This window comes from Diabrotica virgifera, chromosome 5 (assembly GCF_917563875.1).
Source record: "Diabrotica virgifera virgifera chromosome 5, PGI_DIABVI_V3a".
Taxonomy (NCBI): Eukaryota; Metazoa; Arthropoda; class Insecta; order Coleoptera; family Chrysomelidae; genus Diabrotica; species Diabrotica virgifera.
This window is the reverse complement of record NC_065447.1, coordinates 256,822,656-257,033,811: the sequence shown is the minus strand read 5'-3', so window position 1 is coordinate 257,033,811 and position 211,156 is coordinate 256,822,656. Positions and strand designations below refer to the sequence as shown.

Here is a 211,156-nt window from a genome sequence, read left to right as displayed (position 1 = left end):
AAACGTTAATGACAGTAACAAAACATTGATAGGTTTCTTTTACTTATGTCACCTTATGTTCTATTATATCCAGTGACAGTTTTCATTAAATTTATTTAAAGTTGTGTTTGAGAAACTAACTAAAATACTACACAACACTAGGTACACTCACAGAGGCTAGGCAATACTTTTCTCTTTAAATTTCCAACCGAAGTGATATGTACTAGTAATGCGCTAGGTGGCGATAACAGCGAATAGAACAATACAAGGCACAAAAAATCTTAGAGGCAGGTCACATGGAAGACGTCGCGCGTCGTCCTAATCTTGTAGTCTTTTAAGCCTAAAGTAAAAGCCACAGTTAAAATGCAGTGCAGGTTGCATAGGCGAGGGCATGATTTGGGCAGAGGCGCTATAGGAGAAATAGGGAGAGTGTATGAATACCAAAGATCTTAGAATAGAATAGAAATATGCTTTATTGTCATGAAAAATTGAACAATTTTATAGACAAAGCTTACAAGAATCATAAATAGGAACAATAACAAATACAATTTACTAAAATGATATAAATCGTCTACATAAATAAAAATAATGAAGATAAACAAAAAAAAACAGTAACAATCTATTGCAATATTTAAAAAAAAAATTTGCAAATTGCATAATCTACCTTAAGAAATTTAATAAGTTAAGTTAAGCTGCTGCATATGACACTCAAATATAGATTAAGATTATACTTATAAATAAGAATACTGTACTTTCTTAGTTATTGGTTAAGAAACTCTGCTGTTGAATAATATGGTCTTTCAGATAAATAGGCTTTAGTCATTTTACGGAACTTGGGGAAAGATGTTGCAGATTTAAGTTGTAGAAGGAGATGGTTGTAAAGTTTTTTTGCAGAATATAATATAGATTTCTTTACTAACTCACTGGACGGGATCGGTAAATAGATGTCAAAGGTAGAATTTCTGGTGGAATAGTCATGTCCAGGTCTTGCTGGAAAGACATGTAGATGTTTACGAATTAAGCAAACAGTTTCTAAAATATATAAAGAAGGTAGTGTTAGAACCCTGTGATCTTTGAAGTAGCTTCTGCAATGTGTTGTTCTTCTGAGGCCAAACAGATATCTTATTGCTCTTTTTTGTAATTTAAAAATAACATCAGATTGGGCAGCCGTACCAGAACCCCAAAAAGGGAGATCATATCGAAGATATGACTCGAACAAAGAAAAATATGTTATTTTGGAAGAGGCTAAATTCATTTCCTTTGAAACAGATCTTATTGCAAAGCAAGCTGAGGATAGTTTCTTGCTTAACACATCAATATGAAGGGACCATTTCAGATTGCTATCTAAAAAAATACCAAGAAACTTTACAGAATCAACGATACTGATCTGGCTGTTATGAAGAGGTAAGGGTTGAAGAGCTCCTTTATAGGACAATGCTACTGTTTTATCTACATTAAAAGAGAGTAAATTTGAATCGGACCAAGATTTTATTGTAAGTAGATCAGAAGTTATAGTAGCATGAAGAGTTGCGATATTTGACTTGCTCCAAGTGATACTGGTATCATCAGCAAAAAGAAAAACTTTTCCATCGATTTTTAAGCTAGTGATGTCATTAGTAAAGATAAGGAAAAGTAGAGGACCCAATACTGAACCTTGTGGTACCCCACATACAACATTTTTGAGACTAGAGTCTGTATCATTTGCTCTAACCAGTTGTTTCCTATTATCCAAGTAAGATTGAAACCAGTTCGAAGAAATACCTCGAATTCCGTAGAAATCTAGGTTTTTTATCAAAATGTCGTGATTCACACAATCAAAAGCTTTGGCATAATCACAAAAAACAGTGGCAGTGTGCAGATTATTGTTTAATGCTTGATAAACCTCATGTAGTAGAGAAAACATGGCATCTGTGGTACATTTATTATTTAAAAAGCCGAACTGATTTTGTGATAAAATATTGTTATCAACGAGAAAGGACATAAGTCGGGCTTTTATGAGTCTCTCAATAATTTTGGAGAGTACCGGTAGTAATGCAATAGGTCTATAATTGCAGGCATTTGATTTTTCACCGCCCTTATGAAGAGGAATAATGATGGCCTTCTTTAAGCACTCTGGAAATTTACCTTTCTCAAAAGAATCATTAATTAGAGAGATGAGGACTCCCAACACACTGTCTGGGAGATTTGAGAAAATTTTTATGGATAGTCCATCGGTACTACAGGAAGATTTGCTTTTGATATTATTGATTGTCTGAATCAGTTCAGATTTATCAACCGGTCTTATACATCTTATACACATAGATTTGGTTAACTCGGAAAAATAGCGTAACGCGGAGCAGTTCGGGTCGGTGGTCTATCTATCTCCTTCTACCGGCGCTTAGCTTTCTCTCTCTAGCATAATGATGGCTACCGCCTCTGTGTTTCTGTCGTTCGTTCTCCCACCTCTTGGTAGATACACTCACACTCGCACGACAGACAAAGATAGCTAGACCACCGTACTTAATATCGACGTTACACCCCAATGCATTGAGTAGCATATCCCTAGCCAGATCTATTCTTGACATATCTCTGATGAATACCCATATAGGTATGTTTATACATTAAAAAAAGCACCTTGTTGACACATTTTTTGACAACTCTGTATAATCTTCTCCTGGCTAGTTTAACCAAGGTATTAATTACAACATTTGAGCGGTGACCGAAATAATTGAAATTGAAAAAAAAATTGGAAATTTTATGAAATTTTTACTGTTTTTGATTAATTTTTTTTAACTGCACCTTTCTATTCGAATTGGGTTATATTTTGTAAATGTAATAATAATAAACAACAAACAACGACATAAAACAATAGACTACTAACTGGTCGATTAAAACTGACATACTTGCATATAATACAATAGAAAATAGCCGCAAAAATGCACGTATATCACGCAGATTACACTTTCTGCAAGAAGTACAAAAACCTCGCGAAGAATTACTTCATAATGCCATTCACCAAACACTAACTATATACATAGCCTGGTCAAATAAAATAAAATAAAAATGTAATTCCGTACAAGTTGGAAATAATTTTATATCAAAGTTTTGATTACAACAAAAGATATTTTCAAGAATGTTAATGATTTATATGATATGAGATCATTGTTTAAATAATTAAAAATGGGCCATTTTTTCATTTTTGTAAACAATTTACTTTTTTATCTGCTGCGGTAATTCATGTTTTTGTCTTTATTTCGTGACTTTTTTCTGCAAGGTTTAAGTGAAAACTCGCATTTAAGACATACTTAATTAAAAAAAAGAGGAATTGGTCGAAAGAAATATTCATGGCTCAGAAACCTTCGTCAATGGACTGGCTTATCAGCAGATCAATTGTTACATGCCGCACAAGATCGAGAACGATATCGGCAAATTGTTATGGAAGCTACCCACGCCTAAAAATTTGGGCACGGTACTTAAAGAAGAAGAATTAAAAAAAAAACAAAAAACGAATAAAATCCTTTATAAAAGGTATATATTTAAAATCCATAAAAAGGGCTACATCACAGAACTAGTTTTCGATTGGTTGACCAATCATCATCAGTGCTTACCTAAAATGAATATAACCTGATAAAATGATGCAAAGGTTTTAAAATTTTGACTACGGTTAAGAAAAGTTGTAGGTTATACTCACGTGATCTAACATGCTAACCACCAAAATATAATATTACAAAATATTTAACCTCATATTTTTGTACACACTTACAGACTAAAACGAAAAAATCCACTGGACCTTATTTATAAATAAGTTTTATAACTCACCGTAATTGTGTTTATATTTTAGATAGGGTAAGGAGAGGTATATTAGTGATAAAAATGAAAAATACTAGTAATATAGGAATTTGACAACTAAGCGAAAAATAAGTTTTGCTTTATTATTTTACTTAATATTTGAAATAAATGTTTAGAAGAGTTAATTTAATAAAAAATGAATAATAATGATAGTAAATGTCAAATTGACATACAAACTTATGTTAGGTAAGTTGGTGACACGGTAAGGTATATTGGTGATAGTGGTTAGAAAATTTGGTGAAACAACCGCAATTTAAGGAATTTAACTTACTTTGGCTAAATCACGAATTCAATGCAGCTTTTTTTATTGATAATTAGTTTACTGAATGATTTTATAAAGTTTTATAAAGAAAACAGCAAGTACTCGTATTCCAATAAATATGTAACTGTATCTCACAATCAATAAGAAATGGCTCCATTGTCGACTGTCGCACAACGCAACGGTCAAAACAGTCTGTTTACTAAAAGCGGGTGCGCGCATTGCGAAATCGTAATATATGTTTGTCCTGCTTACACTCGTAACAATTTACTAGCGCTGTGTCATGAATGTGCTTGCATAGGGAACTGTGTGGTAATCTGATTAAAAATTATCACCAAATTACTTATATCACCAATATACCTTTCCTTACCCTATATGTATTGTTTGTAAATCTAAAATGTATGTTTGTTTGTAGCATATTATCGGAATGCCATGTTTGTTCCATACTAGAGGTCCAGTCATTGGACTGACCTCTCTAACGTCAATGTTTTTTACTTCAAACCCCAAAGACGCTTATTGTTAGAATTTTTATAGCTAACAGATTGCTGAATAAACGTTTAAAAAAATATATAAATCGTATACTATCTTGAGAATATCTTTTTTCCAATCTGTGCAGAATTATATTTTGATTTTATTTTATTTGATCAGTCTAGAAATTTTATTCATTACACCAACTATGGGCTAATCTATGCTACGGGTGAACCACCCGTAGACATACCGTCCGGCGTTCACAAAACAGTTGTCAGTTGTTGTTTGCGGGCCAAAAACCCACGGTTGGTGGCGTATGTTCTGGAGTCTGTTGGAGCGTGTTTTTAGATAAGGTTATGTGCAGGTAATAACGCCAGCTTGGTAATATCGCCAACTAGTGATTTCTCAGAAAGTACGTTTGCCAAATAATAAATGGCAACATGGATATGTTCCTCATAGTATTATAAATCACGTGATCATGTTTGCGATGACCTTAGATTCGCCAGCGGTGTTTAGGAAAAATTGAGTATCAGTGTTCGGTGTAGAAGGAGTACCGTTTATAATTTTACATATTTTGTGTTTATTAGATTGGAGCGGCATTATTGATGAGTAGTATTATTTGATATCAGTGATTTGTACATTGTTTCCTAAGGAATAAAATGATGCATTCAGATTTTTAAGATAATTTTGCTTATCTTCGAAAACCAAATTACAAACAATTTATGTGCATGTCAGTAATATCGCCAAGTCCAATGGATGGTAATAAAGCCTTGGCGTTACCATCCCTACTTCAGAAAACCACGGTCAATCGTATAAACCAGTGATACTCAAACAGCGGCCCGCGGGCCGCATGCGGCCATCTAGCGTTTTTTATGTGGCCCGAAGGCTAACTAAAGGGCCCTGTGATCAAATTATTTGTAAAATTTCACGTGTTTTCTCTAATTATTTGATAGTGTGCCGATGTGTTTGAGGCGTGTTTGGGAGTGAGGCAGAAAATTTAATAACTTTAATTTTAAATTATATTGAAATTTTTTAAGAACTCTGATTAAAAAGCAAGGTATTATTAACTTTTAATAATAAATTATTAAAGTTAATGAACAAATACTCATTTTAAAAATATTCAATACTTATTTACTACATTGCAACGACCCATTTTAAAACAATAATCAGGCCCATAGTAAGTTATGGCTGCGAAACATGGGTGGTGACACAAAAATCTGCCAATGCATTAGATGTGTTTGAAAGAAAAGTATTACGTAGGATACTGGGCCCAATAAGTGAAAATAACAACTGGCGAATTAGGTATAATAGAGAAATATACGAGCAATATAGCGAACCAACTCTAGCACAACACACTAAACTGCAGAGATTACGGTGGGCAGGGCACGTGGTCCGCATGCATGAGAGTAGAATCCCCAGAAAATTGCTGAATGCAAGAATGCAGGGAAGAAGACCTGTTGGAAGGCCTAAAAAGAGATGGGAAGACGAAGTCGATGAGGATGCCAGGAACTTTCTGGGAACGCGTTCATGGAAAAGAACAGCGGTAAATCGAAATGATTGGAGAAGCTTATTGAAGGAGGCCAAGGCTCGATTTGGGCTGTAGTTCCATTGGATGGATGGATGGAACGACCCATTTAGTAATCACAAGAAAAATTCAAGTCCGGATTAACAAAAAAAATTTTAATAATTGTGACCTTGAAACAACACCCTGTATATTAAAATTTTCAAAATTCGTCTGCACATTTAAAAAGAGCATAAAAACTAAATTTAATTGCTCCCTTCAATTTTTTGCGCAGACAATTTAATGACATTATATTAATTTTGAAATAATTATATCGAAATTTTTGTTTTAAAAGTATGAGATCTTAAAAATTTCGACATAATTTCAAAATTAAAGTCATTCAATAGTGTGCGCAAAAAATGGAAGCTCCACTAAAGCTCTTTTCAAATGTGCAAATGGGTTTTGAAAATTTCAATATACAGGATGTTGTTTCAAGGTCACAATGGATTTATATTTTGTTTAATCCGGACCTGGATTTTTTTTGTGATTAGTAGTTAAGTGGTTTGGATTCTAAATGTGACATATGTGTATCAAATATCAAAAAAATATACAAGGTGGTTCTTAAGTTATGGGTCCAGAAAGAAATGAGCAAAATCGGTAAAACACCCTATAACTCGGTTATAAAATCGGTGGAGCAATAAATTTAGTATGTCTAATAGAACCGCCTCATTTACCTCTATTCACCATTCAAGTATTTCCGTTTACTAATGAAACACCCTGTATACTACTTCATCTTGATTGCGGCCCGCAAGTTGTGGCAATAGCTACTACGTGGCCCAGAAAAGAAAAAGGTTGAGTATCGCTGGTATAAACCATTTGAGATGTGGCTGCATAGAAGTGCCGAAGAAAGCAGACTTCGTGGATCAAGGACAATCGCGATTGGATAGAAGTAACCCTTGCGATTGGACAGGAGTGAACAACTCGTGTGGGGAGACATAATATGGCACCGAAAGAAGAAAGAATAAGTACAGTAAATGATCCTTATTCGCACTTTCTTCATAGGGCTTTTCATTCACAGTCATTTGTTTCGAGCTTCTGTCATGTGTCACATAATATTACTATATCTACGTCATACGTTATTGGTATATACCAATGATACAAACCAAAGACGTACGACGTAGATATATTAAAATTATGTGACATATGACAGAAGCTCGAAAAAAATGACAATCGATGAAAAGCCCTATTCACGTTCTCTGGTCGACGTATCTGGTTGACGGTTGCCAAGGCAACCTTCTCCAGATATGTCGAAGGTTGGAAAAATTAAAAAGGGCTCTGCCGTAGAGGCATCAACAAGCAACAGTGATTCTGATGATATCGAGTTAAGTGAGATGGAAACATCAGATGAAGAAAAACATGACACTTCATTTTCCTATGCTAACAACTCCAGATTATGGTACAAAAATCTTATTGTTCTTAAATACTTACTTATTGTTATTTTTCAGCAAATATATCATTTTGAAGTACAGTAGAGCGTCGATTATCCGAACTAATTGGGGGACATGGGTGTTCGGAAAACCGATTTGTTCGGATAATCGAACTATATTGATATAGTCAAACATATCTAACCACAAGTGAATGAAAGCCATACATATTTATATACCTACATATTTATTTATATCTTTAATGACAAATAGCAATTAAACAAAAAAGTGTAGGCTTTGCAACAACATATTTTTAGATACAATATTGAAGAAAATTGAAGATATTTTAAGCGTTAATTACTAACGCTTGCTCGGTACTCGAGTGCGGGGCGCGGGATTCGGGAGTTCGGATAACCGGTCGTTCGGTTGATCGACGTTCGGATAATCGACGCTCTACTGTATAATGTTCAATTGTTAGACCGTATTGCATTCGAAATAATAGGTTGGCGATATTGCCAACAATGGTTGGAAATATCGCCAAAGATGACTTTTTTTAAATTGTCCGGTAAATGTGTAAAAATACCCAACTTATTATTTTAGTGGATTCTACGTAATTTCAAGTAGTTCATTGAATAGCTCAAGTTGTGACATCTTTTTTATATAACCCACTATCCAACAAAAAAATTCTAAACCTTAGCTTGGCGATATTACCTTCAGATACCTTAGAATTATTTTCGAGCTAAAGGGGTAAATACCGTTAAAAAAATAATACATAATAAAGGGGTAACAATTACCAGACATAATTTTCACTTGGATTTCTTCTTTCATATTTGGTTTTCTAGTGAATATCGCTCCTAGATATTGAAATCTTTCTACTTCTGCGAAAGTATATATTTTTTTCTGTGCTTACTGTCCTTGTATGTATTCTCGTTCTATACATTCCATATATTTAGTCTTTACTTCATTTATGTATATCCTCTTCTTTCTCGCTATCGTCTCTATTCTTTTTAGTCTTTCTTTTAATTCTTGTTTACTTCTGGCTCTCAGTACTATGTTGTCAGCGAATGCCAAGCATTGGAATTTTCCTGTCCTGTTAATTTCGGCTTTTCTGATACCAATTTCAAGAAGAATACTGAACAATAATGATGACAGTGTTTCTCCTTGTCTCACCCCTTCACTGACCTTAAACTTACCTGTTTTCTTTCCATTTATTTTAACCATATTCCCTGTTTCTCTGAGTGTCACTTTTATCATTTTTTCACTAATTCCAATTTCACGTAGTGCCTTGTATACTTCTTGTCATTTTACTCGTAGCTTTCCGCTTGTATTGCACGCAGCAGGAAAATTTGATTCACTGTGCTGCGTCCTCTTTTGAATCCACATTGATATTCTCTTATATGTCATTTAGTGGAGTCACTGAAGGTGGATATGAGCTATTACCTACGATTTCGTTGAACCTCCATCGATTTGCATGAAAATTGGTGAGTGGTTAGAGGATATCTCAAGGAACAAAGATGATATGGTGCCAACTTGCGCTTTTACCCTGGGGTGGATGCGACCCCTTCTTGGGGGTGAACATTATTTTATTAAAAATAACCCCATAATTCGATAGAGGGACAAATTTCAAGCAAAATTTGTTATATAAAGTTATTAAAATAAATCAAAACTTTTTCATTTATTAAAGATCAAAGATTTTAATTTGTCTTGAGAAAAATGCATGTTTTTAACCAATTTTTCATCAATAACTCAAAAAGTGTAAGTTTTTACAAAAAAGTTTATAAAATTGAAGCTAATAAAAAGTGAAATAAACCTCTTACTAGAAAAACCTCTTAATGTTAACTACAAGTGAGTTATAGGTAATTAAATGTATATTTTTTTCGGCGAGTTAAAAACTCGTATTCAAGCTGAAATAACGGGACATTGATGCATTCTATAACATAAACTTGTTAAACATTTGTCAAAGTACTTAAAAATATCTATCAAATGAGCCCCCGAACATGTTGATAGCGCTAAAATTTATGCTCCAAAATTTTTTCAAAATTTATCTTTTAAAAATTTTTCCAAAAAATGTTATTGTTTTTTTTTAATAACTCCGTTCGTGTTTACGATATCAGGTTCATCTAAAAACTGTTTGAAAGCTAATTCCAATTTCTATTTAAGCACGTTGAACCTAATCTTTTAAACGCCTTACTTTTTTAAAAATTAAAGGTTAATTGGCCCCGGTTGCATGGTTCCCACAGCAAAATTTAAGATTTAAACGTTTCTATCTCGGTTATTTTTTACCATATAGAAATAGTAAAACAGGTAAAATATTTGGCACAGACAAACTAAAATTTGGTTATACATAATTTTTCACGTATATTGAGTATTTTTGGAGTATTATCAAAAGAATATAAGAATTACAATAATTTTGAAAATTATGATATTTTTAATTACATCTTTTTTTCAAAAATATGCATTCTAAACCGGTCAAAATTATCGAAAACATGACTTATGCTAATATAAAGAAGTTCTTCTAAGGATTACTATAAATTTTAATTTTTGTGGAAATGGCGTATGTTTTATTTTTCACTTTTTCCTAAAAAATTCGAAACGGTTCTTTTATTTTCATTATAACTTACTTAATTTTGACGCCATTACCTTGTTCTGAAGCTCCTTTGATAGGTATTCCGAAGTATTTTGACAATTATTTATTTATTTTCCCGTTATGTAAGCTTGAATACTTAGATTTGAGTACTCGTCGAAAAAAATACACATTCAATTGCCAATAACTCACTTTCAACTAACATTAGTTTAGTTCTTTATGTAAGGAATGTATTCAATTTTTTATTATATTCAATTTCAGCAATAACAACTTTTTTGTAAAAGCTTATAGTTTTTGATTTATACGTGAAAAACCGATTTAAAACATGCATTTTTTACGAAAAAATAAAATCTTTGGTCTTTAATAACTCAAAAAGTGTTGATTTATTTTAATAACTTTATATAACAAATTTTGCTTATAATTTGTCCCTCTATCGACTTATGGTATTATTTTTAATAAATAATTTTCACCCTCGAGAAGGGGTGGCATCCACATCCAGGGTAAAAGCGCAAGTTGGCATCATGTCACCTTTGTTCCTTGAGGTATCCTCTAATTACTCACCAATTTTCATGAACATCGATTGAAATTCAACGAAATCGGAGGTGAAAACCTTCAGTGATTGCACTAATTATGTCTTTCGTGTTATCTATGTGTTTTATACAGTGCGTCCATAAAGTAACGCATACATTCATTATTTCGTAAACCGGCGACTTTAAGGAAAAATTCCGAAACAGGTCGATTTTTATTTTTAAATTACAATTTTTTGGCTTATATAACATACTAGTGACGTCATCCATCTGGGCTTGATAACATAATCGATGAATTTTTTAAATGAGAATAGGGGTCATGTGATAGCTCATTTGCAAGGGTATGTATTTCTCTATTTACTGATACAAACAATAACATAATTATTTATACAGGGTGTCCAAAAAGAATTTTTTAATTAAATTAATTGAGACAAGAAGAACAATGTATGCAACTTATTTAATTCAAAATTCGTTTTACTTTTGTCAGAAAACAAGAATACATGTACATGTTTATTTGACAAATAATAAATATTGCTTTTCGCTTAAATTCAATTTTAGAGCTGCCATCCACCTATCTCTTGGAAGTTTAACATTACGCTTAAGCGAAAATCAATTTTTATTTTTTAAATAAAACATTTTTATTTTTTCTGGCACGAATAAAATATATTTAGAATTAAACAATTTACATACATTCATCTTTTTGTACCAATTAATTTAATTTAAAAAACATTTTTTGGACACCGTGTATAAATAATTATATTAATGTTTATATTATTGAATAGAGAATTACATACCCTTTCAAATGAGATATTACATGACCCCTATTCTTATTTTAAAAAGTCGTCGATTAAGTCATCACGCCCAGATGGATGACGACACTAGTATGATATGTATGCCAAAAAATCGTAATTTAAAAATAAAAATCGACCTGTTTCGGGATTTTTTTCTTAAAGTATCCAGTTTACGAAATAATGAATTTATGCGTTACTTTATGGACGCACTCTACATATATTATATACTGCAAGTGTTTTTGTAACGTTTAGTTGCGCCATTCCTCTGTAATTATGGCACAAACTTTTGTCGTCTATTTTGTGAATTGGGCACAGTGTGGCTTCAGTCGATTCTTTTGGTATGTGTTCTAGTTCCCTCCCATATTTCTTTTAGCAACTTTTCCAAATGCTTAATTCTGATCCTCCATATTTAAACGTTTCAGCTGTTACTTTATCCTTTTCTGGGCTCTTATTTTTCTTTCGTTTCTTTATTATTTCTTTTATTTCTTTTTCATTAAACGGTCTTTCCTCTATTTCTTCTTGATCAGTATTTTCCTTCTTGGTCTTCTTTTTTTTTCATATTCTGTTGTGGGTATTTTATTTAGAAGCGCTTCGAAGTATCTCCTCCTATCTTTCCATCTGCTCAGTATTTCCTCGTCGCTTACTAAATTATTCCTGAATTATTCCTTACATTTTTGCTTTTATAGTGTACAGGTTTTCTTTGGTAACACTTTTCTCATCATTTACTCCTTGATATAAGTTTGATAAGATGTAAATAAGATATCTTAATTAGTATAGTCAGAGCTCAAAATTATTCTTAATTTTTTTAATTACATATTAGAATTAAATACGTTACAAAATGACAGTAAATAAAGACTTAAAATTTTTTGAAATATTTGATCAGGCTATAATTCCATTCACTAAACAGCCAACTATGGGCTAATCATGGGTGAACCACCCGTAGCCTTACCGCCCGGTGTTCACGTTCACAAAACACTCAGTTGTCAGTTGTTGTTTGCGGGCCGAAGACCAACGGTTGGCGGCGTATGTTGTTCAATTTCAAATATCAGAGCCAGTGCGATTTGAGTCTCGAGCGCGTTCTTTAGATAGAATAATGTTCCGAGATAAAATAAAGGGATAAAAAGTTTTTAATCAGTTATTTGTGAGACTGTAATGGACTAATTAAAATATACATTTTTGCGTAAGTATTTTTAATTTTTTTAATTAGCATAATAACTTGAAAATATTCTTAGTTAATTTTTTCAAAGGAGTTTACTACAAAAACAACATACAAACAATAATAAAAATAATATATTACCACTTCGAGCCAAGTAGGCTCATGGATTGGTTTACAATCTTCCTCCATTCATGTGTGTTCTTCGCTTCTTCTTTTCAATTGCTTACATTGAGATATTAAGGTGGTCATTAACTTCATGACTCGCATCTGGTCCTGAGCCTTCCTTTTCTCGATTTACCACCTATTAGAGCTCTTAGCAAGATTTGTGGCATTCTAATTTCAATTTCTGCTCTTTTTCCGCCAATATCCTTTGAAGTATTTTTCTTCTCCATACTGCTAACATTGGTCATTCAATTTTTGTCATCCTCCAGATGTCCAGGTATATGTAACTATTGATCTTATTACAGTTTTATTATGTTCTTAATAATTTAACGGTTTTGTATATATTTTTGCTTCTGAGTATTCTATTGTGTGCGTACATGTAACGGTTTCCTGACATTAGTCTGTTGTTTATTTCCTACCAGATACTTGGTTTACTATATAGTCCACAAGTATTCAAATTCCCGTACCTATTCTTGTTCAGGTTTATACATTTCTTCTTCATCCGTTGCTATCGTTAAATATTGTCCCTTTGCAAATTCTTTGCCCGTCCATTTCATATAATTTTTGTTTCTTTACTTTGTACACTGTGCTTATTCTCTGGCTACTTTTTCTAGTTGTTCCACTACCTTCCTTAATAATTAAGGCTTAATTTAATTATTTCTTGCTTCTGGGCTTCTGGACAGTTACTGGATCATCCGCGAATGCTAAACATTGATGTTCTTTATGATTTTATGTGACCTGATCTCTTACTATTAGCCTCTTTTATTCTTCTTCTTCTTCTTCTTAGCCTTCTATCGTCCACGTTTGGACATATATACCCTCCCTGTGTCTGTATATCGTGATACCCTCCCAACTCCTTCCATCGGTCTCTATACTGAGCAACATTTCCCATTTGTTCCGGGTTACTCTTTTAATATCATCAACCCACCTCATCTGTGGTCTTCCTCTCGGTCGTTTACTTTGGTAAGGTCTCCAATGTTGCGTATTGTTGCATTCCAACGTTGGTCTTTTTGTCTAGCAGTGTGACCTGCGAAGCTCCATTTAAGTTTGGCAACTTTTGTTGCTATGTCCTCGACTTTTGTTTTTGATCTTACCCAGTCGTTCCTCTTTTATCTGACAGTCGTATACCTAACATTGCTCTTTCCATTGCTCTTTCTATTGTGGCTAGTTTATTCATATTTGCCTTGGTTAGGGCCCAGGTTTGACATCCATATGTCATGATAGGAAGGATACACTGGTTGAACACTTTGCTCCTCAAGTATTGGGGTATTTTGCGGTTCTTAAGTATCCAACTAAGTTTTCCAAATCCTGCCCATGCTAGTCTTGCTCTTCTAGTAATTTCCGCACTTTGGTTCTCTTTGTCAAGTTTCAGGATTTCGCCTAGGTAGATATATTCCTGGACTTTTTCTATCTCACTGCCATTTATAGTTATACGTCTGGGGTCATCTGTGTTTGTCATTATTTTTGTTTTTCTCATGTTCATTTTCAGGCCGACGTATTGGGAGCGGCCTGCGAGTTCCTCCATCGTAATTTGCCTCATTTATTACAATTCCCAATACTAGGTACGTTAGATAACAATGATGACAACGGATCTCCTTGTAATACTCCTTTCACCATTCGAATTATTTTTGGTAAAATGTCCTTATTATTCTATGGAAAGCTTGCTTAAAATTTACAAAGAGTGCCATTATTGGTTTATTATATTCATGCCTTTCAGCTTGTATTTGAGTCATGACTGTCAATATCAACTATTGTTATTACAGTTACTGTGACATACCTAAAACCTTTTTATGGTAAATCTTATCAAATGCCTTTTCAAAGTCTACAAAACCTAAGTACATAACCTGATTTATGTTCATGCATTTCTGGGCTATTACATTCGACCTAAACAAAGCATCTATTGTGCCTATACAATTTCTACAGCCAAATTCTGTATCACTAAATTTCATATTCAAGAGTTTTAATAATTCTGCTGTATATATTATTTTCAAAAATGTTTTAAGTGTGTGACCTATTAGCTATTGTTCTGTGATCTGAGCAGGTTGTTGCAACTAGACTTTTTGAGAATAGTTACAAAGGTCGATTGCAGCCACTGTCTGAGGATTATGACAGTCTGATAGATTAAAGAGTTCAAGCCTTACATAATATCTCCATCAATGAGTTTTATGTTTGGAATGAACGTACTTGCTCAAAGATGTCGAGATATATCTGTAGACATATACTGTTGTTTTATTGACTTCCAAAAGGCATTTGATCGTGTTAAGCACTCTATATTGATCGAAGCTCTAAAAGACATTGGCTTGGACGGCAGAGATGTTCGAATAATTGCAAATTTATATTGGAATAAAACAACATCAGTTTTAGTAGATGGTGTGGAATCACAGGCTCTTAATATTAAAAGAGGAGTACGGCAGGGATGCCTCTTGTCACTCCTGCTTTTCAACGTTTACTGCGAAATAATTTTCGGAAAAGCACTTTCTGAAAAACAAGAAGGAATACTTGTGAACGGTGAGGTCATCAATAATTTGCGATATGCGGACGATACAGTATTCCTAGCTTCTAGTCAAGAAGATCTGCAAACACTACTTGATAGTGTCGTTGGGAGTTGTAGGGAGCAGGTCTGGATCTGAACATACGGAAAACCAAAATAGGTACTCGAAATAAGTAAACAACAGCATATAAAACCGTCTATATATCGCACACCTAGTTCAATAGTGCCACAAGTGCAAAACACAATATTCTCGAGAAATGAGCAAAACGTTCTGTAGTAAATGCGTTTTGCCCTGTAAATAATTTATTTTGAGAATGACTGGCTTCAAAATTACAATTTAGGTAGCAAATTATACACTTATTGGCTGGATCTTATTACAATTTATTAAAAATCAAGCGTTATTATTATTTTTAATCTTTATCTTCTATTATCTTCTATTTTCTTGCGTCTGCCACCCCTTTTTGTCCCTCGATTTTTTTCTCTTTTCCTGAATTTATTTATATTTAGGTCTTTTGCTTTGTGTTTTCGTCATTCATCCATAATATCAAAAATTTTTACTGCGATCCAAAGTTAATTCTTAGTCCCCCTATTCCTTCCAAGATTCTTCTTCTCAGTTGTTTCACGTTATACGCTTCCATTTTATCGTAGGCTGTTCTGCATCTTATTTTAGTATAAGTGTCTCATCTGCGTCATAAAGAGTCGTGGAAGAAGACGCATTTTCTGATTAAACAATTCTAGAGCCTCGTTTAACTGCACTTTTCCTGATCTCTTTAGAACAGCAGTGTCGAAAGTGCGAATTTCTATGATGGTCGCCGACCTTCTTAGAGGAAATGACACATGAAGAAGAATAAATCTCATCTGCGTGTCGTGGGTTACCTACTAATTTTTCTGCTTCCTATAGTGGTTCCTCCACTTAAGATAATACGAGAAGTACTTTCTTATTGTGAAACAACTGCATTAAGAGACACCTCTCTTACGGGGTTTGCTCTCCAAAAGTCTTTCTCCTTGTAGCACGTGTTGATGCTGGCCTTGCAGCAGCTACGTCGTGGTATATCTGGCCTTATGAATATACCAAAGAAAATATTCAATTCAAGGTTGGTTTGGTACAAGAACTATAATAACTGTAAACGAGTGAAAGTGTTTATAGCCAGTTACAAATATGCAAAATTACATGTCTGATAAAATATACAATTATTATTATAACAAAATTGGATGTTATTTTAGTAATTGTATCAATAACATATTAAAAATGTCATTGATCTGAATAGCAGTACCTGTAATAGTTGTAAAATAAATGAGTTCATTGGTCTCAATAGTAGCTGCATTTTTTGAATATTGTGTTCTTAATATGCTAAAAATGTTGTTAATCTTAATAGCAGTCAGATCATTGTAAATTAAATGAGATCTTTGATCCCAATGAAGGTTGTTACCAATTTGGATTATTATGTAGGGCAGTATAACTGTTGCTTTGACATAAATCAATCTAATTCAAGAGATTATTAAATAAATATATAAATACTGAACAACTCAAAGTAAAAGATTTTCTTAAACAAAAACAACACAGATATTTACAGTTTTTTGATCCACTGACAGAAGAATCTGTCCGTATTCAGACGTTGGCCGCCATCATGTTTACAAGTTCCTGAAACCTTTCTCTATCAACTGCTGCACGAAATAATTATTTTATATACTGTGGAACCTCACCATTGTCTAATACTACGCAACCATGAAAATTTCTTTCGACCAATCCATCTTTCTGTGTACTTTCCTTGTATTATAAGTAGTGTTGCCCAAAATCGGTCTTGGTCTTGCAGTCTTGGTCTTGTTCTTGCGTTTTAGCAAGACCAAGACCAAGACCGAGGCCGCCTTATTTTAGCAAGACCAAGACCAAGACTGGCCGTGCAAGACTTGAGCAAGAACAAGACCAAGCCTGCGAGACTCTTGCGTCTTGCAGTTTGAGTGTCGTTTTATGGAATAATACAGGGTGTAACAAAAATACAGGTCATAAATTTAATCACATATTTTGGGACCAAAAATAGTTCGATTGAATCTAACTTACCTTAGTACAAATGTGCACATAAAAAAGTTACAGCCCTTTGAAGTTACAAAATGAAAATCGATTTTTTCCAATATATCGAAAATTATTGGAGATTTTTTATTGAAAATGAACATGTGGCATTCTTAAGGCAGTAGTATCTTAAGAAAAAATTATAGTGAAATTTAGACACCCCATTAAAATTTTATGGGGATTTGGTTCCTTTAAACCCCCCCAAACTTTTGTGTACGTTTCAATTTGATTATAATTGTAGTACCATTAGTTAAGCACAATGCTTTAAAACTTCTTTGCCTCTTGGTACTTTTTCGAAAAGTCAGTATTTGTCGAAATATTTTGCATATTATTTGTCAAATCCACCACATATTTGTATATGGCTACATATATGTACATATATGTTATGTTCATCTGTGATATGGCTAAGTACGATTATGGAGACTTGATAATAATAGGAAAATTTATTTATGATTTACATATTTAGGTATATTTTAAACTTAAACCATATTAAAAAAGAAGTCACATCTCGATAAAATGTGCCTTACCGAAAAAATACACAGAAGCAAAAAAGTTTTAAAAACACTGTGTTTAACTAATGGTATCGCAGTAATAGTTTTATTGGAACGTACACAACCATTTGGGAGGTTTAAAGGAACAAAACCCCCATAAAATCTCTACGTAAACATATTAGAAAAGAAGCCGCAACTCGATAAAAACTGCCTTGTCGAAAAAATACTAAGAACCAAAAAAGTTTTAAAAATATTGAATTTAACTAATAGTATCACAATAATAATTTAATTGGAACGTACACAAAAGTTTGGGTGGGTTTAAGGGAATAAAACCCCCATAACATTTTTATGGGGTGCACAAATTTCACTATAATTTTTCTTTAAGATATTCCTGCCATAAAAATGCCACATGTCCATTTTCAATAAAAAATCTCTAATAATTTTCGATATATTGGAAAAAAAGATTTTCATTTTGTAACTTCAAAGGGCTGCAACTTTTTTTATATGCATATTTGTACTAAGGTAAGTTAGGTTCATTTGGAACTATTTTTGGTCCTAGAATAGGTGATTTAATTTATGACCTGTATTTTTGTTACACCCTGTATATTAGTTCGGGTATATGCTTAGACTATGAGATACAAAAAAATATGTAACAAAAATTTGGAAAAATGGATTTATCCGCATTATGAACAATACGATGAACATACATACCGAATTAAAAATATGAACACTTATTTATTAGATATGTACTCAGAGGTCATAATAAATTATTATACAATGTAAAAATAAAATATTTCATTCTTTCCTAATATCAGACGACGCCTTCGCTCCGAAATTAATTACAATTAAGCAATTGTCTAGATTTTGAGAATAGCAACCTTTCATAAAATAATCTTCTTGTGTTGTGTGTATAACAATATCGCATTGAAACTTTTAAAGAAGTATGTCGCCTATAAGGTGATGAAAATATAATACGAATACCATATTCACTGTTACGGACAACCACTCAATTGTTTTTCCTTATCCATATCGTAAAGACTAAACGTCCTACTTATAAACTGTTTGCAGGGTGTGCAATTAGATATTAGATCAATCGGCCAAAAAAAATTTTTTGCTGAAAAAGCACTAGATAAGATAATGCCTGGCTACCATGTACAGTCCATTCGCGCACGGTAAAATGCAAAACCTTCAAATTTCAAAAAAAGAGATATTTATTATTATATAAAAAGAGATATTGGCCGATGTGTGATTTTGCCATTGTTTTTTTATTGTCAATGAAGAACTTATGAGAGGATCGATGATCGGGCTGCATTAAAAACTAAAAAACAATGTTTTTTAAAATGAAATAAACAAATTACTTATCGACTGATTAATAAAGTTTAAACTTCAGTTTAGGCACTTCGAGATTTCGAAAATAATATATTTTTCCACCTACCTCTACCGAAACTCTACTTTTCCGGACCTGATTGTAGGGAGCAAAGTTGTACTTTTCCTCCCAAGGGAGGAAAAGTAAAAGTAACGTCAGTGTATGTCATTCATGAAATATAACTTATTGACGCCCTGTATAATATCTATTTTCTATTACGTAAGTATCTATACATTTTAACATTTATTTATAAAACACTCTGTATTTTGCAGAATGGTAAAAAACAGTAAATTGTTATTTTGATTTAACAATGTTTACATTAATAATTTGACTTATACTTGACAGTTGACAGTTATATTGTACCTACTTGTTAGATTTAGTTCTAATAAATTTTGTTGGTTAGTTACATAAAATAAATTAAGTAAAAATGAAAAAATGACTTGTTATTTGAGGAAGGTGGAAAAACAATATGTATAACATGGGAGTAAAGTGCCTTTTTCTCCCTTGAATGATTACTGCTCTCCGCTACGCGTCGGGCAGTAAACTTCATTCTCGGGAGGAAAAGTAGCACTTTCCTCCCTTGTTATACAAATAGCTATTACTTGTATTTTTGAGCCTTGAACATCGTCATTTTTCGATTTTTTTCAGTTTTAAATTGTTTATAGCTCGGAAATGAATAACTTTAGACAAAAACTACAAAAGACCTTTTTTGTTCCATATGATTCAAAGAACCTAAAATAAGTCTGCCAGGGCTGAAACAATTGATTTTTATAATTTGTTTAATTTTTTTTTTTTTTAATAAATATAGAAATAACTCAGAAATTACGGCATTTCGGTATAGGAAATATTACATGAAAATTAATTAGTAGTTATTATGGTTCAAAATGCAAAAATATACAGGGTGTTCTATTCGAAATACTAAAGTTCATTATATTTTCAAAAAAACGCAAGATCTGGTAACAATCTCCAATTACCACTATAATATCGGCCGCATTAGAAGACCTTTACCCACCAAATTCTATAAAAATCGTTAAAGTCGTTTCCGAGATATTTGAGGCGTTCCATACATAAAACTCACTCTGTATAAATGTTATATAATTAAACTGCGTGTATTACTTTGTATTAATTCTTGTTAAAAAAAGTCAATCTTAAAATTTTCAACTAATAGCAAACAAACATTTTCAACTAATAATAGTGTCAAAGCTATTGCGTACTGTGCTGTAATTTAATTTGTATTTTTTTTTTATTTTTTATTTGAATAAATGGCAAATTGTAGAACTCTTTTATTCCATTTCATTTCATATGCCTAATGTGAGAGTCCATCAATCCCTTTCTAGACAGATAATGTTCTTTAAAATACAGTCAAGTTTATGTCAATTGTTTGTTTTTTTGTGTTTTCACCATGTTTTAGAACATGTCAGGTTATTAAATGCAAACGTTTATTAAGAGACATACTGACTCCCGTAGGACATGGTAGATAGCCCAGTTAGTTAGAGTATAGGCAGGGATAGTTTAGATCGTGGGTTCAAACCCACCTAATGTGAGTTGTTTATTAATAAATAGCAATATGCTAGTGGGTAACTGCGAGACTTGCGAGACTTGCAAGACTCTTGCTGCAAGACCAAGACCAAGACTGGGAGTGCAATACCAAGACCAAGACCAGGTGTACTGGTGCAAGACCAAGACCAAGGCTGTCCAAGTCTCGTCTTGGTCATGCATTTGGGCAACACTAATTATAAGACGAAGTAAATGGTATTTAGGTCCGCTAATTATATGGTTCTACATCCCCAGAAGTACAAATTAGGAGAGGAGTTAGACAAGAATATGTACTGTCGCCCCTGCTGTTTAATCTTTACTTCACTCAAAAGAATTTAGTTCGTAATATTGATTAACAGTGATTATTGAATTGTATTTCGTTGTAACAAACAATTTAATTTTTTGTTCAATGTATTTGGTTATTGCCAAAATGATTGAATAATAATAATTGTGAAAATAACTAGACTACATTAATCAATAACACTCAATTTATTCAGACAATAAGTTAGTTTCGTATATTTAATAAATAATGGTAATTCTGGCAGCAAACCACTTTCTTCATTTCGTAGATGATAAGTAATTACCTTGGTTTATCGTGACAACGTACAAATTTCATTAAAACAATGTATAAATGTTGTTAATATAGAGTAGTATTTGATTATTCCATAGATGTAAACTGATTATTGTGACAACGAATGCATTAATCAATCTACTACTGCGTTTAATAAAAACAATCAATGCGTTCATGGTAACAATAAACGAAGTTGTTGAAACAATAATGTTTTGCTTGACCATTTGAAATGTAACGGATTTTCCTTATCGTTCTTTGTTAAACAATGCTGTTACCTCTGTCGAAATGCCGAATAATTTCATTTCGTTTCCAAGTGTAGTCCGTACTAGAAGGAAGTTTTCGTGTGTCTATTATCGTATTAATTTTTTTCGAATCCTGAGAAAACTAGTTAGTATTTTTGAAAAGTTTAAACGCAAAATAAAATATTACAGTATTATCGAGGGTCTGAAGTTCCTGAGAACTTCTATAATTATTATTTTAAAAAGTCACAGGGGTGAAAAAAGAAAATTTAGTATGATTTTTAGTTTCAAATATACCATTCAAAATAAACTGTTTGTTTATGCTAAGGGACTTTTAGCCCTCGGTAATAATGTGGTCTATTATTCTGCGTTTAAATTTTTCAAAAATACTTATTAGTTTTCTCAGGATTCTAAAAAAAATTAATGCGTTTAAAAAGAATTCGATCGAAATTTTGCACCTGCACTCTCCAAAAGGATTAAAGTGTTATACATTTTTGGAATCACTATTTCAAACGCTTTTAAATGAGCTGTCACATGATGTACTTTCCCATTAAAAAAAAAAACAAAGTTGTGGCTGTCACCTGAAGAGGGATCGCGTAAAGTTCGAAACATTGATGTTATAATATACTGTGATTATTTTAAAAATCGACCTGTTTGAGCGTTTTGCTTATGTGCTAAAAATAAATAAGTTAATAAGGGGGCAACACTTTTTCCAGCGAACTGTATAAGTGAAATCCTATGAGAAATCACACAGTGTAAAGTTCATTAGGTTTAGGACAAAAAAGGGGATTTGAAAAATTATTATTAATCAATTAATATCACACATTGAGCTAATGCATTCAGTAATTATCAATATAAAATACGTTCATAGTAGGAATGAACGAAACTGATTGTAAGGATGAATAGAATTGCTTGTAAGAATAACCGTATTTATTGTGGGAATGAACGGAATTAATTGTAAGAATAAACGGAAATAATTGTAGAAATAAACGAAATACGTTAGGAGAAATAACACTGTTATTGACACAACGAATAGTTTTCGTCGGTCAATTAACGACGTTGTTGTTTCAATGAATAGTGTTCGTTGGCTCAGTGAACAGTGTTCGCAATATTAATAAATGGATGTTTATCCATTCAATAAATGTAATACATTGGATCAACTAACGAAAATAATGAATTGAAGAACATTGCTTTGTTGTTCCAATAAAACCAAGAATTGGACAAATTTTAAGTATTGCTTGTGTTGTCTGAATTAACATTTTTATTAATATTACTTACCTTTTTCGTTGAGTGTTAAAGTTTATATTTAAAGAGGCACTGAAAGATTCCAAGGATGGAGTCAAAGTGAATGGCGTAAATAGCAACATAATCAGATACGCCTATGATACGGTGTTGATTGCGGATTCCGACTTGGGTATGCAACGACTCATCGACCTGTGATCAACTCGACCTGTGAGCAATTTGGTGTGAAAATAAACATTAAAAAATCCAAAGTGATGTCAATCCGAAAAAACAAAAACGTACCTCAACCTTGCAAAATAAATGGACACATTTCAGAACAGGTCAATAGATTTAAGTACCTGGGATTTTGGATCGATTGCAGCCTAAATCCTGATTTACAAATATAGCGATACGCTTTTATTACTATTTTTGCTAATTTTAATTTTTAATAACTTTTTCAAAATGAAATAATACGTTCCATTTTTAATTTCACATGCGTAGAATGGCCTGTTAGTTTTAAGAAACGAAATATATCAGTTCTCAGCTTTAAAAAAACCAGATGTTATACGCCCTTGTATGGGAAATTACCTTATCAGACCCTAGGCCCATAAATTAGTTTAAAAACCACAAACTAATGTTTTTAGTTCAGCGGAGTCGTTTTCACCAGTCTCGGTCGATTTCGCATCCCGGCAAGTGGTCTGACACTCTTACGAGATCTATAAGCAAAACACCTTTTTTACCAATAAATAAGTATATTATTGACAGTTGTTTGCGTTTTAATTAATATTTATTTTATATCATTAATTCCGTCAACACACACCAAACGGAACATTATGCAAATAAGATCGAGAATAGAACAGGCCAGAAAATCTTTCGAAAAAATTAATCAAACATGTTTTGTGATTCTCAAATAAAACTCGAAATTCGACTATGTTTATCAAAATGCTACGTCTGGTCGACTGTTCTCTAAGCAGTTGAGAAATGGACCCTTAAGACATCAACCATAAATAAATTGGAGACCTTTGAAATGTTGATCTACCGGAGATTCCTCAAAATTTCATGGACATCTCATATCTGAAACGAAGAAGTGCAGCATAGAATAGGTAAGGAAAGAGAACTTTCCTTTCCTTTTGTGAAGGGAAAGATTGAGGGAAAGAAAAGACTAGGAAGGAAAAGACTATCGTGGCTCAGAAACATCCGGCAATGGACAGGTTTGCAATTGTAGTAGCCAAACTCCACTGACGAAAGAGCACTTTAAGTTATAAATAGGGCAAATGGTTCTAATTTGTTTAATATTGTGGTTTTTAACGTCCATGTCTCACAACCATACAATAAGATAGACCATACATATCATTTCAGGACTTTCTTGCGAATATTCATCGACAGCTTTCTGCTACATAAAACTGGTTTCCAGGTCATAAAAGCCTTACATGATATTTCGATCCTGGTTAATATTCTAGAAGAACCAGTACGATGTACCAGAAGAAACTGATACTCGAGTGCAGAGTTGCAGGAAAAAGACCTAGGGGAAGGTCTCCAAACCGCTGGTTGGGTCAAACGAAAATACTGTTTAAGGACAAAGAAGACTGAAAGGGAATTGTAAAAAAATTATAAATATTTGATAGTGTCACCACCTTGTTATAGCTACAGTTATGTTGACTATGCTTTGCGAGTTGTGGATTGTACTATATTTATTTTCCCAGTATTCAGTACTGATTTTTGGTAAGTTTGACTTGGATTTGACCACAGTACTTCCTTTAGAATAGCATTTATTGTATACCTATTACAGTTTTTTATTCATTATTGACTACTTTCTCTGCTATCTAATTGTTAAAGCCGCTTTGTGCCCTAAATCTTTTTCCAGGCCATTGTATATAAGCCATCCGTGATATTGCTGCATTGAAATATTGAGTACATTGTTTAAATTAGAAATATTTATTTAATTATGAATCCTGATTAAGACACTGATTAAAAAATAAGTACAAAATATTTAGTACGTTCTAGATTCACGTGGTCTAGAAAACATAAATTCGATTACAAAATCTATATCTTAATTGATGTAAGGTCAACCGTTATTCAAAACCATTTTATCAATTAGTTTAGTAGCAGGAAATAACTTAATTGATAAACTCTAAATCTTGGTACGGGTACCTGCGAAATTTCTAAGAAATTATAACTATTTGGATAATATCTACATGCGTAAATAAATTTCTTTGATTGACCTTTCACGTTTTTTGGAAATGTAGAATTAATTTGAAAAAACAAACAACGTGTAAGCCTAATTTTGCGAAATTCTTCATTGCATTTTTATGCAATAATTCGTGAAACCAAAGAAAAATAGTTTTTCAACGAATTCAGGAAAATAGAAGTCTATATTTCTGGTCGGTTCCCTCTGATTGAGGATCGTGATTTTCTCCAATACTTCTAACAAATTTTCTTCATTAGTCTCTATCTTCAGCTGCTCTAAATCTGTGCGTACCATGTAACCAAATAACTGTAGAATTCGCTGCATACATCTCAAATTTATCAATTTTTGGCGTTCTTGTGCACGAATAATCCAAGTTTGCCTCTGTCCAGTATAGAAATATTGAGAAGAAAAATGCATTCACCATTCTGATCTCGATTTTTTGAGATAAATATGTCTTTTCAAGCTTTAGTAAGACGCATTTTTTGCCATACCTATGCATCTCCGAACTTCTGCTTCACAGTTGCCATCGTTGACTATACTAAATTCGAGATAGTTGATGCTGTCTACTGTCTGCTATACCACATGTGGAGACTAGCTGAATGGTGTTAAATCAGCCTATCACCATTATTGTTGTCTTGTTTTCAACTCAACTCTTCGCAAGAGGTCCAGCATTTTTTGTGAATTTGCTGCTATAACTGAAGTGTCATCAGCAAGTCTTAAATTAAAGATTTTTCTGTCATCCGTCGTTACTCTATGGACCCATTTTCCAAAAGCATGAATATCTTCACCATCTTCACCATAAATATTGAGTATGTCAGGTGAAAAAAGCATCCTTGTGTTCATAGACTCTCTACTCTGAATTGGCTTGAGTATTTGATCTAGTCATACTGTTGCCATATTGGATCTGCTACAGATTCTAAAAAGTGTCACCAGGTGTATAGCTGTATACTTAAGATCCCGTGGATTAACCGGGTCACAAATGAGAAGGTTCTCAGAAAAATGAAGTAGAACACAGTGGTAGGTAGATAGATAGTTTTAAAGAGGTGGCCTTTTGGCCTATTCCACTGCGACTTTTTCAGATCTATTGCGGTCCTCTAGTCCTAGATAACATTCTCTAGCCTGACCCTTTTTAAAAGGTCTAATAGCTTCCAGACTGAACCTTCCATGTAGCTATTTGCCGGTGTATGTTCTTCTCCTAATGCAAAGAACTGCACGTTTACCAGACTGTCACACTGACATAGAATGTGATCTGCTGTTTCTTCTTCCAGGTGGCAGAATCTGCACAGGTCATCATCTGACAATCCCATCATATCAAGGTCTATTCAGCTTATAGTTCCCTGTTAGCAGACCTACTATGGTTTTGACTGTTTTCCTGTCTTTGCTTATTAGGTCTGCCGTAAATTTTGGCAAATCTTCTGTATAGTCTTTGTTCTGGTGAATTCCATAACCATTCCAAGGATTTGTGAGCCACCCAGTTTCTTGTAGCCGTTCTGGTTACTGCCTTTGCAACACTGAATCGAGAGTTACTGATCACCATCAATCAAATCTTGAAAGTGTGATGGTACACGACAACCCTCACGGAATTTTCCTAATTTATTTGTTATAAGAATAAGGTCAATATTATAGTTGCAATTTGTATAATTTATTACGATAGTAGCAAAGTTCAAAGTATTCAACTCATTCGCAAGACTGCAAACACAGCACACGTCATTATTGAAATACGTATAGCATAACCATATATGGTAATACATATGGGCATTGTTTTTAATATAATAAGATATAAGTGGGAAGGTCGAGTACCTGAGACATTCATTATTGTATCAGTGTGTTCGCTGAACTCTGCTGGCGCGTGGTCAGGGGATATAGTTACCGAGATATGGGTCACCTTGACCTATCCTAACTATAATGTCGGTCGACGTAGTTGTAACTGTACCTTTAACCTTGTAAGAATAAAGATATGTAGAAAGTTTAAGTTTGTTTGTTCGGGAGTGTCTTCGTCCAGCAACCCCCAACATCACATGGCGACCCGTGCCTTAAGTTAAAGAATGGAGTTTTCTGGTTCGCATATAGATTGAGGTATGCAGCTCTACACGTAAGATGGGAAACAACCAGAATAAAGAAAAAGAGGAACAGATCTTCATAAACCAAGCAGGCAACAGCGGAGGTGTGACAGCTGAAACCGGCGAAAACGAGAAGCTATCAATCCCGGGAGTTTTGGGAATTGTATCGTTCAGCCTGGCCATAATCATCGTCGGATGGCTACTGTATCGACGATGGAAGAAGCAGCTTCGACGCCACATCCGACAGGAAGTATCTAAATCAATGGAGATGCTGAGGTTAGACGCCCAGAATCCAGGACCAAATGCATAGACACATGAACCCATATTCGTGAGTAATTTTTCTTTTTAATACAATACAGTTTAACTGCTTATGAAGTAAGTTTGATGACTATTTTTTTTATTTTCATATTGAAATTTTGATTTTTTTTTATTATATAATTACTCACTTACTTATTTACTGACACTTTAAATATTGACGGTTATCCAATATTATTGATCCTTTTATTTTACTTACATTTATGTTTTATTATATTATTTTATATGTTACATTTTGTTATATTTGATAAACTTAACGGCAATGATAAGCTTTACGAAGTAATTGAGACTTCGAGACACTAGGCCATATACTATTGAGTAACGTAGTCAGGCCAAGCCGAATTTATGTTCGAGGAAAGATTTCAACGTATTCTGGAAAATATAACTATATTAAATAGGAATCTCACAAAAGACACTATAGAACGAAGGAAAAATAAGCTAATCACAGATAAATGGGTGGAAAAACTCAGGACTATCACGGAACAGTTTAGGACGGTGCATAAAATATACAAAGGTGACAGCTGTAAGGCAGCAGAAGACAAATTCATTGCAGATATTATTGCAAAAATTGGAGAAAAGATCGGAAAAGTCCAAACAGAACTACGGAAAAGACAAGTTGAACATAACAACGACAAGATGGGAGAGAAATTCGAACTGAAAACAGCAGGGAACCTGATCCCTCACATAGGAAACACCGAAGAATCAATTAGAGCATTCATAGACGCAATTGAACTGTACGATGAATTTTTAGATGATGAAGGAAAACCGCAACTAACAAAGTACCTGTTGAAGGTGAAACTAACGCAAGCAGCAAAATTACGACTGAAGACCACTTACAACTCAAACGCGGCACTAATAACCGATATTAAAGAAAAGTTTCTAGTAAAACAATCTATCCCTGTTCTGTCAGCGGAGATCAACTCAGCGAAACAAGAGAATAGGTCAATAGAAAAATTTGGAAGAAGTTTAGAGGAGCTCATGGCTAAATTAACAATAGCACAAGCAGAGGGAAACAGAGATGCAGAAGAAGTGCTGGCCAAAGTAAACGAAAAAATTGCAATAAGCGTGTTTACTAACGGTTTAAAAAATGACAAGATAAAGACAATTTTGAAAGCCAAGAACTTTAGCACTTTAGCGGAAGCGATAACAAGCGCAAAGAACGAAGAATCGCTAACTCGAACGGAAACTGCAGGAATGTACCACATGAATAAAACATATAGAGGCGGAAGAAGAAATACAACAAACGGATACAAAAATAGTTTTGACAGGAGAAAAGAAGGTAACAAGACATATAATAATAGAAATACAAATGGAAACGAAGTAAGACAATATCATAACAGAGGTAGGTCTCAAAGAAACAGAGGAGCAGGACATGGTCATCGAGGGAGAAATAATAATTGGTCGCAAGGTAGAAACCCCAGCAACAGAAATTCACCAGGAGCATATTTCGCAACAGAGGAGCAGCCCCGCCAAGAGCAACCACACACAAGCACAATACAAGAAGTAGATTTTTTTCGTGGCCCATCAAATGGAGGCAGATAATTCCACAGCAAGTGGATTAAATTATATTAATGTTTATTACAGAGGAAAACGCAAAAAACTATTAATTGACACTGGCGCAACAGTCAGCGTTTTATTTGAAGAATGTTTAGATAAAAACTACACCGACATAAACAAAACCCGACGTATTAGCTTGCGAGGTGTTACCGGAAAAACTATATATACAAGGGGAACCTTATTGTGTGACCTTGAAATATTAGATAACTCAGAGAAGATAACGTTGACACAGGAATTTGCAGTTATGAAGAGTTTCACAAATAAAGTCGATGGGGTTATTGGTAGCGATTTTTTATACCAATATTTTGCTACAATAGATTACGAATCCTTAAAATTATCGTTACATGTAGAAGGAATGAGAAGAGATTTTAAAATGCTATCTATGGGAGAAATTTATACGATAATAATACCTAGGAGATGTGAAAAATTATTTTTTTTCGAGATCGGGACACACTACGGAGATTTTGTAACTATACCACAGGAGATAGCGGAAGGAATTTTCTCGGCAGGAACAGTCTCAAAACCAGTCGACGGAAAAATACCAATAAGGATATTAAATATCAATGATAGAGAAATAATTGTTAAGAATTTTAGACCGAAGGTCGAAAGATTAGACAAGTTCGACGTTTTCCACATGGGAGAATCAAAACAATCGGTGAGTCGTGCCGAAAGACTTTTGAATATAATAAACACAAAAAATTTATCGCTAGAGGAAAAAAGAGCAATAGAAAAAATATGTGTAAAATATTCCGATGTGTTTTTCTTAGAAAACGATCCATGCACAACGACGGACGTATACAAAGCAAAAATAAAATTGCAAAAAGGAGTATCACCTGCTTATACAAAACCGTATAGATTACCACACGGACAAAAAACGGAAATAAATAGACAAGTAGACAAAATGTTAAAAGACGGGATTATTGAAAATGCAATATCAGAATTCTCATCTCCACTACTTATAGTGCCAAAGAAAAACGATGAAAATGGAAACAAGAAATGGAGAGTTGTGATAGATTACAGACAACTAAACAACAAAATTGAGAATGACAGATTTCCATTACCATGCATAGAAGAAATCCTAGACGCTTTATCAGGAGCAACATATTTTTCACATTTAGATTTATACTAAGGAAAGTAAATCTGAAATTAAATCCAATTAAATGCGAGTTTATGAAAAAAGAACTATTATATTTAGGACACAAGATTTCGAATAAAGGTGTAGCACCAGATCCGGAAAAGATCACCGCATTGGAACAATATCCAATACCACAAAATGCAAAAGAAGCAAAAAGATTCGTAGCCTTTGCAAATTATTACAGAAAACATATCAATCATTTTGCAGAAATAGCCGCACCTCTAAATAGACTATCAAGGAAAAATGTAAAATTTGAGTGGACAACAGAATGCCAAAAAGCTTTTGAAAGCCTCAAGACGTCATTATCAAACCCCCCCGTAATGGAATTCCCAGATTTATCGGAGGAGAACACGTTTATTCTACGGACAGATGCATCTGGCATCGCACTAGGAGCAACTTTGTCAAACGGGAATGACAAACCGGTAGCATATGCCAGTAGAACACTTAATAAAGCGGAAATGAATTATCCTACGATAGAAAAAGAATTACTGGCAATAGTATGGAGCATTGCTAAATGGAGACATTACCTTCTACAGAAAGAATTTATTATTTTGACAGACCACCGACCATTGGTGTACCTATTTGGTATGACAAACCCTTCCAGCAGATTAACCAAATTTAGATTGAAGTTAGAAGAATACGACTTTACAATTAAATACGTGAAAGGAGCTGAAAATGTAACAGCTGACGCCTTATCACGAATAGAAGTTACATCAGAAGAACTAAAGCAACTAAATAAGGACTCAGAGAAAAGTATATTAGTGATGACGAGAGCACAAACGAAAAAGCAGGAGGAAATCACCGATTCGAAGAACGAATGGACTGATCAACCAGACGTAGTCGAATTGTTGAAATTCCCGAAAAGTGCGGTAGAGGTAAAACTGATAGACAAGGACGATTGCAAAACAATGAAGCTAGATTCGGCTGAAGAAAATACAAATAGTAGTATATTGTACAATGAAGAAGACGATATTATTTATCTGATTCGAGATTTTCGATCAACGTCTGCACTACGAGCGTCGTTGAGAAACTCGACATATCAAGAACCTCGATCAACGTCTGCGCTACGAGCATCGTTGAGAGCCTTGATTCAAATGTGCGCACAAAAGAATATAAAGGAACTAGTACTAGTAAAGAATAATAAGAATCAGCCAATTATTGAAGAGATAAGAAAGGATCCTAAAATATTTAAAGAAAGAGATATCAAAATATGTATAGTACAAGACAAACAGAATATAGCAGATGAAAAATTAAGAAGAATTATAATTAATGATTTTCACATGTTACCAACAGGAGGGCATGCCGGAATAAATAGAATGTACAAAAATATAAGGAAATATTATTTTTGGAATAGTTTACGAAAAGATATCGAGGAATTTGTGAAGAGATGCGACGATTGTCAAAGACATAAGCATTCTATCATAACCAAACAACCTCTAACTATCACATCGACTGCCACCTGCGCATTCGACACAATATTTATAGATCTAGTAGGACCATTTGAGATGGATGACAGTGGGAATAGATATATATTGACACTGCAATGTGAGCTAAGTAAATACATAGAAGGATATGTAATAAAGAACAAAGAAGCCGAAACAGTAGCCAAGGCATTGGTAGAAAATTTTATTCTGAGGTATGGAGTACCCAGAAAAATAGTCACAGACCAAGGCTCAGAGTTTATGGCAAGAACATTTAAGGAAACATGCTCATTATTGCAAATAGAGAAACTAAACTCAACAGCATATCACCACGAAACAATAGGAGCTTTAGAAAATACTCACAAACATTTAAATGCGTACCTTAGGATACAACTATCAAAATTCCCTACAAATTGGAGTACATGGGTGCAATATTTCTGTTTTTCGTATAACATTTCAGTACACTCAGCAACGGGTTATACTCCGTTCGAATTAGTGTTCGGAAAAATATGTAGACTGCCGACAAATGTTCAAAACGAAATAGAACCCCTGTATAATTTTGACGACTATCCCATGGAACTGAAATACAGACTACAAGTAGCCGCAAAGGAGGCCAGAGAAACACTAACACATACAAAACACAGCAAAAAAAAAATATATGATGCCAAAACGAGTAAAATAACTTATAAACCAGGAGATAAGGTATTAATAAAAAAGGAGCCAAACACAAAACTTAACTGTTTGTTTTCGGGTCCATATACCGTAATTAAAGATGAAACGCCTAACGTAATTATTGAGAAAAAGGGTAAACAAGTAGTCATACATAAGAATAACGTTAAGCTGTATAATATATAAAAAGAATAAGTACTGAAAAGTGTTATAGTGTAAAAGTGTAATAATAGTCCACCATAAGACTTTTACTAGTACTTAAGGTTCAGTGTAAATATTTATATATCTCATTTTTTTTCTTTTCTCATTTTCTTTAATATGTTTGTTTAATTTTCTTATAAAGGAGAGACGTCAGTCAGCATAAATAATATAAAATAGAGATGAAAGGAAATTGTTACTGAAATTCCCTTTCATCTTTTCCCCGCCCAGAGAGATGTGATGGTACACGACAACCCTCACGGAATTTTCCTAATTTATTTGTTATAAGAATAAGGTCAATATTATAGTTGCAATTTGTATAATTTATTACGATAGTAGCAAAGTTCAAAGTATTCAACTCATTCGCAAGACTGCAAACACAGCACACGTCATTATTGAAATACGTATAGCATAACCATATATGGTAATACATATGGGCATTGTTTTTAATATAATAAGATATAAGTGGGAAGGTCGAGTACCTGAGACATTCATTATTGTATCAGTGTGTTCGCTGAACTCTGCTGGCGCGTGGTCAGGGGATATAGTTACCGAGATATGGGTCACCTTGACCTATCCTAACTATAATGTCGGTCGACGTAGTTGTAACTGTACCTTTAACCTTGTAAGAATAAAGATATGTAGAAAGTTTAAGTTTGTTTGTTCGGGAGTGTCTTCGTCCAGCAACCCCCAACATCACAAAAGTTACAATGCGAGAATGAGAAATTAATCCAGATATGCTCTCTATAAGCCATCCTGTAAGGACAATTATAGAGCGAGGTTCAGGAACAAGGAGAATATTCTCCTGGTTAAAGAACTTGAGGAACGGATTCAACACAACATCTCTGTAGTTTTTCCACGCTACTGCAGATAATATAAATATTGCCATGATGATCGCCCACATTCGTCACGGATAGGCACTTCAAGAGAAGTCACGCATGTTAAAATCAAGTCTAGCCGATGCTGCACAATTCTGATATAAACTATTCTCTGTTGTTATCTTCTTGAATATTAATTTCGTTAATTTAAAACTTTGATGATCTCTGACATAACAGTGTCTGCACCAATACCCTTCAAAATAGAAATAATTTATAAGTATCATTAAAAGTTAACATGCCTATGCGATTATCTACTATGTGAAATAAATTATAATAATTATAATTCAATGGGATTAAGATAACATTATATCTGCTGGCTGATTCCATAAAAAAAAGTAATTAACGAAAATATTTAGGCATTTACTAATACACTAAAATTATTTTAACCCAATGTACTGTATACTATAATGTAAACGTTGATTGATAAAACTATAAGGAAAATGACTGGCCTTTTGGCTTTGCCAGTGTCATTAACATAAAGTACGTAAGAAATGAAAAATTAGTGCAAATTCTAAAGATAAAAAGCATAGAAAAAAGGGACCTTTTGTTACTGGAAAACCTTTACTGGAATCAAAGAGCACAACTTGTAATAGATAACGAACCCACTCCAGAAATTGAAATCAGGAGAGGAGTTAGGCAGATATTACTCTTTAACGTATATCCACAAAGAAGAAAATGTCCTGTAGCTGGCTGTATACCATTAATTAGTTGGCTCTCACCTCTTTCATTGTAATGATCTAATTAATTACTACCTATCAACCCACGTACCACGTGTGGGAGTCCTAAGGCCATATCCATAGGCATTATATGCATCCTTTGGATTTTATTATGTATCCATTTATGTAAGACATTTAAGTATATTTTACCTTAGTATGTTAGCTTAGCATGTTCTTGTAACACTGATGATGCTCTTTTTACAGAGCGAAAACGTTTTGTTTTAATGTGTAGCCCTTTTATGGGCTTTTTAAACAAATATATATTTTACCAAGGAAAATTTTTCATTAAATTTACTTCTTTAATGTATATATTGAAGCCATTTTTAAAGAAGCATAAGCTACTATCTCAAAGTGAAGGAATAAATTAACGGAATCCGAGAAAAATGAGCAAACAGCAGACATAAGGACCACGATAGAAATGCGTTTGAAAAAATGAAAACAATTCTCTGCAACAAAGACTTGAAAGCTGGACATTGAAGCAAGAACATATTAAATAAGCTATACTATATGCTATAAGCTGATGCTTAGAATAGCATGGACATAGAAGAAAACGAACACGTATTTAAGTATTGCAAGAAATTGGCAAAGAAATATGCGAAATAATAAACACAATAAAAATAAAAAAAAGAATGTGTGTGTACTTTGTACGCACGTAAGAAGATATTCTTCTATTACATAATAGGTAATTTAAACGAAGTAAATATACTTAAAAGGTTCTTCTTCATCTTCAGGTGCCGTCCTCGTTCCGAAGTTTGGCTATCATCAAGGCTATTTTTGATACCGTAGATCTAAATAATTGGCAGCTGCTGCACTGGTACCAATCTCTTAAATTTTTCAACCATGAATGTTTTCTTCTGCCAATGGATCTTTTACCTATTATTTTTCCTTTATTATCTATTACTATCTATTATTTATTATATATTACCTATTATTTTTCTTAAAAGGTTATTTGTACTTATTTTATTTAAAAATCAAACTAACTTTCTTATCTACCACTTTCAAAAAAGAAGAATATCTTCAAAAATTATATAATAATATATTTACAATAATAAAATCTATAAAAAAAAATAAAAAAATAATAACTTGCTTGGGGCTCGAACCCACTTCACGTCTACCGCGCCGTACGAAAGCTGACGGCATTTCAAACTTAGTCCTGTCACCAGTAGGGGTACAACGGCCTCCTTAATTCAGATGGACTTACCCAAGTTTTCTTTATGTATTTTGACCCGTAGAACACGAATTTTTTGGGTAACAGTCGATCCGGATGTCGAAAAGATTGTTTTAAACAAAGAACTTGAGGAATCACATAACAGCGATTTTTCGCAAAACAAAACATGTTTTTGTATTCTTTGGGTCATTCTAAGCAAAAAATTATTTTACAAGTTTTTTCGTAGGATGCATAGTTTTCGACATAAACGCTGTTGAACTTTCAAAAAATCGAAAAATTGCAATTTTTGAACCCGAATAACTTTTGATTGAAAAATAAAATAGCAATTCTGCTTACCGCATTTGAAAGTTCAAGTAAAATTCTATCGGTTTTGATTATTTTAATTGCTAAAAATTAATTTTTTTATTGTTAAACAAAGCTGTAAACACATAGTGATTGAATGATGTTTTCAATGCATTTTTAATTTGAAATCGAACGAGTAGGCGCGCATACAGAATTTCTACGTATATTACGTCCATTAAAACGCATGCATTGGGCCCGAAAAACACTATGTGTTTATAGCTTTGTTTAACAAATAAAAACTTAATTTTTAGCAATGCAAATAATCAAAACCGATAGAATTTGACTTGAACTTTCAAATGCAGTAAGCAGAATTGCTATTTTATTTTTTAATCAAAAGTTATTCCGGTTCAAAAATTGCACTTTTTCGATTTTTTGAAAGTTTAACCGTGTTTATCTCGAAAACTATGCGTCCTGCGAAAAAACTTGTAAGACCATTTTTTGCTGAGAATTCCTCAAGTTCTTTGTTTATAACAATCTTATCGACATCCGGATCAACTGTTACCCAAAAAATTCGTGTTCTACGGGTCAAAATACATAAAAAAAGCTTGTGTAAGTCCATCTGAATTAAGGAGGCCGTTGTACCCCCCCTGGCGACAGGAGTAAACTAGACCACATTCGCGTGTACGTCATGTGGGAATATACACAAACTAAACGTTTACACCATAAATTTATATGAATTTAATAAAATTATTAGTTTGATTTTTGTCGAAATAAAATACAACAAAATATAGAGTAAGAAAACAATATATGAGATGAAGATTTGTAGAAATTTTGTTCGTAATCAGATTATGTAAATTAAAGCATTGCCTACTAATAGGTAACTACATTATTTTGTTTACATTTTTCAAATAGATAGGTATTGAAACTATTAGGTATTTCCAACTGAAACATTTAGAATTACGTACCTGCGGCTTTTCAAAACTATTTAAAAAGTCACTATAATTATAAATTTGATTTTATTTCTGTCCACACATCAATAAAAACTAATATTATACAATATTTTTGTTTACCGATAATCTCCATATTGAACAATAATTATTGACAGATCATTTCAAAATTTCAACACCCAATCAGAGCCCGTATAACCACTAATACCATACTGTCGGTGTGCGCATGCGCGGGGATAAATCAAATTTTACCCTCAATCGATTCGCCGCTAAAGAAGAATATCTTCAAAAAGTTACAATATCTGGGACACGTAATGAGGGGACAGCGATATGAAATGCTAAGACTGATAATAAAGGGAAAGATAAGAAGGAGTATTGGAAGAAGGAGAGTGTCATGGTTGAAGAATTTAAGGGACTATTTTAAATGCAGTTCTATAAAACTCTTCAGAGCAGCGGTAAATAGAGTAAAGATAGTGATGATGATATCCAACCTTCGATTTGGAGACGGCACTTAAAGAAGAAGAAGTGTCATTAACTTAGAAAAGAAATATACAGATTGTAGCACAATATCAACATAATTTTAAGAAAAAAATATGTTGATATCGAATTATATTCTTCTTCTTCTTCTTCTTCTTCTTCTTGTGGTAGCACTACAACTCGGAGTGGGTCTTGGTTGAGTGCACAACTCGCGTCTATCTCGAACGACCCGGTCGTCCATGATAGTTGGGTCAGTGGGTAGCCCCATTATTCTTAAATCTAATTATATTAAAAAACAAAGTCATTTGAAGGGATGTCCTTGACCTAAAGATTTTTAAATTCTTCGTTATTGACAATCAGACAATTTAAGTGTAGAAGGGAAATAAGTGACATTAAAGTCCCACTCATTTGTTTTGCCATAAAGATTAAAATAAATTACTAAATTACCTACTAAATAACCAGATTAAACGCTAATGTGCGAGACAGGCGAGCCAGAACAAAATCAGTGGGCATATAACCAGCACCATGATGAATAGAATCAAAACATATACATATATACAGTACATTTCCCGAATTTGCAACAACAATATTCCAAGAAATTAATGCACCACCTTAAAAATTGGTCATTTTTGATGTCTCGAATTTTTTAAACGGGTAGTCCGATTTAAGTTGTATTTTTAATATATTATAGCCTTATGCTTTAACAATATCTCTGTAATAAAATTGTTGCTAGACAGGTAAATTGTCACTTTATACCGGGTGTACCAATCAAACTGTGTTTTTTTTTCTCAAAGTTAACCACACCCTGTGGAATATTCTAGGATCTTTAAAACACTGAAATTAAAACCCAACTATAGCCTTAAGTTTTCTTACCATTCTGTTTTTTGATTCATTGGCTCATGTTGGATAATAAAGAAGTTGTGTACTTTAACAACTAGCCATGTGTTTCATCAATACAGGATGTGCAACAAACTTTAAAGGATAATTCTACATGAAAAAGAAATGACAGTTTGCTTTATAAACCTATGCCCGCAAATGCTTCGTTTCCGAGATGGGGGATGTTGAAATTTTTCTTACAAATTGACGATTTATTTCTTGCTCTAAAACCTGCTGAGATATGCAAATGTTTGCTGGGTTTTAAGAGGTAGTTGTTGCGTATTTTTTGACATTGACCATTGACCATTGGCGTGCATACGGGGTATATGACCGTTCACTACGCGTTTACACAGATTTAATTACAAGCGAAGCGCCTCTTCAATACAAGATTGCTCCTCCCCGGCATTTAAACTAGTAACGTCCCTAGTTTAATGAAAGGGTAACAAATTAATTGGAAGTTCTGTCCGACAAAATACATGGGACGTTTTCGTAGTCTGACGTTCCAAATTTTTAACCTGTTCCACAATTAAAACTTCCCCTGTTAAGTGTTCCCATACATCAAAGTTTGTCCGACTAGACACCCTTAAGCTATTAAAAAATTTTCAGCTTGCTATTAATCAACTTTTTTTTTCATACGTGGGATCCAGACCTATTGCTAGTCTTTCTTATTCCTGGAATTTGATATCATGAAATCTACAAAATCCATGTATTGTACGTATTCGATGATATTAAATCATGTGATTTCACTGGAACACGATTGCAACCTTCCATCGAGTCAAAACAGGAAACTTCCTCAACGGATATTGATAATATAACTGATTGCCGAAATACGCTAAAGCAGTAATCGAATATTATTTATTAAAAATAATTTGCCGTTACCCAGAACGCAACATACATCCGGTCTGGGTTGTCTTAGGTGATTAGGTAACAGTTCCTCTTCCTTTGGAGGTACAGCGTTGGCTCATAGTCTGCATGGTCATTTATAATTATAATAGCCATCTTCTGGTGATTAGCCGTGGAACCGTGACCCAAAAACGAGCAGGTCTAGATATGGAAGCGTTCAAAATATGTAAATATTGTTTTTATGTTTTTAACTTTAAGATGTTCATCGTATATTAATTTAAGTAGTTATATTTCTATCTAGTTAAATTTTGTAGAAATAATTAACCCAATTTTTATAGTGCTACTAGCTGACCCGGCAGACTTTGTACTGCCTCAATAGATAAAAACAAACTTTTGTATACAATAAACTTAAAATAAACAAAAGGAATTCGTAATTAATAAAGAAAAAATGCTCGATGTGAATGAGGTTTTATTATTATTTTTAATTAATTACACATGATGTTTGAAGTAATAAAGTTTAGTTAGAAGTAACAAAATAAAGTTTGTAGTGCAACAGTTACAATCTTAAATTTGTTTAACTTATAATGAATATAACAGCTTTATTTTATCTACATTCAAAACAACCCTGTATTTATAATTTGGTTCGGGGTTGTACAACTATATAGGTGTTGATTAATCAAAATAAAATTAAATTAAAATTAAATATATCATTCAATAAAATGAAATAAAATTAAATAACATTTCATAAAATTGAATAAAAGTAAATAAAAATAATAAATTAATTAAAAAAAATAAAAGTAAACAGAATCTAATAAAAATAAATAAAATTTAATAAAATGACATAAAATAAAAAACATAAATGGAATTAAGAAATGAAATAAAATAAAATAAACGAAAATAAATAAAATACTTAAATTAAATAAAATTAAATAATATTAAACAAAATTAATTCAAATTAAATAAAATTTTATAATTTGTTGCTTGTTCCTTTCGTGTGCTCAGAACTTTTCTCCTGCTTGCCGTTCGTCAGAAAAATTCGGTTTAGAGATATTTTTTGAAAATTTCGAAAAATTAATAAATTCATAATTTTGCCAATTTAAGTCCAAAAGTTAAACAGTTGCACTTTTCTTCGGTGAAATTTGTTGCTCGTTCTTCTTCTCTCCTCAGAATATTTGTACGGCTTAAGATATTGTATTTCAGACACCGATTGCGCTAGAGAAAAAATTTTACTACGCTTCTGCTCGCAATTGAGCAAGGAGTCTATCTACTTAATTTCGTATTTTTCACGTCATTATTGTGAGAATTATGGGGTCATGGGTAACCCCCTTATGACCTACGGGTATGAAATATAGATAACAACATATTTCATAAGCTCATTTTAAAGCTTGATTAATAGGTTTTCAAACATAGTTTGCTAAATTATTTTGTCTTCATTTGTTTTAAAGTTATACCCGTTTGAATTTATAATTTTCTTAAAAAATTGTACATTAATTTGTTTATAAGGATTTCGAGCAAATTTGAGTCATAAACATTTATACTTTAATTAACAATAATGATAGAAGAACTCAAAAGGAACAATTTGAGCTTAAGAAAATGTTCGTAAGTTTATTTTTGGCCAAGATATCGATATTTTAACGGCGCTCTATCAGCTGCAAGATCGGCTCACAGTCAAGTAATATCGCGGTAAAGACACCGATCGACTGCTCTCGTGGTACATTATTTTGCACAGGAGGCCTTGCCTATTCTTAATAAATAATATCAGCTGACTTTTTAGTTATATTTCTGAAATATTAGTTTTTAATATTTTTTCTCATGTTAAATGGGTTGCGTATGTGAGTTCATTTTAAATGAAGTAAAGAAACACAGGCTTACTCACAATCATTTAATTTACTTCGACGACCGGTTTCAATCTCTAAAATATACAGATCATTTTCAGGTCGGCGTTACAAGTGATTAAATGATGCCGTTACAAGGGATGCTTTGTAAGTTCATCGATAACAGGTTTCGTCACATAACGTCCAGAGCATAATCCTATTAGCATAAATTGGACGTTTAAACATGTTATCGATAAACTTACAAAGCATCCCTTGTAACGGCATCATTCTGAAGATGATCTGTATATTGTAGAGATCGAAACCGGTCGTCGAAGTAAATTAAATGATTGTGAGTAAGTCTGTGTTTCTTTACTTTATTTTTTTTTTCTCATTTAGTACAAAAAATAGAAGACAAAAAGAAAATAGAATGAAAGGTTATACGAGGTACATTATGATGATTTAATATAAGAATTATATAAAATTTTATTAGGATCTTCAAAAATGGAAAGTGAAGATAACGTATGTATACATAGAAATTATAATTTGCATTTACAAGTTAGCACGTGAACCTTTACACTGTGAGCATGAGCCGATCTTGCTCCTCATAGAGCGCCATTAAAATATCGATATCTTGGCCAAAAATAAACTTCCGAACATTCTTAAAAGCTCAAATTGTTCCTTTTGAATTCTTCTATCATTATTGTTAATTAAAGTATAAATGTTTATGGCTCAAATTTGCTTGAAACCCTTATAAACAAATTAATGTCCAATTTTGTTAAGAAAATCATAACTTCAAACGGCTATAACTTTAAAACAAATAAGGACAACGTAATTTAACAAACTTTGTTTGGAAGCCTATTAATAAAGCTTTAAAATGAGACCTTCTAAGGCTCATTTGCATGCGTAGAAGCCGAGTTACGATATTTTGCAATTTCCAATTTGCATTGTGCACTAATATTCCAATATCTTGAGTTCTAATTATTGGATTTGAGTTTAGTAAACGATTTTTTCTTCGTTTTTTATTAAGGAAAAAATTTTATTTGAAACATTGTTTTGTATCTCTTTTAGTTTATGAGCGAGAGCCTTATAAACAATTAATTTGTTTATAACAATTTTTCGACCACTCGGATCGAAATCCACCCTCGAAATTCGTAATCTGTAGCCAAAAATCCATAAGAAACCGTTGAGTTTGTCCATCAGAATTGAAAAGGACACCTCTAGGTGACCTCTATTTGGCGCCTAGATTATATCGATGTTTCATGAATTTACAATTTTTCAAATAATCAATGTAACATGGAATCTTGCTTTTTTCGAGTAACTAAACTGTAAATGATTAAAATTCGAATTAGATTTTTTTCGTTTTTTTTTTGGATTTTCTGAAAAAAATTCGCCATAGTAATACTTATTTCGCAGCCATCGGAAAGAAGAGATTTCAATGAAAAAAAGCTCACGGATTTTTTTAAGCAGATATTTTGACGTGAGAATTCTAGATTAAAAATTAGGGTTCTTTCGATATTAAATAAAATAGGAGGGACAATAAATATTTTCAAATTTTTGAAAATATTTGGGATAAGGGTTGAAAAAATTGGGAAAAAAATAATGGTAAAAATAAAAACCAAAAACTCAGTTATTTTAATTTTTTGCATACATTTTGAGGTTATGTCTCCTGGCCTATTGGAGCAAAAAGTACACTAGAACGATTATAATTGCATCAGATAATTTAAATAAATATTTTAAACTGTATATCTCACATAAATTCAAGTAAATCAACTATAGTATGAACAGAAACAATTCGATATATATGAAATAGTTTATTATTTACAAGAGGTGATAATAATCAATTATTTATAATAAACAATGTATTAATTAAAGCATACATTGCATTTTATTGTGATAGTCAATAACAATACTACAGATAAGGGATTATCCATAGATTACGTCGTAAAAGTTTGGACTTTTTAATACACTCCCCACCCCACCCCCTTCATCGTTGTAAAGCGTTGTTTACAGTAGAGACCCTCTCTCTCTTATCGATGTGGTAATTTCAACTCATGACCCCCCCTTTCAGCGGTGCTTTTTAATATAATGTTATTTCTGGATTTTTTCATTTATTCTCAATTTTGTTTATATTAGTATAATATATATCTAATAGTATTCAAACTTTATGTTTTATAAACCAGTAAAAATTATACACACAGTGCACTCATGCCCCCCACCTATCGTATATCATCCGCAATAAGCAAACTTCCCCTCCCTCTTTTCTATGACGTAATTTAAAGGATGTTTAATAATGTAGATTTTTTGGATATTTTTTTTTTGTTAAATTTGTTATAAATTGCACTTTTTAACAAAAAAAACTTTTGAACAGAAGGTTCGTTAAGCTTGACAAAACACACCATCATTATCATCATGCAACCTCTTCAGTCCACTGCTGGACAGAGGTCTCTCCCATTTTTCGCCACTCTCCACGGTTCTGTGTGTCTTGGTGCCATTTCTTGGACAAAAGAGTGTCTGTGGACAAAAAAGATTAGAGTGTCCTATAGAGAAAAAATTACCTTTCAAATGATGTGCCACTCGACCACACTTGCTATTTAAAAAAAAGGGGGTTGATGCGGGGCAGTAGAGGGGTACATTTGAGGGCATGCATTTCGCATGAAAATTCGTCCCCCTTCCAGTATAAATTGACTTGTTTTTTTTTTATTTTGAAGAAACTCTTGTTTCTGAGTTTCTGGGGGGTCAAATTTTCGTTGGAATACAGTGTAGTTTCGGTTTCAGTATCTGAAAAAATAATTAATAAAAGTTTGCCAAATATTACCTACATAACCCAAAAATTTTTTTTAAAAATTCAAATATTTTTCCTAAGCTCAATTGTGATCCAAAAAATCTGTAAAAAATGCAGAGTGTTTTTGGCTAAATATATGTTCATGAATAGTTCCATATTTTTTAAAGCAAAGGATCGCTCAGAAAAATTTTTTTTGCGAAAAAACACATATTTGCCATAGGGGCCCCTGAGACGACCTAGGGAGCTATAAATTTGGCTAAAGGGCTTTCTAAATATATACTTTCGAATGCAATATCCCAAGCAAGGATCCAATGAGCATTGGGAGGGGCCCCTTAATGCTATAGTTAACTATATAATAATAGAAGACAATCCTTAAATAAAACAAAACTTATAAAATTGTTTCTCTAATTTTGTTATTTCTTATGTGGAATAAAAATCTCGTGTAAACGGTAACAAGGTTCGTTCACAACAAATTAAGTCATTAACGTAAGGAACCATGCGATAGATGTCAGTTAAAATCTCAAACAAATGTTTACAAAAAATATTTGTTTTAACACGCACAGAAGCTAATAACAAAAATAAATATGAAACTGCCATGCATTGATTATTTGTGTCACGTTTTTGAATACTATTATCGTTTAGATCAAATCATGTTAATTGGACAGAATCTGACAGAATACTAAATAAACAATGAACATATTTACCAAAAAAAATTTTAAATCGAAAAAAAGGAAAATTACTTTATCAAAAATTAGGTATTTTTGATGCTGTCATGAATTTGTGTTTTGCTGTAAAATAAAAAAGTGTATTATGTTTTATGAAAAAGATGATTTACTGTACTACAATAAAATAGAAGAAAGCCAATTAAAGAATGTATACATATTATTACAATGGGATTAGCCACAGTTGATTGTAATGACAATTACATTTTTACCTAAAAAGATTTGACGTTTCGAATTCCACTCCGAAAATCGTTGGCAAAAAAGGAGTAAGAAAAGAAATTGTGCCTAGGACAATGAACCCAGACATGAAAAATCAAAGAATCGGCTCTCATCCTACTAAAGTACTAAACGAAGAAAAATCTGTATCAAAGCCATCAGCAGAATGCAGCAGGCTTTGGTTGTCAATACTCAAAGAAGAAGTGAACAACAAGAATATGCAACACAATACACAAGTACACAATTTACAATGGACCGTGATAGTGTGACGTCAAAACGTCAAAAAGGTTTCCAAACAAAGCAAACATGTGACGTCTGTCAATTGATTATACACGTGGTTTGTGTAATCATTTTTAATTTTGTTTTGTTTTAAAAATCATCTGCACATTTTTTATAAGGACACAATCCTTGTTAGTCATACATATCACAGTGTATCAATAATATTGCTTTTAATTTTATAAAATGTCCCTACACAAAATCAAGGATTTACACACTACATAGTACTTACTGCGTTTCTTCAGGATGTTAACCAGTACTATTTGGAAATATGGTGGAAAATATATTATGAGCATTGATTACAATCGGGTACCCAACACATTACCATTTTGTAAAAATTAAATGTCCTACAAGCAATACATTCTAATTATAAAAACGAAAATAAAAATTGGCAAACACCACGTGTGACTTTTTGACACATTTTTGTTTTGTTTAGCCAACACTGATTTGACGTCACGACTATCACGGTCCATTTATACATTAAAAACTTATAATTCAAGAACATTTCCGAATACAACAAAGATCAATCTCAAAACACATAGAAATAATGCATAAACACATAGAATAATCAAAATTTGATGTATTACAGGGCGTAATACAGGGGGGGGGGCGGACGTGAAGATGTTGCACATTACATTTTGTATACTTTTAATGGCAATATATTGTTTAAAGCTCCGGAAAACCTAAGGAGGGCCACAACCCTTTTCTGAAAATGATTTCCAGAGTGGAAATCAAAACATCAAATCATTTTAAGTAAAAATGTAATTGTCATTACAAGAAAGCAGTTTTAGAGCCTTATTAAAAGAAAATATCACATCAAGTATTTTGTTTTGATTTCGTATCAGTTTCTGCACGCAGTACATAAAAACATCTTAACAGTTAGTTGGTAGGTACTTTTACACGAATAAAAGTGAATGTAAATTATTTTTGTCAGATTAAACTTCTCATTTACATTATTTAAATACCACCTACTCATGGGCGCCCATACCCATGGGCAAGGGGAGGCCGTGGCCTCCCTAGCTGTTCGGTTTTTTTAAACTATATATTGTCATCCAAAGTATATAAAATCAAGGGCGGCTCTGGCAGGGAGGCGCTAGGGGCACTGCCCTCCCGCTAGCTCACTTAATGTAGTAGATATCTCATACAATTTATTTTGAATGAATCTTTCTTTATTTAAAAAGCTAATAAATATTCAGTCGATGCGACGAGACGCTACAAAAAGTATACAAATACATAATTTAACAGTGTTTACCCGCACCATTGATTAACAACAACTACACAGTGTAGTTTTTAATCAATGCCCGCACCCGATGATGGGCTCTTTTTCGAGCGACCGCGGCCACTGTTGTCAAGTTAGAAAAATATCGGGCTTTGGATGATGACTTGCCGTGTGCTAAAAAATAAATATCCTCAGATTCAGGTAGTAACTGCCAACGTTACGGTATTTGCCTTAGCAATCGGTATCGCATCAGTATACTTCACTCCGGACACAGCCCGAGCTTAGTTTTCGGTCTGTTAAGTGTACAATTCTTAATAATTCTGAACTCATTATTGTTAATATCCGATAATTCGATATGACAACAAATATTAATAGTGTAGGTACGCTTTATTAAGACAAAAGTACTTTGGACTTTTTTTAAATACAAAACAATTAGGACCTTCTAGACCAATGGTTCCCAACCTTTTATGTCTGGCGACCCACCTTCTGATGTTTTTTCATATTCGCGACCCATCCCTCACCCATGATGATACGCTATTCTGTACTCTGTACGTCACTCAGCTACTGTAAGAGCCACGCCGCGACCCACCTGAAATCTGCCCGCGGCCCACTAGTGGGTCGCGACCCACCGGTTGGGAAACGCTGTTCTAGACCAAAATTGGACATAATTCAGGCGGGACAAAGTGGTAATAGACAATAGAACTTTTAATCGAAAATGCAATAAGAAACATTATTTGTTAGCAGATTTATTATGTCGCTTCTATTGTTTTAAGTGTTTATTGTTTTCACCACAAGTGGACGAAGCTTGGACTATCCGGAGTGTTAATGATAAAACATATCTCAGAGAAAATTAAAAAACTGCGTTAGCTTTAAGGCTCCAAACATAATACCAATTATTAGGGTCAATAAATATTCAATCACAGTTAGACTCGACTTTTAGAAGATAAATAAAAGAAACAACGAGATAGTTGCCAAAAACAGATACGTATTAAATAGAATAATCGACTGCATTAAATTTTGCGGAGCGTTTGAATTAGCTCTAAGAGGTTACGATGAAAGTTTGACATCTACGAATCCTGGAGTATTTCGGGGACTTATCAACTTAATGGGAGAAGTTAACACTATATTGCAAAAACATGTAACCAAAAATAATACAACCTTTTTGGAAACTTCAAAAATTATTTAAAACGAACTGCTGGATTCAATGTTATTTATAGCTCGTGGATTAATAAGCACAGAGATAGAAATGGCTCCTTATGTGCCAATTGAGGCTGATGAGACTACTGACGCCTCCGTTTAAGATCAAATGATTTTATTTTTAATTTTGAGATATACCCTTGACAATCAAATCTTTGAACGATTATGGGGATATTTTATGTACCTGATTCGCATAATGCAGAGGGAATTAGTAAGTGTATTTGAGAGCAACTTAATAATTTAAACTTGAACAAGACAATACTCCTAATAAGTCAATTGGCCAAAGTTATGATGGCGCCGCAGTCATGTCAGGCAAAATTAGTGGAGTTGAAATTCTTTTCCGTATGCTCATTTTAAATCCATTGTTATGCCCACCAGTTTAATTTGATTGTATCCAAGGCAGCTTTTGAGCATCTTCTTCTTCACGCGATTGCCAACCTCCGCGACGGAGGTTGGCAATCATCATGGCTATTCTGATCTTAGATGCTGCTGCTCTGAATAGTTAGGTTGATGTGCATCCGTACCAATCTCTCAAGTTACGCAACCATTAGATTCTTCTTCTTCCTACACTTCTCTTGCCCTGGATTTTCCCCTGTGTAGGGGAAAGGCGGGCAAAATGGGGTACTTAAGGTTTAAATTCGGATTTAAAAAAAATCTGTAACTTTTAAGGTCTTAAAATAAGACAAATATCATTGTTATAGTATTAACTATTTATTAATATAATTTAAATTTAAAAAAAGTCAAAGTTTTTTTTATTATGTGAAAAAACAGAAACTAATGTAAATTGCCCCATTATGCCCGTCGTATAGGGTAAAATGGGGTACCAAATTGAAACCAAGAAAAGCCTATTGACAAAATTCGCATACAAGTACTACTTCATCATCCTCATCTTCTACACCTGCACATGAATTTTTAGCCCATTTAAGGCAATTGGATCGGCTTATCCATCCTTCTGTGGAACTTGAATAAAAGTTTCCGCAGAACCAGTCAGTGTCACTATCTTCGCCTTCTGAATCTGACTCTACTTTGTGAGTTTGATTCAATTGCGACTTCTTACTCGTCTGTGATTTGGTTTGATCATCTGCTATCTTACTTGGTATGGTAAAAGGGTAAAGACTACCAATAGGTATGGTAAAAAGGGTACCCCATTTTGCCCAAAGAGCAGATTTTGAGATTATGACCTGTTTAAATTATTACAAGTGTTTATTTTTTAACATAATGACAAACGAATACTCTAGAACACATTTACTGTTAGTTGGAAGTAATGATATTAAATAATAAATTGTTTTAGTAATACTAACGATGGATTATTTTTCGGCCGATATTATAACTTGGTTAACTAAAAACGCACATGTACTCTTCACAACAATCGACTAACAGTTAATTATATCTACTTTATGACAGAAGGCGTAAACAGGCGTCTATAATATAATTTCATTAACGTCGTATAGATGGAGCGAGTGATATTGAAAAAAAGGGGGTACCCCGTTTTAGGCAGCTACCCCGTTTTGCCCGCCTTTCCCCTAATTAATTGAAGTATGTTGTATCTCTCATTACGCATAACATGCCCCAGGTATTGTAGCTTTCGTATCTTGATGGTTTCCAATATTTCCAGTCTTTTGTTGACTCTTCTCATATTGACTCTTCTCATATTGACTCTTCTCATATTGACTCTTTTGAGCATAAAGTGGTAAAACTCTTTTTTACTAACTTAATTGTTAATAATTTGGTATTTGCCGCTCAAAATAAAAGTGCCCCACCGATATTTTTACCCATGAGCCGCCACTGAAAATGCAATGTGCAATATCTTCACGTCTGGCCCCCCTAAAAATTTTTTATGGGCGCCCATGCACCTATTGCCATCATCATCAATGGCGCTACAACTCTTCGTGAGTCTTTGCCGCGTTTACTATTGCCTTCCATGTTTGTCGGTCCTGTGCCACTAATTCCCATTGTCGCACACCCATTTTCTCTATATCTTCTTTGACTGCATCTTTCCACCTTTTTCTAGGCCGTCCTACAGACCTTCTCCCATCTGGCCTTTCCCAGAACACATTGTTTATAAGACGATTGTCGTTACTGCGTATCACATGCCCTGCCCATCTCAGTCTATTCGCCTTTATATATCTATAAACAATTAGAATTATATAATATCAGACGCAGAAGAAATCAAGTAAATATCCAACCTATGTGAATTTGAATAAGAAATTATAAAATAAAAAAATTAATTATATATAAAAATGTATTATAAAATAATGGTATAACTAAATAAATATTTATATAATAAAAAATTAAAAACTAAAAATTGAAAATTAAAAATTAAAAATTAAAAATCAAACAAAAAAAATACCCGACTTGGGCGTCGAAACATTAATAAAATCATTTTTAGGTAAAATTGTGGCTTATTTCCCATTTGAATATACTTGATTATAAAAATGCCACAAAAAAAAAATACAGCTAAACACTTGAAATTTTAAAATTCAATGGATATTTTCGGCTAAGGGTCTGAGGCTCACCGAAATACCATTGTGAATATTATACAAGTCAAATAGACCTACACTTACAATTATTTCTAACTATTTTTAGATTAATAGTGCTGGCATTTCTCATCTGAGAATGAGAACTGGAAGCACTATAAAAATTATACTTTCCCAAAAAAAAAATCAAATTTAAAATAAAAAAAAATTAAAAATTATATTTTGTTTATTAAAATTGTTTAGCATTGTTTATTAGAACTTTTATTAGAATTATTTATGATTTATCATTTTCAGAATTAGTAATAGATTTAGGGCCATTATTAATTAGTTAAATTAAATTAGAAAATTTGTAAAATAAAAATTATGTGTATCAACTACTGTAATCCCATCAGGAAACGACCTGGATTAGTCTCAAGAAGCAAGGATTAACTAGAAATAAATAAATAAATAAATAAAAATCTGACTAGATTTTCTTTTCCGAATAGAGACTCTAGCTCGTTATTGTATCTGCGTCTCCATCCGTTTGTCACGCTGTCTCTGCAAGGGACATCATTCGAAGGATTTTACGTTTCCACACCAGCAATTTATTTACTTCCCTTTTTGTTAGCGTCCATGTTTCTCTTCCATACGCGACTGCTGGTCGTATTATGGTCTTATATATTTGGATTTTTGCACCTCGTGAAAGAAATTTTGACTTCATTAGATGTTGCATTGCAAAGAAAGATCTGTTTCCTGGCATTATTCTCGTTTCAACTTCTTGCTCTAATTTGTTGTCATTTGTGATTGTTGCTCCTAGATATTTAAATTCTTTAACCACTTCGAAGTTGTGATCGTTTATAGTAATGTTTTGCCTTATTCGCCGTCGTTCTTGTTTTGAGACGACCATGTATTTTGTTTTGTCTTCATTTATTTTTAGACCGATGTTTAATGCAGCTTCTTCAAAGCTCGAGAAAATATCCTTAATTTCTAATGTTGATTGTGCTACTGCGTCTACGTCATCGGCAAAGGCGAGTATAATTTTTACTCCCCGAGCAGTTATGTACCTATTGTACCCCTGTTTAAAAAAATAGAAACGACGTTTCTGTTTATACTGAAGACGGCTTTTTATATGATACAAACATAACATAAATAGCAGTTTCAGAACCTTATTAAAAGAAGTATCACATCAAGTGTTCTGTTTTGCTTTTTTATCAGTTTCTACACTCAGTATGAACCAAGGCATTTAGAAAAAAGACACCGGAATAAATCGATTTTTAAATACAGCACCTTGTGCCACTCGTGTTTAGAATAACGTAAGGAAAATGTCTACAATAGAAAAATGGGCGGAAATGCAAAATTGCACTTTAAAGTGCATAAAATGCATCCAAAAGAGCATAAACATGTTAAAATAAGGTATATTGCGGGCCAGACTTTGTACTCGGGGATTTTGGCGTCGCTGAATACGAATGCGCCATTAGAACTGACACCCGGAGCACCTGGTGCCTAGTTAGATACGGCCACTGCTAAGGCAGGTCATATTCTGAAAGTTCGAGTTCGAGGGTTTTCATCACTAAAAGCATGCAAATAGATTCCTAGACGGTTTTTGGGATTGCTGAACACGAATAAGCTATTAGAACCAATCCCCGGACCACCTGGTACCCAGGGTCACTGCCAAGCAGGAGCGTCATTTGAAATTTTGATTGGGGGGGGGGGGCAAGCATTATATATCATCATCATCGGTGACCGCTGACAGCCCATGGAGGGCCATGGTCGCCCGTTGGGGTTTCTAGACTCTAAAGTTTTACATGGTGTGGAGGCCAGCCACACGCATTATATATACACGCCAGCATTATATATACAATACATTATATATGATGTAATAATGGCAATAGGCCCCCTGACCCTATCAAATGACGCCCCTGCTGCCAAGGTACGTCATCTTCGGGAATTTCGAGGGTTTTTGGGTACCAGGTTCACCGAGGGTAGATTCTGATGGCGTATCACTGTTCAGCAACCCCAAAACTCCCCAATTGATATGTTTACATCAATTTACTACCGAAAACCCCCGAAATTTCAGATGACGTAACTTAACAGTAACTCTGGGTACACCAGGTACACCGGAGGTTTGGTTCTGATGAAGTATTTGTGTTCAGCTACCCCAAAAACCCCCGAGTAACAAAATTTGCCCATTAGTATACTGATTCTGGCATGTTTATGCACTTTTGGATGCATTTTATGCACTGTAAATGCAACTAAGCATTTCCACCCATTTTTCTACTAGTCCTGTCGCCAGGGGGGGTACAACGGCCTCCTTAATTCAGATGGACCTACCCAAGTTTTTTTTATATATTTTGACCCGTAGAATACGAATTTTTTGGGTAACAGTTGATCCGGATGTCGATAAGATTGTTATAGACAAAGAACTTGAGGAATTACATAACAGCGATTTGTCGCAAAACAAAACATCTTTTTGTATTTTTTGGGCCATTTTAAGCAAAAAATATTTCTACAAGTTTTTTCTTAGAATGCATAGTTTTCGAGATAACCGCGGTTGAACTTTCAAAAAATCGAAAAATTGCAATTTATGAACCTGAATAACTTTTGATTAAAAAATAAAGTAGCAATTCTACTTACCGCATTTGAAAGTTTAAGTCAAATTATATCGGTTTTGATTATTTGCATTGCTAAAAATTAATTTTTTTATTGTTAAACTAATCTATAAACACATAGTGTTTCCCATGCCTAATACATACGTTTTAACGCATGCTACGTAGAAATTGCCTCGCTTGCACTTGTATCTACTCTACCTACTCGTTCGATTTTAAATGAGAAATCATATAAAACATCACTCACATACTAGGTGTTTATAGCTTTGTTTCACAATAAAATAATAAATTTTTAGCAATGCAAATAATCAAAACCGATATAATTTGACTTAGACTTTCAAATGCGGTAAGCAGAATAGCTACTTTATTTTTTAATCAAAAGATATTAGGGTTCAAAAATTACAATTTTTCGATTTTTTGGAAGTTCAACCGCGGTTATCTCGAAAACTATGCATTCTACGAAAAAACTTGTAGGAATATTTTTTGCTTAAACTGACCCAAAAAATACAAAAAGATGTTTTGTTTTGCGAGAAATCGCTGTTATGTAATTCCTCAAGTTCTTTGTCTATAACAATCTTATCGACATCCGGATCAACTGTTACCCAAAAAATTCGTATTCTGCGGGTCAAAATATATAAAAAAAACTTGGGTAAGTCCATCTGAATTAAGGAGGCCGTTGTACCCCCCCCCCCTGGCGACAGGACTATACTGTAAACTTTTTTACTATCGTCATCCCGAACATAATGCAAAAAGTTACAAGTACGTAGATAGGTGCTGCATTTAAAAATCGATTTATTATTCCCTAAATGCCCTGCTCTAGAACATTAATATGTCTCAACATTTTGTGGTTTGTGGAATGAATGTAAATTATTTTGTTAGATTAGGCTTCTATTTTGCATGTTTTAAATACCTATTGTGTCCCTGATTTTTCGCAGAAATTTGAGTGGGCGACAAAGATAATAAACACCTATCAGAGATTTTAACTGATTAGCCACTTGCTGTAATTCATAAATATCAGTTAAAGGTCAAGTATGCCTTACAAGAGGTTGCAAAAATCTTACGTAAGAAACGCGATGCATGCAAAGTAATCTCAATGTTTTGTGTAGCTTGATAGTAATTATAGTAATATGATATCATCTAGTTTCAGTATGCAAAACTTTTGCAGTGTTCCATTTGTGAAAGATACAAGGAGAATCACGCGGAAACTCGGGACTATTTTAAATCGTGTGTCTTCAGAATCCTATTAGGTAGGTTTAGTTGTCTACAAGGTATTTTTGTTCACAAGTCATCATCATTGGTTTTACAACCCCTGGTGAGTCTTGGCCTGTTCTAGAATCAGCTTCCATTCCTTCCTATCCCTCGCCTTGGTTTTCCAATTTCGCACTGTTAACACTCGCAAATCGTCTTCCATCTGGTCCTTAAATCGTGCTCTGGGTCTGCCTCTCCTCCTCACTCCATCCTCACCGTCTCGTTCATTCTCTCTAAGTGGCTCAGCTAAGCTCTCTCAGGCTTAGCCACCGCAGTCTTTTTAGTTTGATGGTTCTACCAACACTAGGTTCGCTATAAAGGCGTGAAGCTGAAAATTATAACGTCTACGCCATAATCGGTTCCCCTGCATGCCTTTATAAATATACACACACTCAAACTTATATGGAATCATCTGATATTTCTTACTATTTCGTGCGTATTTAAAAAAAACAAACACACGAAGTCAAACGATATTTATTTTAAAACAATTTAATAACAAATACATAACAATTAAATAAAACAATAAAGTATTTATCAAACAAATTGAAAGTAGTTGTTTTAAAGTCAATAGCATACAAAAGTTCAATGTAAAACAGTAAAACGAATAATGTTTAAATTGTTTTTATTTATTTTTTTGTATTTTCTGGTAGTCAGTGTTATCACCTCTAGTCCTTATGCAAGCTTCAGTTTGCTTGGGCACGCTGCTAATCAAATTATCAACATTTTGTTGTGGTAGGTTGCTCCATCCTTTAAGAGCAGCTTGTACTAGCCGTGCGGTGTTTTGTGGATTATCCCGGCGAGCTCTAATTTTTCTTATAAGCATATCCCTCAAATACTCTATAGCAGGGGTGGCCAAACTGTGGCTCGCGAGCCACATGTGGCTCTTTGAAGGATTATTTGTGGCTCTCAATAAATAGACCTGATTTACTTTTAATTTTTGTTTTTCAAAATGTCTTAAATTACTGACAACAAATATAAAAGACTAAGTGTAACATCAGGACATGGACGAGGAGACCATTTATCACTGTTGCTATTCAATTTGGCCTTAGAATATCTAATAAGTAAAATACCATTTGAGCTGACAGGAGGATTTGCGAATCGAGGATCAAAACCTAGGAGGAAAAGATATAGGAAAAGATATAGGACAATTAAACGATCTTGGAGAGCCGTTATTACTTTTGACGACTTTCCCTTGCTTTATTTTTGAGCTTTCCTAGTTCCTGTTACCTAGCATAAGTTTTGGACAGAACGCCCTGTATTACGCCTAGCTCTACAGCTATGTCCCTCTGAGCACATTACTTTCTCCACAAGATCAATAATATTTCCTCGTTGTAAGTCCTATAATCCCACATCAGGCATATTTTCGTTTTTGGACACAAAAGTTGGTTTATTTATTTTCGTTCAATTTGCAACTCAAGCAAATAACCTATACCGTACCGAGCTGTACTACCCGATTGTCTTATATATTCGTTTATTTTCAATAAAAGCCTTTATTCTTCGCAAAATTAACAAGTTTTTTCAAAAGAAATAAATATTAAACTAAAAAGGGGAAGTTCCCTAGGTTGGCTATATACAGGGTGTTTCATTAATAATTGTCCATACAGTAACTGGAGAAACCTTAGCACAAAATACGAAGATTTAACCTAAAACACTTAAATAAAATGTGGTTTTTTACTGAGTTACAGGGTGTTTTATCTAAAAATTTAAAAATAATTTTTGCTTAGCATTTTAAAATTATTCGACGTATCTTTTTCATACTTGACAGAAAGTATAGGTACTGTACAAACTACTAAATTACGTTAAACAAACGTTTCTGGCTATTACCAGAGGCGTACGACGGGGGAAAGTGAATGGTTGAACCTTTCCAAATTCTACGCCACTGGCGGAATTGCTATTTTAGTTAAATTTTTGGATTCTCCAATACTTTCTATGAAAATAATATACTCTTCATTCGTAACGATAGTCATTAGTTTTCGAGATCTTTGAAGTTAAAAATGAAACGACACGGTTATTTTGATTAATGTATTGTGTCGCTTCATTTTTGATTTCAAATATCTCGAAAACTAATCATTTTATCGTTACGAATGAAGAGTATATTATTTATATAAAAAGTATTGGAAAATCAAAAAATTACACTAAAATAGCAATTTCGTCAGTTGCGTAGAATTTGGGAAGGGTCAACCAGCCACTATCCCCTGTCGTACGCCTCTGGTAGTAGCTAGAAACGTTTATTTATCTTAATTTAGTAGGGTGTACAGTGCCTACACTTTCTGCCAAGTATGATAAGGATACGCCAAGTAATTTTAAAGTACTGGGTACAAATAATTTTTAAATTTTAATCATATGAATCATATCATAAATTAATTAAAATAACTGCCGTTTCATATTTAACTTCAAATATCTCGAAAACTAATAACTTTATCGTTACCAATGAAGAGTATATTATTTACGTAGAAAGTATTGGAGAATCTAAAAATGGAACTAAAATAGTAATTCCTCCAGTGGCGTAGAATTTGAGAAGGGTCAACCATTCACTATCCCCTGTCGTACGCCTCTGGTAGTAGCTAGAAACGTTTGTTTATCACAATTTAGTAGATTGTACAGTATCTATACTTCCTGCCAAGTATGAAAACGATACGTCGAATAGTTTTAAAATGCTGAGCAAAAATAGTTTTTAAATTTTTAGATAAAACACCCTGTAACTCAGTAAGGAACCACATTTTATTTAAGTGTTTTAGGTTAAATCTTCGTATTTTGTGCTAAGGTTTCTCCAGTTACTATATGGACAATTATTAATGAAACACCCTGTTATATACCATATAGTTAAAAAACTCGAACATGAAGTAAAAACCACTTCTATGTAATTGGTATTTTTATTAAAATTTAAAAAATCCCAATGGATTGAATACAATATGTCCAATTCAGAACGTTTTCGGACCTATCAGTCCATCATCAGTGAATTCGAATACTTGCTAAATAGCCCCAGAACCAAACAATGGTTGAATTTATAATTCAATCTACATTATGTCATAGTAATTTTGAACAGGCTAAACGCCGATGTTAAAAGATATAACCTCCGGGAACATGGTGAAACCCTACCAGGAAACTTAACCATCTTAGGCCAACGTTGACTACCAAGTGTCAAAAGTTTGAAAGGAACTCAAGTTCCTTTGTTCCTTGAGTTCCTTTCAAACTTTTGACACTTGGTAGTCAACGTTGGCCTAAAATGGTTGTTTAAGTTTCCTGGTAGGGTTTCACCATGTTCCCGGAGGTTATATCTTTTAACATCGGCGTTTAGCCTGTTCAATATTACTATGACATAATGTAGATTTAATTATAAATTCAACCATTGTTTGGTTCTGGGGCTATTTAGCAAGTATTCGAATTCACTGATGATGGACTGATAGGTCCGAAAACGTTCTGAACACATTTGATTCAATCCATTGGGATTTTTAAAATTTTTAATAAATATACCAATTACGTAGAAGTGGTTTTTACCTCATGTTAGAGTTTTTTAAATAAGTATTACTTTGAAATACATTGTGATTCCATATAAGTTTGGGTATGTGTATATGAGGATTTTACGTTCAAAACAGCATAAACGTTCTTCATCGCTTTTTATTATCGCCCACGTAGTTCTTTCAGTTTGTTTTCCATATACACTTTCTTCTTTCTTTTAACTATTCGTTTTTCGGCTCGTCTCACCTGTTTAGGCTCTTCCTCCACTTTTCTCTTTCTTCGCCCTTGGAACCATGTATATGTTTGATTTTTTCTTTGCGTTGCTTGTGCTCATTCCTCATCGTACCAGTCCGACCTTATTTTTCCACGCTTTTGTCTTCCAATTATTTCAGCTGCTACCTTCTCCAATATGGTTCTGCACTGCCTCCAATACTTATTAACGTCTTCAACTATACCACCTGTATAGTCTCCTAGTTTACCTTCCAGACATTCCTTAAATTTCTTAGCTGTGTTAGGGTAAGAACAGAACAAGTGGGTCGAGGTGGAGGTGTAGGTCGCGGTAGATGCTACTAGTTAAGTCGCGGTCGATGCCGACAGCACATAGCAAGGAGGTCACCTGCGCTGTCAGTCGAGCTAGAACCACTATCAAGTGAAGTAGTTTAATGAAATTTGAATGACAAAAAGACTGTGCTTTTGCGATGTTGTGTCAGTCAAGTGATGATAGTGATGAAATGTCAGCTGTAAATAATCAGATCCTCCTTCATATTTCAAAAATTTACTGAATTTAATTACTTTAGAAATTCAAAAATAAACTCGATACAAAAAGGGATTATATAAAAAGTATCAACACAGATAGCGCAGGTAATGACAACTTGGCTTCGAACGGACCAATCACAGGGAAGCATCCTTGTAGGCCGCGCAGTAGACATCCATGTAAAATAAACTCATTTTATTTTCAAAAGCATCGATGTAAACCTCCTGGACCGCATCGCGCTAAACCTCCACCGCGACTTACCTGCTCTGTTCTCTTCCATTCACTGCAATGTGTTTGTTTTATATGGATATCGATATCGACCGCGACCTCCACTTCCACCTCCACCGCGACCCACTTGTTCTGTTTTTACCCTAACACTTGTATGCTACAGATAGCTACAGAGAGCCTCTTGTACCCACCGAAAACCAAACTGTGTATGGCTGATTTTCTTTACACAGTCTATGCATCTATGCATCATTTTTGATGTATGATTTTTAGAAATAACTTGAAATGACCTATTACGCTGATGGTACGCAATTCATTGCATGATACAGATTTTGTTTTCTTTGGTAAAGCAATTTACTGTTCTACTGCTGAAAAAGCAACTTCCCTAAGAAGTATATAAATATTATCTTTTTGTATCTATTATTTACATTTTTAAAACGATAGAAACCGAGAACTTCAATTATGTAACAGGAATCAGTGCTTAGTGATTATGAAAAAAATATTTAGATTTTCAATATCCTGTTTTTTACATGGTTTTTTTACATGTTTTGCCAATTTCAAAATATAGATCAAAAATATTTACGTATTTCAATTCATAACACAGATAATTCCATGATGCTGTAAGTTACTTAATTGAATAACTTATAAGTAATTTGAATAGTTATTGTAACAAGAATTTGTAAATATTTAAGATATTATATCCTACTTACTATAAGTACATTCAAAATAATATTCAAAACAAATATGGACAAGTACACATCTTCAAATACGTTTAAATTTAAATAAAAATAGATTTTTATCTAACTTTATTTGATCATGGTAATTTTATAATAATACAAAGCAAACAAGGACAAGATAGATTTACGAGGACAGAATGAAAAGAAATCGGTGTATTGGTTCTTCTTCTTTTGAGTGCCGTCTCTCAATCAGAGGTTGTATATCATCATCACTATCTTTACTCTATCTATCGCTGCTCTGAAGAGTTGTATGGAACTGCATTTAAACTAATAAATAAATTAATATTTTATTGAATTTGATCCCGTAATTGGTACATGTCCAACTCAAAGTACGTCTAACGTCGGACGTCCGAAAGATTATCCATTTATAGTCCATCGACGTTAAGACTATAATTGGACCTATTTTGGGCACGTATGTTCAACTTCAAAAAGATGCGTTCAAGATTGATCTGTAGTACGGATAAATTGATAAAAATTGTATTGTTGCTTATTAGAATTAATTAGCAAACTTATATCCTCTTAGTAACTAGAATAATAAAAAATTATAACGAATAAGCTACAAACAAGATTTTCACACATTTTTCTTCTTCTTCTTCACCATGTGTTCGTCCACTGCTGGACATAGGCCTCTTCCATTTGCTTCCATCGATTTCTACTCTTGGCAATTCTCATCCACTGCTTGCCTGCGACCCGTTTGATATCATCCGCCCACCTCTTCTGCGGTCTGCCTACTCCTCGCCTGTTCTCTCTTGGTCTCCAGTTTGTTAGTCTCTGTGTCCATTTTTCGGGATTATCTCGGGCAACGTGTCCGACCCATTGCCGCTTGAGCCTTGCTATACGTTTTGCGACATCAGTAATCTTTGTTCTTTCACGAATGTCGATATTTCGAATTCTGTCTTTCAAACTAATCCCTAGCATGGCCCTCTCCATCGCTTTTTGGGTTGTACTGAGCTGCTCTAAGGTTTTCTTTGTAAAGGTCATGGTCTCCTGTCCATATGTAGTTACAGGCAAGATACATTTGTCATAAACTCTACGTTTTAGACACATTGGTATATCTTTATTCTTCAAGATAAAGCTTAACTTGACGAAAGCTATCCAAGACAATTGTATGCGCCTTTTTATTTCGGCTATTTGGTTTTCTTTCCCGATTTTAATGGTATGTCCAAGATATATACATATAGTGGTCTACATTTTCAAGACTGACGTTTTCATACATTACTTAAAAACAAAAACATGTTTTGGATATTAACTATACAATTTTGAACTAAACATATGATGTAACCTTTTCCATTTCAATGATTTTATTAACCTAAATAAGTTAACATTTTATTGAAATGTATTTGCTAGTTGATCCCGTAATTAGTGTAATATGTCCAATGTGGACATCCAGAAAACGTCCGTATTTCGTCCAGTACGGACTTCCAAAGGACGTCCATATTTATTCCACCCGAAGTACGTCCAATGTCGGACGTCCGAAAGACGTCTGTTTATAGTCCATGGACGTTAGGACCAAAACTGGACCTATTTTGGACGTCCAAAGGACGTCGTGTGCTATTAGGAGCAGGATGACTTGTAGGACGACATATCTGGATTCGTTTCGCATAATGTATCCGAAGTATTGTAACTTTCGAGATCTGATGGTGGTCAGTACCTCTCGGTTCATCTTCATTCGCATTTTGTTATATCTTTTACTTATTATAATAGTGACACTTTCCCTAGACTGAGAACATTTTTGCATGACCTGGTAGGTCTGTTTTTGCGAAATTAATCTATGAAATATCTTTAGTTCATTTATTTTAAGAAACTGTTTTGACAAAATGTTAATATTCAGAGATATCACTAACCCTATCAATAAAAATTGAACGCAATAAAACAATAATTCTGCTGGATTGTTTTTGGCATCTATATTGACAAATTGTTAGCAATATTTCAATTGTTTTTCTCTTATATTAGGACATAATATTTGATTGGAATATTACGCACTGTTTATTGTGTCTTCCTTGTTTTCTATTTTGATATATTTTCTGGATCATTATATCTCAAAGCTTGCAAGGTTTTGCTCGTATACGTCTTAGATATATTCTTTCGCAGTCAGTTCCAATGTCTTCTACATCTTCTTCTTAGGTCAGGCGAGATGTTAGTCTCTGGCACTTGGTAGTAAGGCCTTTGAACCATACCTTGTTTTTTTCCTTACACTCTAATAAGTTCTGTGGTCTCAACGAAGGCTAAAAACTTTCTAATTGGTAGTTTTAGGATCTCTTCTGGTTCAAACCTCAGTTGACATCACTTATAGTATAAGAGCTGTGAGACATTTTTGAGTAGGTATTTTAGGCAACCTGAAAATTTTTCAGGTGACTCTTCTATGATAGCCTAATACAAAAATGCCGGTCTGGCGGGAGGGTAGCGGTTATTTTCCCCCAAAAATCCTTCCCAAGGTTAAAAAAGGGTAAAAATTGTTATTACAAAAAATATCATTGATATGACTTGAAAGTAAATTTAAATATTCAAATATAAAGAAAATAAACAGGCCAGGCGATTTGAGGGCGATTTTAACTCTGCAAGATACTTGCATGGGCGCCCCAGGATTATTTTCAGGGGGTGCATCTGAACTTCAGCAGATTTCATCTGAACCTGTACATACTATTAACGAGTATAAAATATACAACTATACATGCATAGTTATGTACATTCCTTCCGGACAGGGAGGTGCAATTTTTATTTTGACAGGGTATTTTTTAATTTTAAAAATAAATATTCTACAAAAGATTTTTTTTTGGTGAAATTTTCCAATTGTCATGTGATCAAATAAATTACGCATGCATATAAATGAAAACCGCTATAAGTAAGCAGCGGTGTGAGAAAGAGCGTATACCGATAGCTATTTGCGTCCTCTGTTGTAGTTGAGTGAGTCCGTTCGCTCGAGAAAATCACGTGACCTTGCGATATCCATGTTGTTGTGCCTCGAAACGTTAGAGTAATTATTATATATATTATAGTTTTTAAGTAATTTTTCTTAATTAAAGGAAAATAATACGTACTATACAATAGATTTTGCAAATATGATAGAAAAAGACAAATTTATTATTATAAATATATAGGTAGAAAATATAAAACTATAAACTAAATTAATTCGGTGTCCGAATCTTGTACTTCTTCTTCAAAGGCCTCATCTGAGCTTAAATGTTCATTCTGTTCTTCTTCGTCAGACTCCCCTCGAGACTCAGATTCGTCTTCTACATGATCTGTAAATAGTTGTAATATGTATTTAGAATTGATTAAAAATTAATCAGTGATTAATTAATTGAGTTGCTACGTATTCTCTGTCCTTTTATACGAAGTCGAAGCCTGGATAATCACGGGCGCATCTGAAGAAAAATTGACCATTGTTGAGATGTGGTGTTATCGAATAATGTAAAAAATATCATGGACACAACACTCTACAAACACGAAAACATTAGGTAAGATAAAAAAAAAGGCAAAAGAAATACTCAACACTATGAAGGAAAGAAAAATGAGCTAAAATAAATATTCATTCTCTTCTCCTTTGTCAGACTCCCCTCGAGACTGAGATTCTTCTGCCTGATCTGTAAATGATCTGTAAATAGTTGTAATATGTATTTAGAATTAATGAAAAATTACCAATGCTTAATACTTTTCCTTATATAACCAATCACATCACGTTTTTTATTTCTTAGTGTAGGTATTACCAAAGTAGCTCATGTTTCTTTCCTTCATAGTGTTGAGTATTTCTTTTGCCTTTTTCATCTTTATTAATGTTTCTGTGTTTGTTGCGTGTGTCCATGATATATTTAACATTATTTGATAACTCCACATCTCAACAGCGTCTTTCTTCAGATGCGCCCGTGATTGTCCAGGCTTCGACTCCGTATACAAGGACGGAGAATACGTAGCAACTCAACTAGTTAATTACTAATTAATTTTTAAATAATTCTAAATACATATTACGACTATTTACAGATCATGTAGAAGAGGAATCTGAGTCTCGAGGGAGTCTGACGAGAAAGAAGAGAATGAATATTTAAGCTCAGCTGAGGAGTTTGAAGAAGAAGTACAAGATTCGGACAGAATTAATTTAGTTTATAGTTTTATACTTTTCTACCTATATATTTATAATAATAAATTTGTCTTTTTCTATTATATTTGCAAAATATATTGTATAGTACGTATTATTTTTCTTTAATTAAGAAAAAGTTACTTAAAAAACTATAATATGTTATAATACATACTCTAACGTTTCGAGGAACAACAACATGGATATCGCCAGGTCACGTGATTTTTCTCGAGCGAACAGACTCGCTCAGCTACAACAGAGGACGCAAACAGCTATCGGTATACACTCTTTCGCACACTGCTGCTTACCTATAGCGCTTTTCATTTATATGCACGCGTAATTTGTTTGATTACCTGGCAGTTGGTAAATTTCACTAAAAAAACTGTCTTTTAGAATGTTTATTTTTAATATAAAAAAAATACCCTGTCAAAATAACAATTGCACCTCCCTGTCCGGAAGAAATGTACATAGTTAGGCATGTATAGTTGTGTATTTTATACTCGTTAATAGTATGTACAGATTCAGATGAAATCTTCTGAAGTTCAGATGCATCCCCTGAAAATAATCCTGGGACGCCCATGCAAGTATCTTGCATAGTTAAAATCGCACTGGCCTGTTTATTTTCTTTATATTTGAATATTTAAATTTACTTTAAAGTCACGTCAATGATATTTTTTGTAATAACAATTTTTACCCTTTTGTTTAACTTTGGGGGGGATTTTTGGGGAAAATAACCGCTGCCCTCCAGCCAGACCGGCATTTTTGTATTAGGCTATCATGGAAGAGTCACCTGAAAAATTTTCAGGTTGCCTAAAATACCTACTCAAAAATGTCTCACAGCTCTTGGACCATTAGCATATTGCAATGGCATAGTACATGTATAGTCCAAGTAATGAAGCTTAAAATAGGACAAAACCTCGCAATTTTTACAAAATGGATTGATTTGCTTGAAAATTTGAGAATAAGTAGTGGATAGTCCAAAGATCAAAATCTATATGATGCCGAAAGGCGCTTTTACCATGGGGGTGGTTGCCACCCCATCTCGAGGGTGGAAATTTTTATTATATTTTGACCGCAAGAGTTGGTAAAAACATTCATTATAAGCAAAAAACGTTCTATACATTTTTTTGATAAAATTAATAGTTTTCAATTTATTCGCTATCGAAAGTGTTAATTTTATATCGAAAAAATTAATGTTTTTAATCAGTTTTCTGCTAATAACTCAAAAAGTTTTCGTTTTATCAAAACAAATTTACTTAACAAAAATGTATCTTTTGAAAAAATAAACCAAACCGTTTTTTTTTATTTTCTTTATGACTAGAGCTCCATTTTCCCGGCCCCTTTTGATTTTGCGGGAATCGGGAGTCGATAATTTGGATTTCCCGGGACTTCCCGGGATTCAGGAAATTTAAAAATAAAAAAAAGAAATTGTTTTTTAATTCTTTATTTTTTTTTCAGTGCAATTAAGTACTTAGTATAAAACCGTATAAAATTCAAAATTTTAAAGGAAATAAATAGGAAAATTATAAATTTTTGTTTAATTTAAATTTTCGTTGTTTTTATGATTGAAATATGCTTTAAGAAAACATAAATTGTTCAGTGTTCTGGTTCTTTTTTTTTTACAGAAATATGCTGAAGTTACAAACGCACCTTAGCTTTCTGTTGATGTAGGCCTGATGGTTTTAAGTGCAGTGAATAATTTTTTTAAATGTCTGGTCAGCTTATTTGAATTGACGTACAAGCTCTTGTTTAATGACCTTTTATAATTCTTCATAGACATAGTTTTAATTCAAAATAAATATTGATGTTATAATTGTAGATGCAAAATGAATCAGATCTGTCTCATAAACATTAGAGTGTTTATGATAACCGATAATATGGTACATTCTGATTTAACGCCAAAATTGGAAGGTTTAAAATACAATATATGTACAGTCTGTTCCAGCGGAAATTTGACCCCCTCAGAAACTCAGAAACCAAGAGCTTCTTCAAAATTAAAAAAAAAACACGTAAATTTTTAATGGAAGGAGGACGAATTTTCATGCAAAATTCATGCCCTCAAATGTAACCCCCTACTGCCCCGCATCGACCACTACTTTTTTTTTAAATAGCAAGTGTGGTCGAGTGGCACATCATTTGAAAGGTAATTTTTTTCTCTAAACGACGCCCTATTTTTTTTAATTTCCTTGATAAGTTTGAAGATAATTTTGGACTTAACAAACTTATTATGAATAGGGAACTTGCATAAAATTTAAAATTGGAAAAAATGTTATAAATCACAACAGAACATAATTTAAAACATGTATCAATGATAAAAAGTTTTGTTTGTCTTTCGTTTTTCCCCTAAAGACGATTAAAAATTCAAATTATTCCAGCCAGCAAAAAACTCGTCGTGACGCCATATAGTTTTGCATTTACATTTTACACCAAAAAGTAAACAAAATTAATTAGACATTATAAACGTCAGTAAAAAATACAGTTATGTGACGTTAAAAGTGTTTTTGTTCGTTTGAACTATTCATAGAAAATTTTTACTTTTACAAAATGGTTTTATTTTCAATAGTAAACCTTCTTTTCCTTCCTTCAAAAATTGTATCAAACTCCAATCTCAACAAACTGGTATATATTATTACAACGACATACGATAAATGTCATTAGAATATAAATATTTTTCCTTTATTACCCTACGACGAGCTGGCCAAATACCCAAGTAGGTGGAGGCCAATAAACTAAAGAAGGAAAAGAAGAATATACCTAAATATAACGCTGTGTCTAGGTACACGCTAACGTGTACGCAAATAAAAAAGTTAATGTCAGAGTGTTGGAATTTGTTTAATTGCGTTGTGTTTATACTTTAATTTAAATATTGATTAGTAAAGAGATTTCTTATTTTTTATTTGTTTAGTGTTTGTTTTTAAATTAACTATGCAGTGTGGACAATTATTTAGTTTTTTTAATGAGTTTAACAACATTTTAAAACAGTATGAAAAAGTTAAGAGACTTTAAATTAATATATATTTTTTAGTTATAAGTGAAATACAGTATTTAGTATTACAATATAGTACAATATGTTACAATTTAGTATATGCAATATTTAGTATTACCGTCCAAAATTAAAATAAAAGGAAGACCTAAAGCTTTCACAATAATAATTAACTTGTTATGAAGCTATTTCCTTGTGGCATTTTTGTAATCAACTATTCTAAATGGGAACTAAGCCACAATTTAACTAAAAAAATGATGTTATTAACGTTTCAACGTCTAAATCGGACGTCGTTGTCAAAATATAAAATATTATTAAATTAAACAAAAATGTTCTTGTTTACTAAAAAATTTTTTCTAATAATTTATTTAATCTGACTAATTTTTGTATTTTGACAATGACATCCGATTTGGACGTCGAAACGTTAATAAAATCTTTTTTTAGTTAAATTGTGGCTTATTTCCCATTTAAAATAGTTGATTATAATAATTAACTTACGTATAAAAATTATTTTAGCAATATTTTGTACGTGTCATGTCAACTAAATACATATATTTATTTTGCTAACCTAAATATATACTTTTATTATATACATTGATTTATTACAATTAAGTTTGAAACATCTGAATAGTTCTGCTTCCCTTCCCTTAACAAATATTGTTCTATCAAACAAACACTAAACATATCAAAATAGCATGTATTTACCAAAATATACAGTCACTACGTACGTTAAATAATGACGTCACTGGCTTAATGAAGTTTAATTTGCGTGTATGTACCTAACTTTTTTATTTGCGTACACGTTAGCGTTTACCTAGACACAGCGAAATATAACCATAATAATAACTAATGTAAAACTAGGTGACGTCACGGACCGTTCGAACTACTTTAAAATACCGAAGACTTTAAATTTGTACTTCTAAGTTATTATGAGGTTTTGAAGCGTGAAATTTTGGAAATCTCATTTTTATACAAAACTGAACATTATTATGTAATAAAAAAAAATGTGCAAGTTCCCTATTAGTTAATTATTGAATTAATTAATTAATGAATTAGTTAAGTCCAAAATTATCTTTAAGGTTATTCCTGAGAGAAAACAAAACCTTTCAAATGATGTGTCACTCGCCTACACTTGCTATTTATAAAAAAAACTTGGGAGCTGATGCGGGGCAGGGAAAGGGGGACAAATTTTGCACAAAAATTCGTCCCCCCTCAATACAAATTGACATGTTTTTTTTAATTCTGAAAAAACCCTTGGTTTCTAGTTACTGGGGTGGGGGTCAAATTTTCGTTGGAACACTCTGTATATGTAATTGAAAAAGAAATATTTCAAGTGGAACAGTGGAAAATAATAGCCTCCCGGCTATCTGTGTAAATGTCGATTCTTTTCGCTTTAGGGTCTCTATCTATGATTTCACCATGGGACACAGTTGTATGTTCTAAGACTCCTGATCCAGTACCATGGGCAGTTTTAGATCCACCAGTGAACCGTATTAAGTCCCAATTAATATTTTGGCCTTTTTGTTCTCTAGATGGTATAATTGTGTTAATCTTCTCAGTGACGATTATTCTGATGTAATTATATCTGAATTCATCATAAAGATGGACTCCTCAAGTATAGTTCAGTAGTTTTATGTGTCTATTCAATACATAATTCGGCCTCCATTTAGCATCCAAAGGCACTATATTTGCGAACTTATTTGCGGCACTATATATACTAAATATTACAAAAATATCTTATATAAATAGTTTTTAGATAATAGTACTGACTGCCTTATCTTATGAACCGAATCTGGTACAAAGCAATTTTTACTAAATATAATACTTGGTACCAATGTTTTTACGCATTTTCTTTGTTTTTATGAAGATATCTTAATAACGGTATATCTAGTGTTACGTCATTTATTTAGTTTCTGTTTCATTGGAGAAAGTTCACGAGAAGTGTTTGATTTATAACTAAGAAAGTCCACTGCAAATAAAATAATTTAAAGATGATAGTGTTATGATATTTCTTGTACTGAGCAATTTCTATATTATATGGATACGCCTGATGGGGGTAATTTGGAAAGCACTCATTAAAGATACCCACTCATTGCAAAACTAAGACTATTAACCTTACTTGTGATAAAACAGTATGCAGGTCACTGACTTCTTACCTAAGAAGTAGTTGATAATCAAATGCATCGTAAGTAATTAAAAATTAAAACAATGAGTTTTTTATATTAAAGTTATACTACTTTTACCTTTAAGTTTTATTTCTATTGATTTTTCGCACAGTGTATCACTCTTTTCATTCCATTTTCTTTTTGTTATCAAGCTCGAACTCTGTTTCATGCATCTATATCCATTCCTTTATTCCTTTGGTTAAATCATTTTTGGATTTAAATCATTAAGCTATCCTGTACCATTTTATTCTTCATGTGTCATCTCCTCTAATAGTCCAAGTAATGAAGCTTAAAATAGGACAAAACCTCGCAAATTTTACAGAATGAATGGATTTGCTTGAAAATTTAAAAGTAAGTAGTGGATAGTCCAAGGATCAAAATCTATATGATGTCGAAAGGCACTTTTACCATGGGGTGGTTGCCACCCCATATCGTGGGTGGGCATTTTTTGTTATATTTTGACGGCAAAAGTTGGTACAAACATTCACTTTAAGCAACAAACGTTCTATACATTGTTTTGATAAAATTAATATTTTTCGATTTATTCGCTATCGAAAGTGTTAGTTTTATATTGAAAAAATTAATGTTTTTAATAAGTTTTATGCTAATAACTCCAAAAATTTTCGTTTTATCAAAACAACTTTACTTAACAAAATTGTACCTTTTGAAAAAATAAACAAAACTGGGTTTTCTCATTTTCTTTAAGACCAATAGTAATCGAGCTATACTTTAATACATGTTAGCTCTTCTTCGTCAAATGCTAAATATTGTAGTTTCAAAGTCAAAAGACGGGAAAACTATGCATTAAAATATTTAAAAATATCTATCTTCAGAAATAAAAGAAAAGTCTCTAGCTTAAAAATTAAGTGACTTATAATGAAAATAATGTCATTTTTTCAGCGAAAAAGTGATCGGAAGCAACCTTCTAATCACCACCCTAATTAAAATTAGTCATTGACCTTATTTGGTCCTCTTTATTTATGTATTATTAATATTTTCTAGAAGTTTGACAGACTTAGAATGATTAGTTTTTAAAAAAATGGAGTTAAAAGCGAATAACGAATTTTTGTAGTTTGGAAAAAAATGGCCTTATCTTCAGAATAGAAAGATTAGCGTCAGAGATACGAAAAAATGTTTAAATATGAAATTGTAGCTTATTTAATTCCCAAGAACCTGGTTTGCAAACAATTTTCTACGGCAAAAATTGAGTGAGCCATTGACAATTAAAACTTGTAATGGCATGCAAAATCCACCTTTACCAACCCTTTCAATGTCACCTCTTTTTGCAACTGAGGATTTTAAAAAGATTTAATATTAGTAGGCTTATAGATCTTGCAATAATCTACAAAATTCTTTTTACCAAACTTTCTGAGATAAAAAATAAAAAAGTTACGGTTAAAAAATCAATATATTTTTTTGAAAAAAAAAAGGAGATATCCAATTGGAAACATAACAATGTAAGTTAGCGGTGTTTTTAGTCCTTGGCCTTACTCATTCTTCTTTATTTATATATTATTAATAGAGTCTAGAAGTTTGACTGGCTTAGAATGATTAGTTTTAAAAGCAGGAGTTAAAGCGAATAACGAATTTTTGTAGTTTTGTAAAAAATGCCATTTTCTTCAGAATAGAAAGATTAGCAACAGAGATACGAAAAATTTTTTAAATGTAATTGTAGATTATTTAATTCCCAAGAACTTGGTTTAAAAAAAATTTTTCTACGGCAAAAAATGAGTGAATCGTAAATGAGTATATTATCGAAAAACATTGATTTTTTCGATATAAAACTATAACTTTCGATAGCTATTAAATCGAAAACTATTAATTTTATCAAAAAAATATATAGAACATTTTTTGCTTAGAATGAATGTTTTTATCAACTTTTGCGATCAAAATATAATAAAAAAGAATGTGTGCGTACTTTGTACGCACGTAAGAAGTTATACTTCTATTATATGATTTCAACGAAATAAATATATTTTCAACAGGTATTCAACAGGTACTTTCCAAAAATGTTTATTAAAACAATACCAAAAAAAAATAGAAAACACACTGATTTTAACCGGGGAACTACCTCTACCACTGAGCTATACTCCCATTTTTTTACGGATTTCAAGATTTCCAGACATAGTCACAAATAGATCAAATGAAGTATAAAAATACTTTAAATATTACTTACTAACTTATTCCCGGGGAAGACAAATCCAAAGACACAAAAATTATAATAAATATATTTAATAAAAACACTAATATATTCTTTCCACACCCTTTTTGGAATGATACATATGTAACTTAAAAGATTTAGCAACGAACTCCATATCGTCTGTGTGCGCATGCGCGCTGAATAATAAAAATTATCTTCCAATCGCGCCTAAAGAAGTATAACTTCAAAAATTTCCACCCCCCGATATGGGGTGGCAACCACTCCCATGGTAAAAGCGTCTTTCGGCATGATATAGATTTTGATCGTTGGACTATCCACTACTTACAAATCGATCCATTCTGTAAAAATTGCGAGGTGAAAAGCTTCGGTTCCTGGACTATAAGAAGGTCGGCAACCATCATGGCAATTCGCACTTTCGATACCGCTGCTCTAACTAAAGAGATCAGCAAAAGTGCAGTTAAACCAAGAGATGTGTCTTCTTCCACGACTCCTTCTACCCTGCATTCTTTCTTGTATTATTGATTGCAACAAGTGATAAAGCTCGCCACTCATGGCATGTCCCAGATATTGCAGTTTTCTAACTTTAATTGTATTTAAAATCTCTCTTTATTTTCCCATTCTTCTCAACACCTCGACATTTGTGACTCTATTCACCCAACTTATTCTTAATATCCTTTCCTGGTCTATAAGATCCTGTTTTCATGTTAAAGTTTATCTCTAATTCCCTTTTAACATTTGTTGGTAACACCAGAATACGTGCTCTTCATTCTGGAAGAGCTCCAATTTTGTATCAAAATTTGCTTCTCCCTCCAATCAGAATACGTGCTCATAACATTCCAGCTGTTGTTAATTATCTCCTTCAACCCAATTATTTATTTTATTATTTCCTCATTTATGTTTACTATCTCTTCGCCTTCCTTTCCCATGCCTTCCTCTAGGCCGTTGTTGTATTATTCCCAACTTTCTTTCGCATTATCAATCTCTAATTGTATCTATTTAAAAAGATTGCTCTCTCTCCTTTTTCTCTTCCTTGTGTTTTCGTTTTCACCCTAATCTATTATTCCTGACCATGTTTCGTCCTTCACTAATTTTATTTTCTCTGTTGCATAATTTTCTTCTTCAATATGTTTTAACCTATTTGATGTGATTATTAGTCCCACTTCCTTGTTTTGCCCTCTCCTTTGTGTATACTCCTAACCATAGTAGTCAGTATCCGTTGTGTATTTTTAAGCCTTTTCTTTTATCTTTCAGTTATTCCCAGAATCTCTATTTTTCGGCATATCATTTCCTTAACCAGTTTTATCTTCTTTTTTCTACTACCTCTGGCGTTCCATGTTTCCAATTTAATCTCTCCCTTTTCTCTGTTCTCTATCCTGTCTTTTTTCTTCCTCTTTACATTATTATTTGTTTTTATATTTAGTCCTTCCAAATTCTTGTCCCTATTCATAACCTTGTTCGTCATTGTATTTGGTTCCGCTTCTTGGTTCCTTTTAGTTTTTTTGAGTGTTTTTCCTGGGTTTATTCCTATTTGAACCTCTACATCTTCCTATATATCCATAGTCATGCATATCTTCATAGTATTATTCTTATCTTTTTCATTCTTCGCCACTTTTCTGGCCTTGGCCTTTATTTCCCTTTATTTCTTTGTTAAACCATACTCTATGTAAATTATTTTTCCTTGCATATCTTTTAGTTTATTTGTGTCTTTAAAATACTATATCCTTGTCTTCCATATCCTTTTCAGTTTTCCAGCGGCTCCAGATTTGTTTCAGTAAACTTCAGTGACTCTTTGACCAATTGAATAGCACTAGTGTTTAAGTCCAGGTTCTTTATTACTATATTGTTCCTCCGTTTTTATTTCTCTAGCTGCTCGATTCTATATTTACAAAAAATTAATCCTCCTCCTCCTTTGATATCTTTTCTCCTTCGTAAGGATGTAGTGGCGTCATGTAATTAATATCTCCATGGAAATATAAAGTGGCTATATCCTGTCTTTTTAGCTAACCTTGGCAAAACAAATAAAAACTATCTAAAATGTTGGTATAGTGTATACAAAGATTCCTTGTATTGCTACTGTGTACATCGGTATGAAATTTTATTTTATTATAAAGATGTGGTGGGGTTTTGATAATCATAATTTTTTGGAATTGACAAGTAGAATGAATTTTGTATGTTAGGCTACCGCTATCTGACTTGATTTCTATTTACTTTGGTTTTTGATCGTTATGGCCCTGTAATTTCTACAGTAATTAATATAGATTGTTCTACTTCTGTAATTTACGGATTATTATCGTATAGAATAGAACTGATATGTCAGTCTTGTTGGTTTGCCAGCTCATTACGTGTACTCGGTAATTCTAGTTATTTATATACGAGCTTTTGATAGGAAACAATACTAATTGTGCATTTTACTTTCATTAAAATAGCTAATAATTATTTCTTAATGCGAGTTCGTTTTTCATAATTGCAGATCATTTTTTAACAATTATTATTTTAATATTTTGCTTCTTAGTTTCATATTATGAGTTATGAGTGAATATGTGTTGGTGAGCACAACTGGGCAAAATCAGTAGAGGTAAATTAGTGATATACCTAGTAATAATATATAATTTTGTTTTGCACCTATTAGTTAGGTATGGAAGTCTTACCTGGGTCTTAGAAACTGGGTCTTAAATAAGGCACACTATTAATTGAAAATTAAAAGTTTCGGAAAATTTTAATTCTTTCTTCGAAAATTTTTACAATGCAAATATTTACAAATATAATAATAGTCTTTGTAAAAACTTACCAAAATTTATATTAGAAGTACACATTAGAAGGCTTCCTCTTCTTATTTCATGTCGCCGTCCATAGTTGTTTTCTAGGGCAATTTTTGGGAGTTTTTCTCATCCATTCGTCTTACATGGTTGTACCACATTCTCTTGCGGTGCCTTCCCCTTCTTCAAATATCTTGAATTTTGCACTGCTCTGTAATGTTTGTATTTCTCACCCTGTCTCTTCTAGTTTCTCCCACTATTGTTCTTAAGGTTTTCATTTCGGCAACCCTTAACATCTGTTTAGTTTTGTTGGTGTCTAAGCGCACTTCTATGCCATAATATGTCATGATCGGTTGTATGCAAGTCTTGTAGATTATAATTTTACTATCTGTGCGCATATAAGGATTCGACCAGACTATCTCCCGCAGACATCCTGACAATGCAGATGTTTTATTGATCTGACTCCTCAGGTCCTTTAATGGATGCTGGATACATCTATGACATCTATGCCAGATATCTGTGTTTTTACTGCTGACTTGAAATCTTGACCATTGTCACTTTTATCACGAATAGATATAAGCTTTTTTCTTCCTAACTCATGTTAACCCATTTGCCGTGTACAAAGCATCAAGATTAAATTTTCAATGTGGTACTTCTAGGTCTTGGCCTATACTTAAAAAAAATTGTTACCTCCCTCATGAGGCTGTTTTATTCTCAGTTATTCATTTCGAATCGGACAACATTTCTAATACAGAAAATTTCCGGAAAATCATCTGTAAGGGGCACAAGGGGCAATCATCTGTAAGGCATTACATATGTATGTAGTCATAAACGATGATTTTTGAAGTTATACTTCTTTAGGCGCGATTGAGAGTAAAATTTCATAATACTGCGAGCATGCGCACACAGACAGTATGGCGTTTAGTTGCTAAATCTTTCTAGTTATGTATAAATATATCAGTGCAAGAAAAGGTGTGAAAAGGATATATTATTAGTGTTTTTAGTAAATATATTTATTATAATTTTTGTGTTTTTGGATTTGTCTTCTTCAAGAGTAAAATGAGTATTATTAAAACATTTTATTGTATATTTATTATACATCACCTTGTCTGTTTGTTACCGTGAATTGTCATTAGGTATCGTCGAACCGATACAGACACAGTCTTCGTAGCGCATTTGGTATAGAATTCGGCCAGAGATCGAGAGGTCTTGAGTTCGAATCCAGTGCAATCTATACTTTTTTTTATTTTTTTGAAAGCGGTAAGCACAAAATTAATTTGGTGTTTAAAAAAAATTTAAACAAACTGTTTAAAGTATATTTATTTTTAAGAAATCTTATAATAGAAGTATAACTTCTTACGTGCGTACAAAGTACACACACATTCTTTTTTTACAGGAGTGGTTGATAAAAATAATATAGTATTAAAAAAGTTGTCCAACTCAACATGAATAACTGAATAAAATAGTCTCATGAAGGATGTATTCATTTTTTTAAGCTTCGGTTCTTACTTTGCTTTATTTTGGCGGAAACAATATTTTGCACCACCACTAAAAGCTTACGCTTATTGGCCACACTAGCGTCTAATGCCGTTTATTATCGCATTATTTGACATACCTCATAATGCAAATAATGGGATAATTAACGGCATTAGACGCTAGTGTGGCCACAGCATTAGAAACATTACATTAAGTTTAATATTTGTGCTATTTTCATAATATTGCGTAAGTACACCAAATATTGAACTGAGACCAAACATTCAAACAAGATACAAAATGTAAAGAGCAAATACCCCAACTTAATACAGCTTAACAATAAAAAAGGTCGATGATAAACTGATAAACACGAATCAGGTGGTTTCTCAATTTCTCTTTCACGAGACGACACTCCATTATATTTGCGTAGGTACCAACTTGTAACAGCTTAAGTTATATTTGGTATTTGATTATTATCGAACACGGAATATGCCCAACGCCATTTATGTTGCGCTGAAAAGTTCAAGTTCAAGGGAAACATTTACATTTACTACAGGACGAATCGAACAAATAATATCAGTATTTTTAGATTTTTTTGTAAAGGACACCGCACACATCTTATGGAAACTGTAATGTCACTCAAATGCAATAAGATTTACATGAATAGATTCGTCTCAAAATTACAATCGTTTCATATCATTTCGCCAACTCTGAATTTTGATTAATCTTCATCTTCTTTTTGTATAGATATGACTCTATCTGTTTTTTCAATGTGACCCCAGTAAGGCCAAGGGCGGATCCGAGAATTTAAAAAATATAAATTTAAATATTTGCAGTTCAAATGTTTTTAATTTCAAACACATATACAGGGTGATTGATTAGTAGGGTAAAGCTAAATAGCTCCGCTATAGTAATAGATAGCAATAAAAGTTAAAAATAAAAATTTTAGCCACCTTTGAGCTTCACATTACAAAATTAGTTAGAATGTTACAGGGTGTTCGATAACACAGTGGCAGACCTAACTTTTGTTTTTTTTTTATGGAACACCCTATATTTTATTTTATATTCGAAATCCTGTTAACTTCTCCATCACAAAAATATAAAGTTTGTAATGTTATACAGGGTATTTAAAAAGTTATAACCAATTTTGTATGAAAATCGTAACAAGTTCAACTCCCTGTATAAATAAAAATAAGCACAACAGCAATGGTTTATTAATGCCATATTTTTTTATTTATTGTCAAAATTTTTGAGAATTATTGATATTGCTAATTTTCTTTAAATCAAATACAGGATGAGTCAAAACGCAAGCACATTATTTTCTCAGTAATGTTAAATGGAAAACCCTGTATTTTATATCATTATTGAAAAGTAACATTAACGTACTTTAATTTTTATATAACATTTCCTATGCCCAAAATTATTAGTTTTCGAGATATTTTCATTTTTCAGAGCAAATTATTTTAGGTGTTTAAACTTATCTAAATTTTAAGTAAGCCATGACTGAATTGACAATTGAAGATTACCGATTATCAATCCGGTAATCAATGTAACACTGTAGCAAATAAAGAAATGAAAATAATTTATTAGTAATAAAACTCACCATTGTGCTTTAAAACTCACCATTGTAACCCTATTTTTTAAAAATTTTACCCCCCGTACCTCCGGTACCTCTCCCCAAAAAAAGTTCATGGCCCCTCCCGAAAATCGGTCCTGGATCCACCCTTGAGTAATATGTCGTTCCAGCTTTCGTGATATTCCCACTGATTGTCTTCCTATTGGGAACCGTTTCGCGCCATCCTTACTACTCTATTTGTTGTCATTCGCCTTATGTGGTCATTCCATTCTACTTTTCTCTTTCCTACCCAGTTAATAATCTTCTCCACCTTGGATCTCTGTCGTATATGTGTCCCACTTCTAGCTGTGTCCCATAGTTTCTTGCTATCGGTTTTTCGAAGGGTTTGCATATCTGCTGTTTCTAGCATTCTTTTTGTCCTCTCTCTATCATGTCGTGTTTCTGCCGCGTATGTCAGAATTGGTCCGATGACTGTTTTTTAAATTCTGCCTTTCATTTCTTTTCCGATATTTCGATTTCTTCATATTTTTTTCATTCAGGCAACCTGCGGCTCTGTTTGCTCTATTCACTTGATCTTCCACTTCTGTTTTAAGCTTTCCATTGCTGGATAGTGTGATGCCTCGACATTTAAACTCCATCGCTTGTTCTATTATCTGACCCTCTAGCTCTAATTGGCATATTATTGGATTTACTGTTATAACCATGCATTTTATCTTTTTTTGGGGCAAATTAACATGTTAAATTTTCTAGCGGTTATATTAAATTGGTGCAACATACGTTGTAAACCATCTTCACTTTGAGAGATTAATATTGCATCGTCTGCATAGCAGATTATTTTAAGTTGTTTTTCTCCCATTTGGTATCCTTTTTTAGTTCTTATTTTTTTATTATTTTATCCATGATGAGATTGAATAATAGAGGAATTAGGGAATCGCCCTGTCGTATCTCATTGCTAGCTTGAATTGGGTCAGTTAATTCATCTTTTACTTTTACTTTTATTGTGTTGTTCTGGTAGATATTTTCGATCGGTTTAATTATTCCTAGAGGTCTCTTAAGCACAATAAATGGGTAACATCCTTTAATTCACTCTGTTAATTGCTTTCTTAATGTCCACGAAACATAAATTTGTCGGTTTGTGCTATTTATCACCAAATATTCTGTTCTTTTTTTATTTGAAAAGTTTGAGATATTTTAATAACTGAGGCTCACGACTTGATTAATGTAAATTCCGACGTATAAGTACAGACAATATCTTTTTCTTCTTCTTCTTCTTCGTCCTCTTTGTAAGCAATTCTGCTTGTTCATTTGCGGATTGATACCCCTATGGAAGGAAGGTTGTCACTGCATCTTTTGCTCTGTCGGTCAATACTTCTTTTACCGATTGATGATTTATCTCTTGCTATTTTGACCATACATGTCTCCCCTATTCTGCTTATGTGGTTATTCTATTATTATTTTTTCTATTTAGTGTCCATTCGTTTATACACTACGTTACATTGTCTTCTAATGTGTTCACTCCTCTTGCGATCTCTCAGCGTATTTCCTGTATAGAACACTACAGATAATATCGTTGGAAGATTCTTTTGTTCCTATTCAGTTGTCTAATTAGTCCAAGTCAATTTATATTTGGTAAGTACACCATTTGCGGACTAACCTTGATACCTAGAAGCGGAAATTTAAAAAAAAATATGGACTGATTAGCATCGTCTTTGTTATTTATCAAACTACATATTCATTATTTATTTTATTTATAATTAAAAAATGTGCTCGTTCCTACGTTGTATGAAATAATAATTAACAACGTGGAACGCTTCTTGAATCTTCCATGCATAAGTTGTCAGAAGAATTTGCGAACTTATAGGCTGAAGATTCTTCAGTTAAAACTTGTTTTATAATAAAAAAATACTAAAATCCTTTATAAAAGAGATTTATTAAAATAAACGTTTTCAGAACGTTTTCGGAATCACAATTCCATCATCAAAAAAGTCTTCATTTTAAATGAAGACAAACGTAATGTTAAATAATTTTTAAGGTTGAACATACCTGAACCACCAAGATGTGTAGGTGAAAACCGTTTAGATCGTATACTTACTTATTTTTCTTCACTCCATGCGGAGCATAGGGCGTCAACTGTCTACCTCCATTCTGCCCTATCCTTTGCACTGATCTTATTTCTGATCAGGTTCTCCCAATAGCATTCATTTCTTTCTCGACACTTCTTTTCCACTTTTCTACGGGTCTACCTGCTCTTCTCTTTTCATGTGTTGTGTATTCTAGGGCTTGCCTCGCTATGTCTGTGTCAGGTCTCCTTAGTGTGAGCCTCATTTAACTCCATTTCTTTTTGCATATTGTCTTAGATATAAGTTCCTGTTGTCGTTTTTCTATTTTTCTGTCTTTAGTTAGATCTTATATAGTTATAAAAATTTTGAGTGGGTTGCTTTGTCCAGCAATTTGTTCGTAAGTAGTGAGAGTTTCGCGTATTGTGAACGTGAATATCAGACTGCTGTATTAAATGGGTCCGTTTTCTGTGAATTTCAGTCAGAACTTGAAATATCGACAGAGTAGGTAGCAGCATAATTTTAAATTTGATAAAGAAAGGTCGGCAATGTTCCAGATAACTCTCTCTCTCTCTCTCTCTCTCTCTCTCTCTCTCTCTCTCTCTCTCTCTCTCTCTCTCTCTCTCTCTCTCTCTCGACTCTTAACTCTCTTGAAATTGAATTATTTGTCCTAAGGTCGATCCAAGGAATTCGTAGCATTAGTCTCCAACAGAATATTTCAATGGTGTCTATTTTTCTTCTTTCCTATTGTCTTACAGTCCTTCCAAATTGTGGTTATTTTTGCTGTGGCAACTTTTGCTAGATCACATCTACGTTTTATTTCTTCCTGTAGTGACCCAGTGTTTGTGATCAATAATCCCAAATATAAATATGAGCTCACAACCTCAAACCGGTCAATTGTGGTTATGTATGGATGATTGTTATGTAGTCTATCCACTATCATGATCTTTGTCTTTGATATGTTTAATTGCAGACCAAATATTTGACTTTCGTTTGTTAACAGTTGTATAAGATCAATCAGCTCTGCTTGACTATTTGCAAGAAGGTTTGTGTCATCTGCGAAACGTAATTTGTTTATTTTATAACCATTTATTGAGATGACCTTTTCTCATCCTTTAAGTGCTCTTCTCATAATATGCTCCCCATATTGAATAGCTTCTTCTTATAGTTCCTTCTCCTATCGGAGGTTGGCTATCATCACAGCTATCCGTACCTTATTGGCGGCTGCTCTGAAAAGATCTACTGAGCTGCAACTCTACCACTCTCTTAAGTTTCTCAGCCAGGAAATTCTTCTTCTACCTATAGATATTTTACCCTTTATTTTACCTTGCATTATGAGCCTTAATATCTCATATTTCGCACCTCTGGTAATGTGGCCTAAATATTCTAGCTTTCTTGTTTTGATGTTCTTTATCACCTTGCAATCCTTTTGCAGCCTTCGTAACACTTCTGCATTTGTAACTCGTTGGATCCATGGTATTTTCAAAATCCTTCTATAGCACCACATCTCAAAGGCTTTCAACTTCTTTATATTTTCTACTTTTAGTGTCCAGCTTTCCACTCCATACAACAAAGTCGAGAACACGTAGCATCTTAAGGCTCTTATCCTCAGCTCCAGAGGAAGGTCTCGATTGACAAACATCTTTTTCATTTTTATATTGAATAGCTGGTAAAGGTAAATTCCTGACAGCTTTCTTTTGCATTCTGAAAATTTGAAGTGCATTTGTTGCACAACTTTCTGGTTGGTGAATAACAAATAACAAACTTGATAGCTTTTTCTTTAACTGTGAGATATGAGCCGACCAGTTCATTCGCTTATCTATGGTTATTCCTAATGGTATAAAAAAATTTAATATTACACTGGTAAACACACAACTTGCTGCCGGAAATTTGTTTACTGTGTCTAGGTAATTTGGGTCTGTTGAATCCAAAAATGCCACCAGATTTGCTCGATCAGATCGCTTTCAGAAAATACGACAACAGATCACATTTCTAACATATAGGGTAATTTAACGCAGCACTACCTACCTACCGGCGGGTGTAATTTCCTCACCAAAATAATCTTTTACCTGCGTTTATATGGGTATGTCATAATCCCACAGGTATTTTCCTCACCAAGACCAAAATGGTTATTTCAGGTAGATTTTACTAAAAGGCATTCAATTGAATTATTTATCTACTATTAAATTACAGTAGGTACCTATAATTATAATAATTGATTAATTAATTATAGTATTTTATTTTTAGTCACAATTGGAATTTTGACAAAAATGGAATGTTTAATAGAAAGTGAAAGCGGTAAACCTTACGCGGTATTGGTATTTGAAAATTTTATTTTTTATAAAGTGAAAGTTTTAAAAAGTAAAGAAGTATTCTGGAGGATAAAACAACTTGTAGTGCGAAATTTTTTCCTATTGGTGCAACTTTTACAATATCTAGAAGTAGCCGACAACATAATCATGAACCAGATTGTCAGAAGTTAGATCGAAAAATTGTTTATAACTAGTGTAAACGTTAAGCACAAGAGAATTGAAAAACCAGCAAAAATTATACGCCAAGCACTTGCAGCTAATTTGTCTGAAACAATTACTACGATTGTTGTCAGTTACATAAGAAAAAATATATAATTATCGACGAAAAATGATACCTGGTCGACTTCTTTCCAATATTGATGAGGTTCAAGAATTTGTGACGGGGTGTGCTCAAAAAACAACCAAGAAAGAAAATTTTCTCTTTATAAACTGTGTCAAAAGTAGGATAATTGTATTTAGTTGTGAAACAAATATAAGACTTTTAGCCACATTGAATTTTATTATATGGATGGCACATTGCAATTATTCATTATTCATGGGCTAATTAATGGGCATTATATTTCTTTATTATACTGTTTACTGCCAAACAAAAAAACAGAAATTTACACCAATATTTTTTATTTGGTAAAATCAGAAATTTTTAAAGCTCTCAAAATTGATTATCCTGTTTGCCATGTGACCATCACAGGCCTTTTTCTTGAAGTATGCACTTTTAAGGCATCTATATTTTATGTAAAGGGTTTTTACCCAGATATTTTTCTTTTGTGGCTCAGTTAGCATCCAGTTTATCGAACACTGATGATGATTTTTTATAAAAATCGAAAACGTTTTGTTGTGATGTAGCCCTTTTAAGGGATTTTTAATAAAAAAATTTTATACCTTTTACAAAGGATTTCTTTCCAACTCTCAAAATTGAGTTTAATGCTAGTAAATTTTTGAAGATTTAGAAAAGGAATGCAATTATTGAAATTTGTCCGAACACTGAAATACATGGTTGTAAATTTCACCTACACTAAGCTTGGTATAGAAATGTCTTGGTCTCTTGATTTAATATCAGAATATAAAAATGATTCTGAAAGAGGCAAGTGGCTCAAACATACTTTTGGCCTTACGTATAAAACCAGAAGACGTATCAGATGGTTTTGTGTTTGATTTAATGTCATGCAAACCAGGAAAGGGAGCGTTCAAGTATTACGTAACGCACCTTGGGGGGAGGGGGGTCTTGCATAACGTTACGGCGCGTTACATGGGGAGGGGGGTCAAAAATCTTCAAAAACTGCGTTACGCAATACTTGAACGCCCCCAAATGAAATTTAAGATAGATATGTTGATTATTTAGTTTAAACTTATATAGACGAAAATGCCCTATACTCCCCATATTTGTGGACAGAGGCAAATTCTTTTGTTATTCGTATTACGAATGCTTGCGAATCTTTTCATTCGCATTTTAATTTATCGTTTTGTAATATGCATCCATCGATATATATTTTCTTTGAAAAAATTAAAGAATTTCAGGTAGATACGTATGTTAAAATTTAAAGTTTGCATATTGCAAAACCTATCAAATATAAACAAGTTAAACTGAAATTGAAAAATATAGTAAATTTATTAATAAGATATCAGTCTAAACAAATGACTAGAATGGATTTTGTAAAGTGACTGTCTTATTATAGTAAATATTAAATAATAATTTATACGTCTTGCATATTATCTATATTATAAACTATTATTATAATGTAAGGAAATTAATGTCTTGTATTCGGATTTCGGATGCTTTCATAATAGACATTCTTAAATTAAACCTATATTTTTATTTTATTACCTGGCTGAGTGAGTTGGTGAGGAAAATACCTACCGGATTAATAGGAATCTTTAAATTTGGTGAGGAAAATACCTGTCGGATTATATGTTTTTACTGGTTGGTGAGGAATTTACCTCCGCCCCTACCTACATGTAGTGCTGCTACCCATGAAATAAACAAAACATGAATAAAAAGTAAGATATTTATTTTATAACAATATACTTACAAAAATCATTACATATATCTGCCAAAAAAACTTAACTTTTCATCTAACCTAACCGGCAGCGCAGCAAAAATCTGTTATTCGGAGTAACCCGAAAACTTCCTTTTCTATGATTTTCTTGCAAAGGCTTTAAAAGGACTGCCACTTTTAATACTCCAGCAGTAATCCGCCATCATGTGAGTGTCCCATCTCCCCTGATACCTCTCTTCCATCGTTTTGATATCTTGGTGGAAGCGTTTCCCTTGTTCCTCACTAAGGTCACCAAGATTTTCTGGGAAACGGTCGGGCCCAAAAGTGGCTGTGGAGGTAATGAATTTTAATACTCATATGACAACGGTGTTTGTTAAAATTGTTGAGTATTTCTTCCTCTATATCCCTTTAATTTTCCGATTTATTCTTTCCAAGAAAGTTTTTCACAACTTTCACAAAAAAACATCATGCATTACCTCACAATAAAACACTGAAAAACGTTTGTTTTTCTATACTTCCACAAAATTTATTATAACTATGTTATTACTACAGCTGTTTCGGCAAAGTGCCTTTCGCAAGTGATATATTTTACAATGTGTTTGCCTTTTTAAGTCTTTAACTGAAGAGGTTGAGGAGTGGGGAGCTGTTTGTCTCGAGTTGGTCATTCAGAATTATATCTGTATTTTTCAATTTATTAATTTCCATTGATTCTAAAAGTGATAGCTTAAGGCCTTTATTTTGAATATGTAGAATTTGAAACTCTTTATTGAAAGAATGATTATGATCTAGAAGGTGAAGTGCGTATGTAGAAGTGTCTGTTTTTCTATTGTTGAAAGCCCTTTTGTGTTCTGCTATCCGTTTGTCAAAAGTTCTGCCAGTTTGACCGATGTAAGTTTTCGGACAGTCACCACAAGTTAGTTTGTACACACCACTCTGTAGTTGCTTTCTCTTTCGGCTTTTATTGTTTTTAATATGTTTGCTTAAGTTGTTGTTAGTTCTGAAAGCTGGTGTTATTCCTTTCTTTTTTATGTATCTGGCTATTTTTGTTGTTATTTTGCCAGTATATGTGAGAGAGCAGAAGGTACTGGGTTCTTTCTGTGGTGGTGGATACACTAATTTCAAGGCTTTCTTATGGAGTTTTTGGTTTAAAATGTTGTTAACTGTTTGTTCGTTATAGCCATTGTTTACTGCTATTTGTCTAATGATATTTAGTTCTGTCTCGAAGTTATTTTTTGTCATAGGAATTTCTATCAGTCTATGTATCATGCTATGGTAGGCTGCTAATTTGTGTTGTGTAGGATGGGATGATGAATTGTGTATAGTTGTGTCAGTATGGGTAGGTTTATGATATACGGAGAACTCATGTTTGTTGTGTAGTCTGGTAATCGTTACATCTAGAAAGTTTATGGAATTATTCTGTTCTGTCTCTATTGTGAACTCAATATTACTATGAAGTGAATTAATGTATGATAGAAATTGGTCAAGTTGTCTGTTAGTTCCTGTAAAGCAGACTAGTATGTCATCCACGTATCTCCACCAATATAAGAACTGTTTAAATAAGGGGTGTTTAGAAATTGTTGTTTCAAGTTGGTTCATAAATATATCTGATAGTAATGGGCTTAGAGGATTACCCATAATAAGTCCTGCACTGTTGTTTGTGTAAATTTGATTATTGAATTCAAAATAGTCTTGATTTATGCAAATTTCAAGAAGATGTAAAATTTCAGATGCAATGATAGGATTTGTACTATTATGTTTTAAAAGGTTTTTAACTAAAACAAAAGTTTCTGTAGGAGGAACACTAGGAAACGGTCGAATCCATCAATTATCATGCATTACATTCAATTTCAGTCATCGATTCTGTAAAACGCGAATATTTTATAAGTTGTCGTAACTGAGGCCCACCAAATATTCCGGCTTTCAATTTTTCTTTGCTAAGTGCGGGGAATTTGCTGGGCAAGTATTCAAAACAAGGACGATTCTGGTCTAGGGCCTTTACAAGTTGTTTCATCAGCCCCAGTTTAATATGTAACGGAGATAATATTATTTTCTTTCGGTCGACCAATGCTTCGTTACCTACGGTAGATTTTCTTTAAACTAAAGCATCTCTAGAACGCCATTTTCTTCTACTTCAGTGTTGGTCTTTAGCCCTGCTAACCCAAAGATACAGGAAAAAGGATATTTTGTATAGCCACATTATTGTCCCACGAGAAAGTTCACCATCTTAAAATCAACACAGATCGCCCACTGATGTTGATCATACATAATTGATGTTTTTTAGCACCAGCGATATTGTTTTATATTCTTCTTTCATTTTTGTAGAACGCCCAATTGGTATACTTCCATTATGTAGAAGGACACACTTTAGACTTTGTTTGTAACTGCCGATACAAAGACGCCAGTGCTCTGGTGTATACTCTGCTACACCCACTTTTTCTATAACAGTCCTTTAATATTGCTACAAAATACCATATCATCTTGCTGAGAAAAAAAGGCAAAAGATATATTGCAGAATAGTGGTGGAATATACAGAAATGTAAGAAAATTTAAGTATTTGATGAATATGTTATATCTCGAACTCTAGAGCTGATACAAAGAAAAGTTTTGTATTTTTGGAATCAGCACAGATGAATTAACCAAAATCAGTTGATTTTTTTTCGGCAGCAAGACAAACAATTTTTTTTGTTGGACTGTGTTATTAATGGTTATTCCTAATATCCTCTTTGTTATCTGGATCATTACATGTATCTGTTTATTATGATTTATTATTTTCGCAATATTTACATAAAACCTCTATACTAAATAAATATTTTTTGTTGCAGCTTACTAAATGAAGGATCCATAAGGAAGCTAGTAGCAACACAAAATAGAATCTCTTAGTGACAATCTGTGATATAGAAATCCATAACCATGGAGAGTGCAATAAAAAGTAGTGACAATAGTGATCTAATTGTAGCCAAAACAGTAGCAATGCTGGTATTAGGCTTAGCTTCTTTTTGCTTAGGATTATTACCGATAAAACTAACAAAAGTGATATCTATTAAAACGGTAAATGGCGACAAAAACTTAACCATCTCGTTGTTGTTATGTTTTGGTGGCGGTGTGTTACTTTTCACGACGTTTCTGCATCTACAGCCAGAAGTGCGACAAGGATTCCAGCACCTAGAAAGAGCTGGATACGTCTCGACCATAGGTCCGGGTATTCCTCTAGCTGAGCTAGTATTTTGTGTAGGATTTTTCTTTGTATATCTCATAGAAGAAATTGTACATTTGTATTTAGATAGAAGGCATAGTCATATTAATAATAACAATGCTTTACATAAATCGTTAGCGGTTAGAAAAAGTTCCAAACAAGAAGTAACCATACCAAGAGTGTCCTTGATAAAAATAGACGACGGTAACATCAGCTGCATCAGCACGTCCAACAAAGACTTACTTAACTCACAAATCACAGTTAACCTCGAAAAGGCTCAACCTGAGTTTCACCAACACAATCATCATCAACATAATCATTTCGACGATACCAGTAAAGCCTCGTTTGGAGGATTCTTGGTTGTGATAGCTCTAAGCTTCCATGCTATCTTCGAAGGGTTAGCTGTTGGCCTGGAAGGGAGTGTGGAAAAAGTGTGGTATCTGTTTGCTGCCATCGCTACTCATAAGTTAGTTATAGCGTTTTGTGTTGGGATGGAGTTGGTGACGTCTCAAACACGGACTTTGTTAGTATTTCTTTATATTGGGACTTTCGCCGTTGTGACGCCATTGGGTAAGTTTTTTCCTATTGATTCCGATTTTATTGTTAGTGTAGAAAGTTAGTGGAGCATCGCATCTCGCCAGGCTCATAGCTACGCACATCATATCTTGAAAAATAATTTTTTTGTTTTTAGAGACGTAGCGAGATGTCTGGTGAGTTGCGATGCTCCACTATGTTCACTGCTATTTAAATGCATATTTATTTAAAACATTAGATATCTGTCTCTAGTTTATCGGTTGAGTCATTAAGTAAAATATTACTTAATTTAAGTAAATTGTTGAACAAGAAATTGGGTCACATATTTTTTAAATACAGAATCTTCATATTTACTACATTTGTCTCTAATGCTTTCCTTTTGTCTACATTTGTCTCTAATGCTCCTAAGAGCATCACAATCCCCATATTTAAAAAAGGACAAAAAACTTGCCCACAAAACTACAGAGGGATAACCCTCTTAAATACAACGATGAAACTTTTCACGGGCATCCTTAAGGACAAACTGGAAAGACAAATCACTAATGCTGAAGAACAACAAGGTTTTACAAAGGGGTTATCTATAACAGACGTAGTATTTATAATAAAACAAATAAAAGAAAAAGCTATGGAGTTCGGCATGCCAGCGTATACTTGCTTTATTGATCTGACGAAGGCGAAGATTATATCCATAATACTGTTTAGAAGATTAACTCCATACGCAGAGGAAATAATAGGCGACTACCAAAGCGGATTCAGACCGGGAAGGTCGACTATAGACCAGATCTTCATCCTACGCCAGGTGTTGGAAAAAAACTGGGAATTCAACCGCGATGTACACCAAATCTTCGTGGACTTCAAACAAGCTTACGATTCTGTTAGCAGAGAAGCATTGTGGGAGACTATGGTAGAAATGGGAGTACCTGGAAAACTGGTACGATTAGCAAAGGTGAGCACGGAGAACGCTTCCGCACGAATCAGAGTTGGCAGCAACACGTCGGAGGAATTCCTCATTGACACCGGACTTAGACAAGGAGATCCTCTCGCCCCCCTGCTGTTTAACTTCGCACTGGAACATGCAGTAAGGAAAGCTCAGCCACAACTGACAAACGGATTTGCCGCCCAAGGATCAAAAATACTATTAGCCTTTGCGGATGACGTGGACACAATTGCACAATCCACCAGAGATGCAAAAGAAGTTTTCACCCTATTCGAGAACGGAGCCAAGGAACTTGGTCTTAAGGTCAACGAGGACAAGACCAAGTACATGGTGGTTACGAAGAACCCAAGACCAAGGGTTAGACAAAACGTAACAATTAATGAATACAATTTTGAAGTCGTCAAAGAATTTAAGTACTTGGGAGCGATCATAACATCTGAAAATAACTATGAAAAGGACGTGGCAGCCAGGATTATTGCAGGAAACAGGGCATATTACTCGTTAAGGACCCTACTTGAATCAAAAATACTTTCAAGACCAGCAAAAATAAGAGTATATAAGACAATAATTCGTCCCACAATAACGTATGGAAGCGAAACCTGGACTCTGAATCAGCGGGAAACAACAAAATTACTGGTACTTGAAAGAAAGATACTGCGGACTATCTATGAGCCTTGCAGAGAAGAGACAACAGGAGAATGAAGAAGAAGACACAATGATGAACTCCAGACAATATACGGAGATGAAAACATAGTACGCTACATTAAATCAAACAGAATACGATGGGCGGGTCACGTACTAAGATCAAGTGACGAAAGACTTCTAAACGCCACATTCTGGGAAAGGCCCGATGGAAAAAGGTCAGCTGGTCGCCCAAGAAAGAGATGGAAGGACGCAGTAGCCAGCGATCTACGCAAAATGGGAGTACAGCAATGGGAAATAGCTGCTCAGGACCGACGTAGAGCCAAATGATGATGATGAAGGCGTTTGACAGAGTTCGCCTGGGAGACATTCTAAATATATTACTAAATATATATTCTAAATAAGATAGTCCATAACCTAAATAATAACAACGTAACCAAAGTTAGAGCAGAAGACCAGTTTACTGAAAATATTCCAACACCGGGAGGAATTAGACAAGGAGACAGTTTAAGCCCCTTCTTGTTTAACCTACTCATGGGCAAAATTATAAACAAAGTAACATCTCTTAATCTCGGATATAGAATGGGCAACAAAAGAATTGGTATGGTTTGTTACGCAGATGATGCAGCAATTATTGCTGAATCAGAAGATGATCTTCAGAGACAGCTCTTTCAGTTCTTTCAAGTAAGCCGCCAACTAAATATGAACATTTCTACCAACAAACATAAATGTATGACAATAGCAAAAGATCCGCTCAGATGTAAGTTAGTGGTTGAGAACAACCCCATAGAACAGGTAATGCAATTCAGATATCTGGGCATAGATATATCAAGCACCCGCGACCCAGTAAAGGACCTGAGAAGTCAGATCAACAAAGCATCTGCATTGTCAGGATGTCTGCGGAGGATAGTGTGGTCAAATCCGTATATGCGCACAGATAGTAAAATTAGAATCTACAAGACTTGCATACGACCGATCATGGCATATAGCATAGAACAGCGCGAAGACACCAACAAAACGAAACAGATGCTAAGAGTTGCCGAAATGAAAACCCTAAGAATAATAATAGTGGGGAAAACAAGAAGAGACAGAGTAGGAAATACAGACATTAGAGATCAATGCAAAATTCAAGATATTGAGGGATGGGGAAGGCAGCGCAAGAGGATGTGGTACAACCGTACAACCATGTAAGACGAATGGATGACAATAGACTCCCAAAAATTTCCCTAGAAAACAACCCGCCCGGTTCAAGACCCTCCGGAAGACCACCTAAAAGATGGAGGGATAGTTGGCAATCTACCTCCCAGGAAATTAACCAGAGGCAGATTCAGAATTAAACAGATCAAAAGATCTTTAAGAAGTAAAATAAGCTTTCCCTCCCTATAAAGTATGTGGACTCTTGCGATTCTTAGCCAAAAGTGAAAGATGTCTAATTGTTTTATTCCTTCAAAATTTCCTCTACAAGTATTTTACATTTCTCTCTCTCTATTTGATCTCTCTTCGTCTAGGTCAATGATTTCATGATCTTCTATTACAGTTTTTCTCCAGCCGATCTTCATCATCTTCTTTCGTCGGTGTTCGAGTGCGTGTCTGGTTATATTATTTTGTTCTTTCCTTACTGTATGTCCAATCCATTTCTATTCCCTTCTTTTAATTTTATTATTTTCCACAATCAAAATATCAATAACTATACGGACAACCATACAACTCTGATCGGAGCTGGCGGTAGCTGTTCACTCCACGTCTACACGGATGCCGTTCAATTACGAGTGGCGGACCTCCTCACTACAGAGTTCCACCACTCAGGTTGGCCTAGCTGTTCACTACACTGGCTGTCCAGGAAGTCTAGAGCTTGATCGCCTCAAGACAGATTATTCTCCTTCAGTAGTCTTCTTAAATACGCTCTTGGCTACTTACTTACTTTCCGTGTCCGGCACACCAACAACTTTAAATTCTATATTTCCAATGGTTGGCCACATAGATAGTCCTGTCATTTGCTATAATTAAGTCTTCTTCTGTGCAGGTCTCTCTCATCTCTTTGCATGATAGTAGACGCCGGCTGGTCTGAACCGCGCCACAGTCGCAGGTATCGTCCTCCTGGTATCCCCATTTTTTCAGGTTACTAGCACAACGTGAAACGCCGGTTCTTAGTCTGTTTAGCGCTTTCCAAGTCGGATACGGTAAATTGTGTCCAGCAGCCATTTCCTCTTAGGGAGGAAAATGTGTCGCGGTAGCTGACTCTTGCCATAGGTGTATTCAGCGCGTCTCCGGCGCTTCGGGGATGGATCTTGATATTTTCAGGAAGCTTTTCCGAGATCTTAGTCTGCTTGGCTGAGTTTGGTGGTCATACCAGGGGTATCTTCGGTCGTTTTTTTTCTTTCCGTTCAAAACCATCTTCAATATGTTGTGTGAGATTAAGAATTTGACTGCATCAGCACTTTCCGGGTCTTAATCCTGCTTGTTCTGGAATAATTTTAGTCTCCACATATTCAGCGATCCGGTTCAGTATCATTCTTTCAAATGCCTTGAAAAGGTGGCAGAAAAGAGAGACAGGTCTAAAACTCTTTGTATCCACCAGATCCTTCCCTGGTTTTAAGAGGGCTCTAGCTTTCCTCCAGATTTTGAGGATGTGTAATGTACGGATGCAGCAATTCATCATTTTTACGAGCCACTGTACGGTTTTTAGTCCAAAGTTCTTTATTTGTTCTGTTCAAATGTCGTTTTATTATCTTTCATTTGGTGGATCGCCCCTCTCATCTCCTCTAGACAAAAAGAGGTACCTAGAACATCCCTTTCTTCGTCGATATTCCGTTGAGCTCTCACATTGTTCTTTCTTGATGTCGTCTTACCGTTCATTAGAAGACGATGGGTTATCTGATCGGGTGTGACTTCTGTCAGGTTGACTGCCGGAGCAGCGGGATCGTTGCCAAGATTTCGAATCAGCTTCCAGGCACGTCTGCTGTTTTGTTTCATGTCCAGACTCGTGACCAGCTTGCACCACCTTTCCGTTCTGTTGGCAGATATGGCATGTAACATTTCCTTTCCAGCCTGTATTGTTGCTTCCGAGAAAGGGTCTTCTTCATATAGCTGTTCATATCTTTTAAGTAGGGCTGCCTTACTTGGATGCCTTGGATGCGCTCTTGGCTGCCTTACTTGGATGTCTCGAAGTAGAAGTGGAAATGTGTAGGGATGCGCAGGTATCGGGACGCGTGCGGTTCACTGCTGCGAATCTGCTGAAGGCATATCATTACAAAGGGACTGTGTCATATGCTTTTTGCAGATCAATGTATCATAGTTTCTTCTAAATAAACAAAAACTCATTCCATTCCAAAAAATGGGTTTATATGGTAGTATTTTTTAGGTATTGGCGCTGGAATAATTCTCAGTGAAAAAGACAGTACGGAAGATGTGACGTCAATTGTACTTCAAGGTATGGCAGCTGGAACTCTGCTTTATGTTGTATTTTTTGAAGTTCTTGCAAGGGAAAAGAACAACAATCATAGCGGATTTTGGCAACTGCTTGCCATATGGGCTGGTTTTGCCTGCATGTTTGTCTTACAAGTGATGAGTAAGTATAAGTTGAATTTTTATGTTAGATAGAAAAGTGAATATATACATAAAATTGGATTCGAAATCCTTAGTAATTGACCGTACAAGTATGTTGTATATTACCAAGGAATAGTGTTAAATGTCGGGAAAGCGGTCTGAGGCTTAAACTAAAACTACATTTATTTCGAAAGTTCAATATTTCGTTGATTATTTATTTTTTAACTTCATTAGTAACATAAGATGCAAGAAACATTACAGAATGATAAAATTTGTATGATAATGTTTTATTGACTAATAAATGAAGGAGTAAGACAAGAACTGAATATCTGCTCAATCAATGAGGAAATAAAAGAATGGAAACAACACAAAAAACAATGAAAATCTAATGACTAAAGAGGTACTAAAATACAGACACAAATATTTTTATTTTAATCCTGTTTTGATAAATATAGATCTCATCAATATTCTGGTTACATAATTCTCAGACCGTTTTATTGTATATCAAAAATGGATTTACAGTTATCTATATTTGGTTCTAAATCCCAGAATGGAAGTGAATGGGAAAAGCAGTCAAGCACTATTTAATTTAGTAAATATTTTATACATTGCAGTAGGTAAAGCAAATGACTATGACCTAAAGAAACATTTCTACTAGAAAAAATTCGTTAAAAACTAATTAGTGCAGGTGAATGATGAAGGTTTTCTATTCGTTAACAGTAACTGTAATAATTGAATAGTTGACATTTTGTTAAAAGATAGTAGATATTATTCGTAGATGGTCAGCGAATTTTTACCAAATTTTGTTCTTTTTTGTACTCCACCAACGAAGGTTGGCTACAACTATTGCAAATTCGGCTCTATCTTCTGTTTTTCTTAAAAGCGTCTGTGTATTTAATCATATCCACTCGCCAATGTTTTTCAGCCAGGATATAATTTGTCGTCTACCAAGACCCCTTCTTTCCTTTGATTTTACCTTCATAAACAGCTGCAAGATACTTTCTAACTATGTGCCCGAAATATGCTTTCTCCATTTAACAGTGGTCAAAAGTTTCACTCTCTCTTCCCATTCTGCGCAATACCATTTCGTTCGTAATCTGATCTGTCCACGGTATTTTTAAAATTCTCTAAAAAGCTATATCTCAAAAGCTTCAATCTTCCTTATTAAGTCAACATTAGCAATCCAAGTTTCGGAACCATTAAGAAAAGTAAAGTGGATAAAACATTTTACCATCCTATATCAGATTTGCATATTGCGTCTTTGGTTAATCAGAAATTTCCTAAATCTTAAAAAAGACTGCTCTTGATTGCTGTATGTATTCTTGATCAAATTTCTGATATTCCAGATTACTAAACATTTCATTTTGTTCACTTCACTTTTCAATATCTTCACTTTTCATCTGGATACTTGTTATAACTAGTAAATCATCGAGCCTTCAAAACGTACTCTATATTTATTTGTTTAGGTGGCCCTGGGCCTACGACCATCCCCTCGAAAATGTGAAAAATAGCCTCTTTATTACCCTATAGTTGAAGAGCTATATCTCTGAACCCAGTTGACCAATTTTTGCTCACAAAGTGTCATTTTTCTTGATATAACGTTTTGATGAAATAATTTTCAGACGCAAAATATAAAATTTATTTGATAGGTCACGAAGAACGAAAAAAAAAACTTAAAAATTAAAAATTTATATTTTTTTAATTTCATGATTTAGAGAAATCATTAACAATAGGTTGGACGTCGAAACGTTAATAAAATCATTTTTTTCGTTAAATTGTGGACTTATTACCCATTTTAGAATAGCTGATTACAATTTCAGATTGTCAGGAAAAAGTACCCACTATCAATTTACAAATGGGCAAGAACTCGATTTTCGAAAAACTGGCAATTTTTAAACAACCAAATCTTCAAATCTGCTAGGTGGATTTTAATTTACCAATACGCTCGTTTGAAACGTATTTAAAAACACTTTTAGTATATTCTTTAACGATAAAATATTGCAAAACCTCTAAATTTTAAAGAACCGCTTGGATTGACATGAAATTTGGCATACACATAGCTAACAAGTCAAAGAAAAAAAGTGACATTGTGCCGATGTGTGCTTTTGCCCCAAGGGTGAGTTTCACCCCCTTTTGGGGATGAAAAATATATGTTCGAATAGTTCGAAATAAGTCCGGAAATGGATAAAATGACTAATTCTTAGCAACTTTTGTTCCATAAAGTTTTTTCACCAAAATAATAATTTTCGAGTTATTTGCGAGTGAATATGTTAATTTTTCTACAAAATAACCACGTTTTCAGACGGTTTTTCGCAAATAACTCAAAAAATAAGTATTTGGTCGAGAAAAAAAATTCCTATCAAAAATATAGCACGTAAAAAGTGAAAAACATGGTGTATATATTAGGCCACTATACCTGGTAGAACCAGAGTTATAGCTAATGAAAAATAGGTTCATATTCGCCAAATTTCAAATCGAATATTTTAACGTGCCATAACCAAAAAACGAAGCACTTTTTTGGGGAAAACTCATTTTAATTTTTTTAAAGTGTTTAAAAAAATGCTTATTTTTGTTTAAAAAAAAATTAGCATCAAAAGTAAACAAGTTACTCTCAAAATAAAGTTCGTCCCTTTTTTTTGGTAAGAAATCGGGAAAATCACCCCCTAATTAGCATTTCAAATGAACTTAATTGTTACCACTTCACAAGTTTTTTACTCGAGTACTTATTGATCATATGGTCTGTAAGTTTCATCGGTTCAAAGTCCTTATTTTTGAAAGAGCTGTAGTTAAAAGGGCTTGAAGAGTCACTTATCACGAGTGTGTGCAAATTTAGAAACACCGAATCTTAACCAACTTTTGTCTTACAGAAAAACAAAAAAATACAGAATATTCAGAAAAGTAAAGCCGACTTTTTTGTTGTTTAAGATTTTTGGTAACTCAAACAATTTTCAGGTTATTTTGAAAAAAAAGCATTTTCTCAAAATGAAATTGTTTTTAAATTTTACTTTAAAACCAAATTTTTTCAAAAATAAGCACTTTGAATCGATGAAACTTACAGATCGTATAAACACAACATAAGTAAAATAACTTGTAAAGCGGTAACAATTAATTTCAGTTGTTAAGTGGGGGGTGATCTTCCTGATTTTTTTTGCCAAAACAAAAGGGACCAACTTTATTTTGAGCGGAACTTGCTTACATTTGATGCTAGAAATTTTTTTTATAAAAACAGAAAAAAGCTTTTTGTAAACACTTTACTAAAGTTGTAATGTGTTTTCTCCAAGAATGCTTCATTATTTGGATTTTTCACATTGAATTATTCGATTTGGAATTTTTCGAGTATAAACCTATTTTACATTAGCTATAACTCTGCTTTTGCTAGGTATAGAGACCTAATATTTACACCGTTTTTTTCACTTTTTGATATGCTTTTTTTTGAAAAAATGCTTACGTTTTGAGTTATTTGCGAAAAACCGTCTAAAAACGTGGTTATTTTGTTGAAAAATGAACATATTCACTTGCAAATAACTCGAAAAGTATTAATTTGATAAAAAAACTCTATAGAACAAAAGTTGCTTAAAATTAGTCAGTTTATCCATTTCGGGACTTATCTTGGCCATATATTTTTTCACCCCGAGATGGGATGAAACTCACCCCCAGGGCAAAAGCACACATCGGCATCATATCACTTTTTTTCTTTGACATGATAGCTATGTGTATGTCAAATTTCATGTCAATCCAAGCGGTTCTTTAAAATTTACCGCAAAAACCATGAAAGAATGTACTATTTCATTAGCCGGTTTCTACAATTTTTCCTTGTTTAGTTAAATTTTGACAATATAAAATTTTGTAAGTTTTGTTTTCGTTCTAGTATTTTATCAAAATGTGACATTATAACAAATAAAACGAAATATTTTGAGCTAAAATCGGTTCATTGGGCGTATAGATATCATCATCATCAATGGCGTCACAACTCTATTCATGAGTCTTTGTCGGGTTTACTATTGTCTTCCATGTTTGTCGGTCTTGTGCCACTATTTCCCATTGTCTCACTCCCATTTTCTCTAGATCTTCTTTGACTGCATCTTTCCACCTTTTTCTAGGCCGTCCTACAGACCTTCTCCCATCGGGCCTTTCCCAAAACAGGTTGTTTATAAGACGATTGTCATTACTGCGTATCACATCCCTTGTTTGGTCTATTGGCCTTTATTTATCTGACTAGATTTTCCTTTCAGAAGAGAGTCTTTAACTCGTTATTGTGTCTGTGCCTCCATTCGTTTGTTACGCTGTCTCTGCAAGGGACATATGGGTATCACTCGAAGGATTTTATGTTCGCGTTTCAACTACTCGTTCAATGTTGTTGTCTTTGGTGATTGTTGCTCCCAGATATTTGAACTCTTTAACCACTTCGAAGTTATGATCGTTTATAGTTTATAGTAATATTTTGCCTTATTCGCCGTCGTTCTTGCTTTGGGACGACCATGTATTTTGTTTTGTCTTCATTTATTTTTAGACCGATATTTAAGCCCGAGAAAATATCCTTAACAGTGTTGATTGTGCTATTGCATCTACGTCATCGACAAAGGCGAGTACAATTTTTGATCCCCGAGCGGCTATGTCTGGTTTGATTTTTGGATAAACTTTTCGCATGACATGCATAGAGTTACTGCTCTACAAATGTAGCGTAAAAAGGGCAGCTGTTTTTTTAACCTTTATTGGGGCATATCTCCGGACCTATGGCACCTATATAGAGCATTAAACAAATAGCTTTTTATAAACTACGTTTTTAAGATTAAAATTTGGTAAAAATCCGCGGACTCCCCCTACAAAAGTGATCGAAAGGTAAAAATATTGCTCATACAGTGGAACCTCGATTATCTGTCTCTCCATTAACCGTCACCTCTGTTAACCGCCAGAGTCCGTACATAAGTTGTATTGAGTACATAAGAAAAAATTTGAGCCATCAATTCATTTTTTTTAGCACTGCGCTAAGCCAAACGAAATTCGCTGAAATGTACAGCTGGTTCCTAAAAAAACTGATACGACTCTTAGTAAGATTTGGTCACTTTGAGCAGTGTATGATTGGTCTGACATTATATTATATTTATTATGACAGACAAATAATAAAATAAACAAACAAACAGCCATTATTTGAGGTTGAAGTTATCTGTCAAATTTTAAGATTTGGCAGTGACAGTGACAGTATGTAAATAATAAGTATTTATCTTTCAAACTATAATAAATTAAATATAATTAAACTCATATTCATTATACAGTCGAACCCGCTTAATGGAATAGCCTTCGTGCCAAGCGAGAGTATTCCTATAACCGGGATATTCTAATAACCGGTCATTGGTGGCTATTAGAAACCTTTCGCGTCCTCAAATTTCTATTCCTTAAAGCGGGATATTCCTTTAACAGGTATTCTAATAAGCGGGTTCGACTGTACCACACCTCATCAAAACCTTTTTACAAGAACATAGCCAGCGATTTTGATATGGCTAAGAGCCAGACTACATCAAGATCGCCTATAAATCGTGCTGGTAATTGCCTTGCAGGGAGACCAAAAACAAAAAGAAGAAGAAGAAGAAAGTACACTGCTCAATTTTCTACAAAATACGCTTTAAGAGTCGTATCAGTTTTTTTTGGAACCAGCTGTACAATGCGGTAAAACCATAAAATGAACTTATGGCTGAATCAACTGTTTTGTTTTCGTTGCCTAAAGATGACATAAACGAATGGTTATTTTGTGATGAGGACGCAAACGGCTATCGATTGCTGACAGTTGATGAAATTGTTGAAATGGCAAAACAGAGGCTGACGAAACAGGTTCAGAAGCTGACACAAACTTGGAATTTGACGGTGGCGATATCGATGATGGTTTTGCACCTGACAAAGATTTGATTGAAGATGCTAGAAAAGCTGCATCGCAATGCAACCATTCATCGAGTGGTATTCTCGGCAAGAAGAATCCAATAAAGTAGATTGCATGATCTTACGCCGATTAAGAAATTCAGCCCTTGTAAAATGTGAAGCATCAGTAAAGCAAACAAAGATTTCAAAATATTTTAAACCAAATTCGACAATATTAACATGAACACAAATTCCTCTTATATTATGAAACAAAACATACAAATAAAATTTGAGAGTTGTAGGTACATATTATAAATTTTTAACCTTTTTTAATGTTCTGTTAACCGTCTTTTCGATTATCCGTCATGCCCTTGGTCCGGTGCCCTGACGGATAATCGAGGTTCTACTGTATATTTATACATGACCGTTACTCTAAATACAAGAATATTTTGGGTGTAACAGTTACTTTCCCGTACAAAAAAATCAGTAGGTACCTATCGTTTCTACCGGATAGAAACTTATTTTCAGTTTAACTATTGGTTTTCCCGGATAACTTTTCAATTTGTATTGATTTCTGCCTAGTTAGCTGTGTTGAAGTAGAAAATAAACCAAGATAAATTCTATTTTTAGCATTCTTCATTGTATCACGTACAAAACGAAAGATGCAAAAGGCGTGTTCTAAACAAGCATGAGTGAAACAATAGTTTCACTTCTTTCGTTATTGTTTCTTGTTTCTTCGATTGTATTTAATGGACAATGGCAACGAGACTGTATTTTTATTGGAGGATATTCTGTGTATAGGGTGATCAAATTAATCTGCAGATTTTTATATCGGGTCATGAATCGTCAAATGAGCTACAGGAAACTCAATGAGAAATTTTAAACTGTTGAATTTCTCCTCTCCCTTCTTTCTTGAGATGGGCAGGACACATATCCAGAATGACAGATGGGCGATGGACCAAGAGGTTATTGGAATGGAGACCAAGAGAAGACAAGAGAAGCGTCGGTCGACGTAACTGGTATCCTCCTCATCTTGAGCCATCACCACCTGGACCTCGATTTTTGACCCTTCGCTTCATTATCGAACGTATTCGCTTTGTATACTAAACAGATACGCATCTTTTTTGGAAGGGTCAAAAATCGAGGTCCTGGTCGTCTGCGAACCAGAATGTGTCGTAGAGATAATCGTCCCTTATCGGCATTCCCATGCCCCTATATTTTGCCCCACGCTGTTAGTTTTAAAAATATTTTAAATAGAGTTGGTGTCGTAGGGCATCACTGTAGTAGTCCATTTGTTGTTTTGAAGTTGGCAACTATCTTGTTTACGATTTTTATATATACTTCATTTCCTCTATATATGTTGGTGATGGCTTGTGTTAAGTTAGCTGATAATATATCCCTATTTTGGTCATTGCTTTTTATGTCAAATGCAACATAATATGGCAAATTACCTAAGCGACGCCTTTAAACATGGAAATCTCCAGCTGATAAAGACAACAAAATCGTCAGAAATAAAATTGACTACATCCTAATAAAGCACAGATATCGAAACTCAATTCAGGCAGTAAAGGCATATCCAGGAGCGGATGTATCTTCTGATCACAGTCTTCTTATTGCTAGGTTTCAACTTCAACTAAAAAAGACGCAAAAAGGCCGCAACAACAATCAACTTAACATACAGAAACTAAAGTCAGAAGAAACAAAAAAAATCTGAAACACGAAATCAACACAAATCTAGACAGACCCAGGAAATAATTGCAACGTAGAACAGCAGTGGCAATTCTTCAAAACCTCTATATTAGAGCCAAGTAAGACAGTGCTTACAACAACCAAATGTAAGAAAGAAGAATGGATGACGGAGGAAATTCTAGAGTTGATGAATGAAAGAAGAAAAAATAAAACCATCAATAAGACCCGCTATAAACAGCTTTAAAACCAAATAAGAAAAAAATTAGGGAGGCTAAAGAAACCTACTTCTCTGAAAAATGTAAAGAAATAGAAGAATTGCAAAACAGATATGACAACTTCAACCTACATAAATAAGTCAAATAACTAGCCGAAATAGGAAATAGAAGAACCTCAAATATATTGCTCGACAAAAATGGAAATATTATAAAGGAGACAAAACGAAAACTAGGACGATGGAAAGAGTACATCGAGGAACTATTTCATGACCAGAGAGAAGTTAGTACATCCGTAGATAGCCAAACCGTAGATGTGGGCCCACAGATAACCAAATCAGAGGTTAGTCAGGCAATAGACTCTATAAAAACCAATAAATCTGCTGGTCCAGATGAGTTACCTAGCGAGCTGATAAAGTTAGTCAACGAGAAAAACCTGGACATAATAGTGGAACTGTTCAACGCTACCTATACTACGGGAATCATCCCTAGATAAATGTTGACATCAGCAATTGTGTGTTTGCCAAAGAAAATGAATGCCAAAGAATGCAGTGACTACCGATCCATAAGCTTAATGTCACATACCTTGAAAATTCTGCTGAAAATTATCGACGCCAGAATACACTCTAAACTGGAGCTGGATATTAGTGACACTCAATATGGGTTCTGCAATGGTATGGGTACCAAAGAGGCATTATGCTCCTTCAACGTGCTGACACAGAGATGTTTGGATGTTAACCGTCCTCTTTACGTCTGTTTTATAGACTTCAATAAAGCGTTTGATAAAGTAAAACATGATCGACTCATGGAAATTCTGAAAACTAAAAACCTAGATGAAAGAGATTTAAGACTAATAACACACCTCTATTACAATCAGCGAGCAATAGTAAGAATTGAAAAAGAAACATCTGAAGAAATGGAAATAAAGAGAGGAGTCAGGCAAGGCTGCATACTATCACCTCTATTATTTAACGCTTATTCTGAAGAGGTAAGGCGAGAAATTCTGGAAGATGAAACAGTCGGCATAAGAGTAAATGGAGTCTTAGTTAACAACATCAGATATGCACGTGATACAGTAATAATAGCCGATAGTTTACAAGATCTGCAAAGACTCATGAGTCAAATAGTAAGGTGTAGCAGGGAGTACGGACTCTCTCTCTTAATATCAAAAAGACGAAATTTATGAAAATTAGTAAAAACAACCATAATACTAACGAAATCTTAATAATAGAGGGCCAACAGATCGAAAGAGTAAAAAAGTACACTTACCTAGGAACACTTATAACAGAAAATAATGACTACACTGCAGAAATCAAAGTCAGAATCAAAAAAGCACGTTCTAATTTTATGGAAATGAAAAAGGTCCTATGTAGCAAAGATTTAGCATTAGCTCTTAAAGTACACCGAACAAAATGTTACGTATACAGTGTACTATCTATACTATGGAGTGGAATCATGGACGTTAAATGTAGAGACCATGAGACGACTTAACGCCTTTGAAATGTGGACCTATAGAAGAATTATGAGGGTTTCCTGGGTAGATAGAGTTACGAACAACGAAGTACTGAGAATAATAGGTAAAGAGAAGGAAGTTGAACTTACAATTAAAGAAAGAAAACTACAGTATCTCGGACATGTGATGCGGGGCGAGAAGTATGGCATCCTGCGACTCATAATGCAAGGAAAGATAGATGGCAGAAGAAGCATCGGAAGAAGACGAATTTCATGGCTGAAGAACCTGAGAGAATGGTTTGGATGCAGCTCAAAACAACTATTTAGAGCTACTGCCTCAAAAATTAAAATAGCTATGATGATTGCCAACCTCCGTAGCGGAGATGGCACCTGAAGAAGAAGAAATTAATGTACGGTAGCGAAACCTGGTCACTTGAAGTAAGATCGCTAAACGGTATTGAATCGTTCGAAATGTGGTGCCTCAGAAAGTTGCTTAAAATTCCATGGTGACCATATTACAAATAAATAAGTAAGATGAAGTTTTTCAATCCTAAAAGCAACATTAATAATATTGAAAATATTAAAAATATTACTAAAAGATTTTTAAATTGAAAAACTTATTGATACATTTTCCTGGTGACACCTCCAAGGCTTCTACAATTTGCAAGCTAAATGGATGCTGCAGTGAAGACAAAGGGAAGGAATTCTACACTATGCAATTCACATCCCCGTCTGCAGCTTGGTAAAGTTCCAACGGAAAATGCACCTAGTTACTCTACGGAGTAATACGAATATAAAATAAAAATGTATACCATTTTTATTCAGTTGCAATGCGAAGGCAAAACAATCTTACTTTTCAATTAGAATACGGAGTGCAATCCAGCTCTCTGAACCGCGATTTTCGATTCTTATTGGAATCTCATCGGAGAGAGCGCAGGCTTGTTCTTCCACTGAATAAAAATGGTATACATTTTTATTTTAAATAAATAAGTTTTAATTAGTATAAAAGAAGAGCTAACACCCAAAGAGAGCTTCTAAATAGCGTTATAAAACGAAAGGTCTCGTGCCTAGGCCATATTTTAAGAGGCAACAAAAATATAGTCATTTAAAAACCATTTAAATGGGCAAACTTGAAAGCGAAGGGGACCAGATCGCAAACGCTCATGGTTTGGAGACATAAAAAATGTATAGAAAATTTTTTGTTGGTTTCTAAAATTTGTAGAAAAAAATCGTTGGTTTCGTTAATGACTAATATACAGTAGGAAAAATTAAAGAATACCCATGAACGAACATATAAAACACGCTGTATTTTCCTGTCACCGTGTCACACAAAAAATTAGCCAGCGCAAGTACATGTAATAATTATTGTTACATATACTTGCACTGGACAATTTTCTTTGTGACACGGTGACAGGAAAATACAGCGTGTTTTATATGTTCGTTCATGGGTATTCTTTCATTTTTCCGACTGTATTAATATTCTGTAAACAAATCAATAAATGCATATTAATGTGCAATTTGTATGGTTTTACACCACATTTCTTTTAAGATTAGTGCATATTGTTCCAAAGCCTATTCAATAAAGTCAATTTTATTAACCCATAACCCATTTAGTATTTAGTCATAGCCATAAAAAAATAATAAAAAAACTAACCAGGAAATTCATTTAAAATTGACCTTGTCCACTGCAGGTAGTAGTGAGAAAACAACAATATCACGGATATAAATATTGGTTTTTTTTAATACATATTTACATAAAATATATGATTTACAGAATATTTAAAACCCTGACCTCAATCACAAATTCATCTCTAATTTTTCGAATCACTTTTTTCTACAAATTAATTTAGATGCCATATAAACATACAGGAGAAGAAGAACACACAAAGAGAAAAATGAAACCTGGACAACCTGAAAAATCCGGAAATAGAAAAACGATTTCGAGAAAAACCGAATGGAAAACTCCTAGAACAGAGAGAGGAAACAATACAAGAAGAATGAAATAAGATTAAAAGAATAACATGGGAAACGGCTAAAAGAGTGATAGGAATTAAAAAACATCAAAGAAAAGAGCTTTGGTTTGATGAAGAATGTTAACAAGCAATAGACAAAAGAAATTAACTATACGTAGAATACATGCGTGTTGAGTCAATATCTTGTTACTTTGAAAAGTCGACTTTAAAGTATAATATTGTTATGTTGAATAAATCGATTTTAAAGCAGTGTTGCATTGTAACAATATACTGTCATGTCATACAAAAAATGGTTGCAATATGTCTCTAAAGATAAATTGCAGCATCTTATAGCCACTAGACATTTTTCCTCACAACTGCAAAGCTATAAAGTAAGTGATGAATATAATAGGTCTGGATCCCGCGTATGAAAAAAAGTTGATTAATAGCAAGCTGAAAATTTGTTAATGGCTTAAGGGTGTCTAGTCGGACAAACTTTGATATATGGGAACACTGGAACAGGGGAAGTTTTAATTGTGGAACAGGTTAAAAATTTGGAACGGTCAGACTACGAAAACGGCTCATGTATTTTGTCCGACAGAACAGATAGTCCAGAGAAATAAGATTTTTCTCGTGACACATCCCCCTCCAGGCCGAAACCAAATTTTTTGAGTAGTATGGACATCTATATTATTAACCTATATGTTTCCTGCAGCCGATTTTGATGATATACATAGTTATAAACAAATGAAGATCGAAAAACGGTAAATTATCGCTTTTTTCGTCTATTACCAAATAGTTAAGCACTTTAAACAAATTTGAGAGTAAGAAACTCATAAATCGTATAAAAAACTTCAATATGGCATTCGCTGAATATGTCCATCCTTATTGGTTGCTTAGAAAATTGCAAAATAAATCATAAATTTTGAGTTTTTATAAATATTCATAACTTAGGTAAAAATTAACTTAGAATCTTCTTCTTACACGGAATGCCGAGACTTCTTGTACTTAAATTATATTTTAAATTTCAAAGCAATTGGTCAAATAGTGTAAAAGTTATTTAATTTGTTTATTCCAAATTCATTTTTTTGCAACACTATAAGTCAGAAAATTACGAGGTTACAATAATACTTCAGAGAGTTTATGAAAGAAGTACATTTATACTATTACCTTAATTAAAAATAAATGACAAAAAATAATTTTAAACAGTGTAAAATTATTTTGCACAAACATGTCGATTTTTTGCTTACTTATAAACAATTCGAATAACTTTTTAACCGTTACCCGTAGACAAATTATTTTTTCACATTTAGAAAGACTGAATTTTTATACACATTTAGAAAGAAAAACAACTGTTCTAGGACATTTAGGGACAAAGTTAGCCCCCCCATTTTTTTAATTGACATATTTTTGCAAAATTATTTTGCAATACTTATAATTATTTTTTGTCATTTTTTTTAAATTAAATAAATACTGTAAATTTTCTTCTTTCATAAACTATCCAAAATATTACTGTAACTTCATCATTTTCTGACTTACAGTGTTGCAAAAAAAATTTATTTTGGATAAACAAATTAAATAACTTTTAAACTATTTGACCAGTTGCTTTGAAATTTAGGGTATGATTTAAGCACCATAAGTCTCAGCATTCCGTGTAATAAGAAGGTTCTAAGTTAATTTTTACATAAGTTATGAATATTTATAAAAACTCAAAATTTATGATTTATTTGGCAATTTTCTAAGTAACCCATAAGGATAGACATATTCAGCGAACGCCATATTGAAGTTTTTTATACGGTTTATGAGTTTATTACTCTCAAATTTGTTTAAAATGCCCAATTTTTTAGTAATAGACGAAAAAAGCGAAAATTTACCGTTTTTTGATCTTCATTTGTTTATAACTATGTATATCATCAAAATCGGCTGCAGGAAACATATAGGTTATTATTATAGATGACCATATTACTCGAAAAATTTGGTTTCGGCCTGGAGGGGGTTGTGTCACCAACACGATATTTTTTTTCCTTATTTCTCTGAACTAAGACTTAAACTCTTCGAACAGAGATTAAACTCTCATGCAAAAATCAGACTGCTATTTATCACCAAATGGGCGTTTTAATGAGTGGAACATGTAGAATATGTCAAATGACAGGAATTATGACATGACAGGTGATAAATAGCAGTCTGATTTTTGCATGAGAGTTTACTCTGTTCGGAGAGTTTAAGTCTGTTCTGTCGGACAAAATAAATGTGCCGTTTTCGTGGTGTGACCTTTCCAAATTTTTAACCTGTTCCACAATTAAAACTGCCCCTGTTCCAGTGTTCCCATATATCAAAGTTTATCCGACTAGACAGCCTTAAGCTATTAACAAATTTTCAGCTTACTATTAATCAACTTTTTTCCATACGCGGGATCCACACCTATAAATGGTTCTTACGCTTGATGGAACAATAGAGAACAATACCGACATATCCGGTTATAAAAAATACATAATCATTAGAGAGCGGAATATATGCAAAGTGCATATAGATGCATATATTGCATATTTTCAGACAATAAACACAACATTGCATATTTAAGCTAAACACGATTTATTTTGCATATTTTAAAAATAAATTATATAAAAGTTTAAAATTTTCCTCTCTTAGTTGGAATTTTATAACTTCGATATGAACGAGCTCGTTATTTATCTATCTATCGCTCATTATTATCTATCTGGACTTTCCCATTACTACCTGAATTTAACAATTATGGGTGTTCCCAGAAAAATATTATTTTATTAGCGTAGCAAGTCGTAGGTACCTACCTGCTTTTAAGGGTCTAATATTTATTTTGTCAGCTTCCGGCCAATATTTGTTTAAAGTAAACGTTGTATCGTATTTAGTGTTTTTTAAGTGATTGGTATATATTAAATTTAAATATGTCTACCATTCAAAAAAGTGCTTGGATAAAGTGTTTTCCCGAGTTAAAGCTAAGTGGAGACAAAGTATTTTGCAAGGCCTGTTCCAAAATCGTAAGTTACATTCATTTTCACATTTCATTTTTTAAATGAGGAACTGACATGAAAGTGTTTTTATTCGACAAATTCGCTTTTACTTCTATAAAGACGGACATAGAGTCTTGTTAACACTTTTTCTGCTCATTGTCAAAAAATTCCCGGAAATACAGGGATTACAATTAGAAATAAATTAAAAAATGTTTTAGAAAAAAATGAGGGCTTCGATTGTTTGACGAAAGTTGTACGTATTTTTGAAGGCAACTTTTCTGAAGATCTTACGACTTGGCAAATTAGTTTACTGCCTAAATTAAAATATTGTCCTATAACATCAGTAGATGTAGAACGAACTTTTTCTGTGTCCAAACACGTTTTTAGTGATAGAAGGCAAAAGTTGCTAGTTGAAAATTTTGAAAAATATTTGATTATAAATTCATACTATAATTTAGATTCTTAATTTAATTATAATATCAGTTTTTGTGTGTGTCATTTCATTTGTTTTTATGTGAAAAATAAATATGTATTAAACATAAATGTAGGTTGAATTTTTTAAACATAAATGTTTATATTTAATATATTGTTTTATTTTTGAGTATTTTTAATATGCATTTGCATATTTAGACAAATTTAGAAAAAAAACCTGCATATTTGTGGTAAAAGTAATGCATATATATGCGCATATTTTGGTAATGTTGTGTTGCATATATTCCGCTCTCTAATAATCATTAAACTCAATATTCATGCTCGGTGGATTGATAATGTGGAAGAAGACCTTGGGATTCTAAGGGTAAAAATATGAAGAGAAGTTATTAGAAATCGACAGAAGTGGCGACTTTTCTGCGAATAGAGCAAAGATCCATAAAATATTGTGGAGCCAATCATGATAATAATTCATGCTCAGTACTATTTATTTGGGTGAATACTATACTTAAATCATTCTCACCCGAAGATAACAGAAATAGAGCGCCTCACGCTGGTCTGAATTTTGAATCGGTTAGGGTTAGGGTACCATGTAGCTGATAGTGTGCATCTATCGCGCATCAGAGTGCTATAGGTGGAAAAGGGATGGCCTGGAGCATTGGAGCAAGGTGGAGTAATTTCTGTTTTTACACGAACTAATACACCTCGTTCCAATAAATTGTTACACCCGAATTTCATTTTAAGGGGTGGGCATATCTCATAGTCTGAGTTAAATCAAATTGCTTGCTTGCTAAGTCATTCTTTAAACAAGGTCGACAAAGAAAAAACATTTTAGCGAGCAATTATTATTCAGTCTTGTTTTAATTTCCTGAATGTTAAAATTGCGTTAGATAGATGGACTTGGTTTCTTAGCTTCTAAACACAAATGTCGTAGAATGATTTCCACTAAGTATTGTGTAATGTGTAACCGGCTCAAATCATAACATAGATAAGCTGCATATTTTCTCACACCAAGTCAATGATCTATTCTCAAACTTATCCCAAGAAATGCATATTTACTGTTTTATTTAAGTTAATAGCTTGTTTTTACAATACGTCTGAATAACAGCTATTTGACCTTAAAACGTTTTTTATTTGTTTCGCTTTCGATAACTTATTATAACAAGGCCATTCAAGGATAGTGTACAATACAATCTCTTTTCTTTGTTACTCGAGAGGTTGGTATTTCTTTCTAAAGTATCCCACACAGCAAATCTGGTTTAAATAATTATAATTATAACACCTTCACGCAGAATGATAATTGATTTGTGTTAGCACCTTCTATGCAGGTTTAATGTACAGGGTACGTTATTAGTTGTTGTAGACAGTCAATATGAGGACTGGGAGGAGCAGAGTGGTTTCAGAGCAGGAAGATCGTGTATTGATATTCTGTTTTGTATAAAACAATTAATTGAAAAATCACTAGCATATGGGAGTCAACTACATCTAGTATTTATAGATTTGAGGAAAGCCTATGACAGTGTGCCGGTAAATAGACTTTGGGAATCCCTAACAGAGAACAATGTACACCCACAGTACATTAATGCGGTGAAAAGTTTTTACCAAGGAAACAGCAGTTGTATAAAAACGAGAGATGGACACTCAGAATACTTTTAGGTTAACAAGGGTCTAAGACAGGGATGCTGCCTGTCCCCTACCCTCTTGAAAATTTATATAAACACGGCTCTGAAGAAATGGTTCAGAAAATGTAAAAAAATGGGAGTACGAATCAAAGACGGTAATCTGATTACTTTGTTATTTGATTTCCCTCCCCTTTGGGTCGGTAAATTAAAATTGTCAAAGTGTCACTCGGGATACAAATCAATAATTTTAGAGCTTTTGTGTAATTATAAATGATAATATTCTAAGTAGGATTTTTGTATAACTTCTATTTATGTGAATAAAGTGCTCGTCAAAAGTTAGGGATATAGAAAATTCTACTGAATTTTCGTAGTAGATTTTTTCGTAAACAGACTAACGGATTCCGCTATTTTTTTTTATTATTTTAGATTTTTCTTTAGTATTTACACAGTTATGCAAAGGTTTAATCAAACTTTTTTTTGTACTTATACAGGGTGGAAGAAAAGAAATGTTTTTCTTATGTTAAGTTTGAGATGCCCTGTAGGGAGGACGAGGTAAAATTGTGAGTACACATCGAAATCGTATTGTAGTCTTATGTTTTGTGAACATTTTGTTTTTTGAATGTCCCTGATATCCTTAGAAACAAAAAAAATAGACGGTTTTGTAACTTAACATGTGTTTTAACCGAAATAAAAGTTTGAGACACCTTGTATTGAGAATAGGACACAAGAGTATACCTCGATATTATGTTGTAGTCTTATATTTTGTAAATATTTTATTTTCTTAATTTCTCTAATATCTTTAGTAACAAAGACACTAGACGGTATTACACATTAATATGTGTTTTAACTGACGACTTGCGCCACATCACACATGTGAAACATAGAAACACATATTAAAGAGTAATACCGTCTAGTTTCTTTGTTATTAAAGATATCAGAGAAATTAAAAAAAAACAAAATATGAGACTACAACATAATATCGAGATATACTCACCTTTGTGCCTTTTTGTTGTTCTGAAGCTATTTTCTTGTGGCATTTTTATAATCAAGTATATTCAAATGGGAAATAAATAATTATTTTGTATTTTGACAACGACACCCGACTTGGGCGTCAAAACGTTAATAAAATCATTTTTAGGTAAAATTGTGGCTTATTTCCCATTTGAATATACTTGATTATTTGTGCCTTTTTCTCCCTACAAGGTGTCTCAAACTTTTGTTTCGGTTAAAACACATGCCAAATTACAAAACCGTCTATTTTTTGTTTCTAAAGATATCAGGGACATTCAAACAACAACATGTTCACAAAACATAAGACTACAATTAGTGGAGTCACTGAAGGTGGATACGAGCTATTACCTCCGATTTCGTTGAACCTCCATCGATTTGGATGAAAATTGGCGAGTGTTTAGAGGATATCTCAAGGAACAAAGGTGACATGGTGCCAACTTGCGCTTTTACCCTGGGGGGTGAATGCCACCCCTTTTCGTGGGTGAAAATTATTTTATTAAAAATAACCCCATAATTCGATAGAGGGACTAACTCTAAGCAAAATTTGTTATATAAAGTTATTGAAATTAATCATAAATTTTTGAGTTATTAAAGATTAGAGATTTTAATTTTTCCTGAGAAAAATGCACGTTTTTAACCGATTTTTTATAAATAATTCAAAACCTATAAGTTCTTACAAAAAAGTTATTATTACCAAAAGTAAAGATAATAAAAAATGAAATAAATTCCTTACTAGAAAAACCTTTTAGTGTTAACAAAAAGTGAGTTATAGGTAATTAAATGTATATTTCTTTCGGCGACTACCCAAATCTAAGTATTAAAGCTTAATAACGTGAAAATTATGCATTGTATAACACAAACTTATTAAACATTTGTGAAAGTATTTAAAAATATCTATCAGATGAGCCCACGAGCAAGTTGATAGCATTAAAATTTATGCTCCAAAAATTTTTCAAAATTTATCTTTTAAAAGTTTTTCCAAAAAACGTTATTGTTTTTTTTTAATAACTCTGTTAATTTTGAGACATAAGATTCGCCTAAAAACCATTTGAAAGCTTAAACTAAGGGATTTTAAACCACGTTAAATTTAATTTTCTAAACCCCTTACTTTTTTAAAAATAAAAGGTTAAATTGCCCGGTTACATGGTTCTCGCAGGCAAAATTTAAGCTTAAAACGTTTCTATCTCGGTTATTTTGTACCCTACAGAAATAGTAAGACAGATAAAATATTTGGTACAGAAAAAACTAGAATTTAATTATGTATCATTTTTTTCGTATATTGAGTATTTTTGGAGTTATTATTAAAAGAAAATGAAAATTACGATAATCTGAAAAATTCTGATTTTTTTAAATTACATCTTTTTTTCAAAAATATGCATTCTAAACCGGTCAAAATTGTTGAAATCCTTACTTATGCTATTATAAAGAAACTCTTTTAAGGATTTCTATAAATTTTAATTTTTGTGGAAATGACGATGTTTTATTTTTTAACTTTTTCCAAAAAAAATCCAAAGGGTTCTCTTATTTTCATCATAACTTGCTTAATATTGATGCTATTAACGTCTTATGGAGCTCATTTGATAGGTATTTCAAAGTACTTTGACAAGTGTTTAGTAGGTATATTTTATAAAATGCATCGTTTTTCCGTTATTTAAGGTTGAATACTTAGATTTGCGTACTCGTCGAAAAAAATATATCTTCAATTACCTACCCATAACTTACTTTGAATTAAAATTAGTGTACTTCTTTAAATAAGAAGTGTATTCAACTTTTTATTATCTTTAATTTTGGTGATAATAACTTTTTTGTAAAAGCTTATAGTTTTTGAGTTACACGTGAAAAACAGCTTTAAAACATGCATTTTTTTTACGAAAAAATAAAATCTTTGATCTTTAATAACTCAAAAAGTATTGATTTATATGAATAACTTTATATAACAAATTTTGCTTAGAATTTGCCCCTTTATCGATTTCTGGTATTATTTTTAATGAAATAATTTTCACCCCCGAGAAGGGGTGGCGTCCACCCCCAGGGTAAAAGCGCAAGTTGGCATCATGTCACCTTTGTTCCTTGAGGTATCCTCTAACTACTCACCAATTTTCATAAAATTCGATGAAGGTTCAACGAAATCGGAGGTGAAAACCTTCATTGACTCCACTAAATATGGTTCTTATGTATACTCACATTTGTACCTCGTTCTCCCTACAGGGTGTCTCAAACTTAACATAAAAACATTTCTTTTCTTGCACCCGGTATAAGTACAAAACATAAGTTTGAGTAAACCTTTGCACAACTGTGTAAATACTAAAGAAAAATCTAAAATAAAAAAAATAGCGGAATCCGTCTGTCGTCTGTTCGCGAAAAAATCAACTATGAAAATAAGCATAATTTTCTATATCCCTAACTTTTGACGAGCAGTTTATTTACAATGAATAATTTAATAGCGTTTCTCTGATACATTCACCAAAAATCGTATAATATAATATGAACGTATTGACTTAAAAAAATGCAAAGCACATGTCTGCAAATGTTTTGCTCATTTACGTAGCCAATTTTACTGCTTTCAAACCCGAAGTTGTAATTATATCCGCAGACATAACATTCAGACTAAACTAACCAGTAATTTACTTTTTTCAGTTGGCCACGGTCACGACCACAACCACGAACATAAAGACCATCATCACAGGACGACCCATCAGGAGTCTCAGTATTCGTTTCAAGATACCGCCATATTAACGACAGTCCCAAATATTTAACAATTTCAAGAATCCAAGGACGAAAGCCGTTTAAAATGTTTCTCGATGATGATCTGATTCAGTTTTACGTATCTATAGCTATACAATGTATAATGATATATTTATTTCGTATAACTTAACATTCGGACAATATTAAATACTAAATTCAGTTTATTTACAAAAGTTTTTATAGAAATAAACAGAAACAAATAGAAAAACTGAAGGTTCAGTAAAGTCCTTTTATTCAACTTACTATGGTTTATTTTTTAACCAAGAGGAGTAAACTAAAAAGACAGATTTACACCCAAGAAAGTCACTAGAAAAGTCACCAAATACATCTTCTTTTTTGGTTGATCATATCTCATGTCGGCCCTCAACGGTAATCCATAAATATATTATATTAATACGTCGCTAAAGAGTTCTAAAAACAATCACTCCTCCTGGTTTAAAAACAAATAACGTATAGTCCGTCCGCTATAACTTTTCCCATGCGGTACGATTCATTTTCAATCAAATTAAGTCAAAACATAAATTGAAACGAACGTCGATGGGTATATACATTTTGTATACTGTATACTATATACTACACACATCGGCGTACGTTTCACTTTCTGTTTTGACTTAATTTGATTGAAAATGAATCGTACCGCATGGGAAAAGTTATAGCGGACGGACTATAGTAGTCATTGTAAATAAAGATATTAAACACAGTTTAACACAGTGCATAACAGACAGTCTTCTTCATGATGTGCCTGTTCGTGACAGATGTTGGCAACCAATCGACGAATCATGGCAATCTTTTTATTATCTGCAGTAGCGCGGAAAAGCTGCAGAGATGTTGTGTTGAACCATGTTCTGAGGTTCTTTAACCAGGAATGCCTTCGTCTTCCTGGACCTCGTGTTCGAAATATTTTTCCTTGCAGGATGGCTTGTAGAAGGGCATATCTGGATTCATTTCGCATAATGTGTGCGAAGTATTGTATCTTTCGAGATTTGATGGTGGTTAATACCTTTCGGTTCTTCTTCATTCTTCATTATTCCAAAGCCCTCCTTTTGTGACTTGGGATCCACAGGATCTTAAGTATTCTCCGATATAACCTTCTGCTCGGATCTTCGTTCAAGGTCCACGATTCAACACCAAAGGACAGAGAAGATGTAGCTTCACATCATTCTTACTTTTATACCAAGAAAGAGATTGTAGCTCTTGAAGAAGACCCTCACCCGATTAAAGGTGGATCTAGCTTGACCTTCTACTATCTTTTTGTTGCTAATTATCAAGAGCTTGGATTATCAGAAAACTTTTTACCTTCTTGTTAAGTTAATCTAATGACAATCTTAATAGTTTTCTTTTCAATGCAGGTAATTACATGTAGAGAGATAGGTCAAAAATCGGACAAGAACTGTTTAATATAGGTAGGTATATATGTATATCAAAATTAAAAAAAAAACTTATTGATTTTAACTATACATATAAGAAAATGGTCTTGATGACCACCCTTGCAACCCTTGCAACCAACTAGACTTTAATAAAGTGTCTCTGATAGCGACTTTTGTCTTGGATTATGACTATCAAGAAATTATTCTATGCTTCTTTTGGTTCTAATGACACTCATCAAGATTTAAAAGAAGTATTGTGTAAAAAAATTTGTTGTTGTTGCAAATATACTTTTGAAATACTTAATAATAAAATTTCTACAACAGAAAAATGGCCTAAATCAGATACGTAATAGATATGTCCCCTGTTAATTTTTAAGTATTTAATTTAATTATAAAAATTAAGAAAGTACGAATACAAATTTATACAAATTTGTATAATATTGTGATATAACAAAATGTTAATAATGTAATTTTAAATAAAGTTTAATTTTTTTAATGGATGTCTTTATTTTCAATAAAATTTATGCTTCTTTGTATTTTAGGGATACATGTACATTTGTTCAAAGACCCTGTCCCGATGCACGTGTACTCCTGGTACGTTTGTTCTTGTGTCCACGTGGTACAGATACGCTAGGAAGTGGACCATCATTATTCTGCCACTAAAGAAGCCTAAGAAGGTTCTTAGGTAGGTTCTTTCAGGATACATGCAATTAAGCCATTCAAAACAGTTCATACTTGCGTGGCAAAACATAAGAGAACCTAAAATACTAAGATAAAAAAGTGTTTTACTAATATTTTCTGAAGATAAAAATACAGAAGAAGTAGAACAAGAATATATTCACCAGCTATAGATATGAAAACGAGATATTGTTTTGCAGAATTCTTCTGTATAATAGAGAAGTTCCCTCAGATATTATTAAAACATCTAGCAAAACAAGAAAATGGAAGTCAGAATAGATGGATAACTTACAGGACCTATAGATATAGGCAGCGGAGTAAGACAGGAAGACTCATTGAGTTCTATGCTTTTCAATTTAATCATGAATGACATCAAAAGCGTCAGCAAAAGGAAGGGGATAAATAATGGGAAACAAAGAAGTAAAAATACTCTGTTACGCAGACGACGCAATATTGATAGCCCAAGATGAAGCGAGTCTGCAAAGATTCGTCGAGAGTTTTAACATAAGAGCAAAAGAATTCAGTATTACAACTTTATCTCAGAAAACTATAACAATAGAACCCGTAAACAACCAATTAGACGTGAAATAGATATTGATGGCATCAGTATTGAACAAGTAATGGAAATAAACTACCTTGGAGTTACACTTTCCTGCTTTGGAGACTTAAATAAAGAAGTGAGAAATCAAGTATAAAAACCAAATAGACTGGCAGGATACCTTAATAACACTATATGGCGAAACCGACACATTAGCACTAAGATGAAGGCAAGAATTTAAAAAGTTAGTATAGGTAATACTAAGTATCAGAAACAAAATCCGATACAGCCACAACACAAAGAATACTGGAAAGGGCAGAGATGGGATTTCGGTGCCTATGCCATGAGGAATTGCCAGAGGAACATTCTAGGTACGCCACGGGGTTCTTAACTCGTGGTCTCAATAAAGTACACCTAAACACTTTAGATTCGCTAAAAGTTCCTGTATGTACATACATGCATAAATTGTTGAAAACATTTCCAAATCCCTGAAAAATAGACAACATTATTAACAAAAACAACTTTTAAAGAATCATAATTTAAAAATATTTTTACAGCTTTATATTGTATACTTACCCAAAAACGATTCGATTAACGGGTGATATAGGTCTCATTGCAGGTCTAGATAATATCATGATGCCTAGTCCATATACCATTGTGGTCCAAAGAAAGTAGTAGGGATCAAATCCGAAAATTCTATAAAATAATTATATCTAAGTGTATCAATTAAGAACTGGGCCGGACACATGAGAAGAATGGAAGACAATCGTTGGACGAAAGGCAAGCAAAAGAAGTAGAGGCAGACCTCAAACAAGATGGACTGATAACCTCAAGCGATTGGCTGGCCACGAATGGATGCAAAGAACAGCAAACAGATATGAATGGACACACCTAACGAAGGCTTACATCCGAGGATGGATGGAATAGCTATTTATTATGATTATATCAAATAAGTTAGAAAGAACATTTGTAAGAAAGAACACTTTGTAGGTTTTCTAAGATATTTTCCTTGAACACCCTTTTTGAAGTTATACTTCTTTACCGGCGATATGAGGGTGAATTTTTATATGTTAAAACCTATGATCCCGGCGAATGCGCATTATAACTTTGTTCTGATTGGATGTTCAAATGACATGTCAAAAATTATTTAATATGGCGGCTGTGGCACAGCTGTAGTTAGATTATTTATGGTTGTTGCGTTTTAAAATTTGTGTGAAAAGAAACAACAAACAAAATTTAGTTAATAGTTATACTGCCTTTTTAAATAGTTTTCATATACCTATATTTTTGGATTTTTGGACTATTTTGGACAAGGAAAACTCATTCTAATTTGGGAAGTAGTTTTTATTATAATCATATTGTAATTATACATTTGGATTAGGTTGAAATACAGTAGAGCGTCGATTATCCGAACTAATTGAGAGACATAGGTGTTCGGAAAACCGATTTGTTCGGATAATCGAACTACAATATATTGATACATATTTATAGTCATACATATTTATCCACAAGTGAATAAAAGCAATATTTATATACCTACATATTTATTTATATCTTGATAATGACAACTAGCAACTAAACAAAAAAGTGCAGTCTTTGCAACAACATAATTATTTTTGGATACAATATTGAAGAAAATTGAAGATATTTTAAGCGTCAATTACTAACGCTTGCTCGGTATTCGAGTGCGGGACGCGGAAGTCGATAGTTCGAATAAGCGGTCGTTCGGTTGATCGACGTTCGGATAATCGACGCTCTACTGTACATTTATTTTCTCAAGAATGGGGATTTTAGAGAGAAATCCCAAATTAGGTCCGATTTTTATTTTTAAATTATGATTTTTTGGCGTAGATTTATTTATCTAGTAGGTACGTAATGCTTTGATTTACATACTTAATTTGATTACCAACAAAAGTTCTACCAATCTTCATCTAATATATTGTGTTCTTACTGTTTTGTTATATTTTAATATTTTCTTCCACAAAATTTAAACTACATAATTTAATTATATTCAAAACAACTGTCAAACAGTAAAACGTTCAGTTACCTTATTTTTCCACATGACAAATAATGTGGAATTGGACGAGTCTAGGCTTCAATTACGAATCAAAGCGCCACGAAATTCACGGGTTCGATTCGCGATGCAAGTTTTTATTTTTTTTTATTTTTTTATGCATTTTATGATTGTAAGTATATTTGTTATATAATTTTTTTTTCAGAAAATGCGTATTTAAAATTTTTGCCAACAATTATTATCGTTCAGAAATCATTTTTTCTTTGTGGCATTTTTCAATGTATTTGTGTGCGTTTTATTCTTTTATTTTTTTAAATTTTTGGTATTGTCTTAAAAATCAAATAATATGTAGTAGAAGTATAACTTCTTACGTGCGTACAAAATACACACACATTCTTTTTTTTTTATTCCTTTTTGGTGTATACTTCTCTTAAGTCTTCTTTAACCTTTCTATCCTATTGTTTCAATATTGGCATCACTTAGACGTTCCCAAATATAACCATTCTTAATTTTAACCCTTGCTGTCTCTCTCTTTCCTTATAACTATTTCTCATTCAGTTCGGTATATCTTTGGTATAGAATTTATCTTTCAGTTTCATTGGAACCTCCCTGACATATACAAATACCACTAGCCTTTTTCCATTTCATTCATTCTGCTCTAACAGTTCTGCCCCATTCGGTATGTCCTTCGATGGGGAGGGGTGGAGGTATAGCTTGGGGGGTCAGATAGGTACCACTCCATTACGGGGTGTGACCGGTTTGATCTTCGGACATGTTGGTTCCACTTTTCCATTGGAACACACATGTCCCCCGGGGCTGGGGTTGATACGAGCATGTGTGTGTGTGTGTGTGTGTGTGTGTGTGTGTGTGTGTGTGTGTGTGTGTGTGTGTGTGTGTGTGTGTGTGTGTGTGTGTATTAAATTTTAAATCTTAAGGTTATTAATAAGGAATGTAGGTACTTTATTATAGTCATAATTAAAATGATGAATATTTTTTAGTAATAATCATCATCATCAACCCGTACTCGTCCACTGCTGGACATAGGTCTCCCTCAGCCCTTTCCATCTGTCTCTGTTTTGTGCGGCTTGCATCTAGTTACCGATAACACGCTTCATATCGTCGGCCCATCTGGTTGGTGAGCGTCCTCTGCTCCGTAGTGCTTCTTTTCGTGGCCTCCACTCGACAATACGTTTTGTCCATCGGTTGTCTGACAATCTGGCGACGTGTCCTGCCCAATTCCACTTGAGCGACGCGATTCTTTCGACGGCGTCCGTTGTTTTTGTTCTACGCGTATTTCTTCTTTTGGGATTCGGTCCCTTAGGGAGACACCCAGCATCTGGCGCTCCATAGCCCTTTCAGTTACGCGAATCTTGTAAACTACCTTTTTTGTGAGTGTTAATATTTCGGCTTCGTAAGTGAGTACACGCAACACACACTGGTCAAAAATTTTCCTTTCGAGGCATATAGGTAAGTCCGATTTAAATATATAGTCCAGTTTACCAAACGCTGCTCATGCTAATCCTATCCTATGCGATGTGGGAGCTCGCACGTCTAGTTATCTCTTCCCAACCGAATTTCTTGTCCCAAGTACTTATAAGATGCACGATGCAGTCTGCTCAATATCCATTCCATCAACAACAATATTACGATTTAGCACCAGATTAGTCATTATTTGCGTCTTGTTGATGTTAATCTTTAATCCGACCTCTAAGGGAGCGTGATATAATTTGTTCAACATTATTATTGCATCATCCATACGATCGGCTATCAGGACGATGTCATCTGCGAATCTCAAATGACTGAGCTTCTCTCCATTTATGTTGATACTATATTCGTTTAAATCTGCCTTCTTTAAAGTGTGTTCTAAAAGGGTTGTGAATAGCTTTGGTAAGATATGATGTGTCCTTGCCGTAGGTACTCATCGCTGTATACAGAATTTATTTGTTTTTTGATTTGTTTAGTAGAATAATAGATGAATATAAAAATAATGGTTTCTTGATATCTTCTAAATCTCTTATATTTTAACCTCTAACTTCCCCTGTTAATACTCCTGATCATGGAAAATAGATCTTATAAAGTTGATAAATACCAAATACTTACGTACTTCTGAGATATAAAAGGATTTACAGCATGTATGGACATTAAGAAGTATGCAATACTTCCTTGCAGAGAAGCTGCCCAACAAAAACTTCTTATAAAATGGTTCCATTGTTGGGTTTCTGTTCTTAGATTGTTTTGGTTCACTTGATCAGACATCTTACGCCATTTTTGTGATGTTGAGACGAGTATGAGCGTTGAATTGATTGAACATGAATTTGTTTATATGAATTTGTAATAGTTTTGCTGTTGAATACAGTACATTATACTGTCAATTTGTTGAAAGTTTGAAATGGATGACATTTTGACATCTATTTTAACAACTAATTTGTATCTCCCATCAAAATAGGTTATTAGCCATTTTTGGTAATGGTAATGACTGAAGAAATGACATTGAAGTAGAAATGGAAAATTAGGAACAACCGACAGAAAAAAGCTCGGAATGAAGAACACGTGGTACTTACCTAAAAGTCCAAAATATTCTTCTAAATGTGCCTATCTTCTAGAGACACAGGCGACCACATTGACTATCTTATTCTATTCACATCAGCTCGAAATAAAGCAGTTGACTATACTAGCCAAGATATACGTCTACGTCTAGGGCCTCTCTTACCCTCAATCTTGCCTTGTAGAATCAACTGTAGAGGTCTGTATTTAAAATTATTTATAATGTGGCCATAGTAAGCAAATTTTCTGTTAAAATAAAATAAAAATGTATACCATTTTTATTCAGTTGCAATGCGAAGGCAAAACAATCTTACTTTTCAATTAGAATACGGAGTGCAGTCCAGTCCCTTGAATCGCGATTTTCGGCTCTTATTGGAGCCTTCATCGGAAAGAACGTAGGCACTGTTCTCCATGATAAATTTTCTGTTCTTTACGGTAGTTCTTTCAATAATTTCTTTGTCTTTTCTTAGCCTCTAGACTCTAGAGAATAGTTATAGTCGGAGAGATAGAAGCGGATTTTGTGCGTGATAAGTAATATGGAAAAACTATACGGGGATATGTTGAATTAGTTGTGTGGGCCGAGGGTAGTTATAAAGGGTCAAAGTGGCGGAATTTATTATTTTTTTTATGACGCTCATAATCGAGATAGTGCACCAAAATTTGGGAATAAGTAGGTCATGACGTAACTAAGTAAAATCTCTAGGGGCGGAACGCTGCGTGGCCGACAAAGGGGTGGGGGTAGGGGTGAATATAAAAAATATAAAGCGTTTTTTGCGATGTTCGTGATTGAGATAGTGGACCAAAATTTGGGAATAAGTAGATCATGACATTACTAAGTAAAATCCCCAGAGCCGGAAACCAGAGTTGGGGATAAGGGTAGTTATAAGGGGTCAAAGTCGCCGTTTTTATTATTTTTTTTTTGTGACGCTCATGATCGAGAGAGTGCACCAAAATTTGGGAATAAGTAGGTCATGACGTAACTAAGTAAAATCTCCAGGGGAGGCACGCTGCGTGGCCGACAAAGGGGTGGGGCAGGGGTGAATACAAAAAATATATGGGGTTTTTTGCGACGTTCGTGATTGAGAGAGTGCACCAAAATTTGGGTATAAGTCGACCATGACATAACTAAGTAAAATCCTCAGAGCCGGAAACCAGAGTTGGGCATGAGAGTAATTATAAGAGGTCAAAATCGCCGTTTTTATTATTTTTTTTGTGACGCTCATGATCAAGATAATGCACCAAAATTTGGGAATAACTATGTCATGAGGTAACTAAGTACAATCTCCAGGGGTGGAACGCTGCGTGGCCGATAAAGGGGTGGGGGTAGGTGTGAATATAAAAAATATAAGGGGTTTTTTGCGACGTGCTAGATTGAGATAGTGCACCAAAATTTGGGAATAAGTAGACCATGACTTAGCTAAGTAAAATCCCCAGACCCAGAAACCAGAGTTGGGGATGAGGGTAGTTTTAAGGGGTCAAAATCGCAGTGTGTATTATTTTTTTGTGACCCGGCACAACATTTGTCCCCCACGCAGCATTCCGCCCCTGGAGATTTTACTTACTAATGTCATGATCTACTTATTCCCAAATTTTGGTGCACTACCTCAATCACGAACGGCAAAAAAACCCCCATATATTTTTATACTCACCCCTGCCTTTGTACCCCAAGTAGCGTTTCGCCCCTGAAGATTTTACTTAGTTACGTCATAATCTACTTACTCCCAAATTTTGGTGCACGATCTCCATCATGAGCGTCACAAAAAAAAATAATAAAAACCGCGACTTTTACCCCTTATAACTACCCTCGTCCGCCACTCTGGTTTCCGCCTCTGGGGATATTACTTAGTTATGTCATGGTCTACTTATTCCCAAATTTTGGTGCACTATCTCAATCACGAACGTCGCAAAAAAACCCTAACATTTTTTTTATATTCACCCCTGCCCCACCCCTTTGTCGGCCACGCAGCGTTCCACTCCTGAAAATTTTACTTAGTTACGTCATGACCTACTTATTCCCAAATTTTGGCGCGCTATCTCGATCATGAGCGTCACAAAAAAAAATAATAAAAAACAGAACTTTGACCCCTTATAACTACCTTCCTTCTCCACTCTGGTTTCCGGCTCTGGGGATTTTAATTATTTATCTGATGGTCTACTTATACCCAAATTTTGGTGCACTATCTCAATCACGAACGTCGCAAAAAAACCCTTATATTTTTTATATTCACCCCTACCCCCACCCCTTTGTCGGCCACGCAGCGTTGAGCCCCTAGAGATTTTACTTAAGTACGCCATGACCTACTTATTCCCAAATTTTGGTGCACTATCTCGATCATGAGCGTCATAAAAAAAATAATAAAATCCGCGACTTTGACCCCTTATAACTACCCTCGGCCCCAACTCTGGTTTCCGGCCGTTGGTGTAAGTCATGTACACAACTAATTCAACATATCCCCGTATAGTTTTTCCATATTACTTATCACGCACAAAATCCGCTCCCAGCTCTTAGACTATTATGTTAGTTGTGCGGTGTATATATGAGACCCTCAACATACGTCAAATGCCTCTAATCGTTTTATGGTATCTTCTGTTCAAGACTTCAGCTTTCTACTCCGTAGAGGACACTAAAAACATAACATCTAAGAATTCTTACACGTATATTGATACTTAAAGATAAATTGCAGAGAAGATCTTTAAAAGAGCTTCTAGCTTTTTCAATATGAGTTTTTACTTCGTAGCTATGATCCCAAGTATCCTTATATTATAATATTTCAGCCCAAAGCACTCTTTCTAACGGTGTATTGCTTGTTTTAATTTGGGCGTTTATGTTGGTGTTCTTTCTAAACCAAAATATAAAAAAAAAAACGTAATACAAAAGGAAAAAGCTGGAAAGAAAAGAAATGAAATGAAAAATACATATCGAAAAATATAACTGTTCTGGTTCATATCAGTTCATATCTCTGAATGAAGTCAAAATAATTGATAATATCTTAAGCATATGAAAACATTACTACACAGATGGATTTAATGAAAACAAATGACGCTTAACAATACATAACTACAATTAAAGAAAGAAGAGACGACGAAGACAATAGGTGGCGCTGTAATTTAAAAAGTATCCATCATATGGATGAAGCACAAAAAATCACAACAAAAGAATAATCCACTTTTTGTTCACGTATTTTCATTAATAAACAAAATACTTTGCTTACAAGCGGAAAAAATAAGAAATAATTTGAAAGATCTTTATAATACTTTCATTTTGAAAAATAAAAACAACATAACTCTTCCCTTGTCTCTCACGATTGGCGCCGATAACTTCATTTGATTAAATGCTCAAAAACGATGCTATGAACCGTTTACTTCCTTGCATAAGCTAATCGATGGTGAGCAGATTCGATTATTGTTCAAGTGTTCTGTAGATATTTATTATCATTATTCTTTGACGAAAATTATCACAGTTTTTAGTTTCTGTTTCTTAAAAACGATTTTTAAATATCCCCACAAGAAAAAATCAATTAGGGTTAAATCTGGTGAACTGGCAGGCCATATGATCGGGCTTCTTTGTGGATGAAGTGTTTGGTTTGGGCGTTTGATATCATTTCTTTTTCTCAGGTAAGGGTTAAATAAAACATCGATGAGGCTTAGCCTTTATTTAAAATTTTTGCTGCCGTACACAGTACAAATAATTTTTTTATACATTATAAGTAATTAAAACCTAGTTATTATATAATAATGTACATAATAGTTGCTGCAATCAATAGCAAGCAGTCGAGTCGACCAATTTTAGGGTTCGGTAAGCGGCAGGTTAAAATCGAATTTTTTTACATATTTTTATTATCTTTATACAATTGCAAAATACATTTCCGTATAATACATTTAGTTATTTGCTCAAAAATCAGTTCAGCTTAAGTACCTTTTGTACCTATATTTGTCTAGTAGACGAACAGAAAATTTAGACAATTGACAACTGACATATGACAATTGACGACTGACATGTGACAATTGACAACTGACATATGACAATTGATAAATGACACCATACCTCTTCTCTATTACAATCTTCACTAGAACTATATGATTCTTCTGTTCGTTTACTGTCTCATTTTGGTAAAAAGCGAAATTTAGTTTTAAAATCAAGTGTAGGTACATCAGGTTGTTATTATCACAAACGTAGCGGCTTATATTTATTTACATAGCTTCTGTATAAGAAAAATCTTTGTAAATTATTATTATCTTTGAATGAGCGTTCTTTTGAGTAGGTTTTTATATTTTGTACAAGCAGATTCAAAGATAATGCATCCTCTTCGAATAACGAGATAGTTAATCTTATACAGACCATGTGTTAATAACAAATGAGACTTACAAATAAGCATATTAAATTAGAAAATAACAAAAGACCTAAAATATATTTATTCGGCTCTATAGAACTGAGTGCCTGGAGGGATTTTGTATCCGGGATAACTGGAATTTAGAGCATGCTGATCAAAGAACTCTGTGTAATCCCTATGCACTTTACGTGGCCTACAAACAGGTCCTTTGGCTAATTCAAGACGTAGCCTGTTCTCTTCTTCGGCTTGGACCTTGACGTTTTCTGGAGGCCACTTCATATCTCCTCGGAGATGTTTTCCACCTTGAATAGAAAGGAAACTATTACTAGTATTAAGGTTTTCAGCTTCTTCGTACATCTTTTGCTTTACATCTTCTGGAGGCCATTTTAGGTCTCCTCGTAAATTTTTCGGATTGACATAAACTATAAAAGGAAAAATTAATGACGGATCAGCCGACGGTTTGAAGAGGGTGTTAAATGAAGCTGGTGGATGGTGAGTTGAAAGAGATACAGGCCTTCGAAATCAGCTTTGCATTCACATTATCCTCAAAAGAGTTACAAGCATTTTTTTTTTATTTTAACCGTTCGTTTTTAGGAACGTTTAATAGTCTGCTAGGAAGCAAGCAATTGTTGTGGTAGAGCAAAAAATTTTTATTTAAATGTAGTACCAGTATAATATAGTCCAGGAACCAAAGCTTTTCACCTCGCAATTTTTACGGAATGGATCGATTTGATTGAAAATTTGAGAATAAGTAGTGGATAGTCCAAGGATCAAAATCTATATGATGCCGCCAGGCGCTTTTACCATGGGGGTGGTTGCCACCCCATCTCGGGGGTGGAAATTTTTTATTATATTTTGACCGCAAAAGTTAATAAAAACATTCATTCTAAGCAAAAAATGTTCTATTAATTTTTTTGATAAAATTAATAGTTTTTGATTTATTCGCTATCGAAAGTATTAGTTTTATATCTAAAAAATCAATGTTTTTCGATGGTATACTCATTTACGATTCACTCAATTTTTGCCGTAGAACAAATTTTATTAAACTAAGTTCTTGGGAATTAAATTACGTACAATTTCATATTTAAACATTTTTTCGTATCTCTGATGCTAATCTTTCTATTCTGAAGAAAATGGCATTTTTTTTAAATTGCAAACATTCGTTATTCGCTTTAAACTTCAGTTTTTTTAAAACTAATAATTACCATTAAGAGGAAACAGTAGCGATCAACAGGTAGCAAAAACGCGTTCCAAGATTGCGGCTGTAATTTTGAATATTTTTTCGAGATATTTGGCACACGTATTCGTAATATAATAAAGAATGGCGGTACAGAGCCCAATTTGAAAAATATATTAATATGTAGAAATTACTCTGTAATTAAATACAATATTAAAAAAACGAGCCTGTACCGCCATTAAGAAGAACAAAAAAATACACTTTCTTCAAATAAACTTTTTTATCCGATGCTTAAATTTTGTGTCATTTTGGAACTACTAATGAAATAAAAAATTTTAGTAGTTCCAAAATGACACAAAATCTAGGTATCGGATAAAAAAGTTTATCTGAAGAAAGTGTATTTTCTTGTTCTTCTTAATATTGTATATAATTACAGAGTAATTTCCACATATTAATATATTTTTCAAATTGGGCTCTGTACCGCCATTCTTTATTATATTACGAATACGTGTGCCAAATATCTCGAAAACATATTCAAAATTACAGCCGCAATCTTGGAACGGGTTTTTGCTACCTGTTGATCGCTACTGTTTCACCTTAATAAATAATCATTCTAAGCCAGTTAAACGTCTAGAATCTATTAATAATACATAAATAAAGAAGAATAAATAATGCCAATGACTAAAGCACCGCCAACTTACATTATATTAATTTATTATTAATTTAATACAATTTAATACAAATATATTAATTTTTTAAACGTAACTTTTTTATTTTTTATCTTAAAAAGTTGGTTAAAAAAGAATTTTATAGGTTTTTACAAGATCTATAAGGCTGTTAATATTAAATTCTTGTAAAATTCTCAGTCACAAAAAGAGGTGGCATTGAAAGGGTTGGTAAAGGTGGTTTTTGCATGATATTATAAGTTTTAATTGTCAATAGCTCACTCAATTTTTGCGGTAAAAAAATTTTTGCAAACCAATTTCTTGGGAATTAAATAAGCTACAATTTCATATTTAAATATTTTTCGCATCTCGGATGCTAATCTTTCTATTCTGAAGAAAAGGGCATTTTTTACCAAAATCCAAAAACTCGTTATTCGCTTTTAACTCCATTTTTTTTAAACTAATCTTTCTAAGCCGATCAAACATCTAGAACCTATTAACAATACATAAATCAAGAAAACCAAATCAGCTCAATGACAAATTTTAATTAGGGTGGTGATTAGGGGGTTGTTTACGATCACTTTTTTGCTGAAAAACATAGGGACTGGCATTCTTTTCATTATAAGTCACTTAATTTTTGAAGTTATACTCCTTTACGCGCGATATGAGGGTGAATTTTAATAGGATTAAAACCTTTGATCCCGGCGCAGTCGCATTACAACTTTGTTCTGATTGGATGTTCAAATGACATGACAAAAATTATCCAATATGGCAGCTGTGGCACAGCTGTGGATCTGTGGTTTGGTTATGTATGGTTGTTGCGTTTTAAAATTTGTAGGAAGAGAAACAACAAACAAAAAGTTGATTAATGGTTATACTGCCTTTTTAGATAGTTTTCATATTATATTTTTGGACTTATTAACATAGAAGAGATGATTGTTGCATGCCAATGCGAAAGCCCATCAAACTGTGACTAGTATGAGTGCCGCAAAATTACTGATAAAAAACCTATTAGCTCGAAGGCGTAGAGAACTGTGGATAACAACAATCAACCGGGACGATCTACGATCTCGCTTATTCAAAGCTAAAGAATCTTACACTGGTAAGTGTTTTAAAAATAGTTGATCAAATTTTGTTATGATATTTGAACATAGCCACTTTGCACGATGCAAGTGATTGCGAAATTTATTAGTCGTTATACGGGCTCTGATTGGGTGTTGAAATGATCTGTCAATAATAAATAATTGTTCAATATGAAGGTAAACAAATGTATAATATATTAGTTTTATTGTTGTGAGGACAGAAACAAAAAATTTTATAATTGTAGTGATTTTTAAATAGTTTTTAAAGCAACAGGTGCGTAATAATTGTAAATGTATCACCTATTTGAACCTACCAAAATACATAGTATGTAATACTTTTATTTACATAATTTGATTACCATCAAAATTTCTATCAATATTCACCTAATATATTGTTTTCTTACTCTATGTTTTGTTGTATTTTTTCAATTCTAAATCATTTCAATTCAAAATCAAAATAATTTGATTTACATAATTCAAAAATGTCAAAAGTTTAATCCGTTTAGTTAGTCGATCTTCGCACATAATGACACACTGTCTCCGTGGCGAAGCGTTTAATGCGATTGAACCCCAATACAACGCCAATACCAGCCGCGCTGGTAAGTTGGTTCGAATCCCAATAGAAACTTATTTTTTATTTTTTTTTATACATTTTCTGATTTGTAAGTATATTTATTATATAATTTTATTTTCAGAAAATACGTATTTAGTTCAAAAATTTTCCGACAAGTTCAGAAATCATTTGTGGCATTTTTAATGTGTTTGTGTGTGTTTTAGTCTTTTATTATTTTAATTTTTGGCACTGTTTTAATAAAAATGTTTGAGAAGTAGTAAGTATAAATTAGTTTAATATTTAAATAAAATATAAATAAAAAGTATATTAATTTCGTTTATAATCATATAATCATAATATAATAGAAGTATAACTTCTTACGTGCGTACAAAGTACACACACATTCTTTTTTTAGCTAGAGTTTTTTTTTATTTCTAGAGATACATATTTTTAAATACTTTAAATTAGTTTAAACAAGTTATTCTTGAAAAATGCATAGTTTTCCCGTCCTTTGACCTTGAAACTACAATATTTAGCATGTGACGAAGAAGGGCCAACATATAATAAAGTATAGCTCGATTACTATTGGTCTTAAAGAAAATAAAAAAAAAACCGTTTTGTTTATTTTTTCAATAGGTACATTTTTATTAAGTTAAGTGGTTTTAATAAAACGAAAACTTTTTGAGTTATTAGCAGAAAACTGATTAAAAACATTGATTTTTTGAATAAATCGAAAACTATTAATTTTTATCAAAAAAATGTATAGAACGTTTTTTGCTCATAATGAATGGTTTTACCAACTCTTGCGGTCAAAATATAATAAAAATTTCCACCCCCATGGTAAAAGAGCCTTTTGGCATGATATAGATTTTGATCCTTGGACTATCCACTACTTATTCTCAAATTTTCAAGCAAATCGATCGATTCTGTAAAAATTTCGAGGTTTTGTCCTATTTTAAGCTTCATTACTTGGACTAATATTAGAAAAGCTGCGTCTGCACAGTGCTGTTGGTGAATTGAGCAGCTCAACAAAACTGTTACCGGTTCTAAGCTTCCAAACAAAGGAAGAGGGAGTTAACAGTGTGGTTAGCACCCTACTAGAAGACTAAAAGCTCATACAGTTATTTCTTGTAGTTCTTTGTAATTCGATAGTTCAAACTGTCGGACTACAAAGAAGAATGTCCTTAGGATGGGCCGCATATGGAGCTCTACCAAACATCTTCAAGAACAACATGCCAAATTATTTGAAAAAAAAGACCAATTCGACCAATGTGTGCTTCCAATCATTACTTACGAAGCCGAAATACTATCGTTAACCCAGGCCACAGCAAACAAACTTAGAGTGGCCCAAAGAAGAATGAAAAGGTCACTACTTGGACTGACTCTCAGAGACAGGGTTAGAAACGAGGAAATCAGAAGAAGTACAGGCGTCACAGATATCATAGAGCGAATAGCATGGCTGAAGTGGAATTGGGCGAGCCATGTAGCCAGAATGAAGGACGGAAGGACAGAAGAAATAGAGGTAGACCACCTACACGATGGACAGACGACGTCAAAAGGGTTGCTGGGAATTGGTTGCAGAAAGCCCAAGACCGATAGAACTGGAAGAAATTAGGGGAGGCCTATGTTCAACTTTGGTACAGAAGGCTGGATGATAATGATGATGATATAAATCTAATATCACCTGACCAGAAAATATTGTACGTGGACGCCACGCAGAAATACATTGCTTCTTAAGGAAAGGAAGGAACATGCAATCCAAATGAAATACTAGAATATTGCGGAGCATTAATAGAACAATAAATAAAAAAATTTTAACACAATAATAGTCCGTTCTTTAACGGTAAAATATTGCAAAACCTCTAAATTTTAAAGAACCGCTTGGATTGACATGAAATTTGGCATACACATAGCTAACAAGTCAAAGAAAAAAAGTGATATTGTGCCTATATGTGCTTTTGCCCCGGGGGTGCTTTTCACCCCCTCTTGGGGGTAAAAAAGTATTCGTCCAAAGTAAGTCCGGAAATTGATAAACTGACTAATTTTAAGTAACTTTTGTTCTATAGAGTTTTTTCACTAAGTAAATACTTTTCGAGTTATTTGCTGGTGAATATGTTCATTTTTTCAACAAAATAACCACACTTTTAGACGGTTTTTTGCAAATAACTCAAATAGTACGTATTTTGTCGAAGAAAACATTCCTAGCAAAAACATAGCCTGTAAAAAATTTAAAAAAATGGTGTATATATCACGTTTCTATACCTAGTAGAAGCAGAGTTATATGCATCACGAATACACGAATGTATGCAAATTTAGAAACACCAAATCTCAATCAATTTTTGTCTAACAGAAAAACAAAAAATATAACTCTGGTTTTATATATATAACTCTGGTTTTACGAGGCCTAGAGAGCTAACGCGTACACCATTTTTTTTACTTTTTATACAGGCTATATTTTTGCTAAGAACGTTTTTTTCGACAAAATACTTACTTTTTGAGTTATTTGCGAAAAAGCGTCTAAAAATGTGGTTATTTTGTTGAAAAATGAACATATTCACTCGCAAATAACTCGAAAAGTGTTGACTTGGCGAAAAAGCTCTATAGAACAAAAGTTACTTAAAATTAGTTAGTTTATCCATTTCCGGACTTATTTTAGTCACCCCCAGGGCAAAAGCACACATCGGCACAATATCACTTTTTTTCTTTGACATGTAAGCTATGCGTATGCCAAATTTCATGTCAATCCAAGCGGTTCTTTAAAATTTAGAGCAAAAACCGTGAAATAATGGACTATAAAATACAGGAAGAATGGAGAACTACAACGAACCGTTCTGTTAAGAAAAGTACTGAATTAGTGTAAGGCAAAGATAGTGCGGTTAAGTTTAGCTACAACAAAAAAGTGAGCAGTATTGTGCAATATAGCCGCAACAAAAAAGTTAGTAGTTTATGTTAAAAAAACTATGATGGATCTCAGGTGACATGTAGATTACAAATTCTCTTTTAGCAATTTTAGATTTAAGAAAAAATAGTAAAAAGCTAAATAATGAGACCATTACCAAGTAGAGGACTTCAAGTATCTAGTATCAACAATGAATGGACAAGAAAATATAGAACCAGAAATAAACAGCAGGCAGCATGGTAATGAGTGCAACAAAATTATACTATACACTAATAAATAAAAGTTTTATTAGGAAAAATGAAGTAAGCCTGAAAACAAAAACGAAAGTATTTCAAACTGTGTACGAGACGGTGCTACTCTATGGTAGTGAAACATGGACAGTGAACGACAACATCCGTAGTAAAATTCAAGCATACGAAATGCGATATTTACGAGCGGTATCCGGGGTGACCAGACGTGATCGTATAAGAAATGAAGACATACGTGAAAGGTGCGGTGTTGGACTGACTTGAAACGAAACAACTATCGTGATTCGGATATATGGCGATAATGAGTGAAAGTAGAATTATGTAAAGAGAAAAGCTGCATCCGACAACAAACGACGAAGAGCCAGGCCAGCAAGAACATGGAACGCGGATATTGGAATGGCTTGCGCAAAAAGAAATATTGGGTGGAGAGAGGCAGAAAGACTAGCTACTGACCGAAAGGCATAGAGACGTCTGATTTCTCCACTTACCTCACACCGTAAGGTATGAGGACGGCTTAAGTAAGTTAGTAAGAATAAATACTGGTTAATTTTTTAAATTACGTGAATTCTCATTTTTAATGAACAAAATTGAAATGTTAGGAAATGAAATTGAACGAAGGGTTAACAGAATTAGCATTCAAAAGCTGATCTAAAGCTTTACATATTGGTATTAAAAAGTTAACATTAACCATTTTTTAAAGGCATTGTTAAGTTATGAACAACACAAAAAACATATTAGTACAATACAAGTAGACCGCAATCGGCAAAATTCCTTTATATTCGCGAATGTACTATCTTTTAGCGTTATCGTTATACCAAGAAAGCTGATTAAGAAGAACTGTCAAATACTAAAATAGAAGAATCTGGTTCAAACTAACTATGAGAAATTTAATGATCTCTTTTTGAAAATAGTGTAAATTTCGAAAGAGGTATCTTAGTTTTAGTAGAAAATATTCAATCTTATCTAAAACCGTCATAGGAAGTATAAACAATGTAGTTGATATATGTAGCGAATCGTTTTTCTGAACTTTATTTTAGTCAAAAAGTTGAGCTATATACCAAAATGTTTGTCTCCTCTATTCAAACCAAATTCTTTCCATAATAAATATTTGTTCACATGTTTTTCTTGATTTGTTTTTATCTATGAGTAAATCTGGTAAACTAAAATGATAATTTACATAAAATATGGTAACCAATTGCAAACTTTTTAAAACGTTGTAGCTTGAGTTTCTCTTAAATTGGAAAAAGGAAATCTGATAAAATCACTATAAGTAGAAACCCTGGTTCTAACAGAGATTAAAAACTAGAAACGACAGAGAAGCAAAAAGCTGTTTAGAAAACAGATTCTATAACCATCATCATCATCAATGGTTTTATAACTCTTCGTGATTCTTTGCCGCCATTGTCTCATTCCCATTTTCTCCAGATCCTCTCTGAGTGCATCTTTCCAGTTTTTTCTAGTCTATCCTACAGGCCTTCTTCCATCTGGTCTTTCACAAAACACATTGTTTAATGTTTATATACAGGGTGTTTCATTAATAATTGTCCATATAGCAACTGGAGAAACCTTAGCACAAATTACGAAGATTTAACCTAAAACACTTAAATAAAATGTGGTTACTTACTGAATTACAGGGTGTTTTATCTAAAAATTTAAAAACTATTTTTGCTCAGCATTTTAAAACTATATGACGTATCCTTTTCATACTTGGCAGGAAGTATCGGTACTGTAAAAACTACTAAATTATGTCAAACAAACGTTTGTGGCTATTACCAGAGGCGTACGACGGGGGAAAGTGAATGGTTGACTCTTTCCAAATTCTACGCCCCTGGCGAAATTGTTATTTTAGTTTAATTTTTGGATTCTCCAATACTTTCTATGAAAATAATATACTCTTCATTCGTAACAATAAAGTCAGTAGTTTTCGAGATCTTTGAAGTTAAAAATGAAACGACACGGTTATTTTGATTAATGTATTGTGTCGCTTAAATTTTAATTTCAAATATCTCGAAAACTAATCATTTTATCGTTACGAATGAAAAGTATATTATTTACAAAAAAAGTATTGCAAAATCAAAAAATTACACTAAAATAGCAATTTCGTCAGTGGCGTAGAATTTGTGAAGGGTCAACCAGCCACTATCCCCTGTCGTACGCCTCTGGTAGTAGCTAGAAACGTTTATTTATCTTAATTTAGTAGGGGGTACAGTACCTACACTTTCTGCCAAGTATGATAAGGAAATGCCAAATAGTTTTAAAGTACTGGGTACAAATAATTTTTAAATTTTAATCTATGAATCATATTATAAATTAATCAAAATAATTGTGCCATTTCATACTTAACTTCAAATATCTCGAAAACGAATGACTTTATCGTTACCAATGAAGAGTATATTATTTACGTAGAAAGTATTGGTGAATCTAAAAATGGCACTAAAATAGTAATTCTTAAAGTGGCGTAGAACTTGAGAAGGGTCAACCATTCACCATCCCCTGCCGTACGCCTCTGGTAGTAGCTAGAAACGTGTGTTTATCATAATTTAGTAGGGTGTCTAGTACTAGCACTTTCTGCCAAGTATGAAAAGGATACGTCAAATAGTTTTAAAATTCTGAGCAAAAATAGTTTTTAATATTTTAGATAAAACACCCTGTAACTCAGTAAGGAACCACATTTTATTTAAGTGTTTTAGGTTAAATCTTCGTATTTTCTACTAAGGTTTCTCCAGTTACTATATGGACAATTATTAATGAAACACCCTGTATAATGCAGTCATAATTACTGCGTATCTCGCTTCCTATTGGACAAAATAATCCCGGACAAAAAATCCCCACAAATTATCCCTGGCCAAACAATCCCCAGACAAAAAATCCCCACAAAATATCCCAACAAATAATCCCCACAAATAATCCCCACAAATAATGCCAGGACAAATAATCCCCGGAAAAAAATCTCCTCAAAAAATCCCGGAAAAATAATCCCCACAAATTTTTTTGAACAAAATATCCCCACAAAAAATTCAGGACAAAAAATCCCAACAAATATTTCCTGTCGAATAGTTTTCTAAAAGTTTTCCAATCGCTATGAAACCGCTTATTCGAAAATAATGATTAGCAATTAAGATAAGGCATTAATTGTAATTTCGATTACCAAATTTCGAATTCCAATTCCATGCCGATAATTATAATAACGGCGTAAATTGGAATTAAGGTTTATTGGAACAAAATTACAATGTATCCTTAATCTTAATTGCTAATCATTATTTTCGTGCCGAAAAGCGGTTTCATGGCGATTGCTATAACTCTCATGCACTGAGGCTGAAAAACATTTCAGTCGATTGCATTCACGGGAAAACTTTCACAGAACTATTCAGCAGCAAATATTTCTTGGAAATTTGTTGTCCGGAATTTTTTGTCGCAATATATTTTGTCCAAAAAATATTTGTGGGGATTATTTGTGGTTATTTTTTGTCCAGGGATAATTTGTGGGGATTTTTTGTCCGGGATTATTTGTCCGGGAATTATTTGTCCTAGCTTCGTCCGACTCATCTTAGTCTATTGGCCTCTAATATATAATATATCACTATATTTTCCTTTCCGAAGAAAGACTCTAACTCGTTATTGTGTCTCCGCCTACATTCGTTTGTCACGCTGCAAGGGCCATATATTACTGGAAGGATCTTACGTTCCCACACCAATAATTTATTTATTTCTCTTTTTGTTAGCGTCCATGTTTCGCTTCTATAAGCGACTGCTGGTTGTATTATGGTCTTATATATCTGGAGTTTTACACCTAGGAAGAGGTGAGATTTTTGCAAGAACTCTATTATAACCTCTAAAACTCCTTCAATATAAGTCAAATTGTGAGATTACTGCATCAAAAATATTAAATTGATTTAAAGAAGGCATATTCTTTTCTTGATCGAAATAATTGAATAAATATTACCCAAACAAAACAATTTTTTGGTTAAACTGGCAAATATGGAGATGGAGTAAGAGATGGGTAACAAAAATACAGAAATTAAAAATGTTACAAATTAAAAACTAACTTAAAATACACTACCTAAATAAATGAAATTTTCGTAACACATGTAGCAATGTGTGGTAGACTCTTTTCAAATAAAGTGGTAGTAACGTCACTATCTGTACTCTCTCTACAACCGTTTATTAAAAAGTTTGCAACTTTAGAATATCTATGAAAGCTGCACTTGTTTCCTTATATGTAGTTACCTTTTAGGGTCGCCGTGGCTGGTTGAGAAGTGTAAACTGGTGGTGGAGCCTGGCTCACTGGAGCCTGAGGACGGAGAGTGATTGTAGATGGGGGAGGTTCCACAGGTTTTGAAGTTTGTCTTTGTACCTAAAACATATGTGGTGAATTAAAATAATACAATGCAAATATGTAGATAATTTTCTCCTTCAAATGATATCTAAAATCCTCTTTTGTTTCTGGAAACAAAGTCTGACGAATTTGTCATATTGCAGCTAGATGGCTTCTCTTCCATTTATTCATGATATCTATTGCAGAATTGTAAATTTCTGTGCCAAGTTCTACGTGAATGGGTACCGTATCTTTTTTGAGTCACTTGGTGGTCTTCAAAAAGTGTTTGCTGCATATCATCTATTGTCTCCCAGTTATGCAAGATATGATTGACTGTTTCAGAATTTCTCCTACAGAATCTGGAGCTCACTTATTAGACCGGGCAGTATCGTCGCCCCCGCTAGCGAAATTATTCCGATTCGATTTTTTTGTACAAACTTACTCAAAAAGAGGTCCTTATAACATATCCACAGGGTGCCGGGCGGTGCCGTAGTCGAAAAATTGTTTAAACATTTTTTTTAACAAATTCACAAAAATAATATTTTCATTTCTAACAATTTTTTTTAGATACATTGACTTATTCTGAGCAAAAAAGGTCTCTTGTCATTTTTTTCTAAAATTGATTGTTGTCGAGTTATATGCGATTAAAAATTTGAAAAATGCAAAAATGGCCATTTTCAAGGCTTAATAACTCGATTAAACATTATTATTATGAAATTCAAAAAGTCACCAAATCAAGTTTCAAATCCCTTCTTCAAGGTCTTGAAGAGATTTTTGTCATTATTTTATTAGAAAGCTGTTATTTTTAATTATTAACAATTAGCGCTATGGTACAGGATGCATCGTCGCCCCCATTAGTGAAATTATTCCTATTCCATTTTTTTTGCAGAAACTTACTCAAAACGGGTTCCTTACAACATATCCACAGGGTGCTGGGCGGTGCCGTGGTCGAAAAATTGTTTAAACAATTTTTTTAAACAAATTCACAAAAATATTTTTTTTATTGCGAACGATCTTTTTTAGATAAGTTGGGTTATTATGAGCAAAAAAGGTCTCTTGTGATTTATTTCTAAAATTGATTCTTGTCGAGCTATATGGCCATTTTCGCATTTTTCAAATTATAAATCGCGTATAATTCGACAACAATCAATTTTAGAAAAAAATCACAAGAGATTTTTTTGCTCAGAATGTCCCAAATTATCTAAAAAAAAATTTGTTCGAAGTGAAAAAATTATTTTTGTGAATTTGTTTAAAAAAATTGTTTAAAGAATTTTTCGACCACGTCACCGCTCAGCACCCTGTGGATATGTTATAAGGACCACGTTTTGAGTAAGTCTCTGCAAAAAAATGGAATCAAAATAATTTCACTAACGGGGGCGACGATAAATCCTGGACTATAGCGCTAATTGTTAATCATTAAAAATAACAGCTTTCTAATAAAATAATGACAAAAATCTCTTCAGGACCTTGAAGAAGGGACTTGAAACTTGATTTGGTGACTTTTGGAATTTCATAATAATAATGTTTAATCGAGTTATTAAACCTTGAAAATGGCTATTTTCGCATTTTTCAAATTTTTAATCGCATATAACTCAACAACAATCAATTTTAGAAAAAAATGAAAAGAGACGTTTTTTGCTCAGAATAGGCCAATTTATCTAAAAAAAATTGTTCGAAATGAAAAAATTATATTTGTGAATTTGTTTAAAAAAATTTTTTAAACAATTTTTCGACGACGGCACCGCCCGGCACCCTGTGGATATGTTATAAGGACCTCTTCTTAAGTAAGTTTGTGGAAAAAATCGAATCGGAATAATTTCGCTAGCGGGGGCGACGATACTGCCCGGTCTATATTTAAGAACCACCCCATATGTCGCTTGACTGGCTCATGACCAACAAGAAAGACTGTTGCATAGATGATTCTAAGTAAGCCTCGAATAGTATTACTCCAAGGTTTTCTGCTTTACCAACCAGACTTAGATTTATTCTATTCAGGCTTAAAAGACTTAATTCCTTTAGTTTCCTCTAAATTCTGACAAATTTCATGATTTTGGACTTCTGGTGGCGTATGTTAAGCCCTATATTTGAAGTCCATTCTGTAACTACAGTCAGGACCTGTTGAGTTCTATCTCTGACTGTGCCATTCAATTTGTACTCCACCCTCTGTACAAAATGATGCAGTACCATTCGTAACAGTTTTTTTAAGTCTTTAGTATCTACCAAATGACATCAGACTTATTGGTATTCAGGATATACTTTTTCCTGTTTTGCCAAGTTTGGGTATACAAGCTACCCATATAAACCTTTATAAATCGAATAGAACTAAAAGTATTTATATCTAATTAATAAGAATATTCTTAATTAATAATATATTCTTTGGATTAATTATAAAAGTGAGTAAAACAAACTAAGGGCAGTGAGAGTAGGCCAAAAGCATAGACTACTCTAAAAAGCAGGCTCAGAACACGTGTTATTAGTAAGCGTAATTCAAGTCTCAGTTCGAAGTTGAAGGAAACTATTGACATGCTCAAATTATTTTATACAGGGTGGGCCAATGAAAACAGTACTTACACCTCGATATTTGACAGCCTTTATTAGATTTTAATGAAATGAGGAAACAGGTCGATTTTTGTTCTAAAGGGGACACATTTTTACGATACATATATACATCTGTCATTTATCAACCCCTTCCCCTTCCCCAACCGCTTGTTTTTAGATAGGGAATGTACTATGTGCGGCACATCATTAGAAAGGCATTTACATGGAGTATTCAGACATATAGTCTGTTCGCTAAACTCAGACGCAACTTTCTAGATATTTTAGTCGGTAATTTTGCCAATTTTAGCAAAATTGGCAAAAAATAATTTTTAAATAGTTAATAATCACTAAATATTTAGTAATTTTGCCAATTTTTGCAAAATTGGCAAAAAAGAAAAAAAATATCGACTAAAATATCTAGCCAGTTGCGTCTGAGTTTAGCGAACCGACTATAACTATCGTCCACGATTTTTTTTTTAGATATTTGCACCGTTTTTGCAAAAAAAAATCTGAATTCATTTAATGTACTACAGCACTTCCTAAAAATGAAACGTAACGCCTATGGTTTGCTAATATGTCATTTTTTTCTTACACATCAAAAGTGAATTAAAATAAATACTGTAAAAGCAATAAATTAATTGTAATGTAACGAAAATTAAATAAATTAGAAATTATGAGGCATTCAGCAATTTATAAAACTATTTTCAATGGGAAATAAGCCACAACTTTACCAAAAAAAATGATTTTATTAACGTTTCGAAGCCCAAATTGGGTTTCGTTGTCAAAATACAAAATACTACTAAAATAAACAAAAATGTTGTTGCTAAGTAAAAAAATTCTTCTAATAATTTATTTAATCTGACTCATGTATATTGGCAATTCAGACGTATATTATACATTTTAAAGTAGAAGACTATAAAATGATATCGCCAATATTTATGAGTTGCGTTCCTGGGACGACTTTACTAAAAGATAGTTCATTCGATTACATGAAATCAATCCCAACTCAAGAATATCCGTCACAAAAAAATCACAGCATTTGATCTGTCTTTAAATAGACAACCAAATGCAACGATGACAGTAAAATTCTATAAAATTCTAAAAAGTCCCAGGAACACAACTCGTAAATATTGGCGATATCATTTTAAAGTCTTCTACTTTAAAATGTATAATATACGTCTGAATTGCCAATATAAACGAGTCAGATTAAATAAATTATTAGAAGAATTTTGTACTAAGCAACAACATTTTGTTTATTTTAATAGTATTTTTTATTTTGACAACGAAACCCAATTTGGGCTTCGAAACGGTAATAAAATAATTTTTTTTGGTAAAATTGTGGCTTATTTCCCATTGAAAATAGTTGATTATAAAAAATGCCACAAGGAAATAGCTTCAGAACAACATTAAACAATTTACTTAAATTAATATCGAATTAATTAATTAGATGTTCAAAATGGTGTCCATGACAGAAAGAATGACGTATTAGCAAACTATAGGTGTTACATTTCATTTTTAAGAGGCGTTGTACTTAGTCAAGATTTTTTTACTATGTTAATTAATCAAGATTTTTTTTGCAAAAACGGTGCAAATATCCAAAAAAATCGTGGACAATCGTTATGACTGAATATAATATAAGATAATAATGTGCCACACAAGGTATATTCCCTATTTAAAAATAAGGGGTAGGGGAAGTGGAAGGGAGGGGGTTGATAAATGACAGATGTATGTATAGTAAAAATGTGTCCCCTATAGAACAAAAACCGACCTTTTTCCTCATTTCCTTAAAATATAATAAATAGATACTGTCAAATATCGAGGTGGACTGTTTTCAGTGACCCACCCTGTATATTTGGCTTAGTTATTCGACATTGAACACTCTCAATCATACCTGTATTGGAACACTATGCACTTGAGAAGATTGTGGAACGGACTGATAACCCTGAGGTTGAGACTGGTAACTCTGTTCGGAAGATTGATATTGTTGAGAATATTGATATTGCTGAGTAGATTGAGTTTGATATTGTTGTTCAGAAGGATATTGGAAGGGTACAGCCTGAGCTGTAGGCCTAGAGAATTGGTTTTGACTCTGTGGAGGTTGGTATTGGTTTTGGGGAGGTTGATATTGTTGTTGGGGAGGTTGATATTGTTGTTGGGGAGGTTGATATTGTTGTTGGGGAGGTTGATATTGTTGTTGGGGAGCTTGGTATTGTTGTTGGGGAGCTTGGTATTGGTGTTGGGGAGCTTGGTATTGCTGTTGGGGTTGCTGGTATTGGTTTTGTGGTTGTTGATATTGCTGTTGAGGTTGGTATTGGTTTACAGGAGGCTGATATTGCTGGGAGCCTTGGTTAGGACTATAATTTGGTTGAGAAGGACCAGAGTACTGTTGTCCAAGAAACTGTTGTTGGGACACAGGTTGGTGCGCAGCTTGGAATCTAGAAGGACTGCTTTGTCTCCAGGCAGGTTGATTAGGAGTATGCACTGGAGATTGTACAGATGCCCAGTTCTTGTTTGGAGTTGGGGCTCTGTAAGCCTGTGGGCTTTGATTGGATAAAGGAGAAGCCAAGGGTGAAGATCCGCCTTGAGACACGTCTAATTTCAATGGCGCGCGTTGTTGTTGGTATAAGGCTTGGTTAGAGGGAGCTGGCTTTGGTTGTTGATAGTTATTCTGGTAGCCTGCAGCCTGAGAGGGATATTGAGGTCCACCCTGTTTAAAAAAGGATAATTTTGAAAAAAATATAATTTGTGTCAACAGGGTTTGGTGTAGTTTACACAAACAGTTTTAAATTTTGTATACATTATAATAGGGTAAAAGGTTCTTATTCTCGTGTTCATCTTAAAGATAATTTATGAGTAAAAGTATATAATTTAATAAATTAAGAGAAATAAACACGACAAAAAATATATTTAGAAATAAAATTTTATCAAAGTCCTGTTTCGTGCACAATTTATTTAAATATTGGATTTCAGGATAATTTTTGAAATACACCCTAGTTGACCTTTATTATTTTACGAAATATTTATATACCTTATTTATGACCTTTATAAAAAATATTTATTATTTTACGAAAAAAAAAATCTTTATATCAAGAATTAACCAAAATTTAAACTGTTTGTTAGAACTGCCAAAAAAATTGTCCAATATAAAAAATTTCCTCTGGCTAAGGATCTTATACGATACAGGGAAATCAGGTATAAAAAAAACTATCGATTTTGATTTGATTCACCCTGTATAAAATCCTGCTGAACATTAGTGTGGATTTGCTAGGAAAGGTATATCTACGGAATCTGGGTAATGTTGTCAAGCAAATAACCAAATATAATATTATTTATTGTAAATAATAAGTGAACAATGTACTAAAAATGTAAAAAAGCAGATTTTGTAATTATACTCTAAGCTTCGATTGTATTATTTTTTGATGTACCTAGTAGTTTTACTCGCTGTGTTTTTATATAATTTGGACCAATGTTCTTTTTTGTAAACATTCTATAGTTTTTCGTGCGGGCAAAGGTCTTTTCAGAATCAATGAAACACAAATATGCATATTTGGCCATGAGCACAATGAAACTAAGCAAGGCTTATCCAGTATCTCAAAGTATATGTAATATGAATTATTGAAGATTTTTGAAGTTTTATGTTTTTCAATTCGTATTTTATTTCTGGTCTTAAAATGGGTAACTTCTAAACTTCTTATTAATGTTTAAACGTCTATTAATATCTTATTTCATATTGTCCCAAAACAGAGTTTTTATACGTTTTCCATTCGTTATTTATGTCTTCTAATGTTGTCAATACCCTAATATCCGTGCTTTTTAGTATACCCAACAGTCTAATATTATTTCTAGTTCCAGTTAGTCCCCTTATTTTCTTGGGACGAATTTCGTTATCATGTTTTTTCTCTAAGTCTTGTATCCTTTCATATATTTTTCTAAGGCACTTCTTATTTGCTTCCACTATCTTTCTTTTTATTTGTTTGTGAAATTTCTTTATGTTTACTGTTATCTTTATTCTTGTATTTTCTCAAATTCATTATTTCTAATATATCTTCAGTCATTCATGGTTTCTTGCGTGCTGGTTTGTGTTTCATAGATTGCCTCCAACTTGTTTAATTATTGTTTTTAAATCAGACCAAACATTTGTCAGGATCTTTTTAAGTTGCAAAGACATATTATGAGTATAACGTGAGAAGTATCTTATTGGGCATCATTTTGTAAAGATTATTGATTATATATTGTTCTATATTGTATTGTAAATTTCTTTATATTGTGTAGTACAAACCTTCTGAACTACTGAGCAAATGTGTAACCACTAATTAATAACCTATGATGGTTGATGTGGTATATCTCAATAAAAAATACATATGCAGCTCCAGGAGGGCGTAGGTATATTATCTGTATATATTTGTGTGTAATAATAACAACTACATACCATAAAATTTAATATTTTAAATACTCCATCACATAAACATCATAAAAAGATAAAATCACAAGTCATTAAGACGATGAGAGAAGCTGAACTTCCTTTCCAGTCTTTTTAATAATCTCCAAGACATCATTAGCAGGCAATGTCGATTTCACTTTAACACTCTGGCTTTCCAGACTTATAGAAACTTCTTCCACACCTTTTCCAACGTGTTTATTTAGAGCTCTTTCCACAGCACCACTGCATCCTCCACAGGTCATTTTTACGTTGAATTCGTGTATTTGGGACATCTTTAATTTGTTGTTGATCGAATAAGTGATGTTTTAGACAGAAGCAAATACTGTTGAATGCTTAATGATTTAAATATTTATCTCCGGCGCTGCGAGCATGATTTTGTTTGTAAATTCCGATAAGTTTATCTGGAGTGGGTTGATTGGACGACAGAACACTAAAATTCCAATAAGAAAGCAGTAGCGCAGATGAAAATAATTTAAGACTTTTATTTTTTGCGTATTATTAAATTTAATTGGTGATAAATGAGAATTGAAAGGAAAACGCATTTAATTTAGAGATAATAACGATAATAAACGATAATAATTTAGAGAAGAGTTGAACAATGATTAAGTGACGTTTTTTGTACTGGTGACATATTAACAAAACAGATTTATTCATTCTGATTCAATCAGTTGATTCAACAGCTTCAAAATTTTTTTTCAGAGAAAAAGCATATTAAACAATACAAGCGACAATATACATCATTGTCTTCTTCATTTCACGGATGACAATTTGCTCTATCTTTTCAAGTAGCTTCCTGCAATTTTCTTATTTTTCGTTTCTTCTTTCTCTTTTATCGTTTGTTCAATATCCTTTGATATTGAAGAAACCTGAACCTGAAGGAAACTAATTTCTAACCAATGACAAGCTGTGACGACAAGACACACCCACCATCACGTGTCTGAAACTGTGACCTCAAACTTTTTTTATGAATGAACGTGGTATAGTACCTACCTATTTCATATGTAGATTTAATCATAATATGTAACAGAAAATTGTGCTACTTACTTGTGTCTGAACTGGGTTTTGCTCTATGTATGGACTGTTTTGTCCAGTTTCGTGTGGTGGTGGCCAAGCTACTCGTTTGACGCCTATAAAAATAAAACGTTAGTTCTAAGTTTAGCACTCTAAAATGAATCACACAAATAATTTAATCTAACAGACATTGTACAAATATAACATTCAAATATTCATAAACAGTACTTTTACTGTACATAAACAACAAAAATTGCAAGCAAAATTCTCGTACTTTAGACAATAATAGGAGATTATTTGTTAATATGAAATATGTAACAAACAACATCAAGAAAATATATACTCCGCAATATTGATTTGCTTAAATTAATAAGAAAAGAACATTTTGACGCCTGTCAAAATTTTCAATGTATTTTAAATGTAATATTTTTTTTCGAATCCTGAGAAAACTAATATGTAAGTATTTTTGAAAAATTTAAACGCAAAATAAAAGATTACTTTATTACCGAGGGCCGAAAGTCCATTAGAATGAATAAAAAGTTTTTTTGAATGAGATATTTGAAATTAAAAATCACACTAAATTTTCTCTTAGTTTTTCACCCCTGTAACTAATTAAAATAAACATAGAAGTTTTCAGGGACTTTCGGCCCTCGGTAATAACTTAATCTTTCATTCTGCGTTTAAATTTTTCAAAAATGATTTTCTCAGGATTCGAAAAAAATAATCCCATTTAAATAGCGTTAAAGCCGAAAGTTCGTACCCATCCCCAAAGCATAGGTTTAGATCTGTACAGATAAGTTTAGGTATGTCTTGTTAATTTTTATGTGGTATTTGCTCTTAGAAAGTTGGCAATTATCTTGATAATCTGCATCATTGATACCGCCATCTTTAACAAGATACTTGAAGCAAATTATACTTCCTTGTCCTTCATTATCCTTCTCAACAGCTTGGCATGCGTGACTTGGTCTACCCAGCTTATTTTTAGTATTCTCTTGAAGGTCCATCATTCAAAAAACTTCAATCTATTTTTATTATGAATGGTTCTATTCCGTAGAATAATACGAAGAACATTATCTTTCTCGTAGCCTTCTATCGTATATTTTTGGACTTAGTTTCTCCTCTCTCAACTACTAGGTCAAATATCTTTTACTTGGCTTTATAATTTCTTAGAAAGATCTTTTTCTTCTTCAAGTTCCTTCTTCTATCGAAAGTTGAAAATCATCGTGGGTTTTCAAACCATTCCCTCAAGTTCTTAAGCTGTTATTCTTCGTTTGAATCCACGATATTGATGCGATTCTTCTGTAACATCAAAATTCAAAGGCAGACAACTTATTCAGATGCGCTTGTTTTAATGTTGACGCTTCCAATCTATAAAGAAGAGTAGAGAACACGTAAGAGTGAAGCATTCTTGAGAATAGTTTTAACCTTCTATCCCGACAACGCTTAGCTGGCGTTCTGTATTGTGCAGTAAAAGTCTGGCATTGACCACACGTCTAAAAGTATTGAAGTGCTACGCTTGGTCCATTTTGTTTTATGGATATGAAACTTGGACAACAAAAATGAAGAAGCTCAACAAATTAGAAGCGTTTGAGTTGTGGTGTTACCGTCGCATGCTCAGAATCCCATGGACATATCCAACGACCATGTGCTAGAGACCATGCGCAAAGAGCAAAAATTGATCAACGTCATAAAAATAAAAGAAAGGTTCAATACTTCGGTCATATAATGAGAAATGAGAAGACCTAAAAATCGCTTACTCCGGTTGATTATTTATTCAGGGCAAAATCGAAGGAAAAAGCTGGGTTTGATAGAAAATACTGTCCTGGCTGCCTAACATTAGAAAATGGACAGTGGACAGGTAGAACGGTCTAGGAATTGTGTCATATAGCTGCCGTCCGAGAAACATTTCATCAGCTTGTTAATGCGACGATAGCCAATGCTTGAAAACGAGCACGGCACACAAAGAAGAGAAGATCCCGACAACAAAGAATCTTTTTAACTTTAATGAATGATGCACGATAATATCTTGTTTTCTTTGCTTTTGTTTACATTTGATGTTATCCATGTTCCTAATAATTAATCGAATGTTTGTATCTGCTGATTTAGTCGTGATCGTGCATTTAGCTTTCTTCAGATTTATTTCCAGTTCGTATTCACGACAGCATTAATGAAGTCATTGCATTACGTTATGTAAAACATTGTTGTTATCCGTCATTATTACTGCATCGTCTGCAAAACTTAAGTTATTCAAAACTTCATAGATCCATAGATAGATATACTTTCTATTGAATCTGAAAACGCTTCTTTAAATACCACTTAAATGTAGACATTGAAAAGTAGTGGGGAAAGCACGCAACCTTGAGGACCCCTCTCTGTATTTTATGATCTTGGGTTTTCTGGTTGTCAATTCTTACCTAGGTAAGATATTCATTTACTTATTAAATTAATACCTTTATTCAGAGTAAGTGATCAAAGTTTTTGTAGTCTTGTCTGAAAATAAAGACTCAATAATTCAATATTTTCACATAACAGACTCTTAAATTGAGTTGCCACGTGTGTTTAGCTCTCAAATACAAGCCGTTAAAAAATCTGTTTAGTTTGGAGGATACATCAAAAGCCCAAAGTAAAATTAGAACCAAATATATCATCGATTCAATTCTATACCTATAAACATTAGATTTTAAGTGTCGATACCGAAGCAATTAATATTGATTTACAATCGAAGATTATAATTTTAATTAATGTTTCTTGGATGCAGTAAACCTCTCGTATTATAAATTCTATAAATGCAGTGTTATGAAAGGCATTCGATTAATTCTGGTATGTCTATCACGGATGCCAGCAATTCGTTTTATTTAGATTCCACTGCAAGCATGTGAAAATAAACTTTATTTAAATCAACAAACGCCAACCAGACAAGGAGGCTCTCAGCCAAATAATATTTTCTACAGTTGTAGATGCCTTGAAGAAGAATGCATCGAAATTAAAAGGATGCTGATCTGATACTCTATAATATGTGATGTCCGTTATGAAGACCATTGTTTTCAGATATTGTTATATAGTATTTTTTTACTTTATTATAGAACACAGTTTATCAACTGTTGCACAAATAGTCTCTTCTTCTTGTTTACATATACAAAGTCTGATTTTCAGTACTCAGTTTTGTGATTTGTCCTATGTTTGTTCTATGTGGATTTATTTTACTCTGAATTTCACATGTTCTTCTTCGATTCTCATGTCTTTAGTTTTATCACACCTCATCGTTAATAGTATTTTTATTACCTCCAGCAAGGTTAGCACCCTAGTAATCTAATATACATATTTTGTTCATAGAGAAAGGATTATACACCACAAAGATAATATTTGAAAATCTGCTGGATGACAAAACAAGATATTTAGAGTGTTCCAAAGCAATTGAGGAAATTAGTGCTCAGTTCGAGAAATTCGACGATTCAAGGATGAAACAAAAAGCAAGGAACAGAAAAAAGTACCTATCTAAAGTGCATTGCAAACAAGATACAACAAGCGTAATAAATTACAAGGGAATAAGAAATTAGACGCATACACTTGCAAGCAAGATTAAAAACGAGCACTGGCAAAAGACTGAAGCATGATTTTTATGGTTTATAAAGAGAAAAACGGCGCTTTATAAGAAGTCAAAGAGCAGAGGTGAAGAAATTACAGCTGAAACATATCGAAAAGGATGCATGGATTGATCTATATCAGCGATTCCCAACCGGTGGGTCGCGACCCACCATTGGGTCGCGGACAGGTTTCAGGTGGGTCGCGGCTTGGCTCCTACTTCTTCTTCTTGTAGTGCCTATCCGTTTCGGATGTTGGCGGCCTGCTGCTCTGAAAAGATTTGTAGTGGTTGTGTTGAACCACGTACGTAGATTTTTCAGCCACGAAATCCTTCGCCTTCCTGGTCCTCGCTTTCCCTCTACTTTTCCCTGTAAGACCAGTTGCAGCAGTCCATATCTTTCACTGTTCCTCATGATGTGACCGCGGTATTAGATTTTGGCTGTTTTTATTTTGATTAACAGCTCTTTTTCTTTTTGCATTCTCAGCAAAACACCCTCATTAGTAATGTGGTCAGTATAAGATATCTTCAGGATTCGACGATAAAGCCACATCTCAAAAGCCTCAATTTTCTTGCAGGTGGCGTCTGTGAGAGTCCACGACTCAACTCCGTACAACAGTATAGAAAAGATATAACATCGTAGTAATCTGACTCTTATGGGTATCGACAAATCATGACATTTGAACAACATTGCCATTTTTTGAAATGCAGATCTTGCTTTCTCTATCCTACATTTGATTTCTATAGAATGGTCCCAATTTTCATTGACGTTCGTACCAAGGTAGGTATATGTTTTTACTCTTTCTATTTGTTGACCATTCACACTGATTCGTCCTAATTGCTGTTCATTCTTAGAGATCATCATACATTTGGTTTTCTTAGCGTTTAGTGAAAGTCCGTATCTCTGACTGACTTCTGCGATTCTGTTCATTAACTCCTGTAGGGCTTCAGAACTGTCAGCGAATACCACAGTGTCGTCGCGTATCTTATGTTATTGATACATTCTCCGTTAATTTGAATTCCGGCTTCAACATCATCCACTGCTTCTTGAAAGATTTCCTCAGAGTAGATGTTAAACAGCAGTGGGGATAGTATACATCTCTGACGGACCCCACGTTTGATTTTGATATCGTCGGATTCTCTTGCCTCTGTCCGGATAGAGGATGTTTGATTCCAGTACAGATTGCTGATAATCCTTAAATCACAGGTGTTAATTCCAATATTGGGTAATATTTCCATCAGCTTGTCGTGCTTTACTGTATCGAACGCTTTATGGTAATCACTGAAACATGCATTAATATCGCAATTTACGTAGGCTCTTACAGTAGCTGAATAACGTAGATATATATAATCATGGGTGAGGGATGGGTCGCGAATATGAAAAAATATCAGAAAGTGGGTCGCCAGACATAAAAGGTTGGGAACCACTGATCTATATCATTATAGAGGAACAATAAATGGTCTTGGAACCACAAACACCAGAAATTGATATAAATGAAGTTTGTATAAGCAAATATGAAGCAATTACAATGTTTTAATTTTATTTCATTTAAGAAAACACATGATTTAATTTATTTTGAAATTTAATTTAATTATAATTACTGGTAGAATAAGAATTTTATTTTTTTTATAATGTTAAAAATTTAATGGACTAACCTCATGTAAGTTTTTATGCTTGTTTTATACAATGTTTTTTCATTGTAGTTACTGATAAAATAATATATTCATTGTAGTTACTGATAAAATAATATAAGCTAATTTTAGCATATCCTGATGGAGAAGATGGCTTTAGCGAAAGCTCTATATTATATCACAAAGAGTTTCTCTCATCCTACAGTTTAAATTAGTGACTGCAATTATTTATGTAGTACTTATGTATATCTATATGATATATCTCGCTAATAGAAGTAGAGGTTGATGCGACAAATATGCAAAATTAAAAACAGATCTTACCGTGTAAAAAGATTTATGTTTTGAAAGCTCCACATAAATTTATTTAATTAATTTTGGTTAGTACACTTCATGGCTGCCAAGAGTACAAACTAAGCATTCATCCAACTATTTATAATCAAAGAACTACGTAGAGAGATGATTTAAAAACGCACTAAAAATATTTATTACCTAGATGTAAATTTGCACAGCTCCACTAACTCCTTTACAAAAATAACTACACTATAACACAAAAGTTATAGACAAAAAACACGTTAGCCACAAAAACAAAAAAAAATCAATCAGTTCAAACACAATCGGTAAAGTAGTTTTTCGAAATGTTGCTGTAGACCGCGTGCATGTTCAAAAAATAGAGATAGGTTGGTGCACATGCGTAATGGACTTTTACCTGGAATTACGACATCTTTAAATGATGACCTGAGTTGGCTCTTTTGCTCGTATTCTGGTGGGGGCCAGGCTCGGAGGGGTTTTAAAAGTCGGTCGCTACCTGTGACATATTACAGTGACTCACTTTAAGTCTTCATATTTGGAAGGCGAATCTAGTGTAGGATGCCAATTTTTATGATACATATAGAAAGAGGTAGAAGTGAAAACTGTAGATGACGTCATGGGGTGAAATGTAGTGAGTAATAGGATGAAATTTTGGTTCCATGACATTTCGTAACGAGACAATTCGTAACGGCGAAATTTCGTAACGGCGACACCTCGTAAATCTATTTAGCAAATATAGTATTACTGGATTTATACAAAAATGCATTTTTGGGGGTTGCCACATCATAGTTTTTTTAGGTAATTTTTCGTCACCCATTCGGCTCACATGCCCATATCATATGAGCTGTTTTCTCTCAATATCCTCCATTATAGTGCCCTCTATACCCATTTGTTGTTTTATTACTTCATTCCTTATTCTTTCGGCTCTTGATATTCTCATCGATCTTCTGATGGCATCCATTTCCGTGGCTTCAACCTTTTTCTTATATTTTCTCGATTATTCTCCACATCTCGGCTCCATACAATAGGCTAGATTTAACGATTGTCTCATATATGCTCCATTTTCTTTTCTTTGATATTTCTTTACTCCATAGAACCCCGTACTCCATAGAGACGCCCATGCATTGATATTCACTACAATTGTAACTGTAATAAAAGTTAGTTTCCACATTAACAAAAATAAACAGAAAAAATCAATTTTGACGTTACGAATTTTACAGTTACGAATATGTATAGTTACGAACTGTCGCCGTTACGAATTGTCTGTTATCATTTGTGGGGTTACGAATTGTCACGTTACGAGATGTTTTGTCACGATTACAGTGACTCACTTTCAAGTCTTCTTATTTGGAATACGAATCTATTGTAGGATGCCAATTTTTATGATACATAGAAAAAGAGGTCGAAGTGAAAACTGTAGCGTGGCAGATGACGTCATGCAGTGAAATGTAGTGAGTAATAGGGTGCAATTTTAAGCGGGATGAAATTCTTAGGACACTGACAAATTGATTGATATTCTAGATAAAATTTCTTCATATAGATATATTACTTTCGAGGTTTCCAGGGAAGTAATGAGATCTTGGACCTGCTTTTGTCCCAAGATTAATAATTGCATGGTCTAGAAAGCCCCAAAAACAATGTACACCTGAAGCGAAAGGCTAGTAATAATTTTTTTCCTGGTTTGTTTGTCTATCAGATTCCATATTTTTTTATCTGATTACTTGACTTTCAAGTGACATTTACTCTTACTGTCAGTTCTTAAAAAAGTATTTGTGCTCTCAAACATTTTCAAAGAGGGTATAACAGAATTCTTAACCTCTCGAGCCAAATAGGGGTGAACTACAAAAGAAATTTACAATTTTCTCATATCCTTATTTAAAATCCTATATTTTATTTTTTCAAAAGATCATTTATTGATACCCTTTCATTTTTATTAAGCATATACCTAAACTCATTACTTTCCATGATTTTTTAGTTTTCTTCAAATTTCGATAATACCTTTAGTTTTTGTAAGTAGAAATAATTTGGTCTTGTGTAACAATAAAACAAAATTATTCTTAGTCAATAAAAAATAACTAATACAAAACAAATCAACACAATATGCAAATATAGTTTGGGTTTATTTTTTTGTGAGTTTTAGTTGGTGTTTCATTGGAAATTCCCCCCACCCAAGACAATTTATCCCCAAGGCAAATGTCCAGATCCGTCACTGATCACAAGGAGTTCGACAAAATCAACCAGCGCACATATGGCGGATAATAGAAATAGGCGCACCACAATGCATGATTTCCTTTATATTGGTTCTATAAAACTATACCCTGGATCAGAAGAAGCGCTTGATACACTTTTAAATAAATTCTACCCAGAACCAGGTCTAAGGCAAAGATGTACACTATCTTCCACTACTTCCTAGCATGATGAGTTTAGCTGCTTGGTGTTCAATATCTAGTTCTCAATAACTGTAGCTGTATCACATAACAAAATTGTTTCTAAATATTATGATTAATCACCATTTTATTCAAGTCATTTGGACCACAGGCAGATTTACAGATTGTGCAAATTACTTGCATGCTATTGTATTTCTTATAACAGCCTCTTCCAAACCATAAGTACTTTCCTTCTCCTAATAGTTACTACTTCTTGTAAGATCTGGTCAAAACCTTGTGCTTTAGAACTACGTAAAGCCATTGTCTATATTTTGATCTTGTAAGGTTTTGAAAAAATTTTGCCTTTCCACATCAAGGCAAATGTCTAGAGATCCGCCACTGTTAACAGTCAGCTAAAATTCGGTACTTTCTCTGATTCTTATTTAATGACATTAAATTGAAACTTCAATGGAAACACCAATTAAAAAACATACAAAAACTATACCCAAACTACGTAAAAGGTATTACATGCAATAAGTTTTCTTATTTTTCCTAACTAGCGGTTTTATTTGGATGAATTTGCTGTCTGTGGTTTAAGTTTTTCATCTCAGCTAATATATTTTAATGTTTCAACAATTTTTTCTTTAATTTTGGACCTTATTAGGGGAGAAATACCCCCATTTTCCTCCCCGTAGGTCCGCCACTGTAATGAAAGGTGTAGGAGCAATATTTCCTCCATTTTTTAGAATTATTGTTACAGTCAACATCATCTTAACTAGGTGGTAGGCGCTGTATTAAATTACTTTATATCAATGCTTATTTAGACAATTTATTGAAAACAATGAAAACGAATCTATTTCTGAGCAATAAAGAAAATGATTTACTATTGTACTAAAACTTTTGTTACCATGAAAAACAGATTTGGAATTGTCATTCAAATAGTTTTCCTACACACAAGTCGTATAAAATTTATTTTTAAATCCATGATAAAGAAAAACATATGTATGTATTTACCTATGAATTTTCTAACGTGACTCACTTGATTAAAGATTATTAAACGATTTTATTTCTGGCACAACTCTCGGTGCGACAAGCGATATCGAAATACATTTTTTAGATATGACACGATCATATTTTATTGCATCTGTATTAGAAAAATGTTTGGATTTAATCCCATATTATTCGATGCAACTGTTTAGAATCAGAGCAGCAAATATTTTATTTTCCGCCATATTCAGGGCATAGGCGTAACCAGGAGGGAGTTTTGGGGGTCGTAACCCCCCCCCATACGCGTAACACTTTGACTATTCCATACCCCCAGAGACCATCCAGTAGTTGTTACCCGCCCCCTTAGGATCATCCTGGTTACGCCGTTGATTCAGCGTTAGATTCCAGACATTTGGTTGTTATTTAAAGCAAGACTTCGGAAAAAATAGTAGCTCCATGCGGAAAGGGAAATTATGAATTTGAGGCATCGACCTGAGGTGGAATGATTAGTCCTTCCACCAAAACGAGCTTTCCTTGAGTTGTGCTGAATGGGGAAGTAAAATAGTCAAGTGGAACCAACATTAGTATCTGGTAGATGTCCATGAATAATTGTGAAAAAGCTACCTACAAATGTAGCGATAGATTGTAAGGGCATCCTATTCAAGCAGATCTCCGGAAAATGAACATTCCATAATTCCATTTGACCCTAGGTTGATGTAAGACAGAACCAATTGGAAAAAAGCTGTACAGTCAGTCAGGATACACCCAGGGTCGTAGGGCTACGTGATGATAATGAAAGGTAGCGAAACAAAGTGTGGCTCATGTCAGTATTGACAGAAAGTTCTGACGTGTACTGTTTTTCTAGAAACTCATAGAATATAGAATATACCTTTGTCCTCTGCATTTGCTTCTTCAGTTAATACATGCACTGATATAAGAGTTAGATTTGTCCAGTTTGAGGAGAAGACTGGCCTTAAATAGAAAACACTGAAAGAAGAAACACTTAAGGAAGCCAAGGCTCATCAACAGCTGTAGAGCTGTAAGGAAGAAGAAGAAAAATACCTGCGACTTTTAACTTTATAAGATATGTGTATTCATTTTTACATATTTAAAAAGCTTTTGTCGTTGTGGCCGTCAAAAATCGTTCAAAATAAAAAACTTTGGTTTGAAAAAATTGTCAAGTGTCATAAAGTATCAACTTCCTTAAGAGTTGATATGAGTAGGCAATTTTCGCGGGAAACCGTAAGATAAGTCTAGTTTGTCAAATGTGTAAATTGTTCTCATTTTCACACGTTCTTAAAACTCTTCTCTTTGTAACCGCCAAAATTAAATGCAAAAATCAATAAAAAAACTTCGGTGCGAAAAAAATATGTCTTATTTAGATGTTGAAAGCTAAACGATCCACTAAATACATTAGTTATGTATTATGGGTTAGTTGAAGTTTCAAAATGGTGTCAGTATGCTGTGAGTATAAACTGAAAAAAATTAGAGAATTTTTTTACCTGGTCCGTAACCGTTTCGTTGCCTATTTTCCTCTTCCTCTAACATTCTCAAGACAGCGGAATTTTGTAAGTTTTTGGGTTTTCCTACATCTGGATTGTTGAAGTCGATGCTGCAACAAAAGATAATATTCAGTATAGAAATTTACAGTCAAATATCAATCAAATCAATCAAAATATCACGAGGGAAGCACTTTTCAGTTTGCAGGTTCTAATACAGAGAGCCGGGGATGTCAACTAATGTGTTTGCACGTTTCATTGATTTTGAGAAGGTATTTGACAAAGAAAAATATGGGAAACCAATTTTTTTTGACATCAGGACTCGATGGTAAGTATATAAGACTGATCTCAAATTTATGTTCCCAACAAAAAGCAACAGTGCGATTCGAAAATGAACTGTCCGAGTTCACCAACATTATTTAACATATACCCTTAAAACATCTTGAAAGAATCCTTGGACGAATCAGAAGATGGTCTTGCAGTAAATGGCCAACTTATAAATAATATTAGATATGCAGACGATACAGTATTGCTGACAGCTAGTGCGCAGGGACTCCAATGGATGATGGATAATGTTGTAGAAACATGTAACAAATACAGCCTAAAACTAAATTGTAAGAAGACAAAAATAATTATCGTTAGTAAAAACATTAACATAAACACCCAAATTGCAATAAGCGATACATCGTTAGAAAGAGTGGACGAAATAATTATTTGGGCTGCAATATTAAGGATACTTGTGATCACAGCGACAAAATAAAAACTCGTATTGAAAGCTCTTTTAACTAAGGAATATTCTCTGCAATTTATCTGTATATGCATAAGATTGATTCTTAGATGTTACTTCTTTAGTTGACTTTTTTTGTTACGTCTTTCTACTCCTCTACGGGGTAGAAATCTGGAGTTTTACAGAAGATGCCATAAAACGATTAGAGGCATTTGAAATATGGTACTACCGACGTATGTTAAGGGTCTCATACACCACACAACTAACATAACTATGCTCCAGAGGCTAAGAAAAGACAAAAAATTATAAACACCGTAAAGAACAGAAAATTGGCTTACTTCGGCGACATTATGCGTAATACCGACTGCTACAGTTGATTCTAATACCGTATTTACACTCAGTCAATGTGTAAATAGCTCACTCGCGCTGCTGCTGCTCATGCTACTGCCATTGCACGGCGCTCCCTCAAAAGTCGGTTTTCGAGATGGAAGTCAAAGGACTGGCAGAGCGGGCGCGAGTAAGTATTCACATTCAACTACTCTCTCTCTCTCTTGAGCAAGGGAGCAAGACGATGCTGTCGTCACATTCCATTCTTGAGAGTCGTTCGGTAAATTACAAGGAACTGATGTGAACACCTCACTCGCGTCGATATCGTATTTCGGGCAATATTTCCGGCAGCCTCAGCAGCAGTGACAATGGCTGAGTATAAATCCGGCATAAAAGGCAAGATTGCTTGCAAGAGAGGCTCTGGACGTAGACGTATATTAGGAGGTATACTGACCTAACGTAAATTAATCTATTTCGAGCTACTGTGAATAGAATAAAATGGAATTTTATTAAAAATTAATAATTAATTAATACCGCCTTACTCATTTCTTTGGCGGTAGCTTCTACCAGATGCTTCAAAACTTCCAAAGAAATAATGTAACTTTATTTATACTCTTACTATTGTGCATCAACGCAGAGTCATTATCAATAGTATCAATATATCAGTATAAAAACAAAAAGAACAACATATAACACATAATTACATATAATTCCTAAGGAGAAGTTGCAGAGTAACAAGAAGATATGAAATAATAACATAGAGCTTAAGAAAATAGTGAGAATGAGCTCAGATTTAATAATCTCCATAGAACACAACAGATTAACCTTAATGCCTCTACTTTTTCTGTCTTTACACGGCAAATTACGTGTAGTAAAATTCACACTGGTATGGATATGTAAACATTAGTAGAATGTCATTCTACTTGAAAATGTCATCATTAACTTAAAGAGATGGCTTTTGAATGTTCTTGGGTAACTGTTATTTGTATAATTGCAAATTATTAATTCAGTTAATAAATGTGATAATTTTTTCACTAACTATGTATTCAGTGATTGTAATAATTTATATGTACAACAAAAACTAATACTCAATCGAGAAAAGAGGAAAAGTATTAAGTGATTTTTTAATAATATATTGTTACTACGGAACGCTTACAATTTTCAACATCTTTAACAACAAAATACTTGGATCACAGAATATATTATCCTGATGTACCTATTCTCTGCTTGGATCTTCCACAAATAATACACAATAAATAACTTTTTATTAAGTTCACGTCTTAAATCAATTATTTATCAAATACACTATACGCTCTGAGCTTCGCTGGTGTCGCTCCTGGCGGATTACTAATTCAACTTTCACCGGTAATTTTTAAATTTATTATTTAATTGTTATCGCTTAATATTTACAACGCAAAAAAGTAATTAAATTGTAATCGATTTTTTTAAGATTTTGCTGATCATTTTGACGTTCTATTAATAAAATATGAATTTCTTACTTCGGATACTTTCACAATTATCGTGTAGATGGCGCAGATTAATTTATAATTACATATTAGGGAACATTAAAAAAACTTAAATTCAGCATTTAAAACGTAAGTATATTTAAGGTAAAAATATATACCACAGCTTTGACCAACTAATATTTTTTATAATTAATGTTTTTAATTTTAATTTTAAATTAATAACTTTGACATTTATGTCAAATTTCCGGTAAACGTTTACAGACTTGCCACTACTGGCGTTCGCGAAGTTGTAAATATCTCCTCTACGTACGAGCTCACAGCGTATATAACAATATTATTTAATCAACAACTCAAAATATTCCTGATGCCATGTCAAATATTTAAAATTGGCACTGATTGTCACTGTCTGACTGACAATATGCTGACAATATTCTATTCGACTGTGTTCAACATTGTGTTCATTTTTTTCGAATCCTGAAAAAACGAATAAATATTTTTGAAAAATTTAAACGCAGAATGAAAGACTAAATTATTACCGAGGGCCGAAAGTCCTTTGGAATAAATAAAAAGTTTATTTTGAATGAGATATTTGAAATTAAAAATCACACTAAATTTTCTCTTAGTTTTTCACCCCTGTAACTTATTAAAATAAACATTATAGAAGTTCTCAGGGACTTTCGGCCCTCGCTAATAACGTAATATTTCATTCTGCGTTTAAATTTTTCAAAAATACTTATTAGTTTTCTCAGGATTCGAAAACAATTAATTCCCATTTGAATAACATTGCAGCCGAAAATACGTACCCATCCCCTTAACAGAAGATGAGAATGGAACTCGATAAGAAAAAGGAAGGGAGGCAGACTTCGAAGATGTTTCAGATATGAAGTGGATGAAGCAATGGAGATAGAATAGAATAGAATAGAAATATGCTTTATTGTCATGAAAAATTGTACAATTTTATCGACAAAGCTTACAAAAAGTCAAGAAAACAAAACAATAACAATTTACTAAAATTACATAAATCCTCAGTATAAATTTAAAAAAAATAATAATAATGAAGTTAAACAGTTAATCAATTGCAAAATTTAAAAATGTAAATAAATTGCAAATTGAATAGTCTACCTAGTAATTAAGTTTAAAAGTTAAGCTGCTGCATATGACACCCAAATACAGATTGATGAAAAATAACAATAAAAATACTACTTGTGCAAAGGGTACTGTAATTTCTTAGTTATTGATTAAGAAAACCTTCTACTGCATAATATGGTCTTTCGGATAGGTTGGCTTTTGTCAGTTTACGGAATTTGGTGAAAGATGCTGCAGATTTAAGTTGTAGAAGGAGATGGTTGTAAAGTTTTTTTGCGGAATATAATATAGATTTCTTTACTAACTCAGATGACGGGGTCGGTTAATAGACGTCAAAGGTAGAATTTCTCGTGAAGTAGTCTTGATTAGGTCTTGGTGGAAAGACATGTAGAGTATTCGTAGACTATAGACACTTTACGAATTAAGCAAACAATTTCTAAAATATATAAAGATGGAAGGGTAAAAATTCTGTGATCTTTGAAGTAACTTCTACAATGTGTTGTTCTTCTGAGGCCAAACAGATATCTTATTGCTCTTTTTTGTAATTTGAAAATAACATCGAATTGGGCAGCTGTACCAGAACCCTAAAAAGGAAGACCTTAACGAAGATGTGACTCAAACAAAGAAAAATATGTTATTTTGGAAGATGCTAAATTGAGTTCAATCGAAACAGATCTTATAGCATAGCAAGTTAAAGATAGTTTCTTCCTTAACAAATTAATATGGAGGGACCATTTAAGGTTGCTGTCTAAAAAAATACTAAGAAATTTTACAGAATCAACAGTAGTGATCTGGCTGTTATTAAGAGGTAAAGGTTGGAGAGCTCCTTTATAAGATAATGCTACTGTTTTATCTACGTTAAACGAGAGTAAATTAGAGTCAGACCAGGTATTTATTGTAAGTAGATCAGAAGTTATAGTAGCATGAAGAGTTGCAATATTTGAGTTGCTCCAAGTGATACTGGTATCATCAGCAAAAAGAAAGATTTTTCCATCGATTTTTAACTAGTGATGTCATTAATAAAGATAAGGAAAAGTAGAGGACCCAATACTGATCCTTGAGGTACCCCACATACAATGTTTTTGACCCTAGAGTCAGAATGTATCATTTGCTATAACCAGTTGTTTCCTATCATCCAAGTAAGATTGAAACCAATTCAAAGAAATACCTCGAATTCCGTAGAAATTTAGTTTTTTTATCAAAATGTTGTGATTTACACAATCAAAAACTTTGGCGTAGTCACAAAAAACGGTGGCAGTATGAAGATTATTGTTCAGTGCTTGATAAACCTCATGTAGTACAGAAAACATGGCATCAGTGGTGCATTTATTATTTAAAAAGCCGAACTGATTTTGTGATAAAATGTTGTTTTCAACGAGAAAGGACATAAGAAGGAGATAAGAAATCTACAGGAAGGGGACTGGCACCATAGAAAGAACTGTAGACAACAGTGTCATTTTTTATTTTAGTGCTTTTATTTTTAGAATTTTAGTGCTTTTCCTAGTGTTTTTTTTTTCAATACATCAATATAGGTATATAAAAATACATAATTGTTAAATAATCCTGTTTCTAAATAAACTCATAAACATAAACACACCTATAAATTAATTTATAAATAAAACAAAAATAGCATGGTTTTGTCACCACGGTCATGAATGACGTGTTTTTACACGTTTGAAATATATAAACTTTTCGACAGCCAAGGAAAATAGCATGAATTTTCGAGATAATTAGAAACATAAGAAATGGTGTATTATTAGGGCAGAAGACAAATGCTAATCAACAATCTAAAAATAAAGCGTAAACTGCATGTTATGTTTATCTACAAATTACGCAAATATTTGGTGGATTTCCAAAAAATAATTGTGTACATTTCCAGTGCATTGCATATACACCATTTAACACGTTAAATGCCGGGGTAGATATCGAAATTGCGTCTTAATAATCATTTTGCAAAAATTGCTTGAAATTGTAAAACGGCTTACAAAATCTTATCGAACATATTACCTATTACCCTATTAAGTAGACTAACACCCGTAGAAAATTTACTAGGGGAATACCAAGTCAGATTCAGAAAAAAGAGATCGACCATAAATCTTAATTTTACACTAAGACAGCTGCTTAAAAAATGATGGGAATTCAATAGAACTATGCTTAATCTCTTCATAAATTTTTGACAAGCTTACAACAGCATTAAAAGGGATCAGATGTGGAATATAATGGCAGAACTTTCATTCAAAAAATCGTTAAAATATATGTAAATGACTTTAGAACTTGAGAATTAAACTGTCAAGCTACGGAAAAGTGGAAGAAGAAGTACAAAAACAAGTGAACATGGCAAAAGGGCAGCAGGATGTCTCAACAACACAATGTGGAGAAACAAATATCTCACAACGGAAACGAAAACCAGGATATATAAATCAACAATAAGACCGATAATGACGTACACAGCGGAAACAAGAGCAGATACGGCGGAAACAGTGCTGGAAACAGCATAAATGACAGTCTTACTAAAAATAACAAACCAAACTCTAAAATACAGAGTAAGAAGTGAGGAAATAGGAGCGAGATGTGATATAGAGGAAATAAACATATAGACCAAAAAAGAAAAATAGAATGGAATGAACTCATAGAAAAAATGACAGAAAATAAAATAGTATGAATAGCAAGAGACAAATCGCCAAATGGAAGAAGATCATTGGGACGACCGAGGAAAAGATGGTCAGATAGCGTCAAGTGAGTAGGAAGTAGGAAGAAGAAGAAGAAGAAGAAAACTAGATCCAGAACACAGATTGGTAACAAACTCTCAGAATCGTTTGAAATAAATAATAACCGGAAGCAAGGAGACGCGCTGTCACCTCTCCTCTTTAATATAATCCTGGAGAAAATAATAAGAATAGAACAACGTGGATGCCATTGACATTGTGGGAAACACCGTCACCAATGTAAAAAAAAACTTCAACAAATTTGACATAGAGGCAAAATCCGGCTTAAGTGTCAATTAAGAGGAAAAGTTAACTTAACCTACTAGTCGAGGAAATGAAACTGAAAAAATGGCAAAACCTCGCAATTTTTTCGTCCAGCATCGATTTGTACAAAAATTTGGGATTAGGCTCATTTCACTCTCTAGTTCATTTTCTATATTGAACCGTTGTACGCTTTTGGTTTTTTAAGGGTGAAAACTACCCCTAAAAAAACTACTTGTAAAAAATTATAAAATAACACTTTAAACTTTAATATTGTCAACATTTGGTTCTTATTAGTTACATAATGATTGTTTTATGCTTTAAGATATACTATCATAATATTTCAACCCTTAAAACCACCCTTGTTGGAGCTATATAAAAAATTACTTATCCTAAAAGAATAATTTCGGCTTGCACCGATTTACATAAAAATTTTGGATTAGGATCATCTCACCCTGTACTTCCTATTCTATAACATGCTCAAGGGCGTCGATTATTTTTAGGGGTGTACACTACCCCTTATTGTCAAAAATTATATAAAAACATTGTAAACTTTAATATGGGCAAAATTTGGTTTTGATTGGCTAAAAATATTGATTGTTTTATGCTTTACGATATAATATCATAATACTTTAACCCTTAAAAACCACCCTTAAGAACATTACAATTTTTATAAGTAGATAATTTAATAGATCTATACAGAAAAAAAGTAGAATTAAAAAATTACAAAAACATTTATACAGGGTGAGTCATGAGGAACTGTACATACTCCTACCTCGTATAGAGGCTCCTATGGGGAATAACAAATGACCATTAAAAAGTGTCTGCTCCCATTGTTTAATAATATACAGGGCGAGTTTCGCATTTTGACAGAAATTTGTATTCGTCATAATTTTTGAACGGTCAGATCGATGTGTCTCTTATTTTGGCCAATCGTTACACTATTACCACCTAATCAACTAATTTATTCAAACTAGAAAAAAATCAGGGCCGGCTTTAAAAAAATTAGTTCGTTTGGGTCTTAGAAAAAATTTCACCCTGTATACGCTTTTTGAAAACTCTAATATGAATTTTACAGATAAGACAAATAGGCAATTAAAATGACATATTTATTTTTTCCCCACACGCTCACTTAATTTTTTATTAAAAAATCAAATTTGTCAAAATCGGAATTTTAACCTAAAAATGAAAAAAAAAATGAACTCACGGTTTAACTCGCTACAACTCTGTTCCATTTTAATATTTTTTTTCCTGAAATTTTTACAGCACATACCTCTTACCATTGTGAAGACTATGAAAATTGTTGTAGACTTTCAGTCTTCTTCTTGTAAAAGTTGCAAACTTGTAAATCGCAAAAATTAGGAGGAAAAATTTAAAATTTATCAATTTGATCACGTCTATGTTAAACTATAGAGTCCAAAAGAAGTGTTATGGGAAGTTTTAGATCTAGACGTGTTATAGAAAAAAAAATGGTAAAACTTTTAATTTTAAGAAAAACGTTGTTTTTGTAAATTAATTTTTGTAAAAAAAGTTAATTTTTTTAAATCTATGCAAAAACTTTGCCAAACTTTTTATGCATAGTCAAATTTGATTGTTTTAATAAAAAAATAACTAATAGTGTGGGAAAAAATAAATATGCCATTTTAATTGCCTATTTCTCTTATTTGTAAAATTCATATTAGAGTTTTCAAAAAACGTATACGAGGTGAAATGTTTTCTAAGACCCAAACAAACTAATTTTTTAAATCCGGGCCTGATTTTTTTCTAGTTTGAATAAATCAGTTGATTGGGTGATAACATAAATTAAATATTTGTTTAAAAAAAATTCAATTGTATGAAGCCATGGATGAATTCCACATCCCTGACAAACTGATAAGATTGGTTAAGGCTACAATGCGTAAAGTCGTTTGCAAAGTCGAAATACAGGGCGAACAATCACAGGCGTTTGAAACGAATATTGGGCTGCGACAGGGAGATGCGCTGGCGTGTCTCCACTTCAACATAGCTCTGGAAAAGGCGGTCAGAGATGCCCGAATAGACAACAGAGGAAATATTTTTAATAAATCATCCCAAATTTTGGCATATACCGATGACCTAGTTGCCCGCACAACACGCAAACTAGAAGAAATTTATACCACCTTCTCAAATGCCTCAAAAAATATGGGCCTGACAGTAAACGAGGAGAAAACTAAGATGGTGGTATCAACACCCAACAATAGAGCCAGAAACATCGGTCACCAATTCTCTGTTGATAACTCTACCTTTGAAGTGGTGGACAAATTCACATACTTAGGCTCCCTGATCACCAAGAAAAACGTCATGACAGAAGAAATCAAGCGAAGGATAATCCTAGCGAACAAATGCTATTTTGGACTGAGTAGACATATGAGAAGCAGAAACTTAAGCCAAAAAACAAAAATAACCATATACAAAACCCTTATACAACCAGTGTTGACATATGGATCGGAGACATGGACCATCTCCAAGGCAGATGAAAACCTTCTGCTTATATTTGAACGAAGGATCCTGAGAGGCATATTCGGTGGCATCTGTGAAAATGGTATTTGGAGGAGGAGGTACAACTACGAGGTATACCACAGATATAAACATATATTTGGTGGAAAAGACGTAGTATCTCTTATAAGAATAGGACGACTAAGATATGCAGGACATCTAGCAAGATCACAGCATAACAACCCTCCTAGAAGAATCCTTGTGTCACAACCTGTGGAAAGTAGAAATAGGGGTAGGCCAAAACTTAGATGGAAAGATGGTATAGATGAGAATGGGAGAAAAATAGGCGCAGCAAACTGGCAACGGTTGGCAATGGATAGGACTGACTGGCGTAATAGACTTGGGAAGGTCGAGGCTCTTTCATAGGGCTGTAGCACCATTGATGATGATTAAAAAAAGTTCATTTTTGTAATAAAAGTTATTTTTTTTAAATCTATTGTTCAAGTTACCAAACTTTTAATTATTCATAGTCAAATTTGATATTTTTTTTATAAAAAATTAAATAATCGTGTAGGAAAAAAAATAAATATGCCATTTTAATTGCCTATTTGTCTAATTAGTAAAAATCATATTAGAGTTTTCAAAAAGCGTATACAGGGTGAAATTTTTTCTAAGACCCAAACGAACTTATTTTTTAAATCCGGGCCTGATTTTTTTCTTGTTTGAATAAATCAGTTGATTGGTGGTAACATAAATTAAATATTTGTTAAAAAAAATTAATTTTGGTAAAAAAAGTTAATTTTGTTAAATCTATGGTTCACTTTACCAAACTTTTAATTCATAATCAAATTTGATTTTTTTATAAAAAATTAAGCAATCGTGTGCGGAAAAAAATAAATATGTTATTTTAATTGCCTATTTGTCTAATTTGTAAAATTCATATTAGAGTTTTCAAAAAGCTTATACAGGGTGAAATTTTTTCTAAGACAAAAACGAACTAATTTTTTTAAAGCCGGACCTGATTTTTTTCTAGTTTGAATAAATCAGTTGATTAGGTGGCAATAGTGTAACGGTTGACCAAAATAAGAGACACATCGATCTGACCGTTCAAAAATTATGACGAATACAAATTTCTGTCAAAATGCGAAACTCGCCCTGTATATTATTAAACAATGGGAGCAGACACATTTTAATGGTCATTTGTTATTCCCCATATGGGTCTCTATACGAGGTAGGAGTATGTACAGTTCCTCATGACTCACCCTGTAAACACAAAAATACGAATTTACAATTACAGTAGAGCGTCGATTATCCGAACTAATTGGGGGACATGGGTGTTCGGAAAACCGATTTGTTCGGATAATCGAACTATATTGAGATTTTCATACATATTTATCCACAAGTGAATAAAAACCTTATTTATATAACTGTATATTTGTTTATACCTTGATAATGACAAATACCAATTAAACAAAAAAGTGCAGTCTTTGCAACAACATATTTTTGGATACACAATTGAAGAAAATTGAAGATATTTTAAGCGTTAATTACTAACGCTTGCTCAGTACTCTAGTGCGGGGCGTGGGAGTCGGGAGTTCGGATAACCGGTCGTTCGTTTGATCGACGTTCGGATAATCGACGCTCTACTGTATGTAGAAGTACAAATACAAATAGTTTTTAAGTCATCTTCCAGTATACCAACCAGTTCTGTGGTATTATACATGCATTGAAAATGTTCCATAATATTACTATTCGAATATTTCGAAAAAAAAAATTTGTTTTATAAACATAGCTCCTTCATTTTTGGCGATAAAAAGTTTTTTCAAAAATAGTTTTGTAGGATTTTTAAAGAGCTATAAGACTGTGAATTAAATTTCTTTAGATCCCCTAGTTTTTGATTGGGGTGGGTTTAAAGGACTCGAATAAGGAGGTGTTTGCTCGTAAATAGGGGTTTAAACAGCTATATCTCGCTAACTATTCACTGTAATGAAAATCTATGCACAATATAATTTGTTATTAAAAAATCTACAATTTAGTAGTCTATCAAATTTTTCGTACCTATCTCCAATATTTTCTGAGATATTTTGAATAGACCTGGATCCCGCGTAAGAAAGAAAAGTTGATTAATAGCAAGCTGAAAATTTGTTAATAGCTTAACGGTGTCTAGTCGGACAAACTTTGATGCACGGGAACACTGGAACAGGGGAAGTTTTAACTGTGGAGCATGATAAACGTGTCGTCCTGACAAGTTTATGATTGTGAAAAATAGCAAGTTGTTTTTAAGTTTATTCGATAGCCAACGTTATGTAATATATGCGAAAATGTTTGTCCGACAAAAATGTTTAACGAGTTGTTTAATTTAAGGGCATTTTAACGAGTCCGACACGTAGAACATGTCACATCACAGGAATTATGTTGGTGATGAATAGCAGTCTGATTTTTGCATGAGAGTTTAATGAAAGGTTAAAAAAGCAATTGGAAGTTCTGTCCGACAAAATTAATGGGAAGTTTTCGTAGTCGGACATTCTAAACAGGTAAGATATAGACAAAAATGCTGGTGATAAATAGCTTTCCGACAAAGACGAAATTTAATTAAGTAAATTATTCCTTACCAAGAATGACTGTTGTCGGAAAAAAATAAGGGGTAGATTTTGTAGTCGGACAATTTAAAAAAATAATTTTTGAAATTTCAATAAGGGGTGATTATTCTATGTCAAAAGTACCTGCAATCAATTACAATCGATATCTTTCGATTTATGTCAACATCATTTAGATACCTCACTGTAATACATTTATAGTAGATCAGGCAAATTATATTATGGATTGAGTGGTCTAGCTATCTTTGTCTGCCACATGCGCGGGATCGCTTGGTTAAAAGAGATAGATAGACCACCTATCGACTTTTTGCACTGTATTCCCTGTCTACCCTTATGTCTATGAATACATTTCCATTTAAGAAAAACTGTCACTTTTGACAATAATTCATAATAAATTGCAATCGTAACTTCAAATTTAAACTAATCGATTTATTTTGGCAGCAAATTATTTCTTGCCATGTGACATATTAATTACATTATTATCTCATTTGTAGAAAGTTGAGAAAAATTACGTTATACAATTTTAGTAATAATTTATTTAGGTACCCTTTTTCAATCAAGCAAAGCATTATAGCACGAATAATGATATTCAATAGAACTTTCACAATTATCTGGCAACTGAACCTCATTGAATTGATGACCAAGTATTTTACTAACTTTGTAAAATGTTCGAAAATTACTCAAAAATGTTCCGTTGAATGGTTTCACTTTTGATTTGGCGACTTAAAATTTAAACTGTTGACACTCAAAAATAGACACAAAAACACTCCATAGTTAATATAAATTTTAATTTCCAACACACGTGGCAAACAGGAACTCAGAGACCATGTACATACTTTCAAATACTACTTTGTATAGCACAAAGTGTCACACTGACAAATGCAGCCTTCTAATACATACTTCTAAGCATAATATTTACGTCTATTCTTATAAGCACCGAAGTTTTAGACTCTTCACATTTTTCAATGTCGTTTACAGGGTTAAGATTTGAGTATGGAAAAAAATGTATACAACGTTTTTTGCAGGAAATTTTCCGTACTTTCTGATGCAGCTAATTAGAAAACCCTAAGAGATTGCTTTAACATGTTCTTTGACATTTTTTATTGTCATTTTGAGAAAATCTAGAACAAACTCCACCCAAAAAAATAATTGTTTTGCAATATATACATGCATTGATACTTACCTCACTGTTTTTGGAGTGTGCATGTATATATATGCACATGCAAATATGTGAATATAAATAATAATATACAACTAAAATAGCTTTATCAATATGTGACTAAGTCATTCTGAAAAAATGTTTTTTATTTATTTCCTTCGATTTGCCCAAACTTTTTGTCCGACATATAACTTTTTGCGTTACAAAATATAATTTGTACATAAACAAATCAAAATTAGCTTGCTATTTATCACCAACATTTTTGTCTATATCTTACATGTTTAGAATGTCCGACTAGGAAAATTTCCCATTCATTTTGTCCGACAGAACTTCCAATTGCTTTTTTAACCTTTCATTAAACTCTCATGCAAAAATCAGACTGCTATTCATCACCAACATAGTTCCTGTGATGTGACATGTTCTACGTGTCGGACTCGTTAAAATGCCCAACCTTTTTGTCGGACAAACATTTTTTCATATATTATATAACGTTGGCTATTGAATAAACTTAAAAACAACTTGCTATTTTTCACCATCATAAACTTGTCAGGACGACACGTTTATCATGCTCCACCGTTAAAACTTCCCCTGTTTCAGTGTTCCCGTTCATCAATGTTTGTCCGACTAGACACCGTTAAGCTATTAACAAATTTTCAGCTTGCTATTAATCAACTTTTTTTTCTTACGCGGGATCCAGGTCTAGAAGTACAAGGTGAAAAATACGAAATTGCAAAATATCTTTTTTCCTTTAAACTCCAATTTTTCTAAAATTAGGCCTTTTAAATAGGTCAAACTTCTTGGGTGTATTGACAATACAAATATATAAGAAGTAGCAGAAAGGTGAAGACTAATTTTTAATTAGGAGGGTAGTTAGGGGGTTATTTTCACTGATTTATTCGTAGAGAAAAGCAGGTACCGACCTTTTTTTTGATCATAAGTCGCTCTATTTTCATGTTAGAAATTTTTTATTATTATTCTTTGAAAGGTTTAATTGTATACTTGAAAAGAGAAAATATAAGTTTTCCTCGAAAAATGCAAAGTTTTTCCGTTATTTGGCTTTGAATATTTCAAATTATGCATTTGACGAGAAAAGCTAACTTTAACATGCCGTATCTCGGTTTGTATTAGTACTAAAGATATTATAGAAAAATAATTTAGTTTGTGTTAGTAAAAGATACAATTTTGTTAACCACAGTTTTTTTGATTAAATGCATATTTTTCGAGGTTTTCTCAAAAAACCCTCTAAAAAAGTCGATTTTTTCGACCAAAAACTGTTACTTTCAAGCGCAAATAACTCGAAAAATATTAGTTTTACGAAGAAAATGTAAAAACATTTTTTTCTTAGAATCACTTTTTACATCGATTTACATGGTTAAAACGTAATAAAAAAATTCCCACCCCCGAGATGGGGTGGCAACCACCCCCAAGGTTTTAGCGTACAGCGGCATGATATAGAAAATGATCCTTGGCCTATTCCCTACCTTCTTTGAAAATTTCAAGTAAATCCATGCTGGACGAAAAAATTGCGAGCCAAAATGCTTCATTTCCTCGACTATACAGTCAAGGAATGTTATTGTCGGAAAATAGATGTATTATATAAATTATCTTTTAGTGTAAATAGTGTTAGTATAAATGAATTCAAAATAAGTGTAAATAAATAATTGAAATAAAAGCTAAATAAACTAAGTTAAATAAAATAAATGTTAAAATTCGGTTAAAATCACTATATTATTAACTTACTACTATACCAATAAGAAGGTAAAACTTACCCCACTGCACCATTTTCTAACAGATGGGATTCCCTATCCAATACGTCCTGAATGTTCTGTTGGGAATATAGACCAATCGGAGAATTGAACTGTTTATTTACCAGTCTCGCCATTTTGTCGCTATTTATCGACTTTCGTATCTAATCTACACCTGGAAAGAAAATGAAATTATTGTAAATTTGTGAATTAATTATTCAAATTAAACGAAAACTACATATTTCTCTATTACATAAATCTTGTCATTCTGCAGTAGTTATTGATAGTTCCTCAAACGATAAGCTTTTCCCAAAATATGTTATTAATTGGTTTTTGAATAAAGTTGTTAATTTTATTCATAAGAATATTTATATTACCATTGTATTGTACTATGTATTATATACCAAAGGAGCTTAAATCAATATCTAGAACAACAATCAACAAAACCAGATATAGATAATGAATGGGACAGTTTTAGATGCAATAAAAGAGTCGCAAGCTCTTCGATTCCTCCAACTCCGCCATCCCGGAAAAATTAAACCCCAACCCCAGTTCCATCCACCCCTCAAATTAGATCTATTACACTATCCACTATATAAAAATAGCAGAAGACAATGACAATGAGATCTGAATGGCAATCGACGCCATCGATAGAGAAAGAAGAACTGCTGAAATATACTTAGGTAGATGTATGAGAAGAAGTACGAGGTAAAACTGCTTTCATAAGGTTGGTTTCTACCACTCTGCCATCCAAGCCAATGTATCCTAGAACTTCGATAAAGATATAGAAAAGCAAAGAAATAAAGTGGTGGTTGATCTTCTAAATTGGAAAAAAATCAGGATTAAGAGTTGCAAAATACAGAGGTGTAACCAGGATGATCCTAAGGGGGGTTACAACTACTTGATGGTCTCTGGGGGGTATGGAATAGTAATGGTGTTAAGGTACTAGTACACTTTAGAATACCAAAAATAAGCATTTTTTCAAGATTTTTTTTCTCAAAACCTTTATTAAAAATGAACATAAAACTTGTTGCATAATAATATCTAACTCTTAGAGAATACAAAAATATATCTTTTTTCATTTATGCACTTATACTAATATTGTATAGGGCGCCAAAGTCGAGGTCTCGAAAAAAAGTAGTTCCGATGGCGGACAGTTAATCTCAGGATTAGAATCTCTGAAACAAAAAAATCGTACGGCATTTGAAAAAGGAAGGTTCCTTACGTGACAATTTACCACCGTTAGTGAAAAATTCCGCAAAAAAAATTTTACGGAAATTTGAAAAAATTTTGTGAAAAAATCGCCTATTTTTCTTCAGTTTTTCATGGTTAAAAAATATTTATTTTTAATTTTTTTGTCAAATTGTGGTAAAGTGTCACGTAAGAAACCTTCCATTTTCAAATGCAGTACGATTTTTTTGTTTCAGATATCCCAATCCTGAGATTAACTGTCCGCCATCATTTTTCCAGGTCTCGACTTCTGCGCCCTCTACAATATTAGTGTACGTGCATAAATGAAAAAAGATATAGCTTTTGTACTCTCTAAGAGTTAAATATTAATATGTAAAAAGTTTTATCGTCATTTTTAATAAAGGTTCTGAGAAAAAAATTCTTGAAAAAAATGATTATTTTTGGTCTTCTAAAGTGTACTAGTGTACTCTAAAGCGTATAGAGATTAAAGTGTATCCAAATGGGGGGGTTATAACCCCCAAACCCCCTGGTTACGCCTATGGCAAAATATACCCCATTGCTTCCACGACAAAAAATATAGCGTAACCATTAGTTGGTGTTGTAGTCACGCCATTTATAATTTGACTAGACTTTAACTTATTATGATGAATTTCTGACGTATCAGTAAACTTAGGAAGTTCTAACTATGTATAACTAAAATCTAAAATTATCTGAAAGTAAGTTTTATATACTGTTTACATTCTTGTAAACTTAAAGCTCTTTGTTTGTAGATTATTCATAACACGATTGCTTTGATTGTTGAAAAAAAATTTGGCTTTGAAACCAATAATACAGTAAGTAGTTACTATAAATATGACTCGTTACAGTAAGGTGAACAGACACAACAAGTGAATGGCAAAAATAAAAGTCTGTGACTCACATCTGCTGCATGATTATTGCACCATGATCTTAATTCAAGTGACTAATTGTTTTTGTACATCAAATTGCTTTGTTCACCGACGGACGATTTCTAGATTCTAGAGCAGTTAATTTTACTTTGTTTTGAAGATGATTTACTAAGATTGTTCAAGTAATAGAAATGACTTGTGTCATTTCTATTATTGTAGAATACATACAATGGATTTGGAGGAATATGAGTCATCCAAATATTTTTAATTTTTTTCTCTACATGCAGTTACAATACGCAGACAATGATCAAGGAAGCTTCTTTTCCTTGTTATGTATGGAACGATCATCATTTAGTCGTCTGCATCGAAAGTTGGGGTTTGTAAAGGGTAAAGGTACAAGGGAACAAATCCTCAACCTGAGACAACTCATTGAAAAGTCTAGAGAATTTCAAGTACCTATGATTATATGCTTCGTTGACTACCAAAAGGCATTTGACTGTGTAAGCTGGATAAATCTGTGGTCAATTTTAATAGAAATGGGCGCACCAATGCACCTGGTGACGCTTATTAAAAATCTGTACCAGTCTAATATAGCGACAGTACGACTAGATCAGAAGTTCTCAAACCAATTCAAAACCGAGAGAGGTGTTAGACAAGGATGCGTGTTGTCACCTGACTTATTTAACATTTATGGTGAACATGTCATGGGGATGGTTTTAGAAGGATGGGCCGGTGGAGTAACAGTAGCTGGTATGAAAACCTCCAATTTAAGATTTTCTGATACTACACCTATAGCAGCAAATGAGCAAGCAGAAATGTAAGCAATAAAGTTGGTCTGAAAATCAATAAAGCTAAGACAAAAATAATGGTGGTCGACAGATTCGACACTATTCAACTGACTAGCATGTTACAGGAATACCAGATAGTAAACACCTTTGTGTATCTCGGGTCGCCTAACTAACGATGGTAACTGTGAAGCAGAAGTTCGGAGACGTATTGGTATGGCAAAAAATGCGATGAGTCGCCTAACTAAAGTTTGGAAAGACAGATCTATCTCTCGAAATATCAAGATGAGACTGGTGAATGCCCTTGTATTCTCAATATTTCTATACGGAGCAGAGACTTGGACTCTTCGCGCATGCGAGCGCCAAAAAATTGATGCCTTTGAGATGTGGTGCTGGAGAAGAATGCTGCGCATACCTTGGACAGCTCATAGGACAAACGTTTCCATTCTAAACAAACTCAATATTAAAAAAAGACTGTCCACAATATGTCTGCAACGAATTCTGCAATTCTTTGGTCACGTGGTTCGCAGAGGTGACGACATTTTGGAGAGATTAATTGTTTCTGGAAACGTTCTGGGGAGAAGATCAAGAGGACGATCACCAACTAGATGGTCTGACCAAATAAAGCATTCAGCTGGAAACTCATTCTGCGAAGCTCTTAGAGCAGCTGAAGATAGAGACCAATGGAGAAACATTGTTTCGTTTTTTTTTTTCAAATAATTTGGCATGTTGCTCTTGAAGATGTTAGATATAGCTCCATATTACATGCTAAAGTTTTTCTTCTTTGCAGTTGAGCAGTTTGATTATTCCTGGCAATTCCTTTTCATTTTCTTCAGTGCGTCCTTTATTTTGTCTGTTAATACATCAGGCATCAATTTCGATCCTTGGTTCACTAATCTTTTTCCTAAATTTTCTGTTAGTTGTTCGTCATGGTTTTGTTTGTTTTCTATATAATTCTGTGTAGAAATCTTCTACTAGCCTTAGTAATAATTCATCTCTCTTGGTGATGATATTCCCATCCGTGTCCTTTAATTTCATTACTCCTGTTTTGCCATCTGTTAATTTTCTTCTTAGAACTTTGAAGTTCGTATTACCTTCAATTGTTTGTCGGATTTGTTTACTTTTATGCTTTTGGTTGTCCGTCCTAATAGATCATGATGTTGTTATCCAATATTACTTTGCATTTTTGTACTCTCTTCCATAAATACTTGTGTTTAGGACTAACTCTTTCTTTCGTTCTCTAATTTTTTTGGTAGTGTATCTTCAGGCTTTTCTCTATGGCTTCTATCAGAATGTTATTCAAGGTGGTGAGGGTGTTTAGGTCTGCATTTTTATTAGTTTCGGGAATGCTGTTGATGTGTTCTTCCAACGCATTTATATTATCAGGCTATATGTCCAGGTAAGCGTAGGCTTCCTGTTAATCAGGCAGTATCTCTCTTTTTTGGGACTCTAACATTTCTAAATATTTACCTCTTGTCATTTATTGTTATAAACACCAGAAAAGACATGATAATTTTAACACACATAAAAAAATTAAGGAATTAACTCAGAACAACAGAAAAAGAAATCCGGAAATACTAAAAGATACAGATGGGAAACTTGTGTTGAGTACTAACGAAAAATTAAAGAGATGGACAGAATACATAAATAAATTGTTCAAAGACAATAGAACAGAGCAGATGGAAGTCGAAGTAAATTAAAGATATTAAAGGAAGAAATTAAATCGGCATTAAAAAACAGCAAAAACGGTAAAGCAGTAGGTCCAGACTAAATCCCAGTAGAAAGCTTAAAATGCATAAATGATGAAAGCTTAGACATTATCGTAGACTTGTTTAACACAGTGTACAAAACAGGAAACATATCAAAACAATGGTTACTCTCAACCTCTTGTGCTATCCCTAAAAATACAAACGCTAAAGATTGCAGTGAATACAGAATAATATCATTAATAAGTCACATTCTCAAAATATTCTTGAAAATAATACATGGTCGTATAAATAAAAACTAGAAGAAGGAATATATGATAGTCAGTTTGAGTTCAGAAACGGACTAGGAACCAGAGAGGCGTTATTTGCTTTTAATGTGTTAGCTCAAAGATGCATGGACATGAATGTGGATGTGCATGTTTGCTACGTTAATTTTGAGAAAGCTTTTGACAAAGTAAGACATGAAAAATTCGTCCAAATTCTAAAGACAAAAAACATAAACAAAAGGGACTTACGAATAATAACAAACATTTACTGGAATCAAAGAGCACAAATTGTAATAGATAACGAGCCCAGTCCAGAAATTGAAATCAGGAGAGGAGTTAGGCAGGGATGTATTATGTCTCCATACTCCTTTAATGCATATAGTGAAGCCTTTTTTGGAGAAGCATTGTTATCTCAAAGTGAAGGAATAATAATTAACGGAAGATCTATTAACAACATAAGATATGCAGATGACACTGTGATTATGGCAAGCTCTGCTGAACAACTCCAACTACTACTAAGCAAAACAAACAAGTGAAGAATATGGACTAAAAATGAATATAAAAAAGACCAAATACATGATAATAACTAAGAAAACAAACATACAAACAAGCATACATTTGGGAAATGTACCGATAGAAAGGGTTGATAAATACAAATACCTAGGAACCTGGATTTCAGAGAAAAATGATCAAACAACAGAAATAAGGACCAGGATAGAAATAGCAAGAAATGCGTTTGTAAAAATGAAAACAGTTCTCTGTAACAAAGACCTTAGCTTAGAACTGAGAGTAAGAGATTTGAGATGCTATGTGTTCTCGATACTACAATATGGACTTGAAAGCTGGACATTAAAGCAAGAACGCATAAATAAGCTACAGTCATTTGAAAAGTGGTGTTACAGAAGGATGCTTAGAATAGCAAGGACACAGAAGAAAACGAACACGGAAGTATTGCGAGAAATGGTTAAAGAATGCGAAATAATAAACACAATAAAAATAAGAAAGTTACAATACCTGGGACACATAGTGAGGGGAGAGCGATATGAAATGCTAAGACTGACAATACAGGGAATGATAAGAGGCGGAAGGAGTGTAGGAAGAAGGAGAGTGTCATGGTTGAAGAATTTAAGGGACTGGTTTAGATGCAGTTCTATAGAACTCTTTAGAGCAGCGGTGGATAGAGTAAAGATAGTGATGATGATATCCAACCTCCGATTAGGAGACGGCACTTGAAGAAGAAGAAGATTTATTGTTATACAATTATTGTCTGAAGTATGACAATTTCCATACAGTACATACGGCATTCAGATAGAAGGCAAATAATCTCCTTCCGGATATTTCTTGCTGTTCATTTCATCAGTTCTCCTCTTAGGGTATATTTTTAAGGATAAGATTATTTTGTGGCCCAACCGGTATAGAAAAGTTAATTTTTAAAAAATTCGTTAAATATAACTCTTGGCAACCATTCATAGCCCATAGTTAAAAACATATGTATCTATCATTTATATTGTCAGAAAGGAGAATTTTAAATTAACTCCGCACAATGTTTGGATGTTAACTATTTGAATTAACCTCCACGGAAACAAAAAATTCCTAGACGGCTTAAAATAATCTAGTTTGATTACATAAAACTGATTTCGGATGTTTTGTTAAGGATCAATTTAGATTCTCCAAGAGTTTCTCTTAATTTATGATAAAACACGAATTTTTAAGTATATTTCAGAATAAAGCAATTTCTAAATATGTTCCAAAAATAATTACATCTTTATTACTATCCACTATATTGTTGACAGGTCGTTACATTTTGCCCTTTTCTATCTCGTCTCTTTTAATTGATGCACATATATTTGGTTTTTTTTTTTCATTCGCCCTAAGACCAGTTTTTGACCTCTTTCTCTAATTTATTGAAAGTTTCGTTTACATTGGTGACGGTGTTTCCCACAATATAAATTTCATCCGAGGATGCTAGTAGTAATAATTCTGGTCCATCTACTGCCAGTAGTTCTGCTCTAATTTGTGCTGTTCTTACTACTTTCTCCAGGATTATATTAGAAAGGAGAGGTTATAGCGTGTCTCTCTGTTTTAGGCCACTGTTGATTTCAAACGATTTTGAGAGTTTGTTACCTATCCGTACTCTGGATTACAGCTATTTACAGATATTTTGAAGAGCTGGATAAGTTTTCTTGGAACTGGAAGTTCTGCCATTGTATTTCATATAATGATCTTTTTTAATGTTGGCGTATGCTTGTAGGAAATCTATAAAGAGATTACGGACAGTTCTATTGAACTTTAATCTTTTTCAAGGAGCTATCTTAGAGTAAAAATCTGATCTATGGTCGATCTATTTTTTCTGAATCCGACTTGGTATTCTCCTACGAAGTTTCTACAAGAGGTAGTAAGCTGATGCCTCCAGAATTAGAGCACTTGGTTTCGTCTCCATTTTTATGGATGGCATTTTATTATTGGTATGTTTCCTTCATTCTATATAAGTGTTATTATTATTTTGTGTAATTGTCTATGTATAGTACCTCATCCGTACTTAAGGAATTAGACCAGTGTATTGTCGGCGGCTGAAGCTTTTGCATTCTTCCATTTGTTAATTTCTTGTAATATTTTATCTATTTTTGGTTCCTCTACCGGTAGGTACATTTCAAGGTATATCCATGTTCTTCCTCTTGATGCATATTTAATAAATTTTTGAAATATGCTTGCTCCTGTTCCTGAGTATAGACACACAGTTTGGTCTGAGGCCTCTCTTTTCGTTTAATACCGATTTTTAAAATGATTGACTATTGATTGTTATGTATTACTTACCATTTCTTCATTTTGCTGTTGTTAGTAGTTCCTGTTTTTCTCTTTAATTAGTTTTCTTGTTTCTTGCTGTAATGTTGTATAGTTTTTTTTACTTTGTATTATTTCTAGTTAAAGCATGTCTCGCTTTTTCTGTCTGTTTAGCTTTTGTTCTCATCCTGCTTTTTACTATCATTAGTTCTGCTGCCTCTGTAAATCGTTTTTCCGTTAGTTGTCACAGTCTTTGGGCATCCCTACTCTGATATACTATATTTAGATGTAGTTTTATTTTCTAATTAATTTTTTCTGATTTCCTTATTTTGCAGTTTCTATATGTTCCACTGTCCCACTGCTTTGTTCTTTTTGAGTTTCTGTTATGATATCATCCTTATATTTGTTCTCACTAGGTAATGGTCTGTATCTCCATCTACTACCCTGAGGCATCTTCCATTCAGAACATTAACTTCCATGCCTAGCATCGACAATTTGGTTCCGTGTGGAGCCATTATGGACCCAGGTCTGTTTATGAATGTTTTTATGTTGGAACATACATAGCAGATTTCACAAGCGTATTGTTAGCATCTAGGAGAGAGGTTTGAGAGCTGTGGAGGTTAGTTCTTTACCACTTTTTGAGTTAAAGTCTCCTCAAATTATTTGCATGTTTTGTTTGGGGATCCTCTTCAGCGTTCTATCGAGTTATTCATGTAAGTCATATTTGATTTGAATCAATCGTTGATAATAGCGATGTTAACAAGAAAATTAATCGTAAGAGAGATTCTAGTAGCACAGCAAGGTGAAGATAATAAAAAAATAAGCAATAGGATGAGCAATCCACTGCAAAAAACCTTCTTTAATATAAATACTTAAAGAAATTAAGCAGATCCGCTTGGTCAAAAATAATTTAAAAACTAAGAAATTAAATGGAAAACATTATATTTGGAACCTTTTTATTACATACAGTAGGAAAAATGAAAGAATACCCATGAACGAACATATAAAACACGCTGTATTTTCCTGTCACCGTGTCACAGATAAAATTGGCCAGTGCAAGTACATGTAATAATTATTATTGCATGTACTTGCGCTAAGCAATTTTCTTTGTGACACGGTGACAGGAAAATACAGCGTGTTTTATATGTTCGTTCATGGGTATTCTTTCATTTTTCCGACTGTAAACAAGTTATCTTTTATTTTTTTATCTATCAATAAAATTCCTGCTTATACAATATCTGTTACAACCATCTGATCGAGAAGTCATTGACACTATCAAATATCAATCACAAAAATGCAAAGAAAATAAAAGATCAAGGTAAACGAAATGGTTATTGGGAAAACTTATTTTTAAATATTAAATGTCTCACCGACCAGCATATTTTTGTTTTCAGATTTCTGTTACGTTTTAGAGTGTCGGCTTGATTGCAAAATACCTGAATTCAGGAGCGTAGATGACAACACATTACGATTAACAGGCCAGGGTAATAAGGCAAAAATATACTCTGTTCGCGACACTTCAATAGCCAGGGTACTAAAGCGTTTTTTCGACAGGTAATACCTACAAGAACAAATTGTAACTATTTCCTGCGTAGGATCTGGCGGCCATTTTTATTTATAAACAATTTAGTATCAAAAAACGGCCTTTTTTGCTTTTTTTTTCAAATAAATGGAAAACAGTGAAACTTATGGTTTTTTTAGTACACACATCTTCGAGAGCATGGAAAAAGCTTTAAAATGGTATATTACAGAGTTTGATATACTCATTTATTGTTAATATAATTTCGAAAAAAATGTCGAAATGCAAAAGAATTAATTTCGCAATAACTATTGTAAAAATTATTATACAGCTTTGAAATTTTTGTCAAATGAGGGTTCTGTGGTGCTTAATATGTGACAAAAATTTCAAGGCGATTCATTCAATTGTTTAAATTTTATTCAAATTGTTTTTCCCAGAGAGCTCTTTTTTGCAATAATATAAGTCAGAATAAAATGATATTAGAACCATCCTACAGGAGTCAAATGAAAGAGTATGAGCTTTCAAATTGGTTTAAAAAAGTGAATAAAAAATGCATTTATTAGTAATAAATAATTATGCAAAAGTATCGTCAATTTTTCCTTATAAACTTTTTAAATAATTTTTTCTGGCAGTCAACATCACAGCTACGAATACAAGCTCACAATCGGTTAAGAACAGGCCAAGAGGCCTAATATAAGAAGAAGAAGAAACTTTTTAAATAACTTTTTTCAAAAAAATCTACTTTTTTACCGTGTGATAGGTGCACAACTACCAAGTAGTGTTATGTATATAATAATTGATAAAAAATTATAATAAATATATTATATTATTTATTATATAAAAAAATTAAACAGTTTATAAGGAAAAATTGACGATACTTTTGCATAATTATTTATTACTAATAAATGCATTTTTTTATTCTCTTTTTTAAAACAATTTGAAAATTTACCTCATGCTCTTTCATTTGACACCTGTAGAATTGTTCTAACATCATTTCTGACTTATGTTATTGCAAAAAAAGCTCTCTGGGATAAACAATTTGAATAAAATTTAAACAATTGAATGAATCGCTTTGAAATTTTTGTCACATATTAAGCACCAAAGAACCCCCATTTGACAAAAATTTCAAAGCTGTACACTAATTTTTACAATAGTTATTGCGAAATTAATTTTTTTGCAATTCCGACCTTTTTTCGCAATTACATATATTAACAATAAATAGGTAGGTATATCAAATTTTGTAATGCGCCATTTTAAAGATTTTTCCATGCTCGTTTTCCATTTATTTGAAAAAAAAAGGAAAAAGGAAAAAGGTTTTTGACACTAAATTGTTTATAAATAAAATGACCGCCAGATCCTACGCAGGAAATAATTACAATTTGTTCTTATAGGTATTACCTGTCGAAAAAACGCTTCAGTACGCTGGCTGTTGAAGTGTCATGGAAAAACCTTATTACCCTGGACTATAAGTCAACTTAAAAAAAATAGTGTTAGATGCACGAAAGAACAATTTTTGACTGACACAAAACTGACAGTGCACTTAGCTAGAACACGAGACGAATCTTATACTATTTCTTTAACACGTTAATGTTGAGGCTATCCAAGCCTGTCTAGGGGACTCAATAGGAAAAAATCCTTCGAGTTAGTGTAAAGTGTAAAGTAAAAAGCAAAGTATAGTCGAAATGATGATACAGGTTCACATTTGTGCAATAAATTAACAGAACCCAAGGATACTATAAAGGGCTGGAGATCGAATTGGGCGAGAAACTATTAACAACATCAGATACGCAGATGACACGCGATCATGGCTGAAAGGGTCGAGGATGTTCAATTCCGTATAGATCGACTCACTAGAGAATGATCCAATAACGGACTTGGCATAAATACAACAAAGACAAAGTTACTTGGGGTTAGCAAACAAGACGTCCACCCTATGCAACTAATTGTCAACAATGAACCTATTACAAAATATAATCATCTTAAATATCTAGGATGTTGGATAAACGAGACAATAAATTCTGATGAAGAAATTAAAACTCGTATAAAAATTTCAAGAATAGCATTTATAAAACTTGGATCTATACTGTGCAATTCTCAGTTGAACTTACAACTAAGAATCAAGTTCCAAGTTTCCAAAATGTTATGTGTGTCCTGTATTGCTATATGGATGTGAAATATGCATCATGGAGGCATGAAGGTTACCATGATAAACAAATTGGCTTATCAGCGGATGAATTGTTACAAGCGGCGCAGGATCGAGAACGATATTATCAAATTATCATGGAAGTTATCCACTATTAAAATTTGGACACAGTATTTAAGAAAGAAGAAAGGATATTAATGAGTTTGCACTTAGTGTCAAGTTTTTACTAATCATTTAGGCTAGAAAAAAGTGGCTCATTGTTTATATTTTTTGATCAGATGTACGACGTATTCTTTAGCATCTTATTGGTGTTTATTAAATAAAAAAAAGAATGTGTGTGTACTTTGTACGCACGTAAGAAGTTATACTTCTATAATATGATTTCTTAAAAATAAATATACTTTAAACAGTTTGTTTTAATTTTTTTAAACACCAAACTAAGTTTGTGCTTACCGCTTTCAAAAAAAAAAAAGTATAGGATTGCTCCGGATTCGAACTCAAGACGTCTCGATCTCTGGCCGAATGCTATACCAAGTACGCTACGAGGACTGTGTCTGTATCGGTTCGGACGTATCTAATGACAATTCAGGGTAACAAACAGGCAAGGTGAAGTATAATAAATATACAATAAAATGTTTTAATAATACTCATTTTACTCCTGAGGAAGACAAATCCAAAGACAAAAATTATAATAAATATATTTACTAAAAACCCTAATATATTATTTTCACAACTTTTCTTGCACTGATATATTTATACATAACTTGAAAAATAGCAACTAAACGCCATACTGTCTGTGTGCGCATGCGCGCAGTATTATGAAATTTTACTCTCAATTGCGCCTAAAGAAGTATAACTTCAAAAATGTGATGATAAACAATACGTACATGAATTCCAAAAAATTATGTGATTTAAAAAGAATCTGGCAATAAATAAACCAACTGTGTGCAATTTATTCTTATTTGTTATGGAAATATGTCGTCCTCTATGTACACGCTTATGCCTACACCTGATTAAAAATAACGTTGTTTCTACGGATATCCCACAATCCAGAATCTCCGTATTCGCACTGCGTGCGTTTAGTCAGGCTCTCAAATTTCTGGCAATTTTTCATGAATTTAGAATTCGAAATTTTCAACACTCTATTTCGAAATACTCGCTACACCGAGATTAGTTGATAGATAATACAGATGTTTAGAAACGTAAGGACTCGTCGAATAATTAAGAAACTAAAAATATATATAGAGAAATTTTTTATGAGAAATAAGAGGAATACCAGTAAAACAAGCTGCATGTGCATTATAGTAGTGCACTCAAAAAAAAATATAAATTTCTGGATAAAACTATTTTTGACACTTTTAAGTATCAATGACTTTAATGATTTAACTCCTAAAAAGTTTCTAAAATAATCATAAATATGCATAATAAACTTTTTATTTACGTTTGCACTTGTTACAGGTTTAGCCAAACATTCTATAGAAAATAACCATGCTTTTTACTTTGAAAATGTACAGATTTTAGAAAAAGAACAAAGCTACAACAAAAGATGTATATTGGAAATGATTCACTTAAAAGAAGATCAAAATTGTATCAATAATAAGACTGATATCAAGGATATCTCCAATAGGTTATATATCATAACTAGTGTGAACAACTAGTCCGAAAAATTCGGGACATGGCCCGAAATAAAAAGTCGTGTCCAGGCCCTTACAAGTCTTCCGGACTTCCAGGCCATCCGAATTTTCAACGTTTTGGTAAAATTCTATTTTGATATTTTGAATACGTTATTCTTCAAATAATTCACAGCAAATTGAATTGGTGGGACAAAAAAAGTCGATAATTTCTAGATTGTAACACTAACACCACATCCACATTTTATATCGTGGTATTATAGTTCTACGAAATCTATAACGGTGGACTTTTAATTGTCTGTGGTGGACTGTGTTTTAATTTAATTTTAATTTTTATCGAACGACGGAAAGCTAGACATAGAAATTGCAAATGGGACAAAGAAAGCTAAGAGAATATATTATGCAATTATAATAATAATAATATCGTATGGCATTTTTGCCGGGGAGACCCTTTCGGATTGTTCCGGCGCCATTTACATCTTTAACCCTGTTTCAAGTAACTAGTGCCGATGTACACTAGCCCAGGGGGACCGACGGCCTAACGTGCTCTCCGATGCACGGCGAGACGGCTCGTATCATTATTGGAAATGAAAATGGTTTGTCTTTGGCAGGGGTCGAACCCACGTGCACTGGCGTATGAGGCCAGCGATTATGCCGTTACTCTACGGCCGCTCACATTATGCAATTAATAATATGATACTGGGAAAAACGGAAATCAGCCAGGAAACAAAAATACATGTATTTATACAATCACAGTACCAACTCTTCTATATGCAAGCGAGACATGAGTTATCTACAAATAAAAGACATGAAAGTGCCATAAATGCAGCAGAAATAACGCAACTAAGAAAAATGTTGGAAAGATGAAGCTGGACAGGGAAAGGAACGAAAACATAAAAAACGTGCTAAGACAGAAAGCAATAGAGAAAAAAAATGAAAAAAGAAAACTGAATTGATTTGGACATATAACTAGAATGAACTAGAACAGACTAGTAAAGAAGGTGACAGATGCGAAAAGACAGAGGAATAGATGAAGGGGCAGACCTAGAAAAGGGTGGATGGAACAAATCCAGGAAATCGGGACCAAGAGAGGAAAAACAGTGCAACAGATGAAGGAAATGGCAGAAGACCGGAAGGCGTGGAAGAAATGGGTAACAGATAGATAGGTGATAGCAAACTCTAACGCTCTTATTGGGCATAAGTACAACGAGAAGAAGAAGTATTATAATTATCGTCTTCTGAAAAAACAATGGCGCGATTTTCATTGAAAAGTCCCGGAGTTCAGTTATTTTTTTCAGCCTTGTCCCGGATTCGACTGAATTGGAGTTGGCCACACTAAATCATAACTAAATAAATTTACTTTAGAGGTTCCGAATAAAACTGGAGGAGCTCGAATTAGAAAGAAATGCAACCGTCTACTTCCATTTCAACGTCTTTTCTTTACGGAATGAGTGAAAAAGATGGTGTTTTTAAGGTTGAACTGTAGATGTAGTATGGGAATAGAAGGTTACTCCTAACATTGTCCAATAGCTTCCAGTAAACTCAACTAATTTGCTATAAAAGAAATCTCCTGACTTCTTGTTGCTTTATATAGAGGTCGCTACAAGCCTACTTAGGCATGCTATGTTACTATAACGGCGTTATAGATAAAGAAAATTTCATTTCAATTAGAGCAACCATAAGTATTCCTGATGAGGGGTGAAACCTTGAAACATATTATGTAGAACAATGATCGAAGTGATAATAATGTTAACCATGATACAGACAAAAATGCAGAATACTAGATTGAAGATCGTGGCTGTGGGTATAGAGAGAATAGCAACACTAAAATTGAACAGGCCACGTTTCTCGAATAACGAATAATAGACGAACGAAGTGGATACTGATGTGGAGACCAAGAAATGAGGCCTATATTTAAGTATTTAAAAACAGTAATAATCATAAATTCAAATGAGAACACCCAAAATATAATAAATAACATAATAAAACAATTACTTCATGTTTTATTATGTACAATTTTATGTACAGTATTAAGTACAGTTAAAGTTGGCGCTGGTAGAGGAATATCGAGCTATTCCCCAGGCAAGGATAACATATCTTATTCATTTGATGCCAAACAGATCGCGAGCAGTCATTGGTGCGAGGGGTGGGCATACCCGCTATTGAATTGTTTTGTTGTTAATTTTGTTTTATGTTGTTAATTTAGTGCGTTTGATAGTTTTAATTAAATAAACCTTCAAAAGTAGTGTTCTTATTTACAGCTTTTACAAGAAAAGAGATATTCGAATAATTCAAAAAACAAAATCTTAGGAATGCCTCAGAGATAATACTAAAGGACTATGAAGGAAAATCAACCCTTCAATTTTTCCATAGAATTTTTTAAAATTCAGAAAAAATACAACGTTTCCATTCACCCCCGTTTAATGTCATCTAAGCAAAAAGTTTTTGGTTACCAGAATAATAACAAACGATATCAATACATGTACCTATAAACCTATGCAAGAATCTTGAAAATCTGAGTACAAATAATAAAGTTATAAATTGTCAAACTTAATCAAAAATTCTTCGTGGCGAAATTTTGTGCCGGGGAGTGTATATTAATTTTTACAAAAATATTGGAAATATTTTTACAAAAATATAAAGATATTGGCAACCACTAGGTACCTATACACGAATCTTTAAGACAATTAATGTACATCCAGGATGTCAGTTCATCAAGAAAAACAAAATAGAATTTAAATAACGTAAATTCGTACACTCAATATTATTACAAAATTATTTATGAGATAAAAATTAATAAAATGCTAGAGGTGTATGCGAAGGTGCTAGAAACTATTATATGAAATTAGTAGGTACTAAGAAAGAGAAAAACGACGAAAATAATGAATACTTTAAGGCAAATTCAGTAAAAATATAAAAAAATAAATTAATAAAATATCTAGTATAATAATTAACGCTTAAATTAATATAATATATAGAACACATCTCTTAGGTAAAAATTAAATAACAAAATTGACATAACCTTCTTCTAAAACCGTCAACAAAAACAAAATGACATGTTCTAAATAACAACGTAAGCATGCTGTACAAATAAAAAGAGTCTTCAAAAAGGTAAAAAAAGCAAATTCTTGTGTAAAATACCAACCTGAATAGTCGTCGCCGCTTTTTCACGAGATCGTCGTTAAAACTGGTGCTCACAGCGTAGCGGTGCTCTGATACCGACGCCTGTAGGCCCGTGGGCGGCGTTCTCGAACGTGGAGCGAGATGATGAGCGATGTCGAGGGGTTTTATATTTTGAATGTCAAAAATTTTACTCGTTTTGTAATATTTATTTTATAACAATGTAGATAAGTAATATGAAATGAATAATTTTTGGGTCTTAATATTTTTTAATTCTCGTTCCATAACATTTTAATTTCTTCTTCGGCTTTAGGTACTATTAAATCTCCTGTTGGAGATTGGATAACATCATATCTATTTTTATTTTGTTTGTTGCTGCACCGAAATATTTTATTGAGCTACATTTAAAACAGTTCTTCTATTTTTCAACCATGTTCTTCTCCTTTTTTAACGTTACTTCTAGAATATCAAAGAAATAAACAGTTAAAAAATTGTACCTATACAATCTTTTTAGGTGCTGAAAGGTATATGAGGGGTAGCTGATGAATAGAGAGCGGAATATATGCAACACAACATTACCAAAATATGCGCATATATATGCATTACTTTTACTACAAATATGCAGGTATTTTTTCTAAATTTGTCTAAATATTCAAATGCATATTAAAAATACTCAAAAATAAAACAATATATTAAATATAAACATTTATGTTTAAAAAATTCAACCTACATTTATGTTTAATACATATTTATTTTTCACATAAAAACAAATGAAATGACACACAAAAACTGATATTATAATTAAATTAAGAATCTAAATTATAGTATGAATTTATAATCAAATATTTTTCAAAATTTTCAACTAGCAACTTTTGCCTTCTATCACTAAAAACGTGTTTGGACACAGAAAAAGTTCGTTCTACATCTACTGATGTTATAGGACAATATTTTAATTTAGGCAGTAAACCAATTTGCCAAGTCGTAAGATCTTCAGAAAAGTTGCCTTCAAAAATACGTACAACTTTCCTCAAACAATCGAAGCCCTCATTTTTTTCTAAAACATTTTTTAATTTATTTCTAATTGTAATCCCTGTATTTCCGGGAATTTTTTGACAATGAGCAGAAAAAGTGTTAACAAGATTAACCGAATCACTTAATTGTAAATTCCTTTGTTCTAATGACTTTATTAGATCTGGTAAAAAACTAAAATTAACTTTTAGTTTTTTGCTGAAGAACAAAAGCGGAATTGTCTACAATTTGATGGATTTTTGTATTTTGATGCTTCTCTCTATGTCCGTCTTTATAGAAGTAAAAGCGAATTTGTCGAATAAAAACACTCTTTCCAGAAAAATTTCTTGTGTGGGACATGATGCTTTTGTTTGTCAGTTCCTCATTTAAAAAATGAAATGTGAAAATGAATGTGACTTACGATTTTGGAACAGGCCTTGCAAAATACTTTGTCTCCACTTAGCTTTAACTCGGGAAAACACTTTATCCAAGAACTTTTTTGAATGGTAGACATATTTAAATTTAATATATACCAATCACTTCAAAAACACTAAATACGATACAACGTTTACTTTAAACAAATGTTGGCCGGAAACTGACAAAATAAATATTAGACCCTTAAAAGCAGGTAGGTACCTACGACTTGCTACTCTAATAAAATAATATTTTTCTGGGAACACCGATAATTGTTAAATTCAGGTAGTAATGGGAAAGTCCAGATAGATAATAATGAGCGATAGATAGATAAATAACGAGCCTGTTCATATCGAAGTTATAAAATTCCAACTAAGAGAGGAAAATTTTAAACTTTTATATAATTTATTTTTAAAATATGCAAAATAAATCGTGTTTAGCTTAAATATGCAATGTTGTGTTTGTTGTCTGAAAATATGCAATATATGCATCTATATGCAATTTGCATATATTCCGCTCTCTACTGATGAAGAATCCTTGAAGACGTATGGCTGATTTTGCTTTGTTTTTGTTTTTAAACAATCATACAAAATGAAAAAATAATTTTTTGGCTATAAAAAGTTCCTAATAAATTTTATATAGTCAGCTGTATACGAAAACTGACCAAGAGACAAACGGATACAGACTAAAAGGAGGACCTGGAGATAAAGTTAAGGAAGTAAAGACCTAAATTAACAACAGAGCAGAAGAAAATGGTAACTCAGCTGAATTTTCCAGGGAAGGCAGCAAAAGACTGCAAGAAAGTATATGCAAAAGTACAAAAGTAGGAAAACCATAGAGGTAGCTGAAAAAATTATTAGAAAAAGGCTAATTATCGAAGGCTTCGTTATTGAAGCGAATACGTTCGATAACGAAGCGAAGGGTCAAAAATCGAGACCCTGGGTAGTTTATATGGGCAAATTATTATTAAAGAAAGGATGAAGGAAAAGCTGCCAATTCAGAAGAACATAGTGGTTTTCAGTCACGGACGCTCATGTACTGATAGTAAATACATTTTCTATAATACAGCTCATAGAAAAAACAATAGCTTTCAACGTTGAATTGCACATTGGATTTGTGGACCTTCGAAAGACCTATGAGAGTGTGCCAGTCAACACCCTGTGGAAAGCAATATAAAATCACGGAGTAGGTACGTAACACCTACGTAAACTCAATCAAAGCTCTTTACGAAAACAATGAATGTAGAATAAAAATCGGACAAAAATACTCAGAACCGTTTAAAGTCGATAAAAGGCTTCGACAAGTATGATGCCTATCACCAATCTTATTTGACCTTTATATGGATGAAACACTAAAAAACTGGAATAAGATATTGACGACAACTACTCCATAGCATTTTGTTTGCTGATGATCAAATAATTTTAGCAGAAGCCAAAGAAAACGATATTACAAGCAAAGCTAAACACCAAATCTTTAAAAACAATAGTGGAAAGCTGCTAACTGTGTGGCTCAGAGACCTATGTGACAAATGAAAGAACGGAAAACAAAATAAATGCAATAGGAAATTGATGTTTTGGAGATGAAGCTTCAGATTAACACTAAGAGACAAAGTAAAAAATGAACTAATAAATATGAAAGGGACCCTAAATGGCGAAATAGAAAAACGTAAATTACGCTGGTATAAATTACGCTAAGAACTTGGTAATGGAAATAACATAGAAGGAGGAAAAGAGGGCGGCCTAGATTAGAGTGGCACGGACAAATAAAAACAGCAATGGAAAATATGGACAGTATTACTCTTCTTCTTAAAGTGCCTATCCGTTCCGGATGTTGGCGATCATCATGGCTATCTTGACTTTGTTTACCGCAGCGCGGAACAGTTCAGTGGTAGTCGTGTTATACCACTTTCGTAAATTTTGAAGCCAGGAAAAGCGTCTTCTTCCCGGTCCTCTTTTACCATATACCTTCCCTTGGAGAATCAGTTGAAAAAGGTCGTAACGTTCTTGATTTCTCATTACATGTCCTAGATATTCTAATTTTTTTGTTTTGATGGTTATGAGAATTTCACACTCTTTCCCCATTCTACGCAGGACTTCCACATTAGTAATTCGGTCAACCCAGGATATACGTAAGATGCGCCTATAACACCACATTTCGAAAGCTTCGAGCCGATTCATAGATGCAACAGTTAGTGTCCACGCTTCCATTCCGTAGAGCAGAACTGTGAATATGTAGCATTTCAACAGACGGTATTTGTTTTTAATGATATGTCTCGACTGTGGAAAATGGGTCTCATTCTAACGTATGCTGCTTTCGCTTTTATTATTCGCTGTTTAATTTCTGTCGAGTGGTCCCATTGGCTATTTAAATTCGTGCCCAGATATGTATATTGCTCAACTCTTTCGATATTCTGTTGGTTGATTGTAAGTTGAGCGTTTAGTATTGGTTTTTTACTAATTGTCATAAATTTGGTCTTCTTTGTGGTTAGAGCTAGTCCGTATCTGTTGCTGACTTCTATTATACGATTTGTTAATATCTGTAAATCATTCAGATTATCGGCAAAAACTATGGTGTCATCTGCATATCTAATGTTATTCAACCATTACCCATTTATTAATACTCCCTTCGCACAACCGTCTAAAGCTTCCTTAAATACCCATTTAGAGTAAATATTGAATAGTAGTGGAGATAAAATACAGCCCTGTCGTACTCCTCGTTCTATTGCAATTTTATCAGTCAACTGGTCTTCCATTTTGATTTTGGCCGTTTGATTGTAATAAATGTTTCTGATAATTCTCAGATATTTGTTGTCAATTCCAATTTCTTGCATTAGAGTTATTAATTTCTCATGTTTTACTCGGTCAAATGCTTTCTGGTAATCTATAAAGCATACTTATATATCACAATTTACATCCCCGCATCTCTGAAATAGCACTTGTATAGCAAAAAGGGCTTCCCGTGTTCCCAGAGCATCACGAAATCCGAATTGTGTTCTTGTTAGTGGTTCCTCGCACTTTGTATAATATATTCTTTTGTGGATGACGTTTAGAAATGTTTTAAATAAATGGCTCATAAGGCTTATAATTGTATAGTCTTCGCACTTTCTCGTATTGGGTTTTTTTTGGAAGATTTATAAAAGTTGATTCTAGCCATTTTTGGGGAATTATGCCTGTGTCATATAGTTAAATATATTTGTCAACCATTTTATGCCGTATTATTAAGAAGATAATATGTCAACAGTATTACTAAAGAAGATAATATGACAAGAAACAATGGCTATTGACATGTGACAAAGGGCTAAAAGAATATGCTGTGTAAAGCCGCGGATAAGTAAGTAAATAAGGGAAAAAATAAAATAGAGATCTGAGAAAGAAAGATGCCCAGAAAAATTTTCGGAGTAATACAAACGGCAGAGAATATTTGAAGAAGACGAACGAATGAATAAATAAATAAGGAAGTATGGGAAATTAACAATTACGGCAAAAATAGTAGCCCAAAGAACTAGAAGACTTGTTCACGTTATGCGAATGTTAAAGAAACGAATATTGAAGGAGGGAGAAATGGGGAAAAAAGAAGAGGATGTCCAAAGAAGAAATGGTTGGAGGCAGTAAAGCAAATAGAAGTAGGCGTGAGAGATTGGAGAGAAAAGGTAAGGGACCGAAAATGGGAAGGAAATGATAAATATTGTTAAAGCCAGTAGCCTACAAAGTCTGTAGCGCTGTTGTATAATCCATTGCTATCTAAGGTCCGTATTTATAGAGAGGTTGTGTCCGGGCCAGCAACTCCCTAGTTGAGTCTTACGTTGGCATGAGGTAAATAAATCTACTTAAAATTTTAACATCCAGAGCCGCGCGGTACATCTTTTCAATATGATGCAATTCTTCGAGATACCGCCCCTTAAATATAATTAAAATTTAACTTTTATTTTTATTAAATGCAACTGCGCAAAATGAACACGCTTTTATTTAAAAAACAGAACATAATTTAAATTAAATAAAATACGTATTAACATTACATAACATTTGCAAAAATTACAATTTTACCCTTCTGACTTTAATTTTGGCAAATTCGTCAATCAGATTGGTGTAGTCTAAAGTAGCAGCTAGTGAGGCCTCTATTGAAATAAGTGCTATTTTTTTAGTTTTGTTTGTCTTATGGAGCTTCGCGTAAATAGTTTTTAATAATTTTTACTTTTGAAAAACTTCTTTCCTCACTAGCTACCGAGACAGGGATTCTATGTTAATAAAATTCTTAGCGATACAATTACATTTGATATAGAAATAGTTCAAAACTTCTAAAGGTTTCATGGACTATGTAATCATTTGGGATATACCACGCAATTCTTCTAGAAGAGCATTTGCCTGTATATCCCATTCTTTTTCTATTGAAAGTATATTAAAAATATTATTACATTTATTTATTTATGAATTTCTAGAAGAGGAAATCGACCAATCAAAGAATTAATGTCAATGTCTAAAATTAATATAGATGAAAAAATTTATTTTAAATTTATCTTCTTCTGACGCTTTATTATTGTCGCTTTTTTCTCCTGGCTCGAATTTCATTTTCCGCTGGAAATTCGGAGCTTATATCAAGATTTTCTGCAATTTAATTAGCAGTAATTTTCGTTTGGTCATAGCCAGATTGTCTGTCTTTTAATTTTTTTTATTGTTTCTAACAACCTTTTTACACAGTCTGACAAATTTATAGTTATAAATATGTTGCAACATCTTCGAGGCTGAATTTATATGAAATAAAATATCAAGCCAAAGAACTACACCGCATATAAATTTATAATTTTTAATGTTTTTTGCTAATCCTTGTGCTATGACTTAAGTTTCTGTATATTTGTTGACTTCTTCTATTATTTTGAATAATGCATCATATATCACAGAATTGAAATCTTAAAGGTTTTATCTTAAAGGAATCTATTCGACTTGGCCATCTAGTATCGCTTAACAGTTTTAGAGTTAGTTGTGAAATATGTTTTATCAGAGCTTCCGAACGCTTTGTAGAACCAGAGAAAAAGTGTAAAGTTCTCGTATAATACAAAAAAGGTTGTTTCTGTAGAAGACGAACAGAGTTTACAGAGTGGCATGCGCCACTCTTTAAACTCAAGTGATACACACCATCGGATATTTTCAAATATTCTATCTTGCACACCCTTTCTTATTCCTATGATTATTTTGATGTATTTTCATGTTACTGATTATACCGCCCCCCTTGTGATGCTGCCTGATGCGACTGCCTCGCCGCATCATATCACCGCACGGCCCTGTTAACATCCCATATAATTATCAGACACACTGTAATATAATACCAATTTTATAACATTTAAAAGGTTTTTATGCAGGTATTTAGTGGCTTTAGTCGGTCAGATGGCTCAGTGGGCAAAGGTGCACAGTCGCAGTCGGCTCGTTCGTCAATTCTAGCGGATATACGATCGGTGGTTCGAGCCCCAGCCCGGTCATTTTAAATTAATAAAATGGCCAACGTCGTAGTATAAAAATTCTACATAGATTCTACGACTTGGTCTAGAATAAACTGTTGTCTGATCGGCCTATGGAGGAACGGTACGGCAAAGGATAAGGGCTTGCGACTTGGTTATACTCCTTCATAGATCCCTACCGAATGGCGTTGACGCCTAAAAACGGTGTATATATTTAGTGGCTTTAACCGTAATATATACCTAGTAGCAGCACTGAAGATGGAACATTCTTTCCGAGAACGTTTTGTGATGTACCTCGAAAGGCTTATTTTAAATAAAAAACCTTTTACACACCCACAAGGAAGAATTTCCTGTAGCTGGCTGTATACCATTAATTACAAGTAAAATTTAATAAAAAATGTTTGTCCTGGTAAAAGGTATATTAGTTTAAAAAGCCCCTATAGGGCTACAAACATAGAAACAAAACGTTTTCGCTCTGTAACAAGAGCATCATCAGTGTTATTTTAGGTAACACTGATGATGCTCTTGTTACAGAGCGAAAAGGTTTTGTTTCTATGTTTGTAGCGCTATAGGGACTTTTAAACTAATATACCTTTTACCAGGACAAACATTTTTTATTAAATTTTACTTTTCCACACGTTTGTTATTAAATAAAAATTTAGTGATTTATCGTATATAGCCAACTACAGGAAATTATTTTTCCTTATGGAGATTATTTACAATTAGAAATGACTCCAATAAAACCTCAAATTATTCACTTTTGTTACACGATATTTGAAAAATTTGTAATATTCTAGCTTCAGCCACCCTGTACAAATATGCAAACGATATCCTTACACACAAATAGTGAATCGTAGAAAAACATCTGATATAGATTTTGAAAATAGTTCCAAGAGAGTTATTTTTATCTCTGCTTTTTGTTATTATTATTAGATTCCAAGGAGTTTTCGTGTAAAAAAGAGACAAACGGCTGAGTGCAGCGTATATTTGCGCAAAATGGTTTTTGGCAATCTTTACCATTTTCTATTTTAAAGTATTTCCACGACATTGCCACAGGTCCACAGGTGAAAATTAAACGCTTCCTTACAGCGATTTTCAAAAAAAAATTCATGTTCATTAACTTTTTACTTAGTCATACACTAATTCGTTTTTGTGTTGCCAAATAGTAGGTATTTGTCAATTTGTGACTTGGAAATAAAAACATTTTTTAATTGATTGTTTTTCTTTACTTATCGAAAGAGGTTAAGTAAATATGACACTTTAATTAAATGCGATGAAAGACGAAACAAATACAGTGCTTTGTATAATTAGTGGATTTTTTTAAAGATACTTTGTAAATAATCCCAGGTTACTTTACTAGAGATATACTTTATTTTTATATCGGAAATATCGGAAAAGAAATGAAAGGCAGAAAGAAGAATGAAATGACATACGCGGCAGAAACACAACCTGACACCATCATCATCATCAGTGGCGTTACAGCTCTTTATGAGCCAATGCCTTTTTCAGAACAATACTCCATTCGCCCCTGTCTCTGGCAACTCTTCTTCATACTCGCATTCCAATAAATTTTAAATCATTTTCTAAGTTGTCTTGGTACCTATGTCTCTGTCTTACTCTTGCTAATGTCCGCCCCACCTTGACTTTACAGTATAGGGAACATAGGAAATGCAGTCCTTATGACAGTTTTAGCGCGGTGGTCAGGGCCGGATTTAAAGGGTGGCAGGCTGGGCAGCTGCCCGGGCTCCCACATTCCGGGGGCCCCCACAAAACCTCAAACGCAAAAAATATCAGTAAATTATTCACATATAATTATTTTTGTTTTATACAAACACTTGTGCCGTCCACTCTCTAAATTTAGTTGCAAAAGCTGCAGCTGAGTGTTGTTCAGCTGCTACAACATTATCTGATTTCTTAGAAAAACTATACACTGAACCAAAAAAGTACGTAAATATAATGAAAAAAACATTGATTCAAAAATGGGGAGCATTAATTTACGTCCAAAGATCAGTATCATTGGTCCAATGTAAGTAGATACATTAACTAATGCTCAAAAACATTAACTTCTATGAATTAGTACGTTCATTCAATGTACTTTCTTGTTAAGAATCAATGTATCGGTACGTTGAATTAATGTATCGGTACATTAATTCTTAACTAGAAAGTACATTGAATGAACGTACTAATTCATAGAAGTTAATGTTTTTGAGCATTAGTTAATGTATCTACTTACATTGGACCAACGATACTGATCTTTGGACGAAAATTAATGCTCCCCGTTTTTGAATCAATGTTTTTTTCATTATATTTACGTACTTTTTTGGTTCAGTGATTGTCATCTTCATGTATATTTGTATATAACATACAAATAGTTAATAAGTAAACAAAATAACGACTTAATATCTACATGAATATTACAAATATAGGTTGAAGCAACGATTTTTTGCCGATTCTCAAACTAATGTTAAGTAGGTATCTAAAGAAAGAAAAAACATATATTTTTAATTACTTAACACAAACAACTTTTTATAATGTAATTTGGAAAAACTGAATAACCAAGGGCCGGTTGTTCGAACGCTAATCAACAATGATCATTATCAAATAAGTAATTACTGTCAATGTCAATTGTTAAAACATAATTAATTACAATTCTGAGACTATAATCAATTAATATAACAATAATTATTAACATAATTAATAATAAATCTCATAATTGTAATTAATTATGTTTTCAGCAACCCAAACAAAGTTGACATTGACAGTTTTGGTGACAGTAATTAAATATTTAATTTAATAATGATCATTGTTGATTAGCTTTCGAACAACCGGCCCTAAATATAACAGAAATTGATTGTTCTTATAAAATATATAAAAATATATATATTTATATTATATACAAAATGTATACCTGATATCGTGAAAATAAATACTTCTACAATAACATCTCCATAAATACAACATCTCTCTGGGATTAATTATCACCACCCATACAAAAAGCAAATGGTTGAATGGCAACTCTTTGATTTCAAAAATCTAATAATATGATCTTCGACATTTTGCTGTGTCTTCCCGATGTAAGAATGATTACTGGAAATCTCTGATGGTATATTTTATTTGGTTGTCCATTAAGATCTTTTTTTAACCATTTTATCAGTTCTTACAAAATATCGATGTAGAACCCAAAGAAGAACTGCATGTTAGCCATCTACAATTTATATTAATAATTATTATAAAAAAATAAATCTAAATAGTGAACATAGTTGTATTTTGGGTATCACTTTTTTTATAGAAATATTTTAATTTTTCCCGAAAAAAATTGCTAGATGTTGAGATGTTTATTTTTACTTTGATGGATACTACCGACTGCAAGAGTTAATAATATTTTTCAATTATTTACGGTTTAATCACCCAAAGATTTAATTTACTAATCTTTTAAAAGATTATACCATTTAGAAATATTTTCAAATGGTACCTATTTTCTTTTACATATTATGTGTCGAATTGGCTTTTGAAAAAATTTACAGAGAACAAACATTAATTAATACTAGATATGCAGAATTGAATAATGAAATAGGTCCTTACATTCCGTAATGTCTTCATGGGTAATCTTTTCAAATAAAAAATTATTTGTTTTATCCTTGATATGACTTTCACACCGAAGAAAGGAGATAATTCTTTCGAAATTGCTGTCCCATCCATCAGTAAGTCTATTTCCATTTCCAAATGCCACTCCAAAGTCCATATCAATCTGCAAAGGTGGAATAATTTATAAATAATTTATATATATAACACCGGTTTATAGCGTCCTGCGCCTTCCGGTTCCTATTCTCCAGCCGCGTCGATCTGTCCAATCTCCTGGTCGGAGATCTCTCTCAGACATGGCTTTCTGGATTCCACTTATCCAGGTTGTTTTCGGTCTGCCCCTTTTCCTTCTTTCCGGGGTTGCCATTCCATTATTAGCTTTGGGAGTCGATGTTCCTCCATTCTTTGTACATGGCCATACCAACAAAGTTGTTTTTGTTGGACTTCTTCAATTATGTTTGTTTTTCTATTCATAACATCTCGTACCCGTTCATTCGTTATATGTGAGACTCTGGAAATGCAGGCCGATCTTCGCCAGAAGTCCATTTCCAGTGCAAGCAACTTCTGTTCTGTTCGCTTATTCAGTTGCCAGGTTTCACATCCATACAGTACCACGCTTTTAAAGATGCTATTATAAAGCTGTGTTTTCTTTTCTTTTGATATGGTTTTTGACCAAAGTAGCGAGTTCAAAGCTCCTATTACCTTCTTTCCTTTCATAATTCTTTCCTCTATTTCGAATTCTGTCCTTCCACTTTGTTGGATTCTCGTTCCAAGGTATACATAATTAGAGCTTGGCTCGATAACCATATCATCCTCTATATATAGTCATTCCACCAAAGGACTTTTTTATAAAAGTATTCAGCCGAAAATTCCTACTAAACCATGGTTCTCTAATGGCATTGTAAAAAAAGATGTAATTAGAATTATTTGTAGAATCAGATTTAATCATTCACTAGCACCTTCACACTTATTTAAATTAAAAATGGTAAATTCCCCAAACTGCGAATGTGGAGAATATAGCACACTAGAACATATGATATTAAATTGTAATAAAAATAGAACGAAGATCAATATGTTTATGGAATTAATTATGAAAATGAAATTTTTAGTAAAACCAATCAATCTTTATGAATTAATAGTGTCTAACAATTTAGAAGTTTATAAGTTGTTATATCAACACATAAGCAGTTTAAATATAAGAATTTGAAGTATTAGTTTATAAATAAAATGTATACCAAAATTGTACATAATTGGAAAAGATAGAAAAAAAAAAAAAAGTAAACAAAAAATAAAAGAAAAAATCATTTTAATACAAAAAAAATATTGGTTAAAAAAGATAAAAAAAAAAAATAAAAAAAATAAGACAAAAAAAAAAGACCAAAAAATCAATAAACAAAAAAAAAAGAATTATGAGCACAATAAAAAAAATATAATAATAAAATAATAAAAAAATATTTCAAAAAAAAAAAAACCAAACCAAAAAAAAAAAAAAAAAAAAAATCAATCACTGGGAGCGACACTGGACAATACGGGAGAAATATAACCACTGGATTCGGAACTAGATATGGAACTGGATAGTATTAGAAAACTGTGTACGAACATTAATATTATGTGATTTGCAAGTTTGCCAATTGTAGAATGTAGAATCTTTTACCATACTGATATTGTTTAAAAACATTAATATTATTGATATAAAATGTTAATAAATGTTATTTTTTGTTACAAGAATCAAAGGTAAATATGATTAGGCGAATGAAGCCTTAGGTTTCGCAGTCAATATCCCAACCACACACACACACACACATATCATCCTCTAGATGTAACTCACTTTTCTGTCCTCCTATACACATATATTTGGTTTTCTTCATATTAACGTATAGGCCCCATTTTTTGTATTCTCGAAACAGCCGGTTTGTCATAAATATTAGATCATCTTTATCCTGGGCAATCACCACCTGATCGTCAGCAAAATGCAGTGTGTATAATGTTGAGTCGTCGTTTAGCTGTATCCCCATTCCAGAACACGATTTGCGCCACTTATGCAAGACCTCATTTATATAGATTTTAAACAGTGTTGGCGATAAGCTGCATCCCTGTCGTAGTCCCTTATTCACCATGAAGCTATCGGATAATCTGCTGTTGATTTTTATGTTTGCTTGGATATTGTTATAGAATTGTTGCACTGCTTTTATTAAAGTTATATTAATAGGGGATTTTTCCAGGACTTGCCATAATTTACAAAGTGGTACGGTATCATATGCCTTAGTTAGATCAACGAATAGTAGATGTATTTCTCTGTCTCTGGCTACTTTTTTTTCATTGAGTTGGTTGAGCGTGAAGATGTGGTCGATACAGGATCTTCCTGCTCGGAATCCTGCTTGTTGTTCGATCTCTATAGGTGCATATTCATTTTCTATTTGAGCTTTTAAAGTTTTCCCATATAATCTGCTAAAGGTGCTGGTTACAGTAATACAGCGATAGTTCTTGCAGTCTTCCTTGTTACCCTTTTTGTGTATTGGGGTTATCCATCCTGTTTTCCAATTTTCTGGTATGTTTTCTCCATTTGTGTAGTTGTTGAAAATTAAGGTTATTAGTTTGATCAATTTTGCAGTTCCATTTTTTATAAGTTCCGCTGGTATTCCTTCTGGACCACATGCTTTTTTATTTTTTAGTGATTTAATAAATTTAATAATAAATAATTTATAAATAGTTAAAAATATATCTAAATACATACCTTAGAAAAATCAACCAAATCACTAGTGCCAAACACCGCTCCTCAGAGTCTGCAGGGTGACTGTCTGCTAGGAGGCTGCAACTGTTGTCACGTGATTTTTTTACACCAATAAAAACACTTTTAGAGTTTTAAGAAATGTATCGGTTTATGTACAAGATTATTGCTACAATATATTGATCATTGATTCAGGTATATTACATTAATACAATGATTGCGTTACATCAAAACAATGTATCGAGTTATTAATCAAAGTCGAAAACATTGATTTAATGTTACGAAAACATTGATTCAATAAACGAGTTCGTAATTTAAAGAACACTGTACATTAGTGCAACGTTTTATATTCATTAATTTAACCGCATAATCCTGATGTATAGTTTCATATATACAATGAACAAATTATTAGTATTATGAAAAAAGGCATTAGATAGATAAAACGATTCATTGGATTAATGATTCTATTCATTATTTTTTAATGAATAGAATTACATTGTAATAATAAATATGGTCATTACTTAATGACTACGTGTTTATAGTTATAACGAAATTTTCATTGAATCAATGAAAAAAAAGTCAATGATTGGTGTTCATTGGTACTATGTACAATATTTTTTTCAGTGTATGTACTTTCACTTACTCTACATATAGACACAACTTGTTAATCAAATTTTTAAATCTGCAGAAATATTATTGTTCCTAAAAGAGTAAATACTACTAGATGGTTATCCAGAAGTGATATCGCAAAAGCACTAGTTAAAGATTATAATTTTGACTAAAGTAGACTTATCCAAAATTTCAGAAGCAGAAGCAACACTTTAAAACTCGTAGCAGTGGCGTACCAATAAATCAGCGGGCCCTGGTTTCAGTTGGGATGCGGGCCACCCAGCCAATAAAAAATATAATTTTTTTTTAAATAACTTAATTATTGGTGATAACAAAAATCTCAAGTATTAAAAAAATGTGGGTCTACAGACTTCGTATATACACCATTTTTTTCACTTTTTTATAAGCTATATTTTTGCTAACTATTTTTTTTTTTTTTTTGATAAAACAAGTACTTCCTTTTTAAAATTATTTGTGAACAAACGACTGAAAACGTAGTTTTTTGTTGAAAAATAAACATTTTCAGTCGCAAATAATTCAAAAAGTATTGATTTAGTGAAAAAACAGTACCATAGAAAGAAAAATTTCTTAGAATTAGTTATTTCATCGAATTCCAGACCTATTTTGAACGTTTTTCAGGGGTAAAAATCACCCCCAGGCAAAACTACACATCGGCACAATATCACCTTTTTTCTGTGACATGTTATCTATGTGTATGCTAAATTTCATTTCAATCCAAGCAATTCTTCAAAATTTGGCATTTTGCAATATTTGACTGTGAGCGAATGGACTATTAAAACAGTAAGTTAATATTAATTTACTGTTCTTACAATTTTTTGATGAATAGGTTTTTTCGTTTTTATTTATAAGTAGGGGAAAGGGGGGCAAAACGGGGTAGCTGCCTAAAACGGGAAACCCCCTTTTTTTCTCAATATCACTCGCTCCATCTTTACGACGTTAATGAAATTATATTATAGATGCCTGTTTACGCCTTCTGTCATAAAGCAGATATAGGTAATTAACTGTTAGTCGATTGTTGTGAAGAGTACATGTGCGTTTTTAGTTAACCAAGTTATCATTGTCAAAAAATTACCGGAAATAAAGGGATTACAATTAGAAATAAATTAAAAAATGTTTTAGAAAAAATGAGGGCTTCGATTGTTTGAGGAAAGTTGTACGTATTTTTGAAGGCAACTTTTCTGAAGATCTTACGACTTAAGATATTGTTTTATTTTTGAGTATTTTGAATATGCATTTGCATATTTAGACAAATTTAGAAAAAATACCTGCATATTTGTAGTAAAAGTAATGCATATATTATATGCGCATATTTTGGTAATGTTGTGTTGCATATATTCCGCTCTCTAGCTATTACGCATATGAATCCCAAAATTGTAGATTCTTCTTCCTCTTCTTCTACGGCACTACAGCCCAAATTGAGCCTTGGCCTCCTTTATTTTTTGCCTCCACCCTTGCCTGTCTGTGGCTGCTCTTCTCCATACACGGACTCCTAAAAGGGCTTGTGCGTTGCTGTTTACTGTGTCTTCTCAGCGTGGTTTCTCAACCAGTCTCTTTCCTTGCATTCTAGCATTCAGTGCTCGTTTTGGTAGCCTATCCTCTCCCATTCTTATCACATGTCCGGCCCATTGCAATCTTTGTATTCTAATGAAATCTGACAGGGGCGTTTCCTTATAAAGTTGATAAAGGTCGTTGTTGTATCGACTTCTGAAGATTCCGTTTTCCCTCACAGGTCCTAGTATTCTCCTAAGTACTTTCCTTTCGAATGTGTCGAGTTTGTTTTTGGATGTTTCTGTCAGGAGGACCCAGGCTTCACTGCCATAGCATGTTATTGGTCGAATTAAGGTTTTATAGATTCTCATCTTTGTATTTCGGTGGACACTTTTAGACCGAAATATATGGGAGAGGGCAAAATAAGCTCTGTTTGCCTGCGTTATTCTCTTCCGTATTTCTCTATCTTCTGATCCGTCGGCATATATTTCTACTCCCAGGTATGTAAACTTTTCAACCGTTTCAATGTCATCTTCATGTATAATGTTTTCTGGGACTATATTTCTTCTCGTCTGAGTCATTATTTTTGTTTTTTCTGTGTTAATTTTCAGACCTAATTGTAGATTGCCTTTCTAAAACAGTTTTAATTTAACCTCTCAAATGTTCGAATACAAATCATTTTTGATAAAATCTGCATCACGGCGCTAAAAACTCTCATAAACTGCATTGCCTATGTTTCCTATACTGTAAAGTCAAGGTGGGATGGACTATAGTTGTCCTATCGGACCTCTTCTTTCAAAAACTTTTCTGACTATGGTATCTTCCTCTCGCCTGATTACATGACCTATCCATCTAAGGCGTGCTACCTTAATGAGTTTTACAACGTGAGGTTCTCCAAAACATCTATACAAATCAAGGTTCCCAGCAAACAGGTTTGAGCCCAGTTACGTGATGATTACGTTAAATTTACGGCAAATTTCAACGAATACGTAACTCGGTGATTTATGACGGGAAAAAAACGTATTTCAGTGCCAAATCATTCACCTATATATTAGGGCTTCCTTTATACATGGTTGACATTAGAAATAATATAAAATCATAATGACGAATATAGTACATGTTTTTTATAATAGGTGTGAATCTCGGTTACATCGCAAAGGTACGTTTATTTCACGTAATAATCACGAAACAGAAATAACTTCCTTTGGTTAGGTAAATATTAAGAAATATTTTGGAAAACAAAATTTTACAACGGTGTTGGTTAAATACGTATCGCTTGAATTTTACTCACTGTATTTTATGGACGTCGAAAAATTAGATGTACCTATTTTACGTAAATGTAATGTAAATAATACCAATATTTAAACAAAAAGTTTATGATTTCGATTTTAAAATCATTTAGCATAACTATTTCAATCCAACCTTGATTTGACGCTACTTTTTTCTTTAAAAGTATCACAGGAGCTAAAATGATGAAAGTATCACAGTTGAGTCTAATTTTCAAATCGCGCGCGGTGATGACGTACTACCAAGCCTTTCTCCTCCTTTTAATACTATCACGTGACCACGGTACATGATTAACATCATTAACATAGTTGGTTCGAAAACTAAATTAATCGATTTATTGAATAGTAGATACGTTTGATAGGATTATTGTTTTTATATTATTCTGGTATTGAAATAGATTTTTAGTAAGACCAATTAGTTAATAGTAGAAGAAATTTAAAAACAAAAAGAAAATACGTAATACTAATTTAAAGTAAGTAGAATATAGTTTAACTGTAATTTAAAAATAATCGATTTTTAAAATCGATGGTCATAACCACTAATATCAGATATCAGCTTCTCACAACCATCTCACAACAAAAAGTGAAAGTGAAACGTGAAGAGCTTTATTTCCTTCGTTTTATTTTAGGCGGGTTTATTTATAATAATGTCTTCCGTATTAACGTTTACCTCACTGCTCGAGGGTTGAAGTGCCGATGATGCAATTAGAAAAAAACAAGAAAGTGTCGAAGTGTCCTCCTAGAAATAAAAAGTGAAAAGTGACCTGTGTACTGTGCCTGTGTTGTGTTTTGTGTTGGCAAATTTTTTAATGTGTGTTTAGGTCGGTACCATTTTTGGTTCATTATATTGTATAATAATAATTATACAAGACAAATGTTTTAAAGTCTCTAAATTCTACTAAATAAATACATTGTTAATACTTTATATTATGCTTGTTTTATTTATATCATATGATAATAATTGCGTGATTCATAAGTTAATTAAGGTCGAATTATTTACGTGAACCTAGGACGTATCTTTCACGTGAATACTAATATATACATTCCCTAAAAGATACGTTAATCAACACGTATTTGCAACGTGAATTTCCCGAAACATTTTATTGCTATTTAAGGTAAATAACAGGTCTATTGAAGACGAGTTATTCACGTAATTTAAAGACGTATTTTCTATGGGACATTCCAACCAAATTTTCACGTGAAATTCACGTAAGCAATTTACGTATATTGGTGACAAATGTATGACCCAAAATTCACGTAATTAACACGTCGGTCTGTTTGCTGGGTTTTAACGCCTGCGTCACAAACCTTGCACCATTCTTCTTCCTAGGCGAGCACTATTCTTCTTTTAATTTCTTCACTAATATTGTTATCTTTAGTTAGCAGCGAGCCTAAGTATATGGTGCCGACACCTTCCAGCTCTAGGTCTTTGGCAAATGATTTTTGGCAATTTTTACCATTTTCTATTTCAGAGTATTTCCACGACATTACAGGTGAAAATGAATTGAAGAAGTATCTTCCTTACAGCGATTTTGAAAAAAAAATTCATGTTCATTAACTTTTTACTTAGTCATACACTAATTCGTTTTAGTGTTGCCAAATAGTAGGCATTTGTCAATTTGTAACTTGGAAATAAAAAAAAATTTTAATTGATTTTTTTTTACTTATCGAAAGTTTACAAATATGACACTTTAATTAAATGCGATGAAAGACGAAGCACAGTGCTTCGTATAATTTGTGGAATTTTTTTTGGAAAATATTATCTGTTAAGGATGCTATGTAAGAGAGAGACTCAACAGATTTGCTGAAGCTAAAGTAAGTGAATATCAGGCCGGTCTTAGAGTTAATGGATCAGTGGCAGATCAGATTTTTACACTAAAAGAAATCCAAACTACCTGCTATGAACATAAGGTATCCCTTCATGTGTTGTTCCTAGACTTTAAACAAGCGTATGATAGGGTAAGAAGGAATAAAATATAAGTATGTGGAAACAGACCAAGAGGAAGACCAAAAATAAGCTGGAAAGAACAACGACAAGTTAATAGATATCTATATCAAAGATGAAAATTGCAAACTGGATAGAAAAGATTCAGGACAAAGTAAGTGGAAAAAGCTAGTAGATAAAGCAAAAAAAACACAATAATCTTTAATAAATAGCCTCTATGACACTCAATGTCTATGAACCTATATACATACCTATATACACATACCTACCTAAAACTTTTTCTATATTTATTTTCTGTAATTGAAATCTGAGAGTATTGTAATTATTATTTATTTCCTCTTTATAAAACAAACCCTATCTATTTATATATTTATTGTTGATTGTTGCATATTATTTATTTAGTATACACCTATCCTGTACCTACACTATTAGGTCTGGATCCCGCGTATGAAAAAAAAGTTGATTAATAGCAAGCTGAAAATTTGTTAATGGCTTAAGGGTGTCTAGTCAGATAAACTTTGATATAAAACTAGTTAGTGTAGGTCCTACACTATACATAAAATATACTAGTGATGTAACGAATATTCGTATTCGCATTCGCATTCGCGAATATTCGCATGTTTTTGCATATTCGCATTCGCATCCGCATTCGCAAAATTTGTGCGAATGTTTTGCGAATATGAAAACCAGAAAAAAATAATTTTAAAATAATATTAGGTTAATAAAATCAAAATCTATTCATCTTTTTTTATTAAGAAAAGGTAACTTAACCTCAAACATGCAGCTACTCTCAAATGGAAATATGCAGGACACAACAGCACACAAAGAGACGGAAGATGGAAGACAAAGACGAATGAAGACTCACTGAAAACCTTAGGACTACAAAAGAGAAAGGGGCAGACCACAGACGAGATGGTCGGATGACCTAAAAAGATACACAGGGACTAGAGTGGAAAAATAAGGCCTACGTTCAACTTTGGACAAATGAAGGGCAATAGATAGATAGAACTTAACCTTGTATAATCACATTATCAGCCTTCACTTTTTTTTATTATTTGGTATTATGGAATAAAGCTTAAGATTCAGATTGATTTACACTAAATATCAATTAACTTTTCATTACAAATTTAGGAAACATTACAAAAATAGAAACAAATTTAATAAAAACTGAATATTCGCATTCGCATCCGCATTCGCGAATGTCGGTAGCAGATATTCGCATTCGCATTCGTATTCGCGAATGTTCAAAAAATGACATTCGTTACATCACTAAAATATACACTATACCCATTCATAATATTAATATCGGATATACACACTCAATCGGAGTCTACAACGTCGATTTAGTATTAGGATAACAGAAGTCCGAAAAGGTAATTGGATTTACTCCATAAGGTGTCAGTCGATCGCCAATATACTTTGGACACGCCCACAAAATCGGCAACACTTTGAGAAGAATTCATGGCCTCGTGCTATTACCGACCCATTACAGTTTCCTTTACCATTACAGTTTACTTTACCGACCCGTTACAGTTTTCTACTTTGCTAGTTTCGCATCTTCACCACATATCAGATAGATGTCAACAAGTCAGACCAGATATTAAATTAATTAGGCATTCCAAATCACGTGATATAATATGGCTGCTGGATGGCAAAACTGTCATCCATAGGCGTATCCAATTATTAAACCACTTCATATTTAATTTGCTATCACAATTTCACAGATTTCGCTACACAATTAACAAAAAAACAAAACCAAACAGGATATTCTCTACAAATTTGTCAATATTTAATGTAAACATTAGATACGCGATGGCCACCCCCCTTATCTATGTCTATGGCCATGTCAGTTTAGCCATCCACCGGCCACCACTGACAGTTCATTGGAATCTCTAATTATTACTACCTACCATTGATGATAGACGATCCGTGTCTGTCTACAGTGCGTCCATAAAGTAACGCATAAATTAATTATTTTGTAAACCGGAGACTTTAAGGAAAAATCCCGAAACAGGTCGATTTTTATTTTTAAATTACGATTTTTTGGTATACATATCATACTAGTGACGTCATCGATCTGGGCGTGATGACGTAATCGATGATTTTTTTAACGCTGTGTCTAGGTACACGCTAATGTGTACGCAAATAAAAAAGTTAGGTACACGCTTAAACGTCATCAAGTCAGTGATGTCATTATTTAGAGTGTACTATGACTGGATTTTTTTGTACACGCTAATTTGAGCCGCGTGTATGCTGTGGTATTAAGTATCTGTAAGTATCGCGAGTGTCAGAGTGTGGTTAGAATTTGTCTAATCGCGTTATGTTTACACTTTAGATAATATTGATTTGTAAAGAGTTTCCTTATTTTTTACTTGTTTAGTGTTTTTTTTAATTAACACATTCGCGGACACGCTGTCATTTTATACACGTATTCTTATGGAGTAAATGACTTCATATGCAGTCATGACCGCGAATGTGTTAACTATATGGAGGGTGCATAATTATTTAGTTCTTTTAATGAGTTTAACAACATTCTAAAACAGTATGAAAAAGATAAGAGACAAAAATTCGTGATTAACGGTAGCAGAAGTAATAAGATAAAATATACGGGGCGATTGATTAGTGTGATAAAGCTCAGTAGATCCGCTATAGTAATAGATAGCAATAAAAGTTAGTATCAAAAATTTTAGCAAACTTTGAGCTTCATATTACAAAATTACTAAAATTAGTTAGAATGTTACAGGGCGTTCGATAATATACTGGCGGACCAAACTTATGTTTTTTAAATGGAACACCCTATATTTTATTTTATGTTCGAAATCTTCTTAACTTCCATATCACAAAAATATAAAGGTTTATTATGTTATACAGGATATTTACAAAGTTATAACCAATTTTATATGAAAATCGTAACAAGTTCAACTCCCCGTATAAATAAAAATAAACACCAATATAAACTGGTATAATTAACTTACGTATAAAAATTATTTTAGCAGTATTTTGTATATATCATGTTAACTAATATTTATTTTGCTAACCTGAATATATACTTTATATGCATATTGTTTTATTACAATTAAGTTTGAAACATCTGAATAATTTTGCTTCCCTTCCCCTTCTCTTAATAAAAATATTTTCTATCAAACAAACAACAAACACTAAAAATATCAAAATAGCATGTACCAAAATATAAAGTCACCGCGCACGCTAAATAATGACGTCACTGGCTTGATGAAGTTTAATTCGCGTGTACCTAACTTTTTTATTTGCGTACACGTTAGCGTGTACCTAGACACAGCGTTTTTTTTAATCAGAATAGGGGTCATGTAATAGCTCATTTGAAAGGGTATGTAATTCTCTATTCAATAATATAAACATTATTATAATTATTTATACAGGGTGTCCAAAAAATGTTTTTTTAAATTAAATTAATTGGTACAAAAAGATGAATATATGTAATTTGTTTAATTCTAAATATATTTTATTGGTGCCAGAAAACATAAAAATGTTTTATTTAAAAAATAAACATTGATTTTCGCTTAAGCGTAATGTTAAACTTCCAAGAGGTAGGTGGGTCGCAGCTCTAACATTGAATTTAAGCGAAAAGCAATATTTATTATTTGTCAAATAAACATGTATTCCTGTTTTCTGACAAAAGTAAAACGGATTTTGACACCCTGTATAAATAATTATGTTATTGTTTGTATTACTAAATAGAGAATTAAATACCCTTTCAAATGAGCTATCACATATGACCCCTATTCTCATTTTAAAAAAATCATCGATTACGTTATCAAGTCCAGATGGTTGACGTCACTAGTATGATGTATATGCCAAAAAATTGTTATTTAAAAATAAAAATCGACCTGTTTCGGAATTTTCCCTTAAAGTCGCCGGTTTACGAAATAATGAATTTATGCATTACTTTATGGACGCACTGTATAATCAATGCTACCTACTTATACCTAATTTACTATAAATATATCTTGTGATACTAAATTTATTAACTTATATTAAATAAATGAATTGTTTAAAAATAAAATTTAAGTACAATTTGAAATTAATTTCTTAAACACAACTAACGTTAACTATTATTTAACTATGAATACATTTTTACCAACATTTGACTCTTTGATAACAGATGGCGACGAGAGTTAATACAAGAATTAATTTATTATTTAAATAGAATACAAACTGTTCTCTAAATATATTTTTTCTACGAGCGTGCCAAAATGTCTACTTTCGCGCACGCGTTTTAGTTTATAAGGTTTTACTTTTTCGCACGCGTGTTAATTTAGATATATGTTAATATGGCCTTATGTTTATTTCAGAAAGGGGTCAAGTGACAAATCTTGACAAAGTGAGTGCAAAAAATTAATTTTTTTTTCTTAAACTAATTAACAAGATACATTTTTAAAAAATACAATACTTTTTGACAAGTACTCCAGGTTGTTAGGTAGAATTTTTATTTTATATAAAGTGAATGTTTGTTGAATGTAGGTAAACAGTGTGTAAACTTTATTTTCTCAAAAGTACCTACCCACATAACAATTTCATGTTCTTAGTAGATTCATAGAACATACTTTTCAGAAAAAGTATATACTTAGAATATGCGTAATTACTATTGCGAATGTGCAGAGCATATACTGAGTATATACTACATTACAGTACTTAAACGTTCTATGTATATACTTAGAATGTACTACCGCACTTCTTTTCAGTATATACCAAGAACATACTTTTTAGAAGATTCTAAGGAGGTGCTATAAACCTTCTATTTATATAATTAGAATGTACTATCGCACATATTTTAGTATATGGGAAGAATATTCCAAGGAAGTGCTATATACCTTCTAGTTATATACTTAGAATGTACTATCGCACATATTTTTAGTATATGGGAAGAATATTCCAAGAAAGTGCTATATACCTTCTATGTATATACTTAGAATGTACTATCGCACATATTTTTAGTATATGGGAAGAATATTCCAAGGATGTGCTGTATTTCTCAGAAGTATGTTTTCAACATCACCCAATCTCATCCTATAGGTTCTACCAAAGAATAGTAACACACCCACAGGGTGTGTTAGTATTCTTTGGTTCTACTAATATATTATGTTTACATATTCTAATTGCATATGAGAATGTAGTTATTACATTCTACAATATTACGTGAAAAGTAAGTATAAAATATATAAACTTTAGTTAGTTATATAGGTTCCTATGTATAATAAATATTATATGGGTAAGTAACCTATATATAAAATATAAGTAATATATTTAGTTATTATGTGCACATCAAAATAAAAATGCTGCTTATATAATTATATAATAGCCAAATATATTATAATATGTATGTAAATTACTAAAATTTATAGGTATCTATATACATTATACATACTTTTACTTACTAGGTATTTAGGAAATATTGAAGTACCAATATGAATTTATTATTTTCAAACTGCTTTTTATGTTCTTAAAAATGTTTTAGTCCTTGTAGCTAGAAATACTTAGTCCTTCCTAAGAGCGTAGACATAAATGCACTGGAAACTATTTTCATATTTTGCTCTTTTGTTACCTACCCCCTTCCCTTGTGCAGGTATAAAATGCAATGCAAGGGTCAGAATGACAATGAATGGCCGTTTCCGGATTCCCGAAAATTATTTTACTTATGGTATAAACTCAAATCAAAATGGTATATTCATTTCAACTGAAAACGAAACGAGAATTTCTCATTTTTCTTCACAATAGAATTAAGTTTTAAACTTTTTACCATACAATTAAAACGGTTTAAAAAAAATGAATTAGATAGTTCAGTAGTACCTACTAAAATACATAAATTTTATTAATTATTCTTAACGCGAAGTTGATAATCTATAGGCTCACATATTATTCTTCTTCCTATAGGTACGTACATACAGTATATTATTTTTAGATATTTTAAAAGTATATACAAGTAGGTATGTGTTAAGTATATACTTACGCATATACTAAGAATATTCGATTAAGGTATATTCTAAGAATAAACTTTTACGAACATTCCGAGATACTACACGTACCCGAATGTGCTCAGTATATTCGGTGCAGGAATATTCTTTGAGGCACATGCAAAGAACATGAAATTTAGAATGTTTTTTATGGTACATGCTATGCTTGTACTACGCATATACTAAAAAGGATATACTTCGACGAATGTTGGTAGGATATGCTTAGAACATGATGCGAACATCATTGTTATGTGGGTAGATACTTGTGACTTGACCCCTTTCTGAAATAAACAGTTCAATTATAATACATGCAATAGTTTAAACTAATATTTAGATAGATATTATTTACTAATTTATGTCAAATATATCTTATTGTGTTCATAGAAAACTACAGAAATCTAAATTAAATCGATTATTTTTTGATGATTTTAACTTCCAATCGTACCTATAGTAAGATATTTGATCACGTGTGTAATTCGGTCCAATCAGATTAAAATTATACTGAGAATTATCTACTGTAGAAAATTACCGATTAGGGGAGTGCATTTAGATTTTCACTTCGGAAAAAATCAAACAAGATAAAACTTCTTGTAATTTCATTAAGAAATGTTTAATAAACAACATATCAAAAAGTTCTACTCGAGAAGTGGGTGCTTCATTTTTTATTAAACAAATGAACAGCGAAGTTAGATGTTTTTTTAAATAACTTCTAAAAATATAATTTTTTGAAAAAAACTAACATGACCATTGAAAAATTCAGAAAATTTTACAAAAAAAACCTTATATAAAGATTTTTCTAAAATTAAATCTCTAGCTTCTGTAATTTGTTATTTATAACGCTAAAGTCACCCTTCTCACACACATTGGCGCACTGTAAACTAGCGTTGAAAAAAGTGCACGGTTGAGATTTTTTAATGTAATTCTTTAACTAATTGATCAAAATAAATTTTACAAATTGGACATGAAAGAAGATGAAATAAGCTATCTTATGGTTGTAATAAAAAGAAATAAAATGTATGGACATAAGTACCGTGTGGGCGGAAATTGAGCCTTACATGAATTTTGTTTAAAAATGATTTAAAAATGTGTAACTAATACAATTTTACTTATAAAACTCTCAAATTTGCACAATTTACCTCTTAATCATCTTACTAAACGATGTTTTGTTCAAAAAAAATCTCAAAAATTTAATTCAAATAATACGATGTCTCAAAAAATTTAATTTTTGAAAACTTCGTAGTTTTACAGAATTCCCACCAATTTAAGACGGTATTACTCAAGTTTGAATAAATATAATACAATTTTTTTGCTATTTTTTTAAAGCTTGGGATGAAATCTTTAAAAAACACTGAATTATTTTAGTTTAAAAATGAAATAAACAATTTTTTTTTGAGAAAACTAAGAAAGATAACAAAAATGTAATACAAAAATCGAAAATTACCAGCTGAAAAAATGTATATACAGAGTGATCAAAACTTTTTTCTGTAAAACTTACCTAAAATACATTTAATAATAAGCTTCAACAATAATAAATGTTCAACAAAAAAAATTTTTTTTTAGCTCTTACACAGTATGTCTGCGTAACTTGGAACCTATTGATAACTTTTTTAATATTAGTTTTACGAAAAAAAGTTATTCTTTATAAAATACTCTGTATCATATATAACATAAGATGAAACCATCAAATATCAAATTTTGTTAATTTTGTACGAGGTATGTCAAAAATATGAATTTCGCTCAAGAGTAAAGTACCTTTATATTTCACAATATCGAAAAATTTTATAAAGAAAAGTTGTTTGTAATTAAAAACTATGTTCCAATATGTAATTATATCCTTCTAATCGAAAATTTGTTTTTTTTTTTTAAATAATCTTTCTAATACATCTTAATTTTTAATATTATTGTAAAAATTATTTGTTTATCTTTTTTTAAGAATGAAATTCCATATTTGTCTGATTGTATTCTACTTGTTTTTCATTTAAATATCCACCATTTTGGATCCGCCATTTTCAATTTAAATTTTTAATCTTTAATTCAGATTCAACAACCTGTTAAAAATAAAGACAATGAATGTTTTAGAAAAATGTTCTTTTTTATGTTCTTTTTAGAAAATCCGCATTTTGGATCCGCCATTTTATAGTTTATAATGTTAACATTTAAGTTAGGTTTATCAAAGCTCTCAAAAATAAATATATATGTAGAAATAAATACATTTTGTAAAGAAATTATGATTTTACAACTATTTTTTAAGTTATCCGCCATTTTGGATCTGCCATTTTATAATTTATAATAAAAATTTGATTCAGGTTCAGTAACCTCTCAAAAATACCCACATATATGTAAACAAAAACGTTTTATAAAAAAAATTCAGATTTTACAACTACTTTTTAAGGATTTTTAGAAAAAAATCCGCCATTTTGAATCCGCCATTTTGAATTTGCAAATTTTAATGTCAGATTCGGGTTCAGCATAATCAAAACTAAATTAAAAACATTTTTTATCAAAATAAAATGTTGAATTCACCCATATTCTTAACATTATTTATACAAAAAAATTGTTATTGTTTAAACAATTAATAAACAATTAGCGGCGAAATTTGTGAGTAGAACTTTTAACTTTAACATATTTATAAACTAACAAAAAAAGTTTTAGAAAAATATAACCTTGTTTGATTTTTTCCGAAACATTGTATCTTTTCGTTCTAATTGCACTCCCCTAGATAGAACTTTTTTAAGTAGATTGTTTTCTGTTTAATGGCAACCAGTTTCCTAGTTTTGACAACTGTCACATTTAAGAAAATATCCATAAATATACGTATTAAAAATAATCTTACGAATATCACACGACAGTAAGAATAAATAAGAAAATAATGCTTCATTTTTACTCAAATTTGTTGTCATTGGGCAATATAGCCACTCGAGCTCTGCGGGCTCTCATCTCTATTGCCAGACAACAAATTTTCGAAAAACTGTCGCATTATTTTCTATTTATTCTCACTCTCTTGTGATATTATACCCGATAATTTTTGATAATTTCCCGTCGTCAAGTATATTACGTCAGATGCCCTTCGTTGCTACGAAAAAATACATTCAGTGACATTAATGACAATTAATGTTTTAAAAATTATAAAAGTGATGACTTTCAACCGTCAAATTAATATTTATAACAACTGTTTGTTTAATTGTACTAATTTGTACTTACATAAATAAATTACAATAAAATTTTGGTTTTGAACAGTTTTATTCACGAAATAATCGCAACAAATTGCACTCGATCTCTAAAATTAATATAGAATTTTAGAGCTCTTGTGCAATTACTACTGAGAATTGGATGAAATAAAATAATTTTGACATAATATTCGAAAGTCAAATCAGTAGACAATAACAGTGGTTTTGAATCGTCGTCATGGAAACCAAGATCGTCGTCATGCTAACCAATTATGCTGAAAGTTTGCATTTGACAACCTTGTCAAAGAATTAATTTGTGTAGGTATGTATTTTCATACTAATTAAATTAATTGATTAATATTTGGTCATTTTTTAAAGACTCGTAGAAAAAATATTGTTCTTAACGCTTGCAGAAAGTCTCTTTTCCGCACTCGACTGCTTGCCGAACTCTCGCTTCGCGTCGTTCGGCAAACTGCAGTCGCGTGCGGAAAAGTATGACTTTCTGCACTTGTTAGGAAAATAACTATATTACATTGAAATAAAATACTATAATAGTTATTTATGAAACAGTTCGTGAAGTATATGCTTTTTGCGAACGCACGCAATTTTTAGAGCACGAGCGACAACGGAGCGAGTGCTATACATCGCGTAAGTTCGCAAAAAGTACTTCACGCACAGTTTTATATATTTTATCTACTCTACCATAAACAAATAAAAAACTGTAACTCTTCGTCACTGGAATTCATTTCTATTCTACAATTTTTAGAACTTTGACATTTAAAAATTCCAACTTTCAACCCACGAAACTGTCAAAACTTTTGTCGTAATTTATTGCTCATTATGTCATCACCATGACAAGGCCAAAGTTAAGGATACATATTTGATTATATTATGAAAGTGTTTTCAAAACGGTGCGAAAAAGTAAGTCCCATTTAAAAATGACAGTTTTCACAACTAAAAACACACATAATGACATAGATAGAGTAGATAAAATATTTATACACACTCATTCGGAGTCTATAACGTCGATTTGGTATTACGATAACAGAAGTACAAAAAGGTAGTTGAATTTACTCCTGGTATTTAGGTGTCAGTCTATCGCCAATATACTTTGGACACGCCCACAAAATATTGTGAAATCGGCAACACTTTGAGGAGAATTCCAGTCCTCGTGCTATTACCGACCCATTACAGTTTCCTTTACCGTTACAGTTTATTTTACCGACCCATTACAGTTTTCTACTTTGCTAGTTTGGCATCTTCACCATATATCGGATAAATGGCAACAAGGCAGACCTGCATAGGGATTACGAACACTCGATACGAATCGTATCCGCCATGTTTGACCATAAGGCACTACGGTAAAACATGGCGGATACGATTTGTATCGAGTGTACACGTAATCCCACGTCAGATATTAAATTAATTATTACTACCCACTTATACCTAATTTACTATAAATATATCTTGTGATAGTAAATTTATTAACTTATATTAAATAAATAAATTGTTTAAAAATAAAATTTAAATACAATTTGAAATTAATTTCTTAAACACAACTAACGTTAACTATTTAACTATGAATACATACATTTTTACCAACATTTGACCCTTTGATAACAGATGGCGACGAGAGTTAATACAAGAATTACTTTATTTTTTAAATAAAATACAAACTAACTGTTC

At 32.9% G+C, this 211,156-nt stretch overlaps 4 protein-coding genes across 7 annotated transcripts; 1 reads left to right on the top strand and 3 right to left on the bottom strand.

The window, feature by feature from the left end:
• Positions 1-12,288: 12,288 nt before the first annotated feature.
• Positions 12,289-112,316, top strand: LOC114334834 (zinc transporter ZIP1). 2 transcript variants are annotated; one of them, XM_050651856.1, is made up of 4 exons: positions 12,289-12,541; positions 84,475-85,415; positions 90,320-90,526; positions 110,346-112,316. In XM_050651856.1, the coding sequence occupies exons 2-4, from the start codon at positions 84,563-84,565 to the stop codon at positions 110,462-110,464; spliced, it is 1,179 nt and encodes a 392-aa protein (XP_050507813.1). In that variant the 5' UTR covers positions 12,289-12,541; positions 84,475-84,562; the 3' UTR covers positions 110,465-112,316. The 2 variants fall into 2 exon arrangements, with proteins under 2 accessions (XP_050507813.1, XP_050507814.1); XM_050651857.1 differs by lacking the exon at positions 12,289-12,541 and adding an exon at positions 71,957-72,059.
• On the bottom strand, positions 112,261-117,450 carry LOC126885322 (uncharacterized). The gene is made up of 3 exons (XM_050651861.1): positions 117,155-117,450; positions 113,613-113,732; positions 112,261-112,587 (listed from the first exon to the last, which is right to left on the bottom strand). Exons 1-3 carry the CDS (start codon positions 117,304-117,306, stop codon positions 112,359-112,361), a joined length of 501 nt encoding a protein of 166 aa, XP_050507818.1. The 5' UTR covers positions 117,307-117,450; the 3' UTR covers positions 112,261-112,358.
• A 3,782-nt stretch (positions 117,451-121,232) lies between these two features.
• On the bottom strand, positions 121,233-181,968 carry LOC126885320 (putative mediator of RNA polymerase II transcription subunit 26). 3 transcript variants are annotated; one of them, XM_050651850.1, is made up of 8 exons: positions 181,809-181,968; positions 165,779-165,929; positions 151,231-151,340; positions 146,773-146,871; positions 140,888-140,970; positions 137,294-138,109; positions 132,777-132,903; positions 121,233-122,347 (listed from the first exon to the last, which is right to left on the bottom strand). In XM_050651850.1, the coding sequence occupies exons 2-8, from the start codon at positions 165,889-165,891 to the stop codon at positions 122,007-122,009; spliced, it is 1,689 nt and encodes a 562-aa protein (XP_050507807.1). In that variant the 5' UTR covers positions 165,892-165,929; positions 181,809-181,968; the 3' UTR covers positions 121,233-122,006. The 3 variants fall into 3 exon arrangements, with proteins under 3 accessions (XP_050507807.1, XP_050507809.1, XP_050507808.1); XM_050651852.1 differs by having other exon boundaries at positions 121,233-122,227; XM_050651851.1 differs by lacking the exon at positions 146,773-146,871.
• LOC126885323 (uncharacterized) lies at positions 139,829-140,198 on the bottom strand. Its single transcript, XM_050651862.1, has one exon. It carries the CDS (start codon positions 140,113-140,115, stop codon positions 139,897-139,899), a length of 219 nt encoding a protein of 72 aa, XP_050507819.1. The 5' UTR covers positions 140,116-140,198; the 3' UTR covers positions 139,829-139,896.
• Positions 181,969-211,156: the final 29,188 nt, after the last annotated feature.

Excerpts from the sequence above, each read along its gene's own strand:
- LOC114334834 (XM_050651856.1), top strand. The coding sequence starts at position 84,563 with ATGGAGAGTGCAATAAAAAGTAGTGACAATAGTGATCTAATTGTAGCC. Across the intron at positions 85,416-90,319 it reads CGCCGTTGTGACGCCATTGG|GTATTGGCGCTGGAATAATT; the intron begins GTAAGTTTTTTC and ends AGTATTTTTTAG. Across the intron at positions 90,527-110,345 it reads GTTTGTCTTACAAGTGATGA|TTGGCCACGGTCACGACCAC; the intron begins GTAAGTATAAGT and ends TACTTTTTTCAG.
- LOC126885322 (XM_050651861.1), bottom strand. The coding sequence starts at position 117,306 with ATGTCTGATCAAGTGAACCAAAACAATCTAAGAACAGAAACCCAACAA. Across the intron at positions 113,733-117,154 it reads AATCCTTTTATATCTCAGAA|AATTTTCGGATTTGATCCCT; the intron begins GTACGTAAGTAT and ends ATTATTTTATAG. Across the intron at positions 112,588-113,612 it reads GTTAATCGAATCGTTTTTGG|TATTTTAGGTTCTCTTATGT; the intron begins GTAAGTATACAA and ends TTTTTATCTTAG.
- LOC126885323 (XM_050651862.1), bottom strand. The coding sequence starts at position 140,115 with ATGTCCCAAATACACGAATTCAACGTAAAAATGACCTGTGGAGGATGC.
- LOC126885320 (XM_050651850.1), bottom strand. The coding sequence starts at position 165,891 with ATGGCGAGACTGGTAAATAAACAGTTCAATTCTCCGATTGGTCTATAT. Across the intron at positions 151,341-165,778 it reads TTAGAAAATGGTGCAGTGGG|CATCGACTTCAACAATCCAG; the intron begins GTAAGTTTTACC and ends CTTTTGTTGCAG. Across the intron at positions 138,110-140,887 it reads AAAACCCAGTTCAGACACAA|GGTGGACCTCAATATCCCTC; the intron begins GTAAGTAGCACA and ends TTTTTTAAACAG.